General features: G+C 42.2%; 2 protein-coding genes, 1 long non-coding RNA gene and 2 other non-coding genes across 18 annotated transcripts; 1 reads left to right on the plus strand and 4 right to left on the minus strand.

Annotated features, from left to right (window-relative positions):
• Positions 1 to 26488: 26488 nt before the first annotated feature.
• MTR (5-methyltetrahydrofolate-homocysteine methyltransferase) lies at positions 26489 to 138350 on the minus strand. Of its 12 annotated transcripts, none has more exons than XM_066234632.1 (34): positions 138036 to 138348; positions 133802 to 133896; positions 131395 to 131609; positions 124655 to 124744; positions 123018 to 123087; positions 120089 to 120181; positions 118065 to 118171; positions 116245 to 116304; positions 115446 to 115540; positions 111521 to 111621; positions 109554 to 109615; positions 108163 to 108230; positions 105846 to 105925; positions 101760 to 101872; positions 97228 to 97368; positions 92710 to 92895; positions 74601 to 74780; positions 72948 to 73064; positions 72509 to 72649; positions 63576 to 63665; positions 60788 to 60940; positions 57623 to 57730; positions 56458 to 56558; positions 52017 to 52084; positions 50957 to 51077; positions 42347 to 42428; positions 38097 to 38195; positions 37005 to 37080; positions 33886 to 34041; positions 32226 to 32422; positions 28107 to 28307; positions 27328 to 27520; positions 27067 to 27179; positions 26489 to 26601 (listed from the first exon to the last, which is right to left on the minus strand). In XM_066234632.1, the coding sequence occupies exons 3-34, from the start codon at positions 131602 to 131604 to the stop codon at positions 26515 to 26517; spliced, it is 3759 nt and encodes a 1252-aa protein (XP_066090729.1). In that variant the 5' UTR covers positions 131605 to 131609; positions 133802 to 133896; positions 138036 to 138348; the 3' UTR covers positions 26489 to 26514. The 12 variants fall into 12 exon arrangements, with proteins under 12 accessions (XP_066090729.1, XP_066090721.1, XP_066090712.1 ...); XM_066234624.1 differs by having other exon boundaries at positions 131395 to 131606; positions 133745 to 133896; XM_066234615.1 differs by having other exon boundaries at positions 133745 to 133896.
• TRNAP-GGG (transfer RNA proline (anticodon GGG)) lies at positions 40380 to 40455 on the minus strand. Its single transcript has one exon. It is a non-coding gene; the product is annotated as a tRNA-Pro (tRNA).
• Positions 138351 to 145417: 7067 nt separating the features above from the next.
• Positions 145418 to 234613, minus strand: ACTN2 (actinin alpha 2). The gene is made up of 21 exons (XM_066234710.1): positions 234326 to 234613; positions 189961 to 190075; positions 188940 to 189059; positions 187629 to 187715; positions 182202 to 182289; positions 180493 to 180571; positions 177196 to 177277; positions 172767 to 172852; positions 170960 to 171052; positions 169083 to 169313; positions 166718 to 166865; positions 164554 to 164704; positions 160814 to 160922; positions 158171 to 158311; positions 155780 to 155962; positions 154628 to 154762; positions 153641 to 153820; positions 152900 to 153046; positions 150145 to 150210; positions 148820 to 148978; positions 145418 to 146858 (listed from the first exon to the last, which is right to left on the minus strand). Exons 1-21 carry the CDS (start codon positions 234449 to 234451, stop codon positions 146700 to 146702), a joined length of 2685 nt encoding a protein of 894 aa, XP_066090807.1. The 5' UTR covers positions 234452 to 234613; the 3' UTR covers positions 145418 to 146699.
• LOC136321417 (U1 spliceosomal RNA) lies at positions 193430 to 193591 on the minus strand. Its single transcript, XR_010728668.1, has one exon. It is a non-coding gene; the product is annotated as a U1 spliceosomal RNA (small nuclear RNA).
• On the plus strand, positions 196021 to 204627 carry LOC136320295 (uncharacterized). 3 transcript variants are annotated; one of them, XR_010728296.1, is made up of 5 exons: positions 196021 to 197054; positions 199838 to 199888; positions 202060 to 202202; positions 202651 to 202832; positions 203975 to 204627. It is a non-coding gene; the product is annotated as an uncharacterized lncRNA (long non-coding RNA). The 3 variants fall into 3 exon arrangements; XR_010728295.1 differs by lacking the exon at positions 196021 to 197054 and adding an exon at positions 197115 to 197239; XR_010728297.1 differs by lacking the exon at positions 196021 to 197054 and adding an exon at positions 199620 to 199720.
• Positions 234614 to 288358: the final 53745 nt, after the last annotated feature.

Consider the following 288358-nt stretch of genomic DNA (forward strand, 5'->3'; position numbering starts at 1 on the left):
TTAAGGAACTAGAAAAAGAAGAACAAAGACAACCCAAAACCAGCCGAAGAAAGGAGATAATAAAAATCAGAGCAGAAATAAATGAAATAGAGAACAAAAAAACTATAGAAAAAATTAATAGAACAAGGAGCTGGTTCTTTGAAAAGATCAACAAAATTGACAAACCCTTGGCAAGATTCACCAAGGAAAAAAGAGAAAGTATTCATATAAACAAAATCCAAAATGAAAGAGGAGAAATCACCACAGATATCATAGATATACAAAGAATTATTGTAGAACTACGAAAAACTATATGCCACCAAATTCAACAATCTAGAAGAAATGGATAAATTCCTAGAACAATACAACCTTCCTAGACTGAGTCATGAAGAAGTAGAAAGCCTAAACAGACCAATAAGCAGGAAGGAAATAGAAAAAATTTAAAAACCTCCCCAAAAATAAAAGTCCAGGCCCAGACGGTTATACTAGTGAATTCTATCAAACATTCAAAGAAGACTTGGTTCCTATTCTACTCAAAGTCTTCCAAAAAATTGAAGAAGAAGCAATACTTCCAAACACATTTTATGAAGCCAACATAACCCTCATACCAAAACCTGGCAAGGATGGCACAAAAAAAGAAAACTACAGACCAATATCTCTAATGAATACAGATGCTAAAATACTAAACAAAATACTGGCAAATAGAATACAACAACATATTTAAAAAATAATACATCATGATCAAGTGGGATTCATTCCAGAATCTCAAGGATGGTTCAACATACGTAAAACGGTTAACGTAATATACCATTTCAACACAACAAAGAACAAAAACCACATGATCTTATCAATAGATGCGGAAAAGGCATTCTATAAAATACAGCACAACTTTATGTTTAAGACACTCAACAAAATGGGTATAGAAGGAAAGTATCTCAACATGATAAAGGCCATATATGATAAACCATCAGCTAACATCATATTAAATGGCATAAAACTGAGGACTTTCCACCTTAAATCAGGAACAAGACAGGGTTGTCTACTCTCTCCACTCTTATTTAATGTGGTGCTAGAAGTTCTGGCCAGAGCAATCAGACAAGAGAAAGAAATAAAAGGCATCCATATCGGAAAAGAAGAAGTAAAGGTATCACTTTTTGAGGATGATATAATCCTATACATCAAAAACCCCAAAGACTCCATAAAAAGATTACTAGAAACAATAAACCAATACAGTAAGGTCGCAGGATACAAAATTAATATACAAAAGTCCATAGCCTTTCTATATGCCAACAATGAAATATTAGAAAACGAACTCAAAAAAATAATCCCCTTAACGATTGCAACAACAACAAAAAAAAACCCTAGGAATAAACATAACAAAGAATGTAAAGGACCTATAAATGAAAACTACAAAGCATTGTTAAGGCAAATCAAAAAAGATACAATGAGATGGAAAAATATTCCTTAAACTTGAATAGGAAGAATAAATATAACCAAAATGGCCATATTACCCAACAATTTATAAATTTAATGCAATTCCCATCAAAATTCCTATGACATTTTTTAAAGAAATGGAATAAAAAATCATCAGATTTATATGGAACTATAAAAAACCCCGAATAGCCAAAGCAATCCTAAAGAAAAAGAATGAAGCTGGGGGCATTACAATATCTGACTTCAAACTATATTATAGGGCCATGACAATCAAAACAGCATGGTATTGGCAGAAAATAGACACTCAGACCAATGGAACAGAATAGAAAGTCCAGAAATAAAACCACATATATATGGTCAAATAATTTTTGATAAAGGGGCCAACAACACACAATGGAGAGAAGAAAGCCTCTTCAACAAATGGTGCTGGGAAAACTTGAAAGCCACATGCAAAAGAATGAAACTCGACTACTGCTTGTCCCCTTGTACTAAAATTAATTCAAAACGGATCAAAGACCTAAATATAAGACCTGAAACAATAAAGTACATAGAAGAAGACATAGGTACTAAACTCATGGACCTGGGTTTTAAAGAGCATTTTATGAATTTGACACCAAAGGCAAGAGAAGTGAAGGTAAAGATAAATGAATGGGACTACATCAGACTAAGAAGTTTTTGCTCAGCAAGAGAAACTCACAACAAAACAAACAGAAAGCCAACTAAATGGGAAATGATATTTTCAAACAACAGCTCAGATAAGGGCCTAATATCCAAAATATACAAAGAACTCATAAAACTCAACAACAAACAAACAAACAATCCAATAAAATATGGGAAGAGGACATGAACAGACACTTCTCCCAGGAAGAAATACAAATGGCCAACAGATATATGAAAAGATGCTCATCTTCATTAGTTATTAGAGAAATGCAAATCAAAACTACAATGAGATACCACCTCACACCTGTTAGATTAGCTATTATCAACAAGACAGGTAATAGCAAATGTTGGAGAGGATGTGGAGAAAAAGGAACCCTCATTCACTGTTGGTGGGAATGTAAAGTAGTACAACCATTATGGAGTAAAGTATGGTGGTTCCTCAAAAAACTGCAAATAGAACTACCTTATGACCCAGCAATCCCTCTACTGGGTATATACCCCCAAAACTCAGAAACATTGCTACGTAAAGACACATGTAGTCCCATGTTCATTGCAGCATTGTTCACAGTGGCCAAGACATGGAAACAACCAAAAAGCCCTTCAATAGAAGACTGGATAAAGAAGATGTGGCACATATACAGTATGGAATATACTCAGCCATAAGAAATGATGACATCGGATCATTTACAACAAAATGGTGGGATCTTGATAAATACGGAGTGAAATAAATAAATCAGAAAAAACCAAGAACTGCATGATTCCATACATTGGTGGGACATAAAAACGAGACTAACAGAAATGGACAAGAGTGTGGTGGTTGGTGGTTGGGGAGGAGAGAGAGGGGAAAGGGGAGGAGGAGGGGGAGGGGCACAAAGAAAACTAGATAGAAGGTGACAGAGGACAATCTGACTTTGGGTGATGGGTATGCAACATAATTGAATGACAAGATAACCTGGATATGTTTTTTTTTAATATATGTACCCTGATTTATTGATGTCACCCCATTAACATTAATAAAAATTTATTTATAAGAAAATAAAAGAAAAAATATACATGTATAAACCATAATGACATATCACTTCACAGCCATTAGAATAGCCATTATAAAAAAACAGAACCCCCAAAAAAATGTTGGCAAGGACGCAGAGAAACTGGAGCCCTTACGCAGTGGTGAGAATAAATAATGAAGCAGCCACTGTGGAAAAATGGTGTGGCAGTTTCTCAAAGAATTAAGCACAGAATTCTCCTATGATTCAGCAATTCAACTTCTGGGCATAGTCCCAAAAGAGATGAGAACAGGAACACAAACAGACATTTACACACCCACATTCAATAGCAGCATTATGCACAATAGCCAAAAGGTGGAAGCAACCCAACAAATAAATAAACAAAATGTGGTCTAATCTATACAATGAAAAATTATTCATCTTTACAAAAGAAGAAAATTCTGGCATATGCTACAACATGAACTTGAAGACATTACGCTAAGCAAAATGAGCCAGTCATAAATACTGTGTGATTCCAATTATACAACATGCCTAGGAGTCCAATATAAAGAGACAGAAGTACAGTGGTGGTTGCCAGGGGCTGTGAGTGAAGGGAGAGAGATGGTGCAGAGCATCAGTTGTGGATGATGAAAAATTTCTGAAGACAGGTGGTAGTGAAGGTTGTACAGTAATGTTACCGTCCTCAATGCCACAAAATTGTACACTTAAAAATGACTCAAATAGTCAATTATGTATTATGTATATATTACTGCAATAAAAATATATACATGGATATATATTTATGTTTTATTTTTAATGTACTATTTTATTTTATACATTTATGTATATAGTAATATATAAGTCATATAAAAGATATGTGGTAAATAGGTTGATAGGTATAAAAACCAACAAATTCATGTTGTATTCATTTTCCATTATGGGGGTTCTCAGGTTACAACAGTCTCAACATACAATATTTTGAATTTATGACATTCACTCCCATAAACTCTTTAAAAAAATTGAGACGTGAGTATTTCGGCTTACGCCATTAGCATCGTACTTACAGACTACGTGGGAGAACTAGTTTGGTTGTGCGTGGTGGAAAAAGACTCAATAACACAGCCTGTTTATGTCTTTTTTTTTTCTTTTTGTTCTAGATTATGATTTTAGAACTGTGTTAGGATAGGTAAGTGACTTAGTTTCAACTTACACCAAAATTTGGGTATGTCTCTGTCGTAGGAACGAAACTGTGTGGTAATCCGAGGACCCCTGAATTCCTACAACAAATTACTTGTTCGACTTAACACAACATGCATTTGTTCTCTCACAGTCCTGGGGTCAGAAACCAGAAGTCAGTCACATCGAGATTAGGGGGTGGCAGGGCTGTGCTCTCTCTACCGCTAGGGGAGAATACCTTTCCTCGCTTCCTGTGGCTTCTAGAAGCTGCTGCACTCCTTGGCTCATAGCCTTTCTCATCTTCAAGGCCAGTAGTGCAGCATGATCCTTGTGCCCACATTCAGGCCCCACATTACCCAGAACAACCTCCCCATCCCACAGTTATTACTTGGATCAGATCTTTGGCCAGATAAGGTAATATTCACAGGTTCTGGGAATTAAGATATGGGCATCCTTAGAGGCCCGTTCACTCTACCCATAGATGGATGGAAAGAAGAAAAGGCAATAGAAGGACATATAATAAAGCATTAATAATACCTAAATGTGAGTTTTAGCATCATGCATTGTTTTTGTCTACTTTAAATAGTTCACAAGCTTTTTGAAATAGTTTTATAATGGAAAATGCCATTTATTTTTAAATGGGCTTTTTAAATGCAAATACAGCTTAATGTATATGGGGGTGTGGAGTGTGGGATGGATTTCACAAAACCACCCACCATGCCTGGTAGAACCATCCTGGTCACCAGAGCAAATCCATTTGTAAGATGTCAGTCTTGTACCAGGAATGCTGGCTGTCATTGCAGAACCAAAATGTGGTGAAAATCAAAACCTTTGTACACAGAAATGTTAATATACAAGAATGTGACGCTGCAGTCATAGAAGACACTGACAAAATTCAAGTCACTCCTCTCCCTCGGCAGCATGGCCTTGGTCTGCACCCTACCAGCCATGCACAGGGAGGACAGCTCCCTGCACAGTACTTCCAGTCTCACCAGTTAGGTCGCCTGGGCCACCTGCAGTCATTATTTGGCCTGCACACATTGTTTATAAGTGAGGCATATTTGATGTGGTGTCCACTCATTTTCTTGTAAAGCAAGGTGAAGCCCTGAAAAGATTAAACATTTCCCTGTGGCCCTTACTTCACAAAGACCCTACTGTGGAGCCAGGTGCAGTGCCGCATGCTTTCTGGGCCAGATTCAAGTTCTTACACAACTTCCAATCTCACCAGTCTCACCTCACAGGCGACTTCCCAGATGGACAAACTACAGCTGGGCAAGCCGCATAACTGGCCCCAAGTCTCATGGCTAGTGATTGTTGGAGGCATGGTGGGATGGTAGAGGGTAGAGAGAGAGGAGTTCATGAAACAAAACTGAATACACCTACCCCTGTCCCTCCAAGAGACAGGACTGACCCTGGGGTCCCTCACAACCTTTCATCTCAGGTTGGACTATTTACCCACAAACACCTAAACATCTGCTCTCTTCTAACTCTTTAAACTTGAAACATACAAGGAAAGCAGAAGGGATAAAAAATATATATTTATATGATCTAATTTGGGAGATAACACCTATCTCTTAGATGTAATAGGAACAAGCAATATGTGTCCTTAAAAATGAGACACAGAAGTAATGGCAGAAGGGCAGGGACACAAGCTGCGGGACTGGGAAGTTGGTCGCAGACAGGCACTGGCACACTGATTTCCTATTCAACAGGGTCCTTTTGTAGACTTTACTCATCATAAATACCCTTTAGTGACTGAACAAAAAAATGTTTTCACGTGAGGTGGATGCTTTTAAAAACATGTTACTATGAAATTAATGACCTCTTGGTATACCAAAGCTCAAAAAAGCAAACTAGAGAACAAATAAAGGAGCTGTGCTTTAGAGTAGTGGCAGGAAGGCAAGTGGCACCTACAAACCTCAGAAAAGCAGTTACAAAACTACTGGTTCTCCTTGGGGGGGGGGGCAAGTGTGTATCAGCCAACAGTCCTAGGGCAGAGCTTGGAGCCATGGGTGCTCTTGCTCCCCAAAGGCATGGGCAGGGGCGGTGGTGGGAAGCCTCATAGCTGCTCCTGGGTGTGTCCTCATGAAGCAATGCTGGACCACATGTATGCTCATGCCAGTCACATACTTGCCCTCTACCACAGCAGTGCTGTGCACACACACGCACGCATACCCCCCCCCCCCCCGCCCACCATCTCCCCTGGTTCTGGTAGAGCATGAAGAATGAGGTTCAGAGAGAGCTGTCACTGGAGCACTGTCCCAGCGTCCTCAGCAAGAGTACACAGCAGGCTTGTTTCAGGCCGGGTTAGCAAGGAGAGAGGCGACAAGCTTGCCAATGAAGTCTAACACTGGAGGTGGTGAGGGGTAAAGTGGAAAGCCAAAGTTCCCCAAGTGCTGTTAGCAGCACCAAGACCTTGGGGAAAGGGCCATTAAAAACGTGGAGGGTAACTTTCCTCAAAATAATATGGGGGAGACCAGGAGACACCTCTTCTTCTTTTCAATCCGCAGTGGAGGGTGTGTGAGACTTAGTGACACAGGGTACTGGAGGAGTCAGCTCCCCACAAAGCACAGGGCTACTCTCCATGAGACCAGGGTTCTGACTCACATTACAGGTCCACACAGCCCTAGCACAGGACATAGCTCAGCAAGTGTTTCATGAATGCACATACACCTGAAAGCCATATTACAGCAATATTTCTCCTCTTGGGGACCTCAGCCCAATTGAAAGCTAAGGCACTGTGCCCAGCCAGCACTTCTTCAGGACCATGAGCACTGTTTGAACTCATGGGAAGAGAAGTCCAAACAGTGGTTGTAAATGCTCTGCCCCAGTTGCTGCAAACCTTAGCTGGGCCTGAGAACAAGGTAACCAAATCTATAGAAACAGTTTCTCAAACTCACCCATAAGGAGTAATAAAAATGGCTGGTGTTTGTAACATGGAAGTGGATGGCAACAGCACATGACCCATTGGAATAAGCACCCACGTGTTTCTCCCCAGAGAAGGCAGTCTTTATCTTCTAGAGTTGGTAGGAAAATATCTGGGTAAATTACATCCCACTCTCTCCACACTTTTTTTTTAATTTTATTTTTTTAATGGGGCGACATCAATAAATCAGGATACATATATTCAAAGATAACAAGTCCAGGTTATCTTGTCTTTCAATTATGTTGCATACCCATCACCCAAAGTCAGATTGTCCTCTGTCACCTTCTATCTAGTTTTCTTTGTGCCCCTCCCCCTCCCCCTTTCCCTCTCCCTTTCCCCCCTCCTCCCGTAACCACCACACTCTTATCAATGTCTCTTAGTTTCACTTTTATGTCCCACCTACGTATGGAATAATGCAGTTCCTGTTTTTTTCTGATTTACTTATTTCACTTCGTATCATGTTATCAAGATCCCACCATTTTGCTGTAAATGATTTGATGTCATCATTTCTTATGGCTGAGTATATTCCATAGTGTATATGTGCCACATCTTCTTTATCCAGTCATCTATTGACGGGCTTTTTGGTTGTTTCCATGTCCTGGCCACTGTGAACAGTGCTGCAATGAACATGGGGCTGCATGTGTCTTTACGTAGCAATGTTTCTGAGTTTTGGGGGTATATACCCAGTAGAGGGATTGCTGGGTCATAAGGTAGTTCTATTTTCAGTTTTTTGAGAAACCATCATACTTTACTCCATAATGGTTGTACTACTTTACATTCCCACCAACAGTGTATGAGGGTTGCTTTTTCTCCACATCCTCTCCAACATTTGCTATTACCTGTCTTGTTGATAATAGCTAATCTAACAGGTGTGAGGTGGTATCTCATTGTAGTTTTGATTTGCATTTCTCTAATAACTAAAGAAGATGAACATCTTTTCATATATCTGTTGGCCATTTGTACTTCCTCCTGGGAGAAGTGTCTGTTCATGTCCTCTTCCCATTTTTTTTATTGGATTGTTTGTTTGTTGTTGAGTTTTATGAGTTCTTTGTATATTTTGGATATTAGGCCCTTATCTGAGGTGTTGTTTGAAAATATCATTTCCCATTTAGTTGGCTTTCTGTTTATTTTGTTATCAGTTTCTCTTGCTGAGCAAAAACGTCTTAGTCTGATGTAGTCCCATTCATTAATTTTTGCCTTCACTTCTCTTGCCATTGGAGTCAAATTCATAAAATGCTCTTTAAAACCCAGGCCCATGAGTTTAGTACCTATGTCTTCTTCTATGTACTTTATTGTTTCAGGTCTTATGTTTACATCTTTGATCCATTTTGAGTTAATTTTAGTACAGGGAGACAAACTGTAGTAGTTTCATTCTTTTGCATGTGGCTTTCCAGTTTTCCCAGCACCATTTATTGAAGAGGCTTTCTTTTCTCCATTGTATGTTCTTGGCCCCTTTATCAAAAATTATTTGACCATATATACGTGGTTTTATTTCTGGACTTTCTATTCTGTTCCATTAGTCTGAGTGTCGACTTTTCTGCCAATACCATGCTGTTTTGATTGTCGTGGCCCTATAATATAGTTTGAAGTCAGATATTGTAATGCCCCCAGCTTCATTCTTTTTCTTTAGGATTGCTTTGGCTATTCGGGGGTTTTTATAGTTCCATATAAATCTGATGATTTTTTGCTTTATTTCTTTAAAAAATGTCATTGGAATTTTGATGGGAATTGCATTAAATTTGTATATTGCTTTGGGTAATATGGCCATCTTGATTATATTTATTCTTCCTAACCAAGAACAAGGAATATTCTTCCATCTCATATCTTTTTTTTTATTTCTCTTAACAATGGTTTATAGTTTTCATTATATAAGTCCTTTACATTCTTTGTTATGTTTATTCCTAAGTATTTTATTTTTTTTGTTGCAGTTGTGAAGGGGATTATTCTTTTGAGTTCGTTCTCAGTTGTTTGTTGGCATATAGAAAGGCTATTGACTTCTGTATGTTAATTTTGTATCCTGCGACCTTACTGTATTGGCTTATTGTTTCTAGTAGTCTTTTTGTGCATTCTTTGGGGTTTGTGATGTATAGGACCATATCATCTGCAAAAAGTGATACCTTTACTTCTTCTTTTCCGAAATGGATGCCTTTTATTTCTTTGTCTTGTCTGATTGCTCTGGCTAGAACCTCTAGTACCACATTAAATAAGAGTGGGGAGAGTGGACAACCTTGTCTTGTTCCTGATTTAAGGGGGAAAGCCTTCAGTTTAGTGCCATTTAATATGATGTTAGCTGATGGTTTATCATATATGGCCTTTATCATGTTGAGATATTTTCCTTCTATACCCATTTTGTTGAGAGTCTTAAACATAAAATTGTGTTGTATTTTATCAAAAGCCTTTTCTGCGTCTATTGATAAGATCATGTGTTTTTTGTTCTTTGTTGTGTTGATAGTGTATTACGTTAACCGTTTTACGTATGTTGAACCATCCTTGAGATTCTGGGATGAATCCCACTTGATCATGATGGATTATTTTTTGTAATATGTTGTTGTATTCGATTTGCTAGTATTTTGTTTAGTATTTTAGCATCTGTATTCATTAGAGATATTGGTCTGTAGTTTTTTTTGTGTGTGCCATCCTTGCCTGGTTTTGGTATGAGGGTTATGTTGGCCTCATAAAATGTGTTTGGAAGTATTGCTTCTTCTTCAATTTTTTTGAAGACTTTGAGTAGAATAGGAACCAAGTCTTCTTTGAATGTTTGATAAAATTCGTTGGTATAGAGTGACGTCACGGAAATGGCGCCGTGAGAAGCGCGTCCGACAGCTCTCCCCTAAATCACAACAAATTTATCAACTAGAAACAGAAAAATTTATCCTCGGAGCATTCCGGAGTTCCACACAAACTGAAAGCAAAAGGACTGTTATCACTTGAATCTGAGAGACGAGGGTGTGGAGGAAGCTACCGCAGCCACGCTCATTCAAGCCGCCAGGGAGTGCGCCTGAGGTGAGTCAGCCCATATACTTGGGAACCGCAAGCCGCCGCGAGCGGCCGACCGCGAGCCGCCGCGAGCCCCCGCGAGCTGCCGCGAACCCCCGCAAACCGCCACCGCGAGCTGCCGCGAGCCCCCACGAACCGCCACCGCGAGCGGCCGCCACGAGCTGCGCGCGCCCGGTCCGGTTGAGCACCGCTGACGTTCCCAGCGGCCCGCACACTGCGAGTGGGGGTCGCCGGCCACCGGTGCCCGGAGCGCCCCATTCGCGCGCGTGCCTTGGGCATTCCACGCGCCCAGGGCGCCCTACTGGCCCGCACACCCAGGGGGCTCCATTATCCTGCGCCTGGTGCGGTCCAGCCGCCAGCAGCGGGGTGAGCGGGAGAGGCTTGGGAGATTCTCTCCGTGGGCGGGGCACCTCACCCAGCCATTCAAGCTAACAATCAAGCGTTGGGGGAGGGGCGCGCGCAGGCAGCCTAAAATACCTTCGGAAACACAGCTGCAACCCAACCACTGAAATTAGCTTAACCCATAAAATCTGCGCACCCTCGGTTCTAATTGATAAGATCTCTCTCAGTTCAGCGATCCAAGACAAGAGGTGTGATATTTTTTAGTGCCTCTCGCTAAAGGGGCGGGGGCAACTTCTGATTGATAGAGCCTCCATATTCAGGGATAAACGCTAACAAGAAGGACTTGGCAGATAATAAGGTCTATACTACACTAGTCGTAAGCAGAGACTAGTGCCTCTTCTTCCCTGCAAAAACAGGCTACAAAGTGTGGAAAGCCTGGGTTGAGAGGTCCAACTAAATGATAGGCGCTGAACAGTCACCTTGACAACAATTGACTCCCACCCCCGCCTGATTACACTGGAGGCCCTGACTCTCAGAGCCTTTCCCAAAGCCTTGCACTGAGTGGGGATAGAGTGGGGATTTCCCAACTCTTTGAGCCTCTTACTCCCCAGGCAGAAGCAGTTGCAGCCTTATAGCTGGATCACCAGGCTGCTAATTCAGAAAGGGGGGACTAGGAGAGAGAATCCAGGAAAGCAAACTCTCTCATCGTTGGACCCTGCAAACGCCAACAAGCCTTTACTTCCAGCAAGACTAAAGCCAATTATATGACATTGCCATAGAATCCCATCAACTGCAAATCCCTACCTAAGAGTGACACAGGGGCAGAGCCTGAGGTACAGAGTTACCGACTAGGAAGAGGGAGAGAAAAGAAAAAGGAAGAAGTTAACCTCTCAAAATCAAAAAAAACCCACAGACTTTACAACTTGATCCACTAATTTTTTTTTTTTGTTGTTGTTGTTGTTTGTTTCTTCTATCTTTTTGCCTTTATTTCCTCCACCTCGGTCCTTCTATTCTCTGCCCATCTTATGCTTCCCCTTTCTTGAACTACACTACCCATGAGTGTTGCATTTTATTTTTCTTCTTCATCCTCACCCTCAAGGTTATACTCCAAAACACTTAACTCTCGCTCTCTCCTCTTTTGTTTCTTTTTTTTTGTCTTGCTTTATTTTGTTTTTTTCTCCTCCTATTTTATTTCTTCCTTCGTTTTTCTCTTTTTCTTATTTTTTCCTTTCTATTCGTTTTTTCTTTTCTCATTTTACTTTCCTCCCATATAATCCTCAATCACAAACAAATTAGTTAATTTGGAACTCAAGGCTTTTTTTTGGCTTTATTTCTCTTTTTTTGCTTTTGTTTTTGTTTTTTTTTCTGTTGTTTGTTTATTTTTGTGGCATTTTGGGTCCTCCCAACCCAAGGTCTCCATTGTATTTAGTCTTCGCTCCACTTAATACAACAGATTTTTACTTATTATTTTTATTTTTTCTTCTTTATTATTCTTTTTTGGTCCTTTTTTCTGATTCCCTCTTATCCCACTCATTATATCTCTTAGTTGACCATCACTTACAAGCAAATCATCTTATGCTTGTCTAAGATTTTCTTCCTTTTTTTTTTTTTTTTTTTTGCATTTAGTAGGTCCCTACTCCCTTTTTTTGCCCCTTGAACTCTTCACCCCAAATCAGGCCCTCCATTATAGGCATGATATTTCCCTGAGGAGGGGAGAGGAGGGAAAGAGAAGAGAGAAAAAAAGGGGGAAATAATAAATTATTACTGTTGTTTTTTGTGGGGTGTTTTACCCTTTTTTTTTTCTTTTTACTCTTTATTAATTCTAATTAGTGCTATCAATAAGACCACCCTCAGATGCCGATAAGAAAGAGGAAATCGAATATTATGGATACAAAAGAAAGAGAGGTAACACAAATAGATGTGGAAAAATCTATGGAGAAAAGACTTAACATATTGGAAGCCTTGGAGCTAAATGACAGAGAATTTAAAATAGAAATCTTAAAAATACTCAGAGATATACAAGAAAACACAGAAAGGCAATATAGGGAGATCAGAAAACAACTCAATGAACACAAAGAATATATTACCAAGGAAATTGAAACTATAAAAACAAATCAAACAGAAATGAAAAACTCAATTCACGAGCTGAAAAACGAGGTAACAAGCTTAGCTAACAGAACAGCCCAGATTGAAGATAGGATTAGTGAAATAGAAGACAAACAACTTGAGGCACAACAGAGAGAAGAAGAAAGAGACTCAAAAATAATAAAAAATGAGAAAGCCCTACAGGAATTGTCTGACTCCATCAGAAAGAATAACATAAGAATAATAGGTATATCAGAGGGAGAAGAGAAAGAAAATGGAATGGAGAATATACTCAAACAAATAATAGACGAGAACTTCCCAAGCCTGTGGAAGGAACTAAAGCCTCAAATTCAAGAAGCAAACAGAACACCAAGTTTTCTTAACCCCAACAAACCCACTCCAAGGCACATCATAATAAAGATGACACAAACCAATGACAAAGAAAAAATTCTCAAGGCAGCCAGGGAAAAGAAGAGTACAACATATAAAGGAAGGCCTATTAGATTATCATCAGATTTCTCAGCAGAAACTCTACAAGCTAGAAGAGAGTGGACCCCAATATTTAAAGCCCTGAAAGAGATGAACTTTCAGCCAAGAATACTATACCCATCAAAGCTATCCTTCAAGTATGAAGGAGATATAAAAACATTCACAAATACAGAAAAGATGAGAGAATTTATGAACAGAAAGCCCCCACTCCAGGAAATACTAAGGGGGGTTTTCCAACCAGATTCAAAGAACAAAAGAAAACAACAGCACAAGTAACAGCTCCACCAAGAACACAATAAAACCAAACTTAAACTGTGACAACAAAGGAAAAAAAGGGGAGAGAGGATGGAGATTAACAGTAGCAAAGGATGATGAAGTGCAGAAATACTTATAAGATAGGGTACTACAATGAATATGGTAGGTACCCTTTTCATTACTTAATGGTAACCACTCTCAAAAAAACCACCACAAAAACACTTGACTTAAAAAAGGTAGCAACAGAGGAAAGAAGTATGGAACACAAACAAACAAAAACAAATGATAGAAAAACAAAAGAGAAGAATCAAACTAGATACAAAACTAACAGAAAGCAATTTATAAAATGGCAGTAGGGAACCCACAAGTGTCAATAATTACACTAAATGTAAATGGATTAAACTTACCAATAAAAAGACACAGAGTAGCAGAATGGATTAAAAAGGAAAATCCAACTATATGCTGCCTACAAGAAACACATCTAAGCAACAAGGATAAAAACAAATTCAAAGTGAAAGGCTGGAAAACAATACTCCAAGCAAACAACACCCAAAAAAAAGCAGGTGTAGCAATACTCATATCTAATAATGCTGACTACAAGACAGAAAAAGTACTCAGAGACAAAAATGGTCATTTCATAATGATTAAGGGGAAGTTGAATCAAGAAGACATAACAATCCTTAATATATATGCACCAAACCAAGGAGCACCAAAATATATAAGACAGCTACTTATTGACCTTAAAACAAAAACTGACAAAAATACAATCATACTTGGAGACCTCAATACACCGCTGACGGCTCTAGATCGGTCATCCAAACAGAGAATCAATAAAGATATAGTGGCCTTAAACGAAATACTAGAACACCTGGATATGATAGACATCTTCAGGACACTTCATCCCAAAGCGACAGAGTATACATTTTTCTCTAGTGTACATGGAACATTCTCAAGAATTGACCATATGTTGGGCCACAAAGACAATATCAGCAAATTTAGAAAAACTGAAATTGTACCAAGCATATTTTCTGATCATAAAGCCTTGAAACTAGAATTCAACTGCAAAAAAGAGGGGGAAAACCCCACAAAAATGTGGAAACTAAACAACATACTTCTAAAAAATGAATGGGTCAAAGAAGAAATAAGTGCAGAAATCAAAAGATATATACAGACAAATGAAAATGAAAATACGACATATCAGAATCTCTGGGATGCAGCAAAAGCAGTAATAAGAGGAAAGTTCATATCACTTCAGGCCTATATGAACAAACAAGAGAGAGTCGAAGTAAACCACTTAACTTCACACCTTAAGGAACTAGAAAAAGAAGAACAAAGACAACCCAAAACCAGCCGAAGAAAGGAGATAATAAAAATCAGAGCAGAAATAAATGAAATAGAGAACAGAAAAACTATAGAAAAAATCAATAAAACAAGGAGCTGGTTCTTTGAAAAGATCAACAAAATTGACAAACCCTTGGCAAGACTCACCAAGGAAAAAAGACACAGGACTCAAATAAATAAAATCCAAAATGAAAGAGGAGAGATCACCACAGACATCATAGAAATACAAAGAATTATTGTAGAATACTATGAAAAGTTATATGCCACCAAATACAACAATCTAGAAGAAATGGATAAATTCCTAGAACAATACAACCTTCCTAGACTGAGTCATGAAGAAGTAGAAAGCCTAAACAGACCAATCAGCAGGGAGGAAATAGAAAAAACTATTAAAAATCTCCCCAAAAATAAAAGTCCAGGCCCAGACGGTTATACTAGTGAATTCTATCAAACATTCAAAGAAGACTTGGTTCCTATTCTACTCAAAGTCTTCCAAAAAATTGAAGAAGAAGCAATACTTCCCAACACATTTTATGAGGCCAACATAACCCTCATACCAAAACCTGGCAAGGATGGCACAAAGAAAGAAAACTACAGACCAATATCTCTAATGAATACAGATGCTAAAATACTAAACAAAATACTGGCAAACCGAATACAACAACATATTAAAAAAATAATACATCATGATCAAGTGGGATTCATCCCAGAATCTCAAGGATGGTTCAACATACGTAAAACGGTTAACGTAATACACCATATCAACAAAACAAAGAACAAAAACCACATGATCTTATCAATAGATGCAGAAAATGCTTTTGATAAAATACAACACAATTTTATGTTTAAGACTCTCAACAAAATGGGTATAGAAGGAAAATATCTCAACATGATAAAGGCCATATATGATAAACCATCAGCCAACATCATATTAAACGGCATAAAACTGAGGACTTTCTACCTTAAATCAGGAACAAGACAGGGTTGTCCACTCTCTCCACTCTTATTCAACGTGGTGCTAGAAGTTCTGGCCAGAGCAATCAGACAAGACAAAGAAATAAAAGGCATCCATATCGGAAAAGAAGAAGTAAAGCTATCACTTTTTGCTGATGATATGATCCTATACATCGAAAACCCGAAGGACTCCACAAAAAGATTATTAGAAACAATAAACCAATACAGTAAGGTCGCAGGATACAAAATTAACATACAAAAGTCCATAGCCTTTCTATATGCCAACAATGAAATATTAGAAAACGAACTCAAAAAAATTATCCCCTTCACGATTGCAACAAAAAAAAATAAAATACCTAGGAATAAACATAACAAAGAACGTAAAGGACCTATATAATGAAAATTACAAAGCATTGTTAAGGGAAATCGAAAAAGATACAATGAGATGGAAAAATATTTCTTGTTCTTGGATAGGAAGAATAAATATAATCAAAATGGCCATATTACCCAAAGCAATATACAAATTTAATGCAATTCCCATCAAAATCCCTATGAGATTTTTTAAAGAAATGGAACAAAAAATCATCAGATTTATATGGAACTATAAAAAACCCCGAATAGCCAAAACAATCCTAAGGAAAAAGAATGAAGCTGGGGGCATTACAATACCTGACTTTAAACTATATTATAGGGCCACGATAATCAAAACAGCATGGTATTGGCAGAAAAATAGACACTCAGACCAATGGAACATAATAGAAAGCCCAGAAATTAAACCACATATATATGGTCAAATAATCTTTGATAAAGGGGCCAACAACACACAATGGAGAAAAGAAAGCCTCTTCAACAAATGGTGTTGGGAAAACTGGAAAGCCACATGCAAAAGAATGAAACTCGACTACAGCCTGTCCCCGTGTACTAAAATTAATTCAAAATGGATCAAAGACCTAAATATAAGACCTGAAACAATAAAGTACATAGAAGAAGACATAGGTACTAAAATCATGGACCTGGGTTTTAAAGAACATTTTCTGAACTTGACTCCAATGGCAAGAGAAGTGAAGGCAAAGATAAATGAATGGGACTACATCAGAATTAAAAGTTTTTGCTCAGCAAGAGAAACTGATATCAAAATAAACAGACAGCCAACTATATGGGAACTGATATTTTCAAACGACAGCTCAGATAAGGGCCTACTATCCAAAATTTACAAAGCACTCATAAAACTCAACAACAAACAAACAAACAATCCAATAAAAAAATGGGAAGAGGACATGAACAGACACTTCTCCCAGGAAGAGATACAAATGGCCAACAGATATATGAAAAGATGCTCATCTTCATTAGTTATTAGAGAAATGCAAATCAAAACTACAATGAGATACCACCTCACTCCTGTTAGATTAGCTATTATCAACAAGACGGGTAATAGCAAATGTTAGAGAGGCTGTGGAGAAAAAGGAACCCTCATTCACTGTTGGTGGGACTGTAAAGTAGTACAACCATTATGGAGGAAAGTATGGTGGTTCCTCAAAAAACTGCAAATAGAACTACCTTATGACCCAGCAATCCCTCTACTGGGTATATACCCCAAAACCTCAGAAACATTGATACGTGAAGACACATGTAGCCCCATGTTCATTGTAGCACTGTTCACAGTGGCCAAGACATGGAAACAACCAAATAGCCCTTCAATAGAAGACTGGATAAAGAAGATATGGCACATATACACTATGGAATACTACTCAGCCATAAGAAATGATGACATCAGATCATTTACAGCAAAATGGTGGGATCTTGATAACATTATAAGGAGTGAAATAAGCAAATCAGAAAAAAACAAGAACTACACGATTCCATACATTGGTGGAACATAAAAATGAGACTAAGAGACATGGACAAGAGTGTGGTGGTTAACAAGGGTGGGGGGGGGAGGGAGGACATGGGAGGGAGGGAGGGAGAGAGTTAGGGGGAGGGGGAGGGGCACAGAGAACTAGATAGAGGGTGACGGAGGACAATCTGACTTTGGGCGAGGGGTTTGCAACATAATTTGATGACAAAATAACCTAGACATGTTTTCTTTGAATATATGTACCCTGATTTATTAATGTCTTCCCATTACCATTAATAAAAATTTATTAAAAAAAAAATTCGTTGGTATAGCTGTCAGGGCCTGGACTTTTATATTTGGGGAGGTTTTTAATGGTTTTTTCTATTTCTTCTCTACTAATAGGTCTGTTTAGGCTTTCTGCTTCTTCTTGACTCAGTCTAGGAAGGTTGTATTGTTCTAGGAATTTATCCATTTCTTCTGGATTGTGGAATTTAGTGGCATAAAGTTTTCCATAGTATTCTACAATAATTCTTTGTATATCTACGGTGTCCGTGGTGATTTCTCCTCTTTCATTTTGGATTTTGTTTATATGAGTTCTTTCTCTTTTTTCCTTGGTAAGTCTTGCCAAGGGTTTGTCAATTTTGTTGATCTTTTCAAAGAACCAGCTCTTTGTTATATTAATTTTTTCTATAGTTTTACTGTTCTCTATTTCATTTATTTCTGCTCTGATTTTTATTATCTCCTTTCTTCGGCTGGTTTTGGGTTGTCTTTGTTCTTCTTTTTCTAGTTCCTTAAGGTGTGAAGTTAAGTGGTTCACTCGGGCTCTCTCTTGTTTGTTCATATATGCCTGAAGTGATATGAACATCCCTCTTATCACTGCTTTTGCTGCATCCCATAGATTCTGATATGTCGTATTGTCATTTTCATTAGTCTGTATATATCTTTTGATCTCTGCACTTATTTTTTCTTTGACCCATTCATTTTTTAAAAGTATGTTGTTTAGTTTCCACATTTTTGTGGGATTTTTTCCTCTGTTTTGCAGTTGAATTCTAGTTTATTTTTATTTTTTATTCATTTTAGAAAGGAGAGAGAGAAAGAGAAGGGGGGAGGAGCAGGAAGCATCAACTCCCATATGTGCCTTGACCAGGCAAGCCCAGGGTTTTGAACTGGCGACCTCAGCATTTCCAGGTCGATGCTTTATCCACTGCGCCACCACAGGTCAGGCCGAATTCTAGTTTCAAGGCTTTATGATCAGAAAATATGCTTGGTACAACTTCAGTTTTTCTGAATTTGCTGATGCTGTTTTTGTGGCCCAACATATGGTCAATTCTTGAGGATGATCCATCTACACTGGAGAAAAATATATACTCAGTCACTTTGGGATGAAATGTCCTGTAGATGTCTATCATATCCAGGTGCTCTAGTGTTTTGTTTAAGGCCACTATATCTTTGTTGATTCTCTGTTTGGATGACCGATCTAGAGCCATCAGCAGTGTATTGAGGTCTCCAAGTATGATTGTATTTTTGTCAGTTTTTGTTTTAAGGTCAATAAGTAGCTGTCTTATATATTTTAGTGCTCCTTGGTTTGCTGCATATATATTAACAATTGTTATGTCTTCTTGATTCAGTGTCCCCTTAGCCATTATGAAATGGCCATTTTTGTCTCTGAGTACTTTTGTTGTCTTGTAGTCAGCATTATCAGATATGAGTATTGCTACGCCTGCTTTTTTTTGGATGTTATTTGCTTGGAGTATTGTTTTCCAGCCTTTCACTTTGAATTTATTTTTATCATTGTTACTTAGATGAGTTTCCTGTAGGCAGCATACAGTTGGATTGTCTTTTTTAATCCATTCTGCTACTCTGTGCCTTTTTATTGGTGAGTTTAATCCGTTTACATTTAGTGTAATTATTGACACTTGTGAGTCCCCTATTGCCATTTTATAGATTGCTTTCTGTTAGTTTTGTGTCTTGTTTGATCCTTCTCTTTCGTTTTGCTATCTTTTTTTATTTGGTTGTATTCCATACATCTTTCCTCTGTTGCTATCTTTTTTATCTCATGTGCTTCTGTGGTGGTTTTTTCAATGGTGGTTACCTTGAAGTAATGAAAAGGGCTCCTACCCTGTTCATTGTAGTGCACTATTTTGTGAGTACTTTTGCACTCCATCGTCCTTTGCTCCTGTTAATCTCCATCCTCTCCCCCCTTTTTGTTGTTGTCACAGTTTAAATTTGGTTTTATTGTGTTCTTCTTGGAGCTTTTACTTTGGCTTTGTTGTTTTCTTTGTATCTGATTGGACATCCCCCTTTAGTAATTCCTGGAGTGGGGGTTTTCTGATGATAAATTCCCTCATCTTTTCTGTATCCGTGAATGTTTTTATTTCTCCTTCATATTTGAAGGATAGCTTTGATGGGTATAGTATTCGTGGGTGAAAGTTCCTCTTTCAGGACTTTAAATATTGGGGTCCACTCTCTTCTAGCTTGTAGAGTTTCTGCTGAGAAATCTGATGATAATCTAATGGGCCTTCCTTTATATGTTGTATTCTTCTTTTCCCTGGCTTCCTTGAGAATTTTTTTTTTTGCCATTGGTTTGTGCCAATTTCATTATGATGTGCCTTGGAGTAGGTTTGTTGGGGTTAAGAAAACTCGGAGTTCTGTTTGCTTCATGAATTTGAGGCTTTAGTTCTTTCCACAGGCTTGGGAAGTTCTCATCTATTATTTGTTTGAGTATGTTCTCCATTCCATTTTCTCTCTCTTCTCCCTCTGATATACCTATTATTCTTATGTTATTCTTTCTGATGGAGTCACATAATTCTTGTAGGGCTATCTCATTTTTTAAAATTTTTGAGTCTCTTCTCTCTGTTGTGCCTCAAGTTGTTTGTCTTCTATTTCACTAATCCTCTCTTCTATCTGGCCTGTTCTATTAGCTAAGCTTGTTACCTTGTTTTTCAGCTCGTGAATTGAGTTTTTCATGTGTTTGATTTGTTTTTATAGTTTCAATTTCCTTGGACATATATTGTGTTCACTGTGTTGTTTTCTGAGCTCCCTAAATTGCCTTTCTGTGTTTTCTTGTATATATCTGAGTATTTTTAGGATTTCTATCTTGAATTCTCTGTCATTTAGCTCCAAGGTTTCCAATATATTAAAATTTTTCTCCATAGATTTTTCCTCATCTGTGTTACCTCTCTTTCTTTTGTATCCATGATATTCGATTTTCTCTTCCTTAATGGCATGTGAGGGTGGTTTTGTTGATAGTATTAATGAGATTTAATAAAGAATAAATAGTTAAAAAATAAAAAATCGAAAAAAGTTTTTTTAAATAATAAAATAAGGAAAAATAAAATATAAAAATTTAAAAAAATTAAAAAAAAGGAAATTATTCCCCCCCTCCTTTTTTCCTCTCCTCTCCTCTCCTCTCCTCTCCTCTCCTCTCCTCTCCTCTCCCCTCTTGAGAAAATCTTGTGGTGAACTGTGAATTATATTGTATTTAATAGAACAAACAATGCCTGTAATGGAGGGTCTGAATTGGGGAAAAGCAATAAGGGGGGAAAGGGGGGCTATGGACCCACAAAAAGCAAATAATAAAAAATTTGGATCAAGAATAAAATGATTTGCGTTTAGGTGTTGGTTGACTAAGAGTTATGATGAGAGAAATAAGAGGGAAACAGGAAAATGGGGGGACAAATTAAAAAATTACTGTTGTATTTAGTGGAACAAGAGCTTGATAAAATGGAAAGCCAGGGATGGGAGCACTGCTAGTGAGTTTAAAAGGTGAAGTAAAAACCCCCCAAAATGCCACAAACATAAGTTTGAGTCCCAGATAAGATAATTTGTTTGTTATTGAGGTTTGAATGAGAGGAGACATAAAGGAGAAAGGAAGAAACTAATATAGAGGGAGAAAAGAAAGAGAGAGAGAAAAAAAGAGGGAACCACTAAAAGAAGAAAAAAGAGGAGAGTTAAGGGTTTTGGAGTGCAACCCTCATAGAGAGAAAGGAAGAGGAAAGAAAAGATAATGGGAGATGTAACACTTATGGGTAGTGTAGTTCAAGGAGAGGAGAGAGTACGACCAGTAGAGAGTTAAACGACCAAATTGGAGGAGGAAAAAAAAAAAATCAAGGATTAAGAGAAACAAACGAACAAATATAATAAAATGGAATAGGTTATAAAGTCTGCAGATTATTCTTGATTTTGAGAGGTTATCTTCTTGCTTTTTCTTTTCTCTCCCTCTTCCTGGTCGGTGACTCTGTACCCCGGGTTCTGCCCCTCTGGTACGCTCAGGTAGAAGTTTGCAGTTGATAAGTCTCTATGGCAATGTCATGTATTGTGCTTCAGTCTTGTTGGCAGTTGAGGCTCATTAGCATTTATAGGCTCTGCCAGTGAGAGAGTACGTGTTCCTGGAGCCTCTCTCCTAGTCTTTCCTTCCTCCATTAGTAGCCTGATAATCCAGCTATGGGGTTGCTGCTGCCTCTGCCTGGATAGTAAGAGGCTCAAAGAGCTGGCCACTCCCCACTCTATTCCCACTCAGCACAGGGCTCTGGGTAAGGCTCAGTCAGTCAGAGCTGCTTGCATAATCAGGCGGGGCTTCTGCCCACTCAAAGACCTATGGCTCTGCCACTCTGTCTGGTAACACGGGCGGGCACCCACTCCCGGGGCGCTTGGAGGAAACTCTCGCTCACTATCTGCGCGCGCAGACCAGGATGTCAGATCGGAAGTCTCGTCCTCTGAGTGAAACCCCCTCGCCTGCACTGAAAAGTTCCAGCGTTGGAATTGGCTCTTGCTCCGTCCCCGGGCGCGGCTTTTTCAAGGCGCTGGGGTGGCCTGAGATTCCGCTTTCGGCCCATACAAAGGCCCCTGACTCTGCCCCTCTGTGGGATAACATGGGCAGGCACTGCCGAGGCACTTGGAGGAATACTCTTGCTCACTATCTGCACGCGCAGACCAGGATATCAGACCAGCGGCCTCACCCTGAGTGAAACCCCCTCCCGCACGGAAAAGTTCCAGTGTTGGAATTAGTTCTTGTTCCCTCTCCGTGCGCGGCTCCCCCAGGGCCATGGGGAGGCCTGGAGATTCCACTTTCAGCCCACACAAAGGCCTCTGACTCTGCCTCTCTGTGGGACAACACGGGCGCACACTCCCGGGGCTTTGGAAGGAATCTCTCACCCACTATCTACACGTGCCGACCAGGAGATTGGGTAAAATGGCTGCCCCGCTTGTCTTTCTTTGTCTGGGTTTGGCACGAGTGTTAGCTGTATTGCCCGGGTTGTCACAGGAACAGTTTTTCCTCAGCTTGGATCTCCATGCCACAGCCTGGTTCGGCCATTTGTGCCACGGCCTGGATCTATTCACCCCCTTTGCCCGCCTTAGTTTCTATATTCTCAGTTTCCAGTGAAAGCCACCCCGTTTAGGTTAGTGAGGAAGGCGGAGCATTTTTTACTCCCTATTTCCTTCAGGGTTTGGTTATATATTCAGCCAATTTTTCACTCGATCATACCTTCCGGTGTATTGCAAAACATCTGGAGGCTCCTAGGATAGGTTTTTCTGTTTCTGGTTGAAGATCTTGTTGAATTTTGGGGGAGATTTATCAGTATCGCTTCCTACCCCACCATTACTCTGACGTCATCTCCGGCATTTTCTCTCCACATTTTTAGGACGGACAGGACTCCATTACCTTTCCCTAGAGCCCACCTCCGCATGAATATACCTGTAAACACTTGCTATTCATATTACCAATCCCTTATTCTAACTCCCCACCATCCTAACTTTCCCCAGCCTCTCCAACCCTATGCACATTTTGAGTAAAAATTTTTGGTGGCACCCAAACCAAGCCTCACTTTTCACTTAATAAAACTCAGTGATTACTCTGCTTTCTCCCCTCAGACACTCGTGCTCATCTGACATGAACCACCCAGTCAGCCCCCTCCCTGCCACGCCCTCGCACGGAAGGACTCACTCTGCCTGCACCAGCCCTTCCACTTCTGGGGGTTGTGCTGAAGGTCCCCTGAGACGATATCCTTGTTTTACAAACACATTTCTTCGATGTCTCTCATTCACCCTGTGAACCCTCTTCCCTGCAGCACCATCTCCAAGTTCAACATGTCAGGTGTGGCTTGTCTGGAGGATATCCCTTTTACCATTCTTGGGTGGCCAACCTCAATACAGTAATTCGCACAGCAATGCAGTTACTGCTGAAGATATGTATGCTGGATTTGAACAAGTCTCTGAGGACTCCAAGGCGCTTTAGGAACATTGCCGTCCTCCTGACTCAACAGGAACATCCATCCCCCCCTGCAGGGGGTGCATCAGGCTTGCTCCTGCTCCATGCTCCTTGCTTTCCTGGCTTTTGGCACTACCTCTCTGACTGACTGGGAAAGCTCTGGGAGCCCTAGCTGGATGGTTTTGGGGGAAGTTGTTTTTGTTTTTTTGTTGAGATATAATTGACATATAACATTTAAAATTTTTTATTTTTTTAAAATTTTCACTCTGCCCATCTGAGGCCACTGATCCACTGCTCAGCAACCAAACCACTCCAGTGCCTGAGGTGAGGCTGTGAAGCCATCCTCAGCTGCCAGGCCAGCTTGCTTCAACTGAGCCATGGCTGTGTGAAGGGAAGAGAGATACAGAGAAAGGAGGGGGGAAGGGTGGAGACGCAGATGGGCGCTTCTCCTATGTGCCCTGGTCGGGAATCGAACCTGGGATATCCACATGCCAGGCCAACACTCTACTGCTGAGCCAACTGGCCAGTGCTAACAACGTACAACATTGTATAAATTTACAGTTGATATATTTTTGTATTAAAACACCTCTAGCACCTCACTTATCTGTTATGTTGAGAATAGTTAAGATTTAGTCTCTTGGCAACTTTGAAGTTCATGATACAGTACCATTGACTATAATCACTTTGTTGTGCATCAGCTCTCCATGACTTGTCTTCCAGTTGTAAATTTGTGTCCTCAAACTTCATCTCCCTAACTCCCCACCTCCAGCTCCTCAGAATCATCACGATTGTTTCTATGAGTTCAGCACCATTATAATCGCACAAGGCAGCCATCCCATGTGCAGTCCGTCATTGACTGAAATGTCATTGCGCAGCATGTGACTGTATCTAAAGGTTATTCTTCCTCACAGAAGAACAAACCTAATGCTATGGAACAGAAAAGAAGTCCTCTAGGCAAGTGTTTCAGGACCCTGCGTCCTATTCTCAGCTAGCGCAAACCAATGCACCAAAAGAAGACACAGCTCCCCTCCCTTTAGGGCGGTAAGCAAAGCTGGAAAAGCTGTGTCACCCTGCAAATAGGCATGGTGATACTAGCTGTGCAGGATCATCATCTTCCCCGTTCACCTTCAGTGTGCCTGCATGTACATTTGATGCAAGTGCTCTGAGGGAAATGTCAGCTTAGTCACAACAGTGTCAAGTGGAGTAGTAACTGCACAGGGTACTACCGTGTGCATAGCAGTCAGCACCACATGCATGTCCCTAGTGCCTTTCCACCTCCAGTAACATCACTCCCTTCCCATGAGTACCACTGTGTGCTGAGCTGAAGGACGACGGGCAGAGCAGTCCAGGAGCTGCGGTATACTGGGCACTCCCTGCACACCAGCTCCATGGCACCTGCCCACATATGTGTAGCACCTCATGCACCATGAAGGGACCCAGCATCACTGCCCCAGTGATGGGAGGCTTAGGTGATTTGCCCCTATTGTTCAATGAGTGGGTGGCAAAGCTGAAATCTGAATCCAGGTGTGTCTGAGTCCAAAGCCTGTGTTCCTACCATCCCCTTGAAACAGCAGAGAGCAGGTCCATGTGCCGTTCCTAAAGCGTCTGAGTCTGGGTTGGGCCAGTGCAGAAATGCAAGCACTGAGTAAAATTAAGCTGTTTTTGTCCAAATCTGCCCTGGACACACGCACAGCTCATCCCAAGGCCTGTTCAATTCTGGAAAATAACTAAAGGCTGTTAACTGCCCCCAACAGCCACTCTCTCTTTTCCCCTAGGGCTAAGAAGGGTGGAATGAAGAGTGGACAAAATGCTTAGAGAACCAGGCTGTATTTGACCACACCTGCATACACAGCTGGAGTCTCTCTGACAAGCAGTGGTTAGACCACGTCTTTCCCAAAGGGGCCTCTGGCACCCTTTAAATAAGCCTTTAGAAGATGAGGTCTTCTGGAAAAGAGAGTTTTCCTTTCTTCCCTGTTGGAGTCTACAGTGTGACCACTGGGCTAGATGCCCCATCTCCCACTGTATCAAGTTGCCAGTGTCACATGCTCTATTCGGCTGAATCTCAGCCTTGTTCCTGAGAGAGAAAAAACCACGAGGTCCTCCTACGACCAAGGTAAAAAGGAAAAAAGCAAGTTGACTTGCTTTGAAATGCAAAAGGCCTCTCTCTTGTCCAGCTTGTCCTGTGCTGCAGGGACCAGACCCGGCAGAGCTCTGCTCACTGTGGTCTAGGCCCTGACAGACAGCTTGTTTTCCAGGGCCCAGGAGGGCCCTCCCCCTTGGAGGGCCTGGACAGTCCCACCCAGTACCCAGCAGCATCTGGTTGGGTGCTGCTGTCGCTGCTGGTTTTTAAAGGCACTTTGTACATGTTTGCTGGAGGATCATCAAGAATAGGAAAGGTGGCCCTGGCCGGTTGGCTCAGCGGTAGAGCGTCGGCCTAGCGTGCGGAGGACCCGGGTTCGATTCCCGGCCAGGGCACATAGGAGAAGCGCCCATTTGCTTCTCCACCCCTCCGCCGCGCGCTTTCCCCCTCTGTTTCTCTCGTCCCCTCCCGCAGCCAAGGCTCCATTGGAGCAAAGATGGCCCAGGCGCTGGGGATGGCTCTGTGGCCTCTGCCCCAGGCGCTAGAGTGGCTCTGGTCGCAACATGGCGACCCCCAGGATGGGCAGAGCATCACCCCCTGGTGGGCAGAGCATCGCCCCTGGTGGGCGTGCTGGGTGGATCCCGGTCGGGCGCATGCGGGAGTCTGTCTGACTGTCTCTCCCTGTTTCTAGCTTCAGAAAAATGAAAAAAAAAAAAAAAAATGAAAAAAAAAAAAAAAAAAAAAAGAATAGGAAAGGTAAAAACAAAGTTAGTCTATATCATATGCCAAAATGGGTCCAAGCCACTTCTCAACCTCGGCCACGGACATGTTCTTCCTCACAGCATAATCCTCCACCTGTAAAAAGATTGAAAGCAGCTAACTGTACCAAAACGATGTGACTAGTTCAACTGAAGTTTCCATAAGATTTGCCCAGAAACATTAAGTACCTTCCATTTCTTATCTTATCAGTGATCTACTGAGTTAATGGAGATGAATAGTAGTCTGTTCACCAAGCTTGCCTATTCTCTGGGCAGGAAAACAACATGTAGTGAATATCTGCATCTCAGAAGCTGGCGAGTGTGAGTGTGCATACCCACGCGTGTGTATGCATGCACATAAGTGTGTATGTGTGTGTGTGGTCTGCATGTAAAAAAAAGGGCCAGAATCGGGGCAATGGGTTAAAATCAAATTAAGATCTTTCTTCATTCTTTCCCTCACGTTTTAGTTGTGCTTACATGTGAAATACCATAGATTCTGCAGTTCCCCTTTAAACAGGACAGGCACCCCCAGAAGCCACACACAACAAAACAGCTAACTTACCTGGTCCTTGGAAATCTTCCCCACAGCAAAATACTTGGACTTCAGATTGGAGAAGTAGAGTCCGGACACGGCAGAAGCAGGCACCATCGCTAATGACTCTGTTAGCCGAATGCCTGGAGAGAGCACAGGGGGCACTGACCAGAAATCAAACCTGGGACATCTACATACCCAGCCGATGCTCTACTAGCACAGCGGCTTGCAGACGGAGGAACCCAGAGACACTGACTCAGACAAGCAGGGCCCTAGCAGCCTGGCACGTACCTGTGCACTGCTCGATGTCCGCCAGTCTCCACATGGTGAGCTTCTCGGTGTGGTCGGGCTGGCTGGCATAGCCGGGGGCCGGGCGGATTCCCCGATAGCGTAGCCTCCGCAGGTCCCCGACGTCCAGCTGCTCGCCGCCACAGTAGGCCCACAGCTCCCTGCGCACATTCTCATGGAGTTCCTCTGCAAAGGCCTGTGTACAGGACAAGGGGTTCAGGCAGAGGCCAGACCCGACGCCAGAGCTCCTGCACCACGTCAGAGCCACCAGAGTAGCCCTCACTGGGCCAGCCACGGGAAGTCTGGAGGAGGGCACAGGCTGCGATCTCCACTCACTTGGGTATCAGCAGCTGCTCTGCCAGCTCAGATTTGGACTCAACCTGGGCTTCGAAGTAGCGTATTTAATGATTCAAGGATTCTAAGCTTGTTAATGTTTAACATTTCCCTGAAGGTCCAGCTAGTTTTCTGTGGCCAGAAAGAAAAGCTGGGCCCATTCCAACCACTCATTCCTCCCCTGCGAAGCCTCGGGAAGCAGGGGGCCCTCCCCACAGCCCACCTCACCCTCCCCTACACAGACCAGGAGGTTAGAACAGGAGCTCTGAAACGGAAGTCTCCTTTTCATTTCCAGGCTCCTTAGGAAAACATCACATCACAACAAGCAAAGGGAGACATGAGAACTAAGACGATGAAGTCAAGGTTCTAAGGGTTCCCTCGGGCTGCCTCGCTTTCTGGAGTGGCCCAGACTTCCCTCCTTGTTCTGTCTCAGAGCACTGCTGCTCTACCTCTGCCAGGCGGTCCCCCAGTGCCTTGACCATGATGCTGCTGTAGTCATCACACTGCTCCTCGTAGGCATGGCTCAGCTCCTCCACCCCGAAGCAGGCAACAGCAAACAGGCCCAGGTAGTCCCGGAGGCCTGAGTGCAGCGGGGCGATGAAGTCTGAGAGGCAGAGGTACGGGTCTGTGCTGCCAGAGTCCTTCTCGGCCTGAAAACCCAGGGGGTGTGTGAAGGGGCCGTGAGCACGGTCACTGCAGAACACACAGTGCACAGCACATACTCCCTCAGGTGAGCACAGGCGTCAGGGGTGTCTGACTGTTTTGTGCACTGTTACATTCTCAGCTCTTAGTGCAGAATGTTCCATAAAAATTTGTTCAATGAACAAATGAATTGAGATTTTAAAAATATGACATGATATACTAGTCAAGAAACCAGTTAATTTGTTCATTTACACACTGACCAAACATTTATGGAAGGCCACAGACACTGTACTAGAAACTTAAACCCTAAACATTCATGTATAGAAAAAAAAATCCCCTAGCCCTGGCTGGGTAGCTCAGTTGGTTATAGCATCATCTCCACACGCTTGTTCAATATTGGTCAGGGCACACAGAAGAATCAACCAATGACAGCATGCATAAGTGAAACAACAAATTGATGTTTCCCTCTTTTTATTTATTTATTTTTTGTATTTTTCTGAAGTGAGAAGCAGGGAGGCAGAGAGACAGACTCCTGCATGTGCCTGACTGGGATCCAACTGGCAAGCCCCATAGGGGGCGATGCTCTGCCCATTTGGGGCATTGCTCCATTGCAACTGGAGCTATTCTAGTACCTGAGGCAGAGGCCATGGAGCCATCCTCAGTGCCCGGGGCCATCTTTGCTCCAATGGAGCCTTGGCTACGGGAGGAGAAAAGAGAGACAGAGAGGAAGGGGAAGGGTGGAAAAGCAGATGGGCGCTTCTCCTGTGTGCCCTGGCTGGGAACTGAACCTGGGACATCCACACACCTGACTGATGCTCTACCACTGAGCCAACCAGCCAGGGTCAAATGTTTCTCTCTTTTTGTTTCTCTCCTACCCTATTTCTCTTTAAAAAAAATAAATCCCCCCCCCCAGGTGTTTCTATTCAAAATCAACATTAAATCCTGAAGTTATGTTCGGAAGGGGTCCACCAAATGGTAAGTCTCCACTTTCCATCAAGAGAAGTCCAACAAGCTGCCTGCTGCCAGGTGGGTGACATGGGGCCGAGGTTCCCACAGGTGGTGACAGGAGACAGCTACTGAGACCCTGGGTAGCCCAAAACCAAACAAGGAGCTCAGCAGGATTTGCTTCTTCGTTTGTTTCAAATTAACGTGGAACTCTTTCCACCAGGCCAGGTGCCTCTCCCATCTTTCACTTTCAGCTGATGGCTGACTCTTCCCTGCCACTAAGCTGACAAATAAGACCTTAAACATATGTCACAATCAATATTGCTGAGAATGTAAACAGTTAAAAAACTCATAGTTACTGTTTACTATGTGCCAGGCACTACTCTTGATGCTCTACATGAATTAGTTTAATCCTTTCAACAACCACATGAAGGAAGTGATGCTGTCAGCTCCACTTCACAGACAAGGAATCAGGCAGACAGAGCTTGGTCAAGTAGCGCAAGGTCAGAGACAGGCAGGCCCAGGGTCTGATACCACGACCAATGCTCCTGACCATACTATGCCCTGCTTAGGACTGATCAATTTATTAATGGGTGGCCAACCCAGAAGCTTAGGAGCTATTTGCAAGCCAGTTCTGAAAACAAATACAGCCTGACTGACACTTGGCAGAGATGGTGCAAGCAAGCAGGTGTTTGACAACAGCACTTGGAAATGTCACAGAGTTCAGGGCCAGCTACACAGGGAGGAGTTGCTCGCCAGCTGGACTCCGCCATCAGCTGTTCTGTGCTAACACAGCAAGTGGGAGAGTATTTCTTCCTCTCTGAGCACAAGGGAGAGAAAGCCTGCAGGCACAAGGAGAGATGGTCATAGAGCCCCACTGCACTTTGAAGGGATAGCAATCAGAGGTACTAAGAACAGACTCCCAGAGTTAGAAGTCATTGTAGCCAAAAAGTATCCAGAGTATACTGGAAGAAAACACCTCTGGAAATACCTGAGTAGCTAACATGTATATAAGTCATTATAGATTTATATCTATCTTATCTATCTATCTATCTATCTATCTATCTATCTATCTATCTATCTATCTATATCTATCTATCCCTCTCTACATACACACACAACTAGCAAGAGAGACAGACAGACACAGACAGGAAGAGAGAGAGATGAAAAGCATCAACTCATAGTTGTGGCACCTTAGTTGTTCATTGACTGCTCATATGTGCCTTGACCAGGGGGCTCAAGCCTCACCAGTGACCCCCTGATCAAGCCAGCAACCTTGGGCTCAAGCCAGTGACCCTGGGCTTCAAGCTAGTGAACTTCGGGCTCAAGCCAGTGACTATGGAATCATGTTTATGATCTCACACTCAAGCCGGTAACCCTGTATTCAAGCTAGTGACCTTGGGGTTTCAATCCTGGGTCCTCAGTGTCCCAGTCAATGCTCTATCCACTGTACCATCACAGGTCAAGTGGGAAGTCATTATATTAAATGTCCTAACACAGTCCATCACAGACTACTTGGACATAAATGGTTTTGAACATGAAAGGAAATCAGAGGACATGAAACCTGAAGGTTGAAAACCTGGGCCAGGAGAGGTTTTTGACCTTAGTTACATCTAGAAAAGAAAAGTCACCAGTTCCCTTGGATAGGAGGGGTTAGAACTAAACATTAGACTCTGCCTCGTATTCATGGTGTCTGAGCCTGAGTACAGACAGTAATGATGTGGCCATCTTTGTTTAACTTGTTATGGTGCTATTTAATGTCCTTAAGAATCTCTTCAGATGTTGTTACAGTAAAAATGTCTGTCATTATGAATTATATTGTGGCTTTGATTAAAAGCAACACTATCAATTCCAAATGACTAAAATGGTAGTAAAACTTTGCAAGAATAATTTACTGCAACCCTTTGTGAATAACTGGTGAATTCTGGTCCTGATTCTTAAGACAATGATATTTTTATAGCAACTAAATGAATACAATATCTGCATTTTGAAAGATGGGGCGGCCCTGGCCAGTTGGCTCAGTGGTAGAGTGTCAACCTAGCATATGGATGTCCTCCTGGGTTTGACTCCTGGTCAGGGTACACAGGAGAAGTGCCCATCTGTTTCTCCACCCTTCACCCTCTCGCTTTGCTCTCTCTCTCTCTCTTTCCCTCCTGCAGCCACGGCTCGATTGGAGTGAGTTGGCCCTGGGCACTGAGGATGGCTCCATGGCCTCTACCTCAGGCACTAAGAAGAGCTCGGTTGCTGAGCAACAAAGCAAGGCCCAGATGGGCACAGCATTGCCCCCTAGTGGGCTTGCTCGGTGGATTCTGGTCTGGGCGAATGCAGGAGTCTGGAGTCTGTCTCTCTGCCTCCTCTCCTCTTACTGAATTTAAAATAAAAAGGTGGGGGCATATAAGAGAAGGCTGTGTTGAGATGACCCTGTTCTTATAACACAACAAAAGCTGGTGCTTTGACAGAGCAGCCACGGGGGTGAGGACAGGCTGAGGTCTCCCCTCCAAGCCCAAGCTGTGGACTCAGTGCAACCTCCATCAACCTTCATTTTCTCCTCTGTAGAATGGACACATAAACTGCCCCAAAACAAGGCTGTGTGGAAATTAAACAAGATGGTCCCTCAAGAGCCCTGCAAGCACCTGGTACACACTCAGCAAAGGCTTGTACTGACTCTCTCCCCTGAGAGGAAACACCAGCCTGTGCTAATATGACGTGTGCTCACAAGCTGATGGGTGAGCATGGCACAGCCGCAGAACTCCTCATCCCATCTATCACAGCAGCAAACCTTGCACCCTGCCAGTGCTTGGAGACCTAGCCTTCTCCATGTTCTCACGGAGGCCTTGGGCTCAGGCCTGTGATGGATCATCTGAACTGTGGTGGGCAGAGCTATCGTTTATACACTCTTACTTGATTCTTATTTATGTTCTTTTAGTGCTAACATCAAAAAGCAAAAGCAGCCCATTCATGGTTCACCCAGCTCTCCGTACCTGTTGTCTCAGCCCATGAAAGGTGGCTATGGGCTGCGCAGCCCAGGGCTCAGAGCCCGCTGCGTACAGGTAGATGTCATCCTGGATGCTCTGCGCAGGCCAGAACCCAACCACACCCCTGGCCTGCAGTTTCTTCTCACTAATCAGTGCTCTCAGCATATTCTGGGCATCTTCATAGACTTTTTTGGCCTCTTCACCTATTAGGAAGATACTATAAGAATTCACTGAAAGATGACAATATCCAGCAAATGCTTCCTCTAAAACCACTGTGCTCCCCTGTCATTTCTTCACTCCTCCTTCCCCTCAAATACTGTCTCAGTGCTTGTCAGCAGCACAACTTGGGGTGGAGCAACCGACGAGGCCAGTGGTTCTGCTAAGTGTGGACCCTGGTCTGTCTCCCCAGCTCCCGCCGCATGCATTTTTCCATTTAACAAAGGCAGGGTGCCAAACCTGTGGCTCCCCAAAGTGGTCTGCCACACTGAGTGAGATAAAGCAGGCCGAATTCTTTCGTCACTGACACTGCTCTTGCACATACTGCTCCACTGGCTGCACAAGGACCTTGGGGGCGTGGAATAAGTTGAGGCTTAAGTGGCTTCAGCACTGCACCAGGAGGGATGCAGCTCAAATGTTCCTGCAGGAGCTTACCTGAATGGTAGGCCTGGCTCCCAGAACACCCTCTGCCCAGCTTCTGACTCTGTATGTGACACTGAGCTGCCTCTTACACAGGAAGGGGTCAGCAGGGTCTTCAGTCCTGTGTCAAGGGCGTGGCCTGTCCAGCCTTCCCTTGGCCACTCTACTGCTTGTCTATGACCATGAAGAGTGGTTCAGAATGAGAATCCCTGTCCGGACTGCTGCAGCCTGGCAGCCCCAGAGCTGCGGAGTCTGTGCCCTCTCACACACTAGGACCTCTGGGAGGCGGGCAGGGGCTGGTCCCATACTTCCTTCTACTGGCCCTCCCTCTTGCACTGCTCTGGCTACCACCTAACCCTCTGAACAGCTTAGCATTTGATCCCATGTCTCTGAGATAGGTTTTGGGGGTGAGTATGGACTCAACCACTTCTCTAGCTTATTCCTCAAATGCCCCTCCCCCACCAAGGCTCCAGGCACAAGGGACAAATTGCTGCCCTCAAATCAGCACATGTATATACCTTCTCACTCCGTCTCCTCTACTGGAATGTCCTTTTTTTCAACATTACCTCATGTCCTCAGTCCAAGCCTCAGTAACTCCCACTTAGTTTTCAAAAAATCAGTTCAAACATCACCTTCTCCAGGAAGCCTTCCCTGACCTCCCAGACTGAGGTCTCTGTCATTTTCTTGTGTCCACAGAAGTCTGGACTCCCCTTCACTGTAACTGCACTGACCAGGAGGTACCAGGCGGCAGGGATTATAATGTCTTCTCTGTTTTATCCCCAGTGCCCAGCATAGAGCCTGGCATGGAACTGATATCAACAATCATTTATTAAAGAATATATAAATAAAATGTCAAATTTAGTTGATAAATAAGGACCATGAAAGAGCTGAGCAGGTAAACAATACCCTGGGTTATACGACAACGAATTGTATCCTGCACAATCCGAACCACTGCTCCCCATCTAGTCTCGTCTTCAAAGCCCCAGTACTGTGTCTCTGGCATTAGAGGAGGAAGAAGCACTGAACTAACCTACAGTCTGGTCCTTGAATATCCTGGGGAAGCCTCGATTCGGGTATTTTCCCCGGAGCTGCCACACATCAAAGAAAGGCTTCCAGTCAATGTAGTCCACCAGCTTGTGCAGGTCATAGTCTTCAAAGACCCGAGTCCCAAGAAACGTGGGCTTCACTACAGGAGAGAAGTACCAGTGTCAACACCAAGGCTGGGCCTGGGTTGAGCACCCCGCGCACAGCACTGCCACTGGCCTCACTGGCCGCTCTCTTCCACTCAGCTGGCTCCCATGCCCTGCCTCCCTGCTGTCACCCTGTCATCCGTAGGTGTTGTTTTACAAAGAGGGGCACTTTAAATTATCACGGAGAAGGAGTCATTCTGTAGTGAATCTTAAAACCATTCTGCCATGTAGCTGACTGATAACATCGCCCTTGGAAACTTCCTTCAACCCTCCCACCCTGCCCTGCCAAGATAAAGGAAAGTCCTGGGTTAATCTTCATGTGTACAAATGAGGACAAGACTGAAATAAAGACCACCGTAGAAAGTCATAAATATAAAGTTTAAAGATGTGAAATAATAATCTGTATCACCTGCTACTATACATAGACCTGGTGAAAGTATAAGGAAATGCACGGTCGAGAGGCATCACCTTCAGGACTGGGCAGGGGAAGGGAGGGACACGGGACCTCCACTATATAGGTTCTGTTTTGTTTTTTAAAATGAGCAGTAGATAATTTCTTAAGTAGCTAGTAAGTATACATGAATGGTCCAAGATACTGTTCTTTACGCCTCCTCATTAGTCTAAAATGCATCTTCTGTGAATTAACAGTGCAGACTTCAGAAAGAGATGGTGGCCCTCACCCTACCTGGACATCAAGAGCAGCAATACTGCCCCATTCTCAAGCTTGTGCTGGGGTCAGGCCAGGGTCCAAAGTGATGCCTCCACTGTCCTTTCCCAGCCCTCCATCCTCTGTTTCCTGCTCTGCAAACACGATCAGAGAATGTATACTATACTATACATACCCCCAACCTAAGGTGCTCTGGGGTGAGAGTGTTTTTCTCCCATAAGATAGTGAAAAGGAGAGGAGAAAATACAGGAAAAGTGTGAGTAGCTTCTTAATCCTGGCCGGAAATCTACCTTCTCATGCAGTTCACAGAAACTCCTTCCCATACTGTTCCTGGCCATCTTTTACTGCACAGGACGAGCCTTCTTTGTACACTTTCCACTGTGCCGACCTGCTCGGTAACTAAAAGGAAACTACAGACAGCCTCCTGACAAAGATTCCTCTTGCCTGGAAAGGCAGGGGACTGTCCAGCTACAGAGTCACTGAAGGATGTTAAGTAAGCTTGTCTTCCAGAGTTTCAGATCTGTCTGCAGGTTGACCACCAAGGAACTTGAGAGAAAAGTCCTCCCTTCCCCTTTATTAACTTCCTGCAACAACGGTAACACTGTGTGGTCCTCAAAAACATGCCTGAGGGCTACTGGTGCCCCCTGGACCCCAGTGCTTCTCAGGCAGCGAACTCAGAGTTCTGCAGAGGCCCTACAAGGGCAAACAGCTACTTGGAAAGTGTCCACTGGCCCCTGGAGCTGTGGGCTTCAGGGGCCTGCTTCCACTAAGATGCATTTGGATAGCTGACTTGGTTCAGATGAACTTTCCCTTGTGATATTTTTCTGATTTCACAGTAAAAGGTAACGAGAAAACAGTAGTTTGAACCATACAGTGATTTATAGTTTTCAAAGGTTTACACATATTATTTTATCCTCACATTTCTATAGAGTAACTCTCTTTTTACACATCAGAAACTGTCCGACATGTCAGTAAGATGCTCAACGTCACGTGATAACACAAACGAGGAGTCAAACTGGATCAGAACCAGGCTTCCAAATCCAATCACACTCTTCCCCTAAACCGCACTCAGCTCAGCACTTCCCATCTCAGAATCTCAGTGCTACTGAGCATGCACAGAACCAGATTTCAAGAGCAGTGAAAGTTGATTTGAAATGTTTCCTTGAAAATATGGATTTAATTAACATCACCCCTATTCACCTGTCTCAGTTTTGCATTTATAGCTCATGCCTCTCTGAGCCTGTCAAAGTATCTTACACATTTTTGTTCTCTCATGAACACCTATTTAAGGCAACAAACATAAAAGGAAGGAAACCAAATAAAAGAAATTAAGAAGCCTCCAGAGAGAGAGAATGAGAGAGTGAATAAGAAACAGGAGAAGGAAATCCTGCTTTTCTGAAGTGTTTTAAAGGTCCATTCAGGCCCTGGCCGGTTGGCTCAGCGGTAGAGCGTCGGCCTGGCGTGCGGGGGACCCGGGTTCAATTCCCAGCCAGGGCACATAGGAGAAGCGCCCATTTGCTTCTCCACCCCGCCCCCCCTCCTTCCTCTCTGTCTCTCTCTTCCCCTCCCGCAGCCAAGGCTCCATTGGAACAAAGATGGCCCGGGCGCTGGGGATGGCTCCTTGGCCTCTGCCCCAGGCGCTAGAGTGGCTCTGGTCGCGGCAGAGTGACGCCCCAGAGGGGCAGAGCATCGCCCCCTGGTGGGCAGAGCATCGCCCCTAGTGGGCGTGCCGGGTGGATCCCGGTCGGGCGCATGCGGGAGTCTGTCTGACTGTCTCTCCCCGTTTCCAGCTTCAGAAAAATACAAAAAAAGAAAAAAAAAAGGTCCATTCAAAGCAAGGGCATTTTAGAGAATCCGCGTCTGCACTTGGGCCTGCCTGGGACCCAGGGCAATTGGTGACAGAGCCACCCAGGCAGGTCAGCAGAGCTCGCTGCACTCAGCACAGCACAGAAGAGAGTATGGGTTTAGGAGACAGATCAGAGACAGAGTCCTACTACCTTCCAAGTTCATCACCCCAGACCTAGTGTCTGTAAATGAAAGGGGGGATAACAATACAGTCCCTGCAGAGTTGTGTCAGGACTCAGGGCTGCTCTGGGTCACTTTTAGAACTGCGGTTCTCCACCCACAGTAGCCGTTCACTTTTATTTCCAATCATCACTGTCACTCATCATCCCTATTAGACACAATTAGGAGTGTCTAGCTCCCTGTCTGATTCTGTAGCCAAGTAAACGCAAACAGCCGTTCAGCCCACAGTTCCCACCACAGCCCTTCTCGGCTCAACAGTCAACGGACCTGGGAGGGGCTCGGACAGCCAGTCAATATGGAGACTGTTTTTTCTAGCTTGACTCAAGGTTAAGTATCTTCTCTCCTACAAAAAAATGAAATTACTTAGAGATGCTTAGGTTTTCAGTTGGTACCACAAAATTATGTCCTAGAAAGCAAGCACGTAAGTTTTGCATGAAAATTATTAACACAAATTTGTATTCTAAAATGTGATTCCTTTTCTGTCCATTATGGCTTTACATAAGCACCAGAACATCAGAGAGTAAAGAGTCAATAAATATCTAATAAATACTGATATGTCAATATGAGGCTGACCTATAGCCTGACCTCGGATGTCCCTCACCTGTACTTTGAAAACACCTGAGGTAGGGTTAACTGGACGGCAGTCCATAGCTCCTAGAACTGGAAGGCAAAATGAAAAACTAAGAAACTGTTATCTGTGGACAAGCTCTAGGAGAGGGGACGCCAATAAGTGTCTGGGGTTCGCCAGCACCTCAGAAACACCCGTGTTCCTTATGCTGCTTGTGATCTCAATTCTGCCTAGCCAACTCCAAAACACACTCCCCCAACACACCCTACAAAGCCCAGCAGGAAGATAACCAGGAAGAAATACACCAGTGACTTCTAAGGAGTAATTATGCCTACTCTCCATGGTCCCTGGAGCTGGTGGAGAGAGGTATAGGAAGTGTCACCCTGCATAGTCAGTGCTGGGCCATCAGGGAGGGAGGCTCACAGTGGTCCTGTCTAACATCTTCATTCTTTTGCACTCTTCTCAAGAAAAAAGATCTGGGGAGTCATTTCAGCAGTTTCAGTTTCATTTCTCTGCTAGCTATAAGCTCGTATTTTATTTGTTCCCATAACTCAAGGGTCTGGCACTGCACCTAATACCTACTGCAGGTGTGGAATAAAGAAAATTTATTTCAACATAACCAAAAATTATTGGAAACTCAGACACTGAAGAACTTTGATTCGAACTACAAAATAGAACTTCTCTAAAATTTTCCTAAACCCTCACCCTCCTCAAAATAGTAAAGTCACATTAAAAACTGTAGGATCCTTTTATTACTCAAACACGCTGCAACCTGTTTTTTTTTCACTTACCTTGAGAGACTCATAATGGTCCTGTCTAATGTCTTCATACTCTTCTGTGATCTCCTCAAAGTACTCATCTTTTAGATTCTCATCTAATAGTTGAGAACACTGAAAACACAATATCAGAGTCACAAATGGTCACAAAGCAACAAAAGTTAAAACTGCAACAACTGGTGTACCTCCTTCTGATGCTGCCTCCTTCAGGAAGCTTCCCAATGTTAATCCCGTTTCCTCTCCCCTCACCAACTCTGCTAATTCCTGCCTGGCTGTGCAATAAAGGGTTAACTCAGTAGGTCTGAGAGGTTCAGCTCTTGCACATTCAAAAAACCCCCAAAAAACAAAAAAAGCAAAACAACAACAAAAACGGGCTCTTAGAACATCATACCTGATAAAAATGTCTGTCTACCCAAAGCCTTGGTCCAAACCAGATAGTTTATGCTAATGATGTATGGGGGAGGGAGGGACCTGGCTAGTGTTGCATCTGTTTGACCTCTGGAGGGGATGCCCAGGTGACTGATTCAAGTAAAATCCTGGACACGATGGCTCATGTGAGCCTCTCTGGTTGGCACTGCCCTGTACCTGCCATTGTACAGCAGTAGCAGAGGTAAGTGCTGTTCATATAACCCCAGGGGAGAGGACGCCTGGAAGCTTGTGCCTGCTCTTCTCTGGATTATACTTTATGTGGACTTTAATCAATGTCCTGTTACAGTAATAAACCAGGATTGTGAGTACAACAGTGATTTGAGCTCTGTGAGTCCTTCTAGCAAGTTATGGAAACTGAGGGTGGTCTTGGGTACCCACAGCACATCAACTGGGCAGCCTTCTTCAGTTTCAGAGAAAGTATTCATCTCTTTACCACTGTGCTTACCACAGGCTTGGTAACTCTATGTATCCACTTCCCTTGTTAGATGACAAGCCCTCTGAGACAGGGATTATGTCCCTGTTTCTAGCTCAGTACTTGGCACATACAAGGTACATTTTCCTAAATGTTTGCTGAAGGAGTGAGGCTGATCTTCACAGTTAACCATGAGCTTCTTCTAAAATAAGAAAGGAAACTGATCATTTGAGAAATTTGAGGCTACTTGGTAAATTGCAAAACTGGGATCAACCGAATACACATCATGACGATGATTATCAAGTTGGTGAAGAACTACCACCAAAGCTCAAAGTAAATTTACAAAGGAAAAGTAATGAGCTGCTACCAATCACACCAGTTCAAAAACCACAGCACCGCCCCATCTCTGGACCCTCCAGCAGAATTTCCTAACACACAAAAAGGCAAGGAAATTCAACAGAATCATCTGAAGTTAAGGAAGTGAGACAGGATGATGGCTAAAGTGACTACTGGCTTTAAATGTCTAGAATTCTACATGGATTTTCTAAGTACCTTTAATGATAATCTGATCAACTATGTGTTGGTATAAAACCAAATCACTTTTTAAGGTACATAATCAGAAAAAGTCTTGGTGGCGAGCCTAAAAATCTGCTCCCAAACAGTACTGACACCACCAAGTATTTGCTTGCTTTACTTGAGCTCCACCTCCACCTTAGTGGAACCCTCATCCCTAAGCAGAGCTAATGACAATAAGATAGGGTGTCTGCTCCCAAGCTTAGTGTATGTATGCAATCTGCCAGATTTTAACTCTGAACAAGCAAAACACTAACATCCCAAGAACTTGACCATACCTGACCCAGTACACTGGGCGGCCTACAGGCACTCCACATCCTTACAGAGCCCCAGCTCCCAGAGCATAGTGATAAGCCCTCCCTGCCCAATCTGATAGGTCACTGGAAAGTAGCTCACGGCAAGTCTATGGGCTACGCTAGGTAATCCTTCCACCACAACACCAGTCAACTGTGTCCACATGCCAGCTACTTAAACAGTATACAGTTTTTCTTTAATCCTTTTTTTCTTTTTCTTTTTTTTTATGGCAGTAGCAGCACAGTAAGAGAAAATTCACTGAAAATATATTTTATAATTTTTAATTTTTTTATTTTTCTGAAGCTAGAAATAGGGAGAGACAGACAGACTCCCGCATGCGCCCGACCGGGATCCACCCGGCACGCCCACCAGGGGCAACGCTCTGCCCACCAGGGGGCAATGCTCTGCCCCTCTGGGGCGTCGCTCTGTTGCGACCAGAGCCACCCTAGCGCCTGGGGCAGAGGCCAAGGAGCCATCCCCAGCGCCCGGGCCATCTTTGCTCCAATGGAGCCTCGGCTGTGGGAGGGGAAGAGAGACAGAGAGGAAGGAGAGGGGGAGGGGTGGAGAAGCAGATAGGCGCTTCTCCTGTGTGCCCTGGCCGGGAATCAAACCCAGGACTTCTGCACCCCAGGCCGACGCTCTACCACTGAGCCAACTGGCCAGGGCCTATATTTTATAATTTAAAAGAATTAAATGTTGGCACCTTGTTTTTATTTAAACCAAACAAAGGAAAGAAAGCAAGAAACATCCTCAGGTCTGAATACCCAACAATGATGCAGTTACCACATTTTGGAACCTTTCTAGCCCACGACACAGTTACCCAGGGTATGGGCCTGTGCCATGCTCAGTGAGTGCACTTAGATTAAGAGACTGAACCAACGGTCAGCCTAAACAACTGTGCCACCGAGTCCTGAAAACTGTTACTAGCAATTGCTCAATAATTCATCATCAGACTTGTGTTTGAGTGTAGTTTCCCTGTAGTTCATGAGGAGAGCTAATCACTGCAGATGCGCACAGGCCCACACACCCTCTCTGTCTGGCTCTCAGTGAGGCCCATGCCACTTCAGCTCTTCAAGATGGTGAAGGAATCTGTCCTCAAAATGGAACTGAGGGGCTGATTCCTTCCCAGCTAAAGTCCCTCCCCTCATGTAGGGGCTGTGGTATCATCATATTAGGGCCAACAGCCTGGCCTGCAAATGGGAAACGTTCAGTCATTCATTAGCATTTAAAATGCCACAAGCCTGATATAAGCTCCTGGGGAAACACAATCCAAATATGAAATACAAAAGGTGTTTTACAGTTGAATTACAGAAATGTAGTTTATTTGCATTTCTTCTACATCAATGGCAAATTAAAAAAAAACAACCAAAACTACTATTTTATAACTCCAGCCTGACTTAAAGGAGAATTGTTAAATACTAATAGGAGCAAGCTTAATGTAGCAGAAAGTAAGACCACCCACATCAAACCCCAGCCAGGCCACCTGATGGATGTGTGGCCTCAAGAGATTTACTAAGCTCCTTGTCCCCATTTCCTCAGCTCTGGAAAGGGGACAATGAAGGTGCCTACTTCACAAGGATTAAATAAGGAATCCATGTAAAGCAGTTAGCTCAATGCCTGGCACACTATAAGTTTTTAATAATCTGAGTGATTAGGGTATAACTTGCATATAAATAAATTCACAGACTGAAAGAACTCCTTTGGAAAATGGCTCAGGAAAAGTGGTCCCCTGGTCTGGCTGTGGTCTCACACTGAAGCAGTCCCTCAGGAACTTCTCTGACCTGAGAAATGTGAAAGCTGAACTAGCCCAGTGGCTTGTGAACTGTGTACCTTCCACAAGAACCAGGGGCACAATGAAGGGTGGAAGGGGCTTCTCTTGTGTGTGCCACATTGAGTTTCCAGGGCGAACGTCCCTCAAGAAGAAGGCTTCTGTGGCTAAAACAAACTTGAAGACACATGGTCACCCAGCTACCTTCCAGCCATCTAACCCTGTCATTTAGTGAAGAGAATAAAAGTCACAGCAAGGGAAGGGATTAGGGTTCACTGATGGACAAGTAGGAAAAGACAGTGAGTGAACTGTTTACATTTGCTGAGAGAAGAACCTATTATTATGGGTTCTGAACATTGAGTGACTATTCTTCTTTTTGTAGGGTCACCTGGCCCATTCCAGGTTAAGTGGTTTGTTTGTTTTTTATTAGGAAACAGGTCATTAAAAAAACTCTACATTCCTTTAGCTCTGGCATGGAGTTTTAAAAAAAGGGTACATACATGTCTGTAAATATTTCTAAATGGCTGAGATCTCTCCCAGTAGGTGTGAACTCAAAGGTGGCTTGGTCCCACCATTATGTTACTCAGAGCAGCTCTCCCGCTGCTGGCACATTCACTGCCCCCTTCCAGCAACACACACACGGCCATGTCACCATCAGGAGCTGTAGCTACTCTTTCACATAGCTTAGTAGAACTATACAGAAATAAATAGATGTTCGGTGACATTCCTGACTCTGAGTGCTCTCTGTCCTCTCCTCACAGCACCCTGAATAAGAAGAGGCCCACTCACCACTACAACACTCTTGGATGCATCCAGGACATGGATCACAGGAGCACTGTACCTTGGGGCGATTTTAACTGCTGTGTGGGTTCTGAAAAGAGAGGTCAGAAGGAAAACATCATTCAGTGCTGAGCTCCAACTCAATTCCTGTTCAGAACCATCAGAGGGAATGTGTTTCTACAGTGCTCTTCAAAGAAAGATTTCAAGGCATGTCCACATATTTGAACTTCAATTTTCCCCTGTAAACAGAATGACTTTCTCCCCACCCTAAGATGGGGACAGGGATCTGTTGGTCCAGGCTATAAAGAAGTCTATGACAAGTGAGAAAGACTCTGTCCTCAGCCTTCTTTCAGCGGGGGATGCGTCTGTGACCTCGCATTTATTAGCAGCCTGTCTGGACTAAGGGAGCACACCAGCCCAGGACATTGCACTTTGTTCTCATAAAGGTCAAGTTGAGGCTCTGGTACATTGGCTCAATGATAGAGAGTCGGCCCTGCATATGGATGTCCTGGGTTTCATTCCTGGTCAGGAGATACAAGAGAAGTGACCATCTGATTCTCTCCCCCTCTCTCTTGCCTTTTCTCCTCCCATAGCCAGTGGCTCAACTGGTCTGACCATCAGCCTCTGGCACTAAAAACAGCTTGATTGATTTGAGCATCAGCCTCAGACAGGGGTTGCCAGGTGGATCCTGGTTGGGCGCATTCAGGAGTCTGTCTCACTCCAGGGCTCCTTGAGAATGAGACACTAGGCAGGACACCACTCTGCTGCTGTGCCCTCTCCCTGGGAGACCCCACCATGCCCTGGCCCAACCACCTTGTACCTATAGTAAGGAACCTCAGACAATAAGTAAATTCAACACAAAATAGCAGAAAGGCAAAAGCAACAAAAATATTTCATAACAATACTGGTTCAGCCTCAAATCTCTATTGCCAAATTCAAAAGTGTTAGTACTGACAAGAAAACACCCTTTAATCCTTAAAATTACCTAATTAACTAAAGTGCAAAATAAACTGCCCTAATTATTGGGTTGGGGAATAAGTTCGTAGCGTTTTACTGAAGACTTTTATTTAAACAAAAAACAATAATTATATTAATAAGTTAATCAATTATATATTCGCCATTGCTATTTACAACCTCTTCCCACCTCTCGACCAATTTGTTGATGCTGTTCCACCAAAAATCGCCTGGTCTGGTGTCAAAGAAGTTGTTGAGCCAGTTTTTAAGGACCTCTTTGTTATCGAAGGTAACGCCCTTCATATGGTTTGACAGGGAGCGGAAAAAGATGGTAATCAGTCGGTGCAAGGTCCGGAGAATATGGCGGATGCTGAAGGACTTCCCATTCGAGCTCTTGGAGTGCGGCTTTGATGACTTGTGGAACATGGGGCCTGGCGTTGTCATGAAGGAGTATGGTTTGACCATGTCAATCAGGTCTTTTCAGTCGAATAGCCTCATTCATGCGGTGTAGCTGGGCAATGTAGAGCTCCTTGTTGACCGTGGCATTCTTTTCGAGCATTTCCCAGTGCACCATGCCCTCCCAGTCCCACCAAACACATATCATGATCTTCTTTGGATGAAGGTCCGGCTTGACTCTCGGCTTTGCTTATCTCCTGGAGCCACCCACTCCTTTCTTTGCTTCATATTGATGTATAGGCACCATTTCTCATCTCCCATGACGATTTGGTACAAAAAGCACTGTTTATGACCGCGTGTTGCTCGATGGCGGGCGAGATTCTGAGAAGCAATTTGAAGGCGACTTTCTTTGTTTTTTTCGTTGAGCTCATGAGGCACCCAGGCTCCCAATTTTTCGGTAAATCCCACTGAATGAAGGTGATTGAGAATCGTTTTATGATCGCAGTTCATTTTTTCTGCCAATTCACGACTGGTTTGGCGACCGTTCTTCAAAAGTGATTTGAGACGCTCTTCATTGAATTCAGAAGGCCTTCCCCTGCGGGACGTGTCATCGACATCAAAGTCGCCATTTTTGAACTTTGCAAACCATTTCCGTGCTGTAGACTCGCCTATGACAACTTCTCCATACACGTCGCAAATGTCCCGGGCTGCTTCGGCAGCTTTTTGACCTCGATGAAAAGCAAAGAGCAGGTGTCGAAAATGTTGATTTTTGCCTCCTGGGTATTCCATTTCTAAGCCTCAAAACTAATAAAAAATAACTCAAAAATACAATTAACATAGTTTTGTAGAGCAGAAAGAGTTTTATCGAATGAATACTTACCCTTTGCCAAACAGCAAACAAATCGTTGTAAAATAAAATATAAAAACGCTACGAACTTATTCCCCAACCCAATATTAAATGTTCATAGCAACAGCATAGGCTGTCTACCTGCCGTTTCATTTAATACAGAACTCAATAAAGTGAGAACTGACCGTCCATTGGGTCCCTCTCAGCATTGAAGCTGGAGCCCTGACGTTCTGCGTCAGTGGTGGCAGCTGCCCCATCGTCTGGGCCGTGCTCTCTACCTTCCCCTCCTCCCTGCTCCTCTAAAGCAGCAGCTCTCTGCCCTAAGCCAAGACTTCCATATCTTCCCCTCAACTAAAATGTATTTTCATTTGGAAAGATGTCCAGTATGTGCTAATATGTGAAATATCGCAAAGTAGCAGAACGGTCTGTTTAATACAATTCTATTTTTTGTAATTTATTGATTTTAGAGAGAGAAGACGGGAAAAGTGGAGAGAGAAACAGAAAGAGAGAAACATCAACCTGCTGCTTCACCCACCCATGCACTCATTGGTTGACTCCTGCGAGTGCCCTAGCCGGTGATCAAACCCACAATCCGGGCATACCAGAATGATGCTCTAACCAACTGAGCACCTGGCCAGGGCAATACAATTCTACTTTTTAAAAAACAAACACTACCACCCTCAACTATTCTTTTTTTTTGTTTGTTTGGGGTTTTTTTTTTGTATTTTTCTGAAGCTGGAAACGGGGAGAGACAGTCAGACAGACTCCCGCATGCACCCGACCGGGATCCACCCGGCACGCCCACTAGGGGCCACGCTCTGCCCACCAGGGGGTGATGCTCTGCCCCTCTGGGGCGTCGCTCTGCTGCGACCAGAGCCACTCTAGCGCCTGGGGCAGAGGCCAAGGAGCCATCCCCAGCGCCCGGGCCATCTTTGCTCCAATGGAGCCTTGGCTGCGGGAGGGGAAGAGAGACAGAGAGGAAGGAGGGGGGTTGGAGAAGCAAATGGGCGCTTCTCCTATGTGCCCTGGCCGGGAATCGAACCCGGGTCCCCCGCATGCCAGGCCGACGCTCTACCGCTGAGCCAACCGACCAGGGCCTCCCCCTCAACTATTCTTGACCAAAAAACCAATCTTATATATGTTTCTGTATGTTGCGGAAAAACGCAGAGATATACGTCGAAGTGTCAACACTGGTTATGTGGAAGTGAGAGAGGGAACTGAAGGTGGGAAGGGAGAGATTAAGTTTTACTTTCACTGAATTGTTTGACATGTTCTAATAAGTGTGGATTACTTAAACAATTTTTAAAACCCAAGAGAATGTTAAAGGTGCAACACGTGGGAGTGTTTTTCATGGGCTTCTCAGGGAAACTCTACAAACACCTTCATAATGAGGCCCGTGACTACTACCTGACCCCCTTCTATGCATATCTCTGCACATAAAGAGGAGGCAAAGGACTCAAGCCATACGCCACAAGAATTGAGCTAGAAGGAGCAAGTTCAGGCCTAAGACAGTGCAAGAGATGGGGAGGACGGAGTGTGGAGCTGCAGAGTGCCAGCCCATGGCCTGGGAGCAGCACAACAAACTCCCTGCCTCCTAAGGACCTGTTTTGTGCCCACTGTGTTCTCAGGGACCATGACTTGAAAGTATCTTGTGTGTTCCATGAAGGGGAAGACTTTCAAACAGAAGAAAAGTTATAAAGAAGAAGCTGCTTTCAGTTTCAAAAGAGAACACAAGTCAGACTCCGCTTGCTTCTCGTTTTTCAGCTGGTCAGCTCCTTGAAGACGCAAATATCCCTCAGTATGTAGAAGTCCCTCCAGGAAACACTGCTCTAAGCCTGATGCATTCAGATGACATTTCTCTTACATAAAATCAGTATGATTTTAAATTTTAAAATCAACACTGAATATTTATTAAGCATCAAGGGATCTCAGTGCAGCTCTGGCAATTCTTTCTTAAGGGCACTGAGAAGCATTTGACAGGTTTCTCCCACTATCTAAATAAATAAATAGAAAGCAAAAAGCTGCTTTCCAGTGGCAGCACTGACAAAGCCAGACCATTACAGGCATGGAACTTGAGCTTGCTCCCCAATGAGAGTGCTTTGGTTTCCTGATAAAATTGATTCCACTTTCTTCTAAGCTCCCACTAACCAGGCTTGTCCAGCTGGACGAAGACTTCTTTCTGGAGGCTGAAAAACTACAGCACATCGGACTCTCTCCTCCCCTTACTGCATACCAAGAGCAAAAGGCTGGATACTGAGGCTGAAGCGCAAATCCACACGGGCATGACAGTGTTAACCTCAGATCTTTAGAACTCCGAAAAAGAACAAGTGTTCCCTACATTTATTTCAGCTTAGTGTTTTGCATAAATACAGAATGACCAAAACTTAAAATGTGATGCAAAAAATGAGAGAAAGGGAAAATAAAGACAGGAAATTAAGATGCAATCAGGAGTCAGAATATAAAATCCTGTACACAGGCCTGAGCTCTTAGCTGCCCTGAGGTCAACTCAAAAAGGAAAACCACGTCGACTCTGGGAGTTAGCACCTTATTTCTTAATTTTTAAAAATCAGAAATTACCTCTACCTTTGAGCAATGTGATATCCTGATGAATTCATTATTTACACACACACACATACACACACACACACTAAATGAAAAAGACATTTTATAGCTATTGGCTTTAAAACAGTTAAAAGCTAAGAGCCAACTGCCAGACTAGTGCCCTTGAGAAGTTGTGTGGCTTACAGGAACAGATTTCCATTAAAGTCATTTCCAGTTTGTAATAACAGAGCCACCTGCATTACACCCAGGAGAATGTCCAGTTTTCTGTTCTCTTAGAGCTACATGTCAAAAAGGGACAATGCAAGCATATCTCCACCACAAGTATGTAAAACCTTTTTGGCCTCTCCAAGGGTGCAACCATTAGACACCCTAAAGCCTCACTGCAAGTGTACTGAGGAGAGACTGCTAATTCTATCGTGCTGCCACAGGCCACTGAGATCTGGAGATTCATGGTGTTACAGCCGCTCAGAGGTCTGCTTGCATGACAACCTAGATATCCTGAGCCGCCATCTGCTCAATACAGTTAGCAGAGGAAAGATCTGGAACACAGCTGAGTCCTCAGTAGGCCTGTAGGAGGTAATGATAAGGCTCTCAGAGGGCTTCTCAGGCACTCAAACTCCTGAAAGCTTTCTAACAAAGCTGTCTCTACTCGGAGGTGGACTTCCTACACAGAAGCAAAGGCACTAACCATACAGGAAGAGACTGATGAATCAGATTTCATAAAAATTAAGAACTTTTTGTTATCCAAAAATACCATTAAGATAGCAAAAGGCAAGCCATATTGGAAGAATCTATTTGTAAAATACATTTCTTCTAAAGAGCTTGTATATATACAGATATTCATAAAGAATGCATACAAATCAATAACAAAAAAGAATTCCCCCCACCCAAAGACTTAAAAAGCATTCTCAATTTATCAATAGACTTATGAGAATGACTTCAACATCCTTGGTCAGCAGAGAAATACAAATGAGAACCACATCAAGGTATTATTACATACATGCAAAAAATGGATGAAATAGAAAGTGATGTAGAATAACTGGAAATCTCATCATTACTGGTGGGAAGTGTAAGTTAATACAACTATCTGGCAATCGTTAATGCAGATGCCCACAGTTTATCTCACCATTCAGCAGTCTGCTTTACTATAGAAATACAGACACACAGCATTCTACCTAACAGTCACAAATGGTGAAAACCAACAAATGTCCACCAACAGCAGCATGGATAATAAAGAAGCCATAGTCTATAACACAATGAAAAATTAAACTGTAATAGGAAAAAACAACTACTGTAAAAATAAGTCTGGGTCTCAGACAGAACGCTGAGCAAAATAAGCAGACACTGAAGGACACAGGCAGCAGGACACAAGGCTGGAATGCAGGCAAAACCAGCCAATGGTGACAGAGACAGGACAGCAGTTACAGCCACTGAGGAGGAACCCAGTGACACTCCTGGTGCCATTAATGTTCTGTTTCTTGATCTGGTGGTGAGTTTGTTTTTGTAAAAATTAATCAAGTTGTGTATCTATGATGTGCGTGTTTTTCTGTATGACTGTTATACTTCAGTGAAAGTGCTCGCTTAGATAAAAGGGCTTGATGAAGCAAGACTCCAGATCTAGACATCCATTGTCACTACTTTTGCATGGAGTTGGAACTGGGAATTTACAATGAAGTTCTGGAAGGCTGCAGTAGGGCCTCTATTTCAAAGGCTACTTGAGCACCATGATGGGGAAGGGGATGGTTCCTGGAAGCATCACAACTGGCTTTTATTTTCCAATAATTTTCCAGAAACTGCAACAGGCATAGAAGAGAAGAGAACCAGCAAAGGCAAATCTCATGTGGAAACAAAGCAGCACAGAGCAGGAAGAAACTCGGGAGGGTGAGGGTTCTCAGCTGCCTGCCTTCGGGTAGGAAAACAGCCGTGGTTCCCCGGACGATGAGAACAGGTATTCGTAATAGCATGAAGAGACAGGGGTGACTTCTGGTCTGATATACCAGGCTAGAACTGTTAAGTCATTTATGGTTATTTTTACCAATGATATATTTTGAGAGGCCAGTCATGTTGCTTTTGAATGTTTTTTCTTGAAAATCTCTTTAATCTGGTGAGTCTCACTTGGTAAGAAATACAAAAGAATGGGCTATTTGGAGATGTTCCAATATGTACAAATAGCAGTGTGGTTTCCTGATCATGAACTTCTGAGTGAAGTGTCTTGCCATATGAAATAATTCTTATTTTAAAACCAGCATCACATTTACATAACTCATAATGCATTTCATCACATCTGCTCATTTATTTATTCTATTTTACAGCCATGCTTTTAAAAGGAATTTAATTCTGACAACAGGATATAGATTATCTTCATTAAGCTAATGAATATTCCTACCACAATCGTTAGTCACCCAAGACCAGGCTCATTGAAACCCCAGTCATCGTGGTCAGTCACATTCCTGGAAAACAATCTGCCACATGTCCCAGTGGATAAGTCTTTTGTGGAAAAACAAACCCTGTTTTCTAATGTGAGCAACAACAGCCATACGACCGAGTCCTCAAGTATGAAAAGCAATTACTGGGTAAAAGACATATAACACAACAACTCACAAAAACAATCACTTCAGATTATAAATGTTAATGGAACCATGGAACCCAGTGTTGGTCAAACACCAATAATTCTGTAAAGTTATTTTTTAGATGTGATTAATATTAAAGTCAGCAGACTTTGAGTGAAGCAGATGACCTTCCACAGTGTGGGTTGGCCTCACCCAATCGTTAGACTATAAGAAAAGAGACCGGGTGCCGAGGAAAGACAGCTGCTTCCAGGTGCCACATCAGCTCCTGCTTGGTCTCCAGCCGCCCACCTTCCATGAAGATTTCACTTAGCAGCTTCCATAATCAAATGAGCCAATTCCTAAAATCAGCCCCTCTCCCTCTGTGTGTGTGTGCATGCACGTGTGTGCACGTATGTATATATGTGTGTATGTGTAGATACACATATGCACATCCTATTGACTTTGTTTCTCTGGAGAACCCTGACTGATGCAAATGGCTTAACATTCAGATGTTACCAGTGTGAAAGGAACTCTGGGTATCTCTGACCAGACCTCTAGTGTATTTTTGTATCAGAAAAATACACTGCATGCTTTGTGGGATTGTCAAGTTCAACGCTCCACTGGGCATTATTCCCTGACAAAGTGAATGTATGAAGCATAATAGAAGTATCATAAAAAGTCTAATATACATAATTAACACATTTCTCACCAAATAACGTTATAATCATGACCCCAGGAAAAAATCTGACAAAATGAATAATGATCATGTGACCAAAGTTGAACTTCCACTTCTTTAAATTGTTTAGCTCGAAGCTTCCCCCTTTCAAAAACAACTTCCCAAAGTGAACCTTTGGTTCATTAGCACTTTCTGTCTCAATGATCACAAGGCTGGAGTTTCAACAAGGGACCGTAATTATTCAGATACCTGCCTCCAGACAGAGAGTAGCTCAACTTGAAGCCATGTCTTTGTGCCAAAAAACACAGCTTCTCCACTTATTTTGATTTTGAGAGGAGTAAGTCATCATTATAAATGTCAGAAACTGAAATGGCAGGTGACAGGGCTAAGGAAAGGACTATTACAGCCAGAGGAATCCACAGAAAGGCAAAGGAGGGATCACACAGGCTGCTACAGTGGGCTCTAAAAGTGTTCTTTCTGGTTCTTGTTCAAGTGAAGGCCGGCAAGTGCATGTGCTTAAGTAAAAGCCAGTTTACTAATGAGCAAAAGGAACAACCCAGGTCTTGCCATTGTTTTCAAACACTGGCACTTCTGGGAATCTGACATGAAGCACAAAGCTCGTGAGCATGACTCACCGCGAAGTGGTTGCCCCTCCAATCAACAATGGAACCTTTATTGCTAGTCTCTCCATTTCCTTGGCAACAAATATCATTTCATCCAGGGAAGGAGTGATGAGTCCTGACAGACCAATTATATCTATTATTTAAAAACAGGGGAGAAAAGGGACAAATTAGAAGGAGGATGACAGCAAAAGAAGAAAGTATGAAGATTCATTTAAAAAATTTCATAATAGAGACCATAAGATATAATATGAATTTCTAATTCTAAGACATCTTTGCTAACTGGAGTTTCTTTTTTTTTATTATTCAGGGCAAAGAGAGGAGACAGAGACACGCCTACAAGCACCCCAACCAGGATCCACCCGGCAAAGCCCACTAGGGGGCGATGCTCTGCCCATCTGCTGTGTTGCTCTATTGCTCAGCAACTGAGCTCTTCTTAGCACCAGAGGCGAGGCCATGGAGCCATCCTCCATGCCCAGGGCCAACTTACTTGAACCATTTGAGCCATGGCTGCAGGAAGGCAAGAGAGAGGGGTGGGGGAGAGAAGCGAGAGGAGAGGGGTGAAGAAGCAGATAGGCACTTCTCCTGTGTGCCCTGACTGGGATTTGAACCTGGGACATCCACATGCCAGGCTGACGCTTTACCACTGAGCCAATCGGCTAGGGCCTGACTGAGATTTCAATTCATTGTTTGCTTTTGGAAGTAAATATATATAATTTGTAACTTAAAGTTGCAATAATGTATTTGCCACAGTTTTGGTAAGCCATGCAATAGAATATATTATTAGTTATGATTTCCCAGTGTGTGCAGAACATGAACACTACACACAGAGAAAAAAGACTAACACAGCACCATCCTATTATAAGAAGGTTGTCTCCATTCCCTGCCTTCAGTGCTATACCGGAGATTCACATTCCCTCTTCAACCCCCATTATAAGTGGCACTGAAAGCAGCCCTCATGTAGGAGCTGGCACTTCATTATCTGAATGTCCCACCAGTTCCAGCAGTGCTGGGGCATCTAGTCACTGATAAACAGACACTGAGGAAAATTCCCAGAAGCTCAGTTGTACAGTACCTGCTTTGTGGTCCAGAGCTGCTTTCAGTATCTTGTCACAGGGAATCATGACTCCTAAGTCAATAACTCTGAGGTATAGAAAGGGGATGTGAGAAAATTAAAAAGAACACATTAGAGACAAGGCTGAAATGAACATTTTTATTTAGCCATTGAATAGTACTCTGATGTAAACTGGAAGCACACTGAAATGCCCACCACTACCATTTATTGAGTACTCAACCATATGCAGGCACTATGCTAAGCTTTTATAAGCATTTTACTATATAATTCACCCATTTAGGCCCTGGCTGGGTAGGTCAGTGGATAGATCATCCCAGCATGCCAAGGTTGCAGGTTGGATCCCTCATCAGGATACATATGAGAAGCAACCAATAGACCCTGGCCAGTTTGCTCAGATGATAGAGTGTTGGCCTGGTGAATGAATGTCCCGAGTTTGATTCCCAGTCAGGGCAGACAGGAGAAGCAACAATCTCCTTCTCTCCCTCTTCTACTCCTATAGCTTTGGCTCAGTTGGTTCAAGTGCTGGCCCTGGACACTGAGGACAGCTCAAGTGGTCTGAGTGTGTCAGGCTCAGGTGCTAAAAATAGCTTGATTTGAGCATCAGGCTCAGACAGGGGCTGTCAGGTAGATCCTGTTTGGGGCCCATGCAGGAGTCTGTCTCACTATCTCCCCTCTTCTCACTTAAAAAAAGAAAAAAAGAAGCATATGTAAAATTTACTTTCATGTAATTGAATATCTGATCAATATTTAAAAATATTCTAAATTATTTCTTGAGAGAAATTAAACTAGAATATTAATAGTAGATATAACAGTTAAAGTTGTTTAGGCTCTGGCCAGTTGGCTCAGTGGTAGAGCGTTGGCCTGGTGTGCAGAAGTCCCGGGTTCGATTCCCGGCCAGGGCACACAGGAGAAGCGCCCATCTGCTTCTCCACCTTCTCCACCCCTCCCCCTCTCCTTCCTCTCTGTCTCTCTCTTCCCCTCCCGCAGCCGAGGCTCCATTGGAGCAAAGATGGCCCGGGTGCTAGGGATGGCTCCTTGGCCTCTGCCCCAGGCGCTAGAGTGGCTCTAGTCGCGGCAGAGAGACGCCCCGGATGGGCAGAGCATCGCCCCCTGGTGGGTGTGCCGGGTGGATCCCGGTCGGGCGCATGCGGGAGTCTGTCTGACTGTCTTTCCCCATTTCTAGCTTCAGAAAAATACAAAAAAAAAAAAAAGTTGTTTAACTTTATAACTGAAATAAATATTAGGTGGTAAACTGACATATAGCACAGAGCCTCAACTTTTGGGATCAGAAGTCCTGAGTATGGCCTGCCACTTGCTAACTATGTGAGCATGAAAACATCACTTAACTTCACTAAGCCTTGGTTTTCTCATCTGGTAAATGAGAAATACAATAATTGAGGCAGGCAGAGTAGGATCAAAAGCCTTAAAGAAAGGGAAAGGATAAAAGAAAAGGAAGTAAAAGAAAAAATCAGAAAAGGTAAAATAACCTAAGTAACTTTGTTTCCCAAAGAACTATTTGCAAGTGGAACAAAAAGCAGATATTAAGATTACTAGACTGATGACTACTGGACTGAAAATGAACAACACTCCTTAGAATTAGCCCCACTGTGTTGTCTGCACCAATAGCAACACCTCCCTCCTTCTATGAATGCCATTTCTCCCTTCCCTTTCCCAGAAATACCCCTTGCCTCTGTCTCCAAATCAGGACACTATTTGGGCTTCTGCCTGATTTAAAGGTTCCCGAATAGCTGTTCTTTTTTATCTCAGCAAATACTCACTACCTCTTACAGTGGAAGGCCTTTATATTCTTAGGTTAACAGCATCATATACTACTGCCTCATCCCCATGAAAAATGTGTTCTGTCTAGACAGTGCTATCGCTTTTAGTTCTCTTTACATTTTTTCTCCCACAAAGAAAAAAAATGTTTTTTATCATTTCATAAGATTCACTGCATCAGTGACAAAGAATCAGGAATGAAAAAGGTGCTTTAGGACTTGGTACTGGATGGTTAGCTAGACTCACTCACTAGCTGGGTGAGTCACTCAAGCACCCTGCCTTGAACACCGATGTTCAGTGGAAGTACATTAACTATATAAGGCACATCTCCAGGGCACTTGTTCACTAGCTGATGCTACAAAGTTAAATTCACCAATGCCAAGACTCCATCGTTGTAAGACACAAAACCCAAAGGGTATTTGATCTGATAGAAAAATCTGCTCATTCACTTTTGATTTTGTAAAAGAAATAAAGCTTCATCAGCAGATGTTTCTCCAGTTAGACTTACTAGCAAAGATAAGCAGACCTTCAAAGCACAAGACAGAGAAATTGGATGTACTGAGGAAAGCCAGGGTTAATGAGCAGGTTCTCATAGCCGCAGACACCCTGAGAAATGCCACAGCTCTCCCTGGCCTCTTGAAATACCTTTACTGGAGAAAAAGCATGCCTAGTATGATTCTCTTGGCTACTTATCCATTTTCAAAATAAAAAATGACAAACACAGGACAACAATATCTCAAAAATGCTTTACAGGCCTGACCTGTAGTGGTGCAGTGAATAAAGCATCGACCTGGAAATGCTGAGGCCACCGGTTTGAAACCCTGGGCTTGCCTGGTCAAGGCGCATGTGGGAGTTGATGCTTCCAGCTCCTCCCCCCTTCTCTCTCTCTCTGTCTCTCTCTCTCCCTCTCTCTCTCCTCTCTAAAAAAAAAAAATGAATAAAAAAAATGCTTTACAAAGTTTACCTACAAGTCACCTTTCAACAGGTCAGTCCCTTTATCATAGTTGAACATGTACTTGGCTATTCAGTCAAATAAACAGTCAACTTCTCGAATGAAGTAAAGTGAACAAAATCATTTTGGTGTCTCTAGTACAATTCAGGGCACATAACAGATGATCTACAAATGTTTTTAATTAGCTGAACTGAATTTTAACTAATCATGATAAAAGCAAATCAAAACCAACAATATCAGGTTTTAAAAGTTAAGACAAGAGCAAAAATGTCTTGTAGATTGTAGGAAGCAAACACCTCATCCAAATAGGCAGAATCTCATTAGAACAATGTCCACTGCCTCTCCAACATGTTTATCTTTTAAAAAAATCATAAATACATTCTGAGGAATATTCCTCATTTCCAGGACCAGAAAAGAATGCTAAATCTTGACAGTGAGTAAGCAGGCAAACAGAAGTACTTGTGAGGACAGAGGGGGAAAACCACCACCCTGACATGGCTCCCCAACCCCCGCCTTCCTGAGTGGTTCTGTACCATTAAACCAGCCTTGAATGCAGAGATGGAGAAACATGTTGACCAAAGAGAGGGAGCTTTTAGGGTGTCACCAGACAGCAGAAGAGAACTCTAAGGGGTACAGCTGCAGCTGCAGCAGGACTCTGTTCTCAACAGAGAAAACAGCACATTGGAAAGAAGTCCATGACTCAAAGGACTGTTGGTTGGACATGGACCAAAGAAGGCATTAGTTACATTAGGTTTTTGATTATAAACAATGTGTTGACATTGGAGCAAACATACATTTACGAAAAGCCATCCGCTTTTCCAAGGAAATAACTTTGTGCTGAATATTTATTCACTATAATTAGATATATCGAAAGGGATTTTACTTTGATAAAACATTCCAAAATCTACCTTCCAAATTACCTTCATAATTACCAAGAAGCATGTGTAGTCCTGCTCTAAGCAAAGGAAAGAGAGAACTGTACAGTCAAAACCTTCTTATAAAACTCCGTTTAGCCAGTCTTAAAAGTATGGCAGTTCAGAGAGGGAGTAAAGAAATGCGTTGCATGCCACTGGCAATGGGTAAAGCCCAATGTTTTGGTTACTGGAACCTCTGGCACAAGGTCAATTCTCAGGAAGCCTCTTGGTTGTTTTGACCCTGATTAAATTGTTTTTACTTTTCTTTTTGTCCTTACTGAACATACGACAGATTAAATAATTACAAACTTAGGCCCTGGCCGGTGGCTCAGTGGATAGAGCATCGGCCCAGCGTATAAATGTCCTAAGTTTGACTCCCAGTCAGGGCACATAAAAGAAGTGACCATCTGCTTCTCTTCCCTCCCTTTCCCCCTTCTCTCCCTTTTCCCCTCCCACAGACAGTGGTTTGATTGGTTTGAGCATGGCCCTGGGCACTGAGGTCCAAGCACATCAGCCTCAGGCACTAAAAATAGCTCAGTTCCTGAGCAATGGTTCCCATGTGTCGTCAGGACACATGCAGGAGTCTGTCTCACTGTCTCCCTTCCTCTCATTTAAAAATAAAAAAAATAATAATAGTAATAATTACTAACTTAAAGCATTTGAAAACGTGTGTTCAATGTAAAAAATCTGAAAACACAGTAAGAAAAAAGAAATTAAAAGTAGCCTTTAACATTCACTAAAGAATTATAGTGTGAATGCTTTTATTTTTAAGAAAGTGGTTGAAAATAGTGGGACTTACCTAAAATTATTGCAGCTGAGAACTACTCCAACTATGTTCTTACCGATGTCATGCACATCACCTTTAACAGTGGCCAACACAATGGTGCCTTGGTAAGGGTCCTGGAGAGTAAGATAAGTAGCTGAACATCGCTGTGGTCATTTGACAGCAGATTACCTAGTTCTCAAGAAGCCAACCAGTGTTGGCACAGGAAGCAATTTAATACAACTAAAACAACCTTAAAGACAAACTCAGAACCCAAATTATGTGCCTGCAGATAGGGTGCTGTAAGCCTGAGCAGTTCCAAGGTGGCTTACCTGGTCGGTTAACTCAGGGGGCTTCAACCAAGATCATTAACTCAAGGAGCAGTTTAGGTTCAAATACAAAACAGCCCCACAGCTGAAGGCCATATCCTTAACACCCAAAACTGTCAGACAAGTTTTAATATTAGCAGGGAAGGGAGAAGGAGGAGCCGGTGAGCAGCACATGTGCCATCAGTCTGAAGTGCACAGCAGCCTTGCCCAGGGAGAGATTTGATTATCAACGTGTCTTCAACACTGCTGTTCTGTGACTATAAGCATGCCCTCCCTCAGAAACAAAGGCATGCAGGGCAAGCAGGACTTTTATAAACACTATGTCTGTCTGAACCATTCACAAACTCAGATCAGTTTAAGGATTCAGAATCTGAGGGACCAAAGTCGACTGAGCTTCACAGGAAGCTAAGCTGAGTGCTTCCTGTGGTGGTGACGCCAACAAGAATCATGCTGAATCCAGAAGCAATGCCAAGGACATCACCAGTACACATAGGATATCCAATTAATAAGTTTTCCCAAACCAAACATTACTCAATTGTATCAAGGGTAGGGACCAATTTTTATAGGTACAGTGTCTAGTGCAGTACCTAGAGCACAGTATGAGCTTTGTAAATGGTCAATAGACAAATGAATAAATGAACTGGTTTTGCCTTGAAATCATAGGCTTTGTTTGAAAAATTATGTTCATGTTTAAAGTTTCATAAAGCCACATTCAAAGGAAAATCCCAGGGTATTCTGATGCTTGGTATAGGAGATCATTTCTTTGTTTTCCATTCAATGACAAACAGCAAAGTCCCACAGTCCCTGCCCCACTCCATTAAGAGTCTCAGGCCAGTCCCCACAGGAACCACAGGCCTGGACAAACGACTTGCCTCTTCTTTTACTGTGCCAGTAAGTACTTTAGATTTTTCTCTTTCTTTTTCCATGAAGGGAATAAGGTGGCCAACAGCCTTCTTCATGACCCGAGCTGACTTTATAACCTGGGAAAAACACATAGACATAGGTATCTCTATCAAACCAACTAAACAGTTGCTAATGGCCACTTGTGAACTTTTAGCATGAATTAAGGATGCACACTTTGACCTCAGGTCAGCCATACTGGAGTCCACTTTTGACAGTGGGTAGGGTAGGAATGAGCTCCTGTGGGGAGAGCCAATGAATGAGATGTCACAGAAGGAGAACAAGCTAGAGATCAAATGTCGCTATTTCCATCCTCTGAACATCTGCACATGATCTTTTCTCAACTCTAGGGCCTTCCATCGTTTTTCCAAGCGTCAAACTTCTGCACCGTGGTGAGCCCTTCTCAGCCTTCTTCCCTCAATCCCCAGCATTATAATTCACTTATAATTAAGGCTTATGCTTAAGCAGGAACAGGGCCTTTTACAAAATCCATCAATGTATGCTAAAACTCATGGGCGGGAATATGATAAGAAACAGGATATCTGCACAGTGTCTGAGTTTCTCCCTACAAGTAAATTCACAGTGAGAAAACCTAGCCAATGCCATTAGCCAAATGATTCAAGTTAACATCACCAGGAATGAGACAGCAACATCATGGAGCTCCTTCTGCAATCCACTGAGAAGTGTACCACGACACATGTGCTGTTCTTGCCCAAAACAAGAAAATTTCAGACAAACTCAGAAATGAGAGCCCTGGCCAGACAGCTTGGTTGGTTAGAACATCGTCCCAAAGTGCAGAGGTTGCTAGTTTGATCCCTAGTCAGGGCACATACAGAAACAGATCGATGTTCCTGTCTTTCTCTATCTCTATCTCCCTTTCTCTCCCTCTAAAATCAGTAAATAAAAGTTTTTTTAAAATGAGGTACACTCTATAATAACTATACTGGACTCTTTAAAAGTCAAGGTCACAAGAGGACCTGTCAGAAGGCAGGATAAAAGCAAAGTGGGATCCTAGAACAAAAGGAAACAGTAGTGGAAAAACTGCTGAAATCTGATTAAGGTCTTTATTTAACATATACCAACATTAATTTCCTGGTTCTGATAACTGTACCATGGTCAGGTAAAAATGTTAACATTAGGGGAAGAAGTTGGTGTGGGATATATAGGCACTTTTAGTATATGTGCTGCCGAAGCGAGCACTATATAGGCACTTTTAAAATTACACTAGTAACTTGTCTGTAAGTCTAAAGTTAACTCAAAAGTGAAGTTAAAAATCAGTCAACCTCATGAAAAACAAAGACTGAGGAACTGTCACAGACAGGAGGAGATTAAGAAGACAGGACATTAGGCCCTGGCCAGTTGGCTCACCGGTAGAGCATCGGCTTCTCTACCCAAGAGAAGCGCCCATCTGCTTATCCACTCCAACCACCCCCCTCATTTCTCTCTCTCCCCCCTCCTCCTCCTCTGTCTCTCTTCTCCTCCCTTCCTGCAGCCGTGGATTGATTGGAGCGAATTGGCTATGGGCACTGAGGATGGCTCCATGGCCTCCATCTCAGGCACTAAAAAATGGCTCCAGCTGCAATAGAGCAAGGGCCCCAGATGGGCAGAATATCGCTCCCTAGTGGGCATGCTGGGTGGATTCTAGTTGGGGTGCATGTGGAGTCTGTCTCTCTGCCTCCCCTTCTCTCACTATAAAAATAAAAAATAAGGCCCTGGCCGGTTGGCTCAGCGGTAGAGCGTCGGCCTGGCGTGTGGGGGACCCGGGTTCGATTCCCGGCCAGGGCACATAGGAGAAGCGCCCATCTGCTTCTCCACCCCCGCCCCCTCCCCTTCCTCTCTGTCTCTCTATTCCCCTCCCGCAGCCAAGGCTCCATTGGAGCAAAGATGGCCCGGGCGCTGGGGATGGCTCCTTGGCCTCTGCCCCAGGCGCTACAGTGGCTCTGGTCGCGGCAAAGCGATGCCCCGGAGGGGCAGAGCATCGCCCCCTGGTGGGCAGAGCATTGCCCCTGGTGGGCATGCCGGGTGGATCCTGGTGGGCACATGCGGGAGTCTGACTGTCTCTCCCCGTTTCCAGCTTCAGAAAAATACAAAAATACAAAAATAAATAAATAAATAAATAAAAAATAAAAAATAAAAAAATGTTTATAATATGTTATAGAATTAAAGGGATCAATAAACAACTTGGCAAAAAAAAAAAAAAAAAAGAAGACAGGACAACTAAAGGTCCCTCAGCTTGACTGTCAGATGATGATGGTGATGGTGGTGGTTCACACGTTAAATTATCAAACTGTGTCCTTTAAACATGTGTAGTTTAATGTATATTAAATATAAAACAATAAACCTGTTTTTAAAAGGATGACTTTTGAAGGAAATGGGCAATTAACAATAAGGAATAATTTAAAAAAGAAAAAGAATAGGTGTGTTACTTTTTTATAGGCCTCATGCCCCAAACCCTGACAGCTCAGCAAGTTTTTGTTAGCTGATGTGGTTAGTAGCTTCTATAAATCAAAACAAGAGTTCTAGTTTTACCTGAAATATACTTAAGTATACCACTACTGTATTTAAAATGGTAGTGATTTTTTCAAAATATACATCCTAAAAAATGAATTTTGTCTGGTCAAATCAAATGTTACTATTATTAACTTTACACTAATCTTGAGTTCCATTTTAATGTGGGAGGAGGCAGACAGCTGCTGGGGATAAGTCGTGGTACAGAACATCAGACACAAAGATTAGAAGAATTCCAGATGACCTCTACCCTCCACATCACTCTAAATCTAAATTTTTCTTGATATTACTGCTAAATACATTAAGATAAAAAAGAAAAAGAAAAAAGAAAGACCAGATCCCATGTCCCTGAGTTCTTGTCAAAATTAAAACCTGATGCTCTCAGAGGGTGGCTCAGTGAATAAAGCATCAACCCAGTGGTCCAGAAGTCACAGGTTCAATCCTCCATCAGGGCACATAAAAGAAGCAATCAAGTACACAACTAACTGAAACAACAAGTTGATCTCTCTCCCTCTCTCTCTCTTTCAAATCAATGGGAAAAAAACATGGGTGCTATATCCAAAAATTATATATTGAAAGACAAAGTCTTTTCTTTCAATTGTGAAAGTTTTTCCCCATCTTTTGCCAACCTGAGGTAGAAACATTTTCCCAGCTCCAAAAAGATTGCCAACAACTTTCATTCCATTCATCAGAGGTCCTTCAATTATATTTAGAGGTCGAGGATATTTTTCTTGGTTCAACCTGGCTTCCTCAGTATCCTCAATAATGTGTTTTTCAATGCCCTACAAAAAAAATTAGGAAACAAATCTATATAAATAAAAATGTAAATGTTTGTTTGTTCAAAATCTTAAATCTCTGAAAGTTCTTCACCGATTGCTTTGAAATTTTGACACAATGTTGCACTCAAATACGCGTGTTTTTATATACCTACTATTACATAGATGTCACACCTGTGACAGGTAAAAACATGCTTTTTTGAAAAACAGCGCCATCTGTTGGATGTAAAAGCAACACACACTATACTATATATTTTACAATTCTATTTGTCGTAGAAGCAACAGTATTGACAGGACCTTTCAAAGGTGAAGATGTCCTCATTCCTCACATTCCTATGATTCCAACAGATATGCCATTTCAATTTAAGAGATTGCAATTCCCAATTCGATTGGCATTTGCAATCACCATCAACAAAGCTCAGGGCCAATCTTTAGAGTTGTGCGGTTTAGATCTAGACATGAATTGCTTCTTACATGGACAATTATATGTTGTGTGTTCTAGACTTGGCAAACCAGACAATCTCTATATCTACACAGACAATGGAACAACAAAAAATATTGTATACCCACAAGCATTGTGAACTTAACGTATTAGAAACGTATGTTTTTTCTTTCTTTTCTTTTTTTTTTTTTTTTTTTTTTTTGCATTTTTCTGAAGCTGGAAACAGGGAGAGACAGTCAGACAGACTCCCGCATGCGCCCGACTGGGATCCACCTGGCACGCCCACCATGGGGCGATGCTCTGCCCATCCTGGGCGTCGCCATGTTGCGACCAGAGCCACTCTAGCGCCTGAGGCAGAGGCCACAGAGCCATCCCCAGCGCCCGGGCCATCTTTGCTCCAATGGAGCCTTGGCTGCGGGAGGGGAAGAGAGAGACAGAGAGGAAAGCGCGGCGGAGGGGTGGAGAAGCAAATGGGCGCTTCTCCTGTGTGCCCTGGCTGGGAATCGAACCTGGGTCCTCCGCACGCTAGGCCGACGCTCTACCGCTGAGGCAACCGGCCAGGGCCCTCTTTCTTTTCCATTTAACCCTACTGAGCCACAGCAATGCGTGGCTGGGTACAGCTAGTATCATATAAAACAGTAGCTTACGTCCAAACAGGCAACAAAAAATGGATCACAAAAATGCTTAAGGGTACAGGTTTTGGAATCAAACTGCATGGTTCAAATCCTGGCTCCTATTACCAGTTCAGGGGATTCATTAAGCCTCAGTTTCCTAAATCACAGTATCACGTAGTATCTGCCTCATATAGTTATGCTGAGGATTAAATGAAACACCTGTATAAAGTGCTCAGGGAATTGATTGACACAAAGTAAATACTCAGTAAAAGCAAGCAGGAGCACTAACAGGCAAAGGTCAAATTCATAATAAAATATACTTTTTATCCTAGCAGTTTAACAGACTATACATAATAAATATCTCCTGTGAACTCAGTACTTCTCAGTGCAATATTAGGAGCTGAGGAGGAAAAAAAGGGCAGGACACTTAGGCAAAATTCAAACCCAAGAAGCCTCCATTGACTTGTCCTGCCTTCAGTCATCAAGCCCCAGCCTCCAATGTTCCCAGTTCAAGGATCCTTGAGTGTGGCTGACTAGTTCCACAACTTGAAATATGTGAATCTCAAATAGTTAAACATTAAATTCTAGAGCAAAACAAACAAACAAAAAAACTCTGAAATTCTCCAGACTCATAAAAGAGGGAACTAATGCCAGGAGATTTTATTATCTTGCCTAATATTACAATTATCAGCAGAAGAGCCAGGACTGTTTTTTTTTTTTTTTCATTTTTTTAGAGAGGAGAGAGAGAGAGAGAGAGAGAAAGAGGGAGGAGAGAGAGGAGAAAGATACAGAGAGAAGGGGGGAGGAGCTGGAAGCATCAACTCCCATATGTGCCTTGACCAGGCAAGCCCAGGGTTTCGAACCGGCGACCTCAGCATTTCCAGGTCGACGCTTTATCCACTGCACCACCACAGGTCAGGCCAGGACTGCTTTTTGATTGAAGGACAGCAACCTGGCCTAGAACAGTGTTTCTCAAGCATGGCACTACTGATGTGGGGCTGAATAATCCTGTGTCATGCAGGCCTGTCCTGTGTAGGGTGTTTAGCAGCACCCTGGCCATTGGATCCAATAACACCTCCCACCCCAGTTTTGATGACCAAAATGTCTCTGAACACTGCCAAATGTATCCGAGGTGGGGGATGGGTTGGGGACAGGGTGGTGTAGGGCAGTGTTTTCCAACCTTTGGTCCACAGACAAGTGCTAGTCTGCCAGAGATTTCACACAGGTCTGCGGGAGTTAACCTATAGGGTCTACAATCTTCATATAACAGCAGGGCGGTTAACTCTTTCGTGGACTGCCATGAAATTTCTGGCACACCGGCACCAATCTGGGGACCAGGAGTTGAAAACCACGGGTCTAGGGAGTCCCCTTTGCTGTCAGTACCACTTCTGCAGCAATATGAGACAAGGATGAGGGGCCTCAGCCCAAGTCCCCCACACAGCACCCCCACAGCTCACCTTCACAAGGGCCGAGTCCCCCCTGTCCTGTCCCCTCTACCCCGCACAGTCCCCCAGGGCTCACCTTCACAAGGGCCGAGTCCCCCCTGTCCCGTCCCCTCTACCCCGCACAGTCCCCCAGGGCTCACCTTCACAAGGGCGTACTCCAGGCGTTCCTCAACGGGGCCACTCCTCCACTCATCAGTCTGGACGACCTTCTTCCCTCCTTTGCCATGAGTCTTAATGGAAATTAGGAAAGAAAGACAGATACAACAGGTCCTTAATGAACTATTTGGCAACAAAAACTATGCCTTATCCTTCTTTTGTATTTCTAGCCCCTGGTAGAGTATCCAGAGTGTATTAAGACCTCCATAAATGTTTGAGGGAAGCAGCAGTCTTTTAGGATTTGAACTTTCGGTAGAGGGACAGAGTGAGGCACCGTTTCCCTTCCTTCTTTCCTAAGAGATAACGTGAGACAAAAGATAAATTCCAGGACAGTCAGAGAAGTTCTGCCCCACATCTACAAGCTGGGACAGCTCTCAGCAGGGAATATCACTGTCCACAGATGAGTGGAGGCTGGAATGCACTGAGTCAGATGGCGTCAGGGTGGGGGGTGGCGTGCACACAGCGGTGCAGGGCTCAGCCATAACCTCAGGGGGGAGACACGTGTGCTAAGGGCTAAAGGAGTGGACAACACAGATGACACCTGGAATTTTGAGGAAGGAGTGATTATCACAGACTGGGGTGACGAGAGACTTTGAAGAAGCTAACAGAATCAGCAAAGGGACAAACTTGCCATGACCATGGTACACAAGGTGAACTGCAGTATTACCTCATCTGTTTTCTCCATCTCACTAGTGGTACCAGTTGCCTAAAAACCATACTCTAAGTATCTGTCTTAAATAGCCATGCCTCCCTCACATTTAATGGGTCTGTTAGTCCTAATGATTACACTTCTATATTTCTCTCCGCCTGCTTCCACTTTCATAGTCCAAGCAACTAACTGATGTCTGCAGCCCAGACTCACCCTGGTCTCCATGTGTCTTCTGCACAGTAGCCAGAGAGACCTTCCAAAATGCAGATGTGGTCAAACCGCCCCGGTGAAAAAACTCACTGTAGGCTGACCTGGCCTTTTCGCAGAGCCGTCTTCCACCACGCCCTGCAAGCTCAGCTACCTCACACTCTGGATCCTTACACTCACCATCGTCTTTACACCTCGAGGCCCACATATTTGTTCACTTGATACACATTTATTCCACACCTACCACAAGACCAGCCCCAGCTAGATGCAAATACATATCCCCTAGGAAGGACTACCAGCACCACCCTCCAACCCCAAACCTCAGCCTGGCTAACTCTGGTTCGGCATCAGGTCTCATGGGCCTCCCCCCCTTTGGGCTTGGGGTCCTGCATGAGTGTTCTCGCAGCACCTGTCCATCCCCTCACAGCACTTACCACACTGTCTTAGAACTTCCTCTACTCATTTCTGCATGGCTCACCAAACCGCGGGCTCTGTCGGGCACACCCCCCTTACTACTGCTGTTCTCTAAGTTCAGTAAAGTGCACAGCACAAGAGTTCAGTCAATGTTAGCTGAATGATACAATGCTGACCAAAAATGGATTTTTCTGGAGCGATGTCTGTGCAGGACAGTAGAGACCCAGTGACAGAGCACCAGAAATCCAAGCTATGAAATCTGGATTTAACCTTCCAGGCAACTGTGGAGTCAGGGGTGGGGAAGACAACACAATTCAAAGTCCTAATGCTGAAGAATGATATTCAAAGTAGTATTTTAAAGAGAACCCCACAAGGAGCAGAATGTTTTATGAATCCATGATAAAGGCCTGGACTACAGTGATGGTAATAGAAGGGGAAACAGACTAACGTAGAGGCACTAAAGTAACAGACACCGTTACTTTAGGAGAAGGAAAGAGTAGGGAGAACTGCTGGACTCAGGCTGGGGTGGCTGTCTGAAATAATGGCAGCACAAGGGCTTGCTCACACAGCGCAAGACCAATGCCTCTCTTACACACTGAACAACCTAGAGAAGATGGTAATTAGAAAAGAATTATTTGTGACACTATTGATAATAGCCAAGACATGGAAGTGTCCGTCAATAGATGAATTAAGATATATATATATGTAATGGAATATTAATCAGCCATAAAGAAAATAAACCCTTCCATCTGTGACAACATGGATTGAACCTGAGGGCATTAGGCTGAGTGAAATGAGTCAGATAAAGATAATTACTATATCATCTCACTTTCATGTGGAATCTAAAAACAATGAATTCATAGATACAGAGAATAGACTGGTGGTTCCCAGAGGTGGGGGGTGGGGTCAGGTGAAATGACTGAAGTGGGTAAAAAGGTATTTTATACTTTCAGTTATAAAATAAGTCCTGGGGATGTAATGTACAGCATGGTGACTATGGTTAATAATACTGCATTGAATAGTTCAAAGTCATCAAGAGAGTAGATCTTAAAAGATCTCATCATATGAAAACAAATCTGTCTGAGCATGGCTTTTAAGATACCAAGAGGCAGAAAAAAGCCCAATAGAGATCAGGGGAACTACCAGCTTTTAGGATACGCCTTTAAAGGCTCCAACACTCCAAAGGGGTCTTATAGGATTCCATCTGGGTCCTGCTTCAATAGTGAAAAGGAAGGTCATTGAGCTAAAGCCTGCCTGGCTTACATGTCTTTGCTGTGAGGAAAAAGGGACACTGGAAGGTAGGCTTTCCCCTCGCTCCTCTAAGGGAGGGTTCAGTCTCTTCCAGCCCTGCTCCAGCCACCTATGACCTAACCTTGCCCAGAATGCTGGGGTTTGCCACTGAAGGCTGAAGGTGGCCAGGGCCGTTGGACACTTGTGGACGACCCTAGGGTATTTCTTCCAAGAAGCAGATAAAACTGATCTCATTTGCACAAGGGCCACTTAACTATGTCTTGCCTTAATAGTCAGGTTTTTTATTCTTCCCTCAAAGATCTCTATTGTGGGTGTTGATAGTCCTATTTTCTGCTGCTTTGTTTAATATATAGTGTTTCCTTTATTCCTCCTACCTCAATGCCCCGCTCATATTTCAGGCTGGGACCTACTCCTAATTTAGAGCTCTCTCTCCCCCTTTTGCCAACTTCTATTATGAATCTACCTTTGCCACCCAACTTAGTGTATCCCAAGGTTCTCTTTACCAAGCCACAGTTGCAGAGCTCCAGGGAAAAGCACCCTGGTCTCATCTCTCCACACATGCTGCAGATGGCTTTTCCAGTCTACCTGAATCATTACCAGCTAGAAGCAGCAATCATTGGGACTTGGACGTGAGCTGCAAAGTATAGAATTGTGACAATTCCAGTGCCATGCGGACTTTTCCTGGATGTGGACTTTTCCTGGACTCCTGCTCCTTGTGACAGCTCCTAACGGACTGAACTGGGGTTGGGTTGCACTTGCAGGGATTTGGAATGGTGATGGTGCCAACTTGGACTTGGTGAACACGTTAAGAACACTACTCTTTTATTGATTCTTGCTGTATTGTCCAAGAGTTTGCTTAAAGCAGCAGTTCTCAACCTGGGGTCGCGACCCACAGGTTGAGAACTGCTGGCTTAAAGGCTTTAATCATTGTAAAAAAAAAAAAAAAAAAAAAAAAAAAAAAAAATATATATATATATATATATATATATATATATATATATATATATATATATATATATATATAAAAGACTGGATAAAGAAGATGTGGCACATATACACCAGGGTATACTATTCAGCCATAAGAAATGATGACATCGAAAAAAAGAAAAAAGAAATGATGATATCGGATCATTTACAACAAAATGGTGAGATCTTGATAACATTATACGGAATGAAATAAGTAAATCAGAAAAAAACAAGAACTGCAGGATTCCATACATTGGTGGGACATAAAAACGAGACTAAGAGACATGGACAAGAATGTGGTGGTTGGGGGGGGGGAGGGAAGGGGGAGGGAAGGAGGAAGAGGAGAAGGGGAGGGGGAGGGGCACAAAGAAAACTAGATAGAAGGTGACAGAGGACAATCTGACTTTGGGAGATGGGTATGCAACATAATTGAATGACAAGATAACCTGGACATGTTTTATTTGAATATATGTACCCTGATTTATTGATGTCACTCCATTACAATTAATAAAAATTTATTTATTAAAAAAAAACAAAACAAATCTGTAAGTAGATCAACAAATCTGTAAGTAGATGTGGTGAAAGTTGTTAACTAGGCTCATTAAGGTGATCACTTTGCAATATATACAAATATCAAGTCACTGTATACCTAAAACTACTATAATGTTATATGCCAATTATATCTCAATTTAAAACCAAAAAGAAATCAAAAAAATTTACAAAATTCATAGGTTATATACTCTGACCTTTATTGAAGGGAAATCTCCATAAAACTAGAGCTATGTGGCATGGAAGAAAGGAAGGAGGAAAGGGAGGGAGGGAGGGAGGAAGGAAGGAAGGAAGGAAGGAAGGAGAAAAAAAGGAAGCCCTTTTAAAGCTCACATCCACATCATTTGATACATATAAACACCATCTGTTCTATCAACCACGCAATAGGCAATTCCTGTCTGTGGGATGGAGTTTGATATGTAAAAACAGGGCAGAATGTTCCAAACACTCTTGTGAAAAGGACCTGGTGTGTTCACAGAAAAATACACAGTATGCAGCACGTATGGGGTGTAGAGGGTCAAAATATGTGTGATTATGAACAGTGGCACATGAGGACATGGTGAAGGCTGGTGAAGATTCAACTAAAGTGCTGAGGCTGCAGAGAATGACCATCAAGGAACCCATATGATGGACATGCTTCAGAAAATCAACACTTAGGTGAAATAGTACTATTCAAAAGCAGCTATTTCAGAGAACAACGTGGCTTTCTGACTAGTCACTCAACAGGACGTTCTCCAGGACCTGAACACAAGCCACTGCAGTTTCACACACCGAGTTAGACCAGACAGTAGACACATGGAAGTTCATCAAACAGAAAGCTACTAAGCAAACCGACCAATCAGTTGTCATGGTCACCTGGGCTACTGTGTGTATCTGTAGCTACTGCTCTCAAGTAGCTTCTGCTTCTCCAGGTCCCTATGATATCAGACCAGTGTTTTGTTTCTAGTATCAAACTAGACCAGCATCAAGGGGAGTGAACTGCTTGAGGAAGCCAGAGAAGAATGAGAGATCCAGCGGCAACCAGAAGGATCAAGGTCATATCAAGAAATAGAAGACCTTTTTTTCAGAAAGTATCAAGAATATTCTCATAACCCATGGTCATTCAAGAACCATCCCATTCAAAGCAAGAGATCTTTCCAGTCTTTGCTCAAAGGAGTCATGACCTCTATTAGGGTACCAATTAATAAAGAAACTCCATGTGAATGCTATATTACCACAACACCTTAGACACCAAATACATTTACTCATCACAGGTCAGCCCCTGCATTATTTCTCAATATACTCATTTATTCCCCAAAAGTGGGATTAGAAAGTTTTGGAAGATCAGAGACAGAACTCTTTCCACCTTTTCAATAATGTATCAGACAGGAACTTGGGTGCAGCCTTCATCATTTAATAATAAAGAGACAATAATTCTCTTATAAAGAAAAAAAATTCCCTAACCCTTATTTTCCTCATAATATTCCTGCTTTTCCTGATTCATTTGCACTTGGTGTATCCTGGGAGTTGTTGAAGTATACCTGTTTTATTATTAATTCCCTTAATGGCAACAGAAATCACCTTGAATGTAGATAGCCTACTTGACAGAGAGGGTCCAATGGCTTATAATAAGTCCTTGTGATTACATGAAGAGGGAAGCAATTTTTTATACGGCATCTGTTAAGGTCTTGCAATTGCTATTAAGATTTCCCTCAAGGCCCTGGCCAGGTTGCTCAGTGGATAGAGTGTCATCCAGGCGTGCTGAGGTCACAGGTTCAATCCCAGTCAGGGCATATATGAAAAGCCACCAATGAGTATACAACTAAATAGAAAAATGAGTTGATGCTTCTTGCTCTCTCACTGTCTCTGTCTCTCTCTCCCTTCCCTTCCCAAATCCCTACCCCTCAAGTCATTGGAAATTAAAAAGAAAAAGGATTTCCCTCGATTATGCTGTGCCACAGGGACTAAATCTCTTGGCAGCTCAGCACCATATACAGAAACCCAAAACTAAGATAAAAACTGAATAGTATTCACACCAATGTCCTAATGTTCAAAGAATATTAAAAGGCTAAGCACTTTGTCTACATGAGCAGAAACACCATAAAAATGAAAAAAGAAACAAAGCGACTACGTAATAAGCAGAGACAGAACTTAATTATATTTGCAACAATCCAGACCAGAGATATTCTGTCCTGGGTCCACATGAGAAATGAGAAATAGTTTTAAGGAGCTGAGCAGAGGGTCATGTATTCAGTCTGAACTCCAATCAGCTTTGCTGAGCAGAAGGCTAACAGGACCAACTTCAAAAACCTAGTGTGCCACCATCAGGCTGGTAAATTAAGGACAGTTTGTCCTAAATCATCCTACCTTTCTTCCGGAACATGGGAATGCTCCCCAATGGAGCAGGAAAGGTTAGCACTACTGCCAAAGTTAAATTCAAATTTTTTTTTTTACTTTTCAGAAGCTGGAAACAGGGAGGCAGTCAGACAGACTCCTGCATGCGCCGGACTGGGATCCACCCGGCACACCCACCAGGGGGCGATGCTCTGCCCATCCAGGGTGTCACTCTGTAGCGACCAGAGCCACTCTAGCGCCTGGGGCAGAGGCCAAAGAGCCATCCCCAGTGCCCGGGCCATCTTTTTTGCTCCAATGGAGCCTCAGCTGCGGGAGGGGAAGAGAGAGACAGAGAGGAAGGAGGGGGGGTGGAGAAGCAGATGGGCGCTTCTCCTGTGTGTCCTGGCCGGGAATCGAACTCGGGACTCCTGCACGCCAGGCCGATGCTCTACCACTGAGCCAACCGGCCAGGGCCTAAATTCAAATTTTAACATGTAGAACATTAACAAAGGTGGAGCACTCTACCGCTTTTCCAGCCTGTAGGAGAAAAACGTCCTTTGCCATCACTTTCTGAAGTAAATTTAAAAATTAAGTTTTTTTTGAGGTAAAGATCTCATCTTTCATTAAACTGAATTCCAGGAGGCAGAACCCATGATAGACATTTAATGTACCCAAGTGGGACACAAGGAACTGATTTTTGGATTAACTATGATTATTCTCAGATCAACAGAACAAATGTGTACAGACCTCAAGCGCTGCAGACTCTGACACAGATGGAACAAACCCTAATATAAACAGGTACACACATGTAAACGCGTAACCAAAAGGGCCAATTTAAATTGTGCAGTAGAACCTACAGCCGAGATTACTCTACCCAGCAAAGCTCTCATTTAGAATCGAAGGATATATGAAAAGCCTCCCAGACAAAGCTAAAGAAGTTCATTATCACCAAACCAGTATATATGAAATGTCAAGGGGTCTTTTTCAAGTAGAAAAAGAAAAAAAGATAAGAAACATGAATAATAAAATGGCAATAAATAGATGTCTATAAGAATTGAATCTAAAAACAAAATAAATGAACAAACAATAGAAACAGATTTACTGATACAGAGAACATTTTGAAGGTTGCCAGATGGGAGGCGGTTGGGGGTACTAGGTGAAAAAGGTGAAAGGGTTAAGAAGTACAAATTGGTAGTTATAAAACAGTCATGGGGATGTAAATTACAGTGTAGGGAATATAGTCAGTAATATTCTTATAACTATGTATGGCAGGGGTCTCAAACTCACGGCCCGCGGGCCGAACAATTTTGTGCGGCCCGCAGACTAATCCACAAAGTTCAAAATATTTTGGATAAAATTAAGTAAGCCTAGGGGCCTACTTGTATTTTTCATTTCTCTAGCATCCTAGCTAGATATTAGCTTAGTTAACAGCAGTTGTGATGCGAACTACAGTTTCTGGTCGTTTTGTGACACTGAGTAAACTGCATGTATGATTGTGCTTGTTGTAATGATTTTTTTTTTGTTTTCAACTGCAGTGAGAAAAGTGTTGCGTAACAGTTGGCTTTTGTAGACCTAGTGCGGCCCGTCGAACAGCTGTGATCTTGCTCTGCGGCCCACATGCTGAGTTGAGTTTGAGACCCCTGATGTATGGTGTCAGATGGGTAGTAGACTTACCAGAATGATCACTTAGCAAGTTAATAATGTCTAATCACTGGGGTGTACACTTGAAACTAATATAATATTGTATGTCAACTGTAATTGAACAATAAAAAACGATTTAAAGAACTGAACTCAGGCCTGACCTGTGGTGGCACAGTGGATAAAGTGTCGACCTGAAATGCTGAGGTCACTGGTTCAAAACCCCTGGCTTGCCTGGTCAGGGAACATATGGGAGTTGATGCTTCCTGCTCCACCCTTCTCTCTCTCTCTTTTTCTCTACTCTCTCTCTCTAAAAATGAATAAATAAAATCTAAAAAAATAAAATAAAAAAAAGAACTGAACCAAAAAAACTAATAATAAAATAAATTATGAGGTAGAAAAATATCTAATAAAATAGGAAGATGTTCCCAGTATTCCACTAAATAGATTACCAAACAAGTATCTAGAATGTAGTTCTATTTTTGTGAAAAATGGCTGAGTGTGTATGTGTGTGGACACACCTATTAATTCATATGCAGTTTGAATAAAAACAAAGAACCATGACAACAAAGTTCTAACAAAATCTCAACAGTGACAGACTTCGGGTCGTAGGATTCTGATTTTTATTTTCTTCTTTTGCTTATCTGTATTTTGTAAATATTTTAGACTTGTATTACTTGGTCTTAGAAAAATTAGTTTTACATTTTAATGTATACTGAAACAAATTCAGACGACTGAGCAGCCTAAACACGGCCCACTTCTCCTCCCATCTTCACTAAAATACCTCCTCTAGAGCTCCCTGTACAAATCTTCAGTGATCCAAAGATGTGATCAGATCCTTGCTTCTATTCTACAAGGCAGGTCTAATAACTACGTCTGAGCAATAAATTCCAAGAGAGAAAGCCACCCATCTGAATACTTTCTCTCTACCTGGGCGTAACGTAAGAGCTTCTCGGTGGCCTCGGGGTCCTTATTCCAGATGAGATCTTCACAGAGTTGGAGAAGCTCCTTGTGGATGTCATCATACACGGGCAGGTTTCCAGCATTCACTATTGCCATGTCCATGCCAAACTAAAGCCAATACAAAGAAAATGAGAATTGCCAGTGACACTCTAAATCAGGGGTCATCAAACTTTTTCTATAAAAAGTCAGACCAAAATATTTTAGACTACAGTCTCTGTGCCACGACTCAGCTGTGCTTCTGTAAGCATAAAAACACCATGGACCACACCAAAGTGTGTGTCTATGGCTTTCCTCCAGTAAGATTTTATTCTCAGAAACTGGCAGCAGGCCAGAGCTGTTCTGCTAACTTGGAAGCCTCTGCCCTAGGTAAAAGCTGGTTTCAAAGGAAGCAAGTGTTCTACCACACCTTGATTGCATGATAAAGGAAAACCCCATGCATTGCTTCTCGAATGGCTTCCATTCCTCGGAAGGAGAAGGACAAGTTGGAAAGACCACCACTTATTTTGGCTCCGGGTAATGTTTCCTGGTAAAAATAAAAAAAAAAGTGAAAAGATTCCCCTATGTTGTCAAAAGCAGCAATCACAGCCCTTAAGATTTACATATAAGAGTGAAAAGTAAACACATCAAGTTCAAGGTTCTCATTACACCTTATAGCAATGTCAAGCATCTATATGGCACTGCTGGTTGCAGTACAAGCTAGCTCAAACATTTAGGGAGACAGCTTCGCTTATCTGCTATGACCTAACCATTCCATGTCTGGGCATATATTACAGAGACATGCATGCATGTGTGCCCTAGATACACACACAAGAATGTCCACAGAAGCACTGCCCCACAATGTCAAAAACTAGAAGAAACCAAATGTCTACCAACAGCAGAACAGTTAACTATGGAACAGTTACACAATGGAATATTATACATTAATAAAAATCAACAAAGCACAGCTACAACTATATAGATGAATCTTTAAAATGAAAGTGGGTAAGGACAAAGGCATAAGAATCTTACATTCCATTAAGCTCAGAAACAGTTAAAACTAAACCATAACTCTGCTATAGTCAATCCTCATTTGTGGTGATTATGTTCTATCAAGTCACCACAAACACTGAATCAGAAACACCAAAAACCATTGCTCCTGAGGAAATACAGGACTCAGTTTCTCTGAGCCTCTGGTCACATTTTCATCAACTGATCAACATATCACCTCGTTTTATGTTTTTCCATTTAAAGACATCTGTTTAATATATACTGCTGATTTGCAACCTTGAGCTCACAGCCAAGTGCAATACACCCTGTGTCTAAATGAAGCTTCTCTAACACATCTGTATTTTCCACAAGGCATCTCCCAGCCTTCCTGCTCTTAGGAGCATGGACAGCACTGCAGCTCCTCTGTACTTGGGGGCAGTTTAGAGAGAGAAAAATCAATCACCAAGAAAAAGTTTAAAAATTGAAGAGCCTGGCACTAATAGACCCATGAAGAGGACCCTTGTTTACAGACCACACTGAAACAAGCAGCAGAGCAAGTCCTGGCTGGCTTCACCTTGGAACAGGTAGGTCAGACCACCCTGTACAGGGGTATGTTGGGGAAGGACTGCAAAGGCCCAAGTATTGATTTTGGGGTCACAGATAAAATGTAGTGAGTATGTGAACAGGCAACTATAGAATCCATGGTTAATTCAGATTGACTGTATAAATAAAAATGATAAAAGTTATATAAAGAAAAGCAAAAAAACCCAGGATGAGGATGTAGTCAGAAAGGGAGAGACGGGGAACTAGCTATGTTCTACTCAGGACCTAAATGAGAGCTATTATGTGCTTTATAATGAATTATAATACCTATATTTTTATATATTCTATAGTGTGTATTATATTTCACAGTTTAAAGTAACAAATAAAAGAAAAATAATAAAGGGCCCTAAATTTCAGAAAACCAATTTACTACCTGAGAACAAGAATGTCAACATTTCCAGACAATATGTATATATGATAATTCAAACTATTCACTGCAGCCCCATGGGAAATCTGGGCGTCTTGGGTAGAAGAAACTACTCATACTCACTTTAATGACTTTGGTTGCATTGATAAAATTAACAGCATATAAGTTGTGTTCTTCCATCCCAGTGCCAATTGTGAGGATATTAGGGTCAAATATGATGTCATTTGGATTAAAGCCCAGTTTCTCTACAAGTAGATGGTAGGCCCGAGTGCACACTCTGATTTTGGTGTCTGTTTCTGTCGCCTGGAAAAAAGGAGTAAAAGATTGTAATTTAAATAGAAAAATAAAGTGTTATCTAGGAAAACATAGGCACAATGGTACTCCAGTATCAATGCTTGAATTTCATTAAAATCCAAATGCCAAGCAACCTCTAAACATTTATCAAATTATCTCAACCTGACCAGGTGGTGGAGCAGTGGATAGAGCTTCGAACTGGGATGCGGAGGACCCAGGTTTGAGACCCTGAGGTTGCCAGCATGAGCGCAGGCTCATCTGATTTGAACAAAGCTCACCAGCTTGGACCCACGGTCGCTGGCTCAAGAAAGGGGTTACTGGGTCTGCTGTAGCCCTGCGGTCAAGGCACATATGAGAAAGCAATCAATGAACAACTAAGGTCTTGCAACAAAAAACTAATGATTGATGCTTCTCATCTCTCTCCGTTCCTGTCTGTTTGTCCCTATCTATCCCTCTCTCTTGACTCTCTCTCTGTTCTGAAAAAAAAAAAAAAAAAAATCTTAGAGAAGGAACTGGTTTAAAGTCCCTTTGTGTTTCTACCAGCACAACAGCTACACTGCTTCTGTAAAAATCCTATCTTACACACACATATATGGTATATTAATATATAGGTTTCTAAAAAATACACACACATGGCAAAGATTCAAACACTACTAAAGAACAAACTAAAAATAAGTGTCCCTCCTCTCCTGGCCTGCATGCAGTGCTGAATCCCCCCACCCAGGCAACAGCCAAAGCCCTGCTGGGTCCTCCTACAGGAATAGTCCATACAGCTTCAATGACTTGTAATCTCCTCCTCCATCCCCACCCACCAGAATAGCAGCTGCTTAACATGTACCTTAAGTCATAAATATAAATTACATTAGTATGGAGCTTCAAAATGATGACCGTAGAAAGGACAGTGCTCACTGCAGCAAGGCTCAAACCCCCGTCACTTTCCACCCTCCTCAGAATCGAGGCCTATGAGATCTCCCACCTCATTTCCTATCTTGTGTCCCTCATTTACTCCACTCTCCGCACTGCTCCTTTGGTGTCCCTGGATGAATGACAGAAAAAGAAGAAAATGGAGACAGATAGGAAGGTGCGCCAGCTGCATGCTGTGCTGAGACTACTGCTGAACACCCAGGCCTGGAGTCCAGGGACCTAGAGCAGCTCATGTTCCTCATTTCCCTGCCATAAACTGCCACCTCTGAGGGAAATCTGGGTATGTCTTTTTCTTACACACAAAAAACTTAAAATAGAATCCATCTGATAAGGAAACACCAAGAATAGGAGCGCTCAATCATGTCACCTTAGCCAGGGAGTAGTGACCTGCCTGTAGCCGCTAGGAAGGAGGCCCCTGAAATGTAGAACTCTCCGTCAGATTTTCATGAAGTTCAGAGAGGTTCAGAGGAGGAAATGTGAGAATCAACTCCTAGGCTCAGGTCAGCTATCTTCAGTAAGGTAAAAATAAAAGGAAAACTAAGAACTACTGCCTTCAGTTTCCCAGAATCTATGGAAGAAAACACAATATATTCAACTGAAAAACAGTATCAATTTATCAAAATTCAGTGAAAAGATTGGTTATGAAATAAAAATCTAAAAATTCACTACTGAAGGAAAAATGTATGTGAAAGAAAACATGTACTAGTCACAACAAAACAATACAAAATCCCTAGGAACAATCTTGAGATTTCCTATTTAAGGAAAACTATAAAACTTGATTGAATAGTAATTGAAAGGACACATCATATTTCCAAATGACAAATCTGAATATATATGTATTCAGACACCAATTCTTCATTATTACCTAGGTTGTAATTAATTAAAGTTTAATCAATATCCCAGTGAATCCTTATTTCTCCATAAACCAGAAAATTATTTTCAAATAATTTTAACATAGGGAAATCTGTTGAATATAATAAATGCTTTATAGAATGATATTGATTAATCTTTTATATAATTTACACATGTGCAAACAAAAAAATAATAGTCCTTTCTGCTATTATGTGATAATTATGTTTCTAGGAACCTTATCAAAACCTGTCATATGAAAAAATATATTTCAATTAGTGAAGGAAAATTAAATCTAGAGAATAGTAATAAAGTTATTCTTCCCACAGAAATTTGAACAAGGAAGGTATTCTGTATTTTGTTATTTAGAGTTAAAAATAACAGTTGATTAAAATAACATTAACAAAAGACAGAAATGACTCCTATTTGCCTTTTAGTACAAAGTTTCAAGGCCAGCCCCTCTGTCATGTCTGGCCTTGACTTTGCAGCTTTGTTTGGAACAGGAATCACAAACATAAACCAAGACCCCAGGTCACTGAAACAAAGGCAGTGAGTTCCACTTTGTTAGTGGTTTCCATTTCAAAGAGCCACTTTCTCCTTATCATGAGTGGTATCAGCAAAGCAAAGCAAATCACCAAGAGAGTTCAATCTATAGAAGACAGGTCTTTTATACCAAAATATCCATATTGTTTCTTTCTGAACTTTGCAAGTATAACTTTTTTGCTTTTGTCCTTATAATTTTCAATACCATAAGTCTATAACAAACATATATGTTTATAGTGATAGGAAAATGATTTATAATTAGGAAAAACAGTTTCTAAAATGGCATCTTTAATTCCATCTTACTCTAACAATTATTTTCTTTACAGCATTGTCTCCAGTCTTTATCAAATGTAGTTTTTACACAGTCATATATAGTGTCTATATAATTTTTGGTTTCATATTTTTAATTTATATTTGTAAGTACTGTCAAACTGCTCCATAATCTTCATAATAATCTTACTACTTAAATAATCTGGACAATATTACAACAGAACAATGTAATTTAAGTAATCAATTTCTCTTCATTGGGCATTTAGGTGGTTATAGCTTCAATAAAGCTAGTGAAAAATTTTTGCATATATAGTATTCCTTTGCTGCTAAATCTTTTTTGGGGGATGATTTCCCAGAAATGAGATCATTAGCTTAAAGGATATCAACACTTTTATCTCCTGACAGTCTTTCACAAGCACTGCCCTAGTTTATACCAGCCTACAATGAACAAGGCTTCTGTTGACCAATGCAGCACCACAGGGCCTGATCATTTTCAAGCTTGCTATTACCAACTTAGGGAACGATGAAACATTACTTTAATATTTCTCTACCTTGCATTTCTTTCATAACTGGTAAGTTAAAAATTTTTCCCTACCTTTGTATTTGTGGTCACATTCCTATCGAAATGGAGAAAGCTTGCACACAGACCAGAGGCGGCACCAGCAGTGCAGGGAATAAAGATGAAGTGCAGGGAATAACCTAGGACTTCACTCACATCAGTCTTCAAACTACCTCCTAGACATCTGACCTTGGCTCACAGCAAATAGGACAACACCAAGGTGGTTACTATGAAGATTAAGTTTACAAGAGAATAACTTCTTTTTAAAAAAAAAATAATAAAAATTATTTTTAATTTATTGAGATGACATAGTTCACCAAACCATACAGGTTTCAAGCACACAACTCAATATATAAAACCATATGCTGCCTGACCTGACGTGACACAGTGGATAAAACATCAACCTGGAATGCTGAGGCCACGGGTTCAAAACCCCAAGTTTGCCCATCAAGGCACATACAAGAAGTGTAAAGCCAGTAAAGTCACAGCCTCCATCAAAGCCACCTGGCCAATGCAGGTTCAGGTTTGATTCAGATCAATCGTAAAGAAACAACTGAGCCAAAAGCTGGTGGTTCATTTTCCTAATCCTAGTGAGTCAATACACACAGCGGGAAACACTTCCCTTTCCATTTAGGGCTCCCAAAGCCACTGACTCAACCGAGTTTTCCTAGAATTAAAGGCTCCCACATCTCTGCCTCCATTTTGGCTGCCTCCTCTCCTCCACGTGGCCTCTCTCTGCCCTGCTACAGCATGGGCTCCACCTCTCTACAAAAACATGGCCACTCTCCCCTGGAACAACGTGGTCTCTCTCAAATGGCCTCCTAGCTCCTCCTTTTAAAACTTTTCCTCGGGGCAACCCCTTCAGCCAGCACACATTAGCATAACCAAGCTCATCCCAAGTAAGAAGGGCATTAATATTATCACCTAGGCGATGAACAGTGCCATCTTTAACAAAAGGAATGCCCAACACCAGAAATTACAGATTTTACAACTCATTTGCCTGACAAGAAGCAACACGAAAAAGGAGCCACATACGGAACCTGATAAGCTCAGGTCAAGCCTGCCTGGTGGCCTTGCAGACTCAGAGATCTAACGTAACCACACAGGATGGTCTGAAATGAAAACTTTCAGCCTGACCTGTGGTGGTGCAGTGGATAAAGCGCTGACCTGGAAAACTGAGGTGACCAGTTCAAAACCTTGGGCTTGCCCCATCAAGGCACATACACAACTACTATGAAATTAAAGCTTTTTAAATTAAAGTAGTTCTTGGTGGGTAGTCTTGTCTTAGGGAGGTATTTTTCTCTAACAAAGGTCAATGCTTACCTTAATCTAGCCTGTCTGTTCTCTTTTGCATCTATAATAGCATACAGATAACATATATTTGAAATGTAAGAGTGATGCCACTCCAACAGAGCAGAAACCACAAATCCTCTCATTATTATTATCATGTTAATGGTTAACTGTTAACTATTTCACACCTGCCTATTTAAAAAAGATTACTTTTTATCCAATCCCCCACTTTGCTTTCTCAGGCCTCCCTAATCTATCATGAATGGATTTTATTGTAATCCCTTTACAATGTCCCCTCGGATTCTGATGTATAAATAAGTGGTCAAACTGCCATTTTCCAAAGCATTTTTTCAATCCACTGAGAGTTTACTTCCTAGCAATTGTCAACAGTTTGGCTTGGAGAGATTCCAAGATGGCAGTGGAGTAGTAGGCAGACGCACAGACTGCCACCTCCCATGACCAAACTGGATTACAAATTCATTTAAGAACAATCATCATGAAAAACCATCTTTGGACTAAAAGAACAGGACATAAAAATCAAGGAGCACAGAAAAATACATACCGATCCTTGTAGGGAGTCCAGGGGCGTGGTGGGGGCTACTCCGCTCCCAGAAGCGAGGGGAGGCTGAGGCTGAGGGTCCAGAAGGGCTCCCATTGTAAGGAGAGAAACCCTGAGAGGTGGGGGTCCTCAGGAGCCCCAGCCTAGAAACTCAGGGACTGGAGGAGACAGCCTGACAGCACTGAATGGGGAGAAGAGCGAAAGTGCTGCCTGTGGGAAGCAGCTGGCAAAAGAAAGTGCAGCCTTAAAGGGCCAGTGCAGAAAATATAGCTCACAGCCACTTGCCTGGGGCTCTAGGGGCATGGCAGGTTGAGAGGACTGGTCTTCCATGAGGAGAGTGGGGAGATTGAGACGCGGAGACACAAATGGTGATGGGAAGAAGAAAACCTGAGCTAACCTGAGCTGAGTCATTCTCCAGTGCCAAGGCAGCCATAGCTTGGGGAGGGGTCGCTCCCTCCACCCTGCACACGCCTAACATGGAACCAGCTGACTCACCTCCAAAAAGCTCTCCAGCTACAATCAGCACGAAAAGTTGTTCAAAAAAAAAGGAAGTAAAGGAGAGGAGCAGTGACTCAGGTTTCCAGGGAGACCTGAGCTACACCTCCCCCTTTATACTGAGAACACGCTTACCCATGGAGAGGCACCGGACAGACCACACCTTCAGAATCTCAGAGGTCACTCCCACAGGATTCCTGGATACAGTTTCAACCAAAAAAAAAAAACCAAAAAAACCCACAAAAAACAAAACCAACAAAAAACATACGCCCACTTCCCCCATCCTAAACACAGAAGCCTCCTGCTGAGACCTGCAAACATATAAGCTCCCTGCTGGGATTAGCAAACACAGATGCTTCCTGTTGGACTCAGAAAACAAACAGCAGGGAAATTAAAGACTTTTAAGCAGTAGTTAAGGAGAATTAAAATCCAAGCAACAAGCAGAGGCTGAGGAATAAAGTCCTGAAGGAGAAGCCGCATTCTATAAACCAACCTCAGACCCACAACTCTAACAAGCTTGTAAACCATACACAGAAAGAGTGGGAAGACAGAGGAATGTAAACCATATGAATCAACAAGAAAATTCTCCAGAAAAAATAACTGAATGAGATGGACGTAATCAAATTACCGAATGCAGAGTTTAAAATAATGATTGTTAGGATGCTTAAGGATCTCAAAGCTACAGTGGATGGACTTAGTGAGCATCTAAATAAAAAAAGTGCAAGCATCAAAAAGAACACTGAAATCATAAAAGAATCAATCAGAAATGGCAATTACAATATCAGAAATGAAGACTACACTAGAAGGAATAAACAGCAGGCTGGATGAAGCAGAAGATTGAATCAGCGAATTAGAGGACAAGACAAATAAAAACATAGAAACAGAGCAGCAAAAAGAAAAGAGGCTCAAAAAGTCTGAGGAAACTATAAGAGAACTCTGTGACAATATGAAGAGAAATAACATCCACATCATAGGGGTTCCTGAAGGAGAAAAGAATAAGGGTTAGAGAACTTATTTGAAGAAATCCTAGTTCCGTGATGGCAAACCTTTTTATAAAAACCACCCACTTCTGCAGTGCTGGTCAATTGCGTCCCTCCCACCCACTAGTGAGCATTCCAGTTTTCATGGTGGGGGGGTAACAGAGCAACCAAATGGTGCCACAATTGGCCCACCATGAAAACTGGAATGCCCACTAGTGAGTGGGAGGGACCCAGTTGACCAGCACTGCAAAAGTGGGCGGTTTTTATAAAAAAGTTCGCCATCACAGTCATAGTTGAAAATTTTCCTAAATTGATGAAGGAAAAAAATCACACAAGTTCAAGAAGCAGAGAGTCCTGATAAAAAGAACCCCAATGAGGCCTACATCAAGACACATCATAATTAAAATACCAAAGTTAAGAGATAAAGAAAAAATAGTAAAAGTAGCAAGAGAAAAGAAGTCAATTACCTATAGAAGAGTCCCCATAAGGATGACATCCGACTTTTCAACAGAAACACTTGAGACCAGAAAGGAATGGCAAGAAACATTCAAAGTAATGCAAAACAAGAGCCTACAACCAAGACTTCTTTATCTGGCAATATTATTGTTTAAAAATTAAAGGAAAAATAAAAAGCTTCCCAGACAAAAAAAAAAAAAAAATCAAGGAATTCATTCTAATCAAACCAGTACCACAGGAAATGTTAAGGAGCTTGCTGTAGAAAGAGCAAAGGAAAAAAAAAATCGAGAAAATAAGGATTACAGATCTAAAGAATAAAATGGCAATAAGCAACTACATATCAACAATAACCTTAAATGTAAATGGATTAAATGCTCCAATCAAAGGACATAGGGTAGCTGCATGGATAAGAAAACAGGACCCACCTGACCTGTGGTGGCGCATTGGATAAAGCATCGACCTGGAAATGCTGAGGTCGCCGGTTCGAAACCCTGGGCTTGCCTGGTCAAGGCACATATGGGAATTGATGCTTCCCGCTCCTCTCCACCTTCTCTCTCTGTCTCTCTCTCCTCTCTCTCTCCCTCTCTGTCTCTCTCTCCTTTTCCCTCTCCTCTCTAAAATGAATAAATAAAATTTAAAAAAAATTAAAAAAAAAAAAAACAGGACCTGTACATATGCTGTCTACAAGAGATACACCTCAGAACAAAAGATACACATAGACTGAGAGTAAAGGTCAATACATAATGATAAAAGGAGCACTACAACAGGAAGATATAACTATTATAAATATCTATGCGCCTAATATAGGAGCACCTAAATATATAAAACATATGTTGATGGACAAAAAGGGCAAGATCAACAGCAATACTGAAATAGTAGGGGATTTTAATACCCACTAACATCAATGGATAGATCCTCCAGATAGAAAATTAATGAAGAAACAGTGGCCTTAAATGACACACTAGATTAACTGGATTTAAAAGATATCTTTAGAACCTTTCACCCCAAAGCAGCAGAATATACATTCTTTTCAAGTGCTCACAGTACATTCTCTAGGATAGACCACATGATAGGACACAAAACAAGTCTTAATAAATTTGAGAAGATTGAAAGCTTATCAAGCACCTTCTCTGACCACAACGGCATGAAAATAGAAATCAACTATAATAGAAAAACTAAAAAACACTCAAACACTCAGAGACTAAATAGCATGCTATTAAATAATGAATGGGTTAACAATGAGATCAAGGAAGAAATTTAAAAATTCCTTGAAACAAATAAAAATGAACATACAACTCAAAATTTATGGGACACAGCAAAAGCAGTCCTGAGAGGAAAGTTCATAGCACTACAGGCATTCCTTAAGAAGCAAGAAAAAGCTCAAATAAACAACTTGACCCTGCATCTAAAAGAACTAGAAAAAGAACAACAAATAAAGCCCAGAAGAAGTAGAATGAAGGAAATAATAAAGATCAGAGCGGAAATAAATGACATAGAGGCAAAAAAAAAATACAGATCAATGAAACCAAGAGCTGATTCTTAAAAGGTAAACAAGATTGATGAACCTTTAAGCAGACTCACCACGAAAAAAAGAGAGAGGGCTCAAATAAGTAAAATTAGAAATGAGAGTGGAGAAGTAACAACTGACACAGCAGAAACTCAAGGGATTGTAAGAAAATACTATGAAGAACTAACTGTATGCCCCAAAATGGGACCACCTCGATGAAATGGATAAATTCCTTAAAAAATATAATCATTAAGAAATCAATATAGAAGAATCAGAAAACCTAAACAGACTGATTACACCAAAGAGAGTGAAATAGTTATAAAAAAACTCCCAACAAACAAAAGTCCTGGGCCTGATGGCTTCAGAAGTGAATTTTACCAAATATTCAAAGAACTAACTCCTATCTTTCTCAAGCTATTTCAAAAAATTCAAGAGGAAGGAAGACTTCCAAGCTCCTTTTATGAGGCGAGCATAATTCTGATTCCAAAACCAGGCAAAGACAACACAAAGAAAGAAAACTATAGGCCAATATCCCTGATGATCTTAGATGCTAAAATTCTCAACAAAATATTAGCAAACCAGATCCAGCAATACATGAAAAAAAATCATACATCATGATCAAGTGGGATTTATTCTGGGTAGGCAAGGCTGGTACAATATTCACAAATGAATCAACATGATTCATCACATAAACAAAAGGAAGGATAAAAACCACATGATAATATCAATAGATGCAGAAAAAGCATTTGATAAAATCCAGCACCCATTCATGATCAAAACTCTCAGCAAAGTGGGAATACAGGGAACATACCTCAACATGATAAAGGCCATCTATGACAGACCTACAGACAACATCATACTCAATGGGCAAAAATTAAAAGCAATCCCCTTAAGGAACAAGGCAGGGGTGCCCCCTTTCACCACTCTTATTTAAAATAATTCTGGAATTCCTAGCTATAGCTTCAGAGAAGAAGAAGAAGAAGAAATAAAAGGCATCCAAATTGGGAAAGAAGAAGTAAAACTTTAATTATTTGCAAATGACTTGTTAATGTACATAGAAAACCCTAAAGTCTCAGTCAAAAAACTACTGGAACTGATAAATGAATTCAGCAAGGTGGAAGGTTATAAAATCAATATTCAGAAATCAGTGGCATTTTTACACACCAACAATGAACTGTCAGAAAGAGAAATTAAGGAAACAATCCCCTTCACTATTGCAACCAAAAAAATAAAGTACCTAGTAGTAAATTTAACCAAGGAGGTTAAAGACCTGTACTCGGAAAATTATAAAACATTGATAAGAGAAATTAAGGAAGATACAAACAAGTGGAAGCATATACTGTGTTCATGGATAGGAAGAATAAACATGATTAAAATGTCTTTACTACCCAAAGCATCTATAAGTTCAATGCAATTCATATTAAAATACCAATAGCATACTTCAAAGATATGGAACAATATTCCAAAAATTTATATGGAACAAAAAAGAACACGAATAGTCTCAGCAATCTTGAAAAAGAAGAATAAAGTGGGAGGTATCACATTTCTGGATATCAAGTTATATTATAAGGCCACTGTACTCAAAACAGCCTGGTACTGGCATAAGAACAGGTATACAGATCAATGGAACAGAACAGAGAACCTAGAAATAAATCTACACCTTTATGTACAACTGATATTTGACAAAGGAGGTAAGAGCATACAATAGAGTAAGGACAGTCTCTTTAACAAATGGTGCTGGGAAAATTAGACAAATACATGCAAAATAATGAAACTAGACCACCAACTTACAGCATTCACAAAAATAAACTTAAAATGGACAAAAGACTTAAATGTAAGTCATGAAACCATGATCATCTTGGAAGAAAACATAGGCAGTAAGCTCTCCGACATCTCTCGCAGCAATATATTTGCTGATTTAACTCCATGGGCAAGTGAAATAAAGGACAGGATGAACAAATGGGACTATATCAAACTAAAAACTTTTTGCACAGCAAAAGACAACATGAACAAAATAAAGACAACCCACACAATAGGAGAACATATTTGCCAACACATCAGATAAGGGGTTAATTACCAAAATCTACAAAGAATGTATAAAACTCAACACCAGAAAAGTAAACAATCCAATCAAAAATTGAGCAAAAGAATTGAATAGACACTTCTCTAAAGAGGACATACAGATGGCCAGTGGGCATTTAAAAAAATGTTCAACATCACTAATCTTTAGAGAAATGCAAATTAAAAACACAATGAGATACTACCTCACACCTGTCAGAATGGCGCTCATTAACAAAACAACACAGAATAAGTGCTGGTGAGGATGTGGAGAAAAGGGAACCCTCCTGCACTGCTGGTGGGAATGCAGACTGGTGCAGCCACTGTGGAAAACAATATGAAGATTCCTCAAAATATTAAAAATCGAACTGCCTTTTGACCCAGCTATTCCACTTCTAGGAATATATCCTAAGAATAACAAATCACCAATTCAAAAGAAGAAATACACCATGTTTATTGTAGCATTGTTTACAATATTCAAGATCTGGAAACAGTCCAAGTGTCCAACAGTGGACGAGTGGATTAAAAAGCAGTGGTACATATACACAATGGAATACTATGGGGCCATGAAAAAGAAGGAAATCTTACCCTCTTGGCAACATGGGTGGACCTGGAGTCTATTATTCTAAGCGAAATAAGCCAGGCAGAGAAAGAAAAATTCCATATGACCTCACTCATTTGAGGAATCCAATGAACAATGAGAACTGAGGAACAGAAGAGGCAGAGAAAGTGTCAAAGAGTCCAGAGGGAAAGGGGAAGAGAGGAGGGGATCAAAAAAAGGAAAGACATTAGTGAAAGTATATAAACATAACACAGAGAGATAGAAGGCAGGATTATGGAGGAAAAGGGGGAAGGTGGTAGGGGGGAGGGGGCAAAGAGCGTATCAAGTAGAACAAAGGGGGGAGGGAGATATATTTGGGGGTACACTTGCAACTATGTAAACATAACTAATTAAAATCAATTAAAAAAAAACAAGAAAAAAACAGTTTGGCTCAAACTCATAAAAAAATTCCTACAGGTTTGGAAATCTATTACGTTGACAGACATTTCCCATTCCAGCCCCCCTTCTCTCTCTCCACTCCCTCTAAAATTAATAAATAAAATCTTTAAAAAAAAATAAAACAATCTCCTGAAGCCAAGTCTCACCCCAGACCAAAGGAGCTGGAAAATCAAAATTAGAACATCGAACCCAGAGGGTATGTGCCTTCAATGCAGAGGTAGGGCCCACCATTCCCTGTGGTCAAGTTTCCACTTTACACTCAGGTTAAGCAGGCAGACCCTCAAAGCACACAACATCCCACTGTCACTCAGAGCTGACCTTGTGTACTGAGAAAGCACCCCATCAGACCGACTCCCACCAGATCCCGCCTGCCTGCCATCTGGGCTCTCACACCTGGCCTGCCTGTCTTCTCCCCAGCACCGTGAGTAAACGGCCTCCTCTTCACTCGCAGACTGACTGCCACCTTCTCAACTCACGAAGGCAGGGACCTAGCAAACACCCCTCTTCTCTATCAAATCATTCCTATCACTTTACCAAACTGTCTTGTCACATCATCTGTCTACACACATCCTTTCTTAAGCTCATATCCATCTCTGGTTTCCATTCTATTTCTCTTTTCACGTGTATAGTAAAATTCCTTAAAAAATGTCATTTACACCTGCTGGCTCCAGTTCTATCCTGTCTTGAACACACTCCAAGTAAGCTTTCATCTCCTAGGAAACAGGACTGCAAGATTATTCACTACCCCATTTCTAAATCCAGTGGTAAATTCTTGGTCTCATCTATTTGATCTACTCATAACTCTTTAAAATAGCTCATCAAGGCCTTCTGGAAGCTTGTTCTTCAGTTAGAAGACAAGCAAATCCGCCTTTCTGGTCCATTTCTTACCATTAAGGCTGCTCCTCCAACCCCATGCGGGGCCCCCTCTTATCTCCAACCTTGGAGCACAGTGGCTCCGAGACTTCCTCAGTCCTAGGGCCTCTTCACTGCAGCCACTCCTTTGCTGAGCTCAGTCACTCCACCTTAACTACCATCTACATCAGGGGTTCCCAAACTACGGCCCCGTGGGCCACATGCGGCCCCCGCTGCACCTCCAATAGGGGCACCTCTTTCATTGGTGGTCAGTGAGAGGAGCACAGGATCCATCCTCATCCTGTGCTCCGGGAGTACTGTATGTGGCGGTGCCACAAAGCGCAGCATGGCTCATGTACAGTACTACTTCCGGTGACGTGGAATGCACGCATCACGGCTCCGGAAGCGTGTCATATCACCTGTTACGGCTAGCAGTGACAAATATGGAACCGGACATTGACCATCTCATTAGCCAAAAGCAGGCCCATAGTTCCCATTGAAATACTGGTCAGTTTGTTGATTTAAATTTACTTGTTCTTTATTTTAAATATTGTATTCCCATTTTTTTTTTTTACTTTAAAATAAGTGCAGTGTGCGTAGGGATTTGTTCATAGTTTTTTTTATAGTCCGGCCTTCCAATGGTCTGAGGGACAGTGAACTGGCCCCCTGTGTAAAAAGTTTGGGGACCCCTGATCTACATCTTTGTGCAGATAATTCCCAAATGGGGAATCCTATACTCAGGCCAGACTTTGCCTATGAAAACCAGCATCAGCTACACAGCTGCACACTCCACAGCCACCATATGCATGGTTCGTCCTGACCCACCCCAAGTCTGCCTCTCTCCATCTTCCACCCTTTCAACTGCTCTTGCCAAAAACCCCAGAAATCATTTCTGACTCCTCTTCCTTTCACAACCCACAACCCATCGTGATGGCAAATCCCACCAGAAACAGATGAGAAGAGCAAATGCCAGAACTGAAAAATAGGAGAAAGAGCAATGCAGGCAAAACATCTAATATCTGCATAATATGTGTGCCAAAGAGAAGAGAAAACAATTCAAGGAAACTTCCTCCAACTGGCCATAAGCTTCATGACTGAAAGGACCAAATGAGTGCCCAACGTGATAGGTGGCACATCATCGTACAGTTTCAGAACACTACGGACATAGAAGATCCAAGAAGCACCTAGAAAATGGGATTTCCTCAAAAGAATCAATGGTTACAAAAGCACTGGACTTCTTATCAATACCAGTGGGAACTAGAAGGTAATAAATCAATGCTTTCAGAATACAGAGAAAATAATTTCAAGCTTTATGCCTATATCCATATAATTGTCAATTAACTATCAAAGTAGAATAAAGCTATTTTCAGACAGGTAAGGTTTAAAAAATATTTACTGTCATGTTTTCTTTTGCAAGAAGGTACCAGAGGATACCCAACTAAGAGATTAAAACAAGATTGATGATATAAAATTTAGAAACCTAAAAGAGAGGCGCAAGGACTCACCAGGACAGTGAGGGACCTTCTATGGAGACTGCTGTGCCATCAGATTCCTGAGCAACCCTTCTAGATCATGTCAGAAAATGTAGAAAGAACATTCAAGAATTTAAATGACAGTTTACTGAAAGTGTTTGGATACACCAGATATGGAAAATGTACATAACTAGGGGATAGTTTGGAGATGAAATGTGTAAGAAATAAAGCAAACCAAAAAGCAAGCGTTTAACTTAGTGGAAAACAAGTAGGGTGCAGGAAAGGGAAAGGAATCGTGCTGTCTCAGCTTTCATACTGCTTGATAATATCAGCCCCCAAAATCATCTTTTTTTTTTAAAGAGTACTTTATTTTTTAAATTTTTTTAAATTTTTTATTTTTTACAGAGAGAGTGAGAGTCAGAGAGAGGGATAGATAGGGACATACAGACAGGAATGCAGACAGATGAGAAGCATCAATTATCAGGATTTTTTTTTGTGTGTGGCACTTTAGTTGTTCATTGATTGCTTTCTCATATGTGCCTTGACCATGGGGCTACAGCAGACTGAGTAACCCCTTGCTCAAGCCAGTGACCTTGGGTCCAAGCTGGTGAGCTTTGCTCAAACTAGATGAGCCCGCGCTCAAGCTGGTGACCTTGGGGTCTTGAACTTGGGTCCTCCGCATCCCAGTCCAACGCTCTATCCACTACACCACCACCTGGTCAGGCCAAAATCAACTGTACTGGCAGGATTGTGGGATAAAAGTAAAGGCGTGGGGGGGGGGCAGAAGATGGTGAAAAGCCAAACCCCAACCACTGTTGGAAGGCAATAAATAGTAACTGGAACTGGAACATGAGGATGAGGTAAATTCTACAGGAAACAGCTAAAAAAGTTGAAAGTGCTTGCCTCTGGGGATCTGGAGCTTCTGTTTCTCATAAAAAGTCTGATAGGACTTTTGTTTCTTTAACTATCTTCATATATATTTTTGGTAAAAATTAAAACTATGTCAAAAGGTCCCACCATATTGAACTAGTAGTGGAAGGTGGCTAACTAGTTCCTTTCAGGACAATTTAACAACGTGTGTCAAACGTTAACTGCTTCCTGTGACCCAGCAATCCCACCTCCTCCAAATGACTGAGAAAATCGCTGTATCAGGGGAAAATGTGCATGGATTGCGTCCATCATTCATTTTACTTAAAAATTAGAATTGCAGTTTCCTTCAATAACACACTAAGTAAAATATGCATATACTAGAATACAAAGCAACCACAAAAACGGGAGCTATAATCTATAGAGTAAACCTGTCTTTGCTAAAATGGAAAGATGCCAACATTCTGAGTTGGAGGTAAGGGTTACAGGACCACAGACACAGTCTTGTTTATGCAAAAATTTCAACATGCTAGGACCTCTTCTGTTCTTTCCCTAAATGCCACATGGCTTGGTCATTTTATTCAGGTTTTCAAATATTTCCTTCTCTGAGGGGCTTCATAGCCCACTATTCCCTGGCAGCCTTCTCCTGAATCCTGCCCTAGGCATTCAGCACAGGCCCATCAAATGACACCAGGTCTCCTAGGCTTGAATCCTAGCACATGTGTCTGTGCAACAACAGTGAATTAGGCAATGTCTTTGGAATATACAAATAGTATGGATATATACCCAGCATTTATATTTGGGGAGGAAAAACTGATTTCATGTGTGCAGTATGCCTACTTGTTACAAGTAAAGGTTCAATATACATTTATTATCAAAATTATCCCTTTTTTGCCCTCTTCTGAATTATTTGAACTTTGTCAAGATGAAAATATATCTTTTGTACAAAAACAATAATTTTTGTTAAAAAAATATCATTTAAAAAATACAAAATATAAAAAACAAAGAAAAGAAAAAGGACATATAATCCCACCACTTGGCAATAATATAAATAAATCCATATGTCTCTATCTGAGACCATCCTTACCCTCAGGTTAACAACTACCAAATTTTTTCTCTACTTATAAAGACATACATATATCCAAATGAATCCTTTTTGTTAAAGAAAACCAGGATCATGTCACTTGGTTTTCACTCAATACACTGTAGATATGGTTCCACCATCTCATTCTTCTTAATTGCTGCATGCACAGTATTTATTCTATGTGGCATGTAGCAAGACAGAAGTGTTCTCCTATTAATGGACATGTAGAGTATTCTCAATTTTTTGCTACCACAATGACCTATTACAAGATTCCCAGGAGGAGCTAAAACACAATGAATGAATTTTTTTTTAAGTGAGAGGAGGGGAGATAGACAGATTCCCACATGTGCCCCAACTGGAACCCACCTGGCAACCTCTGTCTGGGGTTGATGCTTGAATCAACTGAGCTATTTTTAGAGCCTAAGGCTGACACGCTGGGACCAACCAAGCTAACAATTGAGGCACTGGCTGCAATATGGGAAGAGAGAGAGAAGGGAGTAGGGAGGGGAAGAGTAGCAGATAGTCACTTTTTTTTTTTTTAATTTATTCATTTTTAGAGAGGAGAGGGGGGGAGAGAGAGAGAGAGGGAGAGGAGAGACAGAGAGAGAGAAGGGGGGAGGAGCTGGAAGCATCAACTCCCATATGTGCCTTGACCAGGCAAGCCCAGGGTTTCGAACCGGCGACCTCAGCATTTCCAGGTCAACGCTTTATCCACTGCGCCACCACAGGTCAGGCGATAGTCACTTCTTATCCATGTCCTGACGGGGGACCAAACCAGGGACATCCACATACTGGGCTGATGCTCTATCCACTTAACCAAATGGTCAGGGCCACATGAATTTTTAATAATTGTTTTAACTTAAATATTGAATACAAAAATATTTATAAATGTGAGTTATTAGACAACACAATCATTACTACACCATCACCCAGGTGAACCATTATTGTATTTGAACTTCCTGTTGACCCTCCCTGATTCCATGGCAGACATGAGAATTGCCATTTAACAATCTTTCGCTTTTTTTTCTATTTAATAAAAGGAACTAATATGTTATTGTTTCACTTTATTTTTTTAATCATTACAAAATGTAACATCTTCTCATAAGTCCACTGGTTATTTGTATTTCTTTTGTAAATTACTTCTCATTTTCTTTATTCATTATTCTATTATGTTGATTGGTTTATTTTATGATTTAGAAACTGTTTACATACTTGGACATTAACCCACTGCTATATTACTCATGTTGCGAACAGCACTATAACTTTTGTCACACAAAGCTTTATATTTTATGTGAAATGCTCTATCAGTATTCTTTCTGCCTTCCCAAGTTTAGATATTTTTCCCATACATTCTTTAGAATTTTTTACATTTAATTCTAATTGATTGACATGACTTTATTTTAGTATATGGTGGGAAATGGGGCTCCAACTTTACTTTCTTCCAAACTCATAGCCAATTATTCCAATTGCATTTACTGAATAATTCTTTTCTCAACTGATGTAAAGATTTCATTACATACAAACTCTTCATAAAAGTTATATAGATACAAGTATGTGTGTGTACATGTACATGTATGTGTGGATATACAGTATTATGGTACACATGTGCACACACACACACACACGGCTGTTTTGGACTCATTTCTATATGTATGTGTGGATATACAGGATTATGGTACACATGTGCACACACACCCACACACGGCTGTTTTGGACTCATTTCTATATGTATGTGTGGATATACAGGATTATGGTACACATGTGCACACACACACACACGGCTGTTTTGGACTCATTTCTATATGTATGTGTGGATATACAGGATTATGGTACACATGTGCACACACACACACACACACACGGCTGTTTTGGACTCATTTCTATATGTATGTGTGGATATACAGGATTATGGTACACATGTGCACACACACACACACACGGCTGTTTTGGACTCATTTCTATATGTATGTGTGGATATACAGGATTATGGTACACATGTGCACACACACACACACACGGCTGTTTTGGACTCATTTCTATATGTATGTGTGGATATACAGGATTATGGTACACATGTGCACACACACACACGGCTGTTTTGAACTCATTTCTCTTTCACTACTCTGTCTAGCCAATGTAGCATGGAGGAGCTTGGCCAAAAGGAATCACGCACCTGTCCCTCTTCGTCAAAAGCCATGATGACCACAGCAGCGCCCAACTTCCTGATTCTCCTGGCCTTGTCCAGGAAGTCCCCATCTCCCTCCTTCAGACTGATGCTGTTGACGATGCACTTCCCCTGGCAGCACTTCAGGCCAGCTTCGATCACAGCAAAGTTGGAGGAGTCAATGCACAGGGGCACCTGAGATCACCAGGCAGAAAATCACACAAAGAGGACAAGTCACCACAAATTCCCTTCCAAGAACTCCCAAACAGTCCCCAGTTCTCCTTTAGGATAACAATAAACAAATGATAGTGTGAGAGAAGTAGGACTTTCATGTACCTGTTCTTAAAGCCCAAAATACCTGAACTAACATCAGTCTTAAAAGAGGCTGCATGCATGAAGGGCCAGAAATTTCTAACTCAAAGATCACAGCTAGACGTGAGAATGGAGTCCCGGAGGTCAGCTTACCAGGCTTCCACCCTGAAGCAAACACCTCACTCATTGCCCTTGTCCCTGATCTGACTCAAGATTAATGTGCAGCCTCAAGCCCTGGGATCAGCCCTTCAGATAAGTTATTCAAATTCAATCTTCTTTTTAGAAAATGAAGTTCCTGGCTGGGGGAAAAAAAAGTAGATGCAATATTCTACAAATGTATGTACTAAAATAAAGGACAAAACTGGAATGAGCAAATGAGAACAAGTTGGTTTTTATTTTTCTAATTTTTTTTCACCCAAAGTGAGAAGCAGGGGTCGAGGCAGACAAGACTTCTGCATGCGCCCAACCAAGATCCACTCAACATGCCCACCAGGGGGCGATGCTCAGCCTCTCTGGAGCATTGCTCTGCTGCAATTAGAGCCATTCTAGAGCCTGAGCCTGAGCCTGAGGCGGAGGCCATGGAGCCATCCTCAGTGCCTGGGCCAACTTTGCTCCAATGGAGCCTTGGCTGCGGGAGGGGAATAGAGAGACAGAGAGGAAGGAGAGGAGGAAGGGTGGAGAAATAAGATGGGCACTTCTCCTGTGTGCACTGGCTGGGAATCCAACCCGGGCCGAGGTCAGCTCTACTGCTGAGCCAACCAGCCAGGGCTGAGAACAGGTTCATTTTTACCACTTCCCCCTGCATTCCTGTCCCCTATTCCAGGAAAGGTGAAAGTAAGGACTTCAGAGAGGGACCAGGGCAGGTGATCACTCAATAAATGAATAGGTGACATGTCATGACCCACCCTGAATCCAGGACAATGGCTAGGCAGGCTGGTCTCTGGCTCCCCTGAATTTATAATGATAAATGATTAAACAAGTAATGACACAAAATGTGAGAAATGCTAAAGCACAGGCCACCAGGAAAGCATATCCCAGGGTCACTGAACCCAATCTCTGACAAAGGGGGCGATGGAAGGGAGATTCAGGGTAAAGGTTTAGGAGAGCCAGACAGAACAAGGAACCCATGCATTTAGCTCTTTCCTAGCATACTACAATAAAAGGTGGGCGAGGAAATGGGTCAACTACAATGACAACAACAGCCCAATGTTTTAAAGCACTTGCTGGCAGTTTGATGTTCCAACCTTGCTGGTCAGACATTTTTATGGTCTACCCTAGCTGTTCAAAATTTGGTTTCAAATAAGTTTTATTAGTAATCAAAACTAGAAAAGATTAAGAAAGAAAAATTATTGTAGCAATCAAAACACTAAGTAATTAAAATGCCTTAAGTTACTTAAGGTCTTCCACAGTTAACAAGGTACTTTTGTATTTATAATTCACAAGTCAAACAAAGCAAATACGATTATTTCCATTTCAGAGATGAGAAAGGAAACTACGGTCTATGGACAAAAATGGGGTTCTATGAAAAGTAACCCTGGCCTTGGCTGGTTGGCTCAGTGGATAGAGCATTGGCCCAGTGTGAGGATGTCCTGGGTTCGATCCCTGGTCAGGGCACACATGAGAAGAAACCATCTGCTTTTCTTCCCCTCCGTCTCTCTTCCCCTTCCACAGCCAGTGGCTCAAATGGTTCAAGCATTAGCCCTGGGCACTGAGAATAGTTCAGCTGATTCAAGCATCAGCCCCAGACAGGGGCTGCAGGATGGACCCCAGTCAGGGCGCATGCAGGAGTTTATCTCCTCTCCTTTCATTAAAAAAAAAAGTAACCTCACAGGGTTATCTGATCATAAATTCCTATAACTGGGCAAGTCAGAGTGGGCTGACATGCCCCAGGCATTTCTTTGTCTTAAGCAAGCCCTGTCTACTGTTTTTGTGCATCTTACACCTTTGAAATTACTGTATTTCCCCATGTATAAGATGCAATATTTTTGAATTTTTTTTTTTTTTTGCATTTTTCTGAAGCTGGAAACAGGGAGAGACAGTCAGACAGACTCCCACATGCGCCCGACCGGGATCCACTCGGCACGCTCACCAGGGGGCAACGCTCTGCCCACCAGGGGGCGATGCTCTGCCCATCCTGGGCGTCGCCATGTTGTGACCCTCCTGGGTGTCGCCATGTTGCGACCAGAGCCACTCTAGCGCCTGGGGCAGAGGCCACAGAGCCATCCCCAGCGCCCGGGCCATCTTTGCTCCAATGGAGCCTTGGCTGCGGGAGGGGAAGAGAGAGACAGAGAGGAAGGCGCGGCGGAGGGGTGGAGAAGCAAATGGGCGCTTCTCCTATGTGCCCTGGCCGGGAATCGAGCCCGGGTCCTCCGCACGCTAGGCCGACGCTCTACCGCTGAGCCAACCGGCCAGGGCTATTTTTGAAAAATTTGGGGCCTAAAAACTGGGTGCATCTTGTACAGTGGTTGTAGATTTTTTTACTTGCATTTCCCGCTTTTTCGGGCTTGTTTTTAAGCTCATTGTTGAAGACAGTGATCTTTCATCAGACACAGATGAGGACAAGCTAATGGATGGGAGTTTTGACAGTGATGAGGAGTTGTATGAATTTTAAGATGAATAAAACGAGTTCAATAACTTTAGGTAATACATGGTTTTTCAAATTTCGGGCCCCAAAATTAAGGAGAGTCTTATACATGGGGAAATACGGTAACTACCCTCAAGAGAGCACAGAATCTTAATGATCCTATAATCCAATCCCTACCTTGCTTTCTCCTACCTCCAAGGAATCTTCCTTACATTCCCTCCTTAATCTCAAATGCATAAAAAAACCCTGCAAACTATTATTCTCCAGAGCATTTGAGGCCCTCCTCCCCAGCATTATGTGTCAGTTTGGCTCAAATAAACATAAAAATTCTCTACCGTGTGGATGTTCCTACATTGACAGGTCACTAATTGACTTGCCAGGACTACAAGGCAAGTCTTGAACTCCCAGCACAGCCCTCTTCCCACTGCTCAGTTGACAAACAACTGCTCTGACTTTAAACAAGTCACTTAGCTTCTCTGCACCTTACACTGTCAAATTATTTACTCCCACAGGAATGATGAGGCTTCTTAATGAGGAGTTTTAAGACACAAATGAAGGACAGGTTAATGCAATTCACTGCTTACAACAAAACTTTTAAACATTTATTGAAACCTCATTAAAAAAAAACTGACAGCCCTATTCTCTTACAGCACTAGGAAGTTTCTTTTAAAAAACAATTTGAAAAATCACTCCTCATCACAAACTCAATGTTAGAAAACTAAAGTGAGATTATATAAAGTTCTTAGAATCCATCTAAAAGTTTTTAAAGACCGACACAAAAATTAACTGTTTTTTTAAGTGAGAGGAGGGGAAACAGTGAGACAAACTTCTGCATGTGCCCCAACTGGGATCCACCCAGCAACTTCTGTCTTGGGCTGATGCTGGAATCAACCAAGCTATTTTTAGTGCCTAAAGCTGATGCTCTGACCAACCAAGCTATCCTCAGTGCCCAGGGCTAAGGCTTGAGCCAATCGAGCCACTGGCTATGGAAGGGAAAGAGGGAAAGAGGGAAAGAAGGGGGAGTGGGATGAGGACTGGGGAGAGAAGCAGATGGTTATTCCTCTTGTGTGCCCTAACTGGGAATTGAACTTGGATGTCCATAAACTGGGCCAACACTCTATCCACTGATCAAACTGGCCAGGGCCAACTTTTACTTTTTAAAGAACAATGTAAATGGTGACATAATACCTTGTTTCAATCTTGTTTTGTGATTTTGTCTTACTGTAATAAACCTGAAAAAGTCTCTTCTTTCTGCAATAAGCAAGAATTAACTGAGTTCCCTTGTCTACTGTAGGAATAGAACTAATGATTTTGTAAGGAGGATAAGTATATCCTTCAGAGATATGAAAGGGTTCTTAGTCTATTCAGACATCAGAGGAAACTCAAAAATTCTTGTTACCAATTCCAGACAGCTTGGAAACAACCAAACTGAAGTCACATCTCTTTTAAAAGTCTGGTTTTTATTGTAAGGCTAACATTAAGTGAAAAAACTGACAATCAGAAACCATTGGGATACAAGAAAACAGAAAACCAGTGTATAAAATGACAGATCAATGGGACAAATGACAAAGTTAAATGAGTGACAAAGTGAGACATGTAAATTCCTTTGATGAATAAAAATTATGCACAACCTTGGCAATGTCGGGCTCTGAAGCAATGAGGTTGCAAAATCTGATCATTGCACTTGGACCATCTAGCATGCCATCATCCATGTTGATATCCAACACCTGGGCTCCCATTTCCACCTGCACTTTGGCAACACTCAGTGCTTCCTGAGGAAAGAATGCAAAAGAAAGCAGCATGAGGATAGGGTGAGTCAAGAGAGGCTCACATAGTAATCCCTCGCCATTCCCAGCAGTCCTTTCGAATTAGACTCCCTGGCTGCCGCCCCAACTCTGGGCCTGTTCTCCTCCCATCAGTCACTGAACATGAACCTTAAACATCTCTCCTAACACATCATTTCATGTCTCAGGATCCACTGAGGCCGCTTTCCTGCCATTAGGAATCTAAACTCCTCAGCCTGAAGTTCAGGCCCTCTGTGACCGTGTCCTAACTTCTTACTGAACTGAACTTCCCACTACTCCCCTTTACCCAGCCAAGTCTGTTTCCACCTCTGCATTACAGATCATGTTGTCCTCTCTGCTGGGAATACAACCCCCTTTCCGTCTATATTGTTTAAAATCCCAGCTCAAGTCCCATCTCTAAGAAAAGTCTCTGGAGAAACCATCCAAAACGTACATAACTCTTAAGCATTTGCCAAAACATACAAAGCATTCATTGCATGCTGCTTAAAAGTCACATGAAATATGAATGAAATAAATGTCAGCAGGTTTTTATACTGGAAGGCTCTTTGAATCCTTTAATATGCTATTATATACTGTAAATCTCCAAGGACAGAACACAACTTGCAGCATTTCCCACTATAGCCATTTAAAGAATGTCTTGTAGAGTCAGTGTTTCAGAGAACATGCTTTGGGAAACACTGCTTATTCAACAACGATCAGCTGCCTCTAAACCTCTGTGACAATTAAAATTGTTATCACATGATTTATTACACTATCATTTCCTCGTGATTTCATAAGTATTAGATTATCCCTCATAATAGATTTTAAGTGTTTGGAGATCTAAAGGTCTTATATTCCTCCCACTCTTTGAGCAATGTTGGGCAAAATACATATGTTCAATAATGCGTTCTATCTGATTGATACAACAGACTAAATATTTAAGTCTTCATTGTATAATTCACAGTGTGATGATTTTTTCTTAGCACAAGAAAACCAACAGAAATGGTTAGCAATCACTGTAATAGAATAGGCATGAGATCCTTTGGCATATGCCACAAGGAAAAGCTATTCATAATGACTCAAAGTTAAATAGAGCAAAAGGATCATAATAAAATTAACATCTCAATTAACAAAACAAAGGATAAAAACCATATGACCTTATAATAATGGAGAAAAAACATTTGGTAAGATACAACATCCACTTATAATTAAACACTTAATAAAATGGGAATAGAAGGAAAGTACCTCAACATAATATGACAAACCATCTGCCAATATCATACTAAAAGGTGAAAAACTGAAATCTTTTCCTCTAAAATCAAGAACACGACAAGAATGCCCACTCTTACCATTGTTATTCACCAAAGTTTTAGAAGTCTTAGCCAGAGTAATCAGGCAAGAGAAAGAAATAAAAGGCATCCAAATTGGGAATGAAGATATAAAGTATCACTTTTTGCAGATGACATTATTCTGTATACAGAAAATTCTAAATCCCCCACCAGAAAACTATTAGAAATAAACAAATACAGTAAAAGGATACAAAATCAATGTACAAAATCCACTGCTTTCCTATATACTAAAAATGAAACTTCAGAAAAATAATGAAAATAAAATTTTAAGTGATGAGTTGTACGAAAATAAATTCCTTTTGAGATTGTAACAAAAAGAATAAAATACCTAGGAATAAACTTAACAAAAGATGTGAAGGACCTATATACTGAAAACTACAAAGCATTATTCAAAGAGATTGCAAAAGACACAATAAAATAGAAAGATATTCCATGTTCATGGACTGGAAGAAGTAAAATAATTTAAATGGCCATCTTACCCAAAGCACTATACAGATTTAAGGCAAAGTAAAGGGCAAAGGGGCCAAATATATGGTGATGGAAGATGATTCAACTTTGGGTGGTGGGCACACAATGCAATATATAGATCATGTATCATAGAAATGTATATATACTTGAAACCTATATGATCTTATTAACCAATGATATTCTAATTTAAAAAATAAATAAAATTAGCACATAAAAAAAGACCCAAAACATTTTGAGTATCAGCATTGTGTTGAATACAGTAAAGGATAAAAAGATGTGTAACCCTGTTCTTGAAGACCATACTTCCCACTGGGGGCATATGACACAGTCATATAAAAAGCTACTGGCATTTTCAGTGTGTGAGTCACATGCCTTGACTTCTTAGACACCAGGAAAAACAAAGTCTCTGTGGACTGAGATGGAGAAAGCTCCGTTGGGGAGGGCCTTAAGCTGGGGCCTAGGGGATGGACTAGAGGATGCAGAGAGAGAGTAAGCAACTTGGTTAGACCAGAGGTCAAACAGCTTGGAAAACAGAGATGCTGATACTTGCCTGCCCTTCCTATTTCATGAGTCACAGAAGAATATCTTGAAACTCCAACCCTCTCAAATCAGCTCAAAGAGATGAACTGATATCTTAAAGATGTACACTTTGAACAAAAAGACAAAACTGGAAGTCTTTCCAGCCAACACTCTTTGATTCTCAACAAATCATTAACTCACAGGGAACTCTAATCAAATGAGGACCCACTCCCACCTATCTCTTCTTGCTTCTACCTCTTTCTCCTCCTATGTCCTCCAGGCAGAGACAGAAGAGTGGGTAACAGTTGAGTGGGTGGACTTGGGGGTCTATCATTAGTTGCTATGAAACAACAGCATATAAAATGTGGATAGTAACAGTACCTAATAGGTCTGTGAGATTAAATAAGTAATGATGCAAAGCACCACCATGATGGGCCTTATTAAACAAGATACTATTCCTATCTCTTTGCTTCTTCCTAAAGTGCCCTCTGCTCTCCATACGAAATCTATCAAATCTGAGGGCTAAAAGGGACACCACAGAGTGGTTATAAATCAACACATAAATAGAAACACTGCCAACTGAAGAACACTATATACTATAAAGAGTCATTAGGATTCAGAAGGGAACCAATATGAACAATCCCCCTGGAATGTTCAGGTGACAGATCAGGAAGGGAAGGCAGTTTGATGCCTACGTGGAAGGACCGAATGTGGGCCTATAAAGGTTGGATTTTATCCTAGATGCAAATAAGCCACCTGTGAAAGCTTCTGAGCTGGGGAGGGCCATGACAGAAGCACATGTGGCAATGAGCAGTAGTAGAAAGGAAGGCAAGAGGACTGATTGATGGAAACTGTCAGGAATCAGGTAACCAGGCCCTAACTATGTGCCACAGAGGGAGGTCATGAAGGAGTAATCAATGGGTCCAGAAAGGATGATAAATGAGCCCTTTCTTTATAATTAAAACAAAGTCCACTATGATAGTGGTTTCTGGAAGATCTACTTCCTAAAGTTGGCAAAACCTTAAAATGAGAGAAGTTCGATGATAAAATAAATCTTCATTAAAGCCCAGACCAAATTCCTCCATTTTTAATTTCATATTTGCATAAGAAAAAAAACTGTCCAGATGTTTAAGGTAGGTTCTGTTTGGACTGCATTTTGTTCCTCCATATAGGGATCAAACTTAAAAATACTCTGGCTATTAAAAACACTCTCCTGTGGCCTGACCAGGCGGTGGCACAATGGATAAAGCATCGGACTGGGATGCTGAGGACTCAGGTTCGAGACCCCGATGTCGCCAGCTTGAGCGCAGGCTTATCTGGTTTGAGCAAAAAGCTCACCGGCTTGGACCCAAGGTCTCTGGCTCAAACGAGGGGTTACTCAGTCTGCTGAAGGCCCGTGGTCAAGGCACATATGAGAAAGCAATCAATGAACAACTAAGATGTCGCAATGCGCAATGAAAAACTAATGATTGATGCTTCTCATCTCTCCGTTCCTGTCTGTCCCTATCTATCCCTCACTCTGACTCTCTCTCTGTCTCTGTAAAAAAAACAAAAAAACAAAACAAAACAAAAAAAACACTCTCCTGTGAAGCTCCCATGCAGAGCCCCATCCTTTCTTTTGTGTTTGCAGATTTATTTCAGTCTATGGCTAACAGAATCAATACCACATTAGTCACTGCTTGATGTGGTCATAAAAACTCAAAATTTTCTTGGCTCTCCCTTTCCCTAGAAGTATTTGTGAGAAGCCAAAACAAAGAGTATTCTCAAAATTTTAAGCTTTACCCTCAATTATTAGAAATAGTTAGAACTTGGTTCCTTCCCATCTCATCCCACTTCATAACCCAAAAGCAGTACTTTTTGACAAGTAATGATAAGAGCAGCTTTGATTTTCTGAAGCTTTACCTTTCCACCACCCCTGCCCGCTTATATCTCCCAGCAGGTCTGCTAATATCCAATCAAAGGTTATCAAAAGAACTGTTTCAATTACATGCTGTCTAGCCAAACACATGGCAGATGCTGCAAGGGTCACACTGAGATGCTCACTTCATAGTTTCCTGCCATGATGAGTTTAGCAAACTTCCGGGATCCTGCCACATTACAGCGTTCTCCAATGTTAACAAAGTTGGTGTAGGGTCCAATCCTGAAGGGCTCTAGACCTTAAAAAAAGAAGCACTTTGAAAAATTTCTGAAAATGTACATGGTAACATGAGACAGACGGAATGTGAAAGTACTCATAAGAAAGTCAAGACATTTCTGTACCATGGCCCACCTGATGAGGCAGGAGATGCGATGTGGAAGGACCAGTGCCTTCTCCCTTGGAAAATTAACGCATATGCTGCAGCTACATTTACAACCAGAATGCTCAAAGAAGAAATACTTCAGGATTTTAAATTATAAACTTCTCTAAAGAGCTGAATCATACCAGCTCTGACAAACAAGAAAAACAAACAAACAAAAAAAGATCATATTCCTATTTAACCAATAGTCTGGGGCAAAAGCCACAAGGTCAGAATCAAAAGGACTGCTCCACAGCTGTCCACACAGATCAGCTTACAGCCGGATGGAGCAAGCTTTCTTAATCCCACCAGCTTTACCATGTCTCTTTGATCCAAGTCCAGGACCCACAGTCAGCAAGGCTGAATGGGCTCAGGAAGGGCCCGGCTGAACTCTGAGAGACAGGAGTTACTGTGGCAGGTCCACACTCGGGGGCTGACAGTGGGCAATGCCACTGGGGGCTTCTGCACCTCTTTATTTATTTGCCAAGGGGTAACAACATCTGCTCCGTTACAGGCAATTTAGGGGCAAAACAATAAATGTGGATATATTACACTGAGGTAAAAACAATATACAGGCCTGACCGGGCGGTGGCGCAGTGGATAGAGTGTCGGATTGGGATGCCGAGAACCCAGGTTCGAGACCTGAGGTCACCAGCCTGAGCGTGGGCTCATCTGGTTAAAAGCTCACCAGCTTGGACCCAAGGTCGCTGGCTCCAGCAAGGGGTTACTCGGTCTGCTGAAGGCTCATGGTCAAGGTGCATGTGAGAGGGCAATCAATGAACAACTAAGGTGTTGCAATGTGCAACGAAAAACTAATGATTGATGCTTCTCATCTCTCCGTTCCTGTCTGTCTGTCCCTGTCTATCTCTCTCTCTGTCTCTGTAAAAAAAACAACAAAAAAAAATATACAGTATAAAGTATCAGTACAAAAAAGGCTTTTCTTCTCATTATATTCAATGTGTCAGGAGGAGTCTTGCTGGGTGCTTACAGGCAGCCTCTGAGGACAGCCAGCCTTTGGTTTAAGCCTTCAAGCCCTTCCTGGCCATCTCAGTGAACAACTCGGACAACAGCTCACAGACCGAGCTTATATAATAGTGACAGTACAAATATCTGTCCCATAATGTCACTGTAAAAATGAGACTAGATATATGAACAAACAAAATTAGTAGCAGCAATCATAGCTGCTTTTAAGAAAATAGCTTTTTGTTTTTATTTTGTTTTTTGTTTTTGTTTTTTTTTTGTATTTTTCTGAAGCTGGAAACGGGGAGAGACAGTCAGACAGACTCCCGCATGTGCCCAACCGGGATCCACCCGGCACGCCCACCAGGGGGCGACGCTCTGCCCACCAGGGGGCGATGCTCTGCCCCTCTGGGGCGTCGCTCTGTTGCAACCAGAGCCACTCTAGCGCCTGGGGCAGAGGCCAAGGAGCCATCCCCAGCGCCCGGGCCATCTTTGCTCCAATGGAGCCTCGGCTGCGGAAGGGGAAGAGAGAGACAGAGAGGAAGGAGAGGGGGAGGGGTGGAGAAGCAGATGGGCGCTTCTCCTGTGTGCCCTGGCTGGGAATCGAACCCGGGACTTCTGCACGCCAGGCCGACGCTCTACCACTAAGCCAACCGGCCAGGGCAAGAAAATAGCTTTTGAGTCCTTTGCCAAAGCACTGGTAGAAGAGATGGATATGAAGGAGAGGAAAACAATGAATACAGATGGGTAATTTGTTCACTTACTGGGAAGACCATTTCCTTCCAGTTTGGGCTTGTGATTTCCCTTTCCCTTATAGCCTTGCCCCTTACACCCTGCCCACCTCAAGGTGTCCCTGATCCCTAGTCAGACCCGAGGCCCACAGGGCAGGCTAGGAGGGATGCTACATCCACATGCTGAAGAGGAGATCCTGCATCAGTGCCCTAAAAGCATTTCACACAAAGCACTTCTAAAGTTGCTGATTTAAAAACTACATTTGCCTGACCAGGCGGTGGCACAGTGGATAAAGCTCAGCCTCAAATGCTGAGGACCAAGATTCAAAACCCTGAGGTCTCCAACTTCAGCATGGGCTCATCTGGCTTGAGGACTGAGTTACCAGCTTGAGCATGGGATCATAGATAGGACCCCGTGGTTGCTAGCTTGAGCCCAGAGATCGCAGGCTTAAAGCCCAAGGTCGCTGGCTTGAACAAGGGATCACTGGCTCTGCTGCAGTGCCCCAGTCAAGGCACATATGAGAAAGCAATCAATGAACAACTAAGGTGACGCAACTACAAGTTGATTCTTCTTACCTCTCTCCCTTCCTGTCTGTCTAATCCTCCCCACCTCTCTTGTATGCTAAAAAAATAAATTTTAAAAACTAAAAAATAAAAACTACAGCCTGACCTGTGGTGGTGCAGTGAATAAAAGTGTCGACCTGGAATGCTGAGGTTGCCAGTTTGAATCCCTGAGCTTGCCCAGTCAAGGCACATACAGGAAGCAACTACTACAAGTAGATGTTTCCTGCTCTTCCCTCTCTTTCTCACTCTCTCTCTCTCTCTCTCCCCCTTCCCTCTCTCCAAAAATCAATAAATAAAATCTAAAAAAAAAGTTAAAAAAAAAACAAAAATAAAAAATACATTTATCAAACTATGAAGTTTATAAAAGAATAAAAGTGTTTGATGTCATTCTTTTAAAATCTATTTGAAGATAATTTTTAAAGCAAATTAGAGATAGTATAAGAAATTCAAATCAGAAAAAAGATTTTGTTATTCTTACACATAAATTCTTCCCAAAAATTGTATCTATATGGTTCTCTTGTTTAAACTTTAGTAAAGTTTGACAATTTTAATTGTTAGCTCTTGGCTAAAGTCAATTAATAACTTTAAAATCTAAGGGTGAAATAAACTAGATAACCACACCTCTTTCTTACAAAAGCTACTCTGTTGGGGTATCACAAAGCCCGCTTCCTCTGACCTGATTCTGTCTCTGGAGGGCAGCCTGACCCGGCCCGCTAGGAGCTGGCCTCCCTTACTCACCAAGCCTGAATCTGTGCAGCACACTCTGAGTGAGGAAAGTGGGTGCCCCTATTGCAGGCACTAGTCTTTTATTTCACTCTTCTTAGGAGAACATAAGGAACAAAATATCTCAGTTTAGAGAAATGTTAAATTCTAAATTATTAGGGTGCATAATATCCCATGTGTGCAATCTGAAGGTTCTCTAAGAATCCATTTACACAATATTTTTGCTTAAACATACTATCTAGGAATATATCACTAATGTATTATAGGGAAATTTTTAAGTTATTTTCTAATAGTTGGCATAATGGACTATTTACCAATGTTTCTTATCTGAACATCACAACTCATTGTGAAAAGGGAGGGTGCTTACTTTATAGGACTGCTAAGGACAAAAGAGAAAAATAAACACAATTCTTTGTCAAGTCCTGAACACATGACAAATATGAGACCACAGCAATATTTTAGAGACAAAATTTTCTAGGAAGGTAAAATATTTGTCATTATAAAACATTAAACCTTGGCATTTTAAAATTTTCAGTAGCTAGTAGCAAATCTGATGAAAACAATTGTTAGGTACAAACAAGGGTATGTTTTCAAAGTAGTGCACATTTAGTGATAGGACCAGGTGAGTTCTAATTCTAACCAACGGCACCTGGGCAAATCACCTGCCTCCATTCACATTTTCCCAAGAGTTAATGTCATCCCTAGAAATACAAAAGGTTCTTCACTAGAATTCACTTAAGTACCAAGAAATATATATTCTTCTTTGGCATAATGAACAAGTGGTTGGCCCAAACATTACTACAACTTAAGATAAGCATACTAAATTAATCTACAAACAATTTCTGAAATCATACAAACATGTCTTGATGCCTTACCAGACAGTAACATATGCCCTTCTGAAACAGTGGCAGGGGGAACGCGAGGCTTACAGGTTTTCACAGCTTCAGCAATTTCCCTGAGTTAAAAGAGAAAACACTATATCCATTAATTCAGAATGAAATAAAGTTAAACTAATTTCCAGCTATGATATTAAGTCTATTGAACACAATTATGTGCATAATTATACACCTTGTTCCAAATGTGCAGCAACAATTACACAGGAATGAAGAATTACACAACAATTTCTCAGGAATGAAGAAAATGAATCGCTAACCTAGCTTTCCTGCACCTGCCCAGTCTGCTGTGCATGACCGATCCCGAGATGTGCACCTAAAGACAGGAAACTATTTGCATAAAGGCAAACAGCACATCTCCCATTCCCAGATGTCCTTCACTTCATTAAATCCACACAGGAGATAATGTTCTTGCTGCTTACTCAGTAGTTCAAAAGAAGAAAGGTTTCATCATTAAGAAGGAGCAGCAGACACAGGAGGAGATGCCAGGGTAAAGGAATGAAATCCGCTAGGTCTGGTTTTTCTAAGCATAGTATGCACAGGAAGGGAGGGTACACAGGAATACATCACTAAGACTCCAAAATAATTACTCCTGAAATTGTATTTGAATTATTCACACTCTTTTAACCTTATCAGCTTTAATAGACTATGTCTTTGATCAACCTGGAAAAAACTATTTATAGATGTGCACACACAGATAGATTGATAGACAAGGAGACATATATCTATGTACATATTCATATTAACACACACTTTTTTTTTTTTTGTATTTTTCTGAAGCTGGAAATGGGGATCGACAGACAGACTCCCACATGCATCCGACCGGGATCCACCCGGCACGCCCACCAGGGGGCGACGCTCTGCCCACCAGGGGGCGATGCTCTGCCCCTCCGGGGCATCGCTATGTCACGACCAGAGCCACTCTAGCGCCTGGGGTAGAGGCCAAGGAGCCATCCCCAGCGCCCGGGCCATCTTTGCTCCAATGGAGCCTCGCTGCGGGAGGGGAAGAGAGAGACAGAGAGGAAGGAGAGGGGGAGGGGTGGAGAAGCAGATGGGCGCTTCTCCTGTGTGCCCTGGCCGGGAATCGAACCCGGGACTTCTGCACGCCAGGCCGACACTCTACCACTGAGCCAACCGGCCAGGGCCACACACACTTACTTTTAAAACAACTTTTAAAAAAAAGATAACCTTAAAAAAAGAGATCCAAAGATAAGCTATCTTCAACTACTTACAGCTTTCAGAGATTATTTAAAAGATGTTTTAAAATGACAGACTCTTAATAGGATCCATCACAGAAGTCAACAAAAGCAGTGAAATAGTAAGTAATTCAATACAGAGAACATATTATACATGAAAACAGATTCAGAGCAATAAGATGACTGGCTCAAAATATGACCACCAGTCATTCTTAGAAAAAAAACCAAGCACATACAGTCCTAACTATGTTGTCATCCACTGAATTGCAATCCTCTCAAAAGCCACAAAATTGCAAGGACTTACACAACTTCACTAGGCTCTAGTTTCACACCCCCTTCCTCCTGCTTCATTTAGCAACCTGGATTAATCCACAACTGTGTGCTTGGCAGGTGGAGACACTTCTCTTGACCTCAAGGTGCTTGTGGTCTTACTGTCTTTTCCTTCATGAGAGACTCTAATGGAGGCAAGTACCTGCCCACAAGAAATATGAGGCGTTCCTCTCTGACTATTCATAATTAGACACTTAAGGGTAGAATATCTCAGATTTGCTTTACAATAGTCTAAGGGGAAAAAAGTTGGAGAATATGTAAAATAAGAATAGTATAAGAATAGTAAGTGCTGAAAATTGTGAAAACTATGTGATAGGCACAGGGGCATCCATTTTATTTTGGGAACTTTTCATAATATAAAGGTATCTCAGGTTGGTAGGGCTGCCATAATGAAATACCACAGACTGACTACAGTAGTTTAAATAGAAGAAATCTGTTTCTCAAAGTTCTGGAGGCTCTCACTCTGAGATTTAAGGTGTCAACAGGGCTGGTTTTATCTAAGGCCTCTCTCTTGAGCTTGTCTTTTCTCTGTGTCTTTCCATAGTCCCTTCCTCTCTATATATGTCTCTAATCTTCTCTTCTTATAAGGACACTAGTCATATTAGGATCTCCTCATGTGACCTCATTTTACCTAATTACCTCTTTAACGTACGTCTCTATCTCCAAATCCAGCCACATTTGGAGGAACTGGGGTTAGGACTTCAACAAATGAAACTGGGGAGGACACAATTCATCCCATAACGAAAGGTAAAATATTTTGAAGTGATTATTACCTAATATGATCTGGTGTCGTACCACAGCATCCACCGACAATATTGACCAAGCCATCCACGGCAAAGTCCTGCATTTAGGAAAAGAAAGTTCCAGAGAAGCCACCTGAATTCTAAACCCACCACTACCCATTCAGCAGAGAAATATCCTACATTTCCTGAAAATTTTATATTAAAAGAGAGCTAAACACACTTAACTCTAGATACAAAAATTTTAATGCCCCAGATATAACATTAAAGCAGTTCATCCAGTTCAGATACTATGAAATCCTTTATACCATTTAAAATGTAATAAAGTACTTGTTTGCTTATCTAATTATAATAAAGATTTTTACCCATATGCTGAGCTGACTGAATATGTGCTAGATCAGTGTTTTTCAACCAGTGTGCCGTGAGACATGGTCAGGTGTGAGTATAAATACATTTAGAAACTATATTATTAACTATATGTATAATATGTACTGTGTTAAGAGTGGCATTTTGTGTCATTTTGGTAGGTGCTGTGCCCCAGGATTTTGTAAATGTAAAAAATGTGCCGCGGCACAAAAAAGGTTGAAAATCACTGTACTAGATAATGCATTTTCAAATAACAAAATTTTTAAGTTTAAGTTAATTAAAATGTTTAAAGAATTAAAAGTTTTGTTAGTCACAACACCACATTTCAAATGCTCCAATAACCCCATGTGGTGTTGGCTACATAGAGAACAGTATGGGTCCAAAGTTTAACCACAGGTTGGTCTGAAGGACAAGAGAGAATAAAGCAACTGAGAAGTTTGAACACTGAAAAGAGCATCTATATAAGATACAGATCTATATAAAGACCATCTATATAAGATTAAAGTTATATGAATTAAGTCAAAAATAGTCTAAGAGACAAAGTGAGCCAGAAGCTACAAATTCAATAAATAAGGAAAAGAGACCCAGGGGTTAGTAATAAGGAAGGGTGTTGAGTAGAATGGGCTCATGACTTACAGGATTCCAAAACAGGAGGTGTATAGGAGAGAATGGGGGAGGTGACAATAAGAAGTAAGGATATGGGGGCTGGGGCACTATTTGGGAGGGCTGCAGGAGAATCACGGTTCCATTAGTTTCAGTTGGACTTCACTGGAAATTTTCCAACTGCCACCAGTACCAACTGGGGAGAAGGATGCTGACAGCTAGCCTCTCCCTCCACCACCACCATCATAAAGCAGAGTAACTAAGCTTTTATTCATTATATACACACTGGAATTTATTTAGGAAAAAATTCTGCTTCTAAATATTCTAAATCTAAAATTTCATTTCTCAACCTATATAATTATGTTAACTAGTGTCACCCTAATAAGTCAATAAAATTAATTAATTTAACTTCATTTCTCTATCTCTTAAGAACCAAGTGAAAGAAGACTCGTAACCTTTAAGTGCGTGGCCATCATGTGCGGAGTTTCGTCATAGTTACCGAAGGTGTTGGGAAGACCTAAGAGAGCATATTGCAACCATTATTGGAAACTACTTAACAAACAGGCATAGTACCTGGAAAGGCTTTTGCTTAAAAAGTTAGGAAATTTTATATTTACTAATTAAATGGCGTATTACCATTAAATACGTGAAAAAACAAACAATTCTAAATATTAAACACAGTAAACAGACACTACAAAAGAAAGTCACAGAGGAATATAAACATCCACTATTTCTTTCCCATTTGAAAAAAAAGCATCACTACTATATGGGACAGAATCCCCCATTCCTTCCCCTTCCCATAAAGGAAACTTATTCATTACCCAGTTGCTTGGGATCAGGCTGGGGGAGTACCCTTCAAACTATTAAGCCGCTGACATGCAATTAAAAATACAAAATACAACCAGCCTCCTTTCAAATAAATCTCCCCAAGTGAGACTTTAGTATGTATCTAATTATCCAGTTTCTTGTTATAGTCTACCCCAGGCGTGGCTAACAGTTTTTGCCCCTGGGCCAGATTAGAAAGAAAACTGTTTTCACGGGTCGGACAAAGTATTAAAATTAAACGTGTTAAATACAAAAAAGATTCATTTAAGTAAACAAAATTTTATTATGTAATTTGTTTATGAACAAATGTGAGTGAAAAAAATTTTAATATACAATATTATTTTAATAAAAATATATTTTAATAAAAATATAATTACATACCATATAAATATCCAAACTATTGCAATCAATCGAAACAATATTTAATTAATAGAATGAGCTTGAAGGGGTTATATTGCAAATAAAACAATTATTTTGTTTTACAAACAGCCTGGACATGTTTTCAGTTATCAACTGCAGCTATTGTCTAAGCTACAATGCCACTTGATTCAGCACACTTGACCACAAAAATAATGAATTGTTTGAACTTGGGTGCACACTGGCAAACTCTGCCTAAAAGAATGTGGGTTTCACATCGCCGCTAAACGTCAGACAGTTCATATCAAGTACAGACGAGTACAAATGTTGTAAATCTTTATAATGGAATTTTTTTTTTAAATAAAGAAGTATCGCAAATCCATTCAACCAATTATTTATTGGAAGCTAACCCTACATTAGTCACACACGGAATTCTTTTCCACATATCACTATCTTCTTAAATATCTCGATTTCCAGTAATCAAAGACGCTTCCGCTTCTGAGTAGCTGAGATTTTTAAAGTAGCGGAGAATATTAAAATTTAATCGCGGGCCGCATAAACTCATTACGAGCGCTGGATCCAGCCTGCGGGCCGTATGTTGGTCTACTCCCTTCTAGTTACCTTGCTCCTCATGGGAAATAAAATTTATTGTATGTTAAAATGTATATATTTGGAGGAAAAAGAAATGCTTGGAAAATAATTTTTAGTTCTAAGTAGCTAAGCAGTGCTCAAAAACATTCCCCAGGAAACCTGGTTAATCCAAAATGAATGACACCTATTTGGATAGTTTAAGAATTATCTACAAATCTCTTGGTGACTTTTATATAGAGGACACTAGGAAGGTAACAAGACACAAAGGTTCTCTATCTGCTCTTTGTGAGCACAGGGTAGTGGAGAAGAAGGCTCCTTCTCATGGTCCCTGCACTAATCACTCTGGCCACCCTCCACATGGTAAGCAGGCAGTGTCACCAAAAGCAAGGCTCTAGTAACTTATGTCACTAGGTTTCATTCCTCAAAGTTTGTCTAATTCTGAAGCTTTCAGTTTGAGCCACACTGTTCCTTCAAGTGTAATGGGAAAACAGTGGTCTAGACCCAAATACTCTCCATTTAGAAAATTCCTACTGAGTGTTAACTATACACCAAGACCAACGAAACGAACTCCTTTATCAAGATCTGTAACCCTCTCCACCCACATCTTGTGTTTGGATTAGCCCATGTGCAGCTCCCCTGACATACACACCTGCATTGGGATAGCACAGGACATAAGCTGTTGTGCACTTTCCAATTGTTTCAATAAAAGGTCTCATTTCAGCTGCACCCAGAGCACAGTTTAATCCAATGCTGGAAAAACAAGAAGATATTAGCAGCATCCTCTTTTATTCAAAATATGTAGGCCTATAAAAAAAGTTATAATGAAGGAACATATCTAAAACCCAGGAGATAAATCTTGTGACTCAAAGCACTTTATGCAGCTACAGTGAAAGCCATGTCCCTCAAGGCCCCTGAAGCACTGAATACTGCTCCCGTCCCTACCTCCAACATCAGATGATCTTAAGGCTAAAGGGCCCTGCTCGCGGATGTGACTCCTGAAGTAAGTTCACAGTTAGGTTAATGGTATATTGTAAAACAGAAATGCCTGTGAACCACCACTGCTAACAAACACTTGATTTGAAGCAATACTTAAGAGAAAGAGAAAGCAAAGGAAAATGTTGAAGGTAGAAGAAACATTAATAGTATGTGGAAGCCACTCTGGGAGACTAGACAACCAAGACTTATTCCTTGCACCAGAACTGACTTACAACGTAACCCAGGATTTAAAATTGCTCTTTTTCTTAATTCTTTTTTTTCTTTTAAAAAAATTTTTATTGATTGATTTTAGAAAGAGAGAAAGGCAGGGGGAGGAGCAGGAAGCATGAACTTGTACTAGTTGCTTCTCGTATGTGCCTTACCTGGCAAGCCCAAGGTTTTGAACCAGTGACTTCAGCACTCGAGGTCGACTCTTTATCCATTGTGCCACCACAGGTCAGGCTAAAATCTGTCCTCTTATAAATTAAGCTGGCTTTGCCTGACCAGGTGGCGGTATAGTGAATCAAGTGTTGACCTGAGACACCAAGGACCCAGGTTTGAAACCTTGAGATCGCTGACTTGAGCACAGGCTCACCAGCATGAGCACAGGATCATAAACAGGAGTCCATGGTCTCTGGCTTGAGCCCAGGATTACTGGCTTAGCTGGAACTCTTGGTCAAGACACGTATGAGAAGTAATCAATGAATCAATGAACAGCTAAAGTGCAGCAACTGTGATGCTTCTCATCTCTCCTTTCCTGTCTATCTCTTTTTCTTTCTCTCTCACTAAAAAAAAATTATTAAACAAATTAAGCTGGCTTCTTTATCTATAAAACCAAGCGGCTCTCTCTTTAGCAGATGAAAGTTACTCAAGTGGAAGGCCTGAAACCCCTCTAAAATATCTCAGTTGGACCCCTGAGGCCTGTAGGAAATCAAGAATTAACTATGAAGTGACTGGATTCTATGCCATCTTTTTTTTTTCTTTGTTTTTGCTGGGGTTTTTTTTACTGGGAGAGGGTCAGGGAGACAGACAGAGAGTAGACAGGAACATTGATCTGCTCTTGTATGTACTCTGACCAAGGATGGAACTGGCAACTTCTGTGCTTCGGGACACCACTCCAACCAACCGAGCTATCCAGCCAAGGTTTAGTTTTTTATTTATGATTGATTTTTAGAGAGAAAGAGAGAGAGAAGGAAGGGGGAAAAGAAGAATTCATTTGTTGTTCTACTCAGTCGTACATTCATTGGTTACTTCCCATGTGTGTCCTGATCGAGGATTGAACCCACAGCCTTGTCATTTGTGATGACACTCTAGCCAACTGAGCTAACTGGCCCAGGCCATCTTTTCTTTTTTCTACAGAGTAGAGCAAAAATAGACTTACAGTTGTGAGCACGTGAAACACCAAGTTTATTTTTGTATTATTATGTATTAATTATTGTATTGTTTTCCATACAAACAAAAAAGTAAACCTACTTTTGCCCCATTTTGGATTTTACTTTTTTTCTTTTACTAGGATTCCTAAGTGTAATGTGGTGGGGAAGAGGGAAGAAAATGAAAAGAAATGTTCAAGATGTTTCAGGGAACACAAAAAATTTTTTTAATAAACTACATTAAGTTTGTCTTCACAGACCCCTACACATTCATATCTTTAGTTTTTCCATTAAACATTTATTGCATCCCTCCTATGTACCAACAAGGACTCTATCAAGCACTAGAGAAATGCAGAGGATTCAGAGATTGCTCTAAAAACAAGCTGGCCTGACCAGACGGTGGCGCAGTAGACAGAGCATCAGACTGGGATGCTGAGGACCCAGGTTCGAGACCCTAAGGTCGCCAGCTTGAGCGCAGGCTCATCTGGTTTGAGCAAAGCTCACCAGCTTGGACTCAAGGTCTCTGGCTCAAGCAAGGGATTACTCGGTCTGCTGAAGGCCCACGGTTAAGGCACATATGAGAAAGCAATCAATGAACAACTAAGGTGTCGCAATGCGCAACGAAAAACTGATGATTGATGCTTCTCATCTCTCCGTTCCGGTCTGTCTGTCCCTGTCTGTCCTTCTCTCTGACTCTCTCTCTGTCTCTGTAAAAAAAAAATAAAAAAATAAAAAATAAAATAAAATAAAATAAATAAATAAAAAAGCTCACAAGCTGTTAAGGAGCCAATCACAGCCCAGTTTAATGCAATTATTTTCTTAATTATCAGGCCCCATCAGTAGTATAAAGATGCATTCTACATTGCAGCAGCCTTCATGAAATCACATTACCACACTAAATCAACTGGAAGATCTGCCCTGAAATTAGAAACATAAAAATGTGGGAAAAAAATAACACACCTGGTGAATTGTGGTATCCAACACCAGGGTTAGGAGCATTCCCCTGTTCCTTGATCCACTATTTACTTGCTATTGAGCAAGTTACAAACCCTGAGTCTCAGTTCCCTTCTCCTGGAGATGAGGCTGTGCACAGCAGTACCTACCCCAAGGGGCTGTTGCCAGAGAGAGAAATAACTCTCATAAAGCACTTAAAACTGAGCCTGGTATACAGCAAGCTCTCAATAAATGTCTATTACTACTATTTTGTGGCAATAACTATAGTAAAAGTAAACAGCGTGCTCTGAGAGGAACATCAACTGGGGCTGGTGAGAGAAGACAGGCAGGTTCTACGAAGAGAATTCTCGAATGAGTCTTAAAGGCTAACACGGAGCCAGGAGAGAGAGAGAGAGAGAGAGAGAGAGAGAGAAAGAGAGAGAGAGAAAGAGAAAGAGAAAGAGAAAGAGAAAAAGAGAGAGAGAATGAGAGAGTGACAGAGATAGAAAGAAAGAAAGTGAAAGAAAGAAGGCAAGCACAGCTTCATGGCAGAAGAAATAAATAGCACATTTATGGAGAAGGCACAGGAGAAAAACAGCATATACTTCCATGGCACTCACAGTATGTAATTTAAACCATTTTGTTATGAAAACTAGGGAGATATGCTAAAATAGAATGGAAAAGCCATATTAACTTAAAAGTTTTTTTATTGATTGATTTATTTTAGAGAGAAACATCTACTTGTTTTTCTACTTATTTATGCATTCCTTGGTTGATTCCTGTATGTTTCCTGACCAGGGATCAAATAGCATTCTAACCAACTAAGCCCTCTGGCTAGGGGAAGACATTTAATTTTAAAAATAAAAATCTGAGCTTTAAAATTTCCATCTTTTTTCAAGCTTGACTACTTCTGATTGTTCTATAAGTAAGGAACGAGAAACTTTGTCAAGTATTGCAAAAAATGTAAGTGCTGAAAATAGTTTTTAAATCTTATTACTGAATCAACAAGCACAGTCTTACACTGTAAAGTGGTGGTGGTGGGGCACTTACAGACAAAAAGACAACTGTCTGGCTGGTCCCAGAGGCAGAGAACTCTCCAGGCCCTCAAAGACCCATTTAGGCAATGGTCTTCTACCGCTTTTAGAGAAAAGTCTGAATGTACTCCCAGGACAGCCAACATCCCATGCAGGTGGGACAGTGGAAATATGCAGAAGCAATTCCCTCCGAAGTCACATTCTGTGGTCATCAGGGAAGATCTCCCAAAAGGGATGGAGACAAGGAAACAATCTGACTCACCAAAGTGGGTCTGCATGAGACACACTGATGACAAACGCCTCTCCCGTCTGTCCAGACAGCGTCCGTCCACTTTTATCGACAATTGTCCCTGAAATCTGAATTAACAAACTCAGTCAACAAGACAGATTCAAGTTTAGTGTTCAGTCACAAAGACAAAATAAAATGGGTATGCTGACTGTCTGGGGGTTTTTTGCAGGAAAGAAGGCTGTGGAACTAATGGCAGCATTTTCAACGATGATCAGAAGAGACAAATGCCAAGTGAGGAGGGGAGGTGGTGAACCACGGAAGCAAAGGGCAGGGAAAGCTGTGGTGGCAAAGGCAATGACCAACACAGCATCAGAACTCACATGGCCAGTCTCATGAGGAGGCTTCCCACAGAACCTCAGTTAGCCTGACCCCCTGCTGTGACACAGCCCTAGTTTTGATTCTATTTTATTCTCACAAGCAACCTGAGGACTCAGGTGGGTCTGCCTGTTGAATTAATAAACTGGCAACCTGCTGTCTTCAGTGCTGGGTACTCCACAGTCAGCATGTAAGGCCACCCTTGTAGGCCCTGTGGAGGGGTCTCTAAGCCTCTGGCTCCAGGTGACCAATTCAGCCAGCCAGTGTGCCTTCCACCAACCACTTCGAGATTCACTTTCTTCTCCAAGAGGTGGTGGTAAGAGGGAGGTGAACAGAAAACTCAAAGTAGGCTGTTCCTAAAAGATACTCTCAATAGTTCTATGCAAGAAAAAATAAACCCTACCTGCAAAATAACAGTATTCATAAAAAACAAAAACATCAACATTTTAGAACTTACAAAGATAGGCCGGGGAGCATATGTCTCTTCAAAAAGGACCTGGAGTGCAAACAAGGCTGCCTGTCCAGAGAAAAAGAGCATCATCACTAGTTTTGCGAGACTGTGTCCAAGATCCGTCTGCCTGGCTGGTCTGAATGCTAGCTCTCCTAAGACCTCTTCAGGTGAGGTCCCTGTTGCATTCTCTGGGGAGAAGAAATGGGTCCTCCCTGTAACGCACAACCTAGCATCCAGCTCAAGTTAAAAGTTCACCCAGGAACTAGCATTTCTTCTGAAGAGGAGCTGAAGAACTACTCTTTCTTTCTTCTCTCAATCAAAATTAAAATAAAAAAGCCTCCCAAGGTTGCTGGCTTGAGCAAGGGGTCACTGACTCGGCTGGAGCACCCCAGTCAAGGCACGTATGAGAAGCAATCAATGAACAACTAAGGTGCCGCAACTACCAGCTGATGCTTCTCATCTCTCTCCCTTCCTGTTTCTCCCTCTCTCTCAATAAAATAAATGAATAAATTAATGAAGATATTATATACCTTGCTGTAAACTTAAAAAAGAAATGAATACCAAAAAAAAAAAAAAACTAAATCAAACAAATAAAAAACACAACTATATCACCATTACCACTACATATAAAGTCAAACACTCATCACTGACAAGAACGAATTCCTCAGGGAAAGATTCAATAAAAAAGACCAAAAGTCAAAAACAAGTAAGAAACAGGATACAAATCACATGAGAGGAAATATCTATGGTTGTAAAACTTTACAAAGTTGTTCTATTTAATTTATAGTCAGAAAAATACGAATGAAAACTATAGTGAGGAACATTTTTCACCTATCAAACCAGAAAAGAACAAAAGTGTAATAATAGGTGTTAGTGAAGGTGATGAAACCAACACTGCTATGCACTGCTGGTAACTAGGGTTTTAATAAGCACGGTTTGAAGGAGGCTAATTTGACATTAAGAATCAAAATTAACAATGCACAAACCCTCTGACCTGGCAATTCACTTAAAGAAATTTATCTAAATATACTGTGCAAAGACAATGTATAAATTGAAGGTTGCCAGATGGGAGGAAGTTGTGGGGATGAGAAAAAAAAGGTGAAGGGACTAAGAAGTACAAATTGGCATTTATAAAACAGTCACAGGGATGTAAAGTACAGTTCAAGGAATAGAGTCAATAATATTATAATAACCATGTACGGTGCCAGGTGAGTACTATACTTATTAAGGGGATTACTTCATAAGTTATATAAATGTCTAATCATTATGTTGTATACCTGAAACTAATAGAATGATGTATCAACTGTAACTAAAAATTAAAAAGCAAATCAACAAATAAATAACACAGGTATAAGGACATTTACTTTTCACTGCATACACTTATGTACCTCTGTACATATGTAAGGAACACAAACACATACCCATGCTAATACCTGCACAGAATCCATACCAGCACTTCCACAATGGTAATAGTAGTGTCCCCAAGAGACATGAAAGGATATTACTTTTCACTACATATTTATGTATCTTTTGAATTTAGAACCATGTGCATATATTTACCTATGCATATATGCCATCTAGTAGCTATACATGAAAATATTTGCTTTCATAATTTAAAAAACCATTTTCTGAAAGTTAAGAAGATAGCTTTTGAAGCTTTTTTTTTTTTCCATTCTACTAACCTCAGTTAAAAATAGTTAAGAATAAAATGGAACAGAGGAATTTTATTTACAGTTAGTAACAGCTATTATTGTCTTCTCGCTATATTGGGAGATTTGTCACAGTCCCCCGGCCCCAGCCCTGTCCCTTCTCCTCCCTTAACTCACCTTGGCATTGGCAGTATCAAACACGGTTTCAATGAGTAAGATATCAACCCCACCGTCTAGAAGCCCCTGGGCCTGCTCTTTGTACGCTTCAACAAGCTCATCAAAAGCTGTAAGAAATAAACCACATCTAGGATATCAGTTATCAATATCCTCTGGACAGCCAGGACATGCTGAGTTCAGGCCTGGCCCCTACAAACTAAATATTGCTGGTTTATAATGCATAATTTAAGGATAATGGCACTTTTTGTCAGAAGCCGAACACAGAAACATGGCAGGGACGGAAGCTAAACCAGTACACCAAACACAGTTGCTCCTAATGCTTGCACAAAGCCTGCATTTCCCATGTGTGAGCCAGAAAGAGTGAGTGGGAAGCTCAGGACTTCCTAGGCCCTGTATGTACCTACTGTAGATACCTTTAGGACAGATCATTCTTTCCAGGGATGGCTTTAATCAGTTCATAAGAGATGAGTATGAGGGGACTCATGTCACACTGATTTGGACCCATCACCAGGCGAGTCATATTCCCTCACTCTCTGTGATGAAAGACAGCAGTCCTGTGGATTGGGCTCCCGCACTCTGATACCAACTCTGTCAGAGAAAAAACCTGCCCGATGGGCAATTTCAGTCTCAAACAAAAGTATTCAATCACTCCTGGGTAAAAATTTTTTTTTTAATAAAGTTATGCCATTTATTTATTTATTTATTTATTATTTATTGATTGATTTTTTAGAGAGAGAGGAGTGAGAGAGAGAGACAGAGAGAGAGAGAAGGGGGAGGAGCAGGAAGCTTCGACTCCCATATGTGCCTTGACCGGGCAAGCCCAAGGTTTCGAACCGGCGACCTCAGTGTTCCAGGTCGACGCTTTATCCCACTGCGCCACCACAGGTCAGGCTTGGGTAAAATTTTTATTAGAAATATCTTGAGTTGTCTATTTCCATCTGAGAAGTCATCCTCTCCCCATTTTACTTCCCAACGAAAAGGGAAAAGGCTCAGCGACTCAGTAGAGAAGCCTAAACAGCACATTATGCTCACTGTCCCAAGTGTGCTTCATCATACACAGCACAAGAGAAAGGATGGGTTAGCACTCACTGCCATGCCTACACTAAGAGAGCATCAGCATGAGCAAGCCTGGTAACAAAGTGCGGTATCTGCATGGAAAGTTCTGTGACTGAGAACCTACCGCCACACCTGCCTGCACTTGTCATCTACACAAATTCATTACCATGCATAGATAGCATCATTACTATCTGGCTCTGAAGTTCAACTGTTTGTTTTTTATAGTCAATGCTTAAGAAAATGAACTTGATGTCTATTTTTTTTTGTAAAATCTCAATACAAGTATACTTATATGTGATAGTTTATAATTTTTGTAATGTTAGTATATTTACATAGTTTGGATTGCTTTATGATAAATAAAATGGAAGTCTAGTGGGTTACTCTCTAATACAGCAGTTCTCAACCTGTGGGTTGCAACCCCGGCGGGCGTCAAACGACCAAAACACAGGGGTCGCCTAAAGCCATCGGAAAATACGACCCCCGCTGGGGTCGCAACCCACAGGTATTTTCCGAAGGCTTTAGGCGACCCCTGTGTTTTGGTCGTTCGACCCCCGCCGGGGTCGCAACCCACAGGTATTTTCCGAAGGCTTTAGGCAACCCCTGTGTTTTGAACCGCTGCTCAACCCACAGGTTGAGAACCGCTGCTCTAATAGACCAAGGTCCGGAGTCCATCATTTCTCAACCTGTCAGTTTAAAGGTTTATTTTGATTGGTTTTATTTCCACAGCTGATAAAGAAAACTAATACAACACCATACACATTTAAGAGCAAGCTAAAAACAAAACACACACATAACAGTTAACATTTTTAGATGTATATAATATTCCAGGGACTATTGTAAATCCTCTATGTGGATTAAGTCACAATAACACTGAGATAGACCCTATTATTGGTCCCACTTTACAGAAGTCGAGATTACTAAAACACTGGCATTCGCTCAAGATCAGTGGTTATGTGAGGAATACTCACTGATGTTCCTGTAGTCTGGTCTTTCCACAGACGGGGACACAGACAGTGTCTTATTAGTCGGACCCAGAGCTCCCGCCACAAACCTCCTAACTCCTTTGGAAAAGAAAAGCAAGTGTGAAATCTGAACAGCTCAAGGTTTTTGTTGTGAACCAATAAGGTATAAGCTTTCCCTAGGATATAGGCCTATAATCCTTTGTCCAAAATTCTGAAATCCAAAAAGCGCAAATACTCAAACTTTTTTCTTAATTCATTTGACAATAAAAGCTGACCTCTCTTGAACTAACAAGAGGCTTATTTATAATCTTTCTCCCACTTAGAGAGATGGTTCATAGATTTTACTACAAATACAAGTTTGATTATGGGGCTGTTCCAGAGCCCACTGGAAAAATTATAAAATATGAGGCATGTGCACATACTATTACCAAGACAATCCGAAAAACTCTGAACTCTCATATGTCTGGCTTCAAAGTATTTCAGTAAGTAATCTTTTTTTTTTTTTTTTTTTTTTTAACTGAAGCTGGAAACGGGGAGAGACAGTCAGACAGACTCCCGCATGCGCCCGACCGGGATCCACCCGGCACGCCCACCAGGGGTGATGCTCTGCCAACCAGGGGTGATGCTCTGCCCACCAGGGGGCGATGCTCTGCCCCTCTGGGGCGTCGCTCTGCGGCGACCAAAGCCACTCTAGCGCCTGGGCCATCTTTGCTCCAATGGAGCCTTGGCTGCGGGAGGGGAAGAGAGAAACAGAGAGGAAGGGGGGTGTGGAGAAGCAAATGGGCGCTTCTCCCATGTGCCCTGGCCGGGAATCTAACCCGGGTCCCCCGCACGCCAGGCCGACGCTCTACCGCTGAGCCAACCAGCCAGGGCCAGTAATCCTTTTTTTTTATCACCATAGCTATATTTGCACAAATTCTCTCCCTATGCCTGAAAATCCTAAACTTCATATAGATTCTACAAAAGCTCCTTACAGTAGCATTCAACTTGAAATGTTCTCAGGCCATTTACTGGGGGAAAATATTAAGTCAGTATTAACAATTATAAAGCCTGAAATTAAAGTATGAAATAGATCAAATCATACTTTAATAAATTTTTTATTTTTATTCAGTGAGAGGAAGAGAGGCAGAGAGATAGATTCTCACATGTGCCCTGAGCAGGACAATCCAGCAACCCCTGCCTGGGGCTGATGCTCTGCCCATCTGGGGTGTTGCTCCATTGCTCAGCAACCAAGCTCTTCTTAGCACTTGAGGCGAAAGCCAGGAAGCCATCCTCAGTGCCAGGGCCAACTTGTTCCAATTGACCCATGGCTGCAGGAAGGAATATGAGAGGGAGAGAGAGAGAAGCAAGAGGGGGAAGGATGGAGAAGCAGATGGAAATTTCTCCTGTATGCCCTGACCAGGAATTGAACCTGGAACATCCATACACCAGGCCAACACTCTACCAGAGCCAATTGGCCAGGGCCATACTTTTATAATTCTTTAATAACTTTTCCTCCTGGCAAGAGTCTTGGTGCTTCTAAAGGAGCCTGAAAACATTATAGCTACAGATGCTAACAGAAGCCAGGGCAACTACTCTGCTCATTACCTCTGATAATTTTAACTGCTCAGTAACCTGGTTACATGTTACAATTTAACTGGAGAAGACTAAAAACTAGTTGACCACCAGCCTGTAAACAGGTTACATACCCAAATATTCTTTAGCTTCTCCAAAACTGAATAATTATGTGGGAATAAGAACAATTTTCTTCTCTTTCCCTGCTTTAGCTGGTTGAACATTCTCTGAGCTGCAACTCAGTTGGGGTAATAGTCTACACATTTCCATGGATTTAAACATTATCTTGCAGAAACAGAGTTCTTATAAATTGCTCAGTCTTCCTTTATTAGTATGCCGCATCTAACTTCCTAACAGTTTTCTTTTGTCTTTCCTGTTGGCAGTAATTTCACATTTCCATATCTTACATGGCTCCATATCTCTCCCCTCTTCTTCTCCCTCCCCCTGAGACCCCTCACCAGCTGCTGCCCTAGGGTTCTTAAGGCAGCCAGCCAGGAGGTCAGTTATTTGGGGAGTCACTTTTCAAGTTCCTGCAAGGCTGAAGCCAATGTCACACTCTTTTGTGTGCTACACAGAGCTTTCAAGGACATCAGTGATATGAGAGGAAAATGCTCCAAAGACAGTATCTCTTTACCTAGATAAGACAACCAGAGAGCCTGACCAGGCGGTGGCACAGTGGATAGAGCGTCGGACTGGGATGTGGAGGACCCAGGTTCGAGACCCCAAGGTTGCCAGCTTGAGCGCGGGCTCATCTGGTTTGAGCAAAAGTTCACCAGCTTGGACCCAAAGTTGCCGACTTGAGCAAGGGGTTACTCGGTCTGCTGAAGGCCCAAGGTCAAGGCACATATGAGAAAGCAATCAATGAACAACTGAGGTGTCACAACGAAAAACTGATGAGTGATGCTTCTCATCTCTCTCTGCTCCTGTCTGTCTGTCCCTATCTATCCCTCTCTCTGACTCTTGCTCTGTCTCTATAAAAAAAAAAAAAGACAACCACAGAGGAATGAGGAGAGCTTTATAATAACCAAAATGACTACAACAGTCAGCTGCTACCTTAATAACCTGATGGTATGCTTCCAAAGGTGAAAAATCATTTTAGCTGTGAATATACAAGGAAGCCACAGTATTAGCTACAAAGTTAGGATATGACCCCCTGCAGAATAAACAGAATAAACCCTGAGCCCAAGGCCCACAGGGATAGTCAATTCAGAGGGCTGTTGAATGTTTGACCACGAAATTGCAGAGTAGTAACACACAAATACAACAGGACTGCTAGTAAGCCAATGGTTACAAAAGGAAAACGTGAAATAGGGACAGCATATTACAGCTGAAATATCTAAGAAATCATCTTGGTGAAAAAGGGGAGAAGAAAACCCCTTACCTGTCTGGAGAGTTATCTCCTCAGCTGCTTTTCTGGCCACTGCCGCAGAGCACTTGTTCATCCGGTAGGCCTGGCACACAAACACAAATGCTAGCTTGTCCTTTCTCCCTCCACATGTTAAATGAGGAACTCATGACCTTCTACACCCCAGCATCATTCAGGAAGGAAATGAAGAGCAAATCAATTTGGGGCCTGAATGAAATCCTGGCCAAGAAGGCCTATCAGCTTCCCCAGCCTCAAAGGCAACAGGAAAGGCAAGAGGCTTTGGGAATTGCTATTAAGATTTTTCCCAAAACCATGAACGAGGTGGCAAAAGAACTATCTCTGGACATCTGGCATATCAGAGAAAAAGCTGATGTAGTTAAATATTCTGAGATTTAGAAAAAAGCATAGTAACAGAAAAAGCACAGGCAATAGACACAGGAGGCCTGGCTTCTAAGACCAGTTCTGTCATCCATGCCAGGCAGTTCCCTTAGCAATGTCTTCAGGCCCTGACTTCACCGAACAATGGTTGTAATCAATGGGCTTGAACTTTTTGGACATTATTAACCTCTTCAAGTGTGGTCAAGGTCCATGAACCCTCTCAATAGGAAATAAAAGCAAGTGTGCACAAACATACAAAGTACTGCCTAGAATCTGAAGAGGTTCAAAGGCCTCCTGAAGAGCTTCCACAAGCTGGGACAAGAGGTCCTAGACTTGTGATCTTCAAGATCTCATCTAATTCTGAGATCCTCTGTGCCGTGGATCTTCATATCTAGTAAGTAAGAAATCATAATAGCCTAAAATAGGGGTTTAGCAAACTATGGCTCCCATGGCAAATTTAGCCTGCTGCCTATTTTGTAAATAGTTTTTATTAGAACACAGTCAAGCTCACCATTTACACATTTTCTATGACTGCTTTTGCACTATAATGACAGAGCTGAGTAGTCGCAACAGAGACCGAATGCAACCAACAAAGCCCAAAATATTTACTATCTGGCCCTTTACAAAAAAAGTTTGTGAACTCTTACCCCAAAATAACACAGAAGTAACTGCAACACAAATTCATTTTCCCCCGATACCCAAAAGGCATGTGGTCTCATGATTACACTTATATGAGGCATTAGTCAAATTCATAGACTGAAAGTAAAATTCTGGGTGCCAGAGTCTAGGGGGGGAAGAATGGGGACTTATCATTCGTGGAGACAGAGTTTCAGTTCTGCAAGATAAAAAGAATTCTGTGGATAGATAGTTGTAATGGTAGCACCAATGTGAATATACTTAATGCCACTAAGCATACACTTAAAAATAGTTAGAATGTAAGTTTTATGTTACATGTATTTTGCCACAATTAAAAAAAAGGAAACCAAATATGCAAACTAATACTTTAAAAGGCCTCATAAAACAGTGCACACGGCCAATCATTATGCTTTTATCAACAGTTGCTGTGTAATAAGCATCACTTTTGATTATTACTTGCCCATAAAAGAAGCCAGATGGAAATGAATGTGCTGCTAAGTTCGTAAGCAGAAAGAGTCATACCACTTCCCTGTCTGAGCACAAATAATAGATAACTAGGCATTTGCTTCAGGTGGTCTTCTCATTAGCAACTAGCAATTGGTAAATGCTTTAGTTATGAGGGAAAACAAAAGTCTTACCAAGTGTTCCAGGCCATAGTCAGCTTGGGCAACATGAGTGCTGCTAAAAGTGTTTGTTTCAATGATATCTGCCCCAGCCAGCAAGTAGTCCTGCAATGTGACAGTAATGGCAATGCTGAGTTTTAGAATCCCTGTCCCCAACAGTAAACATGCCTCTTCATCATCATCACCCCAAAACAGTCTCCGACCACTACTAAGCAATTAGCACTGCACTGGAAGCTAGAGATACAAACAGAGGCAAGACTTTCATAGAAAGGCATGTGTTATAAATAAACACAGAATTTTAATTCAGACAGGTTCACACACTAAGTTCCATGAATTGAATCAAATTCCCTAAACTCTCTGAACTCCGCTGGCCTCGTTTGAAAATATTATGATCCCACTTCACAGGATGGCTATGTGATGACACATATAACATATCAAGTGTCTAGCACAGGACAGGCACACAAGAAACATTAGTTCCATTTCCTCACCTCCCCACTGCTTCACTACAGTCAGATCCCATGGAGAACTCTACTGTCTGTAGACCTCAAAGCTGACCACAATTGTTTTCATCCACAGCTCCTAGTCCCTCTGACGCGGATCTGCATCCTCACTAAAACCTAGAGGGCCCAGTGCCCTCCTGTTCTCCCTGCGTCAAGCCTTTCATCCTCATTGCACCAACACAACTTCAACCTGATGAGCCTCTAGAACTCTCAACCTCCTAGATTTTCCGACAGTGAGTGAACCCAACCCCTCCTATCTGATAAAACCATTTGCAGAAGAACTGGGCAATGAAAACAAAGATTTACACATTTACAAGTCAGACACGTCCTAAATATCCATCAGTAAGGAAACAGCTAAATAATCCATAACATATCCATTTTATTACATGCCATGTGGCAGTTAAAAATCATTGTGTGGCCCTGGCTGGTTTGCTCAGTGGATAGAGTGTTGGCCCAGTAGTGTGTGGAAGTCCCAGATGTGATCCAATGTCAGGGCACACAGGAGAAGCAACTGTCTGCTTTTCTTCCCCTTCTTCTCTCCCTTCTCTCTTTCTCTCTCTCTCTCTCCCTCTCCCCTCCCACAGCCAGTGGCTCAACTGGTTCAAGCATTGGCTCTAAGAACTGGAGATAGTTTGGTTGGTTTGAGCATTGGCCTCAGGCACTGAGAATAGCTCAGTTGGTTTGAGCATCAGACCTAGACATGGGTTGCCGGGTGGATCTTGGTCAGGGTGCATGCAGGAGTCTATCTCCTCTCCTCAAAAAAAAAAAAAAAAAAAAAAGAAAGAAATCATTGTGTATATCTACATATATTAACATGGAAAGATTTCCAAAATATTGTTGAATAGAAAAATAAGATTGATATGTAAAATCGATGTGTAAAGCATGACATCATTCATATATATATATATATATATACACATACATGTATACAGAGTTTTCTGCAGACACATATTTATCCACATCCACATACATATGTATACACACACACACATACATATATATATATATATAAGATTAGTTAAGTAGCCCTGAACAGATAGCTGGGTTGGTTAGAGCATCTTCCTGAAATGCAAAGATTATGGGTTCGGTCCCTCATCAGGTCACATACAGGAACAGATCAATGTTTCTGTCTGTCTCTCTCTTCCTCTCTCTAAAATTAATACATAAATTTTTAAAAATTTTAAAAAAAGATTAGTGAAGTAACTGACTATATATATAGAATAGATTATGAAGTTATTTAAAACCATCTTTCAGAACACTTAATGCTCAGAGTATATAAGTAAAATATGCAAATTTTAGGACAGTAGGAAGTAATATACTCCCAGTTTAATTTTAGAAGTCCCAACTATAGAAAACTAAATTGAAATGTAAATTAAAATATGCAAAACATCTCTTGGTATTAATATTATAAGTGGTTTTTATCTTCACTTATGCTTTTTTATAATTTGTAGCTAGACCTGTTTTTTTAAACAATGAATGCATACTGTATTTATAATTAGAGAAAAAAATTTTCTAAACTCCCACAGACTTGACTATTCCCATAATATAAAGTTAAAAGGTGCTTCCCTTAGCTCAGTGGTCGGCAAACTCATTAGTCAACAGAGCCAAATTCAACAGTACAACGATTGAAATTTCTTTTGAGAGCCACATTTTTTAAACTTAAACTATATAGGTAAGTACATTGTTATTAACTTAATTAGGGTACTCCTAAGCTGGCCAAAGAGTCACATGTGGCTCGCGAGCCACGGTTTGCCGACCAGGGCCCTAGTTCATTGCCCTCTTGCCACCTTTCCTAGCTCACTACCACACTCACGGGCTCCACACCAGATGCCCCAGTTCCAATCCTAATCTCACAAGTTAAAAAATGTGTGATCTGGGGCAAGCTACTTAATTTTCATGCTCCTCAGTTTTCTTATTGAGAAAGCTATCAAAATTAAAGAACATTAAAGACAGCCCTTCTAGAGGCTAATAGAGGTTTCAAATATGGTTTCACATCGGTCTCACACCATATTACATGTAATGCCAGTGGCAGGGGCCAGGCAGGTCCACATTGGATTCAGGCAGACTGTAAAGAAACTATGGACCCAGAAAGCGTTGGGCCATTCATGTTTAATAAAGTCTCGCAAGGGCAGGCAGATGAGCAAACAGGAAGGGGAAAACCATTTCACAGTAGTGAGCAAGCAATCTGCCATCTGCAGTCTGCAATCTGCCTAGAGCGCAAGAACCCATAGTCTTACACAGACTATACACACATGGCACTGCCACGTGCTCACACACTAATCAGGCAAAGTGCTTATAGCTGGTAAACCAGAGTGCAAGCCTAACACACAGCTGTTTTCCCCACACTATATTAATAGTGATCAGCTAGTCATGCCTGAGGCACTCACCAGGCCGGAGTAGTGGGGTGAGCCCCCGCCCTAATTGTATGATTGAAAGATGGACCTCAACAACAACCATCAGGGAACTTTCTTTAGAGAGATGAAAGGAGAGAAAAAGGGACAGAGAGAGAAAGAGAAATATCAAGTCGTTGTTCCACTTATTTATGCCATCATTGGTTGATTCTTATATCTGCCATGACCGGGTGCTGAACCCACAACCTTGGCATGTCAGGATGATGCTCTAGCCACCGGACCTACCCAGCTATCAGGGAACATTTTAAAAAGCAAGATTTACTACTTTCAGGTCCTGGATGGTGCAGGCTCTCCTGGGGCCACAGAACAAGGAAGGATGGGGGTAGGGTATGTGAGCAAGTGAGCACATGTGAACTTGGAGTCAGCCTCTTCTGAGGTCAAGGGTGGGGTCCTAGGGTTTCACAAATTCACTCTTTTTTGGCAAATTTAAAACATAAAAGCCTGACCTGTGGTGGCACAGTGGATCAAGCATTGACCTCGAATGCTGAGGTCACCGGTTCAAAACCCTGGGCTTGCCCAGCCAAGGCACATATGGGAGTTGATATTTCCTGCTCCTCCCCATCTTCTCTGTCTGCCTTCTCTGAAATGAATAAATAAATAAAAATAATTTAAAAAAACATAAGAGTGGGAATTGGGGTACAGGAAGGGAAAAGCAAAGTCACTCAAGCAGTCAATTATATAGGTTATTCACAGCTTTCTTAAAGGGAAACTTGGTGGGTAGGAGTGGCCTGATTCCCTATCTAGCTTTTTAGCTGGAAACTGTGTCATACACTTTCCAATATGTCTATTTGAGGTACATGTCTTTGAAACATGTTTCTGCAATTAAAAGCTTAATATGAGGCTCTTACACTACACATATAACTCAGAAGTTCCATTACACTTGAATATCTGAGGATCTGATCTATAGTCACTAACTCCGCTGGAAATAACTAAGTGTGAAAATAACCCAATCTTTTTCTGTTCTTAACACACATGGTCTCTACATTCAAAGACTTCAGCTAATAAATATTCTCCCAGGAATGAAAGAGCCAGGTATACTGTAATGCTGGTGTACGGCAAAATGGCCCCTCACAGCAGCGGGCAGGCAATCCACGCATCCGCAATCCCCAAGCACAAGCACCTGTAGCCTTATATAGGGCATACACACATGCTGCTGCCATGTGCTCATGCACTAATCAGGCAAAGGGCTTGCAGCTGGTAAACTAGCGAGCAAGCATAACACAGCTGTCCCACATATACTTCATTGTATTACAGATGTTTTTGTTTCATGTACCTGTCGTGGGAACCTTGTTCTATCTAGATGCCTAATACACAGGACAAGGATTTAAGAAATGCACTGCTCACAAACATTAGGGGATCAGGCAACATGCATCTACCCCAGTACTTTCAGCCTTTTGTCTAGTGCATTTTCACCAATGAAATAAAAGTTGGTTTTGCATCTCATTTGCATAACTGAACAACTTTTTTTGACTTGTCATTTGCTTTTCTGATGTTCTTCTTTAATAAAAAAAAAAAAAATCAAGCCCTGGCCAGTTGGCTCAGTGGTAGAGCGTCGGCCTGGCCTGCAGGAGTCCTGGGTTCGATTCCCGGCCAGGGCACACAGGAGAAGCACCCATCTGCTTCTCCACCCCTCCCCCTCTCCTTCTTCTCTGTCTCTCTCTTCCTCTCCTGCAGCCAAGGCTCCACTGGAGCAAAGTTGGCCCGGGTGCTGAGGATGGCTCTATGGCCTCTGCCTCAGGTGCTAGAATGGCTCTGGTTGCAACAGAGCAACGCCCCAGATGGGCAGAGCATTACTCCCTGTTGGGCATGCCGGGTGGATCCTGGTTGGGTGCATGCGGGAGTCTGTCTGACTGCCTCCCCGTTTCCAACTTCGGAAAAATACAAAAAAATAAATAAATAAAATGCTTCTTTTCTTATCACTTCATATTCATTTTAAAATATCGCCTAATTTTTGTGAGCAGTATATTTACTGAGTACTTACTGCTTACAATATACTGTTATAGGCAGTAGTGATTCAGGAGTGAAAAAGAGGCAGAAATTGTTACCCTCAGGAATTTATATACTCTAGTGATAGTCCACATGATAAAAGCTGCATGGCATGATATTCACATGATTCACCAACTGCATTAGAAGAAGCAAGTTTTGTAACCACCCCAAGCAATTCATACCCACAATGACACTGCCAATTTCAACATACTGGGATTTTATGAGATTTGACTACATGTTCTCAAGGCCTAGCAGAAAAACCGAGTTACCATTCTCTCTGCAAAACCAATTTCTTCAAAGACCAATTTTAAATCTTCTAGTACCTACACTTCCCATTATTACCAAAGGAGAGGTGTTCTTAGTTTTCTTCAAATGAAAACCATTCTGTATCTTACTTAGAACAAAGTTTTGACCACCCAGTAATATCACCCTTCTATACTTAATGAATCACTTAACCACTCAGTGATTTGTTTAGGTAATCTTTTTCCCTATCAACATCTACAATAGTAAGAGGGCTCCAGAAAATAAAACTTTCTCACTTAACTAGTTGTAATGCCAGTGGCCAAGGCCAAGCAGATCCACATTGGATTTGGGCAGACGGTAGAGAAACTGTGGAGCCAGAAAGCATTGGGTCATTCCCATTTAACAGATTCTCCCAAAGGCAGATGAGCAAACAGGCAGGGAAAACCGCTTCTCAGGCAAACAAACAGCAAAAATGGCCCCTCACAGTGGCAGGCAGGCAGGCAGGCAAGCAGGCAAGCAGGCAAGCAGGCAGGCAGGCAGGCAGGCAGGCAGGCAGGCAAACCACACTGAGCACAAGCACCCAGAACCTTACATAGACAATCCACACTGGCACTGCCACATGCTCATGTACTAACCAAGCAAAGTGCTTGCAGCCAGTACCAGTGAGCAAGCCTAACACAGCTGTTTTCCCCACACTGGTGAATAAGTTTTGCCCTTCTAATTGAATCCAGATCAGGGAAACAGATTAAATCACCTTAGTATCTCTTCTAGTCATAATTCTATGAAATTCCTATGATCACTTATGAAACAATTTAGTTCTATGTTCACTTTTAAATTTTAAAAGTATAGCAATATCCAGTTATTTGCTTGTGATCTTTTTATGTTGTCTAGCCATGTTTACTTGAGTCAAAAAAAAGAATGGAAGGAGACAGGATTTCACTCCAGTAAACCTGTCCCATCAGGCAAGTTATTTAACCTCTTACATCCTCAGTTTCCAAATCTACAAAATGAGAATAACTACCACCTTTCATTGTATCTCATCAAGGTTGCTGTGGTGACTTAAGTAACATAGTGTAAATAGAAACTCTAATTTGTCCAGGATATTGTGGTTTTTCACTGGAGTTTAAACACCTTAAAGGCAGAAAACCTACTTTCCTCCTCTCCTTCCCTGAATGCTCACCACAATATACGACTTATTTTTTAATTTAGTGAGAGGCGGGGAGGCAGAGAGACAGACTCCCGCATGCGCTAGGACCAGGATCCACCCAGCAAGCCCCCTAAGGGCAATTCTCTGCCCATCTGGGGCGTTGCTTTGTTGTTCAGCAACTTGTTCCAATGGAGCCATGGCTGCAGGAGGGGGAGAGAGAGAGAGAGAAGAGAAGGGGAGGGGTGGAGAAGCAGATGGGCACTTCTCCTGTGTGCCCTGACCGGGAATCGAACCCAGGACATTCACACGCCGGGCCAGTACATGACTTTCATGTGGGGCCCAGCGCCTGCTTCTGAACAAATCTTCTCCTCCTGTATCCTCCAGAGCACACAGCAGTGTGCTGCCCTCAGTGCATGAAACTGCATGAAGAGTGAAAGACTGAAAATATAAGTACCTGGGACACTTTACCTTATGGATTTGATAAATGACATCAGATCGAGTTATGCTTAGAATGTCATTGTTGCCTTTCAGTGGCCTGAAGTGATCTTTAAATTCCTGACCGCGGAAGTCGTCTTCACTCAGCTTGTGCCGCTGGATCATGGTCCCCATCCCTCCATCCAGCACCATGATCCTCTCTCGCAGAATGGCTTCAATTTCGTCACACAGGGTTTCCTGCATGCCTGCTTTAAAGAAAGTGAAAATCTGACTTTAAAAAATGAAAGGAGAAAAGAGAGAGAGTTTAAAGTACTTTATAACCATTCACTATAGGAAATCAACAGTGCTCATAAAAAATGTACTCATAGTGCCATAACATTAGAAAAATGCTCCAACATTAGAATAATGTTGTCACTAAATTATTAAAATGCCTAATGCAATAAAAGATTGTATATCACACAAAAATCACCAGTGACAGTGACACACCAAACCAAAGTTAAAGTGGGCTGTAGTTACTATTTCAGAGATGAGGAAAGGGGGCAGCAGAGAGCCAAGTGCTAGGGAGGCCAGGTGGGCGGGGCTGCTGAGCTGTCTTCAGGGCTGTCTTGCCTTTTGTGAATTCTAGGCTTGAGCTCCCTTCATAGGGAGATATATGGGGAGATATATAACATGGATCACTGCAAATGATCAATAATTCCAAACTCCATTTAAATTGGTAACTTTGACAGTCTTCCCCACCTAATGCCAGAACTAATAGCCTACACACAGGGATTTACTCACCTCTGCTTCATGCATGAAATAATAACTGGCTAATACCCTGGAACTTCTCATCTCTCCCATGTCCTGGACTTCTCCTCATTCCCAGCCCTGGAAAGCCCCTGATACCTCTCCTTCCAATCCTATTTTCTGGTTTTTGAGAACTACTGGAGAACCACAAAACCACACTGCTTGGAGCCATCGATAATTCCTAATGGGAAGCCACTTCTTTACCTTTCCTTGGCAACCCTCCACATCCCACATCTGCTGTCCCAAACCTCTGCTTTCTTTTAGCACCAAATCCTTCTCATCCTCTTCACTCGATGGGTGATTTTACTAAGCCTATTATACAAAGAAGTCTACTGCTGGGAGCTCCTCAAACTCACCCCCTCCACCTCAAGATCCTCTTGCAGCTTGCTCAGTTTTCCTTCTCTCTGCATCTAAGGAAGAGCACTCAGTCACCACCACCCCTATACCTCCCACTGTTCAGTTCACCTTAGCACTTATACCTCAACAATCTCCAATTCTTATAATCTTGATGTGGCTTCCTCCTCCAATACTCTACTGGAATTATTTTCTAAAATCATCAATGATCTTCACATTACCAAAGCACTCGGCCTCAACCTTAGACTCAGATTTCAAACTGTCCACCTGATATAGCCACCTAGAACATGCACTACTCCTCAATCTATTCAAAACCAAACTCGCTCAATTCTGTCTGATACTGGCACCACTCTTCCCCAGAAGCTTGACCCGAAAACCTCAGTATTGTCTGACTCATTATTCTCCCAGATAACTAACATCTACTCAGATCTCAAACCCTCCAGATTTGGCCTCCAAAATAATGTCCACCTGGTCCCACCTTTCATCCACAGTGCTAGCCCTTCTTCAAGCCCTCACTAAACAACCCAGCCACCAGAAAGCCTGGGCTTCAGTTTACATCCATGGAAAATAGGAATAATAATACCTACTCTGACTGCCTCAGAGTAGTTTTCCAGGTTAAATGAGATCATAGATGTGAACATGTTTGTAAACAATCAAGTGTCCCATAAAGGTAAGAGATCACCACCTCACCACTGTCCCCGGTCACCTTGTCCTCCAGTCCATTCCATGCACCACTGCAAGATTAATCTTCCGAAAGAACAATTCTAAATCAGTTCCTGCCCCTGCTCAAACACCTTCAACAATCCCTGCTGCCTACCAAAGTTAATACAAGTCACTCAAAACAAATCACAGTGATACCAGTCTGTCTTGCCAACATTTCGTCTGTGCTCCCAAAGAGGGGAACAATGCTTGAGTCAAAGAAAGCTGGTTCTATACTACCTGAGCTCCTTGGAGAAAAAGATTATGTCTACATTAATTCAGTTCTATCCCTAACAACAACAAGGACAGTACCTGGCACCTAGTGTACAATGAATATTTCCTTAAAGAAGATGGCAAAAAAGTGAAGGAAGATGCAAAAGAAGAGGTTATTCAAAACCTAAACCAGATATGTATGAACCAGATATGTAAGCTGGCATTGCATGCAAATTTACAACCCTGCCCTGCCTTACTATGTAGAGTCTCAGGTACACAAAACCGGAACAGGGGCTACATGGTGGCTACAGAGCTGTTTGAAGTGAATTACCCCAAGCAGGCTTCAGGAAGGTTGCTCCAGAAATATGTACAGCAAATTTTCAAGTACCTAATTTCTTTTCCAAAGGGCATTACATTTCTTTTATGGTTCACTGCTCACTGGTCATTCTGTTTATTGACGTGGCAGGTAAGAGAAAACACTTCCTGAAAAAACAAAGTTAAGATCCAATGATCTGACCAATACTACTTCAAGTACCAAAGGGGAAAAGAACACTTCTTGGGAAATGTGAAGAAAAGGTAGGGCATTGATGAGGCAGGTATAACAGAAAGATAGGTAGGCATCAGGTAGAAGTCTAGTCATTTCAAGCTAAATAGAGCAAAAGCGGTGTGGCATTAATGTGGACACTCCACGATGTGACTGTCCTATCTGCTAATAAGCACCCAGAGTTCAATATGACTAATCCAATGATGACAGGACAAGAAAAATGGAAATCTGGGCTCAAGTCCTAGCTCCTATAAGTAGCTATAGGGTTTTAGACAAGACTTCATATTTCTGCAAAATAAGAAAATATCAACCCTGCCTTTGTCACAGGAACTGTGATTATAAAATGAGATGATGTGTTTGAAGGCACACCTCAGATGTTAAGTGCTGTGCAGTCAAATCACATGTCATGAAATGAGACATATATACTTAACTACTACTCTGAGTATGTCACTATCATCATATAGCTAAGAAAGAGTAGAGCTAGGACTGAAACTCTTAAGGCTATATTCTGTAGATTACAAAGTCCAGTGGGCTGTGAGAAAACATCATGTAAGTCTGCAAGCTCTCAGTCCTGCTCACATTGGGGCAGGAGGCAGAATGACACATTTGCAGGTTTGGAAATGAATATCAGTCAGGCAGAAAGTAGGCAGTACTCAGTGAAAACAATAAAATACAGAGTTTCAAATATGGAATGAAAAAAAAAAGATTAAAAACTAATTTATATGCCCAACAGAATTCCTTTCTTCTTAAAAGAGTATAGGCCCAGTAGCCATGACCATCACAGCCAGGCACGTGCAGGTTCCCATTAGATTCAGACAGATGGTAAAGAAACAACAGAGTCAAAAATTGGTGGGCCATGCCTTTAGTCTAGCCTCGCACCTGGCCTGTGAGTAAAAACAAACACATGGGGCTCCAAAACTCACTCACATGTTCTCCGGTTCCACAACCAGTAGAATCGTTTCCGGTTTTTCCTAGAATCAAAGGCCCCACCAGTCTCAGCAGAGCTCACAAGAGCCCTCACCTCTGTTCCCTACCTGCACACCTTCTCCCTTCCATTCTCTGCAAAAACATGGCTTCCTTATCCTTCCTTCTTCTTCTCTTAAAACTTTTTGGGGCCCTGGCCAGTTGGCTCAGCGGTAGAGCGTCGGCCTGGCATGCGGGGGACCCAGGTTCGATTCCCGGCCAGGGCACATGGGAGAAGCCCCCATTTGCTTCTCCACCCCCCTCCCCTTCCTCTCTGTCTCTCTCTTCCCCTCCTGCAGCCAAGGCTCCATTGGAGCAAAGATGGCCCGGGCGCTGGGGATGGCTCCTTGGCCTCTGCCCCAGGTGCTAGAGTGGCTCTGGTCGCGGCAGAGCGACGCCCCTGAGGGGCAGAGCACCGCCCCCTGGTGGGCAGAGCGTAGCCCCTGGTGGGCGTGCCGGGTGGATCCCGGTCCGGCGCATGCGGGAGTCTGTCTGACTGTCTCTCCCCATTTCCAGCTTCAGAAAAATACGGAAAAAAAAAAAAAAACCAAAAAACTTTCTGGCACAAAAGCTCCTCCTCCAGCACACATTAATATAACAAAGCCCCTTCCCAAGCAGGAAGGTAATTAGCAGTTTCACCAGACAGTGCAATTCACGTGGGCAGCGGCCATTTTTAACAATACAAGTGAGCAAAATCAAATAACACAAATTTTACAAACTCATTTGCCCAACAAAGAGTATAGCAGTAATCCACCCTGAAATAAGATTGTGACTCTGCCTGACCTGTGGTGGCACAGTGGATAAAGCATCGACCTGGAATGCTGAGGTTGCCAGTTCAAAACCCCAGGCATGCCCGGTCAAGGCACATACGACAAGCAATCAATGAAAACTAAAGTGAAGCAGCTATGAGCCTGACCTGTGGTGGTGCAGTGGATAAAGCGTCAACCTGGAATGCTGAGGTCGCCAGTTCGAAACCCTAGGCTTGCCAGGTCAAGGCACATACAGGAAGCAACTACTATGAGCTGATGCTTCCTGCTCCTCCCCCACCACCTTTCTCTCTCTCTCCTCTCCCTAAAATCAATAAATAAAATCTTTAAAAATAAATCAGGCCTGACCTGTGGTGGCGCAGTGGATAAAGCGTTGACCTGGAATGCTGAGGTCACCAATTCAAAACCCTGGTCTTGCCTGGTCAAGGCACATATGGGAGTTGATGCTTCCTGCTCCTCCCCCATTCTCTCTCTCTCTCTCTCTCTCTCTCTTTCTGTCTCCTCTAAAATGAATGAATAATAAAAATTAAAAAAAAATCAATAAAGTGAAGCAGCTATAAATTGATCCTTCTCATTCCCCTGCCTTCTATCTCCTCTCTGTAAAATCAATAAAAACAACAACAAAAAAACATAACAAGTATGAATGGGAATTGCATGGATAGAATACAAAACTGCTCTGCAACTGAGATCCTTAAAAAGCCCACTGCTTCTTCATTACCCCACATGCTTATTTATCCTTTAGGGGATAACAGATTTGTTGGTTTAAATTGTGTACACTGTTGTTAGCATCAGGTATTCCCCAAGCTTTTCCAGTAGGGGATTATCAGGGGCACCTAATCACCATGGCCCCTGCGGAACCCTCTTATGAGAGAGTAAGTCAGAGTTAGCAGTCATTGAAACGTTTCTCTTCCAGGAAGAACAACCCAAAACCCTATTTATCTGTATTTAGTCTAGAACATTGTGTACATTTTAGAGCAGAATCCCCTAACATCTTTTCAGTGAACACCACATTGCTACATAGATTTTTGGAATTTTTTTCTTTATTGACTTGAGAAAAAGGAAGGGAGGGAAGGAGAAAGGGGGAGGAGAAAGGAGGAGGGGAGAGGGAGAGGGAAAGGGGAAAAGGGGGGGGGAAGTAGACAGAGAAGGTGAGAGGGAATAGGGAGGGAAGAAAGAGAGAGACATAGATTTGTTGTTTCACTTATCCATGCATTCATTGGTTGATTCTTGTATGTGCCCTGACCAGGATGGAACTGCAAACTTGGCTATGGGGAGGACATTTTAACCAAAGAGCTACCTTGTCAGGGCTTTCTGTAGTTTTGCAGTCACCCACTTAGTAGAGGCATTCTGCTGCTGATACATTCACAGGAAAGGGAAATCACATGTTTTCTTTTTTAGTTAAAAGGGAAGGGGAAAGCCAGAAGTCCCAAGTAAAAGACATTATTCAAATACTACTATATGATACCCTTTGAGAGGGACAGGTCTCATTCTATTGCAACAGTGATAAAGCATTTCTCGGTCACAGGTCCACTAGTGTCAAGAACAATCGTACCCCTACCACTTATGAGGATCCTACCAACAACAGGGTCACACCCTCACCTGGGAGATTTCCTTCTGAGTTGTGAAGTGAGTATCTACCCTCCTCCCCGAGCAGCACAGCTACTGTTCTATCCCTATTAAGCTCCTCTTGCTTCTGCATTTCCCACCTTGAACCTACACGTTTCTATGGCTGTATCTGTGCACAGAGACCCACAGCTCACGATAAGACAGAAATTACATTCCGTTCTCGTACTAAGTAGCTTTTTTCTCAACGATGAACCTACCAAAGTCAGAGTTCCAGAGGTGCTAGTCCCCATTCCGACCTGCTGGGCCCCTGCTAAACTTTAGGTCCTAGCGCGGGGAGTCTGCGCCCTGGAGTTTGCAGAACGACGGTTCGGACCAGAGTGCAGAATAAACACTCCATGTAGTTTAAGTAGTTCTCTGCGTTTCCTTACCCAGCTCTCTGCCCCTGAACTCCCGGCTGAGCACAGCAGGTGCTCAGTAACTACCTACTGAGTAAGAACAGCGTTGTCAGCCGAAACTCCTCGCTGAATTAGGCTGTCAAACCGAAGTTCTTAGTCGGGCTGAGGAGTGCTTTCCCAGCACGAAAAGAGGGGTGTGTTGGCGATATGATACCTGGTTTGTCGGGGGAAGGATAGAGCGGGAGACACGTGGGCGCTCAACCTGCGCCGAGAGCCCACAGGCACCGCCCGTCCGAACGCGGGAAGCCTGCGGGTCGTATCGGATGCGAGCACCTCCCTGGGGACTGGGAGCCCACAGCACCAAACCCGGGGCCGGCCGAGTGTTACCCGAGGGCGTGCGCTTCTGCAGCGCGGGTGACAAGCCGTCGAGTCTGCTCCTCCTGCTCCTCAGGCGCGGGGCGCAGTCTCCACAGAGGACCAGAGGACGGCAGACAGCGGGCTGGCCAGCGCCGGGCTGGACACAGAGGCCGAGGGGCCGGGAGCCGCGGAGTGGACCGGAGGGGTAGAAGGACGTACCCCGCGGCCGACCAGGCCCTCAGTCCCCGGGATCCGAAACCTCAGGGCGCAGACACGAGCCCCGCGCGGAGCTCCCGCCCCGGGACTGTGATTGGTTTGTATGAGCTCTTCGCGACCGCATTGGCTGTCAGTCTCAACCAATCGTTTGAGGGTCGCCCCGGGGTGCTCTAGATGTTTTGCGCGCGGGGAGAGCGGATGTCCGGTCCTCGCGAGGCTTCAGGCACCTTGGCGCCCCAGATCCGGAAGTGCGGGAGCGTGGCGGCTCCGACTGGTGGAGAGCGGCAGTGATAACCTCGCATGTGTGTGCGGAACAAGAGTGGAGGACCTCCCTGTGTTGCCTGGCGCTGGGCGAGATGCAGGTTAAGGGTCCCTTATTGACAGTTAATATTTATTGAGCTCCTACAGTGTGTCGGATATTGGAATGCAAAGACAAACTCCCTCACACTCCCACCTGTGTTCATAATAATTTACGGTCAGGGCACATACAGGAACAGCTCAATGTCCCTATCTCTGTCTCTCTCTCCCTTGCCTGTCAAAAAAACAAAACAAAAAACTAGTAATTGAGCAGAAAAATAAAAACCTGCATATAGGGACTAAGAAAATACTGGATTTGGTCAGCTTTAGCCAAGAAAGTAAACTTCTGATGACTTGCTCAAAACAGAGGCTGATACACAATTTCTGGAATTTCTGCTATGGTAGGGGATTGTAAATGACTAAGCTGCGTGAAAGATTGTGTGTGTGTGTGTGTGTGTGTGTGTGTGACAGAGACAAAGAGATGGACAGATTGAGACAGGGAGAGAGATGAGAAGCATCAATTCTTTGCAGCACCTTAGTTCTTCATTGATTGCTTTTTCATATGTGCCCTGACGGGGGTGGGGGTTGGGGGTCGGTGGGAGGGTCCAGAGCAGACCTAGTGACTCCTTGCTCAAGCCAGCGACCATGGGTTCAAGCTGGTGAGCTATGCTCAAACCAGACAAGCCCGCATCAAGGGGACAACCTCAGGGTTTCAAACTTGGGTTCTCCACGTCCCAGTCCGATGCTCTATCCACTGCGCCACCACCTGGTCAGGTAAGCTGCTTGAAAGATTATTTTTCAAGAGACACATCAATAAACTTTGTGAGACGGGTGATAAATTAAAAACTGGCCTTTAAAATCTCAAGATCTTCAGTTATTCAGGTGCATCCCATTCCTCCCACAGTTGTTTCATTCTCTCCTCCACTCACTCCATTCCAACTGCCCCCCCCCCAAGTATTACCATTGTTGGTAGGAATGCTGTTCACGGTTTTATTGTTCATTTTGTAGACTAAGAAATTGAGGTATAATTATATACAGAATGACAATGGCATGCAAACTTGGGCTTAATTTGTTCTCCATTTTCTTTTTTTTTTCTTTTCTTTTTTTTTTGTATTTTTCTGAGGTTGGAAACGGGGAGGCAGTCAGACAGACTCCCGCATGCGCCCGACCGGGATCCACCCGGCATGCCCACCAGGGGGCGATGCTCTGCCCATCTGGGGCATTGCTCTGCCACAATCAGAGCCATTCTAGCTCCTGAGGCAGAGGCCATAGAGCCATCCTCACGCCCGGGCCAACTTTGCTCCAATGGAGCCTTGGCTGTGGGAGGGGAAGAGACAGAGAGGAAGGAGAGGGGGAGGGGTGGAGAAGCAGATGGGCTCTTCTCCTGTGTGCCCTGGCCGGGAATTGAACCTGGGACTCCCACATGCCAGGTCGACGCTCTACCACTGAGCCAACAGGCCAGGGCCTCCATTTAATTTTTTTAGACACATTTGTTTTTCTTCCCATCGACCATGCTCAGTCCCCAGTATTTTCATTCTCAAGTGCTGAGATGTACCCTTCTCCAAGCTTGAATGGTCTGACCCCGAACTTTTCCTTTAGACCAGAGATTTTCCTCTGCTGTGTTTCAAGAATGTTTAAAACCTGCAACACTAACCGTTTCTCTTAGATTGTCAAATAAAAAATGACAACAGGGAACACAAGAATAGCTGTCTGGTATTTATGAATCAAAATTATACCTATTTTTTTGGTCCAGTCAGCAAAAAATATATATTTGTTGTACTGCAGAATTTTAATTATTCATTTATGTGTGCCATGAGATGAAAATGGTTGAAACTCACTGCTTCAGACCAGCTTCTTCGAAGTTTCCCTAGACACCGTGGTGTCCTGCAGCTCCTTTGGCCCCCTCTATGTGGGCCTGTGCTGCTTTGGCGCTCTTCTAATCAGCTCACTCATCTCAGGATTATTCATGAGAGTGGTTGAAAAGAACTGTGTGATACATAGTGTGATTTCATGATTCCAACATGGGACAAAAAGCTTCAGATGGTCATTTTTTTGATGCTCTGATTGTCCATCATTAACCTCTCTCATGAGCAATTTATTCTTTTGACAATTATCAAGGAATGGAAAAGGTAAGATCAGAAAGTGAGACCTGGCATCACTCCCATCCCAATACTTTATAATCCACGTCTGATTTCAGAATGTCCTGACCAGGGTCAATAAGCAACAATTCACCTTTAGCAGATGGGGAAAGACAGAAAGTTTTAGGGTGGGAGTACAGGGCCTTAATTAAGCATTCCCCCAAATAAGTAATATTTCAAATTGCTTCTAGAGATTTTTACACCCTAGGTCAATGCACCTTTTAGTAAGATTTAGAATGGGTGAAGAGTGGGGTTTTTTTTTTGAAAACTGGGAGAAGTATGCTTATAAAAGTAAAGTGACAAAAGAGATCCCTTGATAATAGGAAAGAGCACCTATGGAAGTTGAAGATCTAGAAACGCACTAAAAGCATCCATTTCAGCCCTGGCCGGTTGGCTCAGTGGTAGAACGTTGGCCTGGTGTGCGGAAGTCCCGGGTTCGATTCCCCGCCAGGGCACACAGGAGAAGCGCCCATCTGCTTCTCCACCCCTCCCCCTCTCCTTCCTCTCTGTCTCTCCCCCTCCCGCAGCTGAAGCTCCATTGGAGCAAAGATGGCCCGGGCGCTGGGGATGGCTCCTTGGCCTCTGCCCCAGGCGACAGAGCAATGCCCCCTGGTGGGCAGAGCATCGCCCCCTGGTGGGCATGCTGGGTGGATCCCGGTTGGGCGCATGCGGGAGTCTGTCTGACTGCCTTCCCGTTTCCAGCTTCAGAAAAATACAAAAAAAAAAAAAGCATCCATTTCTATGAAGTACTTGGACATCTTCACATGCACGGGTACTCCTTCTGGAAGACCACTTCTCCAACTCATGCATCAATTTGAATTTCTTCCCTCCCCTCTCCAGCCAGCCACTGGCCTGGTGATTCCCACCTTTCCTCATCTTTCTAGGTGCTACTCAGTGATATTCAAACTCACACGAACATGCACCATTGTTCATTCAGTGCTTATTCCCTGCCCTGTGCCAGGTCTCATGCTAAAGGACACAGAAGTGAGACAAATGTCTGCCCCCGGTGACCCCAGCCTAGCAAGGAGGCCAACTCAGCACAGCGCCAACTCAGGGCAGTGTGTGAGATGCTTAGAGCAGGAACAAGAACAAGCTGTACAAGTAGCAGAGATTAAGCCTCTTATGTGAAGGTTGGGCTGGGAGAGAAGGCCTCCCAAAGGAGGAACAGACCTGAAGGGTGACCTCCCCAACATCTGAAACATTAGAAACACAGGAAGAAAGGATGACATGTTGAAAATAACACTGCTCAAGGGAGGCTGGGTATGAGATGTGCATGGGAATAGTGGCCAGAGAGAAGGCAGCTTCCCTGTTGGCCTTCACTGACATGAACACATTGATTTCCTCATATCTGTTTGCTTCTCCCATTAGCCAGTCACACGGCAGAGAACGGAGGCGTGAGGAGCAAATAGTGTTTTGGTTGCCAGGAGCAGTGGTTCTCAGCCTCCCCTGTACCTTAGGCTACTCTGGGGGAGGACTGATACAAATGACCGTGACCTCCCACCTCCACCACTACCAAAGACTGATCGCAGTGGTCTGGAGTGGGGTCCAGGCATCCGGAATTTTAAAAGCACCCTAGGTAAATCTGATGTGCATCTGCAGTTGAGACGCAGGAGTGGAACATGTTGGGAAAACCTGGTCTGGGAAAGAAATGCTCCTGGCAATGTTGCATGGAGAGGCCCTCTGAATTTCAGAGCAGCGTGAGGCTGTCAGCACTCCAAGGGGCCACAGGAGTCAGTATGCAGCCCAAGGGGAAGGCAGTTCTGAGGAGGGCGGCCATTCCTGGTGTTCACCAGTGGTCATTTGGGTAATTTCAAAGTACTGATATACATTGAAATGCAGACCATAATACCATTTTATTGTTCATACTGAGTATTCAAAAGCTCTCTTTTTTTCCCCCTCTACCACTACTACAGGGGTGGCCAAAAGTAGGTTTACTTTTGAAAACTCGAGTTTATTTTTGTATTATTCATTTATTACTGTATTATTTATATGTATATTGTATTATTTGTCTAAATAATGAAGGCTGGCAATTTCAGCACTTACGAGATTATACCTAAGTGCATTTTGCCATTCTTTTTTTTTAAATTGACTTTAGAGAGGAAGAGGGAGAGAAACATCATTCTGCTCCTGCATGTGCCCTGACCAGTGATCAAACTGGCAACCTCTGTGTATCCAGATGATGCTCCAACCAACTGAGCTATCCAGCCAGGCTGATTTGTGACATTCTTTTGAGATAAGATAGCTGTTGTCATAATCATAGCCTGAATGTTTTTCCATATGAATAACTGTAAACCTACTTTTGCCCTCCCTTGTATTTATATACTGCTACCAAAAATTAGGGGATATTTCAAAATGAATATGAGGCGATAAAATATCCCGATTTTTGTGAATAGTGTATAATCTTTCTCCATCTCTGGTAGCTGGCCTTGTGAAACACATCATGTATTTACTGTATGTCTGCCACTTTGGATTCTTGGAAGCCCCCAAGCATGGACAAGGACTTGCAGGTATGGCTTAGAGGACCTCTCCCACCCCAAGCATTTCTTCTGCCCCTTCCAATCGGGAAGTCTGAACTCCAGAGGAGATACATGGGAAAGACTTTCAGACCTGGGGATCCTTGGTGAGGGCTTCTGGACAAGTCACATCCACCTCCAGCTTCCACCTTAATAAAAATTACAGTCTGTCAGTTGCTTAACTACTGAGTTATTAATTAACAAATCCAAAAGAGAAAGAAATCTTGCCTCCTAAGCAGCTTCCACCTGAAATATAAAGATGTCCCAGACAGGACGGTACAATCCCTGCGTAGGTGCTGGATGTGTGAGAAGCTCATGGACACAGTTGGGCACACTCAGTGCCTTCTTGTCAAATAATCCAGGGAAACCGGGGGAATTTGTCAGACTGGTAACAATTAGCAATGTCTTAAAATACAAGTTTTGGACTTGGTATCATTTAGATTTGTTTCCTTTCACTTCAAGGCTGCAGAGAATGCATGTCCAGTTTCTTATTTCATGAATATACAGGAATCAGGGACACAGCAGGAAATACTAAGCCACATGTACTCATCTGAGACCAAGTCACTGCTGGGACTTCTATGTGACAAACCAGATGGCACCAACCTTTGCCTGATCGTTCACGTCCCAGCCTGTCCAGTGAGAACTTCTCTAATTCTTTTACACTTTGATCAGTAATGACCTTTTCCTTTACCTTTAATCCAGTGGTTTTCAACTGAGGGTTACTAGAATCCTCCATGGACCTTTGAGGAAATACATATAAATATCTAGGTCTTAACTCAGACCTTCACACCTGAAATTTGGGTTTGGGCTGGATATGCACACATTTTTAAAATACCTAGTAGGGATGCTGGAGTGATCTCCTAGGTAAAAATTACCTCCTAATCCATTCCTCCGAAGTCCACTCATCATTCACCTCCAATTGAGTCATCTTTAACTCCTCATCCCAAATTTACCCTCTACCCAACAAGCAAGTCTCTAATTCTAAAATATTTTTTTATCAATTTGAGAGAGAGAGAGAGAGAGATTGGAGAGAGAGGGAAACATTGACATAAGTTCCACTTATTTATGCCTTCATTGGTTGATTCTTATATGTGCCAATGTGCCCTGGCTAGGGATCAAACCCACAACTTTGGCATATAGGGACGACACTCCAACTAATTGAGCTACCCAGCCAATGTTAGTCTCTAATTCTTTAAGGAAGGCAAAAAGTAACTCAAGTGAGAGTTTTTAAATATAATGGAAGTTTTAAGTGAGGAAGTTTGTGGTTAACAAAGAAACTGGCTATTCCTTGAAAAAATAAGCATGGATTCTTTTTCTTTTATAAATTAAGTTTAATTTATAATTCAGCTTCAGAAATAAAAATAACCTCTAAAATGAGAGTATAAACATGTTTATTAAGCATTCTTCCAAATTTATCTTCTTTCTTCATTTATTAGCAGATAGTCTTGATCTATTCTCTTGCCTAAATATTGTAAAGAAATTAAAATTTTAGGTAGAGCTACCTGTACCCATCGTAAAACACCACAAGTCCCTTTAGTGGCCTCAAAGGCAGAGCGACTTCCCAGTTTTTCCTTAATGTTTATGTCTGGAATATAGCACCTGCTTGAAATAAAACAAAGAGTCAAATATTTCCTCTAAACCAGTGATCCCCAACCTTTTTTGGGCCACGGACCAGTTTAATGTCAGAAAATATTTTCACGGACCAGCCTTTAGGGTGGGACAGATAAATGTATCACGTGACCGAGACAAGCGTCAAGAGTGAGTCTTAGACGGATGTAACAGAGGGAATCTGGTCATTTTTTAAAAATAAAACATCATTCAGACTTAAATATAAATAAAACGGAAATAATGTAAGTTCTTTATTCTTTCTCTGCAGACCGGTACCAAATGGCCCATGGACCGGTACTGGTCCGCGGCCCAGGGGTTGGGGACCACTGCTCTAAACATTACCCAAAGTGTTTGGCATTAAACACAAGGACTTGGTTATTTAATAAAATGAAGCAAATCAAATGAAATTGATAAAGATTGAAGTTTCTAAATGGGCCAATGTATTGATAGTAAAAGTATGAAATTGCCAGACAGTGATGAATGGAAAGGATCACATTCCAGCTGTTGGTGGAAATCCATAAAAACCTGAGAAAACAGACTGTGGCAACAGGTACATTACTGCTTTTTTAGTAACACTTGAATCACTGTTTGCAACTGTGTTTGTTTATAATCCATTTCCTGGTCATTAAGGACTCAGATATAAACAGAATTCCTGCTTTATTCTCTAAAAGCTGTCAACAAGATGGAAAACCAGAGGGGGGGGGAGGGAGTTACAGCATATGGCAGCTCAAGCATTAGAACAAATGAATATTCACAAGGTCAGACAATGCCTGGAGCATATATAACATCCTCTCTGTAATGGACTTCAGGTGTGGACAGAGCAGACTCAGAGCTTCAGAGCTCAGAGGATCAGAGGATTGGCATCCAGTCACAGTGGGGAGCACAGGCTGAGTGCTGACAAAGACATCTAATCATTCCTACTACACAAATGAACTCATCCAAAATATATAAAGGTGTGCACTGTGAGACCTTACCAGTACTGCTGCTAAGAATGAGTTCTTCCTTACTAACTCCTTCTCTTGACCAGGTCAGAAAACCAAAGGCATAAAGAAGTTTGGCCTGGTGAGCTATAAAGGGTGCCAGTTTCTGATTCATCTCCTGTTACCAACTATTACTACGGATACCTATTTATTTAAACACAGAGTGCCTATCTACAGTCATTTCTTGAGAACCTGTACAAACAAGCTTTAGGAAAAGCTTAGAAACCTGGAATCAATACATCATCCTAAAAAATTCATTTCACCTAATGATTACATCTTCCTCTCCTGTAATCAGAATGACTTCTGTGTTTCCTGAGGTCTCTACTTTGGAGGGTAAGTAAGGCATTGGAATCCACTACTGGACTGCATAACCCTAAACAATAAAGAGCTGACCATAATCTCTATTTTAAAATGTTTAAGTATTATACACATTTTGAGTAGTCTGGTTCTATTCCCTGGAAGTTCCATCTCACAATATTAAAGTCAACTAAAGAGACTATATAGTACCATTTATACTAATCTTTGGATAAGCAAGAAAGTAAAACACTAATATCCCAAATATATTCCCCTAGTGATAATCACAAAAGCATATTGGATACAAGAATACTTTTGAAAATATCAAACATTTACCAATTTTTTTTCCTGGTCTTAAATCTTAGGTATTTTGGAATTTCTCATTTTTTACACTTCTGTCCCTAGATCCCCCTAATTTCATACTACTCAAGTAATTTGCTTTGTTTTATAAAAAAAAAAAATCTGATCTTTCAGGGCATTTAACTAACAATTCAGAAATAAAGAAACCTATCTATGAAGCACACTATGTCATAAACTGTAGAACCTTAACTTCAGCCGTGTTACACTGCGGGGCCATTATTGAGCTGCAACAACTTCCCCTGTCCCGCGCTGTCACGGAGTCTGCGGAGGTCCTGGCCCACCGGCCACTCACAGATCGCTCTCGCCGTAGAGCGCGGAGGAGAAGGCGGCATAGTCCAGGGCGCCTGGCACTGCACCGGGCCCCTTGTAGGCCGGCATGCGACCCAGGCAGTATTGCGCCTGGTCTGGGGGCAGCTCGCGCCGCAGCTCCTCCGCTAGGATGTATGGCTGCAAGAGACGGGTTGGCAAGTCAGCGGGGAAAACCCTGCGGCAGACCTATTCATACTGACAGCTGTTGACGTTTGTTCAATTTAAAAAGGATTAAAGGCAGTGATAAACGCTGCGATCTCAAGGTCACTGCGGAAAGGTACAGGGATAGTTGGTTTACTGACTGAGACGGTTGTTTAACATCATCGATATAGTTTATTTTTTATTATTATTTTTTTTTTTTTGCATTTTTCTGAAGCTGGAAACAGGGAGAGACAGTCAGACAGACTCCCGCATGCGCCCGACCGGGATCCACCCGGCACGCCCACCAGGGGGCGACCCTCCTGGGTGTCGCCATGTTGCGAGCAGAGCCACTCTAGCGCCTGGGGTAGAGGCCACAGAGCCATGCCCAGCGCCCGGGCCATCTTTGCTCCAATGGAGCCTTGGCTGCGGGAGGGGAAGAGAGAGACAGAGAGGAAGACGTGGCGGAGGGGTGGAGAAGCAAATGGGCGCTTCTCCTATGTGCCCTGGCCGGGAATCGAATCCGGGTCCTCCGCACGCTAGGCCGACGCTCTACCGCTGAGCCAACCGGCCAGGGCTATAGTTTGTTTTTAATATATGAGATTTATGCTTTAGAAAATGAAGTTATTTTCCTACTCAGCTTATTAAAACACTAGAAACATGTTGCCACTACAGAAAACCTCTTTCTAAAATAAAAATGACATTTAAAAATGGAGCCCGTTTTTCTTTAATGTCACATGTCCATTAGGAAATAGGATAATTCTGGTAAAATAGGCTGCTAAGACTTAAAATAAATGAACAGCAAATATCATGCTATATTTATAAAGGGGTTTGGGGGCTTGGATGAGCCATGGCTTATCATCTCCTATCCAGATGGACTCTATCCCCTCCACCCCTTCCCCATGATAAAGGATTCATTTTAAAATAAACATTACTGCCTGACCAGGTGGTGGTGCAGTGGATAGAATGTCGGACTGGGATGTGGAGGACCCAGGTTTGAGACCCCGAGGTCACCAGCTTGAGCACGGGCTCATCTGGTTTGAGCAAAGCTCACCAGCTTGGACCCAAGGTTGCTGGCTTGAGCAAGGGGTTACTCCGTCTACTGAAGGCCCGTGGTCAAGGCACATATGAGAAAGCAATCAATGAACAACTAAAGTGTCGCAATGTGCAACGAAAAACTAATGATTGATGCTTCTCATCTGTCTGCATTCCCGTCTGTCTGTCCCTGTCTATCCCTCTCTGTGTCTCTGTAAAAAAAAAAAAAAAAAAAATCTAAAATAAACATTACTGTTTTTATAATAGGTTATCTTGTCTGATGTTTTAAGGTAATAACATGGTCCTGCTGTTGTGTTTCATTACCCTGCCTTCCCTTTCTTCAAAGCTAGAATACAGGGTAAAAGAATCATATCCAAAATTGAATTTATACCTACTGTGTTATTGTTTTGTTTGGAGGATGAGATTTAAAAATTCTGGACTTGCAATTAAACTCCCACTTAATTACTAGACTATACGTAATGAAAAGCTTGCCCATTTTTTTCAACTACTGGACAGCTATATTTAACTTCGTTCCAGTGTGTAGGCACAAAGTTAGGATCTTGATCCTTAAGAGAAGGTCCCAGTTCCATAACATCTGAATTGTGTAGTTTCTTCTGAGTCTTATCTACCAATTCAGAATATAAAATGGGGTTGAACCAGTAAAACAAACACAAAAAATCTACAAAACACACACTCTTGGTTTCTGCCATAAACTCACTGAAGCCCAAGCACAAATGGCAGGAACAGAATATCTGTGTTTTTTCTGTTCTGGGCAAACCACCGTTTACCTGCTACCTTCTGAATTCAATGCCAATGTGGTACAACCTGGACTAATATCAAGCGGTTTTTACTTGTGATGCTGTTTCTGTTATTAAAATAATGTAGCAGATTGCTGCAAAAGCAGGAGAAAATCTGTTTATGCAGACCTTATCAGAGGCCAGGATTCGGAAGGAGGCGATGACTTGCTCAGCAGTGTCAGTGTCAGCTGTCTCTCTGGTCATGAAGTCGATGAAGGACTGGAAGGTGACGGTGCCCTGTCCATTGGGATCTACCAGGGTCATGATGCGGGCAAATTCGGCTTCACCCTGTACAAAGGTTGCAAAGAAACCTTTATTTCAATAGCACACACTTAAGGACAGAGCAATTCTGCTCTTACCTCTGGCTGCAAGTCCCTTTGCACGTAAAAACTTAACTATTCCTGAATTCCCTTTCAATCTTGGGAACAAATCCCCTTACAGTGACCTAGGGTTACTCCATCCAATGACTAACAGCTGCTGTGGCTTCAAGCCAAAGGCTCCTGACTCTCAGAATGCCTTCCTCCCTGGGACCCATCCCTCAGGCCTGAACACAAGAAGAGGAACTCAGAAGAAAATTGGGCCTTCTCCAAATGACAGCTGAGAAGGGGAACATGCTAAACAGAGGGCAATTCAGAGGCTGGTGCTCAGGACTTCTACTTTCAAAGTCTGGGAGGAATCAAGGCAGCTCGTGTCGAAAATACAGAGAAGGTGAGTGGCACTATCATCGCTCGCAGGGAAATATAAGGCTTTTTCATTCATTTTTACCTTAAATAGTAGAGGAAAAAGCACTTAAAAATCATCAAGATAGCCTGAACGGATGGTGGCACAATGGATAGAGTGTCGGACTGGGATGCAGAGGACCCAGGTTCGAGACCCTGAGCTCGCCGGCTTGAACGAGGGCTCATCTGGTTTGAGCAAGGCTCACCAGCTTGAGCCCAAGGTCGCTGGCTCACTCAGTCTGCTGGAGCCCCTGGTCAAGGCATGTATGAGAAAGCAATCAACGAACAACTAAAGTGCCACAATGAAGACTTGATGCTTCTCATCTCTCTCCCTTCCTGTCTGTCCCTCTCTCTGACTCTGTCTGTCACAAAATAAAATAATAAAATTAAAAGAAATCATCAGGATAATAAAAGCCACTGGTGTGTGCACTTTAAATGTGTGAATTATATAGTATGAGAATTATATCTTAATAAAGCTATTAAAAATCACCAGGAAAGCTTATGTGCTCTTCCTTCACTAGAAAAATGTCTGACCAATTACTGAATAAAAAATATGTTCTGGTTTGTGAAATTACTTTTACATAGTAGCAGGCAACCTTCAAAAATATTTCCTATTTAATTAAAATGGACCAATCTCAAATGTGCTACTTGTCCTTGAAGACAGTCACCTCCTATAACATATATCCAAGTTCAATAAAATATCAAATGTTAGTGAAATCTCCACTCCTGCCTTACCAGATCATAGCCCATGGAAATCAAGCAGGCTCTGAAATCCTCATGATCCATCAGGCCGTTCTTCCTCTGCCAACAAATACAAACAGAGAAGCTGCGCATTAGAGGCAAATGAGTAACTCTACTTGACCCAGGGAACAAAACCCAGTAAGACAGGGCACACCTGGAGCTTTGCCAAGGAGACGGTAAAGGTCACCACTGACTTAAGAAGGCAACAGCAACACAGGGATGGTACAAAATGATTTCTTAAAAACGGGGAAGGGAAGGTGGACAACAGACAAAAAACGAAACAAGACCACACATTCAAGAAAGTAATGGAAGGAAGTACCCAGTGCCATTGAAAATGACCTAGTCAGCAGCTGACTACTGCCACTCACTAACAACAAAGCACACCCCACTACCACTCTCAGGCCCTGAGAAAACTTGGCCCCAGCACAAAACTTGAGAGGGTCTACACAGAGCAGAGGCTGGTGGACGATAGCCCTCACAGCGGGAAGAGCAAGTATCAGCCCAGATCCCACTGAGATGGGTTTCCCTCTCAGGCCCTAGATGTGATGTGGAGTACAGGTTGTGCTGAGGAGCCCCTTGAGAGCTTGGGAGGACAGCTAAGGGGCAAGCATTGATAGAAAAATACAGAAAACACTTTTATTATTGGCCAAGCCAATTATCAAATAAAGGTTATTTCCTGGTGTTTTCATAGTCCCAAAAGCTAATGTCAGAGGTTCTTTTTTTTCTATGAATGTCTGTTCTCACACCTCCACGATTGGTCCTCAGACACCCCGCCCTCTCTGAAGCAGCCTCCAAAGTGATGACTCTGCTATGGACACTTCCGGCTGAATCTCTCAGGGGTCCTTCTCTGGCTTCTTGCCTCTCTTCAATAGGGTGAATTCCCTAAGATTTGGGCCTTCTCTCTTCTCACTCTCTAGACACTCCCTTGCCAGGGATGACCACTGGGTTCTGGCCCTGAAGTCCAGATGGGATGCTGCACTGCCAGGGCACCTCCAATTCAATAGCACCACTTCTCTTGTGTTCTCCAGGCTTGGAATTTCCAGGTCCTTTTTTCCTTTCCCTTTCCCTCAGCCCCCACATCCTGCCTCTAAATGATGGCAGCTTTCTACCTTGACTGACCTCAGTCTGTTCTCTTTTTCTCATTCCCACCACTGCTGTCCTCAGCTCGAAAGTTTGCATTTCTCTTCCCTCACATCTGACTGACCCCTTCTCCCTTTCTCTCCCCTCCTCCAGCCCTTCTGCCCAGGGCTGCCAGGCACAGTCTTCTGAAGCCATCACCCATTCTACCTATGCTCTACACCTTCAGGACCCTTAGACTACAGGCTCCGGGCCTCCACCATCCTGTCTTCCCTTTGTGTCCCGGACACCTCTGCCGACAACTTCCAGCAAACTCTGTTTCCCTCCAACACACATATCCTTAACATTTAATTCAAACAAATGTTCACACTCGACAGGTTCTGCATCAGCCTCCTTTGGACTTGTTGCAAAGGACAGTCTCATTCTCTTGGATTCAAATGAAGGTGGGTTTTCCCTGTGACATGGCCCAAATGAGTGAGAGCAGTCCAACAAGCCCAGACAGGTTTGTGCAGGAACAAGGATCCATTACTTCCCCCTACGAAAACCAGGACATCAATGAATGAAGTCAGGCAGTACTGTCGCACGATTCTGCACAAAGAAGCTGAAACCAGGCCAACATCCATCTCCATCACTGCATGTAATTCTTGATTTAGGCCTCAGCTCCTTGATCAGAAGTCTGCTCTCGGTGCCCCTTAATGGGCCTGCATCTGGCTGGCCCTGCACATAAGCATTTTTTTTTTTTGGCACATAAGCATCTTAAGAACCATTTATTGATATTTATAAATCATAAACAGGTCCCAAGTAAAGTAATGGAATTTCCTTTTTAAGGGATCTTTATCAAATGGAATGTAGCCTTTATGATAAGCAAATTAGGAATGTTTTTTATAAAGAATTGGTTTTACTCAATAATATTGAAATCAAAATAGGCTTAACTATTAATATGCTTTTATGATGTAAATGATCAACATTTTGTTGGTTCATTTCCTTAAAACATTTCAAGAGTCAGTTTTGTTAATTAAAAAATAAAATAAAGTTTTGTGTGTCAAAAGAACAGGTTAAATTTCTATCAGGTACTTCACCTAAATAGTTGCTTACAAAAAGTACTTCCCAGGTTAGTATTTAAGTCCTTAGAAAGGGACCTATATATCCAACAATCACATTTTGTTATGGCTACACATTCACTTAGAACAAATCTAGCTTTGCTGCCAAGTACATAGACATTCACTAAGTCACTTGCACAGAACAGCGCACAGTCCTAGACTCCCTTCACCTGGACAACATCAGAGCTTTACCCACTTCACTGTGGTGGCTATTTTCCTTTGGCATTAACCATCCCCTGTTCCTAGAACCTTCCTAGAGCATTAAGAGTTAAACTAGGTACGAGCCAGGTTGCTCAGTGGGTAGAGAAGTGCCCCAGTGTGCCAAGGGTATGGGTTCATTGCTAGATAAGGCACATACAAGAAGCAAACAAAAAATGCACAACTAGATGGACCTAGTGGAACAACAAGCTGATGTTTCTCTCTCTCCCTCTCCCTTCCCTTCTCTCTCTCTCTCAAATCAAAGGGAAAACAAAACAAAACATAAAAAGACTTAAACTAATAGCATGGACATTATCTTAAACATGTTTGAATGTCCCTGGTATTGCCTTTCAAAGAACTTGAGGGAGTGGTACCCGGTCAAAGTGGTTGAAGGAGGCTCTGAACTCGTTCATCTGCTCCTGAGTAATGCCCTTGGCATCCCTCGTCAGGATCTGTGTCTCCACCTCGTTGATGGTTCTGGCAATGGTCGTCAGCAACAGCTCCCAGCCGACACGAATGTGCTACCAGGAAAGAGGAACAATCAGCTCTAGGGGCGTCCAGCCCGTTAGGCCTGCCTCCACATCTTCTTGCTAGGAAAATCAACCCAAAGGGAGATAAGTAGCGATTACTATAGACCTTGCTATACTGTTTTCCTCCCCTTTGCCATCTTTTGCAATATTCTGTAGTCGTAAATACTCAGAAGCAAGGCCAGGATCCTAACAGCAACAAATGGCACTTTGTAGATAAAATATATAGTACAGTAGATTGTATAGTCTCTTTGTCACTAGAACTATCTATTTCCCAAGTAGCAGGAGAGGCCCAGGATTACATCTACTGGCTCCCAGGGAGATCAAATTTGTCAAGCTAGTAGGAATGAGACTTCTGGTCCTCCCTCTGAAGCAGTGCGATGAATCCCTGAGTGATGCTGTTGCCAACAACTGTGCAGGGCTTTCTGGGTTCGCAAGCCTCTTTACAAGAGGACAGGAAAGGCTTACAGATCCCTGCCTTCCGCACTTGCAGAACTTTACAGGAACAACAAGACAAGTGTGGGGGTAAACACCCTGAGTGAGATGATCACAACCAGAACCTGCAACACTGGTGTGTGTGGTGACTACCTCCATGGTGTAGTTGGTGTGCTTGTTGTCAAAGACCAGGGCCTCCTGGATGAGCTGGTGGTCCCCCTCCAGCTTGTCGATGTTGCTCTTGTAGTTGATGATATTGTGCTCATACTGCTTCAGCTGGTTCATCTGGTCCTCCAGGGCCCCGGTGATCTGGATGGAGCTTCGTGCAATCTCCTGGTGCACAAGCATAGGGAGAGACACAGGTGAGTGGGCAGCAGTGCGCCCGCTCCATTTTAGAGGCTGCGTGGGCAGCAGCCAGTATCACCCAACTTTCTCAAAGTGGGAAACAGGGAAGTACCACAGAATGACACTAACTCTAATTCTGGTCCACCTAGAAAGTGGGGAAAAACTGACTACGGTCAAGAGAAGCAAAGCAAGAAGGGTAAGAAACAGGTCCCTTCAGCTTCGGGGCCGTGAAGGTGCCTTCCGGCTGCAGGTGCTGGAAGAGCCACGCCAGCTGCTGTGCGTGGATCAAGACGCTACAGTCGCGTCCGTGGGGGAATCCCTTACAGCTGAGATGCTCTCCTCTTTCACAAAAAAAGTTAACATTTTATCACCAAAAGGGAGGGTGGGAGAAAAATAACTGGGCCAATATATGTCTCTTGGTTGTTCTTGGTGATAAAATAAACCCAGAAATCAGTGTTGTTCAAAGATCACTCTGACTTAAAGTTCTAAAAATGTAAAGTATCTGTGACTCTTCACATATCCTCAAGGAAAAACAGTTTAAAATTCAGGTCCTGCAGATGCTAAAACTAAGAAAAGACCCAACATCATTTTTAACAACAAACATGAATAGATGGCAGCAAACACAGCCTCATCCCCATGAGTGTGTCCCATTGATGCCCATCCCTGTGATGCCCATGGCACACAGGCTACAGAAGCCTGGGCCAACCAGAAGCTACAGCATAGAGGTACCACTGTTGCATCAGCTCAGGAACTAATTTCAAAGCTGTGACAAGCTCTCCCGGGGCATCAACTTACCTCCATCTTGTTCTGGATCCAGGGCCCGATGGCGTTGGCCTGAGCAGCGAACTGGCGCCGCAGGCGCTCATTGGCATGCTGGCGGGCCAGCTCCTCCTGCAGGGACTGATCCCGGATAGGTACCAGCTGCTTTACCTGCCAGAGCCCAAAGGCAACAAGGGTGAGAGGCCAGCTCTGGTCCAATGGGACTAACCAAGAGTTCAAATAATGGTCCAAGGGTTGGGGATGGCAGCTGAGGGGAACAGGGAAGAAGGGGAGTTAGAGTCCCAATTCAGGAAGAGCTCATTCTAGCTTTGACTGCCACCCAGTGCCAAACAGTGCCATCCAGTGCCTGATTAAGACTGGGTAGGCCTACATTAGGGGCAGTGGGCTGGGAAGGTGTGCTTTAGGGACAGTGGACAGTGCACTGGGCAGGTGTGCATTGGGGACAGTGGGAAGTGGGCTGGGCAGGTGTGCGTTAGGGACAGTGTGCAGTGCGCTGGGCAGTTGTGTGTTAGGGACACTGACATTCTCTCAGCTGCAGCTCTAACCCCACTCTGGTCCAGAGTGCAGAGGATTTGTGAACCTGAATGAGGGAAAACTACATCTTTATTTCCACTGTTTCTAATTGAAAGTCAGCACTTCCTTCAATTATAAATGTGATCAGTAGGTCCACTGTAGGATTTAGCAGTACTGTGACTTTATCACAATAGCAATCACAGAGAGTCTTATTAACATTAGTGATTGCCTGCCCCTCAAAATATCCCTACTTCAGCATCATTAGATGTGTTGGATCTTGCTTTAAATGTGTTAGGAAAAAAGCACCTACATTAGTACACTCCAACATTTAAAAAAAGATTTTAATAATTACATTTTAATATAATTTCTTTCTGTTATAACCTTAGGTATTTGAATTTACAAATATTATTATCAGAAGGGCATATTGATTTTGCCAACATTTATAAGATTTTCCTTAAGGAAAATCATCTCTACTTTCCTTAAAAACCACATAAGTTGCTGAATGGCATTTAAGAATTTCACTTTTTTTTTCTGTGAAATTTAGGGTAGGTGATGCAAAATCAGGCAGTCACTCTAAGTACTCCAGGTTTTATCTTGGCCTTCAACCTCAGCTTCATGAAGGCCTGGCCCCACGCCCACCCCTCCATCACCCACCTTGTCCCACTTATTCCGGAGCTCGTCCATGGTGACTGTGCTGTAGGGGTTGCTGGAGCTGATCCTGATGTTGTAGCTCTGGATCACCTTCTCCACCTCATTCTGGATGGCCATGATGGACTGCCGCTCACCGTCTGCCTCCGGCAGCGTGGCCTTGAACTGCTCGTGGGCAGTGATCAGACTCTAACCAGAGACACAAGTGGGGAAACTGATCTTACTTCATGTGAATTTCAGTCTTCTGTGTTTCTCTCTTCACACACATGAAATGCCTTTATAACTGCAGGAATCTCTGGAGGAAAATAAATCTGAATGTTTCAGAAAAGCTATTTTGTGCACAAAAGTAAAATTTCTTGAAATTGAAAAAAGATATCATGATGACTGATGGCTATAAATTCAGTCTTCAAAAAACAATGTTTACTTTTTTAAAAAAGATCATATTTGCTTTCATCATTTTTGATCCTCAGCTCTTGTTTACGCCTTCCTCTCCAATGAGGAGCAGAATTTAACTTTGTTGCCCTTTCTCATGACAGATTTACCTTTAAATTCAACAAAAGAACTCAACATTTGCTGCCTTTACACCTAAAAACCACCAGGAAGTACATTCCTTACTCCTCAAAAAAAAAGAAAAGGCCACAGAAAACAACTCTTTTCCTTAAGGCTTTATATGTATAACCTCCATCTATCAAACTGATCATTTGGCCCTAACTTGTGAGGCAGCAGTCCCTCAGTTCAGTCATGTGTACCACCCTCTGTACAAGTGGAAGGCACATGGACCCCCTTCTAGTGCAAAGCTAACCTTCACTTTAGGTGCTGCCACAGACCAGATGCCAGCAAACCTTCCACTAAACAAAGAAATGACCTCATGTGTTGACTATGGCTCCCCAGATATATTAGAAGGCTCACTTATTACAAACATAAATGATTTTAGGTTTCTAATCTCTGATAAGAGTGCATGCAAGAAACACCATCAAAGCCTCTTCCAGAAGACAAATGCAATGGTCAATGAGGTAATTTCTTTCCCTTTTTACTCAGATGCAAACCTTTCTAGAATGTTCCTTGGTAGGGGGAAGTATGTTCAAATCTCAAACTTCAGTATTATTTTTTCCTTTTTTTTTAAGATAAGAGAAGGGGAGATAGTCATGCAGACTCCCGCATATACCCCAACTGGGATCTACCTAGCAACCCCTTCTGGGGTCAATGCTCAAGTACCAAGCTATTTTTAGCACCTGAGGTTGACCCACTTGGACCAACCAACCTATCCTCAGTGCCCAGGGCTATGCTCGAACCAATCAAACCACTAGCTATGGAAGGGAAGAGGATGAGAAGGGCAGAGGAGAAGCAGATGGTTGCTTCTCCTGTGTGCCCTGACTGGGAATCAAACCCAAGACGTCCATACACACATACACTGGGAGGACTCTCTATCTACTGAGCCACTGGCCAGAGCCAGTATTTCTTTTACATTTGGATTCTTTTTGATGACCTATTTTACAGAAAAAAACCCAATTTAATTAAAAGTGTTTTATCTTTATATTTAATTATACATCAAATTCACTGTCCTATGGTCTTTAAATAAATTGGATCCTAGCTGTTGAAGAATTATCTCACTCTAATGTGACCTCTTAGCCATCTTGTTTATAACTTGAAATCCATAAGAAATGAAATGTAAAAAATTTGTATTGTGGGCAGCAGAAGGATTGTGGGCTCTGATGCTTTATCATCTGGAAAAACTCAGTAGATTTTAATAAACAGCAATGTGCACACATTGTGCATTGTAGTTAACCTAGTAACCAATAAACTCGTAACTTCCAGTGAATAATTCCAAGAGCATTTATGTCTATTCTGCTCAATGATCCCACATTTTTTCAAAAAAGAACAAGCCCTTTTAGATATATTTGCCTGATGTTCATTTGTTTAACTTGGCAGCAAAGGGTGGAATGAACATTTATATTTTTAGTGAGAGAGGAGTGGGGGAAACAGGGACAGACAGACAGGAAGGGAGATGAGAAACATCAATTTTTTGTTGTAGCACCTTAGCTGTTCATTGATTGTTTTCTCGCATGTGCCTTGACAGAGGGGCTCCAGCAGAGTGAGTGACCCCTTGCTCAAGCCAGCAACCTTGGGCTTCAAGCCAGTGACCATAGGGTCACGTCTATGATCCCACACTCAAGCTAGATGAGCCCATGCTCAAACCAGCAACTTCCGCGTTTTGAACGTGGGTACTCTGTGTCCCAGGCCAACGCTCTATCCACTGCGCCACAGTCTGGTCAGACTGGAATGCATATTTTAAAGCTAAGGCTGAAAGGGTAATGTGGGTTTTCTTAGTACTAAAATGAAACAAAAGAACCTCTCATTAAATGTTGAAGCTGACGGCAGAGTGTAGAGGGTCCTCACCTGGATCTCCTCGATGCTGTGGACAATGAACATGTCTTGCAGGTCCTCCATGGCACCTTCCATCCAATTGTTGAAAGGAGCAGCTCTCTTGGCAAACTCCAGGTGCAGCTGATCAATGGTTTCTAGCAATTTCTCAGTTCTCTGAAGATTAAACAGAAGCAAGCATAATTATAGGTTAAATAATTTTTTTAACTTTTTAAAAATTATTTTTATTTATTTATTCATTTTAGAGGAGAGAGAGAGAGAGAGAGAGAGAGAGAAGGGGGGAGGATCAGGAAGCTTCAACTCCCATATGTGCCTTGACCGGGCAAGCCAGGGTTTTGAACCGGCAACCTCAGCATTCCAGATCGAGGCTTTATCCACTGCACCACCACAGGTCAGGCCATAGGTTAAATAATTTTTTAAAAAAAGTATTTGAAAATGTAAATATGTATTCCAGAGCAAGACACTATTACCTGACATTTTGTTAATCACAATGCTTTTGGTATTAACATGTCTACACATAAGAATAACCACTGTTCAAATAATCAGACTGAGCCCTGCAGGTCTCTGAAGTGTCTTCTCAACCAAAGAAGGATTTAACAACATCCAAAGTGGCCTGATTTGAAAGTCCTTAGAGGATTCCACTACATGGCACCTTTTTGAAAACTGAGAAGCGCCCTGGCCGGTTGGCTCAGCGGTAGAGCGTCGGCCTAGCGTGCGGAGGACCCGGGTTCGATTCCCGGCCAGGGCACATAGGAGAAGCGCCCATTTGCTTCTCCACCCCTCTGCCGCGCTTTCCTCTCTGTCTCTCTCTTCCCCTCCCGCAGCCAAGGCTCCATTGGAGCAGAGATGGCCCGGGCGCTGGGCATGGCTCTGTGGCCTCTGCCTCAGGCGCTAGAGTGGCTCTGGTCGCAATATGGCGACGCCCAGGATGGGCAGAACATCGCCCCCTGGGGGGCAGAGCACCGCCCCTGGTGGGCGTGCCGGGTGGATCCCGGTCGGGCGCATGCGGGAGTCTGTCTGACTGTCTCTCCCTGTTTCCAGCTTCAGAAAAATGAAAAAAAAAAAAAAAAAAAAAAGAAAACTGAGAAGCGACAGAGGATATATAATAACTTGCTTTGTAAGTTAGAGGATGTGATTCCCTAACTATACCAGGTAACAGAAAATGCAGGGCATCTTCCTCGTTTTAGTCAACATAGTGCAGAAAAGATGCCTTTCCCAAGTCACCCACCTCGTGAGACCGGAGGAACTACAGTTAAATGTTCTCTAAGCCTCATTCAGCATCTAACCCAGGTTTCTTCTTTGCCTTTCTGGGCAAATGAAAGCATAGGCTTCCAGCCAGAGTGATACCAAGCTTGTTTGACATGGTGCAGAGGATGGAGAGCGGACAGAGAAAGCCCCCAGTACCTACACGTCTTCCATGATTAGATACATTTTTTTTCCCTCCTGTTCTAAAACATATGAACTGTCTCTGATACATGCCTACTCCTTCCTCTCTTTCAGCATTTGTTACTTTAGGTGAACAGGTTACAGCCATTTGACATCTAGGAAGCACGATACCATCTATTTTAAAATTTCCACAGACTGAGAGTGAACAGACTCAGAAAACTGGTCCCTGCTGCTTTCCTTCACATCGTCGAGTCTTCCATGGTAAAGGATGGTTAGTACAGTTGTCCACCTTTATTTGCGGTTTCAATTTCCGCAGTTTCAGCTACCCACGGTCAACTGCCATCTGAAAATAATGAATGACGCCATCTGCTCCTGACCTCCAACCATCCATCAACATCTTCATCACCCAATGATCCAAGACAAACCAAAGCAGGTGGTCCTTCTTTAAGGGTATTGTTAGAAGGTCAGTAGTAGCCTAACCTACATCATTCACCTCATTTCATCTTATCACACAGGCATGTGTCATCTCGCACCATCACAAGAGGAAGAGTACAGTAAGATATTTTGAGAGCGAGAGAGCATATTCGCATAAATTTTATTATACCGTAGTATATTGTTAAAATTGTCCTATTTTATTATTGTTGCCATTAAATCTATTCCTGTGCCTAATTATAAATTAAGCTTAATAAGTATGTATGTATAGGAAAAAACATAATATATATAGGGCATGGTACTGTCTGTGGTTTCACGCCTCCTCTAGGGGTCCTGGTCTTACCCCTGTGGATCAGGGAGGAATGCTGTACAGTTTAAACAGCAGCCACTTCCTGCTTTTCACCCTTGTCTTATACAAAGCCAAATGCATCTTGATTCTTTTCAAATCATTTTCCTTCCCTCCACATTTGTTGCTATTTCCCTTTGCACATCTCGAGTTAAATCCTTCCTGGTCCTGACTCAGTCACAGCTCAATTTACTCTTCTATAAGCCCTTTTGGAAAGTCACTGTAATCACTACTGGATATAAAATCGGTTTATACCATAATCCCATTACCCCTGGAACAAAGTTCCCAACATTCTGTTTCCCTCTTTTTCCTACTTTTTCTCCTCTCTTTAGAGGCTCCTTTCATTGGATAATCTGTTTTGTTTTATACACATAATTCCATGGAAACACAAGAAATTAATAACAGGGACTTAATTAAAGAGCCTTTATTAAAAGGTTCATGTCATCATGTCACCTTGGGGGACCAAGACCCCCAAGGTGGCTTGAAGACCTCACCTCCAGGGCCTCTCTCCTCTTCTGCGTCTGCGTCCCCAGTCTGTCCCACTGGTCACAGATTTTCTGGCACCGATCATTGACATTCACAGCGTCATGATAGTCCAGCTCACTATTAGAAGTGAAAATAAGATTAGCTTTCCCAGATGATATAAGGAAGTGAACATGGATCCAAATAAATAAATTATATGTATACATATATTTTAAATTTTTTCCATTGATTTGAGAGAGAAAAAGAGAAGGGAAAGGAGTGGGGACAGGGAGAGAGAAAAAGAAAAGCATCAATGCATTGTTTCACAAAGTTTTTTCAGATAGTTGTGCACTCACTGATTGTTTCTCATATGTGCCCTGACCAGGGATCAAACCTGAGACCTCAGCACACCACGGTGATACTTTATCCAGTGACTCACTTGGCCAGGGCTCAGATTATATATTAAAAAAAAAAAAGATGATAGAATTTGCAGATATTTCAGGATTTTGTTCATCATCACCACTGCAAACATGATCACTATACTGATAGATTACAGAAGAATTAGCAAAACTTTGCTGGTCAACAGATTTTTAAACAGAGAATGACGCTGTCTTCCCGATGCCTCAGGCTAATGTCCTCCCTCTGACTTCTTGGCCAGGTCCCCAGAGAGCAGTATTTTTAAGTGGCAGTGTACCTGTAAGTGAAGCCAGCTATCTGACCAGAGGACACTCCTGTGCACCCTGCTGAAGCCACATTGACTGGAACATCAAAATGAATCAATGGAGGAGGGGGTATCAGTTTGCACCCATGTGTTCTTGTGCCTCTCAAAGGGCACAGGGTCGCATGTGTCATGGCGAGATGAACATCCTGCCCAGAAGGAGCACTGGGACTCTAGCAGAAGGGACATCTAATGCCTGGCAGAACAGAGCCCTTTCTCTTGTGGACAAAGAGGTTCTGACTTGTCTTATGTCACTCCTGTGACAGCAAGAACAATATGATTTTTCACTAATAATCTTCTTCACCAGTCTGTCCATATGTCATAACTGGAGCTTTAGGAAGTGAATGTGAACAAATTCTCGACTACGAGGTGAACCTGGTATCTCTAGGGATAAAAAAAAGATTAAATACCATACAGAATTTAATCACCCTCTAGTTAGAATCGAAGTGGAACTCCCAGAGGGTTAAATCACCTTTAGGCAACTTCTTCAATGCAGTCCAGACAAGAGCATCTTCTCCTACCACATCCATCCTGGAACTTAACTTTAGCTCTTAACAAACCTTAATTGGTTTTAATAAGACCTTAAATTCAGACAATGGCTGTTCATTACTTGTTTTTATCCCCCCTCTTAAAATAATATTACCATGTCCTTATTAAATGTTATTGTTTCTGTTACTGGATAGAGGAGATACATGTAACTGTGATCTGAGTGTTCTTCCAGGGGGTAAGAAGCTCCCTGTCCCCGAATTAAAGCTGTTTGGTCCTTAAGAGCAGCTTTCTACACACACATACACGTCACGGACTGAGAGGCACTGAGATGCCAGTGCTTATTGCTGTAACTAAAAAACCAAAACCAACTAAAACATATGGGCACTTTGCACAGCCTTGAGTGCAAAGTGAAAAGGCTACAGCTCTTCAAGATGCTAATATTAAAGAGAAAAGAAACTAAAACAAAATCCAAAACTGATGACTATGAAGACACAAATGCTTGGGGCTCACGGTTATATTTAGGACGAACATTTCCCTCTCTCTCTTTTTCTTCTTTCCGAGGGAGAAGAGGGGAGATAGACAGACTCTCGCATGCACCCCAATAGGGATCCACCCAGCTACCCCCATCTGGGGCTCTGCCCATCCTGGGGCCATGCTCACAACTGAGCTATTTTCAGCACCTGAGGTGGAGGCTCCATGGAGTCATTCTCAGCACCTGAGGCCAATGCGCTCAAACCAATTGAGCCATGGCTGCGGGGGAGGAAGAGGAAGAGGAAGAGGAAGAGAGAGAGGAAAAGAGAGAGAGAGAGGAGAGAGAGAGAAAGAAGAGGGGGAGGTATGGAGAAGCAGCTGGTCATTTCTCCTGTGTGCCCTGACTGTGAATCAAACCCAGGATGTCCATATGTTGGGCCAATGCTCTACCACTGAGCAAACCGGCCAGGGCCAACATTTCTCTCTCTTAACTCAGCATGTTAGTGCTACAGATGCTGCTTTCAAAGAGTTAGGACCTGCATAACTGGGTACACTATTTTATATGCACAGTTTGATTTATTATTATTTTAGGAAAGTTAAAAGGGTCAGGGTTATTAATAACATTAAGTTAAGCCCAGATTTAAATCGATGTGTGGTTCCTTTCCTGAGAGTGTGAAGAAGAAACAGGCATTGACAATACCTGGAATAATAATAATAATAACGTTTACATTTTATAGGCAACACTCAAGACCATTTCAAATTACTTAATGGAGCCATTAGCAATGAATAGCTTGAGTTTTTTTCACCCACTTATTTCATTTGTGGTAACAAGCAGCTGAACATCCAGCATTTAGGAAGCATAAGCCAGAGAGTGCAGAGGCCACAGACAGAGCACACAGACTGCATATAACAACCACACACCCTGATTAAAAGCTTATTTGGGCCCTGTCCAGATAGTTTGATTGGTTAGAGCTTCATCTCAAAGCACGGAGGTTGCTGGTTCAATCCCCTGGCAGGGCACATACAGGCAGATTAGTGTTCTCATCTCTCTGATGCGCGTGTGCTAAAAGTTAATCAATAATTTTTTTTTAATAAAAGAGCTTATTTGGGCTAAAAGATAGGATACTCTTAAAAGAGTCCACATCTGTTCATTAAGAAGTTTGCTCTCCTCAGAGGTGAGGAGCATAAGAGCTTTAAAATGCAATATATTAAAATAAATGTGTCATCTGACCAGGCGGTGGTGTAGTAAATAGAGCGTTGGTCTGGTATGCTGAGAACCCAGGTTCGAAACTCTGAGGTCGCTGGCTTGAGTGTGGCATCATAGACATGACCTCATGGTCACTGGTTTGAGCCCAAGGTCACTGGCTTGAGCAAGGGGTCACTGGCTCAGCTAGAGCCCCCTGGTCAAGGCACATATGAGAAAGCAATCAATGAACAACTAAGGTGCTGCAACTATGAGTTGATGCTTCTTGTCTCTCTCTCTTCCTGTCCATCCCTGTCTGTCCTTTCTCTATCTCACAAAAGTAAATAAATAAAAAACATTTGTTATCACTATATGACAGGCTCTAAAAATATGAAACAATATCAGTAATTCTGATGAGGAATAGGGGCGCAATTTCTTATTTTCAAAAGGGGACAGGGGTGTTTAGAGAAACTCAGAGACACTGCAGGGAGGCCCCTTTCCCGGAGGATGGCCACAGCCGGAGGCTGCACCCTGCTCTGAGTGGGCACTTAGTGATGATAAGTAGAGCTGTACTGCCTCCGCCTTTAGAGATGAGGCAGTCACTTGACTGTTTTGGTTCTGGAGGCGCAGTGTGGATGCCCCCCCCCCCCCCCCCCCCCCGTGGCTTTTGGTCCTCCCGCAGGCAGGCGCACTGCCTGCGTTGGGGCCAGGAGCTGACAGATAGGGGCACGCATGATCCTCCCACAACCAAAGAACCAAAGCCAAATGGGTTCATCTGTTTCAGAAGAGCAGGAAGAATTCCATCCCAGCCTCCCCCAGCTTTGCTCTCCCTAAATTCCACACAGGAAACGAAGGCCAGGGTCGTGCCCCTCCCTGTCCCCACACCCACGGGTGTCCGCAGCTGCATGTACTTGAGCTCCTGCGCGATGGCTGCGATCTGCTCCACACGGTCCTGGTGCGCTGCCAGGTCGCTCTCGAAGGCCTCGTGCTTCCGCAAGAGGGCCCGTACTTCGGTCAGTGACGCTGACTCGTAATCCTTCTGCAGCAAGATCTGTTCTTTGCCTGCAAAGGTTGTCACACGAGTGAGAATACTCCTATGTCACACAGCAGCTCCTTTGTGCCTGCAAAGTTCTCCATGATCATTAACCAGGGAAAGGGGGAAGAGAGCCGCGACTGACCACGGAGCAGCACTGGCCTGGACTTAGGCTCTCCCTCTGGTAACGATGAAAGCCCATGTCCACAAGCAAAGGGGAAGACTGCTGGCTACATCTTTTTGTTTGTGTTTAGTGAGATTGAGAGATGGAGACAGACAGGAAGGGAAAGATATGAGAACTCATAGTTGCAACACTTTAGTTGTTTACTGATTGCTTTCTCAAACATGCCTTGATCTAGGGGCTCCAGCTGAGCCAGTGACCCCTTGCTCAAGCCAGAGACCATGAGGTCATGTGTATGATCCCGTGCTCAAGCCGGCAACCTTGGGGTTTCGAACCTGGGTCCTCATCATCCAAGGCTGACATTCTAGCCATTGCATCACCACCTGGTTAGGCCTGGCTACAGTCTAAATAACAAACGTGCCTTGTTCATGATTCTGATAACGAGGATGTGATTTTCCAGTGTGATGCTCAGTGAAGTTAGTATTAGCTCACAGTCACCTGAGATCGTCAAAGGACACACGTGAACTCTGCCTACCCACAGGTTCAACCTTTACCCCGTTCTTTTTGTTTGAAAGCTTTACCTTCTGTGGTTAAATGTAGCCTGTGGCTTTCTAACAAATTAGACAATTTTCTCTCTGAATCTCCACCTATTTCCCCACAAATATTTCTTAAAACAAGCAATAACTGTGGTTACAACTGGACCCACATTCATTCCTGGTTGGTGACCTTTAAGAATTTAATTCTGTGCCTGACCAGGTGGTGGCACAGTGGATAAAGCATCATGCTGGGACGTAGAGGACCCAGGTTCAAAATCCAGAGGTCGATGGCTTGAACGTGGGCTCACCAGCTTGAGCGTGGGATTGTTGGCTTTAGCATGGGATCATAGACATGACCCCATGGTCACTGGCTTGAGCAAGGAGACATTCGCTCTGCTGGAGCCACCCAGTCAAGGCACATATGAGACAGCAATCACTGAACAACTAAGGTGCTACAATGAAGAATTGATGCTTATATCTCTCCCTTCCTGTCTGTCTGTCCCTATCTGTCCCTCTTTCTGACTCTGTCTCTGTCAAAAAATAAATAAAGAATTCTGCAAAGCTAGAAACAGAAAGCAGATGATCATACACCTAACAATGACAGCCTAGCACTTACTATGTGCCAATACTGATTTAAATACTTAATAAATATGAACTCATTACATCTTCATCAAAACCCTGTGAGGGCTGTCATTCCCACTGTGAAGAAGACTCCGAGGCACTGATTGGTAAAGAATTCAAAGGCACAGAGCTGAGAAGTGACAAAGCTGGGGCTCCAACTGTCTAACCCCAGGTCCAGGTTTGTGTGAGTGTCTCATTTGCAGTCCTGATAGTCATACCATCATAAAGCAAAAGGGGACCACAGGATGAGGGCACCCCTTATTCTGCGATGGGAGACTGTTTTGTGCTAGCTCAGCACACAGCAGCCAGCAGGAACTATTAGGACCACAGTTCCTGGCTACAGGAACAGGAATGTGCAAAGTGAGAGAGGGAGATGAATCCGAGTAAAATGAAGATGTTAAGACTAGACAATGGCACCTGCATTTTTCCTTTCCAAACAGATTCTCTAAGTGCAGAATTATGCTGCTTTGTGGCATTTAATAAACATCCTATTGGCAGAAGCAGGCTGTCTGACCCACAGGTAGGGAAGAACAGTGACGATAGAGTCAAGTAGAAAAAGCAGGAAGGAGAGGAGGAGGCCAGGCCTGTGCAGGCAAACGTGGGAAGAACACCAGTGCCGCTTTGTGAAAAATAACATTATCTGCTTGATTAGCAAATAAGAGGTTTAGGATGAGACAACAAAATGGAGAGAGGGTTGCCAGCATTAGGGAAGGAGTTAGTAGCTGCACCTGTGGCTCTGTCCCCAGTCTGGTCGAGTCGCTCACCGTAAGCCCAGGTCTCATGTGTGGACGCCTTCTGCCGGAACTTCTCAGCCAGGTGCTCCACGCGCTCCAGCCTCCGGATCTCATTCAGCAGCCACTCCTCATAGCCCTTTTCTGCTTGCTCTAGCCGCTGCCAGGCCCCAGCAATGTCCTGGGCATGCGAGAAAGCGCAGGCCTGGTGTTACACTCAGCCTCTCAGACACCCCTGTGAAACCCCTCACTACGCGGCTGGTGGTGTTTTCCCCTGCTTTCCTTCCCTTCCCTCCTCCATCCCCCAATAACCATTCAAATGTACCAGCTTCTAAATGTCTAGTTGTTGCCAGGGCCTTTTAAAGCTAATATAGTTCTCATGAGCGAACAAATGCCTGCTGCTGCTCCAGGCGGGGACCGAGGCTAATAAGCTTTAGTATTTTGGCCAGAAGATGAGCAAGCCTCAAGGTGACTCAGTTCAGAAGGACTTTGACTCAGTGAGTGTGCTCAGCCAGCCATCAACCGTTTCCTACACATCACACACGTGCCAGGCGTCAGACTTTATATAACACAAGCAATACCTATCAAGTCCCTATCCTTGTGCAACCTTCCCAATGGTCAGGGAGAAAAACGTTCATTTCAGACAGTGATGTGCTGTGACAAAAAACAGCACAGGGTCAGGTGATGCTGAGAGCCCGTGGGGGGAAGGTCCTTCATGCAGGTTACTTAGAAAAGGCTCCTCCTCTTTGAGGAGGTGGCATTTGAGCCAAGATCTCAATGGCAGAAAAGCCCGTTTTGTGCAGAAGGGGAGCCCCAGGAACAAACCGAGAGCCTGGCAGGACATGCTCGCATGGGGAGTGAGGGACAGAGCAGCCAGGTAGGGAGGGGCCCAGTGTGTCAGGGCCAGGAAAATGGGTCTGCATCTTGTTCTAAATATTTTGGGAAGCTGCTGGAGGGTTCTGAGAAGGAAGGAGACATGCTCTGATTGACATTTTGGGAAGATGGTGGTGGCTGCTGTGTAGAGAATGAATCTTAGGGACAAAAGAAAAAGAAGAGCCAGGGAGAGGGGTTCCTGCAGGGCCCCAGAAGAGAGGACGGTGGCCTGGCCAGGGGACAGCAACAGAGTGAAGAGCACAGATTTAACATGTGACCTGGAAGTGGAGTCAATGGGACCGGCTAAAGGACCAGATGCAGGAAAGTGACAGAAAGGTCAGTAGTGACACCTGGATTTGGGGCTTCAGCAACTTAGAGATGCTGCCCACTAAGAAAAAGAAAAGAACACTGCAGGGGACTCTTGGGTATGTTAGGTCTGAAATGCTTTTAAAGACATCTATGTGGAGCAGCAAAGCATGGAGCAGCAACTGGAAGGAGACATTGGCGAAGCAGGAAAAAAATGGCAAGTCTGAGGGCGGAAGGAGCATCAGGAGGGAGTCGATGGCGAACCAGCGCAGGCTACAGAGAACAGGAAACAAGTAACTACTGACTGGATTGTAAACATGGATGCTGTGACTTTGGTGAGAATGTCTCAGGGGAGGGAATGGAAGCCAGGTTACTGCAGGGTGAAGGTGAAAAGAGTAGAGGAGTGGGGAGGACCTAACACCAGTCTCTTAGAGGCTTCTTTCTAGACGTTTCGTGTGAAGGGAGCGAAGAAGCAGGACACTCCATGGGGACATGAAGACAGGGAGGTCTTACTTTTCGTTTGGCTGGTTTAGAGGACTCTGGGCTAATTTGGTGGAGGGAGAGACTAACGATGCAAAGAGAGGGAGGTGAGTGAAGGGCTGAGCCCTCAAGAAGGTAGAATAAGGGTCCTAAGTCTGGGAACAGAGACCACTTGTTCCAGATGCTGGTAGACCTGGTGGGGACACATGGCTAGTTATGTGGAGGAAGGAGAGGACAAGGACCTTCATCTGGGTTTATTAAAGGCCTGCTGTCTGGGAGGCACCACACCAATGCAGAGAGGAGTCAAGAACTGCATGGTGATTGAGAGGAAATAGCAAGAATGAACTGGTTGGACCTGGCTGGTTAGCTCAGTCAGTTAAGAGCATCATCCCAAAACACTACAGTTGCAGGTTTGGTCTCTGATCAGGGCACATACAGAAGGCAACCAGTAAATGCACAACTAAGTCAAACAACAGATGAATGCTTCCCTCTTCCTCTCTGTCTGTCTCTCTCCCTCCATTTCTCAGTCTCTCTAAAATAAATTAAAAAAAAAAAAAAGAACAAAGTGGTTGCAGGGGTAAAGTTATGTTCATTAACTGAGAAGATGGGAGAAGTCAATGCGCCACTCAGTGGCCCCCTGGGAAGAGGCCTTGTCACCGAAACCATCCTGCCCTCAGAGGGCATAAAGGCAGGCACTCTTCAACATCTGCCTCCAGAAGGTATGAGGACGGGCACTCACCGACACCATCTTGCCCTCAGAGGGCATGAAGGCGGGCCGGTTGCTGATTCGCAGCTTGGTCTGCAGTGTGTTGAAGTTGATCTCCAGCTGGCACTTCTCTTGCACCTTCGGTGGCTTGTGCTTCCGCCGATAGTCCCGGAAATCCTCCAACTTCTTCTGCATGGCCTGCATGGTCTTCTCCGGGGTTCGGTTCTCCAGCCAGGGGATTGTGCGACGGATCCATTCCAGAAGCTGTTCCCAAAACACATAAATGCTTCTAAAAACCCCAGGGAGCTGCCCTGCTGAAAAAATATCTCACAATTTGGGGTGGATTAACTTATTGTTCCTTAAACTATAGAAATACAATGCCCCGATTAAAAGAGAGAGGAAAGGCATCTCTGTTCAAAAATGAAAATGCCAGTGTCCTACCCACGGCCACTAGTGATCACCCCAACAACACCACATATGGGTCAAAAACTCAGAGTCAACACGAGTCATGTTTTACAAATGTGTGACATTTACATGAAACTCAGGGACTAGACATTAGCAGACAAATGCTGGATGGAGCTCTCAAATGAAAAAGAAAATTAAAAACATATTAAAAAAAAACACCTGACATGGCAAAATGCAGTATAATAAAATCGAAGAAGTGGGTTTAACTTAAGCTCCAATCTAATGAATTTATTTACTAGACAAATGTACTGTAAATCTGGGATGACTCAATGCCAAAGTATATTTTAATCTGATATCTAGCTTTGAAGGAAATCCACATGATAAAAGTGAAAATGGGTGTGAATGCCTGAGGACCAAGTACATTTTCTTGAATTACTATCAGTCTTAGAAATGGCCTCCTGAAAAGCCACGGATAATTTACACTTATGATCACTTACAAAATGGTGGCAGAAATAAAAGTTAGTTAAAATGGTCATGTGTCCACAGCCTGAGGGTCTGAGGAGGAAAAGAAAGGCTATAATAACTGAGGCTCATTGCCCTCTGGTCCTGACCAGGCCTCAGCCTGAAGTTCATCACTGGTGTTAACATGGCCACACTGACTGTTCCCACAGCAGTAGTGTGAAAACATAAACTCAGCATCATTAGACTAGATTATTTTAATATATACCAGTCCTCGGGAAGACTCATTCCACGTGTCCTGATGCTTCTTTCAGAACAGATCAAACATCGCTAAATTAAGTCAGGGCAAAAATGATTTGGTCTGTGGCCTATGTGACTTTGACTGAGCTCCATCCAGAGGGGATGCGGTGGTGGGCCTGATCTCAGCCTGTTCCGTGTGGAGGAAACCATGCAGTGGCCATGATAAGACTACTGAGTTCCTACTGGTGCTAAAATAAGAACAAAAGGGCAACATGGAAAATGCTATTTTAACCGAGCACCTAGCTGCCAAGCATCATGGCAATTCACGGGTAAATGTCAGGCCGGAGGGCTCTGCCCTCTCTGTATCTCCCTCTAGATATTTATACTCCAGGCTGAGCCATGTCTACCACATTGGGAAGGCTCCTCAGAGCTGGGTCACTGTGGGCCAGGCTTCCCACCAGGGAGAGCAGTCTCAGTGAAGTCAGAATCAGGAGAAAATGCACAGTGCAATGTCATCTTGGGGAGCCCAGCCCGGGAGGAGCCCAGCCATGAAGGAAACCACATTCTACTTCAATATGCAAACTACCTCTGCGCTCTGGGCTGCTTGAAAAGCCCATCAGGGTTACCTTGGTGCCAACAGTTATATTGCTACAGATGAACCACCTCTGAGTTCAACTGTATTTTCCTACTTTTATTCCATCTGAGATTAAAAATGCAAAGAAAAGAACACTGACAACCCGTGTTCACCCTCTTGCCTCACCCTCTGGGTGGGTACAGACAGGACTGCGGGTCACCGTTTCCTTTACCTCACTCGCTAGCCTCTCATATTCTTCCATCAGCCTCTCATTCTCTTGATTCACAGCAAGAACCTTACATATCCTGTTAGCTGCTGTCTCGGCCTGTAAAACACAATAGGTAAACACGACAGCTCTGTCGACAGGACGTGCACACACAAAACTGAGCGTGGCGGGCATGAGAGGGAGGTGGCATGCGGTGCAGGGAGCAGATCCAGGTTAGGGTGAAGTAAGACTGAGGGTATGGCTGTTTAATACTATGAATCAGTTCACACCTTTTTTACAGTTTTCACACAGACTTACACGTCAGGCTAAACATACTGTAGGAAACAATGAATGGGGAAATACCATTAGTCTAAGCACAAGCTTTGTAAAACAACAAGCAAGTTAGGTAACAAAAACATATGGGTCAAGGAAACCAAACTCACAGGTCCCTGACTGTCTCCTTGAGCACACTACTGACCTCAGGACCATGGGTGAGAACTCTCTAAATAACATTAGCCTTTGGGAACCAAAGCAAAATGGGTCCGGGTCCTGAACATATGTCACTGCACTGAGTTCACCGAAGGCCTCTCCTGAAATGAATATGTAAAATGTGCTAGATAGGGTCCTTCTGAGAGCTGAACGTGCTTTAGCACTTTGTTTAACCCTGAGAGCCTGACCAGGCGGTGGCACAGTGGATAGAGCGTTGGACTGGGATGCAGAAGGACCCAGGTTCGAGACCCCAGGGTTGCCAGCTTGAGGGCAGGCTCATTTGGCTTGAGCAAAAAGCTCACCAGCTTGCATCCAGGTCACTGGCTCGAGCAGAGGGTTGCTCAGTCTGCTGAAGGCCCATGGTCATGGCACATATGAGAAAGCAATCAATGAACAACTAAGGTGTTGCAATGAAAAACTGATGATTGATGCTTCTCATCTCTCTCTGTTCCTGTCTGTCTGTCCCTATCTATCCCTCTATCTGACTCTCTCTCTCTCTGTCCCTGTAAAAAATAAATAAATAAATAACCCATATGAGAAAGTGGGGTGGTAATAATTCCCTATAATCTTTTATGTGGAGAAAACTTGGGCCCGGACTGGCAAAGTGCCGCAAACCCGGTCACAGGATGAGTCCGTAAGAGCAACATGCTGCCCAGACTTCCAGGCCACCAGACAATCCCAAAGCCTCGTCTCTGGAGCTCTACTGTGAGCTGATTTCTGGTTCATCACTTGCTGGTGATGGTCTTAAAGAGACCACAGGAGAAATACAGCCTTCATCCACCCCTGTCTGTCAGGCTTCCTCAAGCAGAGATAGGTGAAGGGGCCAGAGACAGAGAAATATGGAGGAAAAAGGACATTTGCCCACAATATCCACCCCTCAGGCTGTTTATCTTGAGAACTGTGAATATTTTTTTTTTGAGGTTTTAACACTGTAATCCTTTCCGCATTTCTGTTAAAATGAGATTAGTCTTGAAAGACATAAGAACAAAGCCCTGAGCAGTGAAGGCAGTTTCCAAGCTGTCTGTAGGCACTAGGGCCCAGGAAGGCATTTGTTCTCCTTGTTGAACTTCCCATTTACTGCTCAATGAATGTGGCACCTGTTTTTTAATAAAGCATAAATGTTTCCCACAATTTACTAATGAAATAGTGAATCTTTTATCTTAAAAGAAAAGAGAGATAAAAACACTTAAGAACTGTCTAAAGTTAAAGCTGTTAAAAAAAATAAAAGTATTCAGTTTGGAACTTGCCATATTAGGTCATCACAAAACACTTAGAAAGATTCCGAGGTCAGATGTGACACACACACACTGACAACCATGCGTGTCACCAGACGTGTGTTGGGTACCTGCTCCGCGCCCGCGAAAGCATGGTAGAAACAGGACACGTACGTCATGATGGCCCTTTCGTCTGGTTTGGGGGTGTTCACAATGTCTGAGGGAGGGAAAACAGCACAGAAGACACACACACATGGAGAGCAGAAACCAGGGTGAACAAGGGAAGAACAAGCTGTTTACACCGTGTCATCAATGTTCTGTGTCCCTTGGGCCCACAGTCCCGAACCTCAGGCAGTTTGTGGTGGCTCGTGAACACAATGACTCAAACCAGCATTTCTTAAATAATCCAATTGAGGGCTTTTTCCCTCCCCCACCCTTGATGGGCTTTCCAAAGAACAGTAGAGGCCTTAATATGGGAGCTGTGCACTGCGAATGGGAATCAGAGCTTGTTGCTGCTTCCTAATGACTCGTGGGGACCACATCCTTTTGATCATCTCAGGTCATCCGCCACCTCTGCTCTGAGTGATGTGGTCACTCTGTGAGATGCTGGAAACAGCAGCAGAGCCCAGGGCCCGACCTATCCGCTGCATCCCCACTGCTCCCACACAACTGCGAGGATGAAGTTCACTGGAGAAGCATGCCTGCTGACACTCCTACACATACTTACCATGCCATTTACAGAAATCACCAAGAGCAACAAAACACTGAAAGAGAAGGGCGTACATGGCTTGTACACATTGCAATTCTTGTCGTTTGTATTAGCTGTTGGGTCAACCAACAGGAAGAGAGAAACAGAACTGCGTGACAGTCTTTCCCCCTCCACCGTGGCAGCGCCATTTTTGCCAAATCGCTTTTTAACTTTAAACTGAACTCAGTCACTGGACAGAATAAAGTTAAAAAGACACCTCGTAGTTCCCTAAAGTGAAACCTAGTCGCCGGGTTTTCAGAGGATATTAATAGCAAGGATGGGGGGGTTGTGTAACAGTATGGAATCTTCTGGAAAACAAACATGAACGGCATACTGGTGTATGAACAGAAAGTTTCAAAGAAAACCGGACTAAAAAAGAACCAGACGGGTCTCCTTACTTGGAGGAAAGGGGGGGAAAAAGAAAAACAGGTGAAAAAAATGCAGACACAGAAGGTGAGGGGTGAGCAGCGACTCGAGTTTTGCATCCTCACCTTCTGTGCATCAGCAAAAGCATGATAGTAACAGGACACATAGGTCATTACGACTCGCTCACCGGGTCTGGCTGTGTTTACTAAATCTGTGTGGAGAAAACAAGGTTAACTGCTCCCATGTTCCCACACCAGCAGGCTTCCGCTGAGCCGCCTCAGAGGACGCAGGGCAATGACTCTTCCCTAGCACCCCACACACATATGTTATGAAAACTTTGGCTCAAATCAAAGAAGTCACACCTGCAAAGTCATTCTTCTGTGCACTATTGAGAACTGCCAATGGAAATAAAGCAATTGCCAAAGAGAAGGGCATACTAGCTCAAAGTCAGTCTTGCCCATGGCCAGACGTAGACCTGGTTCCACAGGATGCACACCGTGACAGTCCCAGAGACTTTGATCGCTGTACACATGGCAGCTCAGGGTCAGCAAACACCCTTTTGCGAGTCCACACCTAACAGATGTGCCCGCACATCTGAACCTGGTGCCTGTCTCACAAGAGGTTTGTGTAGGAAAACAGGGAAACAACTTTCATCACCTTTTAGGAGCATAAAGATAATTAGGATGAGGAAGCATTTCTCCAGTTTTAACACAGGTTCCAATTAGCCACTAGAAAATTTCCACTTGGGGTTAAGCAGCCAACACACATGACAGCAAGTCAGGTCAACTGCAGCAGTTGAGATTAGTGATCTGAGGAGGGGACCAGGATACAACACAACAATGAAAAGGTGGCAAAAATAAGAAAAATTAACACGATGCTGTGCCAACTAAGTCTTAGTGTCAGCAGCATAGATACGAAGGCTAGCTCTGGCTAGTCAGTTCAGTTGGTTAGAGTGCTATCCTGAAACATCAAGGTTGCGGGTTCAACCCCTAGTCAGGGCACATAAGGGAAGTGACCAGTGAATGTACAACTAAGTGGAACAACAAATGAATGCTTCTGTCTTTCTCTCTCTTCCTGTCCCTTCTTCTCTCTACCTCTCTAAAAGCAATCGATTAAAATAAAAAAGATACTAAGACTAACATGGGGAGTCTGCTGGGTAGGTAGGCACATCACAGCATCCCTATACCCTGGTCAGTCAGAAGACTCTCATGAGAAATTACAAAGAAAATAACATAGTTTATGAGAATTTCTCTGAACCATTCAAAAAGAAAGATGAAGAAAAGTAATGGGAGACGGGTGTATCACGGGAGGAGGAAATTTAATAGAGTGCTAACATTCCATCAGCAGCAAAGGATAGACAGGACAACTGTGAGCCCCACTGGGGCTCAGATGAGGAAAATCCAAAGAACCAAGAAGAATGTCAGCCAGTCAGAGCAATGACAGTGATTCTGAACTTGCACACAACTGTGATATGTCAGGGAGGCACGAATGAACACTGGAAGGTGAACTGACTAAATGGCACCAGCTTTATCTCTTTAGTATCTTAGCTATTAAGTCAAGTGAGTAAACTCTGGGGAGTATTTCACCTCATAGAAAGGTCAGGGGAGAGACCGCCTGAATGCACATTGAGGGAGCTCCAATGCAAGAAAAAGGGAAAGGAAGTGTTCTGTGGCTACTTCATGATTTTATTGACTTTCTCCCTTGAAAGAGTTCTGGAGAAATGATGAATAGAATTCTGAAGGGTGTAACATGTTAACACCAATAACATAGGTGTTTGATAAATGGCTAAATTAATAAATACGTAAAATTAGAATCTTAATTGAGAGATCAATGCATGTTTCCCCGAAAGGTATGCCGAAGTCCTACCCCTGGTTCCTGTGAATGTGACCCTATTTGAAAGTAGGGTCTTTGCAGATATTCAGGTTAAGATTAAGTTATGCTGGAGTCAGAAGGGCTCTTAATCTGTTTTGACTAGTGTCCTTATGAAAAGAGGTTAAGAGACAGACACAGAGGGACAATGGCCCCATAAGACAAAGATTGGAGCAATGCCATAACAAGGCAGGAAAGGCCTGGACTTTACAGAGCTGTAGGGAACCAGGAAGGACCCTCTCCTGAAGGCATGGGAGGGAGCGTGGCTCTGCTGACACCTTAGTTTTGACTAGAGCCTACTGAACTGTGAGAGCAGCTGTAATGCAATCACCAAGAATGAGGAGGAACAGAAGATTGACTATTAACTATAATCATGGTCTTTGCTTTTCCTAACAATGCAATCAGTGGGAGGAAATAATATTCACAACAAACACAGTAATATAAGTTCCTTGAGGTCAGGACTCTACCTTACACATCTCATTACCTCCCATGGTACCTAGGTTTTTGTTCCAAGTGCTCAATAAATGTCTGCTGAATGATGACTGGATCATGAATAAGTGAAGTGAATGAATGTTCTCCACATCTGTACTGTAAAGCGTGAGCCATAGGTCCAGCTCACGAATCCATCACATGTAAAGGGTACAAAAGGCATCTGAAACCATTCCCTGCAAGAATAATGCTAAACTGCAAAATACTTAGACGTTCTTTCAGCTCTAACTAAATAAAATTTAACTTAAGGCGAAATGTGAATGTTCAAGAGGTACAATCTAGAGTCAATTTCACATCTTCTACTTGGAAGGAAGGACTTTTTCTTTGAAGTCTTAGCACATTACAAGAAGATTTATTTACTAAAGTTGTCTCTATGTGGGAAGGAAATTTATGGTTAAAAAATTAAAATAGGAAGTTTTTCTTTGAAAAATCACAAACAAGAACATTCTGTTTTTTTGCCAAAGTTGAAAATTTCACCAGATCCTTTCACCATAGTTTTACTGGCTCTGTGTGTATGTGGGTAAGATTATTATTATTATTATTATTATTTTTTTGTATTTTTCTGAAGCTGGAAACAGGGAGGCAGACAGACTCCCACATGCGCCCGACCGGGATCCACCCGACACGCCCACCAAGGGGTGATGCTCTGCCCATCTGGGGCGTTGCTCTGTTACATCCAGAGCCACCCTAGCGCCTGAGGCAGAGGCCACAGAGCCATCCCCAGCGCCAGGGCAAACTTTGCTCCAATGGAGCCTTGGCTGCGGGAGGGGAAGAGAGAGACAGAGAGGAAGAAGAGGAGGAGGGGTAGAGAAGCATATGGGCGCCTCTCCTGTGTGCCCTGGCCAGCAATCGAACCCGGGACTTCCACACGCCAGGCCGATGCTCTACCACTGAGCCAACCGGCCAGGGCGTGGGTAGGATTTTTAAAAACAATTTATGAACAGGCTACACATGAGATCCTCTAATGCTCACTGAGTAACCCTAATTACTCAGATGTAGCCTGACTACAAAGTTTGACAAATCCCTGTGCATGGCCACAGCTGATGTAGCCACAGATTTTATGAGTCAGTGACACATGTTCATCTCACCTTCAGCATCCAACATTTTGGGAATATCCAGATGCTTCTCTGCAATTTCCATGGCCAGGTTAATATTTCCTACTGGGTCATCCTGCATGAAAAACAGCATAACCAGTTTTTAGAAATGTATTTTTGAACAAGACATATGAATAATGTTTCCTATATACCTCACTTTGGGGAAGAGACCTTCCCTTCCATACAACGCCATTATATAATAGTATAAACGATTTTCTTTCTTATCTCTTCCCAATTAATTCAAACATTTAGGAGAACAAAAATGATACAAAAACCACATCAATCATGCACAATGCAATTCATAAAATGGGAGCAAAGGTTTATGAGAACAAAGGCTTTGTGGGTTGAATGAATTTTCTCTGGACAGGATCTAGAAGGTGATCATGAAGAATTAGTCTAATGCCTTTGTTTTAAATGTCAGAAAGCAAAGAGGTGAAGAGAAGGAAATGTGTCACCAGGCGAGTGCCATCTCACCGATGAATGTGACAAGATGGTTCAAAGAGCAAAATCATGTTTCTGGATGTAAAAGACAAGAAATTATAAAAACTTGAAATTGAAAATGTAAAGTTTTCTTCTTAGGATCATATTATCTTGGCCCTGGCCAGTTAGCTCAGTGGACAGAGCATCAGCCCAGTAGGCAGACATCCCGGATTGATCCCTCGTTAGGGCATACATGAGAAGCAACCATCTACTTCTCTTCCACATCCCCTCCCCCTTCTCTCCTTCTTTCCCTTTGCAGCCAGTGGCTCAAGTGGTTCAAGCATCCTGGTCAGGGTGCATGCAGGAGTCTGTCTCATTATCTCCCCTCCTCTCACTTAAAAAAAAAAAAAGATCACATTATTTCCCACTATAAACTGGTTAAATATATATAACACAACAAAATAATTCTTTTAAGTGAGAGGAGGGGAGATAGAGAGACATACTCCCGCATGTGCCCCAACCAGGATCCACCTGGGAACCCCTATCTGGGGCCAATGCCTGAATCAACCAAGCTATCCTCAGCACCTGAGGCCAATGCTTGGACCAACTGAGCCACTGGCTGCAGGAGCAGAAGAGGGAAAGAAAGGGGAGAGGGAGGGAGAGAGAAGCTGATGGTTGTGTGGCCTGTGTGCCCTGACCAGGAATCGAACCTGGGATGTCCATATGCCAGGTCAACGTTCTATCCACTGAGCCAGGTCAACGTTCTATCTTGAGCCAGCTGGCCAAGGCCACAACAAGATAAATTTAACCAGAGGTGTAGAACTGAAATACTGAAAAGCAAAATGACTTAACATTTCTTGTTTTGACCCATTAAAAAGATTAACTGTTATAAATCTGGGGCAGGGGAGAATATAAGAAAGAAAAACCAAAATGAAAAGTTGTTAGTCCAGGAGAATGGCTTTGATGAATTTTAACATAAAAGCTATTTAAACACTGCAATGCTGCACAGTGAGCACATTTCAATATGGTGCAACATTTACACAGTGTAGGCTTCAAAAGCAGTCACAGCCCTCAAGGAAGAAGCAAAAGCTTCCTGCCTCACAGAGGATCCAATTTCTCAGACAAGAAGCTCTTTCAATTAAATGTTGTTAAATAAAGCATAAAAGCATTCCATAGAAAGCAGCTGTGTCATATAGGGATATTCTATGCAAATGTTCATAAAGCCAAAGCCAGAGTTGAGTAAAAGTTTCCTTTTTTGTTTTTTTTTATACACATAAAAAATTCAGCATTAAAAATGGAGAGGATTAATTCTGAGACTTTGTAAAAGTTTTCTCATTTAGACTGTAACTTACAGAGATAAAATGTGGCAATTAAGTGTTTTCTTGGCTCAGTGACTGGCCATGTGACCTTAGGCAGATTACTGAATTCCTCACTTTCTTCATCTGTAAAACTGGGATAATAATAATGTCTAGTTCATAGGTGCAGTGTACTATATTTTACTGCACATTATGAAGACTGAATATATGTGCATGTATATATAGATATAAGGTACTTACTAATCAATGCATCAATATAGATGTACATATATGTATAAACACATATTAATATATACCACACACATTAGTAAATGTATATATAATAAATATATATGCATTTATTTATAACAGTATCTTATCTAGCACTATGTAATTATTAACTGCCATTTTTAATTATCATTATTTTAACCCATCATATATCACCAATTAGCACAGGTCTGGTTGACCTTTTGTAATAAAATCTGACCATTATACACTGCTATTAAAACGAGGTCTATCTATCTAATACAATCCCCTCGTTTTGCAAATAAAATAAAGATTAATGGAAAAATGTACACACTGTCTATATGTTTGAAACATTTCAAAAGCTCAGGGATAAAATATACTGCTCACAAAATTAGGGGATATTTTATTGCTTCATATTCATTTTTAAATATCCCCTAATTTTTATGAGCAGTAAATATGCTTTGAAAGGTTGAGAAGTCACCACCATGTCACACAGGTGAGGGCAGCATGCAGAGGAGCGGGTTCCACCAAAACACACAGCACTGTGAAGGGCCAGCTAAGCACACCAGCAACCCGAGAAATGTGCCCTGGTGGCCACTTGGAGGCACACAGACAGGGGCAAGGCCCTCGAACATGTGACAGTATTGGGGTAGCACAGATCGTCCACCACAAGATGGACAGAGCACAGGTTTCCTTTTTCCAGCACAAGTTACATTTTTAAACTTCCTTTAAAGGAAGAGTTCAGTGACTATTTGAAATTTAAGCACCCTGAAGTATAAGCTTAAAGGGAGAATTAAAATTTCCTAAATTAAGTTTTCCAGAGAGCAAAACCAAAAGAAATTCTCAAAACTTCTTTTCTGAGGCTACAACTAGTATCTGCTTCAATAGCGAGATAATTATGAAATGTCCCTTGCGTGAGAGACAAGTTAATCAGTTCTGAATAGGTAAGTCTGCAGCTAAGGCAAAGGGACCTGAGAAGGAAGGCTGGGAGGGTTTGAGCACCCCTCCTCCAAATATACGCTTCATTTCTCATATTTACAATCTAGGAATGTAAAGACTCCAGCAAACATACATAAGTCAAGCCCAATCAATCAACAAATAGCTCAATTTGGGCAAATAGGGAGACCGACTTTGGGTGTTGTGCTGCCCTCGCTGTGACGGGAGCATTTCCTGCTGCCCTGTCCGTGTTCACAGTGAGCCGCCGCTGGGGCTGCCTGTGTTCATGGTGAGCTACCGCCGGGGCTGCTTGCGTGCAGAGCTCGGTGCTGATGTGCTCATTTTCAGGACCACATGCTAGGGATGGGTGGACTGGACATGCGGGCCCAATGACCTTGTTCAGCTTTGAATAATCAATGAGGTCTGGCCGGTGCCGGTGGATGAGTGCACAGAGGCCAAGGCCGTCCTTCCAGCTGCACCACATCGAGAAGAACGGACACAAGTTAATGCAGAGAAATCAGTTCAGACGGTGGCCCGAAATTCAGGCCACATGGCCCCTAACTGCCTTCTGACTTAATGCGCAGAAGCATTTTTCTCCCTGCCCATCCAGTGAACTCGTGCGACTTTCTCCCATGGACTTTTCTCCCTGCCCATCCAGTGAACTCGTGCGCCTTCTCAAATACACGTCTTCGTCCTGGGGTCACCAAGTACTGCCACCCCCTTGATGTCCACTTTTCATTTTCGGCTTCAGGGCCCCCCTTGTCTGGGCCTCCTCCTAGTCATCTCTTGGTCTGGTTCTGTGCTGGGAGCACTGGCAGTGACCAGAGGGAAGATGCCTCTTGACAGCTATCCTGTTGTCCTCCTCCGTCACTGTCCATCCAGCCCTGATTGCCTCCGCCCCCTCTTTTCCAGTCTCTGTTCTGGGCCCAGAGTTGGCCTACTTGCCACACACACAGAAGGACACTGACCTTGAAGCGCCCAGCACACACATTCCTCCCGGAGTTCCCACACATCTAGAAGGCCTTACTCTAGGTCACCTCTGTCTTTCCTCATAAAGTAATTTTTTTTTAAAGACAAAGACATGTAGGTACATAAGGGACTCAGCAGAGAGGGTGTGGGTTTCAGTCTGCTTCCTCGCAGACACCAGCACTAACTGAACACAGCTACAGGCACTCCAGCGGTGACCAGCAGGTCACCTGAAGGTTGGGGCAGGAGTTTGCTTCTCAGAGGGCTAGAGGGAGAAGGGAGCCCTAGGGCCACACTGCTGCAGTGCTTGGGCCATTCTTGGCCAGAGGTAGGAAAGCAGGAGAGTGGGAAGTACATCAGGGACCTCCAGCCCTTACACTGCCTCTCTCACCCTGCAGACGCATGTCCGGGGACAAAGAAGGCCTTTCTCACTCCTGTACATGCAAGGCCCTGCTCAGTGCCTGGCACGTGCTGGACACTCCCCTAGTGTTTATCCACCTGGAAAAACCGCCCCACATTTCCACTGTAGCTTGTCCTTACTCTTCATTCCTCCACAGGGTGGATCTGCTTATATTCAGGGTGACCCATCCCAGAGGGTCTAAACTAAATGGCCCTTCCACTCACACATAACAGAAGACCCGCCTGAGAAAGAAGACCAAAGCAAGGGACAAAATCATGGTCTCAGAGTCTATCTGGATTTCCTTCATCCAGTTTCCTATAATTTTTCAACCATGATTTTCCTATTTCTTTTGAATTCCAGCCACAAAGCTAATTCTGGAGCAGAGGGACCAGAATGTAGCTGGGCCATAGGATCTCAGGCTCGGCCGTGGCCTCTCCTTCCCACTGAGGAGCAGCGCCTGCTGCCATCTCCCAGTGAGAGGCAGAGGTTGGGAAAAGTGGCTTCTTCTAGCCCCACGTGCTAAAGCCCCATTCTGGCTCTACATCATTCATGCCCACTGTCAACACAGAGCTGTTTTACCATCATCCCTCACCTTTGTCACGTCTTCTTGAGAAACCCCAAGCATCAAAAAGCCGACAGCCAGAAGTCCAGCTACACACAGAAATGCCTCTCAGACGGCAGGAGAGGACACGAGTGTCAATACACATGGTTCCCGCCACCGGGACTTCAGCACTCACCTGGTGTGGAAGTTCTGAATGTTGACATTCCTGTAAGGAGCGGTCTTCCTCTGACACCATAGCAGCAGGCCTTCCTTTGCAGAAGTTTCTAGAATGAGAGCCAAGAAAAGTGTCCACAGGGATAGGCTCACCACTTCATTTGCCTGCATTCAGTGACCCTCCAGGGGGTCACCTCATGCATCATCCCTCCTAGTTTCTGCGGGGAACAGAGCTGTAGATCTGAGCCCAATGACTGGCTTCTGATGACACTTAGGGACTCAAAAAAGACACTGCAGGTACAAATGTAAGTTAGGACATAAAACACATAAAACCAGACTTCAAGGTCCTAGTAACATCTTTTATATGAAAATTTTTATGTATATATTTTATGACTTAACTGTCCTGTCATTCATCATCTTTATAATTTAAATTCTTAGGTAAATAGAATTCACAGAGGCCACTAGCTCTCAAATTTATACCTTACCCAGAGATTTTATAACACTTAAAGATTTATATTAGTAAATTTCAAGTCCAGCCACTTGAGTTTTACCAAGGTAAGCTCCCACCCCCACCCATGGGATACCATGAGGCTATGCTGCTCTAATGCCCTGCTGCTGGGAGCACAAAGCATGTGATGATGTCTCAGAGACCACAGCCCTGCACTCCCCAGAGGCCTTCCTTCCTCAGGCTGCTCCAGCCAAAGACCAGCCAGGAGGGCACATTCCTATCACAAACCGGCCTGACGATGGCACGGCAGAATGAGACACGTCCCCAAGCCTTTTCTGCCTCTTCTCCAGCACAGGTGTCAGCCAAGTGCACTGGCCTGAATCAGGCTCTCACTGCCATCACCTGCCTTCCCACTTTATCCTCCACAGGTACTTCCCCCAACAAGTCTTGTGCATTTCTGTATGGAAGTTTGTGTCCCTGCAAAATCCATATTTTGAAGCCCTAACCACCAGTGTGATGATAGAGATCTAGCCTTTGGGAACCAGGATTAAATGAGGTCATGAGGGTGGGGCCTCATGATGGGATTAGTGCCCTTCTAAGAGGAGAAATCAAGGTACGCTGCATGCATATGCACATGTTCTGTTTGTCTGCCTGTCTGTATCTTTCTCTGTTATGTGAGGACACAGCAAGAAGGAAGCCATCTACAATCCAGTAGACGGCAGAAACTGAATATGCTGGCACCTGAGGTTGGACTTCAGCCTCCACAACTGTGAGAAAATAAATTGCTATTGTGTAAACCACTCGGTCTGGTATTAGAGGGCTTGGCACTTGCTTCTGGAGGACCCAAAGTTCTATATATCAAACAGTTCCTCAAAGCCACTTACATAACTTTGGATTCTGCTGTGGTTAAATTTGAATAATTTAGAAAATCCTTATAAACACGTGGAATCTAACTGACACTGGTCTTCCATTTAAGTAAGGATTTGACGTATTCCATAATTATTTATCTAAATTGTCCTTCCAGGTCAGACTTTTCATTGACTCATAACCCAGTTGAAATAAACACACTCCCAAAGTTTCATGTGCTCTAAGAATAATTTTAATGGTATCTATCTTGTCTAGCAAATTCTTATTAAGGAAAAAGATGACTTTCTAAGATTTTATGAATATATTAACTGGTACAGGTATGGTAATATGAAACTCCATAACTAACTGCTCTTCTATATATAACTGCCTGCCTTTGGGTCTTGGCCAATGTAGTTAATATGAAGAAGTACACAGGAGAAAATAAAACTATCTTTTAGTAGTTCAAATGAAAATTAGGTTAGCAAAGTAAACAGATGTAAAGTAGATCGATAAAACCTTATAATTGCTACTGAAGTTTAGGTTTACAAATAAGTGAGTTTCATCAAATGTCTTTCTGATTGTATCTGAACACTCTTAGGCTCTGAACGTGGAACAAAGTCTCTCCTTGTTTAACTGACAGCTCTAATCAAAGCTGACTCTCTCCCAAGACCATTTCCAGGCTTCATAAAGGTCAACAAGCTGTGCCAAGTATGTCCGTGGCTGTAGGACACCTGCCCCGGACAGGTGCTGGTGAAATCTGAAGCATGGTGATTTGGCGCACACACATCCACACTACACCCTGATTGTGGCTGTAAAAAGTGTGTTATAAATAGGTGGTGTCATTCGTAATTCCATCATGAAAAATTGTATGACGCACCCAGGAACCCCATGTACTTACCCCTGGACTGCCCTCACCAACAGATATATTATTAATCTTGCATTTATTTCTTGGAAGAGGCCCACCATTCTATTAAAGGAGACTGGCTCCTCAAAAACTTCAGTTGTAATAACAAGTCTTTTTCTATATAATATACATCATTAAAACAAATTGAGATTTTATTGTAGACTCACAGAAATTAAGTGAGGTTGTTAAAAAATTACTCCATAGGGCCCTGGCCGGTTGGCTCAGTGGTTGAGCGTCAGCCTGGCGTGTGGAAGTCCCGGGTTTGATTCCCAGCCAGGGCACACAGGAGAGGTGCCCATCTGCTTCTCCACCCCTCTCCCTCTCCTTCCTCTCTGTCTCTCTCTTCCCCTTCCGCAGCCGAGGCTCCATTGGAGCAAAAGATGGCCCAGGCGCTGGGGATGGCTCCTTGGCCTCTGCCCCAGGCGCTAGAGTGGCTCTGGTCGTGACAGAGCGATGCCCAGGGTGGGCAGAGCATCACCCCCTGGTGGGCGTGCCGGGTGGATCCCGGTCGGGCGCATGCGGGAGTCTGTCTGACTGCCTCCCCGTTTCCAGCTTCAGAAAAATACAAAAAAAAAAATTACTCCATAAAGTAATATATGTATATATTGCTAATAATATATATATGTATATACACACACACACATATATATATACACATTAGAAAACTAACATCACATACTGTGTTGGACACTAAATGATGTCCGATTATAGAGATTTAAGCACTTTGCTAATGAAATGACCACTTCTGAATGTTTAATTTCAGAATCTCCTGAAAAGCAGATTAATATTGTTCATGGCAATCTATTACAAACACTGTGGGTTGATTAATTATTAGCAATAATTTGGGGGAAACTCTAACAGATAACACTATGCATAACTACACTTGAAGCAGAATTAAGTTTTTAAAAAATATCACCACAATTTGACATTTTCAACCAATTGGAAAAAACCTGAGGTCAAGTTCACCTCTGTAAAAAAAATGATTTGCTACTCTAGCAAATGCAATAGTATGAACAAGATTTTTAAAAAATAGTATTTGTCCTTTAATGTGGGTTCAACTGTTTAAAGATTTAAACTTAAAAGTATACCAAATTTATAAAATTATTATCAGTTCCTCTTTTTTAATAAAGCAGGACCTTTGAAGAAGCATCTTGTTATTTTCACTAGCATGAGAGGAGTGTACAGTGTGACCGTAAAGTCATGGTGCACTTTTGACTGGTCACAGGAAAGCAACAAAAGACAATAGAAATGTGAAATCTGCACCAAATAAAAGGAAAACCCTCCCAGTTTCTGTAGGATGATGTGGCAGCATGTGCGCATGCGCAGATGACATAACACCGTGTATACAGTGGAGCAGCCCACAGCCATGCCAGTCAAGATGTGGACGGTACAGAGGAAAGTTCAGTGTGTTCTGTGGCTCGCTAAATTCGAATCCGTGAACAAAGTGCAACATGAATATCAGTGCGTTTATAACAAAGCGCCATCACATAGGAATAACATTACTCGGTGGAATAAGCAGTTGAAGGAAACCTACAGTTTGGTGGAGAAGCCCCATTCTGGTAGGCCATCAGTCAGTGACGAGTCTGTAGAGGCTATACGGAATAGCTACCTAAGGAGCCCTAAAAAATCTGTGCATGAGCCCACATCAAACTGCACTGAATACGTATGAAACTGGGAGAGTTTTCCTTTTATTTGGTGCAGATTTCACATTTCTATTGTCTTTTGTTGCTTTCCTGTGACCGGTCAAAAGTGCACCATGACTTTACAGACACACTGGATTTTAATAAAAGCACATTGTACAAAGTTTTCAAATTCAACCTATTTATTAATTCAAGCTGGCTCTGAATCTTATCACATCTTTGACTTTTAGGTAACTTTAACAGAGCTTCAGTGCCAGAAGGGACTAATCTAAGTGGATCAGAAACACCTTAAGGGCCAGTACCGCAGGCCTCATGTCATCTGATAAACAGTAGGTTAACTGCTGACTTTTAATGTTTGTTGGTAGATTAGAAACTACACTTAAAAAGAGCACAGTCAGAAGATACTTGGTCCTAGGCAAAATTACAAACAATGGTCCCACCCTCAGCTTTCAGTACCTGGTTACCTGCTGGGTGACATAAAAATTAGGAGAGCTGACTGGACAATTCAAACCACCCTTAAATATGTCCAGCTATACATTTTGTGATGTGAGGGCTAAATAAACAATATTCTAATTTTCAGAATATCAATTTGACAGTTTTCAACAGTGCTGAATTCATAAAAAATATTTAGGAGGGCCCTGGCCGGTTGGCTCAGTGGTAGAGCGTCGGCCTGGCGTGCAGAAGTCCCGGGTTCTATTCCTGGCCAGGGCACACAGGAGAAGCGCCCATCTGCTTCTCCACCTCTCCCCCTCTCCTTCCTCTCTGTCTCTCTCTTCCCCTCCCGCAGCCAAGGCTCCATTGGAGCAAAGATGGCCTGGGCGCTGGGGATGGCTCCTTGGCCTCTGCCCCAGGCGCTAGAGTGGCTCTGGTCGCGACAGAGCGACGCCAGAGGGGCAGAGCATCGCCCCCTGGTGGGCAGAGTGTTGCCCCTGGTGGGCGTGCCGGGTGGATCCCGGTCGGGCGCATGCGGGAGTCTGTCTGACTGTCTCTCCCCGTTTCCAGCTTCAGAAAAATACAAAAAAAAAAAAAAATTTAGGAGTACAGAGGATGTAAGACTAAAGACTTTCATCTTCAGTGGTAGAACCCAGAACTAGAACTCTATTGCAAGGAAGGAAAAAGGAAAGAAGGAAGGAAGGAAGGAAAGAAGGAAGGAAGGAAGGAAGGAAGGAAGGAAGGAAGGAAGGAAGGAAGGAAGGAAGGAAGGAAGGAAGGAAGGGACAAATGAACAAATTTGGATTTTAATTAATTTTTTTTTTGCACCTAAAAAAAAACAACTGTTTCAGGTGTAAGAATTCTGTTATACTTGGGCACATACAAGTAATATAAGCAATAAAGAAGCTCAAAAAATGTTCATTTTAAAAAGTGACTTTTCTTCTGAATGCATGCTCTTTTCCAAAATGAGTCTACCCGCATCAACAAAACAGCAGGGTTCATCTATATATAGTACATAACACAACTAAATAACTTGTGAAAAACCAACTAACAGATCTTTCATTCAATCATGTAAGTGACCAATTTTATAAAAGCATATTCAAATCTTAATTTGTAAGCTCAGTTTACAAGTTCTTCTAAATTTCTTAATAAATCAGATTTTTTAAACTATGTCTTTACCTTCAACTGAAATGTCCTGAATAGCAAAGCGGAGGATGATGGTCCAGATCATACCCAGCGTCATCTTCACATTGCCATCAACAATTTCTTCAGAGAAGAAAACCCAACATCAGATTAGTGTCAAGATAACATCATTGGTACATAAAGCTTTCCTGTAAGTTATGCTGCCTGTAAGTTTTGACTTTAGAGATATTGGGAAAAAATACATATGGAACGACCAGTTTATGTTTTCATAAGTGTTGCAGTATGTCTACTTTTAAATATGCTATTCATAACCAAATGTCTGTTTAAATGAATTCTGAGTTAATAACAAGCACAAATCTTACATAGGCACAATCACTGAAAACAACCCATGCATTTCCAAAGTTTTAAAGACTAGATGAGCAAAGGTTCTAAGTATAATCATGCCCCCTTATCCTCAGGGGATACATTTCAAGACCCCCAGTGGATACCTGAAATGGAGGACAGTACCAAACGCTATACATACCATGTTTTCCCTACACACACACTTTTTCACTTAGAGGACATACAGCTTCTTTTTGGCGTATCTGAACTGCCAGCACCACTCTGGTGCTTAGAAGCCATGATTAAGTAACTAAGGGTGACATGACCACAAGCACTACAATATCGCCACAGTGGGTCTGGTGACCATGGGGGCTACTGAGTGACTCATGGGCGAGGAGCCTATACAACATGGAGACAAGGGACAAAGGATGGTTGACATCCCAGGATGAGCAGGACAGATCAAGATTTCATCACACTACTCAGAATGGCGCACAATTTAAATCTTATGAGTTGTTTATTTATGGAATGTTCCATTAATATTTATGGACCATGGTTGACCATGGGTAACTGAAACTGCAAGAAGCGAAGCAGCGGATGTGGGAGGAACCATTGTCACAAAATGCAAAGAATACAGGCTCATCTTCATCCTGGTCCTTCCAATCCCCAAGTGGCAGGTTCACAGGATAACTGTGTATGAGAGGCAGGGCTGGCTCAGCTCCTGCCAAACCCCCAGGGACTCCCAGTCACCCACAGAGAAGGAAGAGGCCACTTCCTTCCTACTGATTAGTTCTCACTGAGAGTACTGGGATGTATATGTACTTTCTCACCCTTATAATCAGTTTGAAGAGAACAGCATTGTATTTGACTCTATTCTTTACAAATAACCTTAGAGCCCGGTCTGCCATTCATCTCTCTGTGCTCAGAGCCTAGTGGAGAGCCTAACACCACCTGGCATCCGGAGCAGCCCATGCGCCGCCACCCTTGTGAGGTCAGTACGGCATCAGGGTTGTTCCCGTTACAGCTCACCTTCAGCCCCGATGGACACCAGCTTCACGCCTTTGCTGGCTATATAATCCAAGGCTTTGTTGACATTGGCAATTTTGTGGAACCGCATTTTTCCTCGGTCAGGTTTGGGCAGCCTTTCCCCTGTCAGATGAAAATAGATCAGTGTAGACAGAGAAAGCAAACCCCCTGTTTGCAGAATCAAAATGCCAAAATTCAAAGTTCGTGCTTTCCTTAGGTGGAAATGGTTATCTGTTTCTGATGTGCCCCTGGTTTCTGAATCATAATGCGGAGGGAACATGAACCAAAAAACTTTCAAGATCAAATGGACCAGTGGGGAGCCGGGCTACTAAGGCCTTATGATTTTCAGTTCTGCAGAGAATATCCAGTTCAGCCTAGGAGCCCAATTATAAATGATTAAAGGGAAGCTGCTTGGTGTCCCGGATCATTTGGAGCTGTTGACTAGATGTCAGAGGAAGTCAGGGCAGCCTCGTTCAAATCGCAGAGGTGCTGCCAGGTCTCCTCTCTGACACCTGATTATGAAGATATATGGATCAGGGCAGACTTGCCACCACCCTTTCCAGTCATACCTCCTCCTCAAGGGTGACCCATTCTCTGGTCCAAAGTCTAAACCAGCCAAGTGAAATTCAGGGCAAAGCATAACCCTCTAGTTTTGTCAAAATGTACCCTGGACATTTGCTGACAGACCATTTCTGGAATGCACACAGCCTGAACTAAGCATGGAGAAGGCAGCATGGCAGGTCAGGATATAAATGTCTTTTTTTTTTCTTCTCTTATTTTGTTACAAGGAGGGTGATATAAACACTACTTTAATATGCCAATTTTAAACACTATAGACTCCCTTGTTTCAACAAGAAATAACTCCCGGCAGACTGCTCTTTGAAAGGCTTACTTTGCCGACAGCTCCGTGTTAGTGGATTCAAGGGAAACCCGTGACACAGCATGTGTAACTGGAGGCGCACCTGCTGCTCACACGCAGAAGTGCAGGGCTGGGTGTGACACCAAAGAAACACCGCATACCAACCTGAGATGACTTCCAACAGCAGCATGAGCTTCAGGCCATTCCTGAAGTCCTCCTCGATGTTCTCAATCTGGGTGCCCGCCTTCCTGAGGTGGGAGTTACACCAGGCAGTGAAGGTCTGCAAGAGAACGCACGTGGCTCAGCACAGCCACCAGTGGCAGACCTCCATGGGGCCGCACAGGCATCTCACACCTTCTGAGTGTAAGAGGCTGGATGGAGCTACTTGGGCCATCAAACAAAATGTGACAGAAAAAAATTATTTGAGGCTGAAGGGTAAAGTTTTAGTAAAATTTCCTCTTTAGGGACAAAAGCTGTTATTTGGTATTCCAACCTGAGGATTTTGTGTCTTCAGTTATACCTATGCCTTCATCTTCTGAAAACCTCTTACTCTGTAGGATAGATGGACTAAATCAGGACCTGCTTATTCTGTCCAGACAACAAAAATAAGCTTGCCTGAAAGATGGATGAATAGATAATGTGTAAAGACTGTTCAAATGTCTTACTTTAGAGCAGAGAGTGGGTGGTGATGTGTAGCAGAAAGGGGAAGAGAGGAGGAAGCCATAATCACTAATTATCTATGAGTTACCCTTCATGAACAATAGTTTTATGCTAGTAACTAAGTCAATTAAATAAATTTGCAGTATCGTCAATCACTAAAGAAAATAATAGCAGTGGTAATAATAACCTCCTCCTCCTGGCACAGACCTGGATTTCAAAGACAAATAGACACAGCCCTGTCCTGGAAGGGCTCACAGTCTAATTTTAACAAGTTTCCAGATCTTCAGAGGAGAGACGGACTGCATATGAAGTAGCATCCAAAGTCATTTTGTTTATTTTTCAAGCTTCTTTTAACTTGGCTTCCACTTGTGCAATATACCCTGCCAAAACCAGATTAGAAATGCTCCTGGCAGCTGCTGGCTAAGAATGCACACTGTCCCCTGGTCTCACAACAGCTGCTGGGCTCAAGAACAAAGTGCCCGCCCGCTATACTGGGCGTAGACACAAATGGGCTGTGTCCGAGATGAGAAAATGAACCTCTCAAAACACACTATTCCAAGGAAGACTACAAATAGATGTTTCCACAAAAAATGATTTTCCTGGGTAATGAAGAGGATTTTCAAATCTAATAATCACACTGCAAGAAATGTGATGGCATTAAAATCTATGGCAAAAGAGGCCCTGGCCAGTTGGCTCAGTGGTGGAGCGTCGGCCTGGCGTGCGGGGGACCCGGGTTCGGTTCCCGGCCAGGGCACATAGGAGAAGCACCCATTTGCTTCTCCACCCCCACCCCCTCCTTCCTCTCTGTCTCTCTCTTCCCCTCCCGCAGCCAAGGCTCCATTGGAGCAAAGATGGCCCTGGCGCTGGGGATGGCTCCTTGGCCTCTGCCCCAGGCGCTAAAGTGGCTCTGGTCGCGGCAGAGCGACGCCCGGAGGGGCAGAGCATTGCCCCCTGGTGGGCAGAGCATCGCCCCTGGTGGGCGTGCTGGGTGGATCCCGGTCAGGCGCATGCGGGAGTCTGTCTGACTGTCTCTCCCCATTTCCAGCTTCAGAAAAGTACAAAAAAGGAAAAAAAAATCTATGGCAAAAGAAAATACAGGCAATTTCTTGGATTTGTATCAAATTTTCCCCTGAAAAATTAAACAAATATTGACATTTCCTAAAACATATGTATATTTTAGTAAGGTCTTAACAGAAGAAATACTCTAGCCTAACCTGTGGTGGCGCAGTAGATAAAGTGTCGAACTAGAGCACTGAGGTTGCTGGTTCAACAAGCTGGGCTTGCCTGGTCAAGGCACATATGGGAGTTGATGCTTCCTGCCCCTCCCCCTTCTCTCTCTCTCTTTCTCCTCTCTAAAATAAGTCTTAAAAAAGTGTTTTTTTAAAAAAAAATTTTAAAAAGAGGAGATACTCTAAGCCATATGTACTAGGTCTGTACCCAATTCGTGTGGTACACACTAGCCACATGTAGCTATTTAAATGTAAATTAAAATGAGAGGTAATTTAAATTTAGTTCCTCAGCTGCACAAGCCACCTTTTGCTTGCCTAAAAGCCCCACGGCTCAAGGCTGCTGTGTTAGACTGTGCAGACACAAAACACACCCAGCATCACAGAAAGTTCCGTCAGACAGTACTAGTTGAGGTGATCAAATTGTTTGTGGAAGCTAAAATTATTACAGGAGCCTATAATTTATTCATTTAAATATTAATTTTATGTATTTGATTTCTGAATAGGTAATCTATGTCCTTGGTTGAAAGTTCAAGTGGTACAAAAGACTTGAAGTGGAAAGCCTCCCTGTCACCCTTGTCCAAGCCATCCAGTGTCCTTGCCCAGAGGGAACAAACACCTCTTCAATCATGTTCAACGAGTACATACACACATGGACACATCTTTTTTTAACCCCATCAACACAAATTATAATATGCACACTGTTCAGCACCTGGTTTTCTTTACTCACTTAAAAAGTATAACCTAGTGATCTTTCTGTATCAGTAGAATCAATTCTTTCTATGGCTGCATAATGTTATTCCACTGTGGTATATATACCTTTATATACCATAACTTTACATAACTTTATATAACTAGCTCCCTATGGATGTATATTTAGGTTGTTTCCAGGTAACTAAGTTCTTTCAGTAAGAAAAACATCACAGGCCCCATATTTGGCAAGCAAAACTACTTTAAAGGGGTGTTCTTTTAACTATTAATAATAATGCTAGGACTAATCATATACCTAACTTTTGGGAAAGGCACAAGAGAATAGCAGGTTGTGGTTTTTTAAAATAGAATTGATAGAAAATATAAGGTCTACCAGAAAGTTCTGTCCATTTTTGGAATAAAACAAAATACAATTTTTTCTTACCATCAATAAACTTTATTAAATAATATATTTCCACACCAATCCTATCTTCCGAATATGGTCCAAAATGGTTTGCTGAGCTGAATTAAGCCTTTCTGCGATCTCCGATGTTGTCAGAAAAGGATCTTGCTCCAACATGGTCTTAACAACATCGTCATTGATCAAAGATGGTCACCCAGAACGTGGCTTATCAGAAAGGTCAAAATCACCTGTTTCGAATTTTTCGAACTATCTTCTGCATGTCCTATCAGAAACTGTACCTTCACCAAACACTTTCAATAAATTTCTACATGCTTCTGTAGCATTTCTTCCTTGTTGAAATTCGTATACAATACAGTGGCGTAAGTGAACTTTATCAGTAACCATGGGTACACTATTGCTTCATACATAAGACTAACGTGAATCAACTTTGTTTTAGTTAATTTGCTACATCAGTATGTATACATTAAGTGATAAAAATAGAGAGGCACACATGCGCCAAATAAACATGTGCTTACATGTCGAAACTTGTTGTGATAGAAATGGACAGAACTTTCCTGCAGACCTTATATAATGATATAAAATATACAGTTGCTTTTATTCTTTTTATTTTATTTTTTCAGTGTGTGCATGAGTGGTGGGGGGAGTGTGAATGCCATCCTTCACTACCACAAATTATGCAGCTGAGTTTCCCATATTTGGAGAAATCACTGGTTAGTACATCCAGCGTGCAATGGGTGAGCCCCACCCTGGGAAAACCAATTTCATGACCATAGTATTTCACTTGCCAGGTGAGTATACAGTTGTTTTTATTTAAATTCTACTTAATAATAGGCAAATATTTCTGGTGCAAATTACTTTACCTTGTTATCATATTAAATCCATTCATAATAAAAGTATCAGAAGCATTTCTGGATTTTATACTAAGCTGCTCATGAAATCAACACAAGCTTCCTGACCCCCACTCTAGAATCCTGTGAAGTCTGTCTGATGCCACCTTTCTATAGGTATATATACATAAAGGTAGATTACCATATGTAATTTTAAGCTGTGCAAATCCAGAGAATGAATTTAGTTATATAATCAATTTTTTTTAGTTATGTTGAATGAAGTATCCCTATCTTATATTAGTTTCTGGGATATAATATAATGATTAGACATTTATATAACTTACAAAGTGATCACCTCAATAAATCTAGTACCCACCTGACACCATACTTAGTCATTACAATGTTTTTGACTATATTCCCTATGCCGTATTTTACATGCCCATGACTATTTTATAACTACCAATTTATACTTTTCAATTCCTTTCTCTTTTTCACCCATTCCCCCCAACTTGCCTCCTGTCTGACAGTCATCAGTTTGTTCTCTGTATCTACGAGTATATTCCTATTGCTTGTTCATTTATTTTGTTTTTTAGGTTCTACATGTAAGTGGGATCTAAAATCATACAGTATCTGTCTTGTCTGTCTGACTTATTTCACTCAGCACAATACCCTCTAGGTTCATCCATGTTATTGCCGATAGCAAGATTATGTTATTTTTTAATGTCGGAATCATAGTCCATTGTGTATATGTACATTTTCTTCTTTATCACTCATCTATTAATGGGCATTAACATTGCTTCCATATCTTGGCTACTGTAAATAATGCTCAGTGAACACAAGGGTACACTTATTCTTTCAAATTAGTGTTTTGAGTTCTTCAGGTAAATACCCAGAGGGGTTTTTCTTTGTTTCTTATTGTAGTCTTGGTTTTAAAGCCTATTTTGTCTGGTATAAGAATTGCTACACCAGCATTTTTTTTGTTTTAATTTTCATGAAATATCTTTTTCCATCCCTTTACATTCAGTCTGTGTCTTTCCATGTGAAGTGAATCTCCTGTAGGCAGCATATGTAAGGGTTTTGTTTTCATATTCATTCAGCCATCCTGTGCCTTTTGATTGGAGTAGTTAATCCATTTACATTTAAAGCAGTGGTCCCCAACCTTTTTTGGGCCACGGACCAGTTTAATGTCAGAAAATATTTTCACGGACCGGCCTTTAGGGTGGGAAGGATAAATGTATCACGTGACCAAGACAAGCATCAAGAGTGAGTCTTAGACGGATGTAACAGAGGGAATCTGGTCATTTAAAAAAAATAAAACATTGTTCAGACTTAAATATAAATAAAATGGAAATAATGTAAGTTATTTATTCTTTCTCTGCGACCGGTACCAAATGGCCCACGGACCGGTACTGGTCTGCGGCCTGGGGGTTGGGGACCACTGATTTAAAGTAACTATTGATAGAGTTGTAGTTATTGCTATTTTACTATTCATATTTTTTCATCTTTTTTTCTTTCTTCTTAAAAAAGTCCCATTAACACTTCTTATAATCCTGTTTTGGTGATTGTGAATACCCGTAGCTCTTTCTTGTCTAGAAAGCTCTTTATATGTCCTTCAATTCTAAATGACAAATTTACCGTTATTAGGAACCACGCTGGTCCACGGCACCGGGTAATCTTGCTTGGAGGTTTTTGCTTTTCATCACTTTGAATATTTTATGCCAATCCCTCTAGCATGAAAAGTTTCTCTTGAGAAATCAATTGACAGGCCTATAGGAGATGTCTTGTAAGTAACTAACTGCTCTTCTCTTGCTGTTTCTAAGATCCTCTCTTCCTCTTTAAGCTTTCATATTTTAATTATGATATATCTTGGTGTGGGCCTCTTTGGGGTCATTTTGTTTGGGACTCTCTGTGCTTCCTGGGCTTGCATGTCAATTTCCTTCACCAGGAAGTTTTCTGTCATTTCTTCAAAGAGGTTCTCAATCCCTTGTTTTCTCTCTTCTCCTCATACCCCTACGATACTCATATTGGTATGTTTTATGTTGTCCCAGAGCCACCTTAAACTTCCCTTACTTTTTTTTATGCTTTTTTTCTTTTCTGACTGGGTATTTTCTATTACCTTATATTCCAAATTGCTGATTCAAACTTCTGCTTCATTTAATCTACTGTTTATTCCCTGTAATACAGTCTCCATTTAAGTTACTGTATTCTTTCCTTTCTGACTGGTTCTTTTTAATGTTTTCTACCTCCATTTTTATGCATCCTATCTCTTTGTTGAAATTCTAACTGAGATCATTAAGCATCCTTACAACCAATGTTTTGAACTCTGCATCTGGAAGATTGTCTCTATTTTGTTTAGTTATTTCTTTTTTGTTTGTTTTTTTAGTTTTGTTGTGTTCTTTCATTTGGGAAATGTTTCCTTGCCTCCTTGTTTTGGCAACCTCCCTGTGTTTGTTTCTATGTATAAAGTACAGCTGCTCCATCTTCCAGGCTTGGTAGAGTGGCCTTATGTAGTAGGTATCCTGTGAGGCCCAGTGGTACAGTCTCCCTGGTCACTTGAGCTGAGTGCTCCAGATGTGTCCCTATGGGGGTTGTGTGTGCCTTTCTGTTATAGTAGTTTGGCCTTGATTGCTGTTGGCATGTCAATAGAAGGGATTAACCCTCAGGCTGACTGGTTGTGAGAACTGGCAGTGACTTACAGTGGAAGATCTGAGCCCACTGAGCAGAATTTGCTTTAGTGGGGCTCTGGTGCCTGCCAAGTCCACTTTTGGGTGTGTTGTTTGTGGAGATGGTTGGGTGGTGCTGGTGTGTTCTGAAGCTAGCCCCCCAGATGTATAGGTTCTTGGGCCTCTTGGAAGATGCAGACCTAGGTCAGCTGCTGCCTGTTCCGTGTTTGGGGCCACTTGGTACAAGCTACAAAGTAATCTGCACATGACTGCCACTTGTACTGGGTTTGGAGGTACCTGGAAGAGGCTAAACCTTGAACTGAGGTCAGCTGCCAACAGTGACTGTTTAGGGCTTCTTAATATGAGATATGAGGCCAGATAATGTTGGTTATCAATATAACCTTTGATATTTCAGGAAAGTCCACAGCATGAACCAAGACAGGCCATTTGTATGGAAAGCCACTGGAAGCAGCTTGAGTGAGTCAGCAAGTTTGGGTGGGGTTGGGTCTCACGGTCCCATCCTGGTGAGTATGGGATGATTGGTGTTAACCAGGTTGATGGAGACTCAGATACGGAGCTCACATGACAGCTTTGTGAGAAGAGGGCTCATTAAAGGAAAAATGAGTTCTGCCAGCACCTCTGTCTGGTAGACAGCTGCTCCTCCAGTCCTGACCTGACCTGAAGCATGACAATTCAGTTCCTCCCCATATATTCCTGGTACCTTTTGAGCTGCTGCTCCAGTGCTGGAATGCAGAGGTAGTAAATCCAAGTAAGTCCATGCATGGGCCCTTTAAGAAAAGCTTCCTGGAACTCCCACAGCTCTGCCTAACTCAGCCTCACTCAGCCACAGTCCCTTCTGGTTTTTACAACCAGAAGTTATGGGGACTTCTCTTCTTTGCACTGGAACTCTATGCTGAGGGGCTTGGTGTGGAGCTGAGATCCCTCACTCCTCAGGTGGGACCTCTTCTGCCATGATATCCCTCTCAATTTTTATCTACCACATACAGGTGTGGGACCAGCCCTTTCTGTCTCTTTGCCCCTCCTACCAGTCTCGATGTGGATTCTTCTTTAATTCCCTAGTTGTAGGACTTCCATTCAGCCAGATTTCAGGCTAACGGTTCCGAATGATGTTCTGAATGATGACTGTTCTGTAGTTTCAGGTAATTTTGATGTGGTTGTGGGAGGATGTGAGTACCATGTTTACCTATGCTGCCATCCTGACTGGAAGAAAAGTACCCCTATCTTTAATGAGTACCCCTCGGAGACAATAAGGTGCCTAACCAACTTAAGTGTGAAAAAGGATCCCAATGGCTCTGTGGCAACAGCTTGCAAAGAGTTTAATGTACTTTGAAAAGAAACTTTACGCTTTATCAGAATGCTTAATTTCCTTCTATTTACAGTTTTAAATCCCACAGCCTACTGAGACTGTTCCTACACATTTCCCTTCATTCTTGGTTTCTCTGAAAAGTCTGAAAAATATGGAGGATTTAAAAACAAAGTAATAGCAGCAGCAACCAAACCCACTCACTTCACTTGAAGGTTTCTTTGTGAATTTTCTTGCTGTTTGATAGCAATAGGCATCCCTAAAGTCGATGGAAACTATTTTAGTATGTGTGCTGCTAAAGCAAGCACAAGGTCCATGGGAACTAAGATAGAATAAAGGTAGGTCCAGTCTGCTTGGTTCAGACCAGATTGCAAGGGCTGTCCTTTCTTAAGAGAAATGGTATCTATGAATCAGACACAGACCATCAAGGAAAGATGTCAAAATCTCTCAGCCCACAGCTAACTCAAACCTACCCTGTCACCTTTGACCAGCCTCCTGTCCCACTTGCAGCTCAGACCTTCCTCTCTCCTGCAGAACAGCTGGCTCCCTGCTCCTTCATACCTCTTGGGAAAGAGAATGAAGACGGGAAACCACAGATGCATCTGTCTGTGGAAAAGAAGGGTAGACATTACTAGTCATTGTTATCCTACAAAGCTAAGGGTCAGTGTTAAGTCACCACAGAGAGAAGATGGACAGCAATGGGAGTCACTGTCTCACTGAATATATCACCCGGGAGCAGATTCCAGCATCTCTTCTCGAAACATCAGGAATGACGCCCCATGAGTCATGGGACAGGGCTGGCAGTCCTGTAGGCGCAGACTGGTCCCCTTGCCCCATAGGGCCCACCCTGGCCATAGTACGGATACTCTTCAAGCACAGAAAGCAGAGGAGAGGGCCTGGGGGCTATCACAGGCTGTGTTCCTATGACTTGCAGTACTATGTTTTCATGCAGCAGGTCTCAAACCATCAGCAGTGTCTCCTCAGTTAGATTCCTCTATGTAAACTAGGAGCCAAGAAAATGCTCTTCAGCCACCAAAACACGGTAGTTGAGAAAAATAATAGCTGAAGGAGTTTCCCAGGAATATATGTAAGCAAAAATTTCAAACCCATCTGAGGGTGGGTAAGGCCACTCCTTTCATGAAAAACTTACCAACAAAGTCCTAAGTCCATAAGAACTCAAACACTACTACCTCTTTCAAAGTTAAATGATATAATATGAAAACCAGCACAATGTGCGCAATGGCAAAAAGCACTTAGGTCCTTGTTGAAATGTTGAGATGCACTTGTGTTACTGAATGGTATATATGAATTTGGTTTCTTTTTAAATTAATTAAACCTACAAACATAACCACCTATATTGTAGTCCAGGGGTTGGAAACCTATGGCTCATGAGCCAGATGTGGCTCTTTTGATGGCTGCATCTGGCTTGCAGACAAATCTTTAATAAAAAAAATAATGTTAAAAATATAAAACATTCTCATGTATTACAATCCATTCATTTCCTACCGCTCATGTTCATGGTTGTGGGTGGCTAGAGCCAATCACAGCTGTCCTCCAGGACAACACCAAATTTTTATTGGATAATGCATAATGTACACAATCGTTGTATGGCTCTCATAAAATTACATTTTAAAATATGTGGCATTCATGGCTCTCTGAGCCAAAAAGGTTCCGACCCCTGTTGTAGACTGCCCACTGAAAGAAGGGAAATGGTCTGTTATTTAAAATAAGTAATTGATAGATATATGAATTTACTAGAAATTCCAACTGCCCTTTGGTTGTTCTGCCTGACTGCCTGACCTCACCCTTACTTACTGGACAATCGCCCCTGAGGCAGAAGAGTTCCAGGAAGCTGGTCAACCACCTCAAGAAGGAGCATTCCAGGAAGCTGAAACTGTAAAACCGTAAAAGGGAACATACCAGAACTTCTGACTCAGTATCCCCTCTGGCTCTCCCAAACTCTATAAAATTCGCCCCTAGTCTGTAACCAGTGCCCTTCTCCCCAGAGAAGTGCCCAGAAGGGTTCCTTTCTTCCTTTCAATAAAGCCTGTAACTCTGGTCTTTTCGGACTCCCATGGATTCCAACATTTGGTGCCGAGACCCGGGACAGGGTACTAACTGCCTGGACAATCCCTCTTTGCCGTTCAAACTTACAACCAGGGAAGCAATGGGCAGCGGCAGCTCATCCCGGGCTTACACCCTGATTCTGTTTGGACGTGTAATTGTAGGTTGATTGGCCAACAGTCTAACCCTGTCCTGAACTCCTGCCGGACCAGAAGGTAAGGAGTTTCTCCCTACCCCTTCCCTGGTCGGCTTCTCTTTTCCACAAAATTTTCTCTGGTCGGACAGTTTTCTCTGATATGCTTCATGTTTTGAGGGGTATGACTTTCAGTCTCAGTGGACTGCATGAAAGACTAGGCACCTAGCCAAACCTCTCCACTCTCTCTCTTGGAGCTCCCTGACAGGTGGTGACGATCTCTATCAGGAACGACTCCCCCACAAGGAGATTTTCTCCTCTTGGCACAGTGACAAAAGGCGAAGATACCCCCTCTTGCTCACCTGTCTCCACTATGGGCTCCTCAGAGTCTAAGCCTTCCGACCAGACCCTTCTAGGATGTCTCATAAAAAACCTCACTAAGTTGGGCTTCTCTGACCTTAAGCCAAAAAAACTCATTTTCTTCTGTAACACGGCATGACCTCAATACAAATTAGACAATGACTCCCATGGGATTGAAAACGGGACATTCGATTAAAATATTCTGAGAGATCTTGACAATTTCTGCCACCTGACGGGGAGGGCATCAGAAATTCCTTACGTGGAGGCTTTCTTCTCCCTTCACTCCTGTCCTTAATTTCTGTGCCGCTTGTTCTACACACAGGCCGTTTTTGGCCAAAGAAACCTAAAACCTCCACTCCTAATCTTTCCTTCTCCGTGGACTCCCAACTCTCTCCCCTTCCTGCCTGACCCCCAGGGGTGCCCCTCTCTTGGGACCCCTCTCTGGTCTCTCTGCAAACCTCTTCCACTTGAGTCTCTTCACTCCAGAAAGCCCCCTTCCTTCACAAAATCCTATTTCTCATTCACTTGCAAATACCAGCCTCTCTCCTCCCCTGCTGGCCAGGGGCCCCTCCCTTCTCCACTGTGTTCTTAAACCCCTCCTCCCTCCTTACAGATGGGTGGCTCTGTCTCTTTTTCTTCTTTGACCCATTCCCCCTACCTACCAGCTTCAGCTACAACTATGCCTTTCTCCCCCTCATCCTCTCCTCTCTCTTCAGAGCTCCAAATCTTTTTGACTCCTCTGACCACATGGCGCCACTACCAGCAATTTATTTAATCTCCTCGCCCTCCTCCTGCAGATTCTGACCATCCTTTTTTCCATCCAGCTGTTCACACTGTCCATCCATCTGCTTTCTCTCTTCCTTCCCTCTATGCTGACAACTCCTGCCATCTTGAAAAGCTTAAAAAAAGAAGAGTTGTCTATTGGGCTGTGTGAGTAATATGTTTTGTCTCTGTCAGAAAATATCTCTAGTATAATTTTAATTGAAACAAGTAAAGCATGCTCATTTAAATTCCTTAATTTATCATTTGTATGTGAAGTCTTTGTTTAATGTATAACTGTGTCTGTTTCTAAGGCCTTAAACCAATAATTAACCCACCTCTTAAATCAAGGCTTACTCATCCCCACAGACTCTCCCTGCAATACCCCCATTCTTCCTATTCAAAAACCTTCAGGGGCTTATCACCTCATACAAGACTTATGCCTAATCAATGAGGTGGGAATTCCCCTCCATCGAAGAGTTCCTAATCTCTACAGGTTACTGTCACACATTCCCTCAAACACCACTCACTTCAGGATCCTAGACCTCAAGAATGCCTTCTTTACCATTCCTCTACACCCTGACTCTTACTTTCTGTTTACCTTTACTTGGACTGTCTTACCCCATAGGTTCAAAAACAGCCCACACCTGTTTGAGCAGGCACTAGTTCAGGATTTAGCAACATACAATCTAAAAACTAGTACTCTGTTACAATATGTAAATAACTTACTCCTCTGCAGCCCCTCCCTGCCTGCCTCAAGGAGACACACCTCCACCCTTCTTAACTTCCTCACTATGAAGGGATATCGTGTCTTCTCTGCTAAGGCTCAACTTCACTCTCAGTCAATAGCCTATCTGGGTATCATGTTAACCCCCACCACCTGAGGTTTCACCTAGATCGAACTTAGACCCTCTGCAGTCTCCAACCACCTACCACCACAAATCAAATCCTTTCTTTCCTTGATCTAATAGTCTTCTTCAGACACTGGATTCCCAATTTTACTCTCTTAGTCAAGCCCCTCAGATCTTCTGAGCATGGCTTTTAAGGTCTATAATGGCCAAGGAGGTAACAGAAAAGGCAAATAGGTCCAAAAATAGGTCAGGAAATACCAGCTTTTGGCATACGCTCTTAAAGGTTCCAGCGCTCTAAAGGGCTTCATAGAATTCCATCAGGACCCTGCTTCAGAGTGGAAAGAAAGGTCATTGAACTGAAGCCTGCCAGGCTTCCCGGCCCCACCAAGGGACACATCTCTGCTGTGGAAAGAGGGACACGAGAAGGTAAGCTGCCCCCTTGCTCCATAGAGGGAGGGTTCAGTCTCTTCTAGCCCTGCTCCAGATACCTGTGACCTGACCTTGCCCAGCATGCTGGGAACTGCCACTGAAGGCCCAAGGACATTGTTCACGAGCCTAAGGTATTTCTTCCAAGTAGCAGATAAGCTGATCTCATTTCTTGGAAACACAAGGGCCATCTACTATGCCTTGCCTGGATATTTGAGTTTTATTTATCCCTCGAAGATCTCTACTGTGGGTATTGACAGTCTAATTTTGTTACTTTATTTAATGTATAGTATCTCCTTTATTCCTCTTATCTCAATGCCCCATGCCTATTATAGGCTGGGACCTGCTGCTAATTCCAGCTAGAAGTAGTGGTCACTAGGACTTAAACTCTAATTGCAAAGTGTAGAAATGTAACCACCCTTTCCCTAAGTACTTGCATGATTTACAGGTTACTCAGCAAACTGTTCAAAGACTGTCCAAGAGGCGCTTCCAGCATTACATCACCCAAGGACTGACTTTCACGTGGACAGGTCCACACATTGTGATCCTGACAACTTCCACTGCTGCTAAAGTAGAAAAACGGCATGCCTTACTCCAACCACAAACTGGAAGCTGATTGGTCTATATATGGTGAATATATGAAGAAACTAAGGACTCTTTTAATCAGGCTTTGGGAAAAGGGAAACTAGGGTAAAGAGAAAGTCAACTTAATTGTCACTAAAAGTTAAAGATTTTTTAAATCAAGAGTTCTGACTAGAAAGGAATTGTATGGTTTTGATAATAGAAGGTATAAGATATGGAAATACTTTTGAAAGAAAAAGGAAAGAGCAAGTTGTTATGAAGGCCAGTTATTTCTGGATAAGAAAGTGCATGAAAGCTAAGGGTTTATTTAAATTGTAGAAGGTTTGTGCAGGTTGTAGGAGGTTTGTACCGAGATAAATGAATTTGAACAGTCAGAAAACTGGTTTTCAAAGAATGTTTAATTAGTCACCCTAGATAACAATCCTCTACTCTCCCCACTTATTGGGACAACTCTTTCCTCCACCCTGACCAGCTGGAGCTCAGAAACAGAGAAATAAAACCAACCCCTTGTCCTTCTACTCTCTATTCACCTCTCAGCCTGCCTCACCCAATCAGGAGCTTTCTACTCGTGTGGGAATAACACCTATATGTGTCTCCCTACTAATTAGACAAAAACCTGTACCCTAGTCTATCTCACCCCAAATATCAACCTAATCCCACCCCATGAACCTCTTCCAGTTCCTAGTACACTACCTGTCAATCTAAGGACCAAATGAGCTGTACAGGTAATCCCTCTTCTTGTTGTTTTAGGAATCTCTACAGAAGTAGGTCTAGGGGCAGGGGGACTAGCCCTGTCCTATTCCTACTCTTTTTCTCTGAAGCCCAGTGAATTCGTAAACATGGAATCAGTGGTTTTGCATGAACTGGGTGTCTTGACTATTGCCTTTCATTGGTCCACTCACTCTCCTATTTATTTTTCTAACTTTTGGACCCTGCTTCTTACATTTGTTCACTAGTTTCTTACAGAACCACATACAGACCTTCGCCAATCAGAAAACTGGAAAAATCTACCTAACCCTACTCACCAACCCTGAAACCTGCCCTCATGAAACAGAAAAATCTGGAACCCTATAAATATACCCCTACTCCGAACAATGGTGGAAACCCCCTTGTTCTCAATGTTAGCACCAATTATAGGACCAATCCTAATTTTGTGCCTAATTTTAATACTTGCCCCTTTCTTTATCAAGTTCCTACAGGGCTCGAATGAGAGAAATCTCCAGGATTACCTACAATCCAATGCTTTTACAACCCCTACTCCAACTGCCCTAGGGAGAGGTCCACGAAGGAGGCCCCCAATAAGGATAACAGCAGGATGTAGCTCCAGAAGATGGCTGGTCTGAGACAAACCTCCTTCCTGAACCCCATACCCTCTCCTTCCCTCCACCTCTTTTCCTTTTTATCATACCACAGAGTTGAGAAATTATAGATATATGAATTTACCAGAACTTCCAACTGCCCTTTTGTTGTCCCATCTAGCTGCCTGACCTCACCCTTACTTACTGGACAATCACCCCAAGGCAGAAGAGTTCCAGGAAGCTGATCAACCGCCTAAGAAGGAACATTTCAGAAAGCTGAAATCCTCTAACCATAAAAGGGAACATACCAGAACTGACTCAGTACCACCTCAGGCTCTCCCAAACCCTATAAAATTCACCCCTAGTCTGTAACCAGTGCCCTTCTCTCCTGAGAAGTGCTAGGCAGGGTTCCTTTCTTCCTTTCAATAAAGCCTGTAACTCTGGTCTTTTCGGACTCCCATGGATTCCAACAGTAATAGCTGTGATTATTTAAATTGTTTATATAACACAAGTTCACATCTTCATCTGAATGAGTGTATCACTTGGATACTCAAATGAGGAAAATAAAATCAGTCCTGAGTCTGACACAGTGCATTTGATGGATTAGTTAATTATCACTCTCCTACAATAGGTCTTCCAGGGCTGCAGCCTGAAAGACTACCTGCTCGATTTATTTTTTCATTTTCTCCAAACAAAAAAAATGGTAACAAAGCATCTATAAATCTCCTTTATATTATTTAAGCCAGCTTTTACTTTGATAATAATCACATAAAATACTGATTTCAGACCATCTTTTCTGAAATGAAGAGTCACCACAGTCTTGGGGTTTTTCTGAATTAAATGGAGCGGGGTCTGCTGAGGGCTGGGACACTGGGCGGAGCCTGCAGCATGAAGCTGGGCGTGGGCAGGCCTGAATGGCTTCACTTCTAAACCCACTGATCACAAACCAGCATTGTCTGTCTGGTCCAAAGGTTCAGGGCAGTATCAGGGTGTTCTATGAATTTGAGTTTGCATACCATTTACTATCCTCAGTGAGTAAAGACATCAAGAGGCTCATGCGCCAATTCTAGGCCTTGCACCATGGGGAGGCAGATAGCCGAAACCAGGAAACAGGCGCAGTGATCTCAGGGAGGGAGCCTAGAAAAGGCAGAACCCACTCCACCTGCAGGCAGGACTCAGAACTCAGATTCTATTTCTGATTCAGATACCATGCAGTTATTTGCCCTTTATGTCCTAATATGTTCCCAGCTATAAAAAAGGAATAATAATTGTCACAATTAACTAACTGTATAACACAGTTCAAAAGCTAATTAGGAGGAGAAGAAATATAAGTGCCGTGGGTCAACAACATGGTACAATGGATGTGCACACCCTCTCAGGTAAAGCTCCACAAAACCTCAACTCAGGTGCATTCCTTTTCTAAACCTGCTCTGTTTATGTTTTCACTTATAACAATCACTTTTCCACTTCACAAATTCCCAATGTGCCAAGATTCCTTCTAATCCCTTTCCTAGTCCTTTCTACATATTTGAAAAGTATGGGGACTCTAGAAAGCAGTACATCTTTGTAAAATCTCTGGGTAAGGCAGGAGGTGGGGGACAGAGCTACATCTCTGGAGTAATGTGATCTCAGCTCTGGCATTGAGAAAGGAGACCTTGCCCTTAGAAAGAGCAGGTAGGTGCAGGTTCACTACAGAGATTCACAACCCCCAGCCAGAAAGACCCCGCCCAACCTATTGTAAAGTGCCAAAAGCTACAGAATTAATATTAATATTTTAGGAAATTTAAAGAACATTTTATTAATTTGGGCTAGGCGTGCAGAAAGATTTTGTAAGTGTGATTTCTATGCTTGTATGATTAGCGTAAGACCAAGATGGCATTGTGTTGTAAATGCAGAAAGAGGAAGAAGACTTGGACTCCCTGACCTTCCCCCATACCTTTGGGGGAAGAGTCAATGGCTAGCCAGGTGTAGGGAGAAAAGAATTAAATCTTTTCTTGGGCTGATGGACCATTTGCAGGCATTTATCCCTATGGAAACTACCCCTCCCCTCCTGAAAGCATTAATTAATGTATGTATCAAAAGGTTTAAACTTATACTGTGATGTCAGGTTTTCTCCCCTCCCATGTATAATTAGGAGTATATAAACAGCCCCTGAACTGTTTTGGGGGCTGCACAATCTGTGTCTGTTGCCCTGTGTCAGCCATATGCAGCCGGCATATTTAATAAATTTCCACCTTTTTTTTTTTATAGGGACAGAAAGTCAGAGAGAGGGATAGACAAGAACAGACAGACAGGAACAGAGATAGATAAAAAGCATCAATGATCAGTTTTTTCATTGCAACACCTTAGTTGTTCATTGATTGCTTTCTCATATGTGCCTTGACCGTGGGCCTTCAGCAGACCGAGTAACCCCTTGCTCGAGCCAGCGACCTTGGGTCCAAGCTGGTGAGCTTTTGCTCAAACCAGATGAGCCTGCGCTCAAGTTGGCAACCTTGGGGTCTCGAACCTGGGGCCTCTGCATCCCAGTCCAACACTCTATCCACTGCGCCACCGCCTGGTCAGGCTAAATTTCCATCTTTAATAAAACTTTTCAAAAACTTATTTGGACTACGTGCCTCTACAAACACCCGCAGATTTGTGGATTTAGTTACTTTACAACAGACCCACCATCACAGGAGGACCTGCTCTGGGTCCTTGCAAATTCTACAATACCCCAAATGAGAAGTCACTCCAGAACCACGTCAGGAATCAGCAGTGCGACCTAAAATTAAAATAACCAAATGCTCAACCTTCTTTTAAAAACATCTAAAAGTGTTCCCGCTGACATTACACTGACATCAGGGAAGCTCCCTGGACTCCAAGGCCACTCACAGCTGACTCTCCAACAGCGTGAACACTGAATAATCCTCTGTGATAAATTTCAAAACGTCAAGGTTGCCAATTTCCCAGGGACACCTTTCAACTACTCACCCAATGTTTAAGAAACGGAATCAAAGCAAGAGGTGTGTGAGTAGGAGAGTGTTAATTCTAAAAATCTTGCATGTGCTAACATCAATTACCAGATGAGCTAGAAGTCCATCTGGGGCCCAAATGTTCTCATAACTTGCATAAGCAAGCATCTTAGTGAGCAGCCCTTTTATTATCCGCCCACAAATCTCTGCTTAGTCTCCCAGATCCTGCTAGATAATATGGCCGGCAACAGTTCAGTTTAGCAACCCCTCAAAATTGCCACCCTAAAATCTGAAGCCTGGCTCTGTGACCATCAGTGTCTGGTCTGGTATGGGCAAGTCAGCTCACCTCTCCTGGCTCACCTCCTCCCCTTAACGAGAAGTCTGATGAATTACAGGAAACTGGAAAACATTTCACAAATATAAATTTGCTTTAGAATCAAAGAAGAACAGCAGTCAATGATGGCAGTTCAGAGAAACTCAATGTGCTTTGGGGTTTAAAATAAAAGGGAATTAGGTCATTGCAAAGAAAAAACAAAGACTGCTTGTCACGACTGAAGTTCACTTAGTGCAGGAGGTACTCCACCTCTGAGAAGCAAGCATACATAGCTCACACACTCACAGACGACTGCTGTGCACAGACAGAAAGGGATTCGAGAACCCAGAGGATACAGGTCTGTTCAAAAAACAAAGAACAGCATTAGCATATCTTAACTTCCTCAAGGAACAAGGTTTCAGAACATTAGTTTTTGCTGATGGGAATAAGAATAATACTTTGCCCATGCATTTTTTTTAAGTGAGAAGAGTGAGATAGACTCCTGCATGTGCCCCAAGTACCATGACTGGGATCCACTTGGGCAACCCCCATCTGGGGAAGATGCTCAAATCAACCAAGCTATTTTTAGCACCTGGGGCTGATGTGCTGGGACCCACTGAGCTATCTTCAGTGCCAGGGGCCAACACTCAAACCAATCAAGCCACCGGCTGTGAGGGGGGAAGAGGGGGAGAAGGGGGAGAGGAAGGGGAGAGAAGCAGAAGGCCGCTTCTCTTGTGTGCCCTGACTGGAAACTGAACCTGGGGTGTTCATACACTGGGCCAATGCTCTATCCACTGACACAACTGGCCAGGGGCTGCCATGCATTTTTTAAAAATGTATTCCTAAGGGACAATAATACAAAAGGTTACATTCAAATCAAGATTTGATTCGTAAAAGATCAAGGACAAAGAGCCTTAAAATTAACTCATGTAAAGAGACTAACCCCATTGCAGTACATAGCAAGTGAAATGCCCAGACTGGTTTCCCAGACTTTAGATGCCTAAAAGTGTATGTGGGGCACATTAAAAAGTCAAAATGGATACCACAGCCTCTAATCCTGCCTTCTTCACCCATGTATCACTCAAACAATGGGTTCCAGCACCCAACAGGGTGCACCTCAATTCACATATACAGGACTAGTCCCTATTCAACTCTTCAATACTTCAAGTTTAAACTGTGACAATTTCAATCACAAATTAAATGAAACCTCACAAGTACCAACACATTGCTTTTAACTTGGGATCCAGGTAAACTCATAAATACAAATTTAATTACTCAAAGTAAAAAAGAGAGAGGCAGCCTTTCCCATTGATCCACCCCAACAAATTCTGCCTACACGCAGGATTTCAGGTCTCTTCCCACCAGTGTTAGACTGCCTAACAATCTCAAATTAAGGAGTACAAAAGCCACAAACATCACCACTATCACTAAAAGTGACACACAGAGAAGTCAGGATTTTGCATTCTGTTCTAAATAGTGCTTGGAACACAGTGGCACTCAGGAACTATTTGCTAAACAGCATCTTATTTCTCTGACTTTCTGGGACAGATCAGAGAGAACATCAATCAGATTTTTTAAATTGAAAGAAAAAGAGAGAGAGACAGAGGAACTACAAATCTGTATCTCCTCAAGGTCCAGGCATTTAAGAATTATTATCATGTCAAACTTAACTTAAATGTTAAAAAACAAAACAAAGAAAATACAGAAAACCTGTAATCTTGCCCAGAAAAAGAACAGCCTTGTAACAATTAAAAGGCAACCTCACTGCTGAGGGTATCTAAAATAGGATCAGCCTAATGGACGAGACTTGAAGTGAGTAGGTCAGAGACAGCTCTCTCAGAACTTGAAGATAGTCCTTTCCAGGTCTGGCTTTACTCAGAAATTCTGAGTTGTGAATTGTAGGCTTCAACCACCAGGCTCATAGACTCTTCATTTAGACCCCGAGCTATTTGAAAAACAAGGAAAGGTTCTAAAAATTCTGAGACTGCCTAATGAGAGGGAAAAAAATGCTTTTCGGGGATTTTAACAAGGCCAACTGGAGCCCAGACTGATTCTGGTTTAAGGAATGATCTCTCTGATATGTGGCATCTTCTCCCCAACTTCCAGAAAGGATGGTACAGACTGAAGTTAAGAAATTTGGAAAGGGGAGATGGTTACTAAGGCTCCTTTATATTGGGAAAAATCTGAGGTTCTGTGGGAAACAGGTGCCTTGTCTAGAGCACCCTGTCTATGCTATGACCAACAGTTCTCAACCTGTGGGTCGCAACCCCGGCGGGGGTCGAACGACCAAAACACAGGGGTCGCCTAAAGCCATCAGATTTCCCACAGGTTGAGAACCGCTGCTATAGACAGTCCTGTAAGCCATTAAGAACTGGCAGCATTTTCAAGTCTTCTCATGTGAGACTAGAAGTGCATTCTGCTCAGTGCAGGGAAAACCTTTCTCCGGTAGAGAACTCAGACTCCACTGAGACACCCTCTGCACTGGTCGGTCCTCATTTACATATGTGCCTGTCCTTCAGAGTCTCTTTTGAACTGGGTGTAACACCTCTCCAGTTTGTCATTAATTAGTTAACATCTTTAACACATGTGATTTTTATATTTCTATGTCATAATTATACCTTTAAGAACTCATTTAGCCTGACTAGGTGATGGCTCAGTGGATAGAGCATCAACCTGGGACATTGAGGACACAGGTTCAAAATCTCGAGGTTGCAGGCCCTGGCCGGTTGGCTCAGCGGTAGAGTGTCGGCCTAGCGTGCGGAGGACCCGGGTTCGATTCCCAGCCAGGGCACACGGGAGAAGCGCCCATTTGCTCCTCCACCCCTCCGCCGCGCTTTCCTCTCTGTCTCTCTCTTCCCCTCCTGCAGCCAAGGCTCCATTGGAGCAAAGATGGCCCGGGCGCTGGGGATGGCTCTGTGGCCTCTGCCTCAGGCGCTAGAGTGGCTCTGGTCGCAATATGGCGACGCCCAGGATGAGCAGAGCATCGCCCCCTGGTGGGCAGAGCGTCGCCCCATGGTGGGCGTGCCAGGTGGATCCCGGTCGGGCGCATGCGGGAGTCTGTCTGACTGTCTCTCCCCGTTTCCAGCTTCAGAAAAATGAAAAAAAAAAAAAAAATCTCGAGGTTGCAGCCTTGAGCGCAGCCTCATCCAGCTTGACCATGGGGTCACCGGGTTGAGCATGGGATCACAGACATGACCCAAAGGTCACTGGCTTGAGCCCAAGGTCACCAGCTTGAGCAAGGGGTCACTGGCTCAGTTGGAGCGCCCCTGGTCAAGGCATGTATAAGAAAGCAATCAATGAACAACTGAAGTGTCACAACTACGAGTTAATGTTTCTCATTTCTCTTCCTTCCTGTCTGTCTGTCCCTCTCTCTCTCTAAAAATAAAAAAGGAAAGGAAAGAAAAATTGTCATTTAATGCACCATTTTAGAGTTTTTTCCTAAAAAGAGATACAGATAAGCTAAAACACGCACTTCTGCGTGTTTTAATTTTACTGATTTTGATTAAGATAAACAGTAAATACACAAGAATGGTACACAGAACTAACTGAAGCCTATCATTAGCTGATCTTAAATTACAGTATGATTCCCTCGTCCTGTGAAAATGACAACTGTCTTCAGTCTCGGCTTACTGCATTCCTTTTCCACATCAAACTTTCTGTTTACGATCCAACTGTGTCCCCATGTTCCTTCTTACACGGATCACCATAAACAATACTGCATTGGGATGAATTATTTAGCACTTTTCTCTTTTTCATAAAGATCTTATATTTATCTAGGAGGTAATGTATTTCCATCTGTTCATTTACTCCCTACTCAAGAAAATATCCCACAAACATTTTATTACCACTTCCAGGAGTCCTTGTTACACTCAGAACAGAGCCAGGAAACACTGCAAGGACATTGCATAATTCTCTGAGCCACCGATGTCTCATGTTTGTTTACAATCCAGGCTAGCTCTACAGTTCCAAGAGCTGTTTTAAAATTCTTGAAACAAAATTTTAACTATTAAAAAAAGATAAGAGCATTCTCTCTTCCAAAGAACAGTTCATGATCTTGAAGACACTCCCCATTTTAATTGTTATATGGGAAAAAAGAGTTAAGATTAGAAATATGCAGATTCTTCCCAAACTATTTTAGGGATAGAAGCATATGTTAGACTAACAAATCAAGTATCTTCAGAATCAAAGTCAAAGACATTTTTGCAGTAAAAGGTTTAAAAAAAAAGGCAGTAAGCTCAAGAACCACATAAAAACTACTGGAGCCTGGTCATCTCAGTTTAGAGAAATCCTGTGGCCAGGTGCCTGACTTAGCCACTGGTGGGGAGTTCTGTAGGTCACACCTGTTATCCCCACACTGGCACCCAGCATGGAGAATTCCGGTGGACTTTCTGGTAAGCAAGCGTTTAAGGCTCCCAACAAACAGCCATGCATACAATTGATCCTGAGCTGTGCTTCCCAAAATAACTTGTTCCCTTGGAGCCTGGGTAATTATGTGCACAATTTGGCCCTGTGACAGGCAGACCCAACTGTTGCTCGCAGTGTTTTAGGCAATGGCTACCTTTATTGAACTTTTATAATTCTCTTCATGAGGATGAATTTAAACTTAAAGAAAAGCACATTGATGTTCCCCACACCTCAGCCCAACCCAGGAACTGGGGAAGCAGCTTGTACATACACATAGCAAAATAAGCATTCTTTAATTCAAGTTCACCATACTGTTACTATTTTCAGGGACCCAAATAAAGGGCTGCCCACACAGAGGGATTAAGCATTCATTTACAATGAACCAGCTCTCTGCTGTATATCACTTTCTCTGCATTGGAGTTTCAGACCCAAGCACAATTCTAAGTCAGGAACAGCCCCTAGGCAGGTAGGTCTACAGGTGTCCTCTACTTACAGGAAAAGCATTGAATAACAGAAGAGTTTGTAGAAACAGAGACACTGGTTTTTCACACGGGAGGGAGCCAGGCTGGGTTCCTCCAGCAAGCTCTTTCCTAGGGCTCATGCTGAGTGGGACGTGTTCACAGAAATAAATATATAATAAAGTGTTCACAGCCTGAGCCATTTCAGACAATTATATATTACAGTATAAAATCCATAAATACATGCTTCTATATTATAGAATAAAGTGAACTGGTAGGCAATGCAGCAAAATGTTAACACGTGTTTTCTCTAGATTGTGATTTAACATTTGTATATGTCTTTTCTATAGTGAACACCTATGACTTTTGCAATCATTTAAAAGTGTTTCTTTAAAAAGTAATCGGGAGAGAGCTGCCCAAGATGGCTGACTTGGAGGATCGAGTGTCGGATGAGGAGAAGATAATTCTGGATCGCCTGTAGCTCCAAGAAGGTTGCTGAGGGCCAGTCAAAAAGCAGTGACTCCCACTGGTCTTCACCAGTTTCCAGCCAGGGAGGTCCAGGGCTGGCACATCCAGTGGCCAGATACGGAGAGCATCAGCTCAAGACCTAACAACCCTAGTTAGAGTGGTATCTTAAGGAAAAGCTCCTCACACCTGACCCAGCTAAGGCATAGAAAACGTCACAAACAGCAAAAAGAGCAGTAGGAGCAGACGAGAAGCCCACAGCGGATTACAAACAGCTGAAGCCATCCCAAGAAGATTTAGAAATTACACAACTAAAAGCTGGAGTCAGACAACACCAACCCTATACTATACTCAGCTACACAAACAACATATTTGAAGGAGCAGTCTATATAGAGACAAAATGGGAAGACAAAGAAGTGCAATTCAAATGAATCAACAAGAGAAATCCCCAGAAAAAGAACTGAATGAAATGGAAATAACTAAGATGCCAGATGCAGAATTTAGAATAATGATTGTTAGAATGCTCAAGGATCTTAGAACAACCATAGATAAACAACATGAGCACCTAAACAAAGAGATAGCTGGCATCAAAAAGGACACTGAAAATATAAAAAAGAATCAGACAGAAATGACAAACACAATATCAAAAAGGAAGACTACACTAGAAGGAATTAAAAACAGGCGGGATGAAAGAGAGGATCAAATCAGCGATTTAGAGGACAAGATAAGCAGAAGCACAGAAGCAAAACAGCAAAAAAAAAAAAGGAGGATCAAAAAGTCTGAGAAAACTCTAAGAGAGCTCTGTGACAACAGGAAGAGAAACAACATCCGCATTATAGGGGTTCCTGAAGGAAAAGAGAAAGAACAAAAGATAGAGAACCTGATTGAAGAAATCATAGCTGAAAATGTCCCGAAATTGATGCAGGAAAAAGTCACACAAGTTCAAGAAGCACAGAGAATCCCATTAAAAGGTACCCAAATAAACCTAAACAAAGACACATCATAATTAAAATACCAAAGCTAAGAAATAAAGAAAGAATACTAAAAGCTGCAAGAGAAAAGCAGTCAATCACCTACAAAGGAGCCCCCAAAAGGATGACATCTGACTTCTCAACAAAAACACTTGAGGCAAGAAGGGAATGGCAAGAAATATTCAAAGTAATACAAAACAAGAGCCTACAAACCAAGACATCTTTATCCAGCAAGGCTATCATTTAAAATTAAAGGAGAAATAAAAAGCTTCCCATACAAAAAAAAAAAAAAACCCTCAAGGAATTCATTACAACCAAACCAATGATGTAAGAAATGTTAAGGGGCCTGTTGTAAACAGAACGGGGGGGGGGGGGGTCTAGTAAAAGACAAATGTAGATTTAAGATGTAAGAAATGCATCCAAATTGAAAAAGAAGTAAAACTATCATTATTTGCTGATGATATGATACTGTACATAGAAAACCCTAGTCTCAGTCAAAAAACTACTGGAACTGATAAATGAATTCAGCAAGGTGGCAGGAAATAAAATTAATATTCAAAAATCAGTGGCATTTTTACACACCAACAATGAACTGTCTGAAAAAGAAATTAAGAAAACAATCCCCTTCACTATAGCAACAACAACAAATAAAGTACCTAGGAGTAGGCTTAATCAAGGAGGTTAAAGACTTGTACTCAGAAAATTATAAAACATTGATAAAAGAAATCAAGGATGGTGCCAACTTGGACTTGGTGAACATGTTAAGGATACTACTCTTTTATGGATTCTTGCTGTATTGGCCAAGAGTTTGCTTAAAGGCTTTAATCACTGTAAAAAAAAAAATAGAAGACTGGATAAAGAAGATGTGGCACACATACACCATGGTATACTATTCAGCCATAAGAAATGACACTGGATCATTTACAACAAAATGGTGGGATCCTGATAACATTATATGGAGTAAAATAAGTGAATCAGAAAAAAAAAAACCCAAGAACTGCAGGACTCCATACATTGGTAGGACATAAAGACGAGACTAAGAGACATGGACAAGAGTGTGGTGGTTACAGGGGGTGGGGGGAGGGAAGGAGGGGGAGGGGGAGGGGTGAAGGGGCACAAAGAAAACTAGATAGAAGGTGACAGAGGACAATCTGACTTTGGGTGATGGGTATGCAACATAATTGAATAACAAGATAACCTGGACATGTTTTCTTTGAATATATGTACCCTGATTTATTGATGTCACCCCATTAAAATTAATAAAAATTTATTTATTAAAAAGAAAGAAATCAAGGAAGATACAAACAAGTGGAAGCATATACCGGGTTCAAGGATAAGAAGAATAAACATCATTAAAATGTCTATATTACCCGCCCTGGCCGGCTGGCTCAGCGGTAGAGCGTCGGCCTAGCGTGCGGAGGACCCGGGTTCAATTCCCGGCCAGGGCACACAGGAGAAGCGCCCATTTGCTTCTCCACCCCTCCGCCGCACTTTCCTCTCTGTCTCTCTCTTCCCCTCCCGCAGCCAAGGCTCCATTGGAGCAAAAATGGCCCGGGCGCTGGGGATGGCTCTGTGGCCTCTGCCTCAGGCGCTAGAGTGGCTCTGGTCGCAACATGGCGACGCCCAGGATGGGCAGAACATCGCCCCCTGGTGGGCAGAGCGTCGCCCCCTGGTGGGCGTGCCGGGTGGATCCCCGGTCGGGCGCATGCGGGAGTCTGTCAGACTGTCTCTCCCTGTTTCCAGCTTCAGAAAAATGCAAAAAAAAAAAAAAAAATGTCTATATTACCCAAAGCAATTTATAAATTCTATGCAATTCCCATTAAAATAGCTATAACATACTTCAAAGATATAGAACAAATATTCCAAAAATTTATATGGAACCAAAAAAGAACACAAATAGCCTCAGCAATCTTGAAGAAGAACAATAAAGTGAGTGGTATCACACTTCCTGATATCAAGTTATACTACAAGGCCACTGTACTCAAAACAGCCTGGTACTGGCATAAGAACAGGCATATAGATCAATGGAACAGAACAGAGAACCCATAAATAAACCCACACCAATTGTCCAAATATCAATTATGGACAATTGATATTTGATAAAGGAGGTAAGAGCATACATTGGAGTAAAGACAGTCTCTTTAACAAATGGTGTTGGGAAAATTGGACAGCTACCTGCAAAAAAATAAAAGTAGACCACCAACTTACACCATTCACAAAAATAAACTCAAAGTGGATAAAAGACTTATATGTAAGTCATGAAACCATAAGCATCTTAGAAGAAAATTTGGTAGTAAGCTCTCTGACCTCTCTCGCAGCAATATATTTCCTGATTTATCTCCACGGGAAAGTGAAATAAAGGACAGGATGAACAAATGGGCCTATATCAAACTAAAAAGCTTTTGCACAGCTAAAGACAATATGAACAAAATAAAAAGACAAACCACACAATGGGAGAACATATTTGACAATATGTCTGATAAGGGGTTAATAACCAAAATTTATAAAGAACATGTAAAACTCAACACCAGGAACATAATCCAATCAAAAACTGGGCAATAGAAATGAATAGACACTTCAAAGAGGACATACAGATGGCCAATAGGTATATGAAAAAATGTTCAACATCACTAATCATTAGAGAAATGCAAATTAAAACCATAATGAGATATTACCTCACACCAGTCACAATGACATTCATTAACAAAACAGCACAGAATAAGTGCTGGCGAGGATGTGGAGAAAAGGGAACCCTCCTGCACTGCTGGTAGGAATGCAGACTGGTACAGCCACTGTGAAAAACGGTATGGAGTTTCCTCAAAAAATTAAAAACGGAACTGCCTTTTGACCCAGCCATCCCACTTTTAGGAATATATCCTAAGAACACCAAATCACTGATTCAAAAGAAGAAATGCACCCCCATGTTTATTCAGCATTGTTTACAATAGCCAAGATCTGGAAACAGCTCAAGTGTCCATCAGTGGACGAGTGGATTAAAAATCAGTGGTACATATACACAATGGAATACTATGGGGCCATGATAAAGAAGGAAATATTACCTTTTGCGACAACATGAATGGACCTGGAAACTATTATATTAAGTGAAATAAGCCAGGCAAGAAATAAAAATATCATATGACCTCACTCATTTAAGGAATCCAATGAATAATGTTAACTAGGAACAGAATAGAGGCAGAGGTGGGATCAAAGGGACCTGAGGGAAAGCAGACAGAGGGAAAGGGGATGAGAGGATGAGATCAGAAAAGGGAAAGAGATTGGTGAAATTATATATACATAACACAACGTTATAGAGAGCAGAAAAGCAAATCCTGAAGGGAAAGGGGGAGGGTGTTGGGGGAAGAGGGGTAAGGGCGATGTTGAGGGGAATATGGGGGTGGGGGAGGATGTATTCAGTGGGACACTCGAATCTATGTAAACACAATAAATTTAAATCAATCAAATAAATCATATGAAATGTAGATGGATAGAAATTTCAGAACAAAAAGACTCCTATAAAATGTATTTCAGTTAAAAAATAAAATATAAATAAATAAATAAATAAAGTAACCGGGAAATGTGCCTACAGTTTGTGAGCCCAGTTTTTGGCACTAGCCTGGTCATCTGTAACTGCGTAACATAACTTTACTTCTTTAGTCTGCCTTATCTCTACCTGAAAAAGAAACAGGATTTGAATGGCAGAAACCCCAGCAACCCTAGATTTCTGAGTTAATCACACAATGAAGTACAGTGGTACCTTGACACACAAGTTTAATTCATTTCATGGCCGAGCTTGTGACTCAATTTGCACGTGTGTCGAATCAAATTTCATCATTTAAATTAATGGGGATGCAATTAATTCATTCTGGCCCCCCAAAACCACACAAATTGTTTGTTTTATATGCTTTTAAATAAGAAAATGTACTTTATAAATAACAAATACATATATAAAATAAGAGAGAATGTAAAGAAATAAACTGGTTTATGAAATATATTTACCTTCAAGGTCAGGCGAAGATGCTGGCAGAGGGGGGAGGAGACATTAGTATAACAATGGCCCTTCCCAAGGAAGAAGCTAATTAGCAATTTCACAGATAGCTGTCCAGCACCATTTTTAACCATAAAAGTAAGCAAACTCAGAAAATACAAATTCATCTGCCCAACAATCATTTTCTTCACTGACAGTTGGCTTTTTCGCCACACTTTCCTCGCTTTCACTTAGAGGCCATTTCAACAAAAACCTTTCCATGGAAGTTTGTTTCTTCCTCCTTTTCAGAATATTTGGCAGGCCATCTGTTGGAGGGTGGCGGAAGCTTGTGGTTCAAATATCCACTCGTGACTTAAAGCAAAAAATCCTGTGAGTGACAGCTCATCTCTCAAACTGCTTTGATTTAAAGTGCTCGTGTGTCAAGGTACCACTGTACTACTTCAAGACTTTTTAAAGTTTCACATTAAAATGGCTATTTCAACATCACATTTTTAAATCTTAACAGAGAAGGTACACACTGTCTAACTTGTAGGACTGGAGAACAGAGAGTCTCTGGAGTCCTCCATGCCCCACCCACACACACCGGTCACAGTGATGGATCCCACTGTCACCCACCAGAGGTTTCTGGTAGGATCTTGCCTTAAAGGACTCTAAGGGTGACCGACTTACTTGGGTCTCATTATAGAAGTGTGGGAAATATTTGTATTAAACATCACTTTAATACACAGTAAATGTATTTACTACCACTTCACTTCCAGGTTTTCAAGTGTCTGAACATATAAGTAAGTTATTTATCTTTTTTACCAAAGACTTAAACTGTCAGAAGAACAAACTTAAGAGATCTGACTTTGGTTGAGATGTGTAAATAATGTTTAACTCTTAGTTTTTGAAATGTGCAAAATAAGCACCCTACAGCCAAACACATGCTAACAGCACATATATACCATTTATAAAACCAGACAAATCGCATAAAAAACACCTGAAGTAGAAGAGCAGCATGCATTCCAGTGGAAACCCTGGCCCATGGGAGGCCCCCAGCAAGGTTGGTGGTCCCGAACGCTTTGGACAGAAGGTTTCCTCCCTCCCCCAGCAAGCAGGCTGCAAGGCTTGGTCTTCTAAAAGATTCATGAATTAAAAGTCAGAAATGACAAGACTGGTATAAATGTGTCAAAGCATTAGAAATCGTACTATACAATATATGCATTTTTTCAAAGTTCAGAAATAGGCCAGTACTTTGAGGAAAAGCATTGATTGCTATCTTAGCCATAAACTGTTTGGCCTCACATTACTTTACCCCTCTCTGAGGTTGCCTGGACTATATCCACAGCCCACACTGGCCATGGAGCTTGTAGTCCACACCAGACCACAGCTGAGAGCAAAGCAGGGACTTTCATAATTGCCCTCGCTCAGTGCAGGGTTACCCAACCTCTGAAATCAGTCCCCTCCTTCAACATTTCCTTCATAAGGACTGGAGGCCCTGAGCAATGGACAATACACTGAACACCTTACACATACACAATTATATCTCAACGAAGTTGGAAAATAAAAATAAATTACATAAAGTTAAAATTTTTTAAGTAAAACAATACAATAAATGAGTCTTTGTATGAAATTAGGGGCCCTGAAACATCCCCCCTTGCCCGAGAAATTCACATTTAAGCGGGCGAGGTCCTAATCTGTGTCTAAATAAATTCCCTGGAAGTCATCTTGGCAAGACTGTCCCTAAAAATAACCTCTCCCAAAAAGGAACCCTCATCCACTGTTGGTGGGAATGTAAAGTAGTACAACCATTATGGAAGAAAGTATGGTGGTTCCTCAAAAAACTGAAAATAGAACTACCTTATGACCCAGCAATCCCTCTACTGGGTATATACCCCCAAAACTCAGAAACATTGATACGTAAAGACACATGCAGCCCCATGTTCATTGCAGCATTGTTCACAGTGGCCAGGACATGGAAACATCCAAAAAGCCCGGTCAATAGATGACTGGATAAAGAAGATGTGGCACATATACACTATGGAATACTACTCAGCCATAAGAAATGATGACATCGGATCATTTACAGCAAAATGGTGGGATCTTGATAACATGATACGAAGCGAAATAAGTAAATCAGAAAAAACCAGGAACTGTATTATTCCATACGTAGGTGGGACATAAAAGTGAAACTAAGAGACATTGATAAGAGTGTGGTGGTTACGGAGGGGGGGAAGGGGGGAAAGGGAGAGGGAAAGGGGGAGGGGGAGGGGCACAAAGAAAACTAGATAGAAGGTGACAGAGGACAATCTGACTTTGGGTGATGGGTATGTAACATAATTGAACGACAAGATAATCTGGACTTGTTATCTTTGAATATATGTATATTGATTTATTGATGTCACCCCATTAAAAAAATAAAATTATATAAAATAAAAAAATAAAATAAAATAAATAACCTCTCCGCTAGAACTCTGTAATGACTGTCTTGCCCCTTCCTCCGGCTGTGCTCTGGGGGGGGGGGGTTGAGAAGCTCAAGTATCAAATTCAGCATCCTCAGATGCAGCTCCTCCCACCTGCTGTCTCCAGTTCCCCACTCAAAGCAGTAAAAGCAATGGTCACAGGAAAAAAGAGAGGACCAGACTGATAAACCTGAAGGAGGTCACAGGGTCGGTTTTTCAAGTCAGTTTGCAGCAAGAGGAAAAAATACATCCCATCAGTACTGACTTCACACGTGGGCACTGATAGTAGCTAACCCTCCACATTTACAGGATGCTAAAAGGCTTCACCTCTGCTTTTTGGACGAAAGTGCTTTCTTAGCAAAATGTTTCTTCTTTTCCTGTTGTGCCTGAAATCCTGGAATTGTATAACAGGGTTACTGTCTTAGAAAGGTCACCTTTAATATATTGGTGATTTCTGGGAAGACAGGTCTTGGAAATCCAGTTTTTAGGACTAGACATTACAATGTCAGTAACATGAGAGATCACTCCAAGAACCTGGAGGTCAGGGAAAGTGATCAGATGAACAGTGGAGAAGACTGGCCTGCCAGAAGGGGAGCAGGATGGGAGGGTCCTAGATGAAGTGAGACGGTACAAATGAGGTGATAGTTAGCTGACTTCACAGTTCTGCTTCATGATAATTTCTTTTAAAACTTTGTTTAGAGAGTAAAGCATTTGTTGGACATAAAAACTTTTTTCCTTTTATATTCAGATGTCTGAATCTAATCATTTCACAATACATATGTATATCAAAACATATTATACACTTTAAATATATGTAATTTTTATTTGTCAATTATACTTCAATAAAGCTGATAAAAAGGGGACTGGACAATCCCTATTAATGAAACTGGGAATTTCTTTGGTCAATTGGGTTCAGAGGGATTCACCATATTCTATATGCTCTCTTTTATCATATGTGTTTGAAATTTTCCATAATAAAAGAATTAACTAAAGAAAAGAAAAGCAGGGTTTTTGGATGCAAGGGAGTCCTTGGTATTAATATTTCACACAATGTGTTAGAGCAAATCTCTGCGGAGCCCACTCTTACATGGCATCCTTGTCCACAAGACATCAGGTCACTGCGGGACAACTCTGATCTACTCAACTCGGGAAGTCTCATCTTCTAGTTCCAAAAGGGAGTGTGACTCAATTACTTAGGTGTCCTGAACTCTGCCTTCTTTTGGACCTAAGTCAGACAGACCAGCAGTTGATTCCAAAGCTGTGCCCTTGATGGCACACCCTATATAATGCTGCTGGAGAGACTTAGCTGGCTTTTGCTGTGGTCCCTTCTTCCTACATTATTAATTTCTGTCTGCTAAAGCCTGACATAGAGAAAACCTGTGAATGACAGTATGTGCCACCTCTCAGGATTTTCTCTTCCCACTCTCGTCAGATGTTCTCAGTATACCATTTAGAAATTAAAAATTCACATGCATACCCTTCCAAAAGGCAGTGAAAGTTAGGAATGCTGAATCCCAGGGCTTCTGCTCTGAGTTATTGGTTACAAATCTGAGCAGAAAGCAACAAAGCCAGAAAAGTTTGGTGGTTAAAAGCTTTGCCACTTACAGACCAAAATCTGCATTAAAATAATTAGCATCTCCACATTTTATAAAATTTCAATTGTGATGTATCTTTATAATTTAGACAAAATTCTGTATGTGTTTTTCAGCTACTATTCTTAGCCATCCTTAGGCAAGTTACTTAACCTCCTAAATAAAAAATGAGGATAATACTCATCTCTCAAGATTGTTGTGAAGACTGAATAAAATGATATCTATGGTCAAAACAGTGTCTGAGAATTCTTCCTAAACAGCTGGTCTTCCATACTCAGGAAATAACTGGGATAGTAGAAATTATATCAAATCACCTCCGCCTCTTTTTTTAAACCTATTGGTAAAATACCTGCATTATTAACATATTACCTGTACTGTCTTATTGGCATTGTTTGTTTTGGGGTTACATTGAAAAAAAAATTTTAAACATCCTTTTGTGCCTGAATTTAACACAAAAGATCAAAGTATGCAATAAAATAATCAGCCACTTCCTACTGCATGCAATTATAAATAGAAATGTTACAATTTGTAAACTTTGTAAAAGGCATAATTTATAGTTTTTCAACTAATATTGTCTTCTCACATCCCATTTTACCCGCTTTCCCTGAAAACTGTTAAGAAACAGAAAAATACATCTCTGGCTAATCCCTAAACTGTATAAAATTCTGCATCTGTCATTTACCATTTTCATGGTTGATATCCTCCAACACCCAAAATACTGAGTATTTTTAAACTTTAAAACAAAACACCTAAATGAGGACAATAACTTATTTCACTTCTTTAATTTTATAAATAATGAACTAGAAAAATGAAACCTATCTTGAGATTAAAACTCTCATTTAGCATGTTAAGATGAAACAAATCCAGGCCCTGGTCAGCTGGCTAAACAGTAGAGTGTCAACCTGGTGGAAGTCCTGGGTTCTATTCCTGATCAGGTCACACAGAAGTAACCATCTGCTTCTCCCCTCTCCCCCTCTCTTCTCCCACAGCCATGGCTCCACTGATTCAAGCACATCGGCCGCAATTGCTGAGGATGGCTCCCTGGAGATTCCACCTCAGGTGCTAAAAATAGCTCTGCGAGCCACCCAAGATGGGTACAGCATTAGTCCTAGACAGAGGTTACCTGATGGATCCCAGACAGGTGCATGAGCAAGACTGTCTCTGTGTTTCCCTTTCTCTCACTGAAAATAAGAAAGAAAGAAAGAAAGAAAGAAAGAAAGAAAGAAAGAAAGAAAGAAAGAAAGAAAGAAAGAAAGAAAACAAATCAGACTTTTTTCAGTAATCCTCATGAATTTTCAATACTCTTGCTCAGTAAAACTATCAATGGCCATTCCAGTTACAGAAGGATTTACATCACAGACTTGAGCACAACACCATAAATAATTTCTTGTAGCTTTTCACTTCCTGGGAAAGTATAACATCTCATGAGCTGAAAGATACCCTATTCCATGGTGCCAAGTCTCTGGGCAAACACCACATTAAGATTGACTGGCAGAGTGTCAATGGAATACCAAGTGAAATTTCTCCAGGAAGAAAATGAAAGCCATTTCGACAGTTCAACGGTTCCAAGTCATCTAACACATGAATGTTTTCATCAGAGAAGCAATGCTGCCAGGTTCAGGTGATACCACTGCTTCCTCCAGAAGCCCGCTACTTAGCTCACCTCAGTGCCTTCCAGGTGGATCTTCTTCCCCTCCCACTCCCCATAGTTTCAACCACTGCCTATAAGTACTCCAATTCCCAAATCTCTAGCCTTGAACCTTTCTTCTTGATATTTTCATTGAATATCAATGCCTCAATCTAAACCCAACTAACTCCCCTACTTTCTTAAATGAATATGAAAGGCATTAAAAATAAGGCTATAAAGGAGAATTCAGTTTAATGGCTTGTTCTTGTATGGGATTAGTCAAGGACCTTGAATATAGCAGCACAATAATGGTAGCAGGCTTTATTGAAATGGCTGAACCTTAAGATACTGAAATTTTTGGAAAAAATTATGGTATCAAGAATTTCATATGGTTCAACCTAATACATATAAAGTATCTCAAAATCCTAATACAGAGCAATAAAATTACCCTCCTTCTAAGTAATTATTCACATCTTGTTTGAATATAATGAAGTAATTTAGAGACTCCTTAGGACTTCAGAAGACAAGATTTCTTGATTTGTGAAAGCAATTATAATTGTCTGTGCGAGACTCAAACATAGTTTCATATTTAAACACTGTTTTCATTCCCCCAAAACAATCTTATAGAGTTACCTCCTTGTCTATTTGGTCCCCACAATCACTAAAATAAGAGTTCTTTTGCCAAGATAGAATGCTTTTTAATAAAAAGTTTCTATAAGAATGTATTCTCAATGTATAGTAATTTGTAAAGACCATGACTAACACATTTACTTCCTAGCAAAAATCAACAGACAGACAATCCAAAGTCCTACTCACTTCCAAGCCTGGGTTTGGTAAGTGTCAATCTCAGGCCGGTTCTGTTCAGAATCACCTGCATTTACTCTATATTTTCAATTCCACTCCCAATTCTGAAGCACAGTGTGTCTTCCAAAAAAGTTGTTTCACCATATTTTGTATACAAAAACACAAAATTTAAATTTATAATTATCTGAATCCTAAATGAATTTTTCATTTTCTTTATTAAGTGAATAAAGATTTTCAATCTGTAAAAACAGTCACTTATATTGAGTTTAGGTTATCAGAATTTTGTTCATTAATATGGTGATGCATTTTATAATTTAAATAAAACTGCATGTATAATGTTTTTGAACTCCAAAATCTCTAAATTCTAAATTATTTTATTTTTAAATTAAACTTAAATATTTTTTATTTATGATTTTAATTTGTGTTTACATAGATTCAAGTGTCCCACCGAATATATCTCAGCCCCCCATGTCCCCTCCCCCAATCCCTTACCCCCTTCCCTCCAGGATTTGCTGTCCTGTTGTCTATAACGCTGTGTTATGTATATATAATTTCATTAATCTCTTTCCCTTCTCTGATCCATCTTCTCTTCTACTTTCCCTCTGACCTCTTTCCCTCTGGTCCCTTTGATCCCACCTCTGCCTCTGTTCCGTTGCTCAGTCCACATTATTCATTGGATACCTCAAATAAGTGAGGTCATATGGTATTTTTCTTTCTCTGCCTGGCTTATTTCACTTAGAATGATAGTTTCCAGGTCCATCCATGTTGTCAAGAAAAGTAAGACTTCCTTCTTCCTCACGGCCACATAGTATTCCATGTATATATGTACCACTGCTTTTTAATCCACTCATCCACTGATGAACACTTGGGCTATTTCCAGATCTTGGCTATTATAAACAATGCTAAATAAACATGGGGGTGCATTTCTTCTTTTGAATCAGTGATTTGGTATTCGTAGGATATATTCCTAAAAGTGGGATAGCTGGGTCAAAGGGCAGTTCCATTTTTAATTTTTTGAGGAATCACCGTACTGTTTTCCACAGTGGCTGCACCAGTCTGCATTCCCACCAGCAGAGCAGGAGGGTACCCTTCTCCACATCCTCGCCAGCACTTATTGTGTGTTTTGTTGATGAGTGCCATTCTGACTGGTGTGAGGTGATATCTCATTGTGGTTTTAATTTGCATTTCTCTAATGATTAGTGATGTTGAACATTTTTTCATCTGCCTATTGGCCATCTGTATGTCCTCTTTGGAGAAGTGTCTATTCATTTCTTTTGCCCATTTTTTGACTGGATTTAAACTTAAATATAAGGTCTACCGGAAAGTTCTGTCCATTTCTTTCACAACAAGTTTCGACATGTAAGCACGTTTATTTGGCGCATGTGTGCCTCTCTATTTTTATCACTTAATGTATACATATTGACATAGAAAATTAACTAAAACAAAGTTGATTCACGTTAGTCTTATGTGTGAAGTAATAGTGTACCCATGGTTACTGATAAAGTTCACTTACGCCACTGTATTGTATACGAATTTCAACAAGGAAGAAATGCTACAGAAGCATGTAGAAATTTATTGAAAGTGTTTGGTGAAGTTAGTTTCTGATAGGACATGCAGAAGATGGTTCAAAAAATTCAAGGCCCTGGCCGGTTGGCTCAGTGGTGGAGCGTCGGCCTGGTGTGCGGAGTCCTGGGTTCGATTCCCGGCCAGGGCACACAAGAGAGCTGCCTGTCTGTTTCTCCACCCCTCCCCCTCTCCTTCCTCTCTGTCTCTCTCTTCCCCTCCCCCAGACAGGGCTCCATTGGAGCAAAGTTGGCCCGGGTGCTGAGGATGGCTCCATGGCCTCTGCCTCAGGCGCTAGAATGGCTCTGGTTGCAACAGAGCAACGCCCCAGATGGGCAGAGCATCACCCCCTGGTGGGCATGCCGGGTGGATCCTGGTCGGGTGCATGAGGGAGTCTGTCTGCCTCCCTGTTTCCAACTTCAGAAAGATACCAAAACAAAAAAAAAATTCGAAACAGGTGATTTTGACCTTTCTGATAAGCCACGTTCTGGGTGACCATCTTTGATCAATGACGATGTTGTTAAGACCATGTTGGAGCAAGATCCTTTTCTGACAACATCGGAGATCACAGAAAGGCTTAATTCAGCTCAGCAAACCATTTCGGACCATATTCGGAAGATAGGATTGGTGTGGAAATATTCAAGATGGGTACCACATGAATTAAGTCGGAAGAATTTGGATGATCAAGTCGTCCAAAAACGGACAGAACTTTCTGGTAGATCTTATATTTTAATTGCACTAAATTCTTCTCAGAAATATGATTCATAACTCCTTCATTCCACAAATACAAGTGCAGCTCTGAGCAGGCCCAGTGCAGGCCCAGGGAAGCAGAGCAGAGCATCTGCCCTTCGCCCTTGGAGGGACGACCAAGACAGCACCAAGTGACCCTCATTTTCTGAGGGGCCTGAGGAGGAGGAGCTGCCAGCCCCATGGAGGCAGGGCAGGCTGGGAAAGCACCTGCAGGAAGTGAAAGAGTAGACAGATACGGACAGAGCACAGGCCTAGGGGACAGTCTGGACCTTCTCCTGAAGCAAAAGGAATCATAGAGGGACTTGGGGCTGTAAGTACCATGGCCAGGTTTGTGTTTTATAAAAATCACTCTTGCCAGCATAATGGAGAAGAGCCTGCAGCCCTAAAGCACATATCAAAAGAAGTAAGTTTCAGAGGACTTTAGGACATGGGTTCCTCAGGATTTGGGAGAGAAGGATGCCTCCAGGATGACACTCAGGTTCCTGGCACAGGCGCAAGATCCATCTGCATGCACCTTGGGAGGAAGACGTCTGCATTCACCTTGACAGGGGGCCATGCAGGAGGGGCATTTAAGCTAGCCTCTCCTCTCTCACTGGGTGTTCCCTCTGGGCTTCCCCTGACCTCTGGCTCCTGAACTTGGCTGAAAGTTCTTTCTCCATCCCTGGCCTCAGCAGGTGCACAATACTTGCCTGTCAAATGAATGAAAGGGTGGACAGTCATACTATGTTCCTTTATACTTTGCTCTTCAGTAAGTAAAACTATCTCTGGTTTCTGATCTGGAAAATTGTGGGGAGGGAAGGGGTGTGTGTGTGCAAAATATGTTCCTTGACTTCTTTAGAAAGACCAACCTCTTACCCTCAGATTGTCCTTCCTTTGAAATTTGTCAAGAGCAGCTAGCTCACTTTACCCTCATCTCTCTGGTTTCTGTTCTTTCTGGAAGAATCAGTACTGTTCCCAGGGAAACAGCGGTACATCCAGACTGTCCTCCAACGTCTTCCGTGTCACCTCCTCTGCTCATCACAGCAGCTCCCACCCACTCCAGATCCGTGTTTCTGGAGGTGTCCTCAGCTGCGCCACTGACTGCAGTGCCTTCTGACAGTTTCTGAAGCTGCATTCATTAAGTTTCCAGCTAAGGGTTTTATTCCTCCCCCACCAAGGAAATCTTACTTGGGGTTTGGGTTTCTTCTCTGGTGAACGTGGCTGAGGGAGGGCAACTTCCCAAGAGAGGAAAAGACAAAGGACAACTTTCCATCTTAGAGCTGCACCTGTGACTGTCCACAGCAAACCAAGGGCACGTTTGGAACCACCCTCCCTCTACAGGTAGCGGTTTCTCAGAGCTCATCCTAGATTTTGCCTTTACCTGCCCACCCATCAACAACTGGACATCAAAGGCTACCTGAGACCTAAGCCCTTCATGCCGTGGCCACTTGAATACACGACACACCCCTCAGCACTATAGTTCACTGCCCTGCACCTGATAACAGGTCCTGTGTATACCTAACTCTCCATTAGACACCACCTTCCGGTGCATAAACAGACTCTCCTCATTAGTTGTCTGTTACTTGTCAATACCACTGTCTTGAGTTTTAAGTCCAGGAACTCTAATGGTGAGATCATGTCTCCTTAATTGGATTTATACCACAGCCTTCCCTGGAACAGCATGGGCTTATTTAATACTTTTTATAATCCCTCCTGATCACTTTCAAATGGATGCCTTCCTCCCTGCTGCCCCCGTAAACCTCTAACCTATTTGCATGGGGCCCCATGAATGTGGCTCTTCAAGCTCAAAACCTGCACAGTTCTGCTCTGCTTAGAGAGTGCAGCCCACACTCACTGCAGCATCCCAAGCCCCTATGTCCTGGCCCAGTTACCTCCCGCCTTCCTCCTCCTCATACCCCCTCCATCACATCTTGAGCAGCGGACACATCCCAGACACAGCTGGCTCCAGTGGTGGGATTCAAATACTTTAGCAACTGGTTCTCTGCCCTAATGACTATTTTAAGTATAAAAAAAGATATACCAAAAGGTAGTTCATTATTTCATGCATTTAATACTTAAATAAGAACAATAAAAGAGGTACTCAAAACTAGATTATGAGTTTCAAAATATTAATGAAGAAATATTAAAGAATACCTGACAAAAACAATAAAACTGTTATTTAAGATATTTCCATATCGCTTCTTGATTGGCATCCTCACTTGCATTTTTTTTCACCTATGGACAGAATGAACATTACTATAGGCGCTTAGAATACACTGTTGCACAGATAAACATTAAAAAAGAATAAGGAGGCCCTGGCCAGTTGGCTCAGTGGTAGAGCATCAGCCTGGCGTGCAAATCCAGGTTTGATTCCCAGCCAGGGCACACAGGAGAAGCGCCCATCTGCTTCTCCACCCCTCCCCCTCTTCTTCCTCTCTGTCTCTCTCTTCCCTTCCCGCAGCCAAGGCTCCATTGGAGCAAAGTTGGCACGGGCGCTGAGGATGGCACTATGGCCTCTGCCTCAGGCACTAGAATGGCCCTGGTTGCAACAGAGCAATGCCCCAGATGGGCAGAGCATCGCCCCCTGGTGGGCATGCCGGGTGGATCCTGGTCGGGCGCATGCGGGAGTCTGTCTGACTGCCTCCCCGTTTCCAACTTCAGAAAAATACAAAAAAAAAAAAAAAAAGAGTAAGGAGCCTGACCAGGTGGTGGCGCAGTGGATAGAGCATTGGACTGCGATGCTGAGGACCCAGGATCAAGACCCTGAGGTCGCCACTTGAGCGCTGGTTCATCTGGTTTGAGCAAAAGCTCACCAGCTTGGACCCAAGGTCGCTGGCTCGAGTAAGGGGTTACTCCGTCTGCTGAAGGCCCGCGGTCAAGGCACATACGAGAAAGCAATCAATGAACAACTAAGGTATCTCAATGCACAATGAAAAACTAATGATTGATGCTTCTCATCTCTTTGTTCCTGTCTTTCCCTCTCTCTGACTCTCTCTCTGTCTCTGAAAAAAAAAAAAAGAGTAAGGAATGTAAATTTGTGATTTCCACATTGGGCGGCTGCCCAGGCACCCACCTTAAGAGAGAACCCTGATTACAAGTGCCACTTTAACAACTAGTTCACCGAACTCAACAAAAAATTAGGTATTGGTTCTGCCAAACTGGTGCAAACTGGCTGAATCCCACCACTGCCTGGCTTCCTATTTCGTTGGGTGGATGAGGAGGCCCCGTGAAATAATGGACGTGCTTTGAGAGAGCTAAACAGTTACATAAACACTTATTACTATTGTGACATCACACTTATCACAATTCCTACCCCCCCCCCAAAAAAAAACACTATAGGCTGTTTACCTCTCTAGCCAGGAATGATGCTCTGTTCCTCTTTCCTCCCCATTCAGCTAATACTGAGCTATTACTCAAATAAAGGCCCACCCCAAGTTCTAGTTCCTTATAAAGCTGTTATGTCATTATGCTTGCCCATAATGATTTTCCTTACTTGACCTTTATACAGTACGCATCTGCAGCTTAATATAAAACAATTTTTGTTCTTTCTAAGTGTTTGAATGTGTAAACTCTATCCCCAAAAGTATATCAGGGGACGGGGAAGTTATTGTTTGATAGGCACAGAGTTTCAGTTTGGGATGATGGAAAAGTTTGGGAGTTGGATGCTAATGACGGTTGTACAATAATGCAAATGTATTAATATCACAGAATTACACACCTAAAAATGGTTAAAATGGTAAATTTGATGTTATGTATATTTTACCACAATAAAAAAAGTATATTAAAATCATGAAATAAATCTTTTGCTTCACTATCCTCCCAAATTCAAGCATGGTGCTGATTACTATCATACCAGCTGATAGAATGGACTTAATATTTGCTCCCTGGGATAATAATATTTGAACATTTACAAATCACTTCACAGTGTATACAGTTGCTTCAACATAAACTAGCTTAACCATTTGATCCTGCAAAACCCTGTAATGGGTATCATTTATCTTTATTTTCTAGATGGAACTATGGAAACCTGAAAGGTTTAATGACTCGATTGTGGTCAAACAGAGAAAACACCAGACTTAGCTGAGAGTCATCTGGGTCTCACGAATCTGAGAAATTTCAATCTTTTCATTAACTGTTCACGTTGTTAGAACTATTACTGCCTTTCTTCCCAGGAAACTTCATGCCAGTGCATTTTTCATTGTGCAGGGAGAAAAGCTTCACCTTGGCCTCTAAGCAGCAGCTGCTCCCAAGGGGCACTCACAGGGCACCCTCTTTAATCCCGACCCTGCACCCTGCGGGCAGCTGCTCCCATACACATGTCCTCTGTGTGCCAGACCCCACATGACAGCATTTTGGCCTGGATGACAGAACTGACAGGAGGTGCTCCAAGGTGAAGTGAATTAGTCCATTTAACTTGTGAACATAAAGATGAACTTCAATTTAAGAACTCTAAATGTGGAACAAATGAATGACTCTAATGCTTCCTACAACAGGTAGAGACGTTTATCCATCACGCAGCCTTAAACAGATTAAGAATGTAAGGCCCCTTTATGTATCGAAATATGAGTCAATTCCTTAAAAGGTCAGCGCCAGCCTCTGCAGTGGGGGAGACAGCGCCCTGTGCTTGGGGAGATAGCGCACATATTCAGCATTGCTATCCTGACAAGTCACCTCCTTATTAGGCTTCAGTTTAATTAGGGGCTGAATATGTTCCTTGGTTCCAGGACAAGCTTGCTTCTAAACACTGAAGCTCTGGAAGTCTCTACAGTCCCTTGAAAACAGCCTACTTAATATGAATACAAATATTACGACTCATTTACCAAACAGCCTAGAGAAGGGGAGTGCCTGGAAATGCCTGTCCCTCCTCATGCCAAATGCAACATCTTCGGAATTGCCACCTTTTGCAAAAAGCATGTGTCCTCAAAAAACTGAAAACAATTACCACATGATCCAGAAATTTCACTTATGGGTATAAAACCAAAAAAGTTGAAAGCAGGGTTATAAAGAGATATTTGCACACCCATGCTCACAGGAGCATTATACACAATAGGCAAGGGACGGAAGCAATCCAGGGCCACTGTCAGATGAATACATAAACAGAATGTGGTCTGTCCATACAATGGAATATTATTCTGCCTTATAAAGGAAAGAAATTCTAACACATGCTACTATATGGATTAACTTTGAAAACATTGTGCACAGTAAAGTAAGCCAGTCACAAAAGGATAAATACTGCATGATCCACTTAAATGAGGCGCCTAGGGGAGTTAAATTCATAGAGACAGAAACTACAATGGTGGTTGCAAGGGACTGGGAGAGGGGGGAAATGAAAAGGTATTGTTTAATGGGTACATGCAATTGAGTTTAGCAAGATAAGAGTTCTGGAGATGGTTATACAACAAAGTGAAGGTACTTAACACTACTGAACTGTACACTTAGAAACAGTTAAGATAGTAAATTTTGTTATGAGTTTATCACAATTAAAAAAATTAATAATCTCATAAAAAAAGCACATTCTGACCAGATAGCTTAATTGGTTAGAGGGTTATCTAGAAGCTAAGAGGTTGCTGGTTTGATCCCTGGTCAGGCCACATACAGGAACAAATCAATGTTACTGTCTCTCTCCCTTCCTCTTTCTCTAAAATCAATAAATTAAAAAAAGAAAAAGCACTACAATTTTACTAAGTCCTCCTAAGGCTTGGATTACCATAGCCCAGGAGACTCTGAACTGTGGATATAATTAGTCACCATGTCTGTTACAACACTGCAGACGTCACCATGGGCTACCAGCATCTGTTGACAGATCTCATACCCAACATATCACTGAAATGGCAAGTGTGGAGAAGGTGGCCCACAATAGAAACAATGGCATTTTATCTTCGTCCTGTTCCAAGTTTGTCTCATAGGACATAAATAGAGGCCACAGCTCCAGCTACACTGACTTCATGATTCAATATTATTTCACAAACTTCAGTACTTCAGTACCAAAAGTAGAAATAGAGTATCTTCTGGTGCTGTTCAGGTCTGTGTCCTAACATCCTGTTTTGTTTTGTTTTCCCCCAGCATCTACAACACTCAACCTATCTTAAGAAAAAAAATTAATTCTTGTTTTAAACTTTTTAGCGCTATCTTGAACTGGGATCACAAAGTACTATATAATTGTTTTTTAATAAAATACATCAAGTGTTATACAATTATAATAGTCACACAGAAAACCAAAACCTAAAAAAAAATTGCAAAGCTATTATATCCAACAATATTGTGAATACATTAAAAAATTAAATATGGCAGAAGAAATGTCGATGTGGTCTTCAGAAATTGACATTAGTTCTACTCTGCTATTGTATCAAACTTTAAAAAATCAACAGAAGCCTTCTGATTATACTATTACTTCCAAAGATGATGGGCAGACTATCTGTATAATTTCTAAGCTATTTTACTGTTCCTCATAAGAAAAAAAAAAAGCAATCTTTGAAACAAAGACTTGTAAGTTTTCTTTATCCATGAATAATGTAACAATCAAAATTGTAAGAAAAATTTTTAGAAAGGAACACTCCCTACTAGAAATTAAAGTCACTTTTTTAACTTCTTGCTGATTGGTGATGCATCACCTAGTCCAAATGTCACATTACTAATCCTCAGGCCACACATTTCCCTCACAATAAAAGTCATTAAAAATGGTGGAAGGTTTGAAATTGTATTTTCCTTTCTAGACTCAACTTCTACTTATCACTCTCATTCTTTCATTTCCAAGAAGATATGGATGGTTGGAAGTCTTAGGAAACTAAGGTGGGAAATCAAACGTAGCTAAACTAGAGCTTTAAAATAATAATAATAATAATAATAATAATAGTAATACATATTTTAAGAGAGAGGGTAGACAACAAAAGAGAACTTCTGATATAAAAATAATGCTTTGTTATTTGATAATCACCCAAATATGGGACCACTCTGCTTCCAGCTAACATTTGTTGGGAGGGAAGTATGGTGTGTGTTTTCCAATCACATACTGATTCACGACTACTGCACGATCACCCACAGTGGCAGCTGCACTGGCCAGGCACACATATGGTTAAAAAGGCTCTCCACTTAAAAGCAGGACCTAAGAAGGGAAATCCACTTTTAAGAAGGGAAATCCACTTTGCCTGACCACCAAAATAGGGGAAAAGCACAGGACACTCTGGTTTTGCTATGGCAGGGTCATAAGGCTGGGTTAGCAGGTCTGTGCTAGCAGGCCTTACCCAGCCAAGCTCTGTGCCAGACAAGCAGGAGGTGAGATTTATCCTCCTGGTGAGCAGCATCCCTGCTATTCCAGCCAAGGGGATCAGGAGAAAACACTGAACAGTGGAATGTTCCATTAGGCCCCAGGCAGTGCCAACCAGGATAGCATGGAGCTTTTAGGGCTGGCTCAGTCCCTGGTCCTGTGCACTTACTCAGTGACCCATAAATAGACTTTGAATAATCATTACTTTACCGTGAATGTTCAATGTTCATAGAGCATCCCCTCTAAGGAGCCCGAGGCAGTTAAGAAATGGTTTTCAATGACTGGGGCAGCCCTGTGAAAACAACTGGGTCAGGAGAGTGTAACTCTGAGGCCAAGGTCACAGACTCAGGTGTCGGGGCTCTCAGGCTCCGGTCAAATGCAAGCCAGAACAGAAACATTAAATAACGCTATTCTTTTTGTACTCTCATGTCACTCACACGCGCACGCACACGACACCCGGCTCCATGCCTGTCCGTGGAGCGCTCCCCTCTCTAATCCAGCGCCAGGCTGCGAGGACCCTGAACAGGATGCGAACCAGCGCCACATGACGACCTGGGACAGCACTACTCCTCCCGCTCGTCTTCAAGGCTGGCGTCCCGGGGGAGGGACACGGGCACGTGCGGGGCCGGACACGCGGGGGTACACGGACACGCGAGAGGACACGGCACGCGCTGACCTTCCTCTGCTGCTTCTCCCAGGCAGGGTCCAGCAGCAGGTCGCGGTCCCACTCCTCCTCCTGGATCATGTACTCGTCCTCATCGTATACGTAGTTGTACTGCACGCCGGGCTCGACCTGGTTCATGGTGTTGAGTGTCAGAGGCTGGAGGGCGGGCTCAGACAAACAGACGGCGGGCGCAGATGTGAAGATGCGGAGACGCGGTGGGACTCGGGCGCAGGCGGACACGCGGCTCTTCTGGGCGGCTGGCCAGGGCCTTGGGTCGCGACGAAGAACCAGCTCGCGCCGCGAGCGGCTCCGCGCCACTTAATACCCGCGCCCGGTCACGTGGCCTAGCGCCCCGCCCCCGCCCGCCCAGATCAGACACCCCCGTCACGCCCCCTTCTACCCTAGCCCCGCCCACCCTCACAACCGGAGGCGGTGGGCAGTGGAGTGGGGGCTCCGAGTGGCTCCGGGACCTGGCTCCCACCTGCTGCAACCCCTTGGCCGCATTCTGAGTCCCTACCCCGCCCACCTGCTCCATTTAGCTCAGCAGCTGCGCTCGCGGGCACCTGGGAGAGTACCCCAGTAGTGGGTGTACATGGGCCAGTAGAGACCCCCACAACCTCACCTCCTCTGACAGGTTCATGATTTCCATACATCGTTTGCATATTCACGTTTTCCACGTACTGTAGTTGCACATATCCACTAGCTATCATACACACCACACATACACCACTACAAAGTAACGTTTAAGAGCTAAAGAATCCTTTCTTTCTTCTTCCCCTCCTCTATGCCCTCACCTGGGGAAATCAAGGCAAGGGACTTGGACCAAACATATTAAAATGTCAGGAACCAAAATCATGGCAGGAAGTCAGCTTTCACCTGCCAGTCATAACTTTAAAAGAACTAACAATGGAGGACCAGCAGCCAGCTCCGTGTTACATATCCATCTGGTCCTGATGTGTTACACTTAATTAAGCTTTTCACCCCATAGTGCTGCCTAACTCTTCCCTATCATCTGAAGGACCAAGATAAGGTTACTTGGAACAAGCAGTTTGAAATTTTCATAACATTTATTACCTACCTACTGTAAACTAAACGCTGCATTAGGTACTGGAGATGCAGAGACAAGCTCATAGACAGGGCTCTTGCCTCCTGAAGCATATGTCCAAGTTAAATGAAAGTTGCCCATAGATGCTACCCAACTTTGGTTCAGTTACTAATTTGCTGAGGTGTTTCAGGCTGAAAGTATGACTGAGTTTATCATTGTTCCTTAGACTCTTTACACCACTTAGCTTTGAGGATTTTTTTAGCAAGAGAGGGAGAGAGATAATCTTAAAAGCGAGATGTGAAAAGATCAAACTGTTTCCAAGTCACTTAATGATGTTCCAGAACAAAGCTCAGAAATCTCTATAGCAATACAAAAACATTCAATATTCAACAAGATAAAATTTGCCCTTTCTAGCACTATGAAATATTACCAGGTATGCAAAGAAGCAGTAAAGTACACTCCATAATGAGAACACCAATCAAGTAGAACTTATTCAAAATGAACACATGATAGAGTCAGTAGAAAAAAACAATAAAAGTAATTATTATTGTATTCCATATTTCAAGAAGTTAAGGAAGTTTGAACATTCTCAGGAGAAACATGGAAGCTATTTTTAAATTCAAATTTAATATCTAGAACTGAAAAGTACATCTGAGATTAAAAATATACTGAATGGGTTTTATTATAGGGTAGACATTGCATAAGAACAGATGGGTGAACTTGAAGACATGACAATAGAAATAATCCAATATGAAACACAAGGGAGAAAAAGACATTAAAAAATAAGCAGAGGGTGAGTGAACTGTGAGAAAATGTCAAGCAGCCTACTATCTGTGTAGTTGGAGTTCCTAAAAAGGAGGCTAGGGAAAATATTTGCAGGACTAAGGTTAAAGTCAAGAAGTAAAAGTGAGGAGACCTACTTCTGGCCAAGAAGGAGTAATAGGAACTGAGATCATTTTTCCTTCTGAAACTATTTTTTTTTTTTTAAACCCACAAAGCATATGAAACAATGGTTTTCAACACACTGGACCTCAGGCAACTAAGGACAAGGATTTTGAGAGATGGAAACAAATGAAAAGAGTCCAATAACTGAGTCAGTTTACAGCCTTGAGGTCAGAGTGTTGAGGTAGAGTCTGCAGGACTGCCTAAGTTGAATGGGTAATGCTGAGTCACCAGAGAAGACAGCTGCTGGCATTCATAGGACAGAATAGGGGAAGGAGAAGGGCACACACAGAGAGAGCTCTGGAGGTCATCAAAGTATCCCCAAGTATTCAGCAGAGTAGTGATCACAACATTCCTATGAGAAAACTACCCAAGTCTAAGGAAAGAAACATCTGAAAGATTAGAAGGAATACTGCAAGATGTTTACGCCAGGCTGGGTGGGCACCTGCTCCCTCCTCAGGACTGCACAACTAATAAATCACAGAGTACTCAATAAAGTTCTTAGGAAGATCTTGCCTCAATACTGTGGCTCTTAGCTTGTATCATTTGGAGCACCACTGCCCTTGGTACACAAAACAATATTTAGTAGGTATCCATAACTTTTTAAAAGCTAACAAGGGCCCTGGCCGGTTGGCTCAGTGGTAGAGCGTTGGCCTGGCGTGCAGGAGTCCCGGGTTTGATTCCCGGCCAGGGCACACAGGAGAAGCGCCCATCTGCTTCTCCATCCCTCCCCCTCTCCTTCCTCTCTGTCTCTTCTCTCTTCCCCTCCCGCAGCCGAGGCTCCATTGGAGCAAAGATGGCCCGGGCACTGAGGATGGCTCTGTGGCCTCTGCCTCAGGCACTAGAATGGCTCTGGATGCAACAGAGCGACACCCCAGAGGGGCAGAGCATCGCCCCCTGGTGGGCATGCCGATGGATCCCGGTCAGGCGCATGCGGGAGTCTGTCTGACTGTCTCTTCGGAAAAATGCAAAAAAAAAAAAAAAAAAAAGCTAACAAGTATTACTAACATTTATTGAACACTTAATTGGTGCTAGGCATGATGGAGAATATTTTGAATGTTACCTAATTTAATCTCACAAAAAATTTATGTGTGTGGTAAATATAATCCTCTCCATTCACACACAAGGAAACTGTGGTGTAGGGAGATTAAGAAACTTGACCAAGATCATAGGACTAATAGTTATTAAAGCCAGAACTTGAACCCAGGACTGCTGTTAAACATAGCTGGAGAATTGAGGGCCCTGGTTGAGATAAACTTATTAGTGATAGAACCAGTTAGAGGTCATGTTTTCATTTCCACTGACTCCTCTTCAAGTCTTCTTTTTGGTCATCTGCCTAAACTCTCACCCAGCCACTTTCTCACCCCAAACTGATGAAAAATTCCATGGCTCAAGATTATCAATCTCTCTCCATGTCTCCAAATACTCTTGGCACACACAAGAACCCGTATGACAGTCCAGGGATGTTCACATCATGGCGGCTTGCTTCCCTGCTGACGCCTCCTTCCACGTGTTAATATTCAGGTCTTCCTATAAACTTTTCTTAGGCCCTCCCAGTCTCCTATCCAATTTTCCACTGCACAATTTTTTTAATTATTTTATTTTATTATTTTTAGAGAGAGAAGAGAGAAATATTGATTTGTTTATGCTTTCATTGGTTGATTCTTGTATATGCCTTGGCCAGGGATTGAACCCGCAATCTTGGCTTATCAGGATGACACCCTAACCAAGTACCCAGCCAGGTTTTGCTGCACAATTCTTATTCCCAACAGAAACTTAAACTTTCAGAACTATTTGTTGTTTAAGGAATAATAATTAGTGCTGTGACCTGTTCTTCTTTTTCTAAATACATATATTTAGGCCATTTAATGTATATTAATAATTTTTAGATCCATAGAAATTTAAGAGCTATTAGATGTTACCTAATCCAATTCTCACCCAGGATATGAATTACTGAAAAACACCATTAAAATTATTTTTAAAAACTTGTTTGCTGATGATATGGTTACTACAACCCTGAAAATAACTTTCCAGTCCCAGAAACCTCACTACCTCTAAAGTGACTCATCTGGATGTAGATTACTAAAAATCTTAAATTTGGGAAATCCTCACTTGCATGGCCCTTTCCAAAACTTTGTACCATATTTAGAATTCATAATTTTGAGTACTATTTTCTTAAATGAGGCCCACCAAATTGATTAATCTACAGAGCAGGCTGCTGAACTCATCCTGTTTTTGGAAGAATAGATATAACTTCTACCCATTAGAAGCCTCATCTGTCTTCTAGAGCTCCAGGGTAGACATCTAATCTGATTCCACATGGCTGCCTTCCAAATATTTTAAGATAAAAAATACACAGAAAGTTTTTTCTATTATCTCATGACACTTCCAAATTTTTCATCGTAATAGCATCTATTAAGGGCTTTGTATATGATAAACACTGTGCTAATTATGTTACATAAATTATCATCTTGATTTTGCTATGGTTCCCCTTTTACAAATGAGGAAACTGAGACTTAAAGAGTTTATAAACCTGTACAAGGTCACACAGCTCAAATATGAAGTGGGTCATTACAAAATCCATATCTAACAGGTATATCATATTGTCTTAAAATTTTTTTTTCTGGACTCACTTCTGCATATTTCTATATAATCTTTCTAAACTGTGATTTCAATGCAATCTTTTTGGAAGGAATTTGTTACTGCCTATCAAAAATTGTAAACTGACTCTGAAATTACATTTTTATGAATCTACAGATATGGACAAATGTCCAAGTGGAGGAGGCTGATGAAGGAAGTTATAGAATATCTCTATGCTTTTATATCATAATTTAGAAATGAAAAGCAAATTGCAAAGTGATTTCTTTTGTGGAAGAAAATACATATGTCTCTAAAATGTTTGTATTTAGAAGAAAACACTCCAAAGTGTTCATAACAGCAAACCATGGGAAATGGAGGGGGTGGAAAGACAGGGGAACATCAATGATTTATTTCATACAGTTTTGTGCTATTTGATTTTTCCAGCCAGTAATGTTGCATTTGTGACAAAGGATACCTCTATTACTCCAGTGGTGTTCTTGCCAGCCGAGAACAAAACATCATCAAGAATTGAAATCTCATCTATTAATTCAGTTTAACTTTGCATCCAACTTGTTGTCCACTCACAGTTGGCTTCTATTGGACTTGTTCAGTTAGAACACCTCGATTTACACAGAACCAGAACTAAGTAAATAAGAGATAAATTTCAAACCCTTTATTGTTACTTATTGTGAAGAACAGACTTAAAAACAACAGGAAATCCTTGGCATTTTCAGCAATCATTCATGCATCTTCCTACGTTCTCTTTTCCTTTTGAAGGTGTTTACAATTTTTTGAGTTACCTTGAGGTTCAGAGTCCCTTAAGAAAGTTACAAAGGTCAAGTACGTGGCCTGTCTGTTCAGTAGTGCTTGAGGGTATTTCAACTTATAAATGTCACACTTTTCTCTAACCCCGCAAACAATTAGCATTGACATTTTTATGAATCCTTTCAGAATTTTTGTTTACATATTCACACATACATAAGTATTATTTGTACAAACTTAGATAGGGCTAAACTTTATGAATTAGTGTGCAACTTCCTTTATTAATGTAAAATTGTATCTTGGATATCTTTCTGTATCACTGCATGCAGTTCATTCTTCCTAAAGGCAGAATTTTCTCACTAATGTTTATTTAATTTCTTGACCGTCAGTCTTTTGTGTAAATGTGAGGGGTGGCAGAGAAGGGGTAGGAGCAGGGGGAGAGACGAGAAGAATAGAGTCCTCCTGAATTTTCAGAAGGCAAGGAATATCGGAAGTCCATCTGCTCAAAATTTATGTTCCCCTTATTCCAATAATTGGAAAGCCACTTAGATTGATAAACAGTTTATTTAGGATGTTGATGTTGGTGCTGCTGATTACCTTCATGGCAGAGCACAGCAAACACCTGACGGCAGCAGCCTGTCTTTGACATTCCTGGAGGTCACCTCCTATCTGTTCAGCCACCAGGTTCTAGTCTTAAGTCCTTGGATCCTCCAAGCTCTGGCTTTTTCTTCCATCTCTAGTGTCCACCTCGCGTTCTGGGAATGCCTCTAGAACCTCTTCCTTCTGTCTGACTCTACTCTCCCTATTGTCTATTTTAACAGACTTGAGTCCCCAAGGAAGAGACCTTCTTCCTGCTAGAATTGCTGTTCAGGTTCCACTCCAGCTAGACTAGCCCAGGAGAGCATTCTTGAAACCTGTGGAGGTTGGGAGGTTGAATGACATACAAGATTACATTTGCCCTATAGTCTTTCATTTAGGCAATACCTGAGATGGACTTGGTGAATTGAAGTTCAGGTAGTGAGATTTGGGTTGGAATTTAGGAAATGAGAAGAGTTGGATAGGCCACATGTAAGATGTTAGATTCTGAAGGACAGAGCATGATGCTAGATGAGAAGGCAGAAGTGAGAGAGTGTGGCAAAGGCTTTTACATGCTTCATAATTTTGTCTGGAACTCAGATGGTGGATGGAATCATTCCTTATAGACTTCTTTGATGCCATTGGCATATTTATGGTGCCTTAGGTTGTCAATGCCTGAATTTTGGATGTTAGAACTAGTATGGCGTTATTAACAATAATACAGACCATGTGTTGAGGATGTGCTATTTGCCAGGTATGTGCTAAGTGTGCCACTAATGTTAGATCTCATTATCTCCAAAATTCAAGACAGTGCCTGGCACATAGTAGGTCATTAAGAAAATGACTGTTGCATCAATGAGTATAGCCCACAACTAGTAAATACTATAGTCTGTATTCAAACCTAGATCTATCTGATTTCAAACTTCTTGGCCATTGTGTTATACTGATGGTCTCAAAGGCAGTATTCTTTCTCTATCTCATTTTTGCTGGTTGATTCTGATCCAGGTCAGTCAAATATCCTCTAATGTAATTCTTACATTTATTCTAGTGATTCTCCTCAAGAGAGCAGAAGGAAATCCGAGGTGAAAGGATTTGGGGGAAAGTAGGTTCAACTCTTGTTCTTGAATGATTCACCTTCTGGGCCCCTCCAATTTAGGAATCCTCCATTCATATCACAAAAGAAAAATTTCTAGAGTTTTCTATGGATCAGCTCTGGCTGAACCTAATAATGTGGACAGAACAGATCAAGATTTTACTTCTTGGCCTTGGCCAGGTAGCTCATGTAGTTGGATCATTGTCCTGATACTCCACGGTTGCAGGTTCAATCCCCAGGCAGGGCATATACAAGAATCAACCCATAAATGCATAAATTACTGGGACAAGAAATCAGTCTCTCTCTTTTTCTCTCTCTCATTCCCTTCCTCTTTCTTGAAAGTCAATAATTTTTTTAAAAGTTCACTTCTTTATCTAGTAAATATTTTTGAGCATGTTCTGAGTACCAAGGACCATGGTAGGTACTGGTGATACTAAGAAGAAAATAAATTATTCTAATCTTCAAGGAGCTCTCAGACTACAAAGGAGAGAATGACACAAGGGAAGGCTAAATGCAATAATGAAAAGGTGTACTAGAAGTATGTACAAATGTGTGGCTGAACAGGAAGACAGGACCCAGGTCTGATTCGGTGAGACAAGGCAGACTTTTCAGAGGAGATGGGGTTTGAGATGAGAGGTTAAAGATGAGATTTACAGGTACATAAGCAAGGATCTGTTTAGGAAGAAGGGAAAAGATCTGCCAAGGCAAGAGGTCTGTTAAAGCCCTAAATGGGAGGGTCTAATGCAGGGATCCCCAAACTACGGCCCGCGGCCACATGCGGCCCCCTGAGGCCATTTATCCGCCCCCGCCGCACTTCTGGAAGGGGCACCTCTTTCATTGGTGGTCAGTGAGAGGAGCCTAGTTCCCATGGAAATACTGGTCAGTTTGTTGATTTAAATTTACTTGTTCTTTATTTTAAATATTGTATTTGTTCCCATTTTGGTTTTTTAATTTAAAATAAGATATGTGCAGTGTGCATAGGAATTTGTTCATAGTTTGTTTTTTTTTATAGTCTGGCCCTCCAACGGTCTGAGGGATAGTGAACTGGCCCCCTGTGTAAAATGGTTGGGGACCCCTGGTCTAATGTGAGGTGGTAAGGTGGGCCCAGGGTAAACCCTGAAGATGGGCCTTGTATACCAAGCCGGACAGTGCAGATTTGTTCTCTAAGTCTGAAGGAGCCACTGGAAACTTCACTCAGGGGCTCATATGTGGACTATGGTAGAAGATCGTTCCAGCAGAAAAGGATAAAATGAAAACTAAGACAGTGACAAAACAGATGGAGCACAGGGCTGTGAGAAATATTTGGAAAGTAGAAGTCATTTTAATTGATTAGATGGAGGCAGAAGAAGATAGATAAAGGAATCTAGACTTTCTCCTAGTTCTCACCTTGGTCAGTGGGTAGATGTGCCATTCCTTGAGACAATGAGGAAAATCAGTAGGGGTATATAAAAGGGGTGAATAACATGAGGAAGTCAGTCTGGGACATGTTCAGTAGTCACATATAAGTTATCTGGAGCACAGGAGAGAGATCTGGTTAGGAAGACAGATTTGAGCCACACCTGCTCTGGCAGAAATGAGATGGCTCATTGAAAACATGTGGCTCGAACCCAAAGTAAGCAGAAGAAAAGAAATAATAAAAATTAGAGCAGAATTAAATGAAATAGAGAACAAAAAAACTTCAAAAAATTAATACAACAAAGAACTGGTTCTTTGAAAATATTAATTGACAAACCCTTGGCCAGATTCCCTAAGGACAAAAGAGAAATGATTTATGTAAACAAAATCTGGGGCCCTGGCCATTTAGCTCAGTGGTAGAACATCAGCCCAGCATGTTGATGACCCAGGTTCTATTCCCTGACAGGGCACACAGGAGAAGCTACCATCTGCTTCTCCACACTTTCCTCTCCCCTTCTCTATCTCTCTCTTCCCCTCTCGCAGCCATGGCTCAATTGGTTTGAGCACATTGGCCCAGGCACTGAGGATGGCTCCATAGAATCTCTGCCACAGGCACTAAAAATAGGTCAGTTGTGAACATGACCACAGATGGGCAAATCTTCAGCCCCAGATGGGGCTTGTAAGATAAATCTCACTTGGGACACACAAGGGATTCCATCTCTCTAACTCCCCTTCTCTTGCTTGGAAAAAGAAGGAAAAAAATCTAAAATAAAAGAGGAGAAATCATCACAGACATCATAAATATACAAAGGATCATAATAGAATACTATGAAAGGATATATGCCACTAAATTCAACAATCTAGGAGAAATGGACAAGTTTTTAGAACTATATAATCTTCCTAGACAGAGTCATAAAGAAGTGAAAACCTGAGATGACGTCAGAGTAGTGGCGCGGTAGGAAGCGATACCGATAAATCTCCCCTAAAACTCAACAAGATCTTCAACCAGAAACAGAAAAACCTATCCTTGGAGCCTCCAGATGTTTCGCAATACACCCGAAGGTATGGTCGAGCGAAAAATTGGCTAAATATATAATCAAACGCCAAAGGAAATAGGGAGTAAGAAATGCTCCACCTTCCTCACTAACCTAAACAGGGCGGCTTTCACTGGGAACTGAGAATATAGAAACTAAGGCGGGCAAAGGGGGTGAATAGATTCAGGCCGCAGCACAAACGGCTGAACCAGGCTGTGGAACAGAGATCCAGGCCGAGGAAAAACTGTTCCTGTGGCAACCCGGGCAATACAAGCTAACACTCGCACCAAACCCAGACAAAGAAAGACAAGCGGGGCAGCCATTTTCCCCGATCTCCTGGTCAGTGCGCACATATAGTGGGCGAGAGATTCCTTCCAAAGCCTCGAGAGTGTGCGCCCGTGTTGTCCCACAGAGAGGCAGAGTCAGAGGCCTTTGTGTGGGCCGAAAGTGGAATCTCTGGGCTGCCCCAGCGCCCTGGGAAAGCCGCACACAGAGAGAGAGCGAGAACTAATTCCAATGCTGGAACTTTTCCATACAGGAGGGGGATTCACTCAGAGGGTGAGGCGGCTGGCCTGATATCCTGGTCAGTGCGCACGGAGAGTGACCAAGAGATTCCTCCCAGCACCTCAGAAGTGGGCGCCCGTGTTACCCCACAGAGGGGCAGAGTCAGAGGCCTCTGTGTGGGCCGAAAGCTGAATCTCCAGACCGCCCCAGTGCCCTGGGAAAGCTTCGCATGGGGACGGAGTGAGAGCCAATTCCAACGCCAGAACTTTTCTGTGCGGGTAGGGGTTTCACTCAGGTGAGACTGCTGGCCTGATATCCTGGTCTGCGCACGCAGATAGTGGGTGAGAGATTCCTCCAAGTGCCTCAGCAGTGCGCGCCTGTGTTATCCCACAGAGTGGCAGAGCCAGAGGTCTTTGAGTGGGCGGAAGCCCCGCCTGATTATGCTAGCAGCTCTGACTGACTGAGCCTTACCCAGAGCCCTGTGCTGAGTGGGAATAGAGTGGGGAGTTGCCAGCTCTTGGAGCCTCTTACTATCCAGGCAGAGGCAGCAGCAATCCCATAGCTGGATTATCAGGCTACTAATTGAGGAAGGAAAGACTAGGAGAAAGGCTTCAGGAACACGGACTCTCTCACTGGTGGAGCCTATAAATGCTAATGAGCCTCGACTGCCAACGAGACTGAAGCACAATACACGACATTGCCATAGAGACTTATCAACTGCAAACCTCTACCTGAGCATGCCAAAGGGGCAGAACCTGAGGTACAGAGTCACCGACCAGGAAGAGGGAGAGAAAAGAAAAAGCAAGAAGATAACCTCTCAAAATCAAGAATAATCCACAGACTTTATAGCCTATCCCATTTTATTATATTTGTTCATTTGTTTCTCTTATCTTCATTCTAGATAATTTTTATTCCTCCTCCAATTTGGTCATTTAACTCTCTGCCAATCTTACTCTTTCCTCTCTTTGAACTACACTACCCATAAGTGTTACATCTCCCATTATCTTTTCTTTCCTCTTCCTTTCTCTCTATGAGGGTTACACTGCAAAACCCTTAACTCTCTCTCTCTCTCTCTCTCTCTCTCCTCTTTTTTCTTTTTCTTCTATTAGTGGTTCCCTCTTTTTTCTCTCTCTCTCTCTTTCTTTTCTCCCTCTATATTAGTTTCTTCCTTTCTCCTTTACGTTTCCTCTCATTCAAACCTCAATAATGAACAATATCTTATCTGGGACTCAAAATTATGTTTGTGGCATTTTGGGGGGTTTTTACTTCACCTTTTTAACACGCTAGCAGTGCTCCCATCCCTGGCTCTCCATTTTATCAAGCTCTTGTTCCACTAAATACAATAGTAATTTTTTAATTTGTCCCCCCATTTTCCTGTTTCCCTCTTATTCCTCTCATCATAACTCTTAGTCAACCAAAACCTAAAAGCAAATCATTTTATTCTTGACCGAATTTTTTTTTCTTATTTGCTTTTTGTGGGTCCATATGCCCTTTTCTTTTCTTTTCTTTTCTTTTTGCCCCTTTATTACTTCTCCCCAATTCAGGCCCTCCATTACAGGCATTGTTTGTTCTATTTAGTACAATATAATTCACAGTTCACCACAAGATTTTCTTAAGAAAGAGGGGAGAGGAGAGGAGAGAAAAAAAGGAGAGGGGAATAATTTCTTTTTTTTTAAGGTTTTTAATTTTTATTTATTTATTTATTTTTTATTTTTTTATTTCTTAAGCTGGAAACGGGGAAAGACAGTCAGACAGACTCCCGCATGCGCCCGACCGGGATCCACCCGGCACGCCCAACAGGGGGTGATGCTCTGCCCCTCGGGGCGTCACTCTGCCGTGACCAGATCCACTCTACAGCCTGGGACAGAGGCCAAGGAGCCATCCCCAGCACCTGGGCCATCTTTGCTCCAATGGAGCCTTGGCTGCGGGAGGGGAAGAGAGAGACAGAGAGGAAGAAGAATGGGTGGAGAAGCAAATGGGTGCTTCTCCTGTGTACCCTGGCTGGGAATCGAACCTGGGTCCCCCGCACGCCAGACCAACACTCGGCCGCTGAGCCAACTGGCCAGGGCTTCCTTTTTTTAAAAAAAAACATTATTTTATTTTTCTTTATTTCATTATTAACTTTTTTTTAAAAAACAACAATTCTTTTTCGATTTTTTATTTTTTTAACTTTTTATTCTTTATTAAATCTCATAATACTATCTACAAAACCACCCTCAGATGCCATTAAGGAAGAGAAAATTGAATATCATGGATACAAAAGAAAGAGAGGTAACACAGCTAGACGAGGAAAAAGCTATGGAGAAAAAATTTAATATATTGGAAACCTTGGAGCTAAATGACAGAGAATTTAAGATAGAAATCCTAAAAATCTTCCGAGATATACAAAAAACACAGAAAGCCAATTTAGGGAGCTCAGAAAACAACTCAACGAACACAAAGAATATATTTCCAAGGAAATTGAAACTATAAAAACAAATCAAACAGAGATGAAAAACTCAATTCACGAGCTGAAAAATGAGGTAAAAAGCTTAGCTAATAGAACAGGCCAGATAGAAGAGAGGATTAGTGAAATAGAAGACAAGCAACTTGAGGCACAACAGAGAGAAAAAAAAGAGACTCAAAAATTAAAAAAAAAAAATGAGATAGCCCTACAAGAATTATCTGACTCCATCAAAAAGAATAACATAAGAATAATAGGTATATCAGAGGGAGAAGAGAGAGAAAACGGAATGGAGAACATACTCAAACAAATAATAGATGAGAACTTCCCAAGCCTGTGGAAAGAACTAAAGCCTCAAATTCAAGAAGCAAACAGAACTCTGAGTTTTCTTAACCCCAACAAACCTACTCCAAGGCATATCATAATGAAATTGGCACAAACCAACGGCAAAGAAAAAATTCTCAAGGCAGCCAGGGAAAAGAAGAATCAACATATAAAGGAAGGCCCATTAGATTATCATCAGATTTCTCATCAGAAACTCTAAAAGCTAGAAGAGAGTGGACCCCAATATTTAAAGTCCTGAAAAAGAGGAACTTCCAGCCACGAATACTATACCCATCAAAGCTATCCTTTAAATATGAAGGAGAAATAAAACATTCACAGATACAGAAAAGATGAGGGAATTTATCATAAAAAAAACCCACTCCAGGAATTACTAAAGGGGGTTCTCCAATCAGATACAAAGAACAACAACAAAAAAAAACAGAGCCACAAGTAAAAGCTCCAAGAAGAACACAATAAAACCAAATTTAAACTGTGACAACAACAAAAAGAAAGAGGGGGAGAGGATGGAGATTAACAGTAGCAAAGGACAATGGAGTGCAAAAGTACTCACAAAATAGTGCGCTACAATGAACAGGGTAGGAACCCTTTTCATTACTTCAAGGTAACCACCATTGGAAAAACCACCACAGAAGCACATGAGATAAAAAAGATAGCAACAGAGGAAAGATGTATGGAATAAAACCAAATAAAAACAAAAGATAGAAAAACGAAAGAGAAGGATCAATCAAGACACAAAACTAACAGAAAGCAAGATATAAAATGGCAATAGGGAACTCACAAGTATCAATAATTACACTAAATGTAAATGGATTAAACTCACCAATAAAAAGGCACAGAGTAGCAGAATGGATTAAAAAAGACAATCCAACTGTATGCTGCCTACAGGAAACTCATCTAAGTAACAAGGATAAAAACAAATTCAAAGTGAAAGGCTGGAAAACAATACTCCAAGCAAATAACATCCAAAAAAAAGCAGGTGTAGCAATACTCATATCGGATAATGCTGACTACAAGACAACAAAAGTACTCAGAGACAAAAATGGCCATTTCATAATGGCTAAGGGGACACTGAATCAAGAAGACATAACAATTCTTAATATATATGCACCAAACCAAGGAGCACCAAAATATATAAGACAGCTACTTATTGATCTTAAAACAAAAACTGACAAAAATACAATCATACTTGGAGACCTCAATACACCGCTGACGGCTCTAGATCGGTCATCCAGAGAATCAACAAAGATATAGTGGCCTTAAACAAAACACTAGAGCACCTGGATATGATAGACATCTACAGGACATTTCATCCCAAAGTGACTGAGTATACATTTTTCTCCAGTGTACATGGATCATTCTCAAGAATTGACCATATGTTGGGCCACAAAAACAACATCAGCAAATTCAGAAAAATTGAAGTTGTACCAAGCATATTTTCTGATCATAAAGCCTTGAAACTAGAATTCAACTGCAAAAAAGAGGAAAAAAATCCCACAAAAATGTGGAAACTAAACAACATACTTTAAAAAAATGAATGGGTCAAAGAAGAAATAAGTGCAGAGATCAAAAGATATAAACAGACTAATGAAAATGATAATATGACATATCAGAATCTATGGGATGCAGCAAAAGCTGTGATAAGAGGGAAGTTCATATCACTTCAGGCATATATGAACAAACAAGAGAGAGCCCAAGTGAACCACTTAACTTCCCACCTTAAGGAACTAGAAAAAGAAGAACAAAGACAACCCAAAACCAGCCGAAGAAAGGAGATAATAAAAATCAGAGCAGAAATAAATGAATTAGAGAACAGAAAAACTATAGAAAAAATTAATAGAACAAGGAGCTGGTTCTTTGAAAAGATCAACAAAATTGACAAACCCTTGGCAAGACTTACCAAGGAAAAAAGAGAAAGAACTCATATAAACAAAATCCAAAATGAAAGAGGAGAAATCACCACGGACACCGTAGATATACAAAGAATTATTGTAGAATACTATGAAAAACTTTATGCCACTAAATTCAACAACCTAGAAGAAATGGATAAATTCCTAGAACAATACAACCTTCCTAGACTGAGTCAAGAAGAAGCAGAAAGCCTAAACAGACCTATCAGTAGAGAAGAAATAGAAAAAACCATTAAAAACCTTCCCAAAAATAAAAGTCCAGGCCCTGACGGCAATACCAGCGAATTTTATCAAACATTCAAAGAAGACTTGGTTCCTATTCTACTCAAAGTCTTCCAAAAAATTGAAGAAGAAGCAGTACTTCCAAACACATTTTATGAGGCCAACATAACCCTCATACCAAAACCAGGCAAGGATGGCACAAAAAAAAAAAAAAAAAACTACAGACCAATATCTCTAATGAATACAGATGCTAAAATACGAAACAAAATACTAGCAAATCGAATACAACAACATATTAAAAAAATAATACATCATGATCAAGTGGGATTCATCCCAGAATCTCAAGGATGGTTCAACATACGTAAAACGGTTAATGTAATACACCATATCAACAAAACAAAGAACAAAAACCACATGATCTTATCAATAGACGCAGAAAAGGCTTTCGATAAAATACAACACAATTTTATGTTTAAGACTCTCAACAAAATGGGTATAGAAGGAAAATATCTCAACATGATAAAGGCCATATATGCTAAACCATCAGCTAACATCATATTAAATGGCACTAAACTGAAGGCTTTCCCCCTTAAATCAGGAACAAGACAGGGTTGTCCACTGTCTCCACTCTTATTTAATGTGGTACTAGAGGTTCTAGCCAGAGCAATCAGACAAGACAAAGAAATAAAAGGCATCCATATCGGAAAAGAAGAAGTAAAGGTATCACTTTTTGCAGATGATATGATCCTATACATCGAAAACCCCAAAGAATCCACAAAAAGACTACTAGAAACAATAAGCCAATACAGTAAGGTCGCAGGATACAAAATTAACATACAGAAGTAAATAGCCTGTCTATATGCCAACAATGAAACATTTGACAACGAACTCAAAAGAACAATCCCCTTCATGATTGCAACAAAAAAAATAAAATACTTAGGAATAAACATAACAAAGAATGTAAAGGACTTATATAATGAAAACTATAAACCATTGTTAAGGGAAATCGAAAAAGATATAATGGGATGGAAGAATATACCTTGTTCTTGGTTAGGAAGAATAAATATAATCAAGATGGCCATATTACCCAAAGCAATATACAAATTTAATGCAATTCCCATCAAAATTCCTATGACATTTTTTAAAGAAATAAAGCAAAAAATCATCAGATTTAAATGGAACTATAAAAAACCCCGAATAGCCAAAGGAATCCTAAAGAAAAAGAATGAAGCTGGGGGCATTACAATACCTGACTTCAAACTCTATTATAGGGCCACGACAATCAAAACAGCATGGTATTGGCAGAAAAATAGACACTCAGACCAATGGAACAGAATAGAAAACCCAGAAATAAAACCACATATATATAGTCAAATAATTTTTCATAAAGGGGCCAACAACACACGATGGAGAAAAGAAAGCCTCTTCAATAAATGGTGCTGGGAAAACTGGAAAGCCACATGCAAAAGAATAAAACTGGACTACAGTCTGTCCCCCTGTACTAAAATTAACTCAAAATGGATCAAAGATCTAAACATAAGACCTGAAACAATTAAGTGCATAGAAGAAGACATAGGTGCTAAACTCATGGACCTGGGTTTTAAAGAGCATTTTATGAATTTGACTCCAATGGTAAAAGAAGTGAAGGCAAAAATTAATAAATGGGACTACATCAGACTAAGAAGTTTTTGCTCAGCAAGAGAAACTGATAACAAAATAAACAGACAGCCAACTAAATGAGAAATGATATTTTCAAACAACAGCTCAGATAAGGGCCTAATATCCAAAATATACAAAGAACTCATAAAACTCAACAACAAACAAACAAACAATCCAATAAAAAAATGGGAAGAGGACATGAACAGACACTTCTCCCAGAAAGAAATACAAATGGCCAACAGATATATGAAAAGATGCTCATCTTCGTTAGTTATTAGAGAAATGCAAATGAAAACTGCAATGAGATACCACCCCACACCTGTTAGATTAGCTATTATTAACAAGACAGGTAATAACAAATGTTGGAGAGGCTGTGGAGAAAAAGGAATCCTCATACACTGTTGGTGGGAATGTAAAGTAGTACAACCATTATGGAAGAAAGTATGGTGGTTCCTCAAAAAACTGAAAATAGAATTACCTTATGACCCAGCAATCCTTCTAATGGGTATATACCCCAAAAACTCAGAAACATTGATACGTAAAGACACATGCAGCCCCATGTTCATTGCAGCATTGTTCACAGTGGCCAGGACATGGAAACAACCAAAAAACCCGTCAATAGATGACTGGATAAAGAAGATGTGGCACATATACACTATGGAATACTACTCAGCCATAAGAAATGATGACATCGGAACATTTACAGCAAAATGGTGGGATCTTGATAACATGATACGAAGCGAAATAAGTAAATCAGAAAAAAACAGGAACTGTATTATTCCATACGTAGGTGGGACATAATAGTGAAACTAAGAGACATTGATAAGAGTGTGGTGGTTACGGGGGGGGAGGGGGGAATGGGAGAGGGAGAGGGGGAGGGGGAGGGGCACAAAGAAAACAAGATAGAAGGTGACAGAGGACAATCTGACTTTGGGTGGTGGGTATGCAACATAATTGAACGACAAGATAACCTGGACTTGTTATCTTTGAATATATGTATATTGATTTATTGATGTCACCCCATTAAAAAATAAAATTATAAAAAATAAAAATAAAAAAAAAGAGTAAAAAGAAAATATACTTGGTATAATTTCAATCTTTCTGAATTTGTTGATGTTATTTTTGTGGCCTAGCATATGGTCAATTCTTGAGAATGTTCCATGTACACTAGAGAAAAATGTTTACTCTGGCACTTTGGGATGAAATGTCCTGTAGATGTCTATCATATCAATTTGTTCTAGTGTTTCATTTAAGGCCAATATTTCTTTATTGACTTTCTGTTTCGATGAAAAATCTAGAGCCATCAGCAGTGTATTAACATCTTCAAGTATGATTGTATTTTTGTCAGTTTTTGTTCTTAAGTCAGTCAGTAGCTGTCTTTTATATTTTGGTGCTCCTTGGTTTGGTGCATATATATTAAGAAGTGTTATGTCTTCTTGATTCAATGTCCCCTTTATCATTATGAAATGACCATTTTTGTCTCTGATTACCTTTGTTGTCTTGTAGTCAACATTGTTAGATATGAGTATTGCTACACTTGATTTTTTTTGGATGTTATTTGCTTGGAGTATTGTTTTCCAACCTTTCACTTTAAATTTGTTTTTATCCTTGTAGCTCAGATGTGTTTCTTGTAGGCATCATACAGTTGGACTTTTTTTTATAAATAAAATTTTATTTTAATGGGTTGACATCAATAAATCAGGGTACTTACATTCAAAGAAAACCTTTCCAGGTTATCTTGTCATTTAGTTCTGTTGCATACCCACCACCTGAAAAGAGATCGTCCTCTGCCACCCTCAATCCAGTTCTCTCTGTACCCCTCCCCCTCCCCCTCTCCCTCTTTCCCTCCCCCCACCCCCCGTAACCACCACACTCCTGTCCATGCCTCCCAGTCTTGCTTTTATGTCCCATCAATGCATGGAATCCTGCAGTTCCTGTTTTTTTCTGATTCGCTTATTTCACCCCGCACAATGCTACCAAGACTCCGCCATTCCACTGTAAGTGATCCGATGTCATCATTTCTCCTGGCTGAATAGTATACTATGGTGTATATGTGCCCCATCTTCTTCATCCAGTCCTCTATGTTTTTTTACAGTGATTAAAAGCCTTTAAGCAAACTCTTGGCCAATACAGCAAGAATCCATAAAAGAGTAGTGTCCTTAACATGTTCACCAAGTCCAAGTTGGCCCCATCACCATGCCAAATCCCTGAAAAATGCAACCCAACCACAGTTCAGTCTGTTAGGAGCTGTCACAGGGAGCAGGAGTCCAGGAAAGTTCCCCACAGGAAAAGTCCGCATGGCACTGGAATTGTTGTCAGAATTCTATACTTTGCAGCTCATGTCCAAGTCCCAATGACCGCTGCTTCTAGCTGGTAAAGATTCAGGTAGACTGGAAAAAGCCATTTGCAGCATGCGTGGATATAGACCTTCTGTTCTCCTCTGCCTGGAGAGTTGAGACCAGGTTGCTTTTCCCTGGAGCTCTGTGACTGTGGCATGGTAAAGAGAACCTTGGGATACATTAAGCTGGGTGGCAAAGGTAAATTCATAATACATGTTGGCAAAAGGAGGAAAGAGAGCTCTAAATTAGGAGTAGGTCCCAGCCTGAAATATGAGTGGGGCATTGAGGTAGGAGGGATAAAGGAAACACTATATATTAAGCAAAGCAGCAGAAAATAGGACTATCAACACCCAAAACAGAGATCTTTGAGGGAAGAATAAAAAACCTGACTATTCAGGCAAAACATAGTTAAGTGGCCCTTGTGCAAATGAGATCAGTTTACCTGCTTATTGAAAGAAATACCCTAGGCTCATCCACAGTGTCGTAGATGGGGCCGATGGCCCTGGGCACCTTCAGCCTTCAGTGGCAAACCCCAGCTTTCTGGGTAAGGTTAGGTCATAGGTGGCTGGAGCAGGGCTGGAAGAGACTGAACCCTCCCTTAGAGGAGCAAAGGGGAAGCCCACCTTCCAGTGTCCCTGTTTCCTCACAGCAGAGGCGTGTAAGCCTGGCAGGCTTTAGCTCATTGACCTTCTTTTCCACTATTGAAGCAGGATCCAGATGGCATCCTATGAGACCCCTTTGGGGCGTTGGAGCCTTTAATGGTGTATCCTAAAAGGTGGTAGTTCCCCTGCTCTCTATTGGGCTTTTTCTGCCTCTAGTTATCTTAAAAGCCATTCTCAGAAGATCTCGCTGAGGGGTTTGAGGATCCCCATCCGCCTATATAAATCTTTTCCATATATCTGGAGCTATTTGGAAAAAGGCAAAACAGTGTTATTAGCTAGATCTAATAAAGAAGGTAGTAGTTTGCAGGCAAAAAAGATTTGGTGTCTCCTGTTCATCAGCATTCAAAAGAAATGTAAAAAAAAAATATATTTTTTTTAAGTAAAAAGCATGATATGGTAGACCCGTCGGAGTCATTGGCCTGGTGTGCAGGATCCCCGGGTTCGATTCCTGGCCAGAGCACACAGGAGAAGTGCCCATCTACCTCTCCACCCCTCCCCCTCTCCTTCCTCTTTGTCTCTTTCCTCCCGCCCGCAGCCGAGGCTCCACCGGAGCAAAGCTACCCCGGGCACTAAGGATGGCCCCATGGCCTCTGCCCCAGTCACTAGAATGGCTCCAGTTGTAACAGAGCAACACCTCAGATGGGCAGAGCATTTCCCCTTGGTAGGCATGCCAGGTGGATCCTAGTCAGGCGCATGCTGGAGTCCGTCTGACTGCCTCCCCATCTCCATCCTCAGAAAAATACAAAAAACAAATAAATAAAAGAAAAAATACTACAAAAAAGGGGGGGGGCATTCCCTTGTGCTAAAGCTCCAGAAAGCATGGAGTGAGCTTGAGTATGTCCTATGAAACATGGAGCTCTATGTTGACATATAAATCTTTGAAGAAGGAGGAACTGCTGAAATAGTTTATCAGCATTTGTCCCTAAGACAGCAGTCTTTAGAGTGGGAACACCATACGTAAATATTTGCTGTCTGTCTATAGATTAAGGGGGGAATATGGCAAATGCTGAAAAGCCATGATCTTTGTGCTCCTCCCCTCCCTTACCCCCTCCCTCACCTCCCCCCACCCAGTAACCCCAACACTGTTGTTCATGTCTCTGAGTCTCATCTTTATGACCCACCTATGTATGGAATCATATAGTTTTTAGTTTTTTCTGATTTACTTCTTTCACTCAGTATAATGTTATCAAGGCCCATCCATGTTGTTGTAAAAGATCCTATGTCATCATTTCTTATGGCTGAGTAGTATTCCATAGTATATATATACCAAAGCATTTTAATCCACTCGTCCTCTGATGGACACATTTTGTATCCATGATATTCGATTTTCTCTTCCTTAATGGCATCTGAGGGTGGTTTTGTTGATAGTATTAATGAGATTTAATAAAGAATAAAAAGTTAAAAAATAATAAAAAAATAAAAAATCGATGAGTTGTTTTTTAAAAAAAATTAATAATGAAATAAAGAAAAATAAAATAAAATAAAAATTTTTTAAAAAAGGAAATTATTCCCCCCCTCCTTTTTTCCTCTCCTCTCCTCTCCCCTCTTTCTTGAGAAAATCTTGTGGTGGGCCGTGAATTATAACAAACAATGCCTGTGATGGAGGGCCTGAATTGGGGAAAAGTAATAAAGGGGCAAAAAAAAAAAAAAAGAAAGTAAAAAAAAAAGAAAAAAGAAGAGTGTATGGACCCACAAAAAGCAAATAAGGAAAAAATTTGGGTCAAGAAAAAAATGATTTGCTTTTAGGTGTTGGTTATCTAAGAGTTATGATGAGAGGAATAAGAGGAAAACGGGAAAATGGGGGGACAAATTAAAAAATTACTATTGTATTTAGTGGAACAAGAACTAGATAATATGGAGAGCCAGGGATGGGAGCACTGCTAGTGAGTTAAAAAGGTGAAGTAAAACCCCTTCAAAATGCCACAAACATAAGTTTGAGTCCCAGATAAGATAATTTGTTTGTTATTGAAGTTTGAATGAGAGGAGATGTAAAGGAGAAAGAAAGAAACTAATGTAGAGGGAGAAAAGAAAGAGAGAGAGAGAAAAAAAGAGGGAACTACTAAAAGAAGAAAAAAGAAAGGAGAGAGAGAGAGAGAGTTAAGGGTTTTGGAGTGCAACCCTCATAGAGAGAAAGGAAGAGAAGAGAAAAGATAATGGGAGATGTAACACTTATGGGTAGTGTAGTTCAAGGAGAGGAGAGAGTAAGACCGGTAGAGAGTTAATCGGCCAAATTGGAGGAGGAAAAAAAAGTATCAAGAATGAAGATAAGAGAAACAAATGAACAAATATAATAAAATGGGATAGGTTATAAAGTCTGCAGATTATTCTTGATTTTGAGAGGTTATCTTCTTGCTTTTTCTTTTCTCTCCCTCTTCCTGGTCGGTGACTCTGTACCCCGGGTTCTGCCCCTTTGGCACGCTCAGGTAGAGGCTTGCAGTTGATAAGTCTCTATGGCAATGTCATGTATTGTGCTTTAGTCTCGTTGGCAGTTGAAGCTCATTAGCATTTATAGGCTCCGACAGTGAGAGAGTCCATGTTCCTGGAGCCTTTCTCCTAGTCTTTCCTTCCTCAATTAGTAGCCTGATAATCCAGCTATGGGGTTGCTGCTGCCTCTGCCTGGATAGTAAGAGGCTCAAAGAGCTGGCAACTCCCCACTCTATTTCCACTCAGCACAGGGCTCTGGGTAAGGCTCAGTCAGTCAGAGCTGCTAGCATAATCAGGCGGGCTTTCCGCCCACTCAAAGACCTCTGGCTCTGCCACTCTGTCCGGTAAAACAAGTGGGCGCCCACTTCCGGGACGCTTGGAGGAAACTCTCACTCAATGTCTGCGACCAGGATATCCGGCCAGCAGTCTCACGCTCTGAGTGAAACCCCTAACCGCAGGGAAAAGTTTCAGCGTTGGAATTGAGTCTCGCTCCGTCCCCGTGCGCGACTTTTGCAAGGCACTGGGGCGGCCCGAGATTCCGCTTTGGCCCACACAAAGGCCCCTGACTCTGCCCCTCTGTGCGATACACGGGCGTGCACTGCTGAGGCACTCGGAGGAATCGCTCACTCCTTATCTGCTCGCGCAAACCAGGATATGAGGCCGGCCGCGTTTCCCTCTGAGTGAAACACCCTCCAGCACGGAAAATCTCCACCGTTGGAATTAGTTCTCACTCCCTCCCGTGCGTGGCTTTCCCAGGGCGCTGGGGCTGCCCAGAGACTCTGCCCTCGGCCCACAGAAAGGCCTCTGACCCTGCCTCTCCGTGGGGCAACACGGGCACCCACTCTCGGGGCCTAGGAAGAAATTCTCACCCACTAACTGCGCACCGACCAGGAGACCGGGTAAAATGGCCACTCCACTTGTCTTTCTTTGTTTGGGTTTGGCGCAAGTGTTAGCTTGTATTGCCTGGGTTGCCACAGGATCAGATTTTCCTTGGCTAGGATCTCCGTGCCACAGCCTGGTTCGGCCGTTCATGTCGCAGTCTGGATCTATTCACCTCCTTTGCCCGCCTCAGTTTCTATATTCACAGTTACCAGAGAAAGCCGCCCTGTTTAGGTTAGTGAGGAAGGTGGAGTATTTCTTACTCCCTATTTCCTTCGGGGTTTGGTTATATATTTAGCCAATTTTTCACTCAATCATACCTTTGGGTGTATTGTGAAGCATCTGGAAGCTCCAAGTATAGGTTTTTCTGTTTCTGGTTGAAGATCTTGTTGAGTTTTGGGGCGATTTATTGGTATCGCTTCCTACCCCGCCATTACTCTGACGTCATCCCCCAAGTATATTTTCTGATCATAAAGCCTTGAAACAAAAATTCAACTGCAAAAAAGAGGGAAAAAACCCTAAAAATGTGGAAATTAAACAACATACTTTTATTGATTTTTTTTTTATAGAGAGGGGAGAGAGAGAGAAGGGGGAGGAGCAGGAAGCATCAACTCCCATACGTGCCTTGACCAGGCAAGCCCAAGGTTTCGAACCGGCAACCTCAGTGTTTTAGGTTGACACTTTATCCCACTGCACCACCACAGGTCAGGCCATACTTTTAAAAAATGAGTTGATCAAAGAAGAAATAAGCACAGAGATCAAAAGGTACATACAGGCACACGAAAATGACAATACAACATATCAGAATCCCTGGGATGCAGCAAAAGCAGTAATATGAGGGAAGTTCATATCACTACAGGCCTATATGAACAAACAAGAGAGAGCCCAAGTAAACAACTTAACTTCACATCTTAAGGAACTAGAAAAAGAAGAACAAAGACAACCCAAAACAAGCAGAAGAAAGGAAATAATAAACATTAGAACAGAAATAAACAAAATAGAGAACAGAAAAAGTATAGAAAAAAATTAATAAAACAAGGAGCTGGTTCTTTGAAAAGATCAACAAAATTGACAAACCAAGACTCACCAAGGAAAAAAGAGAAAGGACTCATATAAACAAAATCCAAAATGAAAGAGGAGAAATCACCACAGATATCATAGATATACAAAGAATTATTGTAGAATACTATGAAAAACTATATGCCACCAAATTTAATAATATAGAAGAAATGGATAAGTTCCTAGAACAATACAATTTTCCTAGACTGAGTCATGAAGAAGAAGACTCATGCTAAACAATCATGCTAAAGAGACTCATTAGCAGGGAGCAAATAGAAACATTAAAATCCTCCCCAAAAATAAAAGTCCAGGGCCAGATGACTATACTAGTGAGTTCTATCAAACATTCAAAGAGGACTTGGTTCCTATTCTACTCAAAGTCTTTTTAAAAATTAAAAAAGAAGCATTACTGCCAAACACATTTTATGAGGCCAACATAACCCTCATTTCAAAACTTGGAAAGGACAACACACACAAAAAACAATTACAGACCAATATCTCTAATGAATACAGATGCTAAAATACTAAACAAAATACTAGCAAATCGAATACAACAACACATTTAAAAAATAATTTATCATGATCAAGTGGGATTCATCCCAAAATCACAAGGATGGTTCAACATATGTAAAATGTTAATGTAATACACCGTATAACAAAAACCACATGATCTTATAATAGATGCAGAAAAGGCATATGATAAAATATAACATCATTTTATCTTTAAAACACTTAACAAAATGGGTATAGAAGGAAAATATCTCAACATAATAAAGGCCATCTATGATAAACCATCAGCTAACATCATATTAAATGGCATAAAAATGAGGACTTCCCCTAAAATCAGGAACAAGACAAGGTTGTCCACTCTCTCCACTCTTATTCAACATAGTGCTGGAAGTTCTAGCCAAAGCAATCAGACAAGAGGTAGAAATAAAAGGCATTTATATTGGGAAAGAAGAAATAAAGGTTTCACTTTTTGCAGATGATATGATTCTGTACATCGAAAACCCCAAAGACTCCACAAAAAGACTACTAGAAACAATAAACCAATACAGTAAGGTCTCAGGATACAAAATTAATATACAAAAGTCCTTTGCCTTACTATATGCCAACAATGAAACATCAGAAAACGAGCTCAAAAAAGCAATCCCCTTCATGGTTGCAACAAAAACATAAAATACCGAGGAATAAACATTACAAAGAATGTAAAGGACCTATATAATGAAAACTACAAAGCAGGATTATGGGAAATCAAAAAAGATATAATGAAATTAAAAAATATTCCTTGTTCTTAGATATGAAGAATAAATATAGTCAAAATGACTATATTACCCAAAGTAATATACAAATTTAATGCAATTTCCATCAAAATTCCAATGTCATTTTTTAAAGAAATGGAACAAAAAATCATCACGTTTATATGGAACTATAAAAAAAGCCAAATAGCCAGAGCAATCCTAAGGAAAAGGAATGAAGCTGGGGGCATTACAATACTTGACTTCAAATTATATTATAGAGCCACGATAATCAAAACATATGGTATTGGCAGGAAAACAGAGACTCAGACCAATGGAACAGAATAGAAAGCCCAGAAATAAAACCACATATATATGGTCAAATAATTTTTGATAAAGGGGCCAACAACACACAATGAAAAAAAGAAAGCCTCTTCAACAAATGGTGCTGGGAAAACTGGAAAACCACATGCAAAAGAATGAAACTCGACTACAGTTTTTCCCCTTGTACTAAAATTAATTCAAAATGGAACAAAGACCTAAATATAAGACCTGAAACAATAAATTGCATAGAAGAAAACATAGGTAATAAACTCATGGACCTTGGTTACAAGGAGCACTTTATGAATTTGACTCCAATCATAAAGAAGACAAAGATAAATGAATGGGACCTCATCAGACTAAGAAGATTTGCACAGCAAAAGAAACTGACAACAAACCTGACAGCCAACTAAATGGGAAATGATATTTTCAAACAACAGCACAGATAAGGGCCTAATATTCAAAATATACAAGGAACTCATAATACTCAACAACAAACAAGCAAACAATCCAATAAAAAAATGGGAAGAGGACATGAACAGACACTTCTCCCAGGAAGAAATACAAATGGCCAACAGATATATGAAAAGATGCTCATGTTCATTAGCTATTAGAGAAATGCAAATCAAAACTACAGTGAGATACCACTTCACACCTGTTAGATTAGCTATTATCAACAAGACAGGTAATAACAAGTGTTGGAGAGGCTGTGAAGAAAAAGTAATCCTCATCCACTGTTGGTGGGAATGTAAAGCAGTACAACCATTATGGAAGAAAGTATGGTGGTTCCTCAAAAAATTAAAAATAGAACTACTATATGACCCAGCAATCCCTCTACTGGAAATACACCCTCATAACTCAAAAACACTGGTATGTAAAGACACATGCAGCCCTATGTTCATTGCAGCATTGTTCACAGTGGTCAAGACATGGAAACAACCAAAAAGCCCTTCAACAGATGACTGAATAAAGAAGATGTGGTACAAACATACTATGGAATACTACTCAGCCATAAGAAATGATAACATTGAACCAAAAAGCCCTTCAATAGAAGACTGGATAAAGAAGATGTGGCACATATACACTATGGAATACTACTCAGCTATAAGAAATGATGACATCGGATCATTTACAACAAAATGGTGGGATCTTGATAACATTATATGAAGTGAAATAAGTAAATAAGAAAAAACCAAGAACTGCATTATTCCATACGTAAGTGGGACATAAAAACGAGACTAAGAGACATTGATAAGAGTGTGGTGGTTATGGGGGGGAGGGAAAGAGAGATGGGGGGAAGGGGTAGAGGAGGGACACAAAGAAAACTAGGTAGAAGGTGATGGAGGACAATCTGACTTTAGGTGATGGGTATGCAACAGAATTGAATGACAAGATAACCTGGACATGTTTTTTTTGAACATATGTACCCTGATTTATTGATGTCAACCTAGTAAAATAAATAAATAAATAATGACATTGGATCATTTACAACATGGATGGACCCTGATAACATTACTCGGAGTGAAATAAGCAAATCAGAGAAAACTAAGAACTGCATGATTCCATACATAGGTGGGACATAAAAATGAGACTCAACTTAACATGGGCACGCAGTCCTGCCTGGCCTGTGGAGCCAAGGCTTGCAGCCGTCCCACGAACGGGCTCCTCCTGCAGGGATGGAGTGAAAGCCCAGAATCAGGCGGAGACCTGCAGCTGAGCAGAAGTGCTTACCCCTGCCCTCGGGGCCAAGTGTAATGTGACCCACAGGGGAGGGGCTAAGGCCAAGGCCACCGAGGCATGTACACCCAAACACGTGATCACAGCCACTTCTGTGAAGGAGAGGCGGAAACCACAGCAACAGCCCAAGTGGGCAGGCACCGGCAACGCCCAGACCTGAATGCCCTAGGCAGCAACAGCATAGGGGGTGGTGGGCCTGCAGAGAGACCACACTTAGGGAAAAGAGAGGCCACACCTCAGACAAAATGGACTTTAAAACAAGGCTATAGTAAGAGATAAAGAAGGTCATTACATAATGATAAAGGGAGTAATCCAACAGGAAGATATAACTGTTATAAATATCTACACACCTGTCTACGGCCATACCACCCTGAACGTGCCCGATCTCGTCTGATCTCGGAAGCTAAGCAGGGTCGGGCCTGGTTAGTACTTGGATGGGATAAATATCTACACACCTAATATAGGAGCACCTAAATATATAAAGCAGACTTTTATGGATTTAAAGGGTGAGATCAACAGCAATACTATAATAGTAGGAGATTTCAATACTCTACTAACATCACTAGATAGATCCTCAAGAAAGAAAATTAAGAAAGAAACAGCAGCCCTGGCCGGTTGGCTCAGTGATGGAGCATCGGCCTGGCGTGCAGAAATCCCCAGTTCGATTCCTGGCCAGGGCACACAGGAGAAGCACCCATCTGCTTCTCCATCCCTCCCCCTCTCCTTCCTCTCTGTCTCTCTCTTCCCCTCTGCAGCCAAGGCTCCATTGGAGCAGGGATGGCCCAAGTGCTGAGGATGGCTCTGTGGCCTCTGCCTCCGGCACTGGAGTGGCTCTGGAAGCAACATAGCGACGCCCAGGATGGGCAGAGCATTGCCCCCTGGTGGGCAGAGCGTTGCCCCTGGTGGGCGTGCCGGGTGGATCCCAGCTGGGCGCATGCAGGAGTCTGTATGACTGTCTCTCCCCGTTTCCAGCTTCAGAAGGGTGCAAAAAACAACAACAACAACAAAGAAACAGTAGACTTAAAGGACATACTAGATCAACTCGATTTAATAGATATCTTCAGAATCTTTCAATCTAAAGCAGCAGAATATGCATTCTTTTCAAGTGCTCATGGTACATTCTCTAAGATAGACCACATGTTAGGGCACAAAAGCGGTCTCAACAAATGTAAGAAGATTGAAATCATATCGAGCACTTTCTCTGATCACAATGGCATGAAACTAGAAATTAACCACAACAGAAAAACTGAAAATACTCAAACACTTAGAAACTAAATAGCATGTTATTAAATAACAAATGGGTTAACAATGAGATCAAAGAAGAAATAAAAAAAATTCCTAGAAACGAACGATAATGAGCATACATCAACTCAAAATTTATGCAACACAGCAAAAGCTGACCTGAGGAAGTTCATAGCACTACAGGCATACCTTAAGAAGCTAAAAAAAGCTCAAATAAACAACTTGACCATGCATCTAAAAGAACTAGAAAAAGAACAGCAAGTAAAGCCCAGAAGTAGTAGAAGGAAGGAAATAATAAAGATCAGAGTAGAAATAAATGACATAGAGGCTAAAGAAACAATACAGAGCATCAATGAAACCAGGAGCTGGTTCTTTAAAAAGATAAACATGATCAACGAACCTTTAACCAGACTCACGAAGAAAAAAAGAGAGAAGACTCAAATAAATAAAATTAGAAATGAGGGTGGAGAAATAACAACTAACACAAAGAAATACAAAATATTGTAAGAAAATACTATGAAGAACTGTATGCCAAAAAACTAGACAACCTAGATGAAATGGACAAATTCCTTGAAACATATAATCTTCCAAAAATTAATCTGGAAGAATCAGAAAACCTAAACAGACCAATTACAACAAATGAGATTGAAACAGCTATCAAAAAACTCCCAAAAAAGAAAAGTCCTGGGCCTGATGGCTTCACAAGTGAATTCTACCAAATATTCAAAGAAGAACTAACTCCTATCCTTCTCAAGCTATTTCAAAAAATTCAAGAGGAAGGAAGACTTCCAACTCCTTTTATGAGGCGAGTATAATTCTGATTCCAAAACCAGGCAAAGACAACACAAAGAAAGAAAATTATAGGCCAATATCCCTGATGAATTTAGATGCCAAAATCCTCAACAAAATATTAGCAAACTGGATCCAGCAATATATGAAAGAAATCATATACCATGATAAAGTGAGGTTTATTCTTTGGAGGCAAGGCTGGTACAGTAATATTCGCAAATCAATCAATGTGATTCATCACATAAACAAAAGAAAGGACGAAAACCACATGATAATTTCAATAGATGCAGAAAAAGCATTTGATAAAATCCAGTACCCATTCATGATTTAAACTCTCAGCAAAGTGGGGATACAGGGAACATACCCCAACATGATAAAGGCCATCAATGACAAACCCACAGCCAACATCATACTCAATGGGCAAAAATTAAAAGCAATCACCTTAAGATCAGGAACAAGGCAGGGGTGTCCCCTTTCATCACTCTTATTCAACATAGTTCTGGAAGTCGTATCCACAGCAATCAGATAAGAAAAGGAAATAAAAGGCATCCAAATTGGAAAAGAAGAAGTAAAACTATCATTATTTGCAGATGTTATGATATTGTATATAGAAAACCCTAAAGTCTCAGTCAAAAAACTACTGGATCTGATAAATGAATTTAGCAAGGTGGTAGGATATAAAATTAATACTCATAAATCAGAGCCATTTTTATACACTAACAATGAACTGTCAGAAAGAGAAATTAAGGAAGCAATTCCCTTCAGCACTGCAACCAAAAAAATAAAGTACCTAGGAATAAATTAAACCAGGGAGATTAAAAACTTGTACTCGGAAAATTATAAAACATTGATAAAAGAAATCAGGGAAGATACAAACAAATGGAAGCATATACCGTGCTCATGGTTAGGAAGAATAAACATCATTAAAATATCTATATTACCCAAAGCAATTTATAAATTCAATGCAATACCGATTAAAATACCAATGACATACTTCAAAGATATAGAACACATATCCCAAAAATTTATATGGAACCAAAAGAGAACACGAATAGCCTCAGCAATCTTGAAAAGGAAGAATAAATTGGGAGGTATCACACTTCTGGATATCTAGTTATACTACAAGGCTATTGTACTCAAAACAGCCTGGTACTGGCATAAGAATAGGCATATAGGTCAATGGATCAGAACTGAGAATCCAAAAATAAACCCACACTTTTATGGACAACTGATATTTGACAAAGGTGGTAAGAGTATACATTGGAGTAAAGACAGCCTCTTCAACAAATGGTGTTGGGAAAATTGGACAGCTACCTGCAAAAAAATGAAACTAGACCACCAATTTACACCATTCACAAAAATAAACTCAAAATGGATAAAAGACTTAAATTTAAGCTGTAAAATCATAAGCATCTTAGAAGAAAACATAGTCAGTAAGCTCTCTGACATCTTTCGCAGCAATATATTTGCCAATTTATCTCCATGGGCACGTGAAATACAAGACAGTATGAACAAATGGGACTTTATCAAACTAAAAAGCTTCTGCACAGCAAAGACAATAAGAACAGAATAAAAAGACAAACTACACAATGGGAGAATATATTTGACAATGCGTCTGATAAGGGGTTAATAACCAAAATTTATAAAGAACTTGTAAAACTCAATACCAGGAAGATAAACAATCCAATCAAAAAATGGGAAAAAGAAATGAATGGACACTTCTCCAAAGAGGACACACAGATGGCCAATAGGCATATGAAAAAATACTCAACATCACTAACCATTAGAGAAATGCAAATTAAAACCACAATGAGATATCACCTCACACCAGTCAGAATGGTGCTCATCAACGAAACAACACAGAATAAGTGCTGGCGAGGATGTGGCGAAAAGGGAATCCTCCTGCACTGCTGGTGGGAATGCAGAATGGTGCAACCATTGTGGAAAATAGTATGGATATTCTTCAAAAAATTAAAAATCGAACTGCCTTTTGACCCAGCTATCCCACTTTTAGGAATATACCCCAAGAACACCATAGCACTGTCTGAAAAGATGAAATGCACCCCCATGTTGATGGCAGCATTGTTCATAGCGAAGATCTGGAAACACCCCAAGTGTCTGTCAGTGGACGAGTGGATTAAAAAGCTTTGGAACATATATACTATGGAATACTACTCAGCCATAAGAAATGATGACACTGGATCATTTACAACAACATGGATAGACCTTGATAACATTATACTGTCTGAAATAAGTAAATCAGAAAAAACTAAGAAGTATATGATTCCATACATAGGTGGGACATAAAAATGAGACTCAGAGACATGGACAAGAGTGTGGGGTTTACAGGGTGGGAGGGAGGAGAGGGAGGGGGTTGGGGGAGGGGAGGGGCACAAAAAAACCCAGTTAGAAGGTGATGGAAGACAATTGGACTTTGGGTGATGGGAATGCAGCATAATCAAATGTCAGAATAACCTAGAGATGTTTTCTCTGGACATATGTACCCTGATTGATTAATGTCACCCCATTAAAATTAATAAAAAAATGACAATATATACTCAAAACTTATTACTTCCTAATGGTTTTACTATATTTAACTATTGTCTATGTTCTTGAGCCATTTTTAGTACTTTGTGTAATATTCTTCTAATTTTAGAAAACTGTGGCAACCCCATAAAGACAAGGAATAAAAGTTTGGGTGACTCCTCCATGCATATGACCTTGTCTAGTCTAGCCAGGTCCTGACAAAGGCTGAGTGACCTGAATAGGTGCTAGAAGGAGGGAGCTCTGCAGGATTGGCTACATAATTTGCAAAGCCTGGCGCAAAAAAAGAAACAGTGGGGCCCCTTGTTCAAATATTATCAAGAATTTCAAGCCTGGCCTGTGGTGGTACAGTGGGTAAAGCATCTACTTGGAACACTGAGGTCACCAGTTTGATACCCTGGGCTTGCCCAGTCAAGGCACATACCTCAAGCAAGGAAGAACTAAAATGAAGCAACTATACGTTTATATTTCTTGCTCCCTCCTCTCTGTAAAATCAATAAATAAAATCTTAAAAAAATAAAAAGGATTTCAAGAAGCCCTGGCTGGGTAGCTCAATTGGTTAGAGCATTGACCCTATATACCAAAGTTGCAGGTTTGATCCCTGGCCAGGGCACATGCAAGTATTAGCCAATGAATGCATGAATAAGTGGAAAAACAAATCGATGTTTCTCTCTCTCTCTCTCTCTCTCAAAAAAAAAAATCAATGCAATAAAAAGAAAATTTTTTAAAAAGAATTTAATGGTAGCAACAGCAGGGCATTGTGCAGGACCCTTCTAAAGCTGGTCTTGGTGCTATGGTTACTAATTTAGCCCTCATGACCAGAAAAAAGTGGGGACTGTAGCAATTGTTTCATTTCACTTCCTTTTTTTCCTTTTCCTTCCCCCAGCTTTTCCTTCTATCATACGTGAAGGACACCAGGAGGGGCTAACATTTTAAGTTTAATGAGGGACTATGATTGAATCAACATCAATCCATGATGACACACAATTTTAAGGGACTTCATGTGTCCCTTGTGCTGGGGACATAAATTTTGTCCATCATGTGAATGGAAGATTAGAGAGGATGTTGAGGAAAGGAAAGGTGTGGCCTGTATCAATGGCTTCCAGTTGCGTCTAGCTGATGAGACCCTTAACAGGAGATAGAAGGGTAGAGAACAAAATCAAGGTATTTATTCCCTTGGCTCTTCCCTGGAAAGAGGTTGCCTGGGACTGTTGACATTTTCCAACCAAAGGTCACTGCTCAGCTCAGGCAGTCCTCCCTACACAACTCTTTCCTCTCAGGTTCCATTAAATTCTGGCTCCCTTTGCCCCTCCCAGCCTGGGAGTAGTTACAGATTTCCCACTATTTCTGGCCCCCAAATTCCTGACTCTCTGCACTTCCCCATCCTTTTATGACCTCTTGCAAATAAACACTCTTTAAAAATTAAAAAAAAAATGAGACTCAGGGACATGGACAAGAGTGTGGTGGTTACTGGGGGTCGGGAGGGGAAGGGAGGGGGTGGGGGAGAGGAGGGGCACAAAGAAAACCAGATAGAAGGTGGCAGAAGACTATATGACTTTGGGTGATGGGTATGCAACATAATCAAATGTCAAAATAACCTGGAGATGTTTTCTCTGAACCTATGTACCTTGATTGATTAATGTCACCCCATTAAAATTAATTTTTTAAAAATGAGCACAAGATCTGAACAGGCACCTCAACAAAAGAAAATATAGAGATAAAAATAAGCATATGAAATAATGCTGGACATCCCATGTCATCAGGGAATTGCAAATTAAAAAAACAAAACGCCACTGCATACCTGTCACAGAATGGCTGTCCCACCTGCTATCATTTTCCTTCTGCTTGAAGGATTTCTATATTTTTTTTCCATTGATTTGAGGTGGGTTAGTAAGGGAGAGAAGCATTAACTCATTATTCCAGTTAATTGTTCCTTTTAGTTATGCAATCATTGGTTGCTTCCGTGAGTGCCCTGATGGAACTTGTAACTTCGATGCACAGGATGTCACTTTATCCACAAAGCTACCCAGTCAGGGCTTGAAGGATTTCTTTTAAACTTCTTGCTGGTGATAAATTCCTTCAGGTTTTACAAGTCTGAAAAAGTACTTGCTTTCATTTTGAACTATATCTTCACTGGGTGTAGAATTCCAAGTTTGTAATGTTCTTTTAATACTTTAAGATGTTCTCCTGCTGTCTTCGCCTCATATTGCTTCTGATGAGAAGTCTGCTGTAATCTTTTTTTTTTTTAATTTTTTTTTTATAGGGACAGAGAGAGAGTCAGATAGAGGGATAGACAGGGACAGACAGACAGGAATGGAGAGAGATGAGAAGCATCAATCATCAGTTTTTCCTTGCGACACCTTAGTTGTTCATTGATTGCTTTCTCATATGTGCCATGACCGCGGGCCTTCAGCAGACTGAGTGACCCCCCCACTCGAGCCAGTGACCTTGGGTCCAAGCTGGTGAGCTTTTTGCTCAAACCAGATGAGCTCGCGCTCAAGCTGGCAACCTCGGGGTCTCGAACCTGGGTCTTTCCGCATCCCAGTCTGACGCGCTATCCACTGCGCCACTGCCTGGTCAGGCAAGTCTGCTGTAATCTTAACCTCCTTATGTAACCTTTCCCCCCTCAGTGTAAACCATTTCTTTTTTCCCTGGCTACTTTTAAGACTTTCTCCTTATCGTTGATTTTACAATCTGATATAGTTTTCTTCATGTTTCTTGTGCTTCAGTTTCACTGAGTATCCTGGATTCGGGTTTATAGTGTTTATCGAAATCAGGAAATTTTCAGTTATTATCTCTTCAAACATTTTTTTGGCTCCCTCCTTTAGACCCTATTCTTGAGGTTTAGTTATAATACTTGTGGATTATGTTGCTGGAGATCTCACCACTCACTGACATGCTGCTTTTGTTTTTTTAATTATTTTTCCTTGCTGTTTTAAATTTAAATGATTTCGGCTCTGGCTGGTTGGCTTAGTGATAAAGTGTCAACCTGGTGTGTGGAAGTCCCAGGTTCAATTCCCCTTCAGGGCACACAGAAGAAGCGACCATCTGCTTCTCCCACTCTTCCCACTAGTCCACTGTTCATGGGTGGTGTGGCCTTCAGAACCTCAGTTTCCTGAGGAATAGTCTTGTATTAGACTTTCTCTGCTGAGCATACCCTAGCCTTTGCCTTCTGTGCTTTGTACTTTGCATGACCATGAAAATCCCAGTTTCTTCTTCTTTTCTTAGGAAGTACCCTCAGGATGATATTTGCCTTTAGATGTTTCTATTGCTTCTCATACCTCCTTCTTCAACTTGGTTTTGTCATCTGGATAGGTCTCACCTATTGCCAGCTTGTAAGCACATTTACACAGGAGTTTATATATGTTTCATATAGTCTTTTAACTGATTCAGTCTATTGAACTTCTTTCAATTCCTAGACTTCAATAGAAAAGGCCTTCCCATCACCTCATAAACCTTACTATGCAGGTAATTATCTCTCTATAAACAAAATCATCCTATCAACTACAGTGTGTCTGTAAAGTCATGGTGCACTTTTGACTGGCCACAGGAAAGCAACAAAAGACAATAGAAATGTGAAATCTGCACCAAATAAAAGGAAAACCCTCCCAGTTTCTGTAGGATGATGTGGTAGCATGTGTGCATGTGCAGATGATGACGTAACACGTTTATACAGCGGAGCAGCCTATGGCCACGTCAGTCGAGATGTGGATGATACAGAGGAAAGTTCAGTGTGTTCTGTGGCTCGCTAAATTCGAATCTGTGACCAAAGTGCAACATGAATATTGGCGCATTTATAACGAAGCGTCACCACATAGGAATAACATTACTCGGTGGGATAAGCAGTTGAAGGAAACTGGCAGTTTGATGGAGAAACCCCGTTCTGGTAGGCCATCAGTCAGTGATGAGTCTGTAGAGGCTATACGGGATAGCTACCTAAGGAGCCCTAAAAAAATCTGTGCATGAGCCCACATCAAACTGCACTGAATAGGTATGAAACTGGGAGAGTTTTCCTTTTATTTGGTGCAGATTTCACATGTCTATCATCTTTTGTTGCTTTCCTGTCATCAGTCAAAAGTGCACCATGACTTTACGGACACACTGTACTTAAAGGTAATTTGTACGGACACACTGTACTTAAAGGTAGTTTGTTCTGGTATCGATAGAGTTAGGATTATTCCCTTTCTTATAAATTGCTTCTCAGTGACATTAAACATTTACAGAGTTCTTTTGCATGTATTATTTCATTTGTGCTTCATAACCTCTTGGTGAAGTATACATGGCATGAACTCTTCCCATTTCACAGCTGGGAAGCTGTTGCTTCCAGGAGAATATTTTTTCCAGCATCACACAGGTAATAAGTGGAAATGCTTGACCTCAGATTGAAATTCTCAAGTCCTGGTAATGTGAGATGTGACTGTAATACTTACAGTAAGTATTGTAATTGCTTACATACACCTCCAATTTATTGTTTGTTTTTTAAAAAATATTTTATTTATTCATATTAGGGAGAAGAGAGAAAGAGAGGGGGGGAGAGAGAGAGAGAGAGGGAGAGAGAGAGAGAGAAAAGGGGGAGGAGCAGGAAGCATCCACTCCCATATGTGCCTTGACCAGGCAAGCCCAGGGTTTTGAACCGGTGACCTCAGCATTCCAGGTCAACGCTTTATCCACTGTGCCACCACAGGTCAGGCCTCTAATTTATTGTTTTTAGTTTAAACACATTAACTGGTGAACAGAATGAAAAGGTTTATGATCAAACTGTAGCACAGAGTATTTAACCACAGTACTTCTCCAACTTTAATGTGCACACAAGCCAGTGGTGATCTCATTAAAATGCAGATCCTGACTGTGAGGTCTAGGCTGAGCCTCTTCTGCATGAGCCCCTAGGCAAGGCTGCAGGTCTGTAGAGATCACTCTTTGAGTGATAGGGTGTTAGCAATTTTTGCCAACAAACAAGAACTTATGGTGTGAGGGGCAATAAATTGTGGTTGAAAATGTCCTGGCCTAAGGACCAGGTAATGTTGACACCCTGATCTAATTCTTTATTCAGTGAGAGGAGGGTAGACAGAGAAAAAGACCTCTGCATGCATCCCAACCAGGATCTTCCTGGCAAGCCCACAGAAGGGGTGATGTTCTGCCCATCTGGGGTGTTGCTCCATTGCTCAGCAACCAAGGTGGAGGCCATGGAGCCATCCTCAGCACTTGGGGCCAACTTGCTCTAATTGAGCCATGGCTGCAGGAGGGGAAGAGAGAGAGAGAGAAGCGAGAGGGAGAGGGGTGGAGAAGCAGATGGGTGCTTTTCCTGTGTGTCCTGACCGGAAATCAAACCCAGGACATCTACACGCCAGGCCAATGGTATACCATTGAGCAAACCAGCCAAGGCCTCTCTCTGATCTTAAACTCCTTGCAAGACACTACAACTTGAAGCGACAGTTGAAGATTTCCTACCTCAGGTTTTTCATTTTCTGAACATATGAAAATCTAGTTCAGAGAGGTAATGAAAGCTGCCTGAGGCTTTGTGACTAGTGGGACCAGAACCTGGTCTACCTGGCTCTAATACCTGTTCTGCTCTGCCCAGCACACTGCCTCCCCAGTCCTGAGAAGTGACCCAAACCAGGACAGGTCCCTTCATCTCTCACCCTCTGCGTCTGCTCTGTGAGATGTGAAGGCTAGCCAGATGGCTAAGATTTCTCTGTCTCTCATACTCTTTAAAAGTAATGTCTCCTTTATTTCTCATATTGGAGAAGAATGGAAGAAATGGGTCAGGCAATCAACCCAAGCACAAAGTGTTGTCTAAAATAAAATTTCAGGTGGGAATACACTCTTTCCACTGTTGGAAGACGGTCCCCTGGCTCTTCGACCTGTCAAGTGAAAACCATGTATTGCTTCCACCTCACAGCTATCTTATATTCAACTGTGCTGCCTTGCATACTAAATTATAGGGAAGATTTATCCCTATAATTGGTAAAAACAAAATCTCCTCCTCTTATGTTTTTATCCTTGCCCAATCTCCCAGGAAGGAACTCTACTCCACTGTGATCTCCCTCCACTGTCTGGCTTGTATTTTAATTAGACTCTCAGGGACTGCGAAAGAGTCATAGTGTAATTGGTCCATTAAACATGTATTTGGGCCCTGGCAGTTGGCTCAGGGATAGAGCCTCAGCTCTGCATATGGACGTCCCAGGTTTGATCCCTGGTCAAGGCACACGTGAGAAGGGACCATCTGCTTCTTTCCTGCCTCCCTCTCTCCCTTTTCTCCTCTCACAGCCAGTGGCTCAATTGGTTCAAGCATGGGCCCTGGTGCTGAAGATGGCTGGTTGGTCCAAGCGTGTCAGCCTCAGGCACTAAAAATAGCTTGGTTGATTCGAGCATGGGCCCCAGGTGGGGGTTGCTGGGTAAATCCCAGGCTGGGCGTATGCACTCTCTCTTTTTCTTTCACTTAAAAGCAAGTGTAGGCCTGACCTGTGGTGGGGCAGTGGATAGAGCGTTGACCTGGAAATGCTGAGGTCACCGGTTTGAAACCCTGGGCTTGCCTGGTCAAGGCACATGTGGGAGTTGATGCTTCCAGCGCCTCCCCCGTCTCTCTCTCTCTCTCTCTCTCTCTCTCTCTCTCTCTCTCTCTCCTCTCTAAAATGAATTTTAAAAAAAGCAAGTGTACTTGAAGATTTCTCTTTGATAAAATAAAAATATCTAATTATTTCATAATTTTCTGGAAAGCAAGCATACTTGCATGCATTCAGAAAAAAAGAAAGCATACATAAAATAAGGAAAAAGAGAGCTAAAATGGAACAGAAAAATTTCAGACTTGCTTGAACTAATTTTTGTGCAGGGAGACAAACCGTAGTTAAGTCTTACTCTTTTGCATGTGGCTTTCTGATTTTCCCAGCACCATTTATTGAAGAGGCTTTCTTTTCTCTATCATGTGTTTTCTGCTCCTTTGTCAAAAATTATTTGCCCATATATTTGCGGTTTTATTTCTGAGTTCTTGATTTTGTTCCATTGGTTTGTGTGTCAGTATTTTCTGCCAATACCATGCTGTTTTAATTATCGTGACTCTGTAATATAATTTGAAGTAGGTAGTATGATACTTCTTACTTTGTTCTTTTTTCTCAGGATTGCTTTGGCTATTGGTGGTCTTTTGTGCTTCCATATAAATCTGATGATTTTTTGTTCTATTTCTTTTAAAAAATGACATTGAGATTTTTTTTTTTTGTATTTTTTCTGAAGCTAGAAATGGGGAGAGACAGTCAGACAGACTCCCGCATGCGCCCGACCGGGATCCACCCGGCATGCCCACCAGGGGGCGATGCTCTGCCCCTCCGGGGCATCGCTCTGCCATGACCAGAGCCCCTCTAGCACCTGGGGCAGAGGCCAAGGAGCCATCCCCAGCGCGCGGGCCATCTCTGCTCCAATGGAGCCTCAGCTGCGGGAGGGGAAGAGAGAAGAGACAGAGAGGAAGGAGAGGGGGAGGGGTGGAGAAGCAGATGGGCGCTTCTCCTGTGTGCCCTGGCAGGGAATCGAACCCGGGACTTCTACACGCCAGGCCAACGCTCTACCACTGAGCCAACCGGCCAGGGCCAAAAAATGACATTGAGATTTTAATGAAGATTTCATTAAATCTGTTTATTGCTTTAGGCAATATAGCCATTTTAACTATGTTGATTTTTCCAGTCCACGAACACGGAATATCTTTTTTCTTCATTGTGTCTCTTTTCATCTCTTTTTAATAATGAACTGGCCAGATAGCTCAGTTGATTAGAGTATTGTCATGATTCACAGAGGTTGTGGGTTCAATCCCAGGTGAGAGCACATACAGAAACAGATTAATGTTTCTGTCGCTCTGTTTCCCTTCCTCTCTCTCTAAAATCAATACATAAAACATTGAAAAAATAATAATGCCTTGTAGTTTTTAGTATGTTGCCCTTCACATCCTCTGTTAAATTTATTCCTAGCTATATTTTTTGTTATTGAAATTGTAAAAAGAATTGTTCTTTTCATTTCACTTTCTGAGGTTTCATTGTTGGCATACAGAAAAGCAGTATACTTTTGTATCAATATATTGATTTTGCATCCTGAGACTTTACTGTATTTGTTTATGGTTTTTATTTTATTTTTGTTTTTTTTCCGAAGTGAGAAGCAGGGGTAAGGCAGACAGACAGACTCCTGCACGTGCCCAACTAGGATCCACCTGGCATACCCACTAGGGGGCAATGCTCAACCCATCTGGGCCTTTGCTCCTTTGCAATTGGAGCTATTCTAGTGCCTGAGGTGGAGGCCATGGAACCATCCTCAGTGTCCGGGCCAATTTAGCTGAAATGGAGCCTTTGCTGCGGGAGGGGAAGAGAGAGATAGAGAGAAAGGAGAGGGGGAAGGGTGGAGAAGCAGATGAGTGCTTCTCCTGTGTGCCCTGGCCAGGAATTGAACCTAGGACTTCCACACGCCAGGTCGACGCTCTACCGCTGAGCCAACTGGCCAGGGCCTATTCATTGTTTTTAATAGTTTTTTGGTGGAATCTTTGAGGTTTTCTATATACACAATCATGTCATCTGCAAAAAGCGATACCTTTATGTCTTCTTTCCAATATGGATGCCTTTTATTTATTTTTCTTGCCTAATTGCTCTGGCTAGAACTTCCAGAACTATGTTGAATAAGAATGGAGAGCATTGATATCTTTATTTATTCTTGATTTTAGAGGAAGAGCTTTCAGTTTTTCACCATTGAGTATAATATTACAGCTGATGATATGTCATATATAGCCTTTATTGTGTTGAGATATTTTTCCACTGTACTCATTTTATTGGGTGTTTTAAACATAGATGGATGTATTTTATCAAATGCCTTTTCTGCATCTATTGATAAGATCATCTCTTATCAATATGATAAGATATTTTGTTTTGTTGATGTGTTGTATTACATCGATTGATTTTTGGATGTTGAACCATCCTTGTGTACCGAGAATGAATCCCACTTGATATTGATGTATTATTTTTTTTTAATTTACTATTATTTTGTTTAGGATTTTTGCATCTGTATTCATTAGAGATATTGGTCTGTAGTTTTCTTTTTTTTGTGTTGTCCTTGAAAGGTTTTGGTATCAGGGTTATTTTGGTCTCATTAAATGTGTTAGGAAGTGTTGCCTTTTCTTTGATTTTTTGGAAGACTTTGAGAAGGATAGGTACCAAATATTCTTTGAAGAATATTTGAATTCAGAATATAGAATTCATTAGTGTAGCCATCTGGCCCTGGGAATTTTTGGGAGGTTTTTAATAGTTGTTTTTATTTCCTCCCTGCTTATTGATCTATTTAGGTTTTCACTTCTTTTTTTTTTTTTAATAATTTTATTTTTAATGGGGCGACATCAATAAATCAGGATACATATATTCAAAGATAACAAGTCCAGGTTATCTGTTGTTCAATTATGTCGCATACCCATCACCCAAAGTCAGATTGTCCTCTGTCACCTTCTATCTAGTTTTCTTTGTGCCCCTCCCCCTTTCCCTCTCCCTTTCCCCCCTCCCCCCCCTCCGTAACCACCACACTCTTATCAATGTCTCTTAGTTTCACTTTTATGTCCCACCTTCGTATGGAATAATGCAGTTCCTGGTTTTTTCTGATTTACTTATTTCGCTTCGTATCATGTTATCAAGATCCCACCATTTTGCTGTAAATGATCATGTAAATGATCATGTAAATGATGAGCCCCATTCTGACTGGTGTGAGGTGATATCTCATTGTGGTTTTAATTTGCATTTCTCTAATCATTAGTGATGTTGAACATTTTTTCATATGCCTGTTGGCCATCTGTGTGTCCTCTTTGGAGAAGTGTCTATTCATTTCTTTTTCCCATTTTTGGATTGGATTGTTTGTCTTCCTGGTATTAAGTTTTACAAGTTCTTTATAAATTTTGGTTATTAACCCCTTATCAGACGCATTGTCAAATATATTCTCCCATTGTGTAGTTTGTCTTTTTATTCTGTTCTTATTGTCTTTAGCTGTGCAGAAGCTTTTTAGTTTGATAAAGTCCCATTTGTTTATCCTGTCTTTTATTTCACTTGCCTGTGGAGACAAATCAGCAAACATATTGCTGCAAGAGATGTCAGAGCGCTTACTGCCTATGTTTTCTTCTAAGATGCTTATGGTTTCACGGCTTACATTCAAGTCTTTTATCCATTTTGAGTTTATTTTTGTGAGTGGTGTAAGTTGGTGGTCTAGTTTCATTTTTTTGCCAGTAGCTGTCCAGTTTTCCCAACACCATTTGTTGAAGAGGCTGTCTTTACTCCATTGTATTGTCTTACCTCCTTTGTCAAATATCAGTTGTCCATAGAGCTGTGGGTTTATTTCTGGGTTCTCTGTTCTGTTCCATTGATCTATGTGCCTGTTCTTATGCCAGTACCATGCTGTTTTGAGTACAATGGCCTTAAAATATAACTAGATATCTGGAAGTGTGATTCCTCCCACTTTTTTCTTCCTTTTCAAGAATGCTGAGGCTATTCGTGTTCTTTTTTGGTTCCATATAAATTTTTGCAATATGTGTTCTATGTCTTGGAAGTAAGTCATTGGTATTTTAATCGGTATTGCATTGAATTTATAAATTGCTTTGGGTAATATAGACATTTTAATGATGTTTATTCTTCCTAACCATGAGCACGGTATATGCCTCCACTTATTCGTATCTTCCCTTATTTCTTTTATCAATGTTTTATAATTTTCTGAGTACAAGTCTTTAATCTCCTTGGTTAGATTTATTCCTAGGTACTTTATTCTTTTGGTTGCAATGGTAAAGGGGATTGATTCCTTGATTTCACTTTCTGACACTTCATTATTAGTGTATAAAAATGCCTCTGATTTCTGAGTATTGATTTTATATCCTGCCACCTTGCCAAATTCATTTATCAGGTCTAGTAGTTTTTTGACTGAGACTTTAGGGTTTTCTACATACAATATCATGTCATCTGCAAATAATGATAATTTTTCTTCTTCTTTTCCAATTTGGATGCCTTTTATTTCTTTTTCTTGTCTGATTGCTGTGGGTAGGACTTCCAGAACTATGTTGAATAAGAGTGGTGAAAGGGGGCACTCCTGCCTTGTTCCTGATCTTAAGGGGATTGCTTTTAATTTTTGCCCATTGAGTATGATGTTGGCTGTGGGTTTGTCATAGATGGCCTTTATCATGTTGAGGTATGTTCCCTGTATTCCCACTTTGCTGAGAGTTTTGATCATGAATGAGTACTGGACTTTATCAAATGCTTTTTCTGCATCTATTGAAATTATCATGTGGTTTTTCTCCTTTCTTTTGTTTATGTGATGAATCACATTGATTGATTTGCGAATATTGTACCAGCCTTGCCTCCCAAGAATAAATCCTACTTGATCATGGTGTATGATTTTTTCATATATTGCTGGATCCAGTTTGCTAATATTTTGTTGAGGATTTTTGCATCTAAGTTCATCAGGGATATTGGCCTATAATTTTCTTTCTTTGTGTTGTCTTTGCCTGGTTTTGGAATCAGAATTATGCTCGCCTCATAAAAGGAGTTTGGAAGTCTTCCATCCTCTTGAATTTTTTGAAATAGCTTGAGAAGGATAGGAGTTAGTTCTTCTTTGAATATTTGGTAGAATTCACTTGTGAAGCCATCAGGCCCAGGACTTTTCTTTTTTGGGAGTTTTTTGATAGCTGTTTCAATCTCATTTGTTGTAATTGGTCTGTTTAGGTTTTCTGATTCTTCCAGATTAATTTTTGGAAGATTATATGATTCAAGGAATTTTTCCATTTCATCTAGGTTGTCTAGTTTTTTGGCGTACAGTTCTTCATAGTATTTTCTTACAATATTTTGTATTTCTTTGTGTCAGTTGTTATTTCTCCATTCTCGTTTCTAATTTTATTTATTTGAGTCCTCTCTCTTTTTTTCTTGGTGAGTCTCATTAAAGGTTCATCGATCTTGTTTACCTTTTCAAAGAACCAGCTCCTGGTTTCATTGATCCTCTGTATTGTTTCTTTAGCCTCTATGTCATTTATTTTTGCTCTGATCTTTATTATTTCCTTCCTTCTACTAGCTCTGGGCTTTACTTGCTGTTCTTTTTCTAGTAGTTTTAGATGCAGGGTTAAGTTGTTTATTTGAGCTTTTTCTAGCTTCTTGAGGTATGCCTGTAATGCTATAAACTTCCCTCTCAGGACTGCTTTTGCTGTGTCCCATAAATTTTGAGTTGATGTATGCTCATTATCATTTGTTTCCAGGAATTTTTTAATTTCTTCTTTGTGGCCCTGGCCGGTTGGCTCAGCGGTAGAGCGTCGGCCTAGCGTGCGGAGGACCCGGGTTCGATTCCTGGCCAGGGCACACAGGAGAAGCGCCCATTTGCTTCTCCACCCCTCTGCTGCACTTTCCTCTCTGTCTCTCTCTTCCCCTCCCACAGCCAAGGCTCCATTGGAGCAAAGATGGCCCGGGCGCTGGGGATGGCTCTGTGGCCTCTGCCTCAGGTGCTAGAGTGGCTCTGGTCGCAACATGGCGACGCCCAGGATGGGCAGAGCATCGCCCCATGGTGGGCGTGCCGGGTGGATCTTGGTCGGGCGCATGCGGGAGTCTGTCTGACTGTCTCTCCCTGTTTCCAGCTTCAGAAAAATGGAAAATAATAATAATAATAATTTCTTCTTTGATCTCAATGTTAACCCATTCATTGTTTAATAACATGCTATTTAGTTTCCAAGTGTTTGAATGTTTTTCAATTTTTCTATTGTGGTTGATTTCTAGTTTAATGCCATTGTGATCAGAAAAAGTGCTCGATATGATTTCAATCTTCTTAAATTTGTTGAGCCCGCTTTTGTGCCCTAACATGTGGTCTATTCTAGAGAATATACCATATGCGCTTGAAAAGAATGTATATTCTGCTGTTTTAGGGTGAAAGGTTCTGAAGATATCTATTAAATCGAGTTGATCTAATATGTCCTTTAAGTCTGCTGTTTCTTTGTTAATTTTCTTTCTTTAGGATCTATCTAATGATGTTAATGGGGTATTGAAATCCCCTACTGTTATAGTATTGCTGTTGATCTCGCCCTTTAAATCCATCAAAGTCTGCTTTATATATTTGGGTGCTCCTATAGATATTTATAATAGTTATATCTTCCTGTTGGATTACTCCCTTTATCATTCTGTAGTGGCCTTCTTTATCTCTTACTATATCCTTTGTTTTAAAGTCCAATTTGTCTGATATAAGTATTGCTACCCCAGCTTTTTTTTCATTTCCATTTGCGTGAAATATTTTTTTCCATCCTTTTATCTTCAGTCTGTGTACATCTTTTGATTTAAGGTGTGTCTCTTGTAGACAGCATATGTATGGGTCCTGTTTTCTTATCCACGCAACTACCCTATGTCTCTTGATCGGATCATTTAATCCATTAACATTTAAGGTTATTACTGATATGTAATTGTTTATTGCCATTTTTTTCTTTAAAACTGTTTTTCTCTTTTGCTATATTCTTTTTTTCCTTTGATCTGTTTACAACAGGTCCCTTAGCATTTCTTGCAGCCTTGGTTTGGTTGCAGTGAAATCCTTGAGGTTTTTTTTGTCTGTAAAGCTTTTTATTTCTCCTTCAATTTTAAATGATAGCCTTGCTGGATAAAGTAGTCTTGGTTGTAGGTTCTTGTTCTGCATTACTTTGAATATTTCTTGCCATTCCCTTCTGGCCTCAAGTGTTTCTGTTGAGAAGTCAGAAGTCAGAAGTCATCCTTATGGGGGCTCCTTTGTAGGTGATAGTCTTTTTTTTCCATCAGCTTTTAATATTTTCTCTTTATCATTTAGCTTTGGTAATTTAATTATGATGTGTCTTGGTGTTGGTTTCTTTGGGTTTCTCCTTAATGGAGTTCTCTGTGCTTCCTGAACATATGAAATGTTTTCCTGCCTTAATTGGGGGAAGTTTTCCGCTATAATATGTTTGAACAAAGTCTCTATCCCTTGTTCTTTCTCTTCTTCTTCAGGAACCTCTATGATGCGGATGTTATTTCTCTTCATGTTGTCACAGAGCTCTCTTAGAGTTTCCTCAGACTTTTTGAGTCTCTTTTCTTTTTTCTGCTCTGCTTCCGTGCCTTTATTTATTGTGTCCTCTAACTCACTGATTCGATTCTCTGCTTCATCCATCCTGCTTTTAATTCCTTCCATTGTATTCTTTATTTCAGATATTGTATTTGTCATTTCTGACTGATTCTTTTTTATTATTTCAATGTCCTTTTTTATATTTGTTATCTCTTTATTTAGGTTTTGGTAATGGCCATCTATGGTTGTTCTAATATCTTTGAGCATCCTAACAATCGTTATTTTAAACTCTGCATCTGGTAATTTGGGTATATCTGATTCACTTAGGTCCTTTTCTGGGGATTTCTCTTGGTTTATTTGTGTTGTATTTCTCTGCCTCCTCATTTTCTCTTCACAGGAGTGGCTGTGATCACATGCTCGGGTGCACAAGGGTTGGTGGCCTTGGCCTTTGCCCCGCCCCCATGTGTGACGTTATGCTTGGTCCTGAGGGCACTGGCGAGCACCTTTGCTCAGCTGCGGGTCTCCACCTATTTCCGAGCTTTCGCCCTGCCCTTGCAGGAGGATCCCACTCAAGGAACAGCTGCTAGCCTTGGCTCTACCGCCAGGCAGGGCTGAGTGCCCGAGCTCAGCTCCGTAGCGGAACTCCGCCTCTTCTGGGCTTTTGGCTCCACCCCCATGGGAGGAGCCGGCTACCAAGTCAGACGCTAGCCTGGGTTGCACGGGCAGGGTAGGGCTGTGTTCCTCTGCCCTTGCTCCGGGGCTGGTCTCCACCCTTTCTGGGGTTCCCGCCCTTCTCCCGCAGGCTGGATTACAGGCTGCCAGCAGCTGAGCTTGACTGCTTTTGCATGCCCCCTTCTCCCCAGCCGGGCAAGATTGAGCTCACACCTGAGCCCAGTGGTGGCCAGCTGGCTTCCGCCCCTGCCAGCAGAACTGCGCTTTTGTCTCCCGCTGCCGCCTGCTCTCCGGTGCGCCCGCAGCCACGTGGGTGGGGGCGTTGCAGCTCGGACCCTAAGACTCACTACTGTAGACCCGAAAGCTCCTTCCTTCTATGTGACTCTGCTCTGAATGCCACGGGGTAGCTTGTTTGGCTGCTCTCCTGCTTCCCTTTGCTGGTATTGCTGTTTCCAGGGGAAATATTCACTTCAGCTTTGGGGAGTGACTCGTCCCAGGGGTTAGGGTGGCTATCTCCCAAAATGTTTCTCCCTATGCCTCCTAGATTACACTCTCTTCCTGTTACTGTGGTCCTCTCCTCTCTCCCCGTCCCCAGGAGCCCCAGGTGATTGTTTTTGAGAGAGATGTTCTGCGCGGTCCCTTTAAGAAGGATCCTGGGTCTGAGAAATCAGACTCTCTCACAAACAGTATCCTGACTTGTTTCCAGCTAAATACTGTCCTTACACCTCTTCTGGGCTCTGGGGCTGCAGGCTGTGGCTTTGTTCCTGGGGCTCAGGACCCTTTCCCCTCTGCTAAACTCACTTCCTGCCATGCGAGTCTCTCCCTGCTGCCGTTCCCTCCGAGGAGCTGGGCAGCCCTCTCCGCGTTTCCGCGTTTCCGCTTTTTCCTACCAGTCTCGGTGTGGCTTCTTCAGTGTTCCTTGGTTGAAGAGTCCTCTTAGTTTAGTCCAAAGTTGGTTTTTCCAGATGATAGTTCATAAAATTAGTTTGTAATCCACTTTGGTTCTGGGAGGTAGATTCTGGTACGTCTGCCTACTCCAGCGCCATCTTGTCTCTCATCTGGATTCTCTTTTTTAATCCATTCTGCTACTTTGTGTCTTTTTATTGGTGAGTTCAGTCCACTTACATTTACTGTAATTATTCATATTTGAGGGTTTCCTAATGCCATTTTATATATTGCTTTCTGATAGTTTTGTATCTTGTTTGGTTGTTCTTTTTTATTTTTCTATCATTTGTTTTTGTTTGGTTGTAATCTATACTTCTTTTCACTGTTACTTCTTTTTTTAAGCCATGTACTTCTGTGTTGGTTTTTTTCAGGGGCGGTTACCATTAAGTAATGGAAAGCATACATGTCATGGTCATTGTAGTACATTATCTCATTAGTGCTTCTGCACTCTATCCTTCTTTGCTACTGTTAATCTTTGTCCTCTACCCTTTTTTGTTTCTTTGTCACAGATTAATCTTGTTTTTATTGTGATCTTGATGGAGCTTTTACTTGTAGTTTTGTTTTGTTTTGTTCTTTGTGTCTGCTCAGAAAACCCCCTTTAGTATTTCCTAAAGTGAGGGTTTTCTGGTAATAAATTCCCTCATTTTTTTCTGTATCTGTGAATGTTTTTATTTTTTTGTATTTGAAGGATAGCTTTGATGGGTATAGTATTCTTGGCTGGAAGTTCCTCTCTTTCAGAACTTTAAATATTGGGGTCCACTTTCTTGTAGCTTGTAAAGTTTCTGCTAAAAAATCTGTTGATAATCTAATGGGCCTTTCTTTATATGTTGTATTCTTCTTTTCCCTGGCTGCCTTGAGAATTTTTTCTTTAATTGGTTTGTGCCAATTTCATTATGATGTGCCTTGGAGTAGGTTTTTTAGGGTTAAGATAACTTGGTGTTCTGTTTGCTTCTTGAATTCGAGGCTTTAATTCTTTCCACAGGCTTGGGAGGTTCTCATCTATTATTTGTTTGAATATGTTCTCCATTCCATTTTCTCTCTCTTCTCCTTTTGATATACCCATTATTCTTATGTTGCTCTTTCTGATGGAGTAAGATAATTCCTGTAGGGCTATCTCATTTTTTTAAATTCATGAGTCTCTCTTCTCTTCTTTCTGTGGTACCTCTAGTTGCCTGTCTTCTATGTCACTAATTCTCTCCTCTATCTGGCCTGTTCTATTGGCTAAGCTTGTTACCTTATTTTTCAGTTCATGAATTGAATTTTTCATCTCTGTTTGATTCATTTTCATAGTTTAAATTTCCTTGGTGAAGTATTCTTTCTGTTTGTTGAGTTGTTTTTTGAGCTCCCTAAATTGCCTTTCTGTGCTTTCTTGTATACCTCTGAGTATTCTTAGGACTTCAATTTTAAATTCTCTGTTATTTAACTCCAAGGTTCCTAAGCTATTGATATTTTTTTCTATAGATTTTTCCTCATCTCTCTGAGCTACATCACTGTCTTTTGTATCCATAATATTTTATTTATTTTTCTTTAATGGCATTTGAGAGTGGTATTATTAACAACACTAATAAGAGTTTATAAAAATTTTTTTGAGAAAATGCAGTGAAAAACTGAAAATTTTATTGTGCTAAGTGGAACAAAAATATGTAGAACAAAGGGCCTTGGTTGGGGGGGAGTGACAGAGAGGCAGAAATCAAGGCAAGAACCCATAAAATGCCACAAGAAAAAAATTTTATCAAGAATAAAATAGTTTGTTTGTAAATGATGGTTGAATGAGAGAAATAGTGTAAGAGAAGAGAAAAAAGAAAAAAATACAGTGAAATATTAAAATTCTATTGTACTAAGTGGCATACAAACTATAGAATGAAGAGCCAGATATGGCGGAAATGCTAAAGAGATAAAAAGCAGAAAACAGTACTCAAAATGCAACAAAGAAAAAAATTTAAATCCAGAATAAAATAATTTGTTTGTGGGTGAGGTTCAAATGAGAGAAAAAGTGAAAGAGAAAAGAAGAAATAAAAAGAGAGAGAGAAAAGAAATTGAGTTAAGTGTTTTGGAATGTAACACTCATAAAGAAATAAAAAGAATGGAAAATGTAACACCTATGGGTAATAACATTCAAAATGAAAAGAAAATAATAAAATGGAAAGAGGATAAAATGACCAAGGTGTAAGAAAAAAAATTAAAAATACTAGAAAAAAATGGAAAAAGTTATAAAGACTGTATTTTTTCTGGTTTTGAGAAGGTATCTTCTTCCTTTTTCTTTCTTCTCTCTCTTTTTGGCCAGTGGCGCTGTACCCCAGGTTCTGCCCCTGTGGCACTCTTAGGCAGAGATTTGCTGTTGTGTCACTATGGTCTTGACATAAACTAGGCCTCAGTCCCATTGGTAGGTGGGGCTTGTTAGCATTTGCAGGCTCCAACAATGGGAGAGACTGTTTTCCTGGAGCCTATCCCTAAATCTCTCCTTCCTGAACCAGCAGCCTGGGGACCCAGCTGTGAAGTTGTCCCAGACACTGCCTGGAAAGCAAGGCTCTAAGAGCTGCCAAATCCTCCCTCTATCTCCACTCAATGCAGGGTTCTGGGTAAGGCTTTGCCAGCCAGAGCTGCCAGCATAATCAGGCAGATCTGGAAGCCGATTGCCTTTCAGGTGTCCTTCTATGAGCCTCCGGGTATGTCTAGTATGCCTCAGCACTCCGCAGATGTTCTCTCCAAAGGCTGTCTGCAAGCTGCCTGCGCACCCTTTCCCCCACCACTTCAGCAGTTCTCTTCCCCAGGAGTGTACTTTGTTAGTTTGTATGGCTGGCAAAGGTGCCATTTCCAGACAGATCTGGGTGTAGGGAAGCTGGCTTTCATGCACTCCCCACACGCTGTTGTTTGGGAAGCCAGGATTATTCAGAAATTCTGGTCACAGCCCACACAGAGGGTCACTACTGATAGTCTCTGACCTAGCCCCTTCATCCGGGAACACGGGCGCCCATGCCCGAAGTGCCAGGTGGATCCATTCACACACTACCACGCTCGCCAACTGGGATACCGGGAGTAAATGAGGCAACTACTTGCCCACCTCTGCCGGGGTCTTCCACTGGCGTTAGCTCCATGTGGACCGAGCCGTGGGCACACTCTATCCTTGGCTTGAACGTCTCTGCCCTAGCCCAGCTTTTTCTGCGCCCTTAGCCCTCGTTTTCTCTCAGTTTCAAGTGAAAGCAGCCCTTGCTCTGGTCAGTGAAGAAAGCAGAATACTCCATTCTCCATTTTATTTCCTTCAGAGTGGATTATAAATTGAGCCACCTTTCACCCAATCATACCTTTGTTTGATGTATGTGTATTTCAGATGCTCCTGAGATTGTTTTTCTGTCTCTAGTTGTTGAATTTGTTGAAGTTTCAGGGAGAGGTATCGGGAGGAATCCTCACAGCACCATTTCTCTGACGTCACTTTGTGCTCATTTTTAAATTAGATTTTTTGTTCTCTTATTGTTGAATTTTGAGTTCTTTGTATATTGTGGATATCAGTCCCTTATCAGGTGTGTGTGGTTGCAAATATTTTTTGCCAGTCAATGATTTGTCTTTTCCTTCTCTTAATGGTATCTTTCAAAGAATAGAAGTTCTAAAAAAATTTTTAATGAGGCCCTGGCCAGGTAGCTCAGTTGGTAGTGTCATTCCAATACACTAAGGTTGCTGGTTTGGTTCTCAACTGGGGCATATACAAGAATCAACCAGTGAGTGCATAAATAAGTGGAACAACAAATTGATTTTTCCCTCTTTCTCTCTCAAATCAATAAAAACATTTTTAATGAAGTACAACATAATTTTTTCATGGATTATACTTTCACTATGCCCAATTTCACCTGGATTTTCTCTAAGGTATTTCCTAGGAGTTTTATACTTTTGCATTGTACATTTAGGTCTATGATACATTCTAGTTTATCCTTTTATTAATACTCTTTATATAAATTACTGCATTGGTGACTGTTCCATTTGCACTATGAATTACACTCTGAAATTAGGTATTCCTTTACTGCACTATGTTTTCCTGCTTCCTTTCCATAGGTATTTCCTCTATAGTGACCTTTTATAACATTTGTATTGCTTGGACTCATGCAGTAACTTTTTTGATCATGAGTACATTATGCAATTAGTAAGATCTCAAAGATTCCTCATTTTCAAATGTAGAATAATTCAGGCCCTAAAAGTAACTAATTCAATATGTATCTAACTCAATATGTATTTCCCAATGCAAGAGAAAATGCATGGATGAGAAGCAGTGAAGACTCCCTAAAAGGGAACATTCCAAGAAAGCATGGTATCCTAAATGGGCTGGGACTGGTATCATGCTCTTCATGAAGCCACACTTGCCCTTTGCAGCCTAACACGTATGGTGACAGGTGAAGAAACTACAAATAGCCTTGGCCTCAGAATGGAAAGAATGATAAGCTGGGGCCAAGGCTTTCAAAGTGACTTAGTGACAAGAATGCAAAAGGCAGACCTGAGGATACAACGGGGTCATGGAACCGGCTTGCTGAGGACCTGTGAATGCACAGAGCTTGGGTGCCTCCCGCACTCACACTGGCCACTCAGACAGGCTCAGGGAGCCACAGGACGCAGGCCTGAGCTGATGCTCTGACCTTCGTTCTGAGTCCAAGCAGCGAGTCTCACAAACACCAGCTTCTCACCAGCAATGAACCCTCCCTTGGTCTTTGTCAATTCACCAAACTGAGCCCCTTCGATTATCATGTTTCCTGGGACAGTCAGGCTAGCTGGCTCGTGCTGGACAGTGGAAGCAGCCTAGCTCACCTGCCAGCTGTGTTGTGTCACTCACAGGCTAAGGGCAGGGCCACAAAAAGGGACTGAGGAGCTCTGGGTTTTAATCCCAGCTCCACTTGTCTACTCATTGAACAGTTTTGGCATTTTGATTTCTTCATCTTTAAAATTGGGATATGAGGCCCTAGCCGGTTGGCTCAGTGGTAGAGCATCGGCCTGGCGTGCAGAAGTCCCAGGTTCGATTCCCGGCCAGGGCACACAGGAGAAGCGCCCATCTGCTTCTCCACCCCTTCCCCTCTCCTTCCTTTCTGTCTCTCTCTTCCCCTCCCGCAGCGAGGCTCCATTGGAGCAAAAGATGGCCCGGGCGCTGGGGATGGCTCCTTGGCCTCTGCCCCAGGCACTGGAGTGGCTCTGGTAGCAGTGGAGCGACGCCCCGGAGGGGCAGAGTGTTGCCCCCTGGTGGGCGTGCTGGGTGGATCCCGGTCAGGCGCATGCGGTAGTCTGTCTGACTGTCTCTCCCCGTTTCCAGCTTTAGAAAAATACAAAAAAAAATTACTTTCTAAAATTGGGATATGAGCTGACTTTCCTGAGAAGATAACTATGAGTAACTAACTGATGAAATAAGCCATTTGGTGCTCTATAAGTTGTTCTGTGGATGAGGAGAGTTAAACATGAACTCTAGCGTCACTTTGTTTCACCCTGCCCTTACTTAATTCCCTCATGCTGTGAGATAGTTGGGCCACATGACCCCATGATCACTTCCATTCCAAAATCTGAAATCCATCCATTAGTCATTGCCACGCATCTGGTAGTGTTGCTCAGACTTAAGCATAAGACAGACAACCCCACCCCCTGGAGGGCTTGTTAAAAGACAGATGGAGCCCAAGGCTGGGCATTTCTAACAAGTCCCCAGATGATCTTGCTGCTCTCCAGGAGACTTCACCCACTGGTGAGATTCAAATAATTCAACAACTGCTTCTCTGCCCTGATGACCATTTTAAGTATTAAAAAAACTATACCAAAAGGTAAGTCTATTATTCCATGCATTTAATACTTAAATAAGAATAGTAAAAGAGGTTCACAAAACTAGAGTATAATAGTTTTAAAATATTAATTTAAAATATTAAATAATATCTGACACAAAAAAAATAAGCCCTGGCCAGTTGGCTCAGTAGTATCGCGTCAGCCTGGCGTGCAGGAGTCCCGGGTTCGATTCCCGGCCAGGACACACAGAAGCACCCATCTGTTTCTCCACCCCTCCCCCTCTCCTTCCTCTCTGTCTCTCTCTTCCCCTCCCGCAGCCAAGGCTCCATTGGAGCAAAGTTGGCCCAGGCACTGAGGATGGCTCCATGGCCTCCGTCTCAGATGCTAGAATGGCTCCAGCCACAACAGAGCAATGCCCCAGATGGGCAGAGCATCACCCCCTGGTGGGTCTGCTAGGTGGATCCCAGTCGGGCGCATGCAGGAGTCTGTCTGACTGCCTCCCCACTTCTAACTTTGGAAAAAATACAAAAAAAACCCCAGCAAAAAACAAACAAAAAACTGTTATTTAAGGTATTTCCATATTGCTTCTTCATTGGCATCCTCACTTGCAGTTTTTTTCACCTATGGACAGAAGTAACATTACTATGGGAACTTAGAATACACTGTTGCACAGATGAACATTAAAAAAGAATAAGGAATATTAATTTGTAATTTCCACATTGGGTGGCTGCCCAAGTGCTCACCTTAGGGAGAACCCTGATGACAAGTGCCATTTTAACAACCAGTGCACTGAACTCAACAAAAAATTAGGTATTGGTTCTGCTAAACCAGTGTGAACCAGCTGAATCCCACCACTGATTCACCCCTGAGAACCAAGCTGAGGTAGCTGAGAAATCTCTGGCAAGGGGAGAGTTGGAGAATAA

This window comes from Saccopteryx bilineata, chromosome 1, assembly GCF_036850765.1.
Source record: "Saccopteryx bilineata isolate mSacBil1 chromosome 1, mSacBil1_pri_phased_curated, whole genome shotgun sequence".
In the NCBI taxonomy this organism is placed as follows: domain Eukaryota; kingdom Metazoa; phylum Chordata; class Mammalia; order Chiroptera; family Emballonuridae; genus Saccopteryx; species Saccopteryx bilineata.

Coding starts and splice junctions, on each gene's coding strand:
- MTR (XM_066234607.1), bottom strand. CDS start 131,604: ATGCAGGAAACCCTGTGTGACGAAATTGAAGCCATTCTGCGAGAGAGG. Junction 111,622..115,445: donor TCTCATGCAGACCCACTTTG/GTGAGTCAGATT, acceptor TTGTTTTTCCAG/CATTGGATTAAACTGTGCTC. Junction 27,180..27,327: donor GGACATCGAGCAGTGCACAG/GTACGTGCCAGG, acceptor TGCTCTCTCCAG/GCATTCGGCTAACAGAGTCA.
- ACTN2 (XM_066234710.1), bottom strand. CDS start 234,451: ATGAACCAGGTCGAGCCCGGCGTGCAGTACAACTACGTATACGATGAG. Junction 189,060..189,960: donor GCTGTTGGAAGTCATCTCAG/GTTGGTATGCGG, acceptor TTCATCTGACAG/GGGAAAGGCTGCCCAAACCT. Junction 180,572..182,201: donor ATTCAGAACTTCCACACCAG/GTGAGTGCTGAA, acceptor GATGTGGTGCAG/CTGGAAGGACGGCCTTGGCC.